Source organism: Lacerta agilis, chromosome 10, assembly GCF_009819535.1.
Source record: "Lacerta agilis isolate rLacAgi1 chromosome 10, rLacAgi1.pri, whole genome shotgun sequence".
Lineage (NCBI taxonomy): Eukaryota > Metazoa > Chordata > Lepidosauria > Squamata > Lacertidae > Lacerta > Lacerta agilis.
In genome coordinates this window covers 38,857,836-39,106,805 of record NC_046321.1, presented here as the reverse complement: position 1 = coordinate 39,106,805, position 248,970 = coordinate 38,857,836, and the positions used below count along the sequence as shown (strand labels likewise).

The 248,970-nt window shown below is 40.7% G+C and overlaps 3 protein-coding genes across 3 annotated transcripts; all 3 read left to right on the top strand.

Annotated features, from left to right (window-relative positions):
* Positions 1-46,820: 46,820 nt before the first annotated feature.
* On the top strand, positions 46,821-50,753 carry RPS16 (ribosomal protein S16). Its single transcript, XM_033162648.1, has 6 exons — positions 46,821-46,895; positions 47,006-47,058; positions 48,190-48,291; positions 49,806-49,902; positions 50,325-50,372; positions 50,556-50,753. Exons 2-6 carry the CDS (start codon positions 47,011-47,013, stop codon positions 50,699-50,701), a joined length of 441 nt encoding a protein of 146 aa, XP_033018539.1. The 5' UTR covers positions 46,821-46,895; positions 47,006-47,010; the 3' UTR covers positions 50,702-50,753.
* Positions 50,754-54,561: 3,808 nt separating this feature from the next.
* OTOGL (otogelin like) lies at positions 54,562-138,268 on the top strand. The gene is given in 63 exon segments (XM_033162657.1): positions 54,562-54,637; positions 56,130-56,169; positions 58,329-58,377; positions 60,759-60,825; positions 62,705-62,803; positions 64,304-64,458; positions 66,240-66,361; positions 67,254-67,459; positions 68,880-69,007; positions 70,019-70,125; positions 71,343-71,449; positions 72,198-72,323; positions 73,397-73,506; positions 73,707-73,752; positions 73,998-74,047; positions 74,049-74,132; positions 74,134-74,145; positions 75,483-75,575; positions 75,577-75,610; positions 76,692-76,760; positions 76,763-76,871; positions 77,585-77,709; positions 78,109-78,267; positions 78,270-78,314; positions 80,010-80,150; positions 80,153-80,174; positions 81,186-81,279; positions 82,539-82,587; positions 83,938-84,100; positions 85,924-86,031; positions 86,672-86,810; positions 99,067-99,201; positions 100,412-100,558; positions 101,602-101,721; positions 103,538-103,654; positions 105,782-105,938; positions 106,812-106,838; positions 107,078-107,245; positions 108,007-108,285; positions 109,628-109,745; positions 110,207-110,286; positions 111,317-113,880; positions 114,140-114,317; positions 114,689-114,831; positions 115,519-115,542; positions 115,643-115,735; positions 116,144-116,333; positions 116,993-117,207; positions 117,771-117,912; positions 118,018-118,203; positions 119,926-120,138; positions 121,982-122,086; positions 122,298-122,405; positions 123,492-123,593; positions 123,768-123,872; positions 123,972-124,012; positions 126,284-126,347; positions 127,093-127,271; positions 128,984-129,088; positions 130,848-130,967; positions 131,810-131,855; positions 135,792-135,871; positions 138,037-138,268. Coding segments are annotated over 63 exon segments (9,486 nt in total). The 3' UTR covers positions 138,238-138,268.
* A 6,160-nt stretch (positions 138,269-144,428) lies between these two features.
* Positions 144,429-247,051, top strand: PTPRQ (protein tyrosine phosphatase receptor type Q). Its single transcript, XM_033161627.1, has 54 exons — positions 144,429-144,572; positions 147,265-147,451; positions 147,580-147,864; positions 150,717-151,001; positions 151,574-151,843; positions 152,915-153,175; positions 155,808-155,938; positions 156,367-156,496; positions 163,542-163,802; positions 164,775-164,935; positions 165,826-165,937; positions 166,523-166,749; positions 171,669-171,738; positions 172,278-172,477; positions 174,065-174,299; positions 176,744-176,872; positions 178,265-178,411; positions 180,219-180,391; positions 182,084-182,294; positions 184,184-184,309; positions 184,404-184,583; positions 185,089-185,196; positions 186,235-186,516; positions 188,652-188,834; positions 189,388-189,489; positions 191,191-191,311; positions 192,698-192,858; positions 193,778-193,923; positions 195,992-196,160; positions 197,862-198,155; positions 198,919-199,194; positions 199,792-199,943; positions 200,778-200,919; positions 201,453-201,725; positions 204,711-205,037; positions 211,126-211,247; positions 214,258-214,444; positions 215,363-215,607; positions 216,118-216,184; positions 218,074-218,229; positions 220,119-220,341; positions 221,247-221,320; positions 222,233-222,332; positions 223,229-223,357; positions 232,336-232,362; positions 233,013-233,094; positions 237,024-237,114; positions 239,746-239,822; positions 242,258-242,392; positions 242,515-242,640; positions 243,625-243,773; positions 244,581-244,716; positions 245,295-245,418; positions 246,800-247,051. Exons 1-54 carry the CDS (start codon positions 144,537-144,539, stop codon positions 246,835-246,837), a joined length of 8,841 nt encoding a protein of 2,946 aa, XP_033017518.1. The 5' UTR covers positions 144,429-144,536; the 3' UTR covers positions 246,838-247,051.
* Positions 247,052-248,970: the final 1,919 nt, after the last annotated feature.

Sequence of the window (248,970 nt, the reverse complement as noted above, 5' to 3'; positions counted from 1 at the left end):
CAAGCCCTGTGTGCAGAAGGTTGGGCTGCAGTCTTCCCTTCAGTTAAACCTGGGCGTGCCCTGCCCTGACCACAACATATTTAGTCATAGCTAAGATTAATGCTCTTGAGGTATGTAGACTGACACTGGATGTCATTTAGAAGTCTCACTGTGTTTAATAAAGCTTATTCCCTTGTAAATGAAGCTTACTCCGGTTAGTATCACTCCAACTTTAAAACCTGAGATTATATATACCTTCTTTCCAAAGTTAAGGTAAAGGTAAAGGGACCCCTGACCATTAGGTCCAGTCGTGTCCGACTCTGGGATTGCGGCATTCATCTCGCATTACTGGCCGAGGGAACTGGTGTCATAGCTGTCAAGTTTCAGATTTGAAAATAAGGGATCACATGGAGTAACACATGACTGGAAAGGTTTGCAGTTCCACAAACATAGGTGTGCACTGCCTCAAAATAAAAAGAAGTGAACAAAAGAAGGCTCACTAGGGGGGCATTGCTAAAAAAAATTCAACTTTGTAACCAGAGGTTCAACTGAATAGAATCTGAATCACATGCACCACAAGGCCTATGCAGCCTCAACTTAAGGTGGCTCCCAGCCTGGCTTTTTACAGGCCCCAGCTGACTGCACAACCTGGCCTTTGGAAAGGCCATATAGACAGATACCTTTAGCTTCTGCACACCTCCTTTGCACACCTGTCAACACAACCACATAGGCATTTTCCACAACAGCTCCGCAGCACAAATCCCTTCTCTGCAGGCAGGCAACCGTGCACAAGAAATGCACTCCGCTCCCCACAGCAGATCCATGCTCCCTCGCCCTCTAAAATTTCCCCTCTGCAAGCTGCACCCATGGATAGAACCTAAATATTTCCATTCTGCACAACGCGGAGCATTTGCACGCCCCCCTCCTGACAACACCACACACAGAGGGATAATTCCCACACACAGCTTGATGGGCACATGTGCAACCCCCCCACCCCCACCCCCTCTATACACACACACACACACATATTGTTGACTATATATATATGATCTGCATCAGAGGGAATGGCACATGCCTCTTTGTCAATTTGAGCATAGTTGTGCTCCGTGGCTGACAACGTACGGGAATAGAAAGAGATGGCCTGGGCAGGCCGGGTCGTCCTCTTATATACCTGCTGGGATTGACAAGTCATCTGACCCTAACCCTCACCTGAATCTCATAGCTCGGCCTGTTATATACCTGTTGGGATTGACAAGTCATCTGACCCTCACCCTCACCTGAATCTCAAAGCTCGTCCTGTTATATACCTGCTGGGATTGACAAGTCATCTGATCCTCACCCTCACCTGAATCTCATAGCTGCCTCTGATCAGTTATCATTTAACTCTTGGGGAAAATAATTAGCATCACACATTGCCAAACCAATTAACCAACCAGAAGGATTACTGTTAATAGCACCAGTTTTCCTATAACTTGATATTGCTGGATAGTTTTGATCAACTGCAAAAGCATTTTTAGTTTGCTTTCTGTTGCCACACTGGAACGTTTCTTTATTAGTGCCACTTTGTTTTGTATGATTCCTTGCAAATGAAGGAAAACAACTTTTCTTCTTGTATACGTTGATAATATAATTTTGGTTACTGAGGACAAACAAGATTGTACAAAAACAACATTGGGTGCAGGCCATGCTGTAGTGTAGTGCTTATGCGACTGTGAATAAAAGGTGGCTGGGCTCATTGTCTCAGGGTTTGGCGGGAAGAGGTGACAAAACTGATTTCCAATAAGTGCCCCCCTTTATTTCCATAACACGTCCTTGAGTCTGTACTCTGAATGGTGACATCAGGGACCTAGAAGGTGCAGGGCTTGTCAGTCGAACCCCTATACAGTCTCATCAAGGCTGACCTTAAGGCAATTGGAGCAATTGAGCCAACTTGGGCCCCGTGGGCCGCTCCTAAGGGGCCCCCTGCACCAAGGCAATCTAGATGGATTTTATTTATATCTATAAGATTTTGCAGACTTTGGGTGTGAACTGAGGCGCTACCAAAAAAAAAAAAAAAAATCAAGTAACGCCCCACTGCTTCAAATTGGGCCCCACTGAGTAGCCCTGAGTCTAATAGTTGCTGGGCCTGAATGTGTGAGATAGGGGCGGAGTGGGGAAGGGCATCATGGGGGCATTGCTAAATAAACAGAGACATAAGCAACCTTAAATTCCCATTAAACTCCAGTGTGGACAACCCCTCAGAGAAGAACACTGAGTTGCAACCACTCTGGGACAACGAAGTCCCTCACCACTCCTTTTAAGGCAGGCCTCTGGTCTTCTGCCTACTACGTAGACCAAACAATATGATGCTTAATGTCCTCCCAGTGCTATTTTTCTAGAGAAAGAGGTGCCAGAACTCACCAGGAACAAATCTAGGGTTGGGGGTGGGGGTTAGAGACCCACCGGAGGAAGGAGAGAAAGCTCTCTACATCACCCCCATCAAAAAAAAAGCCTCCCTTGCCGTCTCCTCCTGTCTCTGCCTGCTTTGCCCCCCCCCCTTCCCCGGACGAGCCACGTGGCTCTTGCTGTTCCTGCGAAGATGATGGGGGCGGTGGAGCGAGAAAGAGGCGCGCTCGGGTGAGTTGGGGTGGGAGTTAAAGGTCCAGGCGGCTTCACGGGCAACCCACGGAGCCCACCTCTCGGTGTTTTTCTCCTGCGCTGCACGATAGCTCGCTTTCAGATCCAGGAGAACTTTTAAGGGTCTCTGACGCGGCTCTCTCCTCGCTCCTCACACTTGGCACGCGCTCGGCAGCCAGATGTTGAGGAACGTGGGGCAGGAAGTTTGGGAAGCGTGGCCTTTTTCCCTAGCATGGTCCTCCAGCTGCGCGGGCGGGGAGGTGGGTGGGTGGTGGACTCTCCTCCTCCTCCGGCTCCTCCTCCTCCCTCAGCGGCGCTCTAGGATTGCAGAGGGGGAGCAGCTCTGCTCTCCCCAGACTCCAACTCTCCTTCCCGGACACTCAGCTTACCGCCCGGTCCTGGTTCCCCGTGTCACTGGCGCCACAGGGTAGAGACGTGCCTGGGGAGAGGAATATTCCCTTTGAATTAGGGAAATTTAAGGGATATAAAAAATCAGGGATAGCAGCGGGAAACTGCTTAGAATAAGGGAGTTTCCCACAAAAAAGGGAGACTTGACAGCTATGGCTGGCGTACAGCTTCTGGGTCATGTGGCCAGCATGACAAAGCTGCTTCTGGCAAACCAGAGCAGTGCACGGAAACGCCATTTACCTCCCCGTTGGAGCGGTAACTATTTATCTACTTGCACTTTGACGTGCTTTCGAACTGCTAGAAAGGGGTAGAAGCTTGTGTGTTTATGCAGGGATCTCATAGTTCTGAATGCGGTTTGACCATAAGACTACTACAGTCCTTTCAGCACTTATGTGAGATTAGGGCTTCAACTATTAACTATTCAATGGGATTAACTGACTACATTAATAACTTTTCGAAAAAGATTCTATTTATTTGTAGTTGTTTTATACCCCAAGCCAAAATATAAATAAATACTACCAGAGCTGCTTACAGAGACTTGGTGAAAAGACAGTCAATTTTGTTCTGCCTTTTGATTACTCTGATTAATCAGACAGATTTCCATTATGTTTAATTGTATGCAAATTTATACTGATTTAATCAATCAACTGAAACTTACATGACTAAGCAACTAAGATATGGTAACTGAGTGACACCTAAAACTCATTTGAATATCAAATTGTTGTTATTTTGTAAGAACAGGGTTGATCTTAGCAGATGCCAGATTGGTGGTTTAGTGGCAGAATGACTGTTTGCTACATCAGGGCCAGATGCAGTGCTTGGCCAACATAGAACATCCTGTTTATGAAAGCAGGTGTGCTGCGGTGGTTAAAGGCTGGGTTGTGGAAACACAGGTTTGAACCCTGTTGGAAGTCTCGGCACTGTAAGCTTATGTACCTGCATGAGAAAGGATAGAGAGGAGCTTCCAAGTATCCTAGACTATACTTGTGCTAACCTATTGATCTTGCTTCAGGTTAGACTGATACTCTTCTGTTGCTGATCTGACCTCATTCCCTCCTCAATGTCGTCCTTATGAAAGCAGGCATACTTGAAACAGTGTTCTGCTGAGATGAAAGAATAAGCATGGCTCTTCCCATCTCCACCTTAGATAGAACTAGGGATCTTACATAGCAAACATGTATTTCTTGTAAGAACTACCACCATAGCTTTCTTATTTTCCAAACCCAGAGTCTCAATGTGATTATGGGTAAGGTGTCCAGCAGAGGTTTTGTATTAAAATTAATTTCTGCTGAATGTTTCAATTCCAAATGCCATCAAGCTCCTGCTCACTAATGAAGTTCAAATTGACCTTAAGCAAGGCATTATCTCTTAATCAAACCTCACAGAGTGGTTCTGCCCTTCTTGGGTGGTCATATCCAGAAAGTGATGCTTAGAGAGTTCTCTTCGGCCCCATGGAGCCTTCAAGGTGGAGTTCCTCAGGGTTCGATTTTATCACCCGTGCTGTTTAACATCTACATGAAAATGCTGAGTGGGGTCATCCAGGGCTTTGGAGTATGTTGTTAGCAATATGCTCATGGCACACACCTCTATTTCTCCTTTTCATCAGCAGTTGTGGCAGTGAATGTGCTGGACTTGCCTCAGCAATGGACCGGATGAGAACCAACAAATTGAAGCTCAGTTCAGATAAGACTGAGGCAATGTTAGTGGGTGGTTCCCTAGACCGGATGGATGGGAGGTTGCCTGCTCTTGATGGAGTTACACTCTATCTGAAGGAGCAGGTAGATAGCTTACGAGTATTCCTGGATCCATTGCTGTTGCTTGAGGCTCAGTTATCCTTGGTGCCACAGAGTGCCTTCCATCACCTTTGGCTGGTGGCAGGGGCGTCGCAGGGGGGGGCGGAGGGGGCGGGGGGCCCCCGGGCAGCGCCCCTGCTGGGGGTGACCCATGGGGGGCTGCCCCGCCCACTGGGCTTTTTTTCTACAATTTTTTTTAAAATTCTTTTTAGGCTATTTTCGGCACTGCCGGGGTGGAGCCGCAGGGGCCGCCAGCGAGTCGGGGTGTCACCCCCCTCGCTGGCCGCTCCTGCGGCTCTGCCCCGGCAGCACCCAAAATAGCCCCCGCCCTCCAGCGGCTTTTCGCGGGCTGCAGAGGCTCCAAAAGCCTGCGCCCGGCACCCCCCGGGGGCGGGGCGTCGCCGTGTGTGCGTGCGTCATGACGCACACGCCGCGATGCCCCGCCCCCGGGGATGCCGGACGGGAGCTTGGGGAGCCTTTTTGGGCTGCAAAGAGTCCTGAAGCCGCTGCTGTAGCACAAAGGGGGTGCTACAGCAGCGGCTTCAGGACTCTTTGCAGCCCAAAAACGCTCCAAAAGCCCCCGCCCGGCGCCCCGTGGGGGTGGGGCGTCGCCGCGCGCGCGCACATCATGACATCATGACGCGCGCGCGCGCGCAGGGCGACGCCCCGCCCCCAGGGGTGCCTCTTGGCTTCCCGCCCCGGGCAGCCAAGGGGCTAGGAACGCCCCTGGCTGGTGGCCCAGCTGTGCCCCTATCTGGACAGGGGTAGCCTAACTTCTATCGTCTATGCTCTGGTAACCTCTATGTTAGATTACTGCAACATGTTATATGTAGGGCTGCCTCTGAAGATGGTTCAGAGACTTCCTCTGCTGCAGAACTTTCTGCATGTTTCTCACTGGGGCAATATGGTTTGAGCATATTACACCAATCCTTGCCTGACTGCACTGGCTGCTAAATAGTTTCTGGGCCCAATTCAAAGTGCTAGTTTTGACCAATAAAGCCTTAAGTGGCTCAGGACCGTAATACCATAAGGAACACCTCCCCCCATATGAACTGAGCCAGGCCCTGCAATCATCATCTGAGGCCCGTTTTTGTGTGCCTCCTCCACAAGAAGTCAGGAAGGTGACAACACAAGACCAAGTGTTTTCTGCAGTGACTCCCTGTTTGTGGAATGCTCTCCCCAGGGAGGCTCACTTGGCACCTTTGTTACAGATCTTTAGGTGCCAGGCAAAGCATTCCTCTTCTCCCAGACCTTTGTCTAATTAAACAATTATTTTTAAACTGGAGGGGTATTACTTTTGTTTGTTACTATGCTGTGCAGTTTTGTGTTTTTATGTTGTAAACCGCTGTGTGATCCTCAAATAAAACATAGTATAGAAATTTAATAAACAAAAATAATAGAATAACATAATATAATATAAGGTAATAATATAATATTATTAATTATAAGGCAATAAAGTTATGTAGCCATTCTGAGCACCTAATAAAAATAGAGATTGTATGATACCAATACAACATAACATAAACATACATTGTGCACCTTGGTTTGGTCTAGCAAAATGCCAGCAACACCCAGCAGCTTTTCTCACTAATTAGGGGATTACATAACATCACTCTGGATGTTCCTCTCATCCTCAGAATAAATTGAATCAGGCAAAAGCCAAGCCTTCACTTAGTCATTCCCTTTCCGCCTTGCCTATATCCAGCAAGCCTGCAGAGGTCAGATCAGTCAGATTGGATAAAATGCTTGTTCAGTGGTCTAATCCCAATTATAAAACTCCCTCCTGAGGCAGCTCTGCCTGCTTTTAATGAATTGATCAATAAGTAAACCAATCATAAAAATTATTCACAGAATGGGGATTTGTGCTGTTTTTTAAATGTGCAGGAACAGGTGTCTGTTTATTTGCAATGACAAATGAAAGCTAGAACTTGGACTCAGTAGATATTTTCTGAATAATGCCTTTGTTGATGGCTAATTAATCCTGGGCTCCTTTACCACAGAAGTGCGCTGGTGAAGCTTGTGCAGTCATCCAAAATCATCGAATCCAAACTCTGTTAGGCTATGGAAACATTAGTTTAAGCTCCTCCTTCATTTGCTTCCTGAGCAGCACTAAGCACGTTACTTTGTTGTTCAGTCGTTCAGTCGTGTCCGACTCTTCGTGATCCCATGGACCAGAGCACACAAGGCACACCTATCTTTCACTGCCTCCCGCAGTTTGGCCAAACTCATGCTAGTCGCTTCGAGAACACTGTCCAACCATCTCATCCTCTGTCGTCCCATTCTCCTTGTGCCCTCCATCTTTCCCAACATCAGGGTCTTTTCTAGGGAGTCTTCTCTTCTCATGAGTGGCCAAAGTACTGGAGCCTCAACTTCAGGATCTGTTCTTCCAGTGAGCACTCAGGGCTGATTTCTTTAAGGATGGATAAGTTTGATCTTTTTGCAGTCCATGGGACTCTCAAGAGTCTCCTCCAGCTTAACAAATAATAGAATCTGCAAACCAGGATATAAATGTTCTTCAAAAATGTTTGCAAAAAAATACAAACACTGAGTGAGAGTATGTAAAGCAACTGCACTACTGCTGTTCAGGAGAGTGGGAACTTTTTTAAAAAGAAGAAGAAATGCAGCTCCTTGCTGTAATAGTGTTCTACATAAAGTGTTATCCTCACATTAATTATGTATTAATTTTCTGTCCCAAGATAAATTGTGCTTTAAAAGAGGATTAGGATTATGCAGTCTTATTCATCAAGGAAAAAGTGGACTAAATGGTTATAATAAATACTAAATGCAGAGAGTTTCTTAAACTTCAGAGTTCTCCAGTAGTTGAATCCTCCCTCCCCACGGCAACATCTCTTACATGCAACATAGATAAAGATTAAAAGGTATGATTCATTTTTCAGTGGGGAAGGTAGGATCTATCAACATTTGCAGACTATTACCAACCAAGAATAAATAACACTCTTAAAAGTATTCATCAGATTTTTACACCTATGCTTTGCAATCCATTGTAACTAACTGAACCAGATATTCGCTGCAAATTTCTATCCTTCCTCTGTTAACGTGAGTCTCAACACCCAAAATCAAATGTATTTGATTGCCCTTCTTTATACCTAGAGCAAAGTATACATCAGGAGGCTTTAGTTTGCTCAGAATTGAGTCTAAACATCCAGAATTAGTGCTAAATACATTACTTCTGGTAAATGAATTACCATAGCCTCTAGAGGGCTGTGAAAATTTGTGTCCCAGGCTTTTTAGACTCATCTACCCATGTACTATCTGAAACCAAAGGGGCGCATTGGTTGCCAGGTGTGATTTTTTTTTCTTCAGCTCTCCTACCCCACTAGTTAATTTAAACAAGAGACAACATGAAAATAATTATGGAGGGATTTTAAACTCAGCAACTCCAAAGTAGAAATAAAACCCATCTATTGAGCAAGGGAAAGTATTTGTCCTTCGCAGCAGAGTAGCAAAGGGTATGGCTGATGCTCTTTCATCAGATTTGTCCCGTTATGAATCCAGAAAACAAGGGAACTCCATTGGGCCACACTAATCAGTGGTCGCCTTGATTTTGATGTTAAAATTATGCAGCTATGTATCTGAGAACGGTACAGTAGACCTATTGATGGTTTTTATTTACTGTAACTTGAGGTGCTTGAGGTGGGAGTCACCTTCTAGATACTGCATAAAAATGAGTCATCAAAACTGTAACTCGTATCATAGCAACCGTTTCATAAATTATCTGGCTTTGAATCAGACTAGCAACAAGCTATAGTCAGATTTGCCAAACTAACTTACTATTGAGTAGTCCTATTGCAGCAAGATCCACTGCTTTAAAGACTGTTACCATGACATTGTCACAAATGTCTTGCAAAACATTTCAATCTAATTATAATTTTGCTGCAAGTCTTACTCAGAAGATGAGGTTTTGTTTTAGATATTACGTAGTAGAAAGAAGATTTGACTGTATATTGACGCCAAATGGTGATGAGCATTGAAGTCAGTGACGACTCTAAAGATTTAATGCATTAATTTGTAATCAGAGCTAAGCTGTTGCAGAGGCAGTCCCACTGCTGTCTTCTCATGAACACAAAGCTTATTCATTTCTCCTGATGACTTCTGGGTCACCACACTTGCCTGACTGCCTGGTCATTTGCAGCCTCATGTCTGTATGTCACTCTTCTGTAAATCTTGTTTTCTCCCATATACAGCGGTACCTCTGGTTACGTACTTAATTCGTTCCGGAGGTCCGTTCTTAACCTGAAACTGTTCTTAACCTGCAGCACCGCTTTAGCTAATGGGACCTCCTGCTGCCGCTGCGCTGCCAGAGCACGATTTCTGTTCTTATCCTGAAACAAAGTTCTTAACCTGAAGTTGTTATTTCTGGGTTAGCAGAGTATGTAACACGAAGTACCACTGTACAGAGTGTCAGTATCAACATACATAATATTTCCAACTCAATTTCAATATATGGGAAGAGGAGGGGGTCTATGTGCTCCCACAGTGTCTTGATCTTCAGTATTGCCCCAATCTGAAGATAAATTGACTTGGGAAAAGCCAGAGGAGAACGTGGGTACCTAGAGGCGAGCAAGCACCATAGGTAAAACCAAATAGCCTTATTGTCTTCTTGGTTGGCACCTCCATTTACAAACTCTACACTTTTGGATGGATAGTTGAATTTAACACTTCTCTTGAATCAGAATATTCATCTATTGCAGACAGGGGTTGAATTCGGATGCACAGAGGTTTCTGCCTGGATCTTCTCCCCATTAATATTTTTTAAATTTAAAAAACCCATTCTTTATTATGTAATAAATGGGGACATGTTAGACTTTGCCAGACATCTCTAAGGAAGGTCAGCTTTGCAGTTATGCATTAGTATGATTTATTTTGAAAAAAATGGCACTTAAATATTTAAGTGTACCAGGTTCTATGTGTTTAATTTCATTGTTTAGCTGTTGCATAGTTTCCCAACTATGTAGCTGCTGGCAAAAAGCAGTGGGCTGCTCTTTATTTATGTGCTGCTGCTTTCGGGAGCTTTCATGACCGGCTGCAGTTATAAGTTGTTGCTTTATGCTTTGGAATATGTGTGTCAAAATGCATAGGATACCAACAAGCCTTCCTTTTATGGTACAGAAGATGAAGAAGAGAAAGAGGAAGAGGAATTTTAGACTGTTTGCCATAACTGGTTTTATAAGAATCCCAGCTCAGGATATTGTTTTTATCATGCTGCACAGAGATTCAGGCTTGTGCCTGTTCTTGCTAACGGCAATAGTTAAATGCAACTACAGTTTTCCAGCACCTTGCTAATAATGTCCTCTGAGAACTTGGGTGTCCTGGCTCTCTGTTAGCAAGCAGAATGGAATTCATAGTGCAACATGGACTATTGTGCCCTGTTGGTGTGCGTGGCACTTTACAGACCACAAAGGAAGAGGTCCCTGCCCCAGGGACCTTACAGTCTAAAGTTGGGCACAAGAAGGGGAGGGGAGGTAAATGGGAAATTGGTGTGTGGTTATTTTATTCACAAATGCTCAGGCTTAGTCACACTAGGACATGAAGAATAAGAGGCCGTTGTGCCAAAGGCTATCGTCCTCCTTGCAGAAGAGCCACGCTTCTTAATATGTACGCACACACACCTCAGTTCTCTGCTGACATGCCTTCTTTTCCCTAGAAAACTCTGGAGAAGAGAAAGCTTGTGAGCACCTGATTCTCACCCACTATTATGTTTCACTTCTATGTTGCATTGGTGAATCAGATATAAACAGACTATGGGAGAGTCCACTATAGCTTGGGCCAGTGGGATAGTGGCTAGAACACTGGGCCAGGTTTCAAATCCCTGTTCAGCCACAAAACTCCCTTTTCCTGTTGTGGCTGCAAAGTACAATGAAAGCGGGATGGCTTGATGTTTCTCCAGAAAGAAGCCGCTCCGCAGGCTTTTAGCTCGCGAGATCCGTAGATGGGATATAGCACAAAAGAGCAAGCTGTGTGACGTGCATATTTATTTATCCTTGCAGCACTGAGGAACAGCCAATAAAAGGGCTGCACTTTGGGTGCCTGCTGGTCAGAAGACAGGTACACATGACTTGGGCAGCCTTCTCTTGTTCATATAGAAAGGAGGAGGCTGCTTGTGCAATTCTGGAACTTGGCTTTAGAAATGAGAGAACGTTTGCAAACTATTCTATTAAAGGGTATGTTCAGAAAAGGGACGTAAATAGAGGCTGGAATGCCATCTCTGAGGTTCTCATGGCTTATGTCAGCAGCAGAGCCCCTACATGGAACTCTTGCCTTCTTATGTACAGTTCACATAAGGACAAACAGCCGTCTCCATTCCCCAGGGAAGCCCTGATTACCAGCCCAGTGCAGAGTTTCTAAAGGGTTCCATGCAAAACAAAAGGCAGAGCCTAGATTTGGGACAGAGCAGAGCCAAGACACAACGGCACATTTAGAAAAGTTACTTGGGTAGACTGCCGTCCTACGGTGGGGATATTTTATAGCTGACTTTTGCCAATGTAGGTGAATGAAATACATCATTTAAGGGCAGATACGTCCACTGATGGGTGTACTAAATTCAATCTGTGCAGCTGCTCTTCCAGATCCTCCAAGTGTCCCTATTATCCAGAGACGTCCCTGATTCAGAGAAGACATCCCGGTTTCTGACTTGATCCTGGAATGTCCCACTTTTCCTTAGGACATCCCTGTTTTCAGTGGAGAAATGATGGAGGGTATGGTAGGATGTCCCTATTTTCACTGGATACATACTGGAGGTATAGAGTTATCTGACCCCCGAGCCATCTGAAGGCAATCCTGTATAGGGAAAGTTTTTTAAAATGTTAAATGTTTATTATGTTTTTATATATGTTGGATGCTGCCCAGAGTGGCTGGGGCAACCCAGTAAGATGTGTGGGGTATAAAGAGTAAAATAATCATTATGGAATGGGACGTCCCTATTTTCATTGGAGAAGTGTTGGAGGGTATGCTCTCTTCCCTAACCCCCACCCCCAGTAGAAAACGGGCATGTAGAAAACTGTCTCTGTGCTTCAGCTTCCAACATGCACAAATCATAGATGGGGGAACGTCACACAGCACGCTGAGGGAAACTTCAGATTGCGTTTGAAGAAAGATGAGCTACACTAACATTTGGTAATGCACACATTTGACTTAAATCGAGAAGTGGAAAATAATCCCCAAAGCTGACTGTATGAACCATAATCAATAATAAAGCTGAACTCCTCATTGTGGTTGGGCTATATAGATTCATCTTAAAAACTTGGCTATATGTAACTACATCTCTATAATTTGTTTTTGTTTTTTATACTAAACATGCTCCTTTTAAGGTTCTGCTAATGTTTGTACAGTTTGTAAATATGTTTATGATAAATCGATAAAAATATTAAAGAACTGAAGCAGAAGAATCAGGAAACTGGTACCGTATGTTTTCATAGCTCTGCTTATGCCCACAAGGAAGGGATGCAGTGGGGCCGTCAGACAGTTGTTGACCCCATTGGGATTTCAGTGCCTATTGATGACATTTTTAGTTCAGATAAGCCTTCCCAGAAGGGCGATCCCGGCCATGCCTAATGTCAGTTTTGCAAAACAGAACATTTTTTTAAAATGTGTTGTTAATGTTGTTGTATATTCTGATTCCATAAAACTTTGTGTTGTGCTCTGCTTTGAAATTCTTCAAAGATGAAGCAATTAATGCATTTTTCAAACAAATAAATAAGAAGGCAAAGTTTCAATAAAGGGAGGAATTATATTGGAGTCATAGCACTCTAAGCACTCTAAGTGTTCAGCACCTAACACCATAGTTAGACATATGTTATGTATGCAAGAGTTTACATCTGGAAATAGATCTGCCTTCTGCTTTTGTGGCATCAGGCTACAAAAAAGTGCTCATTTATATTCTGGTTTCCAGTTATGCCAGAGGATCCAAAGGGAGATAATAAAAATGCATATTGTGGTGTAGAAGGGAATTGGGGAAAGGGGTATAAGGTTATCAAATCCTTTCTTTAACAAGCATGTGGTAAGTTTAAGAACACAGAAAGATCCCTCTTGGTTCAGGCTACAGTTCAGCATTTTGTTCCCAAGGTGGCACAACCAGAAGCCCTCGTGCAGGCCATGCAAGCAGTAGCAAGATACCATCTAGTATAATGGCCAAGTCACTCTTCAGAGACTGCCCTCTTTAAAAGACAAGTTTTCAATAGACACCTAAATACAAAAATAAAAGACACTGGCCAAAGTCCACCCATTTTGGTGGTGGGCTTCACAGAGGAATAGCGTAGGTAGTGGTACATTGCCACTTTCTGAAGGTGTCAGGATAAATGTGGTTGGGACTGCTGCAAAAAAACCAACAACCTAACAATATCCCTTCAGATGTCAAATGGGCAAGGTTGGAAATGCTTTACATACTATGTTGGTGATAATAAAAGCTTTATTAAGTTACGGGGGGTTACAATTATAGCCCCTCACCATTCCATACAGGTTTCTCAGTTTAAGGTCAATGTCTCACTTTTCCAGTTGGCAATAAGCAAAAGAAACATATAAGAAAAACAACAAAAAAGGCAGAGTAAGGGAAGCACTAGGACTCTGGTTTTGAAACGTTTCCCCACCCCTATGTACTGATGTACTAAACATATTTCACACAAAAAATATGTATTTATAAGGAACTACAATCTTCTAGCCAAGTTGCCTTTGGAAGCCTTGTTCTTATATATTAATAATAAAGATACCATATTGTTTTCTTTAATATTGGGTTCTCTGTTAGTGCTTTAAAATGACTGGAAACCAAATTAAAGTTAATACGTTGTCTAGCAACCCAGAGAAACAAACATTTAAATGTTTTCTCATAGTGCATGCCATTTACTTACTCCACGCGAATGAAACAAGCTCACTGCAAGGAGAAAGTTAATTGTCCCTCTTGAGAACGTGCTGGAGGTTTAGACTCTGGATAAGAGATGGGTCACTCCTTGTGAAAGTTATCTGAGCCTCATTAATTCTTTTTAGTGCAGCTGATCAACCCCTTCATTTTTATTCCTCCTTATGGAGTCCAGACCATGCCACAAGGTTGGAAGCATGAAATAAAGTAGTTCAAGAATATGATGGCGGGGAATGGGTAGAGAGAAGGAGGAGGGAACAGGGAAAGGTCACATTTCCTACAAATTTTTTTCCTGAAGTCTTTCCCTGTTGCATGATAGAATGGATTATAATGATTCAATTATTTGACCAATTGCTCCAGAGCTCTAGTTGGGTAGAGGCCCTACTGCTGGCCCAGATTCTTAATTTTTAATGATGTTGGTGGTGGGTGTTAATGATGCTAGCCATCACTTTGTAGTCTCATGCAATGGGGTGATGGGCTGTGGGGAGTGGCAAAAGGAAAAGAAGAGTTGATGGGGGAACGCTCCATGAAACCAGATCTCTTATTTGTATTCCATTTTGAATGATACAAGAAGAGAAGCTACAATCCTGTGGTTCCATTTTCCTGACTATATTTACATGGAAAATAGATGTATGAAAGTCAGAACTGCAGTTAGCAATGCAGTAAATCACATTGCCTCTGACTTAAATGGTTGTTCGCTGTCAGCAAAATGAAATGCTTAAAAAAAGGATCCAAAGAGATTATTTTTTCCTAAACATCATCATCATTAAGGTTTTATATCCAGAGGCTGTTCCCCTTCCCCGGCTCCACCCCCACTTCTGCTCAGTGTTACAGATTTATTTTTAAATATGATAGAGAGCCAATTACACAATGGGCATTTTTTTGTCTTTCTTTTTTCATTACATAATGGTAAATGGAATATGGGAGTTAAACCTGGGAGACCTCAGCCAAGTACACAAACTGGGTGGCCTTGGGCAAATCACTAGTGCTGTCACTCCATGTGTAAAGAATAGGAATCTGCCTGAAGTGCCCTCATAAGGGTGGACATAAAGATGGCAAATCATTTTGCACAATAAACCCTTCTTTGGATAATTTAGATTTTCATCAAAATGTGTCACACGGCGGCTGAAATGAGCTGAATTAACTCTAGTGTACAGACAGACTTTCAGCATGGGACGTATTGCTTTTCAGACATCATCTGCCATTGTTTGGAAAAGATGGATGTTTCTGAAAGTGAAAAAAGACTTCATTCAAAAAACAGACTGGAAAATGAGCCTTAACAATAGATCTTTATTAGAAAGGGCACCGGACTGCTATGCATGTTCCACTTGTTCATGGTATTGTATCGTTCTGAGTCAGCTGGCTCAGGCAGGAATAACAATCAGAGTTCTGTACAGCAATAATTGCTTGCTGAGGCACTAATTGGAACAAATTGCCCCCCAGGGGTAAAACATTGCATGATCTTTGCACCATTGAATCTGTCCATTTCTCAAATACTGCAGTGAGATTTGAATGCAATACAATTGTGATCACGGTATCATGGTACTCAAGCAAAAAAGAGGTAGGCAAGTGAGTAAGACCTGCATCATTTTCAACATTTTCATCTCTGAAGGATTACTTGCTAATTGGTAATCTGATGTATGATGAGATAAAGCAAAGGACTGAGTGTAACAATTTACTTGACAAAAACAAAATGTGGTTTGGTTCCCAAGTATTTCAGGGAGTACTTTCTCCTGTATGAACCTCCTCCACTCCCTCACAAGGCGTTAAGGTTGACTAGTATAGCCTACTCTGCTTTATTTCATTTAATAGTGTATGGTTATTGTCTGCGAGAAGCAGGGACATTTTGTGGTGGCCCCTGAGTTATGGATAACTCTTCCCAAGAAGTGTGTACATCAGGGGTAGCCAATGCAGCCTGACTGTTGGCCATGCTGCCTAGAGCTGACAAAAGTTGCAATCCAACATCTGTAGTACACCACACTGGCTTCTGCTTATGTCTGTTCCCTGGTCTCATTTTACAGACAGGTGAAAACACTTTTAATTCTGCCAGGCTTTTAGGGGTTAGTGGATATTCTGTCTCTATGTAGTTGTAAATTTTGTTTTTTGCTTAGCTGTTTTTCTGTTTTATTAAGATTTTTAATGTGTAGTTTTGAGTGTTATGATTAGCAGTTTTTTTTTATTTTAGATATATATATTCTTGCAAAGGGGCTCTTTTGATACTAAACTGACTATTATTTCAAAGGACATACCCAGATCTTACAAGAACAAAAACCATCTTGCTAGATTTGACCACAGGTTCATCTAATCCAGGATGCTGTCTTCAACATTAGCTGGTTAGATGTTCCTGGGAAGCTTAGATGATGGAGACAACCATTCCAATTTCCCAGAAGTTAGCCCCATTGAACCAACAGGATTTAATGCCAAACACACACACATAGGATTGCATTGTTAGTTTTTACAGAGCATTCCTGATTTCCAATGTTTTTTCAGACTTGTTCCGTGATTATTTTTCTGGGTTGATGGGATATAATAATAATAATAATAATAATAATAATAATAATATACATTTGCAGCACCAGCTTTTCCAGTGTGGTTAGACAAAGTACTATTAAGTCTTATTGGAGCTCCTTTGTGTTTAATAGGACATTTCCTAAGTGCAGCTTCTGCCAGTTTTATGGTTTATTTATGAGTGCCGGGGAGGGAACTAATATTGAATGGCCTATTAATTGCCCTTGAACAACCCTGCTTGATTGCCCAGTGTCAGTTTCTGTTCCTATGACAGAGAGAGGGAGTAGAAGGCTTTGATTCTGTTTGCTTGGTTTTCTTTCTTTCATTCATTCATTTTTTCCTCAATGTTTTATTCTCATTTTTATAATGATATGGTATAGTTGTTCAGTTCCACCTGAGCTTGGAGCTCACAGGGGAAACAGGCAGAGTGACCAGTCTACGCCAAGGTCAAGCTGAGAGCAGACAAGAGCAGGACCTTGGACAGCTCCAGCAGAGCCTTGTTCTCTGAAGCTACAGGTGTTGCCTCTGCAAGGAGCTAGCAAGGTTCGCCACCACTGAGCTGGAGCATGGTTCGGCAAACTAAGGCCTGCAGGCCAGATCAGGCCCAATTGCCTTCTAGATCTGGCCCGAGGACAGTCCAGGAATCGTCGTGTGGATCACTAGCGCGTGGGTCACCAGCGTGCACCTTCCCTCTCCCTCAAACGGCGGTGCATTTCTCCTCAGTGACAGAGCAATCTTGTCCCACGCTGGGCGCCGTCAACAGCAGGAATTGGCTCACCCGCCCGCCTGCCTCAGCAGGGCAGTGCTGTGAAGGGGGCATGTGACGCCGGCTGCCGCTGCATTTTCCTCCTGCTCCTCCTCCCTCTCCCTTCCTTCCTTCCTTCTCCGCGCCCCTTTTCTGCACCGCTTCCTCCTGCGCTTTGTCGCTGCCTGCCTGCCTGCCTGCCTCCTTCATTCCTCCAATGGCGTTTAGGTGGGTTGTTGTGGTGGCCGCGGCTGCTGCTCGCGGGTTGGCAGGCGGCTCTATCTTCCTCTCTGTTGTGCCTCTTGGGAAGCAGCAGCAGCAGCAGGTGGTGGGTAAAAGCTCAGGCGATGCCCCGGTTCCCCTACCTCTGTCCGCGGCTTCTCCTCTGGGGCTGCTGCTTCTGTCTTCACCGGCCAACGCAGCCTCCTACCCTGCCATGGCACTTGGCTGGCTGGAGAAGCCCAACTGCGGCTATTGGTACAACAACTGGGACAGGTAAAGTGAAGCATCTTCAGGCCTCTTTGCAGGCAGGTGAAAATCATTCTCTCCCCCCCCCCAAATATAGTCCGGCCCCCACAAGGTCTGAGGGACAGTGGACTGGCCCCCTGCTGAAAAGGTTTGCTGACCCGTGAGCTAGAGTCAACGGAAGCCTTACAGAGGTTGGTAAGACCTAATATGTGGTAAGCTCTGCCTCCCTGGAGGAATCAGCTGGCTGGTTAAATTTCTCTCACCCTATTTTGCAGGGAGATAGATAGTGGTGGGGCTGTGTTGTTTGGTCAGGAAGGTCCCCAGTAAGGTACAGGAGGTAGCCTATATGTCATTCTCATAAGAGACCTCCACCATCCATTGCAAGATTGTGAGTCATGACAATTATTCCACTATTAAAATTGTAAGAAAAAATTTGATAGAAAATCAGCAACTAAAGCCCTCCTCTCCTCTGGTCAGCAGAAATAGAAACTGACCCTGCAAATTTTCAAGGGGAAATGGAGATACACTAATTTTCCAACAACTCTCATATGAAAACAATGACATGTAGGAAACATTTAGCCAGTGTTTCTGAGACCCTTTGCTAAATAGGCTTATCTGTGAACTAACATTATAGGATGATATTGGCCATAAGGAATGGCAATGCTGGATGATATTAGTAGTACAATAAATGCTTGTGTGGGAACTACATTTCAACTCTGATTCACCTAAATTGTGGGAAAGTAATGCCTCAGCTAGAGAAGAATCCCTGGAAAAGACACTGATGTTGGGAAAGATGGAGGGCACAAGGAGAAGGGGACGACAGAGGATGAGATGGTTAGACAGTGTTCTCGAAGCGACTGGCATGAGTTTGGCCAAACTGCGGGAGGCAGTGGAGGATAGGGGTGCCTGGCGTGCTCTGCTCCATGGGGTCACGAAGAGTCGGAAACGACTGAACAACAGCAACAACAATGCCTCAGCGGCAGACTAAAGGGCTGTAGAGGATTTTTTAAAAAAATCTAGATGGGTTCAAACATATATTTTCGCTAGATCTGGAAAGCTCATTATAGCAAGGGTATCATTATAGCATAAGGAATCCATGTCTGTGTTCAAGAAACCTATGTGGAACCTATGCAACTCTGTTAGTACTAGTAGATCTTGTTGTGTTAGTGGTGAAATGAGTGAAGCCTATTGGAACTTCCCAGGATAGGATTGTTACCCTTAATCCTTCTCCTCCTCCCTTTTTTTAAACATAGGCTTCTTACAACAAGAAGATGAAATATGATTTCCTTAGGATGCAATCCTGACCACGCATACCTGGAAGTAAGCCCCACTGAATTCAAACAGACTATGAGTAGATATGGTTAGGATTGTGCTGCTAAATTTTATTTTATTTTTTCCTTTTAAACAGAAACTCTGCTTTTGACGCTAGTTCTTACCAGTACATTTCAGTGTGGGCTGGAGCTTCTCAGTCATGCAGACCATAATTAATATCTTTTACATTAGAGATGAACCACAAACCACAGCCTTAAAGTATAACTTTTTGAAATCTTGATCTGGCAGTGTTCACCAATGAGTACTTTTGTACCGTGGAACTTGAATGGCACTGCAAATAAGATTAAGCAGAAAACCAAAGCGAATAACTTGCAGTTTGGAAAGCAGAAGCTGGGCCTTGGTTAGAAAAAACTGCTCAGCTTTAAGAAACACTATTTAAAAAGTCAAGACTGTCCAACAAGTGGAAACTCTGTGTAATACTGTTTATTTGAAACCTAAAGTAGTTTAGCTTGTATCAATAAATTAACTCATTTAGATGTCATTTAAGCTGACCTAAATGAGAACTGAAGCAGTAACAACCCTGGTTTAAATACATATTGGATCCTTAAACTCAGTCATAGCAAGCCTCACTCATCCAAGAAAACTAACAAAACCAACTGTTTGCATTCTCCATTTGTAACCAAGGAAAGTAAAGACACATATAATGGCATTGCTTTCACTAATTCTTGCTCCCAAATTGCGGGTTCATTTCACACTTAACATGAAATAAGTTTGGCATCAAACCTAAGTTTGCAGCACAATCCTGCACATGCCTACCTCAACCCATTAAGCCCAAGGTTTCCCAAACTAAGCTTCCTAGAGCAAAATATATGTCTGGAGGCTTAGTTTGGTCGGAATTCAGTACACACTTCCAGAGTTAATGCTAAAGACATTGCTTCTGATAAATGAGCCACCATAGCTGCTAGAGGGTCATGAAAATTTGTGTACCAGGCTTTTAAAACTCATCTACCTATGTACTATCTGAAACCAAAGGGGTCCATTGGTTGCCAGATGTGAAATATATTGGCATTATTTTCAGCTCTCTTACATACTAGAGGTATGTAAGCAGAGACTATATGGCCATCTGTCAAAGATGCTGTTGTTGCTTCCCACATTGCAGATTCTGCATTCAGCAGGAGGTTGGGGTAGACAAGTGCCAAGATCCCTTCAAACTCAGATTCCTCAGATGTAAATCCCTTCCCCAAATTTCAATAGAATTAAAGTTCATATAATTTACTTAAAGTAGGGATTTTAAATGAGTGGCAGTTAGGAAAGAGTTGCATTTGTCTTTTGTTATCTGCGGTTTTCTCTGCCTCTGTTCACATTCCATAGTGCAGTGCGGATTTGAAGCCAAACTTCCAATTGTTTAATCCATGGGTTGGCAAACTAAGGTCCGCGGGCCGGATCAGGCCCAATTGCCCTCTGGATCCGGCCCGCAGACGGTCCTGGAATTGCCGCTTGGATTGGCATGATCATCCGGGCTGTGCCATTATTAATTTTTTGCCATTTTTTTCAGGCACCATTCCCCCCCCACACACACACACCGTGGCAACGCCCCCTCCCTCCTCCTGGCTTCTCCCCGCCCTGCGGAGGAAGGGAGCTGGGCTTTGATTGGTGACAGCCAATCTGAAGCCTCGCCGCCCATGCGCTGAGACGCGGCCCAGATTCGCCACCAGCCCGCCAGCCTCTCCATCCAAGGCTGCGTTTGGGAGTGTCTTGGGGCTTTGGCTGGAGATTGGTGTGCCTGCTGGCCCCGCACCTGGTGCCCAGGAAAGCTGGCCTGGAAAGGAGAGGCGCCGCCACCTCCTAACCACAGGCAGAACAGTGGAGGAGGTAGGAAAGCAGGGGGAAGGGAGGGGCTGGGGGAGAGAGAGAAGCCTCCCCCACACGCCGCATGCGTGTGTGCACGCCACAAGGTCTGAGGGGGCAGTGAACCGGCCCCCTCCTTAAAAAGTTTGCTGACCCCTGGTTTAAACTCAGCACTGTCTCCACAGTACCATATATGTTGGAAGAAGCACAGGCACAAATATATGGAGGGCTATTTTCAAGCCGGACCTTAGTTCTAGCAACTCTCTGGTGGTCACCATTGCCGTTCTAAGAGAATGAGGGATATGTTCATGGTGAATTCCAGCACCTCTTTTTCTGGAAAAATAGCACTACATATATGTGATCCTGATCTGAAATGCACATATTGAAGTGTCTGGTGAAATTTGGACTTTGTACACATACAGGTCTGCTGCAGCATCCAAATCTGAATTAAGGGTAGAAATATCAGAAGAGAATGTGCAGGTTTATAACTGAACTATGGATATCACTGGAACTATGGTCTCTTCTAGGAGAAGGCACCCCCAATATGTTGCAGTGTTGGCATTACCTAAAATAAAGATTGTTCATTTGGAATCAAGGACTTCTGGTAACTCTGGACTCAGCTATACAGCTGCAAATAAAATGTTTTACGTGTGTTTTAAGTGTAGTATACAGTGTGACACTAGATGGTGAGCCTTATGGAAAATTCAATGTATTTTTAAAGACGCCCCCCCCCCCTTTTAGAAGCATTTTCAGAACAGTTTTTATATGTGTGTAGTTTCCATCCCGAGCTAGGGGCCTGGATTTGTAGCTTGCATCTCCTTCTGGCTCTCTTGCAGAGCACAGATAACTATGGCAAAATGCAAGAGTTTCCTAGCTGACAGTTAGGAAGAATACCAGACGCATATTCATTCTGTGGACAAACTCTACTCTCTGGCAAAGGAATAAATGTCAAGGTAGCTTGGCAAACTCCTTCAGTCTCATTCCAAAGATACTATCTCTACCTTCCTTTGTACTTAGTTAAGGGCCTAATGATCTTTATGGGGGACATTGCATTTGATCCAAACTAGAGGTAACCCTGACTTCTACTTACCTGGGAGTAAGCCCCATTGAATTCAACAGAAATTACGGCTAGCCTTGTGTTACTGTAATTAATGAGAATTAAAGTCTTGCTGACCACCTTCAGCCCCTATCACTTTCAATGTGTGTACTCTAAATATGACCTAACCTAATATTTATATGGTACAGGTAAATACGCTGCAGTAGGACTTCTACACAGACTGTGTAGAAAACATCCTGGGGTGCTTCCAAACAGGTGTTTATTTTGGGATTGGTGGTCCTCTTCATGCATGCAAGCTTTTTTGCAGAGTACATATGACATCATTGCTATCAAAATGCCAGTCTGTTATTTTTTCCCCATTTAGATCTTGCACACATTACTCCCTTAAAACACAACTAGGTTGTTCTTTTTCTCAATTCATATTGATGCTGGGTTTTTTGGGACACCCCCCCCCCAAAATGCAGTATTTCATAAGAAACTACAGGGTATATAAGGCATAGATATGAACTGGGTCTAATGTCCTGTTGTTCACCACTTCCCAAACCAGCAGATGCAGAGGAACGAGTGGGGGTGTACACACCCTTAACCTGGACTGACTCTTTCCAGAAGAACTCCCCCCCAAAAAAAATTTAAACTGTTGCCAATGCCATGATTGAGATATTGGTGGGCTTATTTTGGGATATGAATATGAGCATTATTCTCCGCAAGCAGGTTGCCTGGAAAACAAAGTACCGTATATGAGATCATAGGCTGTTCCAGAATCATAGAGTTTCAAGGAATTTGAGGATTATCTAGCCTCTCCCAGCTTCTCCATCAACAAATGAGTAAAAATCACATGCTTGTGAACAGCCACAGTTTCATCTGCTTGTTTTAGATACTACAATTCTTCGCAACATGAAGAATTATAGTGAATACTCCCATCTTAAAACCTCTCAACAACAAATCCTAAATTAGCAGTGGGAGACATTCCAAGGCTTTGCATCAGAAGAGAATCACAGTATTCAGAACTTTATTGTTTTGGACATCTCTCAAGATCAGGCTGTGTGTGTGCGTGCGCGCGTGTGCATGAGAGAGAGGGTGTGTGTGTGTGTGTGTGTGTTTTCTGGTTTGAAAGAGGCCAAAAATAATTTTTAATGGAATATTATTTATTTCACTGCCCTGCAGGCAAAATATATTGCCTGATATATTAGATACCAAAGCAGATATGCACCAGAACTGAAAAGGTAGTATCAAATTCCAACTATTTAGATCAGGAATGTGCTAGCTTTCAAATTTGCATAACCAAAGGAGTGTCTGCCAGATAAATATTATCTACACACATATATTAATAATTGTTTTTTGACATACTACCAAAAGAACATCTGCAATTACATTGTTGTGTTAATAAGGGTACACCATTAATGATTCAGACAGCATGATAAACACTGAATTAATAATTCCTTTGGGACATCCAGACCAGAAATGCTGGTAGCTGTTCAATGCATTCTAGTGAGTAAGTGGTACTTGGCAAACTCCGTGTTGAAGGCTTGATCTGAGTCAAGAAACTGCTTTCTGAAAACAAGCAAGGCCCCAGGATTCAAAGTCTTAACCAGGAGGAAGTAGATGAATATAAAACTCCCAGTGAGTTTGTATGTTTGGTACAGTGACCTGTCATATTAGGAATATTCAGGCATTTCCTGAATGCTAACAGTCAAGGAGATTGGTGGGGTGATCTAGGGAAGGAGTTCCAAAACACAGGTACCACCATTGCCTTTTGTGGAATCAGATACCTAGTGGCCACCAATTCCTAGGGAGTGCAGGCACCTAAAGTTACAGACTCAACTGAGTGTCTGGCGCTGCAATGCCTGCCTAGGGAACAAGGATGACTCTGGAATAAAGGGATACTCATAAGTAAGCTACTCCTCATTCGTAGACCCAAGCAACATGGATGGTCCATAGCTGTGCTATCAGACTGTGATTCTGGCCCTGATCCACTCTTAGCTGCTCTGCCTGTGAGTCACCTGGTTGAAGATGTCAGCAAGGTGTTGGCTCTATGTTGATGTTGAATGTAATGTCCCTATTTTAACCTCAGGAATGTTGGAGCGTATGGGTCATCAGAACTCTGTTCTCATCTTCAGGTGAGTCCTATCCAAGCAGACACAGATGATGGATGGATTAATCATTGAACTCTTCTGGTACGAGGCCTATATTAAGTTCATTGAAGGAACGTTTCCCATCTCCTTCTCCCTGTGCCCCCTGAAAAGCATTGGGAGGGTTGTGGGTTCTGCTGGACCATGTGGGATGGGAAGTGGTGGTCAGCTGGAAGAACTGCTAGATTCCTGGAGAGCAAATGCAGCAGCAACCACATTAACTGCCTAAGCTCAGTTGCTTATTCCAGAGATAAGCCAAGGCTTTGACATGATGGTGTTCTATGATCACCAAAAGCTCATTGAGGGCATTCTAGAAACTAACAGGAATCTAATCACAGCCAAATCAAGAGACAGATATAGGACACCAGTGTCCCCTGGGTATCTCAGCACTTAACTATTCAGCACTGCAGCAACAGTGTTGAATATTGAGCCATCATGGCTGATGTAAAATACTGATGTATTTTATTAAATTAATAAATATTCCCTAGATATCTTACAACAAATCAATATGAAAATAATTAAAATCAACAATGAAAGATAGCCAAAAATATGTCCTTACAGCAGAGATGGCAAAGAACAATTTACATAGTTTCAAAAAACACAGTTGAAAAACCAGGGCGAGTAAAAAATGTCTTGGCCTGGTGGCATACAGGCTGTATAGAATACACACCTCTGGGGCCACTATTCCATAGCCCGGGTGCCACTACTGAAAAGTAGTGAATACCTTGGTAGACACTTGCCTCGCTTCATTTGGCAGGGGCACCCAGAGCAGGGTCTTCAGGAAAAGATCTTAGGGCTTAGGTAGGCATGTGCTGGAAGAGGTGAAATGTCATGCATTTGGCTCTTTTGAAGCCATGTGGAGTTACTTGTCCTTGGTTCTTGCCTTGCCTAAATTGTTTCACACATGCATTGTTGATTGTCAGATAAACAAGGAAGATGCGGCTATTCCCGGGCCATTGACAAGGATGGTGCTATATTTCAAAGTTTTAAAACACTGCAATCCATATAAGCACATATAAATCCAAAGTATATTTGCAAATACAAATATTTGGGTCATCTATGTAATTTTAGTCAATTAGCCAAATTGACTAAATTGAATTGAAATTATCCCATTAGCAGAGGAGTCACCAATGTGGCACCTGTGACTCTCAAAATATTGAAAAAAAGTGTGACTTACAACACAAGAAACAAAAGCTGAAATTGTTAGGAGGAATCACTTTACTTCATATTTTCTTTTTCATTCCTTGTTAGCGTAATGTTCTACAACCCGTGCTATTTTTCTAGAAAAAAAAATAGGTGCTGGAACTCACCATGAACACATCTCTTATTCTCTTATGGCAACCCCTGAGATGTGCTGGAACTGAATTCCAGCAAGTTCCCACTGGGAAAAATGCCCTGCCTAGAACCAAGCGTTCCAGAAAACAAAAAGTCTGCTGTCAGTAGTCAGCCCCACTGATAAAAATACAATAAAACAATAATACAATAAAAAAAATACTCAGCCCCACTGATAATAGCTGTCAACAATAAAAATCTGCTACACACTACACAAATGAATCAATTTGAGCTTTAGATGTTTAGTCAAGTGCAAGGACAAAAGCTTGCAGCCCTAAAAACACATATTCTGCATATCTCCCAGCAATCCACAGGGGAAAAAATGAGGCAACTTCCCAAGATGATTCTTGCTGCCTGCTTTTGACTTCCCCCTGCCCACTTGTGACTAGAAGTTTTCAAGTGTCTTCCTTTGACTTTATAGGCTTCCTGGGGGCTTTTGCTACTGGTGTGTTTAGAGCTCACTCCATCATTTCCTTTCAAGTGCTGCCGAAAATGGCACTTTGGAGGAAACAGATGGCCTGAGTGTGGCAGTTAGAAGGCTTATTATCACCCTGAAATGGTTTCTATAGCAACTAGAGAGATGCTGGATCACTGGTCTACCCTCCTACAGGAGTAGGTGATGGCTCATCAGACTGGCAGGTATGTGGAAAAAGCTCTGGGTACATCCTTCCACTCCTCCCCAACACCTATTTTTAGAGGGCCACGGAAATAAAGTAAATGCACATTCATACATGGCCATGCCCAGGGGTGTTCTTTGAGCAGGAACTCAGGGGAATGGAGTTCCCTTACCTTAAAAAAATTAAACAATTATTATTTTTGTCTGGGGGGACTAGAACAGTTATAAACCCAATAACCGAACCAAAAATTCACCTATAACTGTAATCAATAAAGTTGTGGCTATTTCTGATCCAGATCATTGTCTGCTTGGGTATATTAATCACATCTTACACTTAGCCACTGCCTTTCTCTCTCTCTCTGTCTCTCTCTCTCTCTCTCTCTCTCTCTCTCTCTCTCTCTCTGTTTGTGTGTGTCTCACTGTGACTGGACCTGCAATAAATGACCAACTAACATTCATTTAAGACACATTTAAAGCGCATGCCCCCATCCCAAGAATCTTGTGAACTATAGTTTGTTTAGGGTGCTGGGAATTGTAGCTGTGCGTAAACTTCAGTTCCCAGGATTCTTTGGCAGGGGGAGCCATGTGATTTAAATGCCCTTTACATGTATGGATGTGACTTCAGACATCCTGGCAACCACAACTCGTGCCTCCAAAATGTGGAGGTGCCTCAATTCCAACTCATCCTGCTAAGCCAGTCTCACCAAGCCAGTCTGATGTGGTTGGGGAGGGAAATTTATTAGGAGCTCACTGTTGACTCGAATTGACATGTTTATACCTCTGCCATTTCAGGGAACTCAATGTGGTGTACATGGTTTACCTCTCCTCATTTAATCCCCACAACAACCTTGTGAGGTTAGGCTATGAGGCAGTGACTGGCCCAAGGTCACCCAGCAAGCTTCAAAGCCGAGTGAGGATTCGAACCTTAGCCCAGCACTGTAACACTGGCTCTCAGTGGATCTTTGAGTGCTATTTCTTTCCTGCCATGACACCACCTCCAACCATTTTCCTTCCCATGCAAACACTGTGCTCCTAGCAATACTGGAGAACAGCCTTTACCAAAGGTGTCATGGACTTTGAAGATGCTCAAACTCAGGACGAAAGGGAGAAACATGCTAAGAGGAAGACACGCTTGGCAAACCCTCACCATGATCAACTCCCATCTGGAAACCTATGTCCCCACTGTGGAAGGAAGTGTGGAACCAGAATTGGCCTCCACAGTAACTTACGGACTCACTGTTAAAACCATGTTCATGGAAGACAATCTTACTTGGCTATGAGTGATGGCCAAAGAAGAAGTGGACATAACTTGAAGGTGAGATCTATATGACTTAATGTTTTTGTAAGTAATGCCCTTGCTCATCTTGTAGCAAGTTGTCTTGGTATTCTGTATCTTTCAAGTTTGACTGTGGTTATTTTTTTTTTTACTTTGAGCAACTACGTAGACCTCATCATTCCCAATATATTCCTCTGCTTGCCCCTTGCTCCAACATCACATCCTTTAATTTTGCTTCCTCTTGGGGGAGGGGCAGTTCTGTTACATTTAGTATGAATTTCTTTGCTTGCTCTGTACCCTAAAAAAACAATGTTTGATTTTGTAAAAAGTTCCTGACTCCTTCAGGGTGTAACACAAGCAAAACACATGTGTAAGCAAAGAAACAACAGCAGTGAACAACAGCACTGTGTTGTAATGGACCATTGTTTATTTACTATATCATTTCATTGCTCAAGTTTAATCATAAATGCAACATCATGTTATTCGTCAGAAAGACCTTTTGCCTGCTTAGCTGAGTCATGTAACCAAGCTACATATTTATAGATCTATGAAGAGATGACCATTCAGTTGTCTATGGACAGTAGATTGAGCTCCAGCAACAATAGGGCAAAAACCATAGACTTGCTGCTTGGACTTGTGCCTTACTTTCACGGGTGATGCTTAAACTGATTTTAATCTAATTTTTCCTTCAGTGTGAATTTAAGACGAACCATAATTTACATGTGATTGCTCATCTGTATTGTCTCATAGGCATACGCTGTCACAGTGCTACAAATAACACCAGGGAGACTCCTGTGTGACATTGCATAGTGATAGAGCACTTGCGTTGCATGGAGGTTCCTGGTTCAATCCCTAGCATTTCCTGGAAAGGTGGGGAAAGACCCAGACTGAAACCCTGAAGAACAGCTGCCAGTCACTGTTGACAATATTTGACTCATTCGACCAATGATCTGACTTAGAATTGACAGCAAGATGTCTTATACCATCTTCATAGCTTTTTGCCCTTCCCTAGAGCAGGATGGAGACCACAGCCAATATCCATCTAAATGTTTCCCTCATCCATGGAGAGAATGACAAGAAGGGGAGCTGGGCATACACCCGGGCGAGGGCATTTGCAGTCATTGCATAGCCATTTCCATATGCATTCGTTATATTTCTATGCAGCTTTTCATTCACACAAAGCAGCTCACAAACAATAAGTAACAATAGCATAATAGAACATAGCAATCACAACATAAATCATATAGAACAGCGTTTTCCAACCTTGGCACTCCAGCTGTTTTGGACTACAACTCCCATCATCCCTAAAAACAGCTGGAGACCCATGGTTGGGAAACCCTGATATAGAATATATAACAAATAGCCAGTAGAACAATGAATGGCAAAACTAACTGGCCATGATGATGATGAGAAAGGTATGTTATCTGTTGCTCTCAACACCAGTGTGACAGAAAATACCCTACAATCATTACATAATTATGTATAAAAATGTGAGCAAACTCAGAGTGGATGGATGGATGGACTGAGAGGGAGACAGGTGACCCACATTCGTCCACTACATCTCCCCTTAAAACTAAACCTCATTTTCCCTTTTTCCAAATTCACATCTTAGCGCAGCCACCAGCTGAGCTAACCAAAGCTTTTAGCTCCCTTGTAAATAATAAACAGCTGATGGATGTATCATTTCCTCTTCCACTAAGGTTGCAAATCTTTTTCTGCAGGCTTTTAATGCCTACAAAATCCTCGCTGTTAAGAGGCTGCTCTGCCCACGCAGCTGTCTGTGTCAGAGGAATAACATGTTCCCTGCTGTATCGTGTATAGTTTTTCTTCTCTAGAAAGAGGCAAAATGAAAGCTACTCAAAAGCAACTTCTTGATCAGCTTGAGAAATATACATTATAGACAGCAGGGTGATCAAAGGGGTATGTGCTGTTTCATTGGCTATATTCATCTAGAAAGGTGTGTGTGTCACGTGTACAATTCTGACAGGTTCTAGGGCTGTGAGCAACTATTACAAAGCCTTAAAAGGGTTCTAGAACTGTTACATAGGCAGTGCACTGAAAAAATGAAAGACTTATTAAAGAACAAAACCATTACGAATGAAAAATAAGTAAGGATGATTTTTTTCGACATTCAAGATGCTGGGGAACAGGAAGTGTGGCTGACTTAAACTTCCTGCTCTTTATGATTCTTTATCATATCGGAACTGGAGATTGTACAGCCAGCTTCTCTTGCACTAAGATGCATCAGCTATTCCTACATCAGAAGCATGCACACATATCTCACAGCTGAGGAGATGCATGTGCTTCATTTTGGACATTGTACAGAAGCAGAGAGAAGAGGAATAAGCATTAATCACTTGCACTTTCTGCCCCTTCCCCAGATGTCAAAGGAAGGGTACCCTCAGAGAACGGTGGACAAACTGAGAGCTTAGAAGCCTGCAAGATAATTTACATTTCTTGAAAATGGCCTGTCTGGCTGGTCACCTTCCTTTTCTGCTGCAAAATTTTGAACTACATCCCAGATTATCAGTAGCAGGATCTCTGTCTTTCTTTATGATGATTTCTCCATAGGTCACGTGGATGTAACCAAAACATATTTGGATTGAGAGGGAGTTGGGTGTTCAGATTTTTCAGAGGTTCTCAAACTGTATTCCTAAGAAGTTTATTGGGGTTCTTCAGTGATAACATTTAGGGTAGACAAATGTCCCTGAAAGGCAAGCACTGCTTCATTATGAAACATCTCCAGAGATGCTCAGGTCCAGGGGAATGTTAGGTTATAGGTTGGCACACTCTTATTTTGCACAGAGGAAAGGCAAACCCCAGAGCCTTGAGCGGCATTTGGTGTAAAAGAAGCCCCAAATCTATTGGCACTTGAGGTGGTCTGGCAAACATGCACAAAGTTTGGGAAGAGGTAATGAAGGTAATTTCTTACATAATGGGTGTACTGGTGCCTTTAAACCCCAAACTATAACTTCTATCAATTATTGATGAGTTGAATAGACTTAATATGTAAACCACTTATCATTTTTTATTAGTAGCTGCTTGTTTGACCATATCACAGGGCTGGAAGGAGTCTTGGGTTTTTCTTTAAATAATTGGTTCAATGGTAAATTAATGGTTATTCTCAGTTCTGTGAAACTGATTTATAAATTAAGGGAATCTCGGGGGGGCAGCTACATCTATGGATTTTGCCTCCATTTGGTAGCAATTTATTGCTTATATGATAAGGCCAATCACAGGGATAGCAAGTCCTGATGAAATATGGCTTTATTTGGTATTCATAACATTTGTTTTGTATTCTTCCTATATCAGGTTGGTTTTTGTTGTAACATCTAATTCATTGTGCAGTCCCTTGAGAATGTATTTTATGAGGTAATGGCTGTGAAGCCTGGGGTTTTCTTTTTAACTGTTTCCCTTCCTCTTCTTTTTATTTTTCAAATTTCATATTTCTTATCGGATTGTGGTTTTAACTTCATAATACATTTTAAAAAAGAACTCCCAAACCCACCCTAGAATTATCATCTTTGCAACGCTGAAGTGAGTCAATAGGCAAACAGTGTTTTGTGATGGTTCCCAGAGGGCACGAAGTTTGAGAAGAAAACCACTAGTTACAGGGAAGGAAGCAGTGCTTTTAAGTTAAAAGGCAACAGGACACCCACTTCTCATCCTCTTTGCAAGAGTTTTACAGGATGAGGGAAAGGAGATACCATTGAGGCATGAAAAGCAGAAGGGCTGTTAAAGCTATAGGGATGGTGGGGCTACCAGGTTTCAACGCAAGTTTCTTCCATGACTCCTCCATTGGAGTCCAGTAACACTGTGACTATAAAAGGTAAAGTATGCTGGTAAGCCACTGGAGTCCTGCAGTATTCCTGCGGCCTATCAGATTGTTTGAATAGGGTAGATAACCACTGGACTAAGCTGCTGTGCGTGCACATCCTGCTGTAGTAGTTAATTACCATGCCCTCGCTTTGGCATGCAGATTTGGAACAACCCCCTTCTTAGACAAATAAATATATGTGAGTTGTAAAGATTAATAGGGGGAGAGGAACGGGCGGACAGGGAAAGAGATCTTGGTTATAATCAATACCAAGTAGCAAAGTAATGCCTTTTCCCAAATACCTTATACGGCTATAGCCAGCCTTAGTCACTTCTTGCCAATTTATGTTCCCTTTGTGTTGGTGCCATGGCAACTCCTCTCCGTTTATTGTTGGCATGCCTGACAGAGGAGTTCTTGGAGGATGAATTCCTTGACCTTCCCAGATGCTGCTTATTTGGAGTTCAGAGGATTGTTTCTTTTTATAGGCAGCAAGTTAAATTGGGATTTTCTTACATATGCAAATAAATCAGCTTGCCTCCGATCCACCAACCTGCTCCCCCAGTATCTGCCGCTGCTTTATCTAGGATTTTTGCCGTCGTCTGAAATGAAGATTTTTTTTGAGGGGTATGTCTAAAAGCAGAAGCAATGTTGGATTTATGGTTATGATCTGACTAACAAACATTGTATGTAAACCGCTCAGGTAATTAGGAGTCTGGATAAAGAGGGACAGCTTGGGGGCGGGGGGGGGGGAGTGCTCCATCTGTATATATGATTCTCTCTGTGTCAGCCACTTGATGCCCTGGACTCCTGGTTTAAGTCACATAAGGTTCAAGCAAAGGGTGTGGAATCTTTTTTTCATACAATAGAATTGGAGGGGACCATGACAGTCATCTAGTTCAACTCCCTGCAATGCAGGAATCTTTTGCCCAGCGTAGGGTTTGAACCCACAACCCCAAGATTAAGAGTCTCATGCTCTACGAACTGAGCTATCCCAGTTTTAGATTTTTTAAAAACTTAGGGTATGTATATACCATATGTATATACCACACAGTTAAAAAATATTTAAAGCAGCCCCACAAGGAATCCAGGGAACTTGGCTCCTCACAGAGGTACCCTTAAGAAACCACGATTTCCAGGATTCGGGGTGGGGGGTGGGGTGGAGAGCGTGCTTTACATATATGCTGTGTATGCACCTTGGGGGCCACATTCTCACCTGGGCAGCCTCCTGGGGGCTGCACACCAGAGGTGAAACAGTGAGCAAAATCAATGAACGTAAATTTAAACCTTGTACAGTAGACTAGTTTCTATACCTACTCACACCAGACAACCAAGGGGCCAAGAACAGATTGCAGCCAAGAAAAAACACTGGTGAGAGGTATGAAGTAGGGTCAGTGAGGGGTTAGGCTGAGGAGATGTGGTCTGGGGAAAGAGTCCCAAGGCTCGTACAGAGAGAGCTGGAGAGCTGCATTTGGTCCCCAGGCCTGAAGTTCCCAATCCCTAGTTTACGTGATGTGGGAAAGCTGCCTTACATGAATTACCATATTGCTCCATCTAGCTCAGCACTGGCTACACTGACCGGCAGCAACACTCTCATATTTCAGACGGAGGGGTACATAAACAGCCCTATCTAGATATGCTGGGGACTGAACCTAGGTCTCTCTGCAAGCAAAGATGTTCTACCATTGGGCTACAGCCCTTTGGTTCTCCTACTGAACTACACCTAGAAGGAAAGGCACTTTCTTTTTCCCAGGAACACTCTTTATTGCTACAGTTCTGGGGGAAACCCAGTAGGGTTTAGCAACTAAGCCAGTCATGAAAACCGCGAAAAGCAAGGGAGTAAAAGAGGCAGGAGGGGAGATCTGGACAATTTTGTTTTGACAGCACTAATTCTCTGGACTGGGCATTCTGTATCAAGGGAGTGGGAGTCAGACAATGCTTTGGGTAAACCCTGCAAGGCCTTGAGTCAGGGCAACGTGCTCATCTGGGGAGAAAGATGACCTGTCTGGTGTCTCTGGCAAAGCCTGGAGAACACTGGAGTTGACAAATATCTTCACGGCTTTCTTCAGATACCATCGGCAAAATTCCAAGCGTTGAACTGACCACTGGAAACCAGGAATCCCTGGTGGGAGAGTGTTTACATTGAAGTGAAGTATTCTTCTTTCTATAAAATCGCCCCATTGCTTTTAATTAGCTGTACCCACTTAACTTTATTACAAATATTGTCACTGAACCTTCAAACGTTACTTCAAAGGGCCACAAATAAAGCAGAAGACATTTTCTAGTGGGTTACTGTAGTTTGCTTCTTTACTCAGCATTCAATGGCCCTCTGGTGCCAGCTCTGTGAATCGCAGCTCAAGAGCTGAATCCAGAGCTCAAAGACTGGAAGACTTTTGGATCAAACAGCAGGTATTTGTGAAAACTACTCAAGGCTTGTTACTGTTACCTCACGGTCAAAGCTACAATTTCCTTGCTCAATCCATGACATCAGAATCCAAACCAGTTTTTTACTTTGCTTTCTGGACCTTTTTCATTCATAATTGTCACATAAAGATTTTTCTCCACTCAGTCCTATGCATGAATAGAATGGGGCTTGCTCCCAAGTATGTGTGGTATTGCAGCATTAGTCTTAAATTGTTGTTTAAAGACAAAATACTCCTGTCCTGATTCACCCCCTTCCTCTCTGCCCAGAAGTATTTATTTAAAGTATTTATAGGCCGCTCTTCATTTTATCAATTCGTGTGGTTTGCAAAGAGTTAAAAATACTTCCTTCCCAACTCCTTTCCCACACTCAGTATCCCCCTGCCTTGGATCTTGCACTTATCCTCTTGCTGAATCCTGCGTGATTTGACTCTGTACCACCTTCCTGCTCTCCACACCCTGCTTCTTCTTCATTCCAAATCCTGGAAATATGACATCCTTCAGTGGTTACAACTGCCTTCCTCCACCTCGTGCTCTAATGAATGAGGTAAGGTGGGTCGGTGTAGTCCTTCTCAGCAGTGGGTCATCTGGGATAGTGATTCTCAACTCCCCCAGACCCACTTGAATGTTGCTGTATTGGAATGCTGTACTTCAAAAACACACACCATCAGTATATTTGAAAGTAACCTTAAACCCACTGAGGCTTATTCCTCCTGCGCATTATTGTAAGATTGGGAATTCTAAATGGAGGTATCCATGGTGACAATTGAAGCAGGGCGCTCTTTTATTCTGAATTTCTTATTTCAGAACACTTTGCCTCTGGCAGGATCCAGTGGGGTGGGAGCACAGCAATAGCTTTCCCAGCAAGAGAGTCACTACTGCTTACTAGGATGGGGAGAGGCAAGGTGGTGCTGAGGATGCACCTGTGCTGTCTATAGAGCCCTGACCTCACTGCCACTTCCCTCTCCCAGTAAGTAGCAGTGGCTCCCCTGGACAAGTCACTCCTGGTCTCTGCCTCTGCAGATCCTTGCCTCTGTCGCCACACCCCTCTGGCCTGTACCCTGAGCAGATGAGCCCTGAAAAAAATGCAGCCCTTGACAGACAACGCAGCTGACCACTCCTGTTCTGGAAGATACACATGCTGGAGTTTGGCTAGGGCTCTGGATGCTCTCAGCCTTCCGAACAGCTTCATTGCTGCCATTTAATTTTCTGCTAATGTTTCTGCAAGCATTACTTAACCAAGAGTGTGTACTTCGTTGAGATTCACGAGTAATGTGCATTAGCAAGCTGGAAATGGTTTATAAAGCATTTAATTGCATGTGATGCAGCCAAGTATTTTGTCCTTCTTTCAGGGTCCTTGCTGATGTGTTCCCAAGAGACCACAACTTCCCATCACCACTTTAGGAACAGCTCATCCTTTAATGGTTTCTTTTTCATGCTGACTAAAGATGGTGGCAGGAAGCCACTGTTGCTAAATATGTTTATCTCTCCATCTGACAGCCCTGACAGTGCAATGCTGTTTGCATGGCAAGGAGTTGTGGTAACTGCAAAAAAAAGGAAAAAAGCGCCACTGTATGCTATCCCACCCTTAAATTTGATACAGATTAAGGGGAAATTGTTTGAAAAGCTGTAATAAGCTAAAATGACGAATTAATATTAACCTTTAGAATATGAAAAAGCTTCACTTGACTTTGAATAACAAAGACATGTACATCATATACATCCATAGTTTGTCACAGTTTATTCTAAGTAGGGCTAAATGGAATATTTGAAAGGCAAACAATTTCATGGGGGGAGGGGAATACCCCAAGTTCCCTGAAGCTCCCTCTACCTTTTTGCTTTTGTGTACATATTTACATTTCCTCTTGGTACTTCAGCACCACTTTTCTTCTTTCATATATCATCTTGATGCTAGCAATGCAACCCCAATTGGGGACCAAGTCTGCAAATCCAATGTGTGAACAGGAAAAAAATTCTGATGCAATTTTTTTATTAAATATGCATGAGACTGGGCCTTAAAGTTTTAAAATAAGTTTTGCAAATGATGGATTGTATGATTTTAAAGTTCAGAATATACAAGCACTGACCCTGTATTCAATATTTCCCTAGTGTGCAGAGGAAGAGCAGAAGCATGTGGGTGCATGAGGCTTAACTTGTAAGTGAGCAGAATATGCAAGACTTAAAGTGACTTTACTGCTTGCCTTCACACAGGTAGACAGTTAATACAGAAGCCTTAAGTTAGTGCTTTTTGATGCACAAGTGATTTACAAGACTTAACTATTATCTTAAACTCAATTTTTTTTTATCCTAGAACTCTGATTTATGTCTAGCATTCAGTTAATACAGACATTTTCAAAATAATAATCATAGTATCAACACACACACACACACACACACACACACACACACACAAATTGTTGCTGTTGCTGCCAGTTTCACAAATGGCTTGATTTAAAGGCAAAATAAAACAAAACCACCCAGGTTTCTACAGACATTTATTTCTGCATAATTCAAGTATGCCTCTCGCATGTACTGTTCTTGTAGCACCAAATGTAATGTTTATCTTGGCATTTTAATTGGTTTTTAATTAATGGGATTCATTATTAGACCAGTCTCTAGTACACTCTGGTTCACGTATGATATGGTGGCAATAAATCAGGGTTGCTCAGCCTATTAAGAATTTACAGCTGCTTTCCTTTGCACAATAGGCTTTTTGGTGTGTACCTATCTCCCAATGCAACCAAGTAAGCTGTGCTGTTACAGTACACGCGCAACAAGCAGTTCAATCTGATTAGAAACCAAATCCCTCTTCAATTGGATAGTCAAAAGTAAGTAAATAAAGCAGCCTTAAACTTAAACACTTGCCTGGCAGCTATGGGTGACCAGGACTTCAGTGCAGGTGAGTGTGCCAGCTCTTAGGCTGGTGTGGTGAAGATCCCAGAATGGATCTGCTTGCCTCCAAGTGATGGCAGTACACCTGTCTGTTTGGGCTTCTGCCTGCTGTTTGGGTAGATGAACCAGCAGAGTTTCCTGGATAACAGCAGAGGCTGGCAAGGCAGGGGGACACCTCTGCTCCATCCAAACAAACCCCCTGCAGCATGGTGGACTGGAGGGTTGGATTGCTCTGTAAATAAATCTCCAAGAAAAAAGTGAATTTCTCCTTCACAGATGAAATCTTTGCATAACCAACTTCCTTGCATTAACCCCACTTCATACATTCTCTTAATGGTAAGCTTGTTGCTACTCCCATTTGCCCTCACGCCAGTCAGATAATGCCTTAATGTAGGGTTGCCATATTTCAGAAAGTGAAAGTCTGGACACAAAAGTTGTTGAGCTGCTCTTTGAGCTGATCTCAAAGTAGAAGATTTTTTTAAAGGAAATTCGCCAAAATCTACACTTCCAACATGGATTGCCATACGTCTGGATTTTCCTGGACATTTAAACCGATTTTCCACCCAGACACTGTTTCCGACGGCTGAATCCTGGCAATGTCCAGGAAATTCCAGACATATGGCAACCCTACTTAATGTCTCCTGTACAGATGAGCAGCTTGTTTACTTATCTCCTACATTTCAATAGCATCCTCAAAGGTAGTTGCAGCAGAAAGAACAGGATTCATGAATTTGAAAAATAAATGAATCACATTTCAAATGCTAGATAACAGCTCACAACTGTTGCTCTCTCATCATTAAAACAAACCCATGTCTTTTACATTGTGTGCGCAAAGCCTGTTTAAAGTACCTCATTAGATGTGAATTTGGCCTGCCTAAATAAAACCATCTGGTCTAAACCATATGGTTTGTCTAAAAAAATTTCAGTCTCTGGAGTGTTATTCACACAGGCCTATGTATCACCAATTCTTCTCAGACCTTGTAGTTTTGTAGAAGCTTTCCCACAGCAATTTGGGCTTAATTGTTGGTCTGTTTCTAATCTTGTTTTTCTTTACAAGAGTGACATTTTAATATACTTCCTAATGTTCAGTGTTTCCACAACTGCTTAGGGTGTTACTACTGGCTATATTTTGCTTCCTCTGTGCACTGGGACAGCTGAAGGAAGAACACATATTGATATGTTAAGATTTCTGAGTCATGATAATGATATGGTTCTTTGGGCATAAAGAATAGCCCATAAATGCATTCACCCTATTGCACTTGCATGGCTTGTTTATCAGGTTTTCTGCATTCTCAAAGTGTTCAATGTGCTCAAGTCTGACAAAACTCCCAGAAAGCACCTGCATGTTTTTCTTATTTGTTTGTTTCATAAAAGTTATGCAGCACTTGATGGGTGGGTGGGTGGGACCTCAAAGCAGGTTATAAAGAAAATAAAGCAATGGAATTATTAATAAAACAACTATTTAAAAACATTTTTTAAAATCAATTATCAGTATAAATTGCAGTTGGTAAAAGGCACTTCCAGCCACTGAGGCTAGCTGAGCCTCCAGCGACATAACTGGGTCCAGAAGCACCCTCAGACTGCAAGCCTGTTCCTTCAGCAGTAGCACAACCCCCATCCAGGGAAGGAAGTTGACCAATTTCTCAGATACTACTCAGTCACAGTACCTCCGTCTTGCTAGGATTCAAGCTCAGCTTGTTTTTCCTCATCCATCTCACAACTGCATGAAAGCACTGGCCTATGGACAACATGGCCTCTCCTGATTCAGATGTTATGAAGAAATCGAGCTGTGTCATCAGTGTACCAATAAAGCCTTGCCACCAAACTCCTAATAACCACTCCCAGTGGCTTCATATAGATATTACAGAATTATAGAATCATAGAGTTGGAAGGGACCCTCCAAGAGACATCTAGTCCAACTCCCTGTAATGTAGGAATCTTAACTAAAATATCCATAACAGATGGCCATCCAACCTCTGCTTGAAAACTACCAATGAAGGAGAGTCCACAATCTCCCAAGCAAGTCTGTTTCACTGTTGAACAGCTCTTACTGTGAGAAAGTTGAAACAAAATAGGAAACAAAATAGGAAATTCTTTCCAGTAGCACCTTAGAGACCAACTGAGTTTGTTCTTGGTATGAGCTTTCGTGTGCATGCACACTTCTTCAGATACGAAGAATCTGAAGAAGTGTGCATGCACACGAAAGCTCATACCAAGAACAAACTCAGTTGGTCTCTAAGGTGCTACTGGAAAGAATTTCCTATTTTGTTTCGACTATGGCAGACCAACACGGCTACCCACCTGTGAGAAAGTTCTTCCTTATGTTTAGTCTAGCACTGAAGACAAGAAAGTAACCTGCAGCACCCCATAATGTAGCCACCAAAGGGCTGAGAACACTCTCGTAGTGCTGCTCTCTGGATTTGGTTCCAAAGCTAGGATTGGAACCACTGTTAAACGATTCCAATTCCCAATTCCTATTCCCAGTTCAGGATGATACCATGGTCAAAAGCTGATGAGAGATCAAGAAGCAGGAACAAGTTTGCACTCCCCCATCCCACTCTCTGCAAAAGTAATCCATCAGGGCAACCAAGGCAGGCTCAGCCCCATGGCCAGACCTGAACCTGGACTGGAATGGATCTAAATAACCTGTCATCCAAGAATTTCTGGTTGTTAAAATTGCAGTGCATGTTTTTCTTATACATCTAGTATGCTGAATTATGGTTATGGTCTTCCTTCCTTATAACCTATTTCCTGCCATGCATGCAGTTATACAAACATTTCAAAGTATCTCAAGGTAATTTTTATAAAACGGTTTGCTCACTGTGTTCATGGCACATGATAAAGTTGCTTAACTAGGCACAGAGGCAACTAGCAGCTTTGAGCAACAAAGCTCTGATAAGTATGAGCAATAGGGAGAGAGGTGTGTTGTCAAACACACCCCATATCAAAAGCAGCAACTCATTTAGCCCTTTTCTTGTCATGGGTCATGGCAGCTGGAAATGAGCAGCATGTCAACAAAGAGGCATCTTGGCACTGCCGAACTGGTTTCTGAAAAAGCAGGCAAGAGGATGACACACCCAAAGATGGACTACTGTTGCCATGATCCACGCAAATCTTCTGAAAAACTAATCTGTGCTGGTATAACATCCCCATGTGAAAAAAGGTATAACATCCTCATATAAATTTCTCATGTGATTTTAGGGCGTGGTACCTACAGTATATTTATTTTAACACAAGGGTGGGGAATCATTATCACTCTGAGGGCCGCATTTCCTCATAGGGAAAATTCCAAGCGCCAGCAGCCGGTGATGGGCAGGGCCAGAGGATGGAGGGATGGACTCTTACGTTTGCACAATGGGCTACATTCCAGCCATGCAAAGGGCAGAGGTTTCCACACACACTTTTGCATGTAAGTGTCTCTCCACCCTCCAATAAAGCACTTATAGGAAGAGGCATTATTATAGGCCATTTCAGCCAGGCAAACACAAGGAGGGTGTAGTAGTGGATGGCCTAGGGGAGAGACCTAAAGGCCTTAAAAAGAAGCTGAGGTCATACCTGGTTTTCCTCACCTGTCTTAATCATTAAAAAGCACCACTGAAGCACTACACAAACCTCTGTGATACATTAATAAAGCTCCATTATATTTTGGAACTTAAGAATTCATCAAGTTATTCCAGTAGTCTTCTATTTTTTAAATTGGACATTTAAATATTGTATTGCTACCACAAGGGACGTGGGTGGCGCTGTGGTCTAAACCACTGAGCCTCTTGGGCTTGCCAATCAGAAGGTCGGCGGTTTGAATCCCCATGACGGGGTCAGCTCCCGTTGCTCAGTCCCAGCTCCTGCCAACCTAGCAGTTCGAAAGCACACCAAAAAAGCGCAAGTAGATAAAGAGGTACTGCTCCGGCGGAAAGGTAAACGGTGTTTCCGTGCACTGCTCTGGTTTCTGTGTTCCGTTGCACCATAAGCGACTTAGTCATGCTGGCCACATTGTCTGCTTTCTGCAAACAAACACCAGCTCCCTCGGCCTGTAAAGCGAGATGAGCGCCACAACCCCATTCGTCTGCGACTGGACTTAACTGTCAGGTGTCCTTTACCTTTGCCATTACTGCCTCACCAAAACCTAGCATGATGATAAAAAGGCCAGTTCTGTATGAGCAGGCAAGGCTCTCTAATGCCAGATTTCTTAGCTAGAACATTATAGCTGTTCAGTGACACATATAAAGAAAGTCAAATCACAGACCTTGGTAATTGGTCAATTAAAAAACTGAACAGATAATACAGTTTAGTCTCAAACATTTTACACAAACCCAGTTCACTTCAATGACAGTTTGAACCTGTGCAGTATTTTTGACAATAAGGCTGTGGAATATTTTTGACAATAAGGCTGCTATTAGCTGTTTCACATTCAAGCTCTCCTCCGAGAGCATTTAAATGTGTGAGAAAAGCATTTATCCTTTCCTAGGGTGATCAGATGCTTCCGTTTCTAAGGAAAACAACTGGGCCTCTTGGGCCTCTGCTTGATCTTCCCCTTCTGTCATATGACATGTAATCAAAGGCAGAAAAAGTCAAAATTAAAAGGAGAAAGATTTCAACTAAAGGCTTATAGGTGAGTGCTGCCGGACAGCTGGGTTTTGGACCTACAAGCTCCAATAAGAATTGGGGGCCCTCTAGACAACCTGTTTATGGAGCATTCATCCTGATATGCTTACCTAAAGCTTACATGGATATTAGATTGTATCCAATCTTTATTGAACTTATGTTCTGATTGCTTTTAGAGTGTTTGTACAATGAGCATTTGTTCTGCATTCATCCTGATTGGCTTGTGGGATGTTCATACATCTTTCCCTTAATCGTTCCTTCATTCTGCACCTTTCAATGCATTTCCCTGTCACTTTATAAACTGCAAAAAGTCAGATCCTTTTCTAAAGTGGATTTTTTGTGTGCAGTTTAATCCATTTTAACTGCACAAACCTAAAATTGTGGCATGTGCTTGAATTCCTCCTGCAAAATAGTGAAAGTTTGGAGGTGCCCTCGGGAGGCATGTAACTGTGGTGGTGATTAAGGGAATGCTACATTTTTGGACCTTGCTTGCAGTGCTGGCGTTTCTATTCCCAACAGCAATGCAAAGTCTCCGTGTTAGTTAACAGGCAGGGAATGGCAAGACCTGAGTTGCCTCACTTGTTGTTCTGCCAGATACTTCCTGTGGCATCACTCCCCTTCCTGTATCAGGGGTTGGGGGCGGGGAGGAGGTTTCTGATTGGTCTTTTGTCTCAGTTCTGCAAGAGAGCTGGTAGCTGCCTTGCAGGGAGAAAAGGGGCAAATTGGTCTTTACAGGACTTAGTCTTTGCCTTTCCTGGAGGAACCGTTTTCTTTTTGGCTCTTGAGCCACCATGTAAGCTCAATCCTATGCATTTTCAAACCAATAGTAAAACTGGAGAAGAAAAATATCACACCAGACTTGCTCTACTGTACATGGAAATACTATACTATTAATTCTGGCAACCAACCCATTCCAAAGCTTAAGTTACAGAGTCCAGCCCTATGTGTATCTAAATACAGTGCTGGTTTAGTCCTGCTCAGCAGTGGCAAGTGAGGGTGTGTGTAGAGTGGCAGTGGTGCCTTTATGGTGGTAATAAAGCAGTTGCCAGCATGAGGCAGGTTGGCAGTGAGGCTGGGGGAGGCGCAGGTTGGGTGTAGCAGCCCCTCAAATGAACATGTATCTATGGGGCTGCTGCAGTGCCGGATTTACGTATAAGCTAAACAAGCTATAGCTTAGGGCTCCACTCTCTTGGGGACCCCAAAAAAATTTAAAGAAAAAAAACCAGGATGTACATTTCCAAAATATAAGAGAAAAAAACAATTAAAATAAAGCCTACATACAGCAACAGTGTTTTGTGTTGTTTAGGCTCCTATTTGTTATGTGCAGATACCTATTAGGTCTATAAATTACCATATAGCATATATTCAACACAAAAAACAGCGACAATTTGTTGCTGACAAAGGACAGCTGGACATATAAAGGGCCCCACTACCCTCAGCAGCTTAGGGCCTCATCAAACCTAAATCCGGCCCTGGGATGCTGCCACAAGCCCTAATCTCTCTGAACCGTGCAACCACCTCACCTTGCCCCATCCAGTGAGTGGCAGCAGTACCCCAATCATAAAGTCCCTGCTGCTCCTTCATCCCACCTGTGTCCTGCCGCTGGTCTCGCTGACTTGTGTGTTACCTCATGGAATGCCCAGCTGCCACCAGTCTTGTTCCTCACTACATTCTACATCTATCACCCTTCTTCCTCCTATGCAGTGTAGCACTGCTTACATGTGCCATTCTTTCTATAAAAGCAGATAGGTGAACATTTCTGTGTGGTGTCCCCAACTTTGGTATCAAACCCGAACCTTACAAGAATAGAGGACTGTGGCTGAAAAGCCAAGGCAAAGTGTGTCTAAACAAAGTTTAAATTGTAAGTTAACATGTTGGGAGACTGTAAAATGGGAGATTAATGGCTGGACCAAAAGCTGCGCTTCTGATCATGGGAGGCGCTTTTCTTCAAATGTAAGAGACTTTGATTCAGCAGACCAACAAACAGAGGAGGTGCTTTGTTTTGTTAATTTCTCCTCCCCCTGCAGCCATGAGAGTAGCCAGGATTTATTTTAGAGGGGGGCAGGTTTTATTGGGGGGAGGGGAGAACCAAGTTATCTGTGACGCAATTGGTCAGTTAGTTAAGCATTTTTATTTCTTTACTTGCCTGCAGCCTCCCAATGCCACCTTGCCTACTGTTTTCTGTATTTAAAAGATTTGGAGTACTGCAGTGTGGAGAAGGAATTCGTTAAAATTGTCTCCTACTTATGTTTGTGGGAGTCTCTGCTGGAACAATGGTTTTGGATCCAAGTCATGGTGCATAAGCTGAGGTAACTGCCCAAAAGCAAGGTACGGTAAAATAGTTTTAAAATTAAATAAAAATGTATTTGAAAACAAGAACCAAAGAGAACAGAATAATCAAGTGAGCAGTAACATTTCTGAAAAATCAACAACTAATACACTCTACACAATTCTGTTTTGTTTTTGTTTGAAGGATACAATAAACTTCTTTTCCTCTATGTAACAAGATGACATCAGTTTAGTGTTAAAAATGAGAAAACAGAGCCAATTTTGTCTTAGAAGAGCTCATTAATTTCAAGTCATGACACTGAAGATGCCTATCTCCAAATATGATGTGCCTAATAATGCATTCATTGACTCAACATATACTGAGAAAGCCAAGCACACTCAAGTTATAATGTCCATGTTGGCAAGAAAGAGCAAACTCACACTTTCCATAGCTTACTGAAATACCAAGTAGTTCATGACTGTCATTTATAAAATATGCTAGAAAGAACGAGATGACGCATGTGTGTGTTCACAGCAATGGTTACAGCGTTCATGCTGAACAAATTTAATATGGAAATTACCGGTATGTATGCTGAATGAAGTTGAGAGAGAATGCCATCTGTGAGTTATGGATGTCACGACTAATGCCGTCCATTTGTCCAATGTAAATTTAATTACAAAACAAATGTTTAAGTACTCTACCTTCTAAGGAACATAAACTTTGCTATAGTACGTAGGTCTACTGAAATGTCAGACATTTGTTATTTATCCATCAATAGCAAAGAAAAGAAAAATGCAAAAACAGGAATTATCTTCTATGCACTTTCATTAGCTCCACAACAGAAACTTGAGGGCAAGACAAGGGTTTGAATGTTCAAATCTCCCTCTACTTCAAAGCCCTCTGGCAAATAAGGTACAGTCATAGTGGTATTATTCTTATTCTGTGTTATGCTTATCAATGATAAGAAAATATTTAAAATAACCGCTAGGTGGCATACCAATTCTGGCAATTTGCAAAACCAGGTAGTCAACATGGATCATATGAGAAGGAGGAAAATTATAAAACAGGAGGCTTCCAGTTCTAATAAATAAAATTTCTAGTAACATTTTATAGTTTTATTCTTATTACTAGTGGAGTAACAACAGCAAGAGAGAAGGCAAACCTTGGATGAACTGAAAAATGTTTGTTAATTTGAAGGAAGTCCGACAAAATATGGAGAAATACATGACCTACCTAGAAACCATTACTTTCAACCCAGCATTATTTGTTTAATCTAATAACATTTGCATTTAATGGCTTTATTCCTCAGAGATATTCATTGTGATATATACCACAAAACTTGTTTATTTGAAAGTGAATTCCCCTGCATAAGTTGGACTGGATATGGGAAGTAAGACTGACTACAACTGATCGATTCAGTCTGTGGCAGGGGCTATGCACCAGAAACAAAATACATACAGTGGTACCTCGGGTTACGAACTTAATTCATTACAGAGGTCTGCTCTTAACCTGAAACCATTCTTAACCTGAGGCGCGCTTTCGCTAATGGGGCCTCCCGCCCCCGCTGTGGCGCAATTTCCGTTCTCATCCTGGGGCAAAGTGCTTAACGCGAGGTACTACTTCTGGGTTAGCGGAGTTTGTAACCTGAAGTGTTTGTAACCCGAGGTACCACTGTATTGGATCCACTATTGGCCTGGAACTGCTTCCATTTTCCATAAGTCAATATGATGGCACTGTGGACAAACAGGAAGTTTTTATAGCTTCCAGTTACAGGTAGGTATCTGAAGAAGTGTGCGTGCACACGAAAGCTCATACCAAGAACAAGCTTAGTTGGTCTCTAAGGTGCTACTGGAAATATTTTTTTTTTAATTTTGTTTTGTTTATAGCTTCCAATTATGCCTAACTGCTTACAGTGAATTCAGTGCAATCCCCTCAATTGCATAAATTGCAAAGAAAAAAATGTGTTGCAGGACCATGGAACAAGTAGAAAACAATCTAACAGAAATATTAAATAAAGCATGTATGAATAACCTCTGTGATTGGAGCTGGAAAATATTATCAGTCAACACTAGTGGGCTTGTCCACTTACCTTTTGCCCCCTTTTCCAGGCACATGTCCATGCTTTAAACCTCTGTGTTCCAGCATTCTTTTTGGGGTTTTCCATGGGAAAAGTACAGATAGTGCAATCCTGTATGTATGAACTCAGAAGCAAATCTCATGGGGTTCAATGGTATTTACTCTCAAGCAGATATAGGACTGCAAACTGAATCTGATTCCCCTACATCCATGCAACTGCAAAGCTGCGGCATGACATTATTATGCAAGAACTAAACTGCATAGAACCAGCAGCTGCACTTTGGTCCAGTGGGTGGTTGCCGGGATAGGTGCAACTTGGTTCAGTTTCCTGATACAACTATAGGCTTAGTTCAACCCTTGCACCTTAAAGATATTCAGTGGCCCTTTTAAATTCACAGCATAATTCATTGCATGTCTACTCATAAGTAAATTGAATGGTGTTTGCTCCTAGTGTGTGTAGGATTGTAGCTCGAGTCATAGTTAAAGGGACTTTCCTTCCCTTGTCTAGTCATACCAACTTTGGAGAGGTGTTAGTGGGAAGAGTACAATACTAAAAGGTGACAGAATATCAGTTTATCCAGAGCAAAAGGGCATTATTTTGTGTGTGATCCTAACAATGTTATCCTTTGCTTATTCTATGTGCTTAACATTGCACTTACTTAGGCTTGCTTCCTAACATGTCCCGTTTTTCGGGAGGTGTCAGGGGGAATTTTTTTGCCAAATTGGCAGAATGTCAGGGAAAACCTGGATGTATGGCAACACGATAGAAAAAGCAGGGGAAACAGCTCCCAAAGCTTAAAATCACTATTTTGGGGGTAGGTTTCCCCGAAAAAGCTCAACAACTGGGGTTTGTTCCCAAAAAGAGCTCAACAACTTTGCAGGTGTCAGGAATTTTACTTTTTGAAATATGGCAACCCTGCACTTACTTATATGAGTTTAAGTTCCACCAAAACTGCGGAACCTATTTCTGAGTAAACAGGAATAAGGGTGGCTGTAATCGCTAAGCAGATTTACTTGGAAGTAGATCTCACTGCAATAAAGGGAATTCATTTTGAAATATAAGCAGTGGTTATGGAATGGGTGGCATTATTCTCACACTATCTGGGTTGTGGAGGGTGGATATAGCGTAATCAGGAGATTTAAAAAAATGCTAATTGCTACCCTGCCATAAAACGGCTGGGCAAAGCATATACTGTATTCAAAAGCCTTCTGTCTGAGTATCCATGACGACCGCTTTTCTAATACAGGATGGCAGGGGTGAGTAAGTCTGCACACACACTTATAAAGCATATCTGAAGCCTTCCCTTAAATAATTATGGGAACTGTACTCTTCTTAAGAGTTCCAGGGCCCACCAAACTTCAACCAACTCCATAGCTGTCAACTTTCCCCCCTTTAAAGGGAAATTCCCTTATTCCAAATAGGATTCCTCGCAAGAAAAGGGAAAAGTTGACAGCTATGAAAGTCTTTGGAAGGAGGAGGCTGGGGGGGGGGGGCGGCGGCGGCGGCGGCGGCGAATGCGCTTTAAAGCGTTGGTGAGTTCGCAGCTTCAGCAGCGCGAGCATCAACATCAGGTGGGGGGGGGGAATATGCCTATTAAACGTTATGCAGCATGAATGCGCCTGACTGCCTCCCCCCCACCCTACCATCTCTCTCTCTCTCCACACAGGAGTGACCCTCGCGGAGGAACCCCTGCGAAAAAGAGAGCCGCGAGCGCCGCCATTTCCCTTAGGCGGCGGCGGCAGCAGCAGCAGGAGCGACGGGAGGCCACAGCGGAAGCTTTGCCAGGCAGCGCGTGTCGTCGCCGGAAACGACGTCAAGCCTTGCGCGACCGAGCCTGCCCCTGCGAGATAGGCTTGTGAAACCCCGTGCGCTTCCTTTTCTCTTCCGCTCTCGCTGACGGCAAGGTGGGTGATCCGTGGGGCTCCGGCCTTTTCCTCGTCGCGGCATTCATCGCGGGTCTCGCGAGCTGGTCTCTCACTCGCCCGTTTCTTTGTGCTTTTCTCCCCTCCCATAGGCGCCATGCCGGCTAAGGGACCCCTCCAGAGCGTGCAGGTCTTCGGCAGGAAGGTGAGGCTGGCGGGGCCGAGGGGGGGTGGTGGTGGTGGTTGGGCCTGGCTCCTTCCCATGGCTGTACAGGGGGAGGGAGGGAGGGAGCGGGTACCGGACCTTATCGGTTCATTCTGCCCCGTGAGTCTTGGCTGCTGCGGTGGAGGCGCCGGTTGTCCCCTTTTCCTAGCGCGCCTCGGCTCCCTCGCATAATTCATTGCCCCTTTTTCTCCCGCCGCCCAAAAATAAAGTAACTGCAGCTGCTTGAGTGGAGGGCGAATTGGGTTCAGCGCCCTGCTCCTCCCGACGAGTTGTCTTGTTTTCTCATTCCTTGGCAACTTGGCGGAGTGATGGGAGGTCCTTCTCCACGTGGCTTTTGTAGGCCTCCCCCCCTTTTTTTTTACTTAGGCGCCAGGTAAACACATTTCCCTCCCTTTGCCTTCTGAAAAGCTTACAGTGTAATTTAAAAATAAATAAATCGAGTTTTGTTTTATTGTCTATTCGAATGGGCTGTTTCTGCTTTGGTTTTTTTTTCAGTTTTCCGTATTAGTTTGTGCATTATTCTTAATGTTATGTCATTAAGTATTCGTTTCCCATTTCTATATTGCTAACTGCCCTACCCCAGCCTTGGTATATATTAAGTTCACATGCGACATGGAGTACAGCCTCGTTTTCTTTTAATGGGTCTTTGCCACTCCATTGCTCCATGAATGCTGAAGTCCGGAGTTGTCCGTAAGAACATAAAAAAGAAGAGTATTGAATTGGGATGGGGGGTCTATGTAGTCCCAACGTCCTGTTCCTGCAATAGCTTGTGCAAATGCCTATTGGAAGCAGGGCATGAATGCAACAGTGCTCTCTCACCAGTTGTGCTTCCCAGCATTTTAGTGTTGTTGAGCTCTGCAGCGTTTTTTCTTTAAAAAGGATTTACATTGCATAATGAGAAATGAGGATAGGATTTTATAGATATATGTGAATGGCAGAAGCTACACTGAAGTATGAGCAAGATCTAACAGCTACTGAAAGTGGTTTTAGTAGTAGTGATCTGTATATAGGGGTTGCTTCAGAATTATATTCTAGAATGGGAAAGATACAATTAATGCTGCTCATACTATATGTTAGAATTGTTCTTGTTTTTCCCCTACTTTATTTTAGAAAACTGCTACTGCAGTTGCTCACTGCAAAAGAGGAAATGGCCTCATTAAGGTGAATGGAAGGCCTCTGGAAATGATAGAGCCCAGAACTCTGCAGTACAAAGTAAGTTGCTACTTTCATTTTAGCACCATGAAATTATTGTTGTATCGAGGTACCACCTAGCATACTAGTACTAACTGGAACCCCCCCCCCCCCCCAAGTAAATAAAAGGGTCATGCTATGCAAATACCTTTTGTGAGGGTGGGTGAAGAAGGCACCTATCACTGCTTCCTAACGGTCATTGCAGTGGGACTGCCTCTTAGCATTTGGGGTAGTGTTATACTTCGGAAATCACTATGGTAAGGGGATGTCAAGAATTTGAAAGCAAATAGGGCAGTGTTGCATGTTTCTGTGCCCTTGAATACTATTTAGCTATACCTATTAAAAGATAAGCCTCTTTTTTAAGCTGAGGGGGGGGGAGTATGAGGCTTTTCAGTTATTGTTGGACTCCAACTCACATCTTTCCCAGCCATCATGGCCAGTGGTTGGGGATTATGGGAACAGTAGCCTCACAGCATCTGAATGGCCACATGTTGGCTGCTCTTGTTTAGACCACCAGTACTGTGTTTCTGCAGTGCAGTGGAGAAGTAGGACAGAAGTGGGTATCTGGGTAAATAATCAAATCTGGTCAGAGTGGCTGGGGCAATCCAATCAGATGGACAGGGTACAAGTATTTATACAGTGGCACCTCTAGTTACATACATAATTCATTCCGGAGGTCCGTTCTTAACCTGAAATCATTCTTAACCTGAAGCACCACTTTAGCTAATGGGGCCTGCCGCCGCCCGATTTCTGTTTTCATCCTGAAGCAAAGTTCTTAACCCGAGGTACTATTTCTGGGTTAGTGGAGTCTGTAACCTGAAACGTCTGTAACCCGAGGTACCACTGTACACACATTTTATACCACTAAATCAAGAAGAAAAAATGGTGTCAATGCAGTGCACATAACATCAATGCAGTGCACATAACAGTGAAAACATAAATAGGCAAATATGAAAGCAACATTACTGGGTCACGTGGTAGGGTAAGCTGGTGTCTAAAACTAAACACAGAAAACACTTGTCAGATATAGATACTACAGTATAGGTGCTAAATACCTCATCTCTTGTGGCCTCCAGACATGTCATAAAGGGAAAGTTAGCCATTTTTCTCCAGCAGATTTCACAGAATGACTAGGAATGTATGGAGAGAAGTGGTGCTTCAGGTAGATTGAACAGGAAAAAATAATTTGCATTCTAGGTGGTGATGCAGTCATACACTGAAGTAATTAAAAGCACAATCATTCTTACTATATCCCTGGGATGCAACCCTGTGCATATTTACCTGGAAGTAAGTCACACTAAGCACAGTGGGACTTCTGAGTTGACGTGCATAGGATTGTGCTGTTAGTGATCTATTCTCCTTTCCTGCATACAGTAAGTTCAGCCTGATAAACATGTATTGGACATAGAGCAGGCTTAATAATTATTTTGTAATCGCTACATTACAGAATCAGAACTTGTAGCTGCACTGCCAATTAAAGTGTGCTGAGATCATGAGTGCTTAAGCATTTTATAACTTAAATGTTCTTTCTCCAGCTGCTTGAACCAGTTCTCCTTTTGGGCAAGGAGCGCTTTGCAGGAGTCGACATCAGAGTCCGTGTGAAGGGTGGAGGTCACGTAGCACAAATATACGGTATGACTTATAAGCAATACTTGTTCATTTGGGCTGAAAAAGAACAGACATTTGTTTACATATATTAGCCATTTCCTAAAATGCTCATAAGTATTTCTTAGCCACCTTCGTGCAATTATAGATGTTATAAGAATATTGATAGGTCTAGAGTCCCATCTATTAAATTTGCCAGCTAGTTCTTGTATCAGGTTTTTCCCCCTTTCTCAAATTTATACATGAGATCCCAGATCAAAAGAGAGCAGGAATGTGCAGGATAGTATTGCTGTAGATGAGTACATGTATATGCAATATGTGTGCATAGTCATATTAGCTCAGAGGTACTACCTAAATAACCCCAGTCACGCCATAGTTATGTGCTCTGGTCTGCATTTCACCTTGCTAACCAGCTTGTATCTAGTGCTAATTGTTGCTTTCTTCTACAGCAATTCGGCAGTCTATTTCCAAAGCGCTGGTGGCTTATTACCAGAAATGTAAGTTTCTCCGTGTAACTTTTTTTCTTGTCTCTTACAAATTCATAACTTCAGACCAGTTGTGTAGGGTGACAGTTTGTAGAGTATTATTGGTACTTAATTATACTGTTCTGTGCCAGATCCAGCATTGTACATAAGTGAATATTTTGAGGACTAATGCATGTAATATTTTGTTTTCCCAAGATGTTGATGAAGCTTCCAAGAAGGAGATAAAGGATATCCTTATCCAGTACGATAGGACCCTTTTGGTTGCTGATCCTCGTCGTTGTGAATCCAAGAAGTTTGGTGGACCTGGTGCTCGTGCACGTTACCAGAAGTCTTACCGTTAAAAGAAAACTATGCATTTGTTCAGTCTTTTAAATAAAGATGGAGAAAACTGAATTCTTGTGTTTGTCTGAAAACTTTACACAATTCTCTGCATATTTGGGTGTTCATGAAGAAAATAAATCAGCTGGTTGAAGTTACAGGATATAACTGCAGCGTGTAAAACACATTTTTAAGCTGCATAGTCCTTCCTGTTGTATGATCAGGGAATCTTAACGGGTCAAGGGACTTAAAGGGATCACAAAAGAAGCAGTGGATGTGATTGCTTCTGGCTGTCTCCTGTTTCCTGGCACTTGTCCATTATTTGGTAAGGAGTCTGAGTAGGAAAGAGCTGGATAGAGTATTTTAGAAGCACCAAAAAGGTAAATGCAGAAGTTATATCATCACTGTTGCTGCTACTAGTTGTCTTGAGGTGCAATTGTATGGATGAAAGTCAATAAATCAGATTTCCTCTCAGGAAAGTGCGTATAAGACTGCAGTTTTTGAATTAATTCCACCGTGTGATTATACAGGGTGAGTCCTTTAAAAGAGGTCCCGTGGATACAGAGTACACATGTTCCACGGGGCCTCTTTTAAAAGACTCAACCTGTATATACCGGTAGGTAACTGATGGAGCACAGTTATTGGGAACTAGCCCCTACAAATTGTGTTTGGCTAATAGAAGTCCCAGAGCTCTGATTACAGATGGCTGCTGTTGCTCCACATGATAAGCCTGCACTGCGGGGTGCCCCAGGCAACAGGATCCCGCTAGGGTTCCATCTTGGCACACCACACCCCCAGAACACGCACCAACCCCACCCCCGCCTGCTTCCAGCCCCCCCCCCCCCCGGTGCCGGAGCATGAAGCTCTGCCACTGTAAGCCTGTACATTAGCTTTTCCCCATGCAGTTGTGCATCTATAGTTTTTGTGGGAGCACGAGCGTATATATCACAATGGACATCTCTGAGGAATAAAGCAGTTACTTAAAAAATAGAGTAAACAATGCTGGGTTGTGCTTGGCAATAAAGTAGTGATATTTTTCTAAATATTATCCCAACAGCTCATTACACTGCATCAAATAGGAATGCCTAGTGCAGGTTTTCTAACCACAGGCATTACCATTTTGCCCAATGTCAGATGAACATGCTAGTAAGACACTAGTTTATAGCCTATTATTTTCTTAATGTGCCTACTAAATTTATCCTAGAAATTCATTCGGGTCCTTCCTCTGTGTCTGGCATATGCCTGTGAATTTCATAATTAGGTGCTGGTTCTGATAATGCCAGTGCGGGGGGGGGGGATTCTTAATCCCATGTCCTGAAACTTCCTAGGGTCTTCAAATACTCCCCATTTTGTTAGGAGGGCACCACATTGGATTCCTTTGCTCCAACTTCCTTCCATGCACATTACCATTCTGTTAATAGGTTCTCGCAAGAAGAGCCAGCTGAATCAGGCCAAAGGCACTTTTAGCCCAACACTCAATGGGACGCCTGAAAGCAGGACCTGAGTGCAATGCTACTTTCTGTACTTGTGATTCCCAACAACAGATTTCGAGCATGCTACTCAGACATAAAATGAAATTCAAATCTCTTGTTTCTCTTTTGTAGATGATGTTCTGTTTGCCAATATCTAATAGAGACAGAGTTGTGCTGCTTTCCATTAATGGAATATTTTAGAATGTTACAGAATTTGCAAGTTGCTGGGAGCTGTTCGTTATTGACAACCATTATTGTTCTCTTATAGGTAACCTAATTTTTAAAAATTAAGGTTTGTATTGATCATAATATAAATAAATCGGAGATGGTGCACCCTCCCAATATTGGTGGTGATGGCCGAAACAATAAGGCAGAATGCTACTAGAACAAGCAGTAACAAGTGGGAGATGGAAGGAAAAAATGTTTTCAATTGTTCAAAATGACTAGTAAATCCAGCTTGTATGTTGCAGGCATATATTCATTCCTGTCTGTCACTGATAATCTTGTTTCCTCAGTTCTGAAAAGGAAACCACGCAATCTTGTGCATCTAATTAGAAGCAAATCCTGTTGAGTTAATTGGGCTTTCTCTTGGGTGAATGGACCTAAGACTGCAGCATCCCTTTGGTTCTGTTGCCTTGTTACTAAGCTCATATGGTATCTAGTAGGCACCCCTTCTTTGGTTTGGGACCCATTTCAAGCAGGATTGCTGTGACCCCAGCCTGACTTGGGCTCTGAAGTGCGGGCCTTGCAGGCAGCAAGTGGCGTAGTGGTGGGGAAAGATAATGTGGGTGGAACTTCCTGCATCAGTCTCATTCTTCCTCGTAACCTGATTGCTCCCCTGCTTTTGACAAGTCCAGATCACTCAGAGTGGACTTGCACCAGTCTGGAAGAATCCCAGTTGAATCCAATTCATTTCAGGATTTTTCCAGATGGGTGTCACAGCCCTGGTAACTAGGACTGCGAACACAATTAATGCCTTGTTCTCTGTGATCGTTAATGTCGATGAACACTTAAGGAAGAGGCATGAAGCAGAAGATGTGGTGGTTATACTCTGTATCTTGGTATTTGCACTGGGTTTTCTTGTCTGCAAAGGCGCTACATAGCATTATGCTACCGCAGCATTATCTCAACTGAACACTTGCTACACAAAATGTTTTAAGTAGAGGGCCACAATGGCTTTGTGTGAGTCCACAGCAACAATAAGCACAAGCTTTTAAATAATATTAGTGCCAACAGGTTACATTTAGCTCCCCTCTAATGCCTGAGCATACTTTTTGGCCGTGTGGAAGGATTTGCATGTTGCAACCCAGAAGAGCCGGAGGGGGATTACAGCTGGAAATTCTAAACGTTATTGAAACTGTGATTGCTGTTTTCACATCCCTTCTGGTAAAGAACTTTCCCATGTTCTCTTCTGAAATAGTTGCTAAATACAGGTAGTCTGGTGATATAACCTTGTCCTCGTCAGATAATTTTGCTTGTTTATTTGAACTTGCAAAGCTGGTGTTTTACCAAAATGGCCCCCAGTTGAGTTAAATATCGCAATGAAAAAAAGTACAGTGTGTATTAAAATAAATAAAACCACGACACCAACAATTATTAGAATAAAAGCACAGCAGTGAGGAGGGAAGAGAAAACTCCATCAAAGGCTTGGGCAAAGAAATTTTGTGTCTTGATCAGTTAAAAAGCATACTGTGATGGTGCAAGTTGTACAACCTGGGGTGCGACATTTCAGCTCGGAGGGGCCAATGCACTTTTGGAACTCACAGTGTTTTTTGGAGGGGGCCAGACCCCCTTAATGTTCAGAGGGCATTTGGCTCTGCCCCCTGGCTCCTCGCAACGTCACATGTGTGATGTCAGGACATTATCTCAGGCTCCCTCAATCATCTTGAGAAGATGGCGCCTCTGCCTGGGGTCCACCACAAGCAAGGTCCTTTTAGGTTTTCATTGAACCAGGAAGGGTGGCAGACCTACCAGCAGGGTTTCCCTTATCTTAACATCCAGACATGTTCATGTGGGGGGGGGGGTGCTCCTGTTGCATGACATACTGACCAGATTCCAACACCAGGGACTAGTGTTCCCCTAGCCCCATCACTTGAATGGAACACATTCCTTTGCATCTCTTTTATGAGAGTTGCTGAAGTATTCTGATCAAGAGGCAGTTGTTCTGTCACTTGATACGGTTCCATATATGACGTCTTTGGGAGCCCTACACACATCAGAATGCCATCGCTTATTTGTGTAGACTATGCACAATGTAAGAGAGAGGATTACAGTCACATTTCAGAAATTCAGGTTAAACCCATTACAGATGGATGCTTGCTTGATGTAAATTGACATCATTGCTGATGAAACAAACGAGCTTCAAAGACGAACGTTTCTGAATGTTTGAACTCTTAAGTTGTGGTTGTAAGATGAAGATGGGAGAGGGGGAGGAACTCTTGGTCAGTGCGGGCTTCAAAGCAGACAGGTGCAAAATGATCTCTCAAAGTAATGTGACACAGAAAGATTTCTTTCTGTGTCACTGTCCCCAAGCGTTATAAAGGGTTGATTCAGTCCAAAAGAGGAGTAGGAGCGTCAGGTCTCGTGTAACTAATACTGACTCAGGTAAGGAGCTACCATGCATTACTAATGAGAGAAACCCAGCCAAAGCGCATGCTGCGGTTTCCAAAGCTCTAAAAAAGTGAGTGGCAAGAGAGCTCCGTTTTGCCCCCCCCCCCTCTGCTTTTTATTTCAGTTTACCAAATTTACAAAAAGATCTGCGAAGGACGTTAACTTTTAAGATGCCATCATAGTTAAGGGCACCAGTCTGGACACTTTCCATCTTAAGAAGTTACCTTGAAATGAACATTGTGAGAAAAGTCAATTTCATGATACTGTGGGACATATTTTGGGTTCATTTTCTGCTGTTTTCCTTGGAAGGTAAGTTTTGTTTGTTTGCTTGGTGTTTTTTTTTTTTACTACAAATAATTGATAAAAGCTGTAAGAAATAAAATGCAATTGGTTGCTTTCTCCCCTTTCTTGCAAAAGAATAAAAACCTATTTCTGTTACTGAATAAGGTGTATTATTTATCTCAGGTATATTGAAAACAAAAGCAACTTTGATGCGGTAAAAAAAAGTTGTGGTCTAAATTGAGGAATTTTGGTTTAAAACAGCTAACAATGCAATTCTGTGCGTGGAAGCCAGTCCAACTGTATTCAACGGGATTTGTTTCCAATAAAGTGTGCAAATTTATTTCCCTTCCAAGTAACTTACAGCTTTCTTTTGGAGTTCTGCTTTTCCTTCAGAGCGTTGAAATGTTAGAAAAAAACATTTAACTGATGAAGTATTTCTTAGCTGACTTTTTATCCTGCATGCTAATAACAGAAGTTCTGGAGAGTCTGAGGAATTGTTTGAGACATTATGGCTTTATGGCAAAACTTAAAATGCATAAATAATAGTTTGTCATGCAGTAGATACGGATTGAAACAGATGGCTCTGTGTGTTATCTAAAAAGGGTGCTAAAGAGTCGATTTTTCCAAGTCAGAACTCTCATATTTAATGACAGTGAGCCTGATCTTGGAAGGATTGCATAGGAATCACTGCAGGACTTCCACTTAAGCCTTATATTTCATATGGCTGTCATCCAAAGCATACCTAGATACAGTATATGTAATTCACGCTGTGACTTATCTCTCAGTAAACATAGTTTAGATTGTGCAGTGCATGCAGTTTTCTTCATGTGTTCGAAAGCAGCAAGTTCTGAGTTCCCAAACACTTCAGTATTTTCAAATAACAGGGTTGTGCCACTCATAAAAAGTCTGTATTCTACCTTTGTCTGGTTGCATCTTAACGGAAAATCCTATTAAACATTTCTGTAAGAGTACAACTCATCCTTGTTTTTAAAACTGAACTCAGATTCATCGTAATCTTCTGAGCTCAGTCTAGAGCAGATACAAAGGGGAAGAGTGAGAGTCTTTCTGCCTTTTTTTTATCTAACAGGATCCCTCTGTGAATTGTCTCTTCTGAAAAGAACTCCAAGGTGAGTCTGCATTCATCATTTGCAGGATATAATAGTCCATTCAATAAGAGTGTATAGCATGACTCTGATGCATTGGAAGTACCAGTATATGAAATAAAAAGTAGCCGAATTAAGCAAGTATGTGCTAAACAAAAAAATTTTCGTGGTGATTTTCAGAGCATTAGCAGGCAAAACGTCACCCAAAGGCATTTTGTTGGTAATGAAATATGCCTGTTTTGTAACTGCGGTAATTGAATGTAAGGCAAGCTTGGGAAAAAAGTGCTTTTGATTGTGTTACATGGTGCTTGGAGCTGAAAAGAAATATTTGAAAATGTTTATCTGAACTACCAATTATAATACGCTACTTGCATGGGTGTGGTGGAAGTATAAAGTCAATATACAGGTGAAACTCGAAAAATTAGAATATCGTGGAAAAGTCCATTTATGTAAGCAATTGTTTTCGTTAGCTACTGGAGTTTAATATACGAGATAGACTCATGACATGCAAAGCGAGATATGTCAAGCTTTTGTTTGTTATAATTGTGATGATTATGGCGTGCAGCTGATGAAAACCCCAAAGTTGAAATTGTTAATTTGGGGTTCTCATTAGCTGTATGCCATAATCATCACAATTATAACAAATAAAGACTTGACATATCTTGCTTTGCATGTCATGAGTCTATCTCATATATTAGTTTCACCTTTTAAGTTGAATTACTGAAAGAAATGTTACAGGTAGGTAGCTGTGTTGGTCTGCCATAGTCAAAACAAAATAAAATAAAAAATTACTTCCAGTAGCACCTTAGAGACCAACTAAGTTAGTTCTTGGTATGAGCTTTCGTGTGCATCTGAAGAAGTGTGCATGCACACAAAAGCTCATACCAAGAACTAACTTAGTTGGTCTCTAAGGTGCTACTGGAAGTAATTTTTTATTTTATTTTGTACTGAAAGAAATGAACCTTTCCACAATATTCTAATTTTTTGATTTTCACCAGTATATCAATTATTTCAGTTTAATTAGGATTCTCTTTAAGTAGAAAGATACACTGTTTTGTAGACTTAAACACAATACCCCCCCCAAAAAATGTAGGGCCTAATCTCTTTGTCAAATTATTTGCATGCAGCAATGTAGGACACATTACCCTCAATTAAATGGGATGCTCTTAAATAAGGAAGGCCATCCAGAAGATGAAGGGCCTAGTAAGAATAATTTACCTGATAACTGCTTATGTTATTGAAAGCAGAGGTAGTTATTTTGGATCTTAAAACTATCCTTAGAGTCCATTAATTCTAATTTCTCTGTATTGCTGTTGCCATAGGTGATAGTCCACACAGTAGTAGCTAAATTATATTTAACAATTGAACTGCCACTGCTTTGGTGGCAATTTCAGTTGCAAGTCAGGCAAGATAAACAAGTGAGGTGTAACCTGACCTTGAAAAGCACTTGAGTGTGTCACCATTTGCTCCCCTACAATATTCCGTAAAACAGACTGAGATCTTGGTATCACATCATTTCAATTACCAGTTTCATAAAAAGCAAAATGGGGAGGAAGCTGTTCAAGCTATCTTGTCCACACCTTGCCCAAGGCAGAAAACCCTCAACATATACCTGAATCAATTACCTGGCACACTGGATGGCTGCTCTATCTCACTGCAACCTCAAGCAGAGGCTAGATAACCATTTGAAGATGTGTTAGCTTTGCTGAGGTCTTCCTGCATGAAGCAAGGGTTTCGACTGGAAGGCCTATGGAGCACCCTTCAACGCTCACTGACTATTATTCAATTGACAGCATATTTCTTTGTTAAAAACTGCCCGTAGGACCACTGACCTAAATCTATGCATACTCAGCAGTTTGGATCGGGGAATTTAATTCAGCTCTTGTTTTACATACTAAAGTAGAACCGAGTTATTTCTCTTACTAACTGTTCACTTTGAAAGGCAAATAAAAAAAGGGGGGGGGGGTTCCCTCTTGTATTTTGTCACCCGAGAGAAGAAAAAGAGGGGACAAATGTTGAACATGAACTTTAAAAAGGGGGGAAAGAAAAGAAGAATTAACTCAAGAAAGGTGTCTTTGATAAAGTGAGAGAAATCAAAGAGAAACACCTCTCTCCTGGGAGCCTGCCGATTCAGGTTGCTTCGAGACCTTTGATTATACAAGATTCTTTTTGTTTTCTTCCAGGAATGAATTTAATGCAATTCGTCAGAAAAGAGATCTCTTAGCAGCTGAGGTAGGTTATACCTCAAAGGGAGAAAAGAAAAACCCACACCCTCTCACCCATCAGCCTACAAGGGGAGCTTGCTATCCCTACAATGAAGCCTTTGTGCAACAGAATGGAAATGGTAATAGCAAGGCAGGGATGAGGAGGAGTTGCTTTTCCATACCTGTTTTCCTGCAATTCTCAAAATGCAAACCTACATTCAGCCATTCATTCATTCTTTGCAAATCACTTCTTGAATTAACCACCCCAACAAACCAAGTGACGCACATCAAGCGGGGTAGGGGGGTGTATTTCACTGTTATCTCTTTTGTGAGAGCAAACAAAGAGACTGGGAATTTTGTTAGTGCTTGGCAAAAGGCAAGATCATGAAACAGTAGATGAGCTGTTTTTCAGACGGTGCTGTTATTGTGACAGCTTCTGCTCCGCTCTACAATAGGTTCCCAGGACAGAGTTGCTTACTTGTGAAAAGTGCTCTCCCTGCTTCAGTGCCTCACTACATTGGAGATCTCTGCAGACTAGTTTTCTAATATAACGGTCGGTTTTAATGTACAGCAGGGTTGGGGAGCCTCTGGCCTGGGACCAAATGCAGCCCTCCAGGTTTCAGTACCTAGTCCTTGGAACTCTTCCCAGGCCACACCCCTTGGTGCCCCTGCATTAGTCCCCAAAATGGTTTCACCCAGCTGCTCTGGATGGAGGGTAGAGAGGTGTGTCTGTGTGCGTTGAAACCAGCCTACTACACTAAGGTAAAATTTAAATTCGTTGCTGTACCCACTTTTGCCTCTAATTCTGTTCACCAGTGTCATGTGGCCCTTGGAAGGTTGTCCAGAAGGGAAAATGGTCCCCTGGCAGAAAATATTCCCCATCCCTAATGCACAGTTCTTTTAGATAAGAGTGGAGTAGAGAACCGGGCTTTTGGGTCAGCTCTGAACCAATACCTGTTGAACAAGGAGGGCTTTCAGGTCCCAGCACTGAGAGCCCAGACCCTACACTTGGGAGACATTCATGCAGGTTCTGAGACCTTCAGACTTGCCTTAAGATACTCATTAAGCTGCTTTATTGTCTTAATTTGCTGCTGGGTTTGCTGCTCCATTTTCATTTCAACCAAATGCCTTTGCTGTTCCAAGGCCTCCGTCCTTGCTCCAAGCTGCTATTTTGACTATTGTGATGCCTTCATTTGCTGTTTCGATACATACCACTGAGCCTCTTGGGCTTGCCAATCAGAGGGTCGGTGGTTCGGATCCTCACAGTGGGGTGAGCTCCCATTGCTCTGTCCCAGCTCATGCCGACCGAGCAGTTCGAAAGCACGCCAGTGCAAGTAGATGAATAGGTACTGCTGCGGCGGGAACGTAAACGGCATTTCCATGTGCTCTGGTTTCCATCATGCTGTTCCGTTGCACCAGAAGCGGTTTAGTCATGCTGGCTACATGACTCGGAAAGCTGTCTGTGGACAAACGCCAGCTCCCTCGGCCTGAAAGCGAGATGACCGCCGCAACCCCATAGTCACCTTTGACTAGACTTAACCATCCAGGGGTCATTTACCTTACTATTATTATTATTATTATTATTATTAATTATGAATGTTTCTGAAACTTCCTCTGTTTTAGTTCAGTCACATCAAGTTAGTTTCTCTCAAATAAGAGGTCATCTCACCGCTAATGCCATTGTTATGTGCTTCCATTTTCCTGAGCAGTGGGATGTCCCAGGACCAGTGCTACTAACCTAAATTTGCCGAAAGAGTCTCTCCCATTCAAAAGACCCTAAAGAAACAACTACAGTTTTAACATTAACTCCTAGTGAGGAAACACCTACCACTATTAACAAGCAAATTCTCTAAGAAAGGAAGGTTGTCCCATCATGGTGTAGCAGCTTTATGTGCAAAGGACCAACCCATGTGATCAAAAAAGTAAGGGAAGAATTGCACATTGTCCATACTCTATATGTACATGTCACATGCTTCACAAGTGTAGCCTCAAAGGTATGTGTATTGGTGTACACCTCCTGCTTCATTAGACATACAGCTCTCCCACCTTGGGTGAATGTGTGAACAGCAGTCTGGTGGCTTTTAAGAAACATCAGTGGTGGACACAAATGACACAAAATGGCAGTACATTTAACCTGTACATTTCAGATATGGAATACAGTTTCAATTTTAATGTATCACTTATATAAATTTTAAGTAGTGCCCACGTCTGTTAGCTTGCTGTTTGTGCAACAAATCTAGTGTTGGAGTTATCAAGGGGTATTGGCTCTTGCGTGCCGTCTCTATGTTAATTCAGGATAATTTTGTTTAATTATCTTAATTTTCTTTTGCACCAAACAGTTGTTTTGTACTTCCAAGGGCTTTAATTAAACTTGCACGATTTGCTTTTGTCTTTGTCTTTCTCTCTTAGACTGCTGCAGTTTCTTCTGGGACTCACATACATGAGGCCTTCTCTCAGGCTCAGAACTCATCAGGAGGTCAGTGCCATATCATTACTATGATGCCTCTTTGAAAAGACATTTGTGAAATGTTCCATACAATAATCATTGCCAGTAATTCTATTCACGAATGCTGATAAACAATTTGATTTTCTAGAGTTTATTACATTATTACATAGAGGATTGAAAGTGGTCCTGTGAAACCACAGGCCAAACTCATGGGATCCAGCAAACATAGCAACAATTCTACACATTAGTTGCTGCAACCTCTTTGACCTTACCATGCACTGAAAAAGACTTTTCATTGTTTAAGTATTTACTGTGTTTCTCCTGCTCCCTGACCAAGCCAATAAAATCATAGAATCATAGAGTTGGAAGAGACCACAAGGGCCATCCAGTCCAACCCCCTGCCAAGCAGGAAACGCCATCAAAGCATTCCTGACATATGGCTGTCAAGCCTCTGCTTAAAGACCTCCAAAGAAGGAGACTCCACCACACACCTTGGCAGCAAATTCCACTGTCGAACAGCTCTTACTTATTTCGGGGGTGGAGGGCATCAATAGTTGGTAACCTACTATGCCTCTATATTGAATTTGAAATTGTTTTTACATACGTTTTTTAAAAATAAAAACTGTTGTTCTACATAGAATTCTAAAATTGTTTTTGATTACTGATGTTTTTACTGTATGATTGCGTCAATATATTTTTTATGGGAAGTAGTTCATAAATGGAATCAAATGGCTAAATGCACTCTTAAGTTCCATATTTAATATGTAACAACCTGAGATTTTATAGTGTATTTCAAGTGTCTGGTATCTCAGTATCATCACCAAAAACTTTTATTGCACTAGCCAAAGGCCATGCCACCATCCAAAAACATCAACATTCACTAGCATCCCAGTGATGATTACAACTGCCCTGTAATGTATGCTAGTACTATTCCCACCGTTATGATAGAGATTTTGGAGACTGGCACTGAAGCTGAGAGAAAAGTGGAATGCTTTAGGCCACCATGTGAGTCCCTGCTTGAGAAAGATTTGAACAAAAGTTTTCCCATTTCACACTCATACACTGCAATTCTACATGTGCTTACTCAAAAGTGCATCCTATTGGCTTCAGTGGTGCTTATTCCCAAGTTGTAGTTTAGCAATGTCTGTAGGACATTCTCACACCTGGGCTGCATTGTACCATCCAGGCTTTCCCTGACATTTTGTCAATTCGGCCACATTTCCCCCCAACGCCATTTTTACATCCAAAAATCAGGACATGTCAGGAATTATCCTGATATATGGCAAGCCTATATGGGATGATCCTTTTAACTTATTACAGTGGTACCTTGGGTTAAGAATTTAATTCGTTCTGGAGGTCCGTTCTTAACCTGAAACTGTTCTTAACCTGAAGCACCACTTTAGCTAATGGGACCTCCCGCTGCCACTGCGCCACCAGAGCACAATTTCTGTTCTTATCCTGAAGCAAAGTTCTTAACCTGAAGTGTTATTTCTGTGTTAGCGGAGTTTGTAACCTGAAGCGTATGTAACCTGAGGTACCACTGTATATACTTTTCATAGAGTTCAGTTCTGAGAGAACTCTTTCAGTTTTGAAAAGAAGGAACTGAATATATGCTTGGTGAGGAATGATACATTGTAGCTTTTTGCAGCAATAAAGGTATTGGTGATTTCCGGTCTGCATGTGGCAACACAACCTTTCAATAAGTGGAAGGAAGCACTGTTTTTTGTTGTTGCTGCCATTAGCATAAGAACTGGCAAATAATATACCAAAGAAAAAATAATTTGGTCTTTATGTCTTATAGAAGAAAGCTGGTACAGTTTTCTTTAATATGGGCAAACTTTTATTCAAACTATGCAGAATGTTCATGTAGTTTGTGTGTTGTTGACTTCTGGCTGTTTCTGCTGTGCAGGTTCTTGTCCTCAAGAATGCCTTAATGGAGCAGTTTGCACAGAGGCAGGAATTTGTGACTGTGAGACTTTCCAGGCACAAGGTGAACGGTGCCAAATTGGTAAGTTCCAGGAAGATGTTAAGGAGCTGAATTTCACATTAATGCGAGATGTTACGACCTTGTTTGTTAAAACAGTAATGCATACAATGCTTTTGCATTTTGCTTCCAACAGTTTGTGGAAGTGAATTGTAAAAGTGTTACACATATCACTATTTTAACTCTTTTTTTTTGAATGGAAAATTTTTATTCTTTGTAAACTACTTTGAGACCCAGATGAGGTGAAAAGCAGGGTATATATTTTTCAAACAAACAAACATAATCAAATGCTAGATCCCAGTTTAATTGCATTGAAGTTTCACGAAAAGTCCAGTTTACACTGGGTTATATTCAGCCACCTGCAGTTTCTGTACAGAGTCAGTGATAAATGGATACAGGAACTGATCCTGTGCCATCACAAATAGCCTGTGCTGAAGATGGCTGAATCTGCATGGTGAGCCACTACATTTGAGTAAATTGTTGCATGAGCCAGCCTCCACATGATTGCATGGAAAGTAGCTGTCTACCTGCGTGAGTCTGCCATGAATCTCAATGAAATTAATAGTACTATTTAACTAATTAACAAGAATAATTGGGTTTCAATGCAAGCAATTACAATTTTATCCCCTCTCTTTAAGAGCTCTGAAGTTGAGCAACATTCAGCCTGTGTGCTGTTTTCCTTCTCTTCCACACCGCAAGGAGAGATGTTACATCTGTGAAATTCTTCTCTTTTTTATTTTTTATTTTTTGCTCCATCTTGAGCTCATGTTCTCTGGTTGCAAACCAAATTTGAATGCAAGTGAAGGAACCACACACTTGGCTGATTGGCTGGTGCCATTTGGATTTCGCCTGCCACGTAGCAATTAGTCACAACTTGTAAGTTGCGGATAGGTCTGGTTCAGGTGATAGGCATGGCACGTGAGGTGGCCACGCCTATGTAAATGAAGGATATTCCGGTAGAGGAATCCAGGGACTCATTGGTTTGGCGTTCCCTGAAAGGGGTCTGCCCGCACCCGAGTCCAGGGGACATGAGGGCGGCTGATTGGTGCTCCAACCAGCAGCTGTCCCTGGTGTTCATCCTTGGCTGTCCTACGAACGTGGCTCTGGGACAGCACTGCCTGCAAGGGTGCAGGGAGTTAGTCGAACCAGAACCTATGCAACCACTCACTTGGTTGTAATCAATAAAGTTGTGGCCTAAATTTCTGCCAAAAACCAAACCAAATATCTGACTCTGGTGTGAATTTATTTGGGGAAAGGTAAAAGGTCTAAACACGCAATACTCAAGCTGTTCATGTGGTGCCAACGTGAATGTGAATTGATTTTTTTGATTGTGATCCAAATAATCTGGCCTACATCTGACACGCTTCTCTTAAATCATCCCATTTATAACCTGAATTTTTAATGTGTCATTATATTATATATATATATATCTGATATGATGTATATATTTGAAATGGGCTATGTTATATTTGCCACATGGGCTTCTTTTGCTGCACCTGCGAACCAACACTTTGCTCTTTCTAGTTCCAAATGCTGGCAAAGACAGAGATGGAATTTGCAAATCATGGGGTCAGCATCACTTTGAAACATTTGATGGCATCTATTATTACTTCCCGGGAAATTGTTCATACATTTTTGTGAAAGACTGCAGTGATCCAGAGCCTCAATACACTGTGTGGGTAAGATTGGGAATTTGGCTTGAGAAGGAAGTAAAAACAGAATAAAAAATGTGTACAACATTTCTTTCCACTTTAACTCCTCTGTAGTTGCTCTGCACAGATTGTAATGTTTTTTATTTAAATATATATATATCTGCTTTTCAAGACAATTCATACATGCATAGCTGGTGTTGATGCCCAGGTTTAAGAGAGAAACATGTATGATTCTATGTCTGATCTCCTTTGCATGGGATTTGTGCTTGTGAGTTCTGACTAGGGATGTGGGAAAAATTTGATTTGATTACCAAAGCTATCTAATTTACGCTTTCCAAAGCAACACATGAAGCAAAAACCAACCATCCTTAAAAGTTCGCAGTGCGCTGAATTTTGCAGTGCAGTTCCCCAGCTGAGTCCTGTATATAAAAATGTTTATACAAGAGTAAAGCATGCATTGAAATGAATATATTAGTGAAAACAACATGAAAATGTGTTACATTACAGGAAATAGTTATGCAAACGTGTGTATATTAGGCAAAATTGCATATAGGCATGTGTATATTAGGGGTGGATGCGGATGGCGCTGTGGTCTAAATGACTGAGCCTCTTGGGCTTGCCAATCAGAAGGTCAGCGGTTCGAACCCCTCGACAGGGTAAGCTCCCGTTGCTTTGTCCCTGCTTCTGCCAACCTAGCAGTTCAAAAGCATACCAGTGCAAGTAGATAAATAGGTACCGCTGTGGTGGGAAGGCCGCTCCCTGCAAGGCCCTTTCCACCTGGCCTAGGGGGTGGGGCCCACACCCACAAGCTCCACAAAAGAGGCTCCTCATGTGTCAGAGGAACATCACCTGGCTATTGTTTTATTGTTTTATTGATTTAGTATGCTGTAAACCACTTTGAGATTTTTATTAAAAATATAAAGCGGAAAGAAATTTTAAAAATAAAATAAAATAAGGTAAAGGGCATTTCCACGTGCTCTGGCTTCAGTCAGGTGTTCCCTTGCACCAAAAGCAAATTAGGCATGCTGGCCACATGACCCAGAAAGCTGTCTGTGGACAAACGCCGGCTCCCTCAGCCTGAAGTGAGATGAGTGCTGCACCTCACAGTCGCTTTTTGACGGGACTTAACCATCCCCGGGGTCCTTTACCTTTTTACCTTATATTAGAAGAAATATGCAATAAAATGCTCATGAATTTTCATGAAGACTTGAAAAAAAGGCAAACTGATGTGGAAATAATGGGGAACTGAATTTTAGACTGGAAAATGAGAGAAACCAAAACTGATAGATTCACCCATCCTTAGTTCAGACACATATGTTTATGGTGCCTGTGTTTAGACATGAGACCCAAAAGGATTCCTCACAACTAAGGGAAAGAGGCAGAAGACAGATCACATGCTTGTGACTTGAGTTTAAAGTCCATGGAAGTAGGGGTAAAATTCTTCAGCTGCATTGTGAAGTAGTTGAAATGATGCATATGTATTTTGTACTTGGATATTTGTACAAAAAATATGGGGTAAAAAGCTGTCCAAAGTATTATTTGGGGGTAAAGTTTATTATTCTTATTTCATTTTATAATGTATATAAACAGAGAGAACAATTATAACAACAGACAAATATTAAAAGGTGAAAAACCAAACTATGAAATAGGCACGTAGAATGAGTAGTTAGGTGCACATGAGTTAAAATTGCCCAAAGTATTATTGGTCCCAGTACTTGGTCTCTTTTGGAAAACAAGTTGAGCTGCTTGCAAATACCGGGCAAAATAATGCATTTGTTACTCATGTAAATCTATTTCTCCCCATTAAGATTAACAACAGCCCACGTTGTGTTGGTTCGGTGTATTCTTGTTTGCGGTCAATCAGCTTGTTCTTTGCAAATCAGGAGGAAATAATCATATTGCGGCACGAAGTAAGAAAGGGGAGGATCAGGTAAACAGTCCAGAAGTTTTTATCTAAAGATGTTTTAAAATCAGAGATAAAGTATTGCGACAACGCTTAGGGAAATAATGTACCCTAATACAGCTCTATTACAGGTCCAGTGTGAATAAACTTTGATGTAGGAAATAAATATTGTTTTGGAGTATAAAAGCATTGCCCTCCCCCCACCCCACTGTAATGTCATTAAATCAATATGGGGAATAATATGAGCTCACATTAATTTATCTAAAGTGACAATTTATGTTTGAATGATGGAAAAAGGAAAAAGTATAATTAAAATCAAGAATTTCAACTGTACATTTTGATTGTACAGTGGCCCAGTTTGTGAACTACAGAAAGCTATAGTTAATGGTTTGCTGTGAATGCACCAATCTCATTCCCTTTGCTCCTCTTCAGTCACATGCAGGAGAAAAAAGCCACGATTCCTGCCTTAACATTAGGTCTGAACTGAAAATTGTGCTTTGTTTTACTGAAACTGCAATCAGTAAACCAAGAACAAATCTTGGCTTTAAATCATGGTTTGTTGTGAGTGAAACAAACCACAACCCCTGGTTTGGATGTAACACTAAGCCAAGGACCATAGTTTGTTACTCCTATGTGAGAGTGAGAGTGTGGATGAGTAAAGTGGTTGAGATCAGCACATTCATTGTAAACTATGGTTTACTGTGCTGTGAGCAAGGCCTCATATATATGTCTGTTGAAAACCTTCAGTGCTGCCAGGTGTACGTTGGCAATTAAGGAAATATCCTATAATAGTGGATTTCTGATTTTAATTTTTTATATAGTTTTTATTGTATGGTTTTATGTATCAAATGAGTAAAAAGACAACATGAAATGCACTTGACTTGCACTTTTTGAACTGAAACTTTTTCTGCTTCCCCAGATTGAGATTGCCCCAAACAATTGGAAACATTTTCATTGAAAGATTAGCAGATTATATTCTGGTGAAAACTACTTTTGGCTTTTCCCTAGCTTGGGATGGAAGCTCCGGGATTTACATCAAACTGACTGAAGAACACCAGGGGAAAACATGTGGTTTGTGTGGAAACTATAACAGCAACGCATCGGATGATCTCGTAATACAAAATAGTAAGCAGATAGCCGAGTCAGACAATTTGTGAATGCAACCCTCATGGATCCTAGCCTCTTACAAGTGTAAGGGAACACTGCAAGGATATTGTACAGTGGTACCTCTACCTACGTTCACCTCCAGTTACGTATCCTTTGGGATAGGTGCATGGCAAAACCAGAATTATTTTTCTGAGTTTCGCAGAAGCGCTCTTCACGCTGCACGTCCGGATACGAACACCTCGGGATCCAACCGGAGCTCCGGAATGGAACCCGTGTGCAACCGGAGGTACCACTGTATTGTGAACTGTAGTTATCTTTTTCCCCCCAAGTTTTGTTTGGGGCAAAATGTCAATAGATTTATATAATGCTTATGCATGTTCAAAGTACACAATATCATTTTTTCTTGCTGCAATCCTTACAATAACCTTGTAAGGAAGGTCGGTGGTGTTAGCCTTGTATTACAACATAGGGGTCCGATGTTGAGAGAATGACTTGCATAAGGTCATCTTATTGCAGACATGAGATTCATGCTGGGTGTCTCCCATTTGGGAGCCATTGATGCTTTGCCAAGTGATAGCAAGATGCTTTCATATCAGCTCTATGGTGTACCCATAATTCAGAGCGAAGTAGATATGATGACAGAAGCCAACTGAGTTATACTCAGAGTAGTAGAGGCAGTGATGACTACCAACTTGAATGACTTTTAAAGAGAATTAGACAAATTCCTGGAGGATAAGGCTACCTATGGCTACTGGCCATATTGGCTATGTTCTCCCTCCACAGTTGGGGGCAGTAAATGCTTCTGAATCCCAGTTACTGCCAACCATGGTCTTGTGCCTTGAACTTGCTTGCGGGTTTCCTACATGCACAGCTTGGCCACTATGAGAATAGGATACTAAGCGAGAGGTACCATTTATCAGATCCAGTAGGCTCTTCTTATGTAGACCAAGTGAAAATAATGGACCTAAGTCATCTCCAATCATTTCAATGAGTCTACTCTGGATACAACCCAATGTGGTTAAAATTTTTTTTTATTGTGGCCACTAGTATGCCGTAAATGCCTTGTTGTATGAGATATGTTACAAAGGTTTAAGGTTTAATGAGCTCAGGTCAAGGGTGCTTTCAGACAGGCACATGGTGTCTGGAAATTGCAATCATTTCCATGACTGATAAACATAGGAAATATTTATATGCATAAATGGATGACTATTTTAATAATATCTACAGCAGGCTTCCTCAACCTCGGCCCTCCAGATGTTTTTGGCCTACAACTCCCATGATCCCTAGCAAGCAGGACAAGTGGTCAGGGATGATGGGAATTGTAGTCTCAAAACATCTGGAGAGTCCGAGTTTGAGGAAGCCTGATCTACAGTATATGCATTCACATGATGCTAGCCATATGTCATTTACTCTTGTGGGAAATTGTGTTGTTTAATAGGTGACTATAAGGAGGATATTGCTAAATTTGCTAACAGTTGGTCTGTGCAAACTCCAGATGATGCAGCTTGTGTAGCTATTGCCTCTGATTTTCCTAGTCCATGCTACATTGACACAGAATCTTATGAGGTAAGCTGACTAGATTGCTGTTTTTATAGAGTGGCCTCTAGGATATTTGTTTTTCTGGCCTTTGGTTCTGAGAGCACTGGATAGCAGAAATCTCATAGAAGAGAAATTTGCCGTTCTCTGATGCTCCTGCAGGCTTGCAGCATGTACCTTCATGTATGCTTAGGGGTAGGGAAAACTCCAATACAGTACTGATTTGTGGTGGGGTCACAAGAGAGAAATCCAGTTGTGTAGTGGAAGTCCTTATGCTAGTGGGATGAGATCACTGGATACAGTCCATGGACACTGGTAAATAGGTTGCGTGAAGAAGTTTAATCTGATTATCAGAAGTTCAGTGTGGGAAAATCTTTAATTCTTTTTTTATTTCAAAGAAATGTGAGGAAGTTAGAAGAGCTGTACTTTGGGCATGCTCAACTGCGAGTGCATACACTGCGTAGACTAGAGTTCATTTTATTGCCAAATTAAACTATGATTTAATTTTCATAGTTCCAGTTACAGGTAGGTAGCCGTGTTGGTCTGCCATAGTCAAAACAAAATAAAAAATAAAAAATTCCTTCCAGTAGCACCTGAGAGACTAACTAAGTTTCTTCTTGGTATGAGCTTTCGTGTGCATGCACACTTCTTCAGATACCATATACAGAAGAAGTGTGCATGCACACGAAAGCTCATACCAAGAACAAACTTAGTTGGTCTCTAAGGTGCTACTGGAAGGATTTTTTTTATTTTTTATTTAATTTTCATAGTTACTTAAAGAATGAAGAGTTCCTCAGGGGAATGTTCTCTCTTTCTTTATCACTGAACCTGGGAGATATTTTGCCAATTCAACACTGTTGGGAAGGGGCAAGCATTAGAAACACAATGTAGGACAACAGAGGGGTTATAGCAGAAATTGTACGGATCTCAGGGAGAGTTAAAAAGTGACCTTGGGATGGGGGAGGGAGGGAGAGAGAGAGCTCATTCTTATTTTATGAAATATACATGAATTAATAATCAGCTATATTCTTTTTTGCACAGAACATATACTTCAAGTGCCAAATACTCTTGCAGTTCCCTTTTCTCAGCTGCCACCAAAGCATAGATCCTTACCCCTATATTTCCAGCTGTATGAATGACCTTTGTAGGTAAGCAGAGTAAAAGCTTTCCTTCCTGTTTCTTTTTTGTATTGTCCCCAATTGGGTGGTGTATTGCGTTTTCACCATTATTGTTTCTTTGCCTTGTAAGTGATTTTCTCTATTCTTAAGTACTTGGAACAGTTCAAAATGTCAAAGTCAACTACAGTTAGACTCCCTGCCCCAATCTCCCATTAGTTTAGCTAGGAAATGAGCCGACTTCTTTACCTAGAAACTGTCTGTAGCTCAATCCATTGTCAGCCAAGCCAGATACACTTAATTTTCTCAGGGACAGCTCTTCACAGTAGCCTCCTGCAGAGCTGCAGAGAAACATATCTGCTGATTTGCTGGGGGACTGCAGAAAATGTAAAAAAAAAACAAACAAAAAACAACCTTTCTGTGGGCAGCTCCATAAACACAAAACAATGCAGTGTTTAAGTGGTGCCCCATTTCCCCAGCTTGTCAAAGGACTTTAGCTTGGGCACTTCTGATGCTCAACTCTTGTTTGAGATGAACACTATCAAGCCCATAAAGCTTGTTTCTATGCCCAGGCCCAGCAAACCTTTTTGACATCTCTTAGAAAACTTTCAGATTTTTCTATTTTATTTCTTGCAGGTGGGGGTGGGTTCATTAACTAGGCTTGGGCTATATGTGAAAGTGAATTCTTGCTCTGTGGCAGACTGCAGGAAGCAGCTTGTAGAATGACAGTTTATCTATGCCAAGGCATGTAGTTGGTGAGATTCATTTAATTGGATTATCTGTGGTAAGGTGAGGAGAGTGAGGGTAAGAAAACAGCATAATGGAGTTTGACATGGTGACTTTATAATAAGGGATTTCAAACCACCAGCACGCATACCATGTGATAGATCATTATATTAAACATAAAACTACTAGAAGCTGGAACATCTGCTGAAAGGTAGATTTCATTTTCATTTCAGTGTCTTTGGCACGGTTTCCAACTTCTGTTTTCTGTTTTGTGAACATAATGGACCTGTGTTCACAGAGCAGGGCTTTGCCACCTATGCACCCCCCTAAGAGTCCTGAAAGTGTACTCCTGAGGATTGAGGGGGACCCCCCCTTTGTGGTATAAGGGGGCTGTAGCAGGAAGGGGTTATTGCTGAAAACTGACTCCTAGCTTGTATTATATCAATTTTCTTATGAAGTTACGATAATCCTACAGTTTAAAGATTACAGATTTAATCAGCAAAGGTTCGTTTTTGTCTTTTCAGAGAGGACGATGATGAAACTTACTGCCGAGCAGTGACAGAGTATGCGCGATCATGTTCACATGCAGGCTACCCAGTGCGAGACTGGAGGGATGATTTTCCAGCATGTAGTAAGTTTGGTGAAGATTAGTACTTTAATACTAGGTCAGCCAAACAATAGCTTCAGTGCGTCAATCAGTGCTAAAGGTGTTTGTTGGACCAACCTAATACCACTGAGTCATTTCCACTGCAGCAACCCAGTGGTATAGATGGCTCATTGCAGCCATTCAGAGTGGAAACAAGAAAAATTATAAGTAATTGCTTTCATATTTTTGGATTTTGACTACTTGGCCAGGGTAATAGAGATGTTTCAATATCCTGTCAAAGCAGATGTTTAATCTACGTTACATTCATATAAATATTTATGTAAAATATTTATGTACCACCATTTTTCATACTAGATTTCAGGGTTATTTACATTTATTTACATTCTCTCTCTCTCTCTCTCTCTCTCTCTCTCTCTCTCTCTCTCACACACACACACACACACACACACAATCCTGGTTTCCTATAAATGTACATGTCTACAACTCCAGATTCTTTTTACTATGAATGTGCCTATGAAGGTCCTACTCAAAGATGTTTGGACTTGAAACATATGCTAAATTTAGGATACTAGTAATTAGTTACAGTACTATTAATACACTGTAGTACAATGCTTCGTGGGTGGTATTCAATGCTAGTCTCAAGGTAGACCCATTGAAGTTGATGAACACAACTAACATAGGATCATTAATTTATTGGGTTTGTGCAATATGTCTCCTTATCTAAATGCAATGACCAGGATCATAGCAATGTTTTGAACTTCTTGTATTTTAGCTGATAAGTGTGAAGAGAGTTTTATACATCGGGATTGTATTAGCTGTTGTCCCCCAACCTGCACTTTTGAGAAAGATTGTCTTGGCAGTAATCTTCATTGCTTAGATGGATGCTACTGTCCTGATGGTAAGTAAGCTACATTTTCAATTACTTATTTGAATGTTAAAACCACTCTGCTCACAACAGACATGTGTTTTAATGGGGACACTCCTTTTGACCTGCATCTTCTGAAGTTTCCATTGATTCTAGGTTGTATGTACAATAGAACCTGTAGAGTTCTGTGTAAAGATCATCAGAACATCAGGAAAGTGTATGTGTGTTTCTATTTCATTTCTATATATCTTTTTTTTCCTTCCCAACTCTTGCTATATACCGGTACTGTTTTGTGCATTGTTTTAAAAAGGTACTGAATACATTACAACTCTGGGTCAGTATGAAGGCTCACCAAATGTGTGAATGTCAGATATAGATATACAAGTAAAGAATGCTATTTGAGAGTTGACAGTATTGGTCACAGCAGTATTTGTTGTCTCTTAATAGGATGGTTTTGTTGTCTATACAGAAGTTCTCAATTTTAGGCCATAGTCTAGTCTAGACATGTACATATATGCTGTGAATTGGTGCAGATGTATCATGGCAGTCTCTTAATCCTGGTTAATTGATAGGGAACAAACTGACAGGTTGTGGACTTCTTTCTCTATTTACTACCATTATTACTTATCATCACCACCATCATTTTATTTCCATAGTTACATAATCACAAGCATAACCAAAGTAGTCATAAACAATAAAACCGAAAAGCAACTTGGACAATTTCCACACAAATCATAAAATCTAAAAATAGGGATACAGAAAATTAATATCAACAACAGCAACAAAATCCCCTAAACCATACTCTCATTGTTCATGCTGTCATCAGCCTCAACAGTGGTTAAGGATTAAATGGCAGTGCTGATATATTCCTTAACCACAATTGAGTATTAATGCTCAATTTAGTATCAAACTCTGTTGCATCCTAACCATGGTTGAGAAAACATGGTTTTAAACTGTCAAGTCCAGAGAAGGCCTTATCAACATCCCTCCCTAAACTTCACCTGATGAACATCTTTGCTACATAGTGAATGACAGGAGATACACACACACACACACACAAAATCTGTTTATTGTGATAACATAAATTGTATTTTTTATAACCTTAGGTCTCATAATGGACAATGGATCTTGTATTTCCCTCTCTGATTGTCCATGTGTTTATCACGGGACAGCATTTCCTGTTGGTTCAAAAATTGAGCAAGAATTGTAGTAACTGGTATGTAGACATTATTTCTATTATCTCTGTCTTGTGTCCGAATACCTTTACCGGTAATTACCTTACTTTAAAGCATTTGCCTTGTTGTGCTATTTATTGTGGGAGTTTTTATAGTTGCATTTATATAGTAAATATCAAAAGGTTTACGATGTTTTCTCCCAACATTCTATTTTGTTAACACATTGTCTACTTTGTTTTAGTATTGTATTGGTGGAATTTGGAACTGCACTGAACATGATTGCCCGGGTAATTTATTTTTTCTCCGTTTTTGTAAGATAATTTTCATTTACTTTTTATTAATATATTTAAATGTTGGTATCTTAATAAGTAAAAATACTAAAAGTGACACATCAGTCAAAATCTAACTAGTACAAAATATGTTGTAAACTTCTAACCACTAACAGTGAAATCTTATACATCTACTCAGAACTCAGTTCCATCGAATTCAGTGGGCGATATCCAACTAGATATTTAACTGTTCTTCCCTTAAGCTGAATGTTCAATCGTTGGTGATTCCCATTTCACAACTTTTGATGGTCGCCCATTATACCTTCCTTGGGATTTGTCAGTACATTCTGGTGAAGGGCACTGGGAAAGACAAATTCACAATTACTGTACAGAAAACTTCCATGTGGTCAGGTAAGGTCATGCTTAAAATAAATTTCATGCTGATATATAAATACCTACACCAGGGGCCAGCAAACCTTTTCAGCAGGGGGCCAGTCCACTGGACCCTCAGACCTTGTGGGGGGGGGTGGGACTATATTTTGGGGAAAAATTGAATGAATTCCTATGCCCCACAAAAAACCCAGAGAGTGCATTTTTAAAGAAAAGGACACATTCTTCTCATGTAAAAACATGCTGATTCCCGGGACCGTCCGCAGGCCGGATTTACTGGTAGAAGGCGATTGGGCTAGATCCGGCCCCGGGGCCTTAGTTTGACTACCCATGACCTACACCATTGGAGCCAATTCATTAATTAAGAGATTAGCAATAATAAATCATTCATTTTCTTAATATTGAGTGTCTACCTGATCATAACCTGGATTCCATTTCAGTTGTCAGTATTGCCTTTTTGTAAAACCAAGTGCGCCTTTTACCGAGATTAAGTCTACAGAGTTATTCATTCACGCATGATTACACAAGCATCTACATATTTGGTTACAGTCTGAGCAGGTGTCTTAGGCAGATAAATGCTCTTGGTGACAGGGCTGAACAGGTTTGATATACTGCCAGCCAGAGTAATGAGGCATTTTGAAACTGACTGAGATATTTATTTGATATTTTATAAGCTCTCCTCGTGTTTTTTTTGGGGGGGGGACAATAAATCTGAGAGCTCCACAGAATATTAAAATATTAACGATAGGGCATTTCAGCTGCTGGCTAGTTAAATCCAGAATGCATGCAGCATTAACCTCTTCCTTTTATGTACGAAACCATTCTTTGAGTTTAATATGTGTAGCTCAAGGTTAGCCAACATGACACCCTCCAGATGTTGTGGGCTAATAATTCTCATCAGCCCCAGCCAGTATGGCCAATGGTCAATGATGGGAGTTGTAGTACAACAAAACTCTAGAGGGTGCTGCTGCATTCCATGAGTAAAAGGAAATTTCCTTCATTATATCTCTGACGTTTATTTTTTAATGGTATATTGCAGCTCTTTCCTCTAGGCCTGGTGTAGTGGATAGAATGTTAGATTGGGGAGACCAGGGTTCAAATTCCTGCTCAGCCATGTAGCTCACTGGGTGACCTTGGGTTGGTTACTACCCTCTCAGTTTAAGTTACTTTCAGGGTTGTTGGGAGGATTAAATGGGCAGGGGGAGAAAAGAACATGCCCTCTTCCTTGGAGGAAGGGCTAATAAAAATGGAATGTTGCTCAAAATGGAACGAATAAATGAATGCAGTTTAGGAAATACTTGTCTATATTTTCCTTTCCTGTGTGCTCCCCGTTGCCCTACCTTCCTGGGCCCATTCAGAACCTGGATCATGTCTGCATTCAGTCTATAACGCTAGTTCTTGAAGATGACTTGAACAAGCAAGTGACTCTGAACCGAGGTGGTGAAGTTCACTATAAGCTCTATCAATCCGGGTTGAACCTATAATGGTAAGACATTTATTACAATACCCTTCTATTAAGGTTCTTATTGTTCCTTTTCTAGCCAGTCTATTTCAAGAAAATATACAATTTTTTACATGAATGTCTCTCTCTGTGTGTTTTCTCATGCCTGGCACAGAAGATGAGTTAAATAATGTGTTGTTGTTGTTGTTTTTTAAATGAACTGTTACCAGTTGATATGAATCAGGGTTTCCAGCTCCAGAAAACTCTTTTTCAGTTTGGGAACTGAGGAATCATCACAACTTAAATAACCTGAAGGCATTGATAGATTATTATATAGGACTTCATATCATGTGACTTGAATTAGCTAGTTGGCCCACATCTCTGGAATTCTAGATGTGAAAGCAAAACGCATGAAGCGAAGCAAGTTTTTATGCCCTAAGCCTGATCTGTTACAGTTAATTGATATATTATGCTTTTGGTCTTGAATGATTAGCATACACATTTCACTCATCATGTGCACCGAATTAGGTAGTTGGCCCACATCCCAGGTTCTGTATGTGAAACAGAATTATATACGAAACGAAGCACGTTTATAGGCTTCTCTTGTCACGGTTAATTGATATATCATGCTTTGGGCACCTTGTCAGGATGTTCCTCTCTGGAAGTATTTTAAACCTTCTTTCACTCCTATATATGCTATATACAAAATAGCTGCAAGGACTATTCTATCTAAGTGTCGGTCACTTGAGGCTGAATAAACCACAAAGCCCTTCTGGATAACTTGTTACCCAATCTCTCTCAATTTCCCACCTTGAGAAGGCTCCAAAGGGGTTTGGAGAAGGTCGTCATATTTTGCAGTTCTTTTTGTTTGCTTGTTTGCTTTTAGTTAAATTGGAATAATAGAGGCAGAGTTCTGTATATAAAAAAATGCTGTTTATTTTAAAATTTCATTTTATAAGAGGTTGACATTATGAAGATGGAATTACAGTTTCTTCTGTATAGGTTATAAATAACACCTCTCTGTTTTGATACTATGTTATGTTGTGTTAACAAAAGAATGCAGTCTTTTACCTCTGGGCAATTATTAACGTGTTTCGGGAATTACCCCACCTTCTGTTACATGTAGGGTATGCTGAAGTGCGAATCTGTTCTTCAATGTTTGTGCAGCTGATGAAACCTAAATTTGGTTTAAGAATTCAGTTGCTAAAGATGGCGAGAGAGTATATATTCAACTCAGTGCTGCTTGGAAAAGGAGAACTTTGGGTCTATGTGGAACATATAATGGAAACTTGAGAGATGATTTTCTGTAGTTTGAGTTCGACTGTTACTTCATTATTCATTTAGTTAGCCCATAAGCAAACTCAACCCATATGTAAAACCTGAGTAATGATGTGTATTATATCCAGATATACAAACATAAACCAACATATAGAATATAGAGCACTACACTTTATTAGGTAAAGCTTAGCTACTCAGTCAGCCCCAAATGATCAGTCACTAGAGCTTTTCTGGATATTGTTTATGCTTGGCTAATCTACTGAATTACTGTATACCCTTGTTGTAAGTTCTTGCCACGTGGTGACCAGCAAGCATCAAGGAAATGCTCTCAGGTGATCCTGAAAGTACAGCAGAGCAAAAGGAAAGATGTATAAGCCTATTTAAGTAGCTCTCAAATAGTTTAAAAGGCAAACCTAGCAGCTTGAACTGTTCTCAGAAGACTACAGGTAGCCATGTTCAAATGTTACTTCAGTGAGGAAAAAAAGAGCCCCATATTAAGTTTTCAGACATGTGAGCACCTTCTGTGCTCACACTCTTCTACTTGTGCATGCCTCCCATCATTCCTGCCCTGCAGACATGCTGGCTGGAGCTCATGGGAGTTGGAGTTCCACATCTGGAGGGCGTCCATTTGCCTGCCTCTACCCTAGGCGATGTTGGGGCAAATAGATTATTCCCAGTGACAGGCATTTTCTCTTGGCCTGTCTGGTTCTTCTGCCTAATCACTCTCATTTTCCTCCTCAGATCTCCAGCAGGAATGATCGAAGGGACTCCCCAGCTCCATGCCAATGCATGGAAGGTTTCATCAGCATGCCATGTGCCTGTCAACATCCCCGTGGTTGATCCTTGTAACATTAACCAACAAAATGGTGCACTTTTACTCTGGGGTTTTGATGTAGATTTATCATAATAGTGTTCTGAGATCCCAGTTCTTTTCCTGTGTCTGAACTTTATTGTCTCCTACAGATGATTTTCGGCTGTTTCTTTAATCTGCCATTTAGATTCAGAACAATCTTTCTGGTAAAGGCAAATCTCTCTCCTGTTTGTTTAAACCCCATTGATTTCAGTGACTAGCATATAAACCTAGCTTCCTGGGATGGTGCTCATTAAGGTCAGTAGGATGAGGACTGTGCATGTATATTTGCATGCATTATGTTTTGTCTAGCCCGTAGTTTTGGTGTAGTGTTATCAGTCTTGGCTACTTACTTTTCACTGAGTGCTTTAAATAGTATGAGTACTGCTATAAGCCAAATGTTGCTTTCCCTTAGTTGGGTATGCATCCCAGTGTGATCTCCTCAATCAAGAACTCTTTGCTCCATGTCATGTCTACATCAGCCCAGGATTATACTACCAGCGGTGCCGCTTTGATGCTTGCAAATGTGGGAGCAGCTGTTTGTGCAGTGCTCTTGCACACTATACTTACCTATGCAGCATGGAGTTACTGTTGACTTCAGATCTCATGTCTCATACTGTGGTGAGTCACTGAACTGTGAATTATTATTTTTTTTAAAATCGAAGCGTTACTAGATACATGCATTCTTAAAAGAGAGAGAGAGAGAGAGAGACAAAACAAAACCATCCGACTGTTTGTTTCCAAATCTGCCTGGGTTAGTAACCCCATACTGAACATTAAGCAGATCTGGCCTGTTCTTTAATGTCTGGATTCTTCTGCTCCTTGATTAAGCCGTAAGATGGAACAGGTACTAGCCTGGTCTTGTGGGGTTACTGAGAATTTATCAGCCTTTCTTGGTTTGCTAAGAAGCAAGTGATTTAATGCATCACAAAACCAGCCAGATGCATCTATATGTTTAGAAGGAAGAAACCTACATGCAAGTTTGAAATGCTCTTCTATAATCTTCACCTGAAATTTAGAATCTTACTATCAGCCAATTAACCCTGGCCATAAATATAGTAGGAAATAAATATACAGCATTGGGAACAGATAAAAACTGCAGCGTTTGGGCCAGTTAAGGCAGGGGGAGTCATTGATGTATTAGGGTTCTGAGCCACATAAGGCTTTATAGGTCAAACCCAGCACTTTGAATTGAGCCCAGAAACTAATTGGTAGGCAAGGCTGTCAGGCAAGGATTGGTGTTGTGTGCTCAGACCATCTTGTCCTGGTGAGCAACCTGGTTGCTAAATTCTGCATTAGCTGCAGTTTCCAAACGGTCTTCAAATGCAGGTTACCAGAGCATAGACAATAGACGTAAGGCTACTCCTGTCCAGATAGAGGTGTAGCCACCAGTTGAAGGCAGTCTACACCAGTGAGGCCTCCCGAGGCTCAAATGACAGGGATAGACCCATAAATACTCCAAGCTACGTACCTGCTCCTTCAGAGGGAATGTAACCTCATCCAGAACATGCCACATCCAATCCATCCAGCCTAAAGGACAACCCACCAACAGCACATCTTGTCTGGATTAAGCTTCAGGTTATTGGCTCTCACCCAGTGCAGTACTGAGACAATACATCAATCTAGCACCAGTCCACTGCCACACCTGCAGGTTTAAAGGAGTATTGGAGCAGTATGTCATCAGCACATCGCTGACAAACATACTCCAAATTCTGGATAACCACATTCAATGGTTTCATGTAGATCAGGCATAGTCAAACCTGGTCCTCCAGATGTTTTGGGACTACAACTCCCATCATCCCTAGCTAACAGGACCAGTGGTCGGGGACAATGGGAACTGTAGTCTGAAAACATCTGGAGGAATGAGTTTGCCTATGCCTGTGTAGATGTTAAACAATATGAGGAATAAAATCAAACCTTGCAGAATCCCCAACTGAAGGTTCCACTCGCCAGGCACCACCTTCTGAGTACAAGCATCCAAGTAGGACTGGAACCACCACAGAGCAGTACCAACTGAGACAGCCACTCCATATTAATGTTTAGAGGAATTAAAAAACAATCCTGTGCACCTAGGCATTTGAGAACAGAAAACATTATCAGCAGCTTTGACATTGTTAGTTTTGTGGATATTCATTTGGTGTTTGTGTGTTTAAGGTTTAAATTTTATTGCTTTTATTGTTTTGTTTCTGTCTTTTGGAAGGAAGGGTCAGATAAAATTTAATAAATAATGCTAAAGAGAAAGTGGGTTTTGTTAAAGTGTAGCAGTGCATCTTGATGTCTGGGCCTGACATTCGAACAATACATTGTTATCTGTAGCATTAATGTGCAGAAGTGGTATGCTGTACCACCAGTGCTCCTCTTTCTGTGAGCATTCCTGTTCCTCCCTCTCATTTTTGGATGCCTGCGATCATGATTGTGCTGAAGGATGTAATTGCCCTGATGGAAAATACTTTGAAGATCTATCAACTTTTGTGTGCCAATGTAAGCTGTTTTAAATTTATTTAATTGCATTTTAAAAAGAAGCAAACACACCCTAGTTCTAGCTTTTAGAATATTTTTCCTAATTATTGTGCAAATTGTAGAGTTGAAATGGACGGACCTCCTCATCTTCTTATTATAGATTGACTGATGTAATGTGGATGACAGGCAAATCCCATCTATGCAACTAATAGCAACCATAACCTGGAAGAATATTGCTTCCTCAAATTCCTTGCTCAGCAGCCAGGTTCTGAGCATGAACAAAACTTAATACTTGCTGAGGGTCAAAATCTATGCTATTCTGCATTCTGGCTCTATACATACCATACATTTAAAGCATGTTCTCCACCAGCAAATAACCTTGAGCTTTATCTGAAATTTATCCCCTATAGAGCTACAGTTCCCAGGATTCTTAAGGGGGGGGGGCGGAATGGAATGTGCTTTAATGAATGGTGTGTACACACACAGAAGGTTCAGGTATTTTGGCAGAAAACCAACACACCTTTCTCTGAGCTTGGTAAAAGTATAATCAAATAAGTGACAGGTTGCTACCTTTTCATGGTACACTGAAATCTTTCCCCTGAGATGGGACATTTCATGTTGTCTAATCACAGGGTCTGTTATGTCTGCTCTAAAGACACCTTCCTATAGTTGAACTAGTTCTTGGTTTAACAACATTTCAGTGGCTGTTAGTTTCCCAAGCATGCATGCAAGTAACATTTGACTGAACCACCAATCAGTAGTTGTATTAATGCCAATAATATTCTTGAAAACAGAAAGAAAACCTCCTTTCTCTAGAACTTAAGGATACAAACACAAAAAATCCAAGTATTTATAGTTCTAGTACTGTATAATCTGAAGGAAAATTTGTACTGTTGATATTAATGAGCAAGCCAGTGATGACTTCAAAGGATATGCCTATTGTAACAATTAGGATATGAGGTATGAATTATACATCACCTTCTGTTCTGTAATGCTATATTATAACTGAATTCATAAGCTTTCTTTTATTAGGGTTAGTTGCCGATGCCACTTTAAAGGCAGAAGTTTTCAGCCTGGGGAAATTCTACCCACACCATCAGGCTCTGGTAAGAACCAACTCTAAGAGGTTTGTTTGTTTGTTTTTAAACACATTCAAATTTACAGAGGGGTAGATTTGCAGACTGACACTTGTACATATTGTTTTGGATGTGCAGTTCTCAGTGCATGATCAGTTGTTTCTGGAACTGCTTTACTTATATTTACGGTAAATTTTAATAGCCTTTTCCCAAATTAGTCTTGCATGCTCCTCGCCGAGTTTTCATAACTTTCTGTTTAGTAAACCTGTATGTACCGGTATTTAGTAAATACATACTATTCTATAAACTCTGAACAGCTTTACATGACCTCGTCTATGTATGATGGCTGTCACTATATGGAGGTGATTGTACGAAGTGCAGAAGAAGGAATTTAGCTTATGTTTCTTGTGGAAGTGTAGACTTCATTTCTACCCAGTTTACGTACATGCCAATTTGGCCTTGTGAGACTGCAGTATGAACAAAATTAGCAGTGGAGTTTTGGAGAAATTCTCCCAGATCTTGAAGATCATTGTCTTAAGGGAGAGAATAGGCTGATAGACTTAGGCTGCATTCACATTGAAGTATATTCAATTTTTCAACTATAATGGAATACAATGCTGGTTTAGCGCTCATTTTTTAATACTTTGGAAATGGATTTTTGGTCAAACTCATATTAGTAGCTTCAAGAACACCATCCAACCATCTCGTCCTCTATCATCCCCTTCTCCTTGTGCCCTCAATCTTTCCCAGCATCAGGGTATTTTCCAGGGAGTCTTCTCTTCTCATGAGGTGGCCAAAGTATTGGAGCCTCAGCTTCAGGATCTGTCCTTCCAGTGAGCACTCAGGGCTGATTTCCTTCAGAATGGATATGTTTGACCTTCTTGCAGTCCATGGGACTCTCAAGATTCTCCTCCAGCACCATAATTCCAAAGCATAAATTCTTCAGCGATCAGTCTTCTTTATGGTCCAGCTCTTATTCCACTATAATTCCAGAAGTAGCTTTTATGTGATGTGAAAGCTCAACTATAATGCAGAACTTAGCAGTTAGGGGGGAAAGTCATGAAAATGATATAAACTGATGTGTGAATGCAGCCATGCATGCTTAGTATAAGAAGCAATAAGTACAAGTTGATCGTCCATCTATGTTATCCTCAGCTGTCAGACATTTTTGATGTTTAAAATGTCATGCTTATTGCATCTGTACCACATTTAGTTGCATTATATGACTAACAATGTTATTCTGCTATATAAAATTGTACTTTTATATTAAATTATTATGATGTGTTTTTTATGTGCACTGACCAGCCAGTGTCTAAATGGAACAATGAGATGCACAGAAGCTGCTGAAGTTCCTGCAGGTAACAAAATTCCCTTTGAGCAGAAGAGTTCTCAAATGCTTTTCGGTCACTTGTTCTTCTGTAGATGCATGGACTGCATGTTCTAAGGAAGGGAGTTTAATCTGAGTCTGGTTTGAATTCCTGCTCACTTGAAAGTGTTCTGCATAGCCATTCTTTTTCATCCCCATTTGTCCCAGATCAGGCTTCCCCAACCTCAGCCCTCCAGATGTTTTGAGACTACAATTCCCAGCATCTCTGACCACTGGTTCCTGCTAGCTAGGGATCATGGGAGTTGTAGGCCAAAAACATCTGGAAGGCCGAGGTTGAGGAAGAACATAATAAAATTCAGAGTTTTGGACCAGAAAAAGGGGGCAGGAATCAAGTAACCTGTTATGCTAGAGGAAGCCACACAAAGACTTGCATGCATTCCCTGCAGCTCCCCCAAATCTACTCTGGAGGGTTGGGGGAACTCCCCAGCACAGTGTGTGGAGGAGAAGAGGGAAGATTGTTCCATCTGGCAAGCTGAAATGCTTGCACTGAAAGAACAATAATGTTAACATGTTGTTGAATTCTACCCTGTGTTTTCAAAGGAACAAGTTGGTGGATATTTGAATAGAATCACTTGAAATATTAGCTTTCGACCAGCACTTTTGAAGTTTTGGCCAGTTGGGTTTTGCTGCAATGTTAAACTTAATCCAGTGAGGGTGGATTTGCACAGTTATGTTCAGCGAGAACAAGTATAGCATATGTTAATTACTTTGGTACTCTCTGTATGGATGTAACATTTTTGAAAACTCTTAACACTTGTTAAGAATTAATTGCAACTGGTTGTCAAGAAAATATAAAAAATATTTTATTAACTTCATCAAATAAAAAGCAAAGTATAATTTATATTACTCCAACATTTAAACCTACTGTAACAATAATGTATGGTTTCGCATATCCCAGCTTGGCTGAGAGAGATCCATCAACAATTTAACATGTTTTTAGGAAACTGATACTGCAACATTCACATGAAAAACATAGTTTGACACATAAGAGAGTTTTTGATCAGCACTTGAAATGAGCGCTGCTTTAAAGCTTAAGATATCAAGTGTCTGTATTCATGACTGATTTGCAAAATTCTGGCAATCCCGAATGCTTTCAGATTGTATCCATTCAGAAAATGTACGCCAAAACGACCAAAGAATTTCAACCACTTGAAGGGTAAAGAAAGTGTTATATTTGTAGTTAGCAGAATGTGCTGTTGATGAATTGTGTTGAAAGATTAGGGCATGAACTGGCAAAAATTAAGTACTTTAAAGTGTATTTGATTTCAAGGGAGAGTTAAGCATATGCTGATCTCATGTAGTTTGCATTTTGAATTTGAAGCTCCCATGTGCCCTGAAGAAAAGATCTACTATGACTGCCGGTCTCATGTGCCTGGCTTGCCATCTGCTGGAGTGAACTGTGAGCTTTCCTGTGCAAACCTTGCCATGAACTTCACCTGTGCACCATCTCCACCATGTGTGAGTGGTTGCATTTGTCCTCCTGGGTAAGTGCTTCTGAGATCTAGAATACTGGAGAAGGAAATTGTACCTATGGATTTGATTTTTCTTTCTTTGGCTAATACTGTTGCACGTTTCTCAACTTCTCAAATGGCGAGAAGTTTAGCTTATAGGTTTTTGTTTCCTTTGGATCAGAGAGTACTGGAACTTTTTAAATTACACACTACCCAATTAACAATGTCTTCTGGGTAATTAAAAACCATATAAAAGACAATCAAGGAGAGACAGATCAAAACCAACCATACAGTACAAATCATGGTGCCACTGCCAAAAATACCCTTTCTCTGCTCAGCAGTCTGCATCTGAGGATCTTTGGATCCAAGTAGGTAATTGTTGGAGAAGGTCGTATCCTGGCCTGAAGCCACCCAGTGCATTAATGGTTAAAGCGAACACTTTGTATCAGACCTAGTAAATACTGGTAAAATATTGATCTGATCTGGTCAGAATGAGCAGCCCCATCTAGCTTTAATTTGGAACAGCTGAAGTTTCTAGGCAATTCTCAAAAGCATTCCCACATATAGCACATTACAGTAATCCAAGCAGGTGATAACAAAAGTATGGCTAATGGCAGCAACGCTATCTCTGTCCAGATCAGGGCACAGTTGGTATATCAGCTTGCGCTGATAAAAGGCACTCTGCACCATGGAGGCCACTTGTGCCTCCAGCGACAATGATGAATCTAGGGCATTCCAAACTGAAAGACTGCTCCGTTATGGTGAGTGTAAGTAGAAAACCACTCAACTGGGCAGACGAAGCACCTACTAACAGCTCTTCCATCTATTTGGATTGCATTTCAGTGTATTGGCCCTCATCCAGTTCATTACTGCACTTAGGCACTGATTCAGAACATCTGCTGCCTTCCCGGGAGCAGGTGAAAAGGAGACACACATCTGGGTATTTGCATAATGTTGACACCTCAGGCCCTATTAATTTTCCAGTGCTGTAGTGCTCCTGTTTGAGAGAGAGTGCTACGCCACTGGGAAACATTTCCCCCCCTCTTTAGCTGGAGAAAGAATTCGCTCCCATCAGTATTTTGAAATACAGCTTTCCTTCCAACTTCCAAGCTTTTAGTGATAGAATTAAATGCTGTGTGGTATTGATTGATTGATTAAATTTATATAACACCCTTTACCTTAAGATCACAGGGTGATTTACAGTATAAAGAGGAATTTAAAAAGATGGGAGACCCAGTCACATATTTCTGGTGTCTCATTTAGTTTGACCCTCATCTGTATCTATGGCAATAAGATGGTTGTTGAGCATATATACACTTAGAAGCATCAGAGAATGCCTCTGTCTTTTGTAATAATGCAGTAGACATGAATTAGATTATTTGGGAAATGGGATGACTCCCATTTCTAACAGCAGCACAGCCCTCATACTCCCAGAAAAAGTGGACAGTGAAGAAAACAGCATGCAGGTGCAAACTCTCAGCTGCCAGCAGCAGTACGAATCTGTAGTTATTATAATATGTGTGAAAACTGTGTTGGAAGTGAGATGAAATATATATGGCAGCACAATGCCCTGTGCATGTTTGCTGAGAAGGAAGCCCCATTTACTACTAAGTCCATGAATGTCCATGTAGTCTTGCTTGGTAAATTGTATAGACCATTTATTAAAGATCCCAACTGGTAAATTATAGCAAATGCTGAAATGACTGGCAGACTAAGTTTACCATACTACTGAATGGCATACCATTCAAACAACCACTATCTGGTACAGAACTGACCTCTTCTGACTCATGCAAAGCATCATTGTGACTGCATATAGGTAGATTTTGTTTTGAATTCATGGCTTTGTTTCTTTGAAGGATGGCAGAGCATAAAGGAAAATGCTACGTGCCTGACAGTTGCCCATGTACCTGGAAAGATTGGGAATATTTGTCAGGTGAAGTGATCGCTACCCCTTGTTACACATGGTAATCAGTTTTTATTTCACTGCAGTTTTTAATGTTATAATTATTTTTAGTGTTACAGATAAGATTATATGACCATAGATATGCTCCCTAATTCATTGTATTATGTTTAAAAGAACTTTTAATATTATTATTATTATTTTTAAATAAATGAGGTTGAAAGATCATATAGTATTTTAATAGTTTATTTATTTAATGAAATTTATATACCACCCAAATGTAAGTAAATATAAGATATATTTTAAAATTGTCAAATGGTTCTAAACTTCTCCATGTGATCATGCTAGAGGAAAGGGGAAGGTGGAGTGCTTGATCTCTTCATACTAAGCTATATTTAGCAAACACAGCCAACTGCATATTCTAAAGTGCCATTAAGGGCACACAGACTTGTTACTGAGCTATGAAAATGTGGCCTGTTTTCATGTGCTGATTTGCAGAAGAAGCCTGCGGAACAGATTTCATTTTCTTTGGAGCAGAGACTTGTCCTTTTGTGGCCGTATATAAATGACACAAGAAGCTATACATTCTCTGCTATAAATTCTCTCGCTAATGTTTCTTGTTTCATGACAAGAGTGTCACACTTTCATCTTCCACTCGTTAAAATCTCTCCAATCAGAACGCCTTCATTTTTCCTTCTCCGCAGTATTTGTCGACGTGGGATATTTAATTGCACATATTATCCTTGTCCTGCTGTTTGCACAGTCTATGGGGACCGGCATTATTACACCTTTGATGGACTAGAGTATGATTATGTCAGCGACTGCCAAGCTTATTTGGTAAAGGTAAGGATGCATTTGGTAAATACTGAAGATACACCCCTGTGCCCTGGCTTTTGAAACCTGAGATGTATATTTTGAAGACCCACCTTATTTCTGTGATAGTAAGTTGTTTTTAACATTGTGTTTTAATTGTTGCAACCCACCCTGGGACCATAGGCTTAAGGATAAGCAATTAATAATCATAATAGTAATAACATAATACATGGTCTGTTCAATTACAACAGTTAGAGATATTGTATGTGCAGCAATATATTTATAGCCTAGAAATGTCTTATGCCTTCATTGCCTAAGCCTATACATCAAATATAAACTAGTTTAGAATTGGTTTGCTAGCACTCCTGGGAATTCCAGCTCCAGATTATTACATTAGAATTCTCCAACAGAGATCCTTAACACCCTTGCACTCTCATAATTTCTAAGGATCCTTGGCTAGATGCCCTAGCAATTTAGCAGACACAGATTTGTAGAGACATGACCCTTATGTGTGTCTCTTTTTCTGAGATGTCAACATGAATGCTGAGAAAACATTAAAAAAAAGGTTTTTCCATCTTTTGCTGGATTCACTGCATTTTGGCAATTCCCTTGTCATGTGCCACAAGTGTTTCACATTAAGCCACTTATTCTACCAGGGACATTAGGAGTTCTAAAGTTCAGGAGAGAAGTTGGCATTCACAAAAATAAGATTCGTGGCACATTGCCTGCAGCCTTTTCATCCAACAAGCAAGATGACACGGGTGATGAAAACGCTGCCTGTGTAGATTTGCGATATTAGAAGTAGCCTTGTTATTTTCTAGACAGGTGCAATGCTAGTCCTACCTAGACTCCTTTTCAGACTTCGGCTTTTTTTTTTTTAAACGATCTGCTGTTTCATAATAGCTAATTTGTTCTTAGGATTTGGACTGCACGAGACTGTTGAAGGATTTCTCTGGCCTTAGTGGAAGTTTGCTAACTGTAGTCTAGACTAAGTATTCTCAGACTATGTTGTAAGGGACCTTTCTAGTTGATCTAGGAGTTCATTGATGATATGGGGAGGCAGATTCTCCACACAAATGGAGGTGGCAGGACCATGTATCATACCCATATAAGGCTAGAAATTAAGCAAAACTCCTACATAAACTAGTGATTATTCCATTGGCCTACTACATGTTTAGTCAAGGAGAGCCAGTGTGGAAGACCAGATAGATAGTCAACCTTCAACAAACATGCTCACCACAGTGAGAGTGACACTGATCAACAGCTAGTCTTCCTCCTAACTTTGAATCTGGAAAGTGGGCATAATGGTCCTAGCAGTTGCATGGTGATCTCAAGCACCTCACCAATTCCATATCTGGGTTTGAGGCTTCAGAGTATCTATGTGGCAAGAGCCTCAGCCACACAGGGGCTACCCTACCCACTTGCTGGTCTTCCCTGCTTAGATCAGGAAAGTTAAGTGGAGAAAAGCATTGGATACTGTTACCTGACTGTCCCCCAATAGCACAAACTAAGCAGCGCCCAGTGGACTCTTCCTCTAACATCCAGCTGGGGGTAGGAAAGGAATATTGGATGCTGCTTAATAAAGGCGTGCCTTTCCTCAGGAAAAGCAGCAGGAACTTGACAGTTTTTTGCAATGCCAATGAGACCTGCCAGAGATTGTAGGCTCCAGTGGATGGTGTCTCAGACCAAGAAGACCTGGACTGAAATCTCTATTGAGCCATGAGACCTATTGGGTGAACCTGAGGCACTCAGGTTGTTCTTCTTCTTTGGCGATCACTCGCTGAGTAAGATTGTCTTCCATAAACACAGTTTTAACAGTGGGTCCATAAGTGACTGTGGAGGCCAGTTCTGGATCCACATGTCCTTCCACAGTGGGGGCATAGTTTTCTGCGTGGGAGTTGATCATGGTGAGGGTTTGCCGAGTGTGCCTTCCTCTTAGCACATTACTCCCTTGTGTCCTGAGTTCGAGTGTCTTCAAAGTCCATGACACCTTTGGTAAAGGCTGTTCTCCAATTGGAGCACAGTGTTTCCCAGTTGTCGGTGTTGATGCTACATTTTAAAAGATTTGCTTGGAGAGAGTCTTTAAACCTCGTTTGTTGACCACCAGCATTACGCTTTCCATTTTTTAAGTTTGGAATAGAGTAATTGCTTTGGAAGATGATAATCAGGCATCTGCACCACATGACTCGTCCAACGAAGTTGATGTTGAAGAATCATCGCTTCGACACTGGTGATCTTTGCTTCTTCCAGTACACTGGCATTAGTTCGCCTGTCTTCCCAAGTGATGTGTACAATTTTTCAGAGACAACCTTCTTAAGACTTTCTGTCAACACTGCAAATATGAAGCAGCATGGCTTCCAAGGAATTGCAGCTTCCACATTTCTACTGCTTAGGGAATACTAAAAATTCCCTAATGAAGGTACTTCGCCCGCTGATTCCTAGAGATCCTTGGGTGGATTCCCATCAATTTTATCTAATTATGATTTGTCATGTAGATAAACTTAAGTGAAAGAGTTGCTCTGAGCACAGATAGGGGGTCCTGTATGCAAAACTGGGGGAAAGGGGGAAATAAAAGTGTAATAATTATTCAACAGTAGATGAAGACTATAACTGTACAGCGTTGTGGGGCACTGATTGCAAGAGAATAAAGATTTGCGTTTTGGGTGGAAATAGCAAGGGCCTCCTTGTTCTTGAGAATACAGGCATTGTTTTAGTTGCAGTACTTTCTCCCCTGCCAAACTGTTTCTGCTGTGGGAATAAATAACTTAGGTTTCTGGTATGAACTGGAGAGGGTTTAAGTATCAAAATGCAATATTTGAGACTTTCCACTGAGTATTATTGTTTCACTCACTGCTTAACAGTAGAAGGACGATTTCCTTAATGGCAATTTGGGCCTGTATTTCTGTCTTCATTTCTCCGCTTTGTAGTTGGGGCCAGTCCATTTACCTGGCAGTTGTAGCTTGACTTGGCCACGAGCCTTTTGGTATCTGATGCACTTTGTTTAATCTGCTCCCTTTTTATGGACCAGGACATCCAGCTGTACAAAAGAGGCTTTGCATTTGTATTAAAGTTCAACAAGCCCCACCTGTGTGCATTAAGAATTGGGAGGTTGACAGCAAAGTGAATGTGTGTGTGCGTGTTTGCACATTCTGCAAACTGTGAAAACTGTCATGCCCCCTCCAACATATTCTATCCGTCAGTATTTGGCTCTGCATGAGAGCTGGGCATGGCAGAAGCTAGGTTTGAGATCTGCAACATAAATTAGCATGCAGGGTTAGATGGTGTCTGACAAGCTCTGTATAGTCTCCCGTCGTCAAAGACCTTATGGCTTCAATCATTATTACTTCAGAGTAAAGGTTATTGTGACAAAAGATTCTGAAACACATATTAGTTCCACCTCTATCTCTCTTTATCCAGCTATTTTAAATTTTTGCCGTTATTAAGTAATCTTTTCAGAGAAGAAAGGCTGTTTTCACACGATACTGGCCTTTTCAGTACAATTCTCCCCTTTGGCAGATCTTCAGATTGATGTGCTTTCATGCCAACCAACTTTTGTAGCCAAATAGAGAATTTAAGTTCCTAGCATGCTGTGCATTTCCTTTGCACCAATGCTCTGTAGGCACAGGAAAAAATAGCCCAATAAGTGAACACACACACACCCACACACACGTTTCTTATCACACTGTGATCAGCCTGAGCTGATACTTGGAAGTTGGCCTTTGCAGGTATCTACCTCAGAGCCTGCATGAGCCACCTTGAAAAGGAGGACAACAGGAGTGTGAGGTGCTGCCACGACCTGCCTGATGGTAGAGGACTCTCCTCCCTTCTCCCTTTCTTTCTCCCTGGGTCCAGAAACATATTAGTAGCTGGTGCAGCTCCTTAAAGGCAGGCGGCCACAGTGTCCTGGATTGCTAGCTCTGTTTCAGTGTTAAGGGCTTACCTCTAATTGGGACATAGATCAATTTCTGGCTAGTTTAGTGTGGTATATAGCAGGAGTGAAGAGAACATTGGAAGCTGGTGATAATGGAAGACTTACCAGTTGAAGATAGCAAGCACCTGATGCTGTGTCCATGAAAGCTAAAGTCATAATAAATTCATTGGTCCTTAAAGTAGCAAAGACTTGTTGTTTTTGCTGCAACAGGCTAACGCATCTATCCTCAAGAACTTGTAACAAGTACATAATATATTTTGAGTTCAGTCCTCCTAAAATGGCTGGGTTGACTTGACGGTCCATTCACTTGGTGATTGCATTTATTGTAGGTGTGTTTCTTCTTCCCATTGGTCTGCTCTTTCCAGTTTTTCCACTTCTTCAACCTTTCTTCAGTGGGCAGAAAATCCAATTACAATTGGCACTGAATTTATGTTCTTATGACTGAATCTACTCCAGATAAGCAATTTCAGCTTCATTTACCTTTTATATACCTGGCTCCTTCAGACCAGTAAATGCTCTCAAGTTTTGTTCTTCAGTGCTTCTTTTAAATTGTGCAGATTAGCAGGAAGAGCTGTCCTCAGAAATGGCAGGAGAAGAAGGGGGATCTATGGTGATGCAATACAATCATTGTAGCTTCTTTTGAAAGGGGTCCAGTCATTCAGCAGTGACAACAGGGCCTGGAGAAAGGAGCTTGTTTGTAACAGACTCCTTCACTAAAGAGGAGAGCTGAGTAATGTGACCAATTCTCTGGGTGTTTAAAAGTTTCAACTCTTCCTTTTAACAACACTAGAGAGGTCTGTGTTAACTGTTTGTGGTATAATTTCTTTATTATATTGTAACCAGGTGTTCTATTTGTCTGAAGGATGCCCTATGTCTACTTATTCCCCTACAAAGAGGCACTTCTGGAACAAATCTAGACTTTTTTATTTAATTACACTCCTTGAGGGTTTTAAAGCTTTAGGCAAATACACTTTACAGAGAACCTGAAAACCTTATTCAATACAGTAGTCTTATTTAAACCTAGCCTCAGGATATACTATTTTGCCCTAGAATGTCTTTTAGTATTACTACAACAGCAACAATCTTCCAGTCCCTTCTCGAATTTTCACTTTCACCTCAGGAAATCAAACCAGGTTGCCCTGCCTAACTAACCCATAAACTCTTTCAGAGCAGGTCCCTTTCTCCCAGACCCTGAACTAAGTAAAAGGCAATCCTTCTCCAATGGACCAATTTACCATTTGGATTTTTTGTTGCACCAGTCACTTGTGTCTCAGGATAGACTATTTCTACCCAGGGATGCTTCGTAGGCATATGGAACAGGGCTTGCTTGGTGGCTGCTCCCAGACTCTGGAACTCCCTCCCTAGAGAAGCTGGACTGGCTTCTGCCCAAGCCTTTTGGCACTTTTATTATGAATAGATATTGAAGAATAATTCCTAATCATCTACTAAACTTCACCAGTTGGTTAGCTGGTCGATAGTGCATGTATAGCCAGTGTGGTGTAGTAGTTAAGAGTGGTAAACTCGTAATCTGGGGAACCGAGTTCGTGTCTCCACTCCTCCACATGCAGCTGCTGGGTGACCTTGGGCTAGTCACACTTCTCTGAAGTCTCTCAGCCTCACTCACCTCACAGAGTGTTTGTTGTGGGGGGAAGGGAAAGGAGAATGTTAGCCGCTTTGAGACTCCTTCGGGTAGTGAAAAGCGGGATATCAAATCCAAACTCTCTTCTTCTTCTTCTTCTTCTCTTCTTCTTCTTCTTCTTCTTCTTCTTCTTCTTCTTCTTCTTCTCTGTTCCACCCCTTATCATAATCAGTATCCACTCTTCTGATGCAAAGTTTTGCAGTGGAGCCTATGAAGCATCTTGCATGGGAACCGTGCTACAAGTAACAGTGTTTTGCTGCTGCAACAACCTTAATGTGTGATCATATACAGTCGTACCTTGGAAGCCAAATGCCTTGGCACTCGAACATTTTGGCTCCCGAATGCCGCAAACCCGGAAGTGAGTGTTCCGGTTTGCGAACGTTCTTTTGGATGTTCTTCTGTGGCTTCTGATTGGCTGCAGCAGCTTCCTGCAGCCAATCGGAATCTGCACCTTGGTTTCTGAACGTTTTGGAAGTCGAACGGACTTCCGAAATGGAATCCATTCGGCTTCCAAGGTACATGTTTTGTTTTGTTTTGTTTTGCCTTGCACTGCAGGCCATCCAGTTGGTCAGTAAATTGCTATATTCTTTTATGGAAGGACAATAAACCTCTGTGCTACTTTACTGCTTGGATGTTTAGCTATGGTTACACTCTGTGCAACCTGCACCCAGTGTAGCACTGTGTTAATGTTCAATGAGTTTTTCACTTGGAGCTTCTTGACGTTTTATGCTTTAGCCACATTTATCTTTGGCTTTGGTTTCTCTTCAGCATCAGCTTAAACCCTGTCCAGTTTCTGAAGACTTTAACCTTGCCTTATTCTCAACACACAGCATAGCTTATAATTGTTTTGTTTTGTTTTGTCTTCAGATCAAGAAAAATGTAATACAGGAAAAGCATGTGCTGGTGTTGCCTGTTCTGCTAGTCAGATGCTGAAGAAGAGATATTTTCAGAGCAGTAAAAATGAACACAGAGCATGCAGCCCAAATGGGGATGTATACCTACTGTACATACAGGGCTTTCTTTTGTCATGTTCATTGTGGCTTTTAAATTCCACATCTGAGTTGTGGAAATTCCACATTAATTTCAGTGGAACTTTCCCCCAAGCAAATGCATTTAGATGGATAGGCTCTTGTCCCAGATTATGGGAATGGAACTTGTTTGTACAGAGATAAAAGAAATAGATATGTACCATACTAATTTTAAAAAAGTATATAACAGATTTCAGATCATTTGCAAGCACAGTAATAATTCCTCTTTTCTTCCCCCTGCTCCGTTTCTTTTCCTCATTCCATTCCACATGAGACCAAAAGAAAAAAAAATCATGAAAGCAGAAAAAAGCAACACTTCATGAATGTGTGTATAAACATGAAACAGAAATAGAGCACAGGGTATGCTTCTTAATGTAAGATGATCTCATATAGGTGACTTTGCAAAGGCATGGAAAATGCCAAGATCTTCACCTGTTGTGCTACATGGATACCAACAGTAGGACATTGCTAGGGATTATATCACTTGGTAATGGATACTCAAGCCTTCTCAAACCTTAATCTTGGGACTATCATGTTTTTAATTAGGAAAGGATTGCTGCAATGTAACCCAGTAAAATGCCAAATCTGATACTCAGTGGCGCAAAACCGAATAAATGACACAAAAGAGAACTGTTCATAGCAGTAGTTGTATTCTTTAAAAACTACATTAATTGTCTTTCCACATTACATCATTAGTAAGTATTTTTTAGTGAAATCAAAGAGCAGCTTTGGGTCTTTTATTATTTGTCCCATTCAACACACCCATCCTTTTTTAAAACACTTTTATAAGAGTCATTGAATGTCCATTTTATCCTATTTATTGAACGAGAATGCTGCAGAAATCTTTTGTAGAGAAGAAGAAAGACAAAACAGCATGAATACACTGCTAAGAACTCTGCTCATACCATGGTTGTTTATAGAAAGTCCTCTTTATATACCATAATTATTTTAGGAGCTCCTTGCACAGTTTGTCATCTGCAATGGCAAGGAAAATAACTAAATAATTATGGGTTTTTGTTTTTACTTGCCTTTCTTTCATTTTGAGGAAAGTGGCCAATTAAACAACCACATAGTCAAAATCTTATGCGGATTCATACCCAGCAGGTGACGGAGGAATAAATCGATAAATTGCAGCCATTGCTTTAAAAACTAAGAATTATAATACCAAAGCCATGAGCTGTTTTTTCTGGAACAGACCCGTCTGAGTCATAGAATCATAGAGGTGGAAGAGACCACAAGGGCCATCCAGTCCAACCCCCTCCCAAGCAGGAAACACTTCATCAAGGGAACCAATAAGTTATCTTGATGTAGGTGACAAATATCTGAATTTTATCATAGACCTGAAATGATTTTTAGTGCGTAGCTTGTCTTTTTTATGCATTGCATTTCTCATATTGGTTGGTTAACCTTTGTGGCTGGCAATTGTCCTCCAGTAAATATCTTTCTGTGAACTATATTTCTGTAAGATGCATGTGTAAGCAGATCTGGTAACTTATTTAATATCTCTTTGCCTTATCTGGCACCACAGTATCTTCCGCTGCCCTAAATTGTGGTCAGTAGCGGCACCACAGTACTCTCTTCCCCCAACATCCTTCCAGCTCCCAGGGCACATAATTATTTTATAATGAAGTACAGTAACTACATCCTGTGTAGGGACGCGGGGTGGCACTGTGGGTTAAACCACAGAGCCTAGGGCTTGCCGATCAAAAGTTTGGCGGTTCAAATCCCCATGACGGTGTGAGCTCCTTTGCTCGGTTCCCAGCTCCTGCCCACCTAGCAGTTCGAAAGCACATCAAAATGCAAGTAGATAAATAGTATACCCGGCTCCAGTGGGAAGGTAAACGGCATTTCTGTGCGCTACTCTGGTTCACCAGAAGCGGCTAAGTCATGCTGGCCACATGACCCAGAAGCTGTACAATCGGCTCCCTCGGCCAGTAACGTGAGATGAGCGCAGAGAAACCCAGAGTCGGACACAACTGGACCTAATGGTCAGGGGTCCCTTTACCTTTACTTCATCCTGTCTCCATACCCTCTGCAAGTGTCCCAGAAAAACTGAGACATCTCATTTTTTTCTCGTGAGAGGGCAGCGGCCATTTGGAGAGCCATGAACTTGCATGATTTTGCACACCACAATTTCTGCCCCAAAAGCGTTTTGGAGGGGCACAATCTTGTGTGATGCCCCAAACCACACACTTTGGGGCACTGTGCTCCCCAAAATCACTTTTCAGGGGGGGAATCATGGCATGGGGAACACACAAATCACAGTGCCCAAAATGGCTGTTGGTCCTCTTGTGAGAAAAAAACAGAAAGATAGCATCCTGGTTTTTTGCCTTCGATGTGTTGGAGAGTAGGTGTCTGTTCTAACTCTACTGCCAAAGGGTTCAGGATGATGAAAGAGATGGGGGTGGGTGGAATTTCTTTCTCTCTACACTCTCTTCCATCATTCAAGAGACAAAGGGGGATATAGTGCTTAGTCAGAATTAGTATGCACTAAATGAAAATAATTCATTTTTGGGTTGTAGAAGAAATGAGATATTGGATGGTCCCTTTTGTACTATTGCCAGTTTCTTCCTCAGTTTTTTCAATGGCTGCAATTGCAGGTCCAGCTTACCACTGTTTGTTTCATATCTAATTCTGAATGTTGTAGCCAGCTTGGGGTGTGTGTGATGTGATATATATATATATATATGGGGGGGGAGATTATGATTAAAATATGACTCATTAGATTGTGAAAGCCCTTCGGTGATTTCCAGCGTTAGTCATATTCAAAGTAGCCCCTTTGATTTCAGTTGGTCTACTTGGAGCATGCTTTGGTTGGATATCACTCATTATTAAGCTAAGATTTGGGGCATACTTATAATAGTTTATTGGCTGATGTGACAGAAAACACATTTTAGTTTACCTTCAGATTCAAAATAGTGACACTTAGTTCTTCTGATAGTCTACTTTTTCCATCTGAAGGGTATAAAGTTCATTATTTAGTCAACTTATGATATACTGTTTTCTGCAAATGCAGGCCCTTTGCTGAGTTTTTGGTTGCTTGCCCCAGATTTCTGTCCCTGTTTCTCCATTGCTTAGCAACACCCCACTATCCCAAAGAAGTTGATACCAAGTAAGAACAGGCTTGTTTTGGTAATTTAATGGGAAGACAGAAGCAAGGCTTATGCGGGTGGGGTGGGGGAGCATTTTGTTTTTGTTTTCTGTCAGTGTAAGTTGACTTTACATGGCAGACCATGATACTTCCCGTCTTTGTGTATTACCTTAAAAGGTAAATGTAGCACTGCTCCAGAAAGTGGTTATGCAAAGATGGGTTTTAAAAATTGAATTTCATTTACTTAAAGTGTTTTTACTGTGCTCTTCAGCCAAACACACACACACACACACAGAGAGAGGGGGGGTGGGTGGGGAGGGGGGGAGGCTCTGCCTACTGGCTTTCAGTCTAAAGTATAGGATAAAAGGTAAAAAGGGATGCGGAGGGAGGAGGAACAAAGTAAACTCAGCCACCAGTTCTGAAAATAACACTTCTTATAGTAAATAGCCAGAATGGAAATGGGATGATGGAATAACAAATGCTAGGTGACAGAAGGAAAAGAGATAAAGGCAGTTCTCTCCACAGAGCTGAAGGAATAGCTCTGGTTTCCCTCTTCTGCAGCCTGATGGGAATATGCTTATTCCTCTGTATGTAGCACTGTATGCAGTGAGGCCGGGGCCAGATGTAATAGTAATGTGTTTTTTCACTCTTTGCCATAGCATCATTGAGCCAGCATACAAAAAGGTGGAGAGGCACATACTTTGCACACAGAAAGATCCACCTTCTCTCTCCAACAACTCAAGTATCTCAAGTAGCAGGGCCAGGAAAGGCCACTGCCTGTGAATTTGGAAAGCTGGTGCCAGCTGGGATACTCAGAAATTAAGCTAGATGGAGCAAATGGCAGCATAAGGCAATTTGTCTACTTATATGATTGACAAGAGTTATATTTTGGTTGATCTGTCATCTTGGCAGACATGTTAAAAAGTAAAGGGACTCCTGACGGACGACTCTGGGGTTGCGATGCTCATCTCGCTTTATTGGCCGAGGGAGCCAGCGTACAGCTTCTGGGTGATGTGGCCAGCATGACTAAGCCGCTTCTGGCGAACCAGAGCAGCGCACAGAAACACTGTTTACCTTCCCGCCGGAGCAGTACCTATTTATCTACTTGCACTTTGACGTGCTTTCAAACTGGTAGGTAGGCAGGAGCAGGGACCGAGCAACGGAAGCTCACCCCTTCGTGGGGATTCGAACTGCCGACCTTCTGATTGGCAAGCCCTAGGCTCTGTGGTTTAGACCACAGCGCTACCCGCGTCCCTTGGCAGACATATTGGGATTAAATAAATAATATTGACATTTTAATGTAATTGTATTTCCCATTTTCTATGTTGCAGGTTGCCTAGAGGCTTCAGCATAGGCAACACTCACATTTAATTAATTAGTAATTAAAATTATGTGATCAGTTTCATCACCTGTAGTCATTTAAGTGTGCCACAGGTAAAAAGATGTGTGTGTCACTTCTGACCTGCTGTTTTACAGCTCCCCAACTTTTCTTATTTTTTTACACAACTTAGTTTACAATTGACTTGGTGAAATACTTGACAGTAAGATTCTCTCTCCCCTCTCCCTCCTGCCTACCCCCCGGCCTGTTTCTGGGGTACTGTCATAATGAATGCAGTACAGTGGCACCTTGGTTTAAGAACACCCCTATTTAAGAACTATTCGGTTTACGAACTCCGCAAAACTTGAAGTAGTCGCCCAGTTTGCGAACTTTACTTCGGTCTAAGAATGGAATCCGAACGGTGGAAGGGCACCGGTGGCGGGAGGCCTCATTAGGGAAAGCGTGCCTTGGTTTAAGAATGGTTTTGGTTTAAGAATGGACTTCTGGAATGGATTAAGTTCGTAAACCAAGGTAACACTATTGAAACAAGCTAATTCGAGCTGTTCCTGGGCTATGCTATTTCAGGCTGCAGGCAGGAACGTGTCAAACATTCTGCAACTACAGATTAAGTGATACAATTGCACAAGTGCACTTCTGCTGGTTTTGTACATTCAATATTCCTAAGGTAGTTTTGTTTTGTAGATTGTTTTACATGGGTTTCCCACCTTAGTAAGTGCCTTGGAATGAGTTGGTAACCCTCAGTTTAAATGGGGATGACGGAGGTTGAGAAGAAGCTATTTGGTTATGATCCTAAAATCGATAGGTTATACAAGTAAGCTGAAAGGAGGAACCACATTCCTTTTCAATCTGTGGATGAGTTTGCAAGTCTCCTTCTGGGAAGATTCCATAGATATAGAGTGTTGGCTGACAAATTCAGTCTTCAAGATGGGAATGGTGTTTTCAGTCATCCTAAGTCACTTCATTCCAGCCAACTTGAGTTGTACTGTGACATGGACCACTTATACATTATGCAGCCCAATGGGTAACATCTGTTCCTTGGGCTGCATTCTGGTTTATCTCAGTTTATATCTAGGTCGACCTGACATAACTTGATTTAAAACAGTGTTAACTCAGGCTGAACCAGAAACAGCCCAAGGCAACTGGAGTCCAGTTAAGGGAATTGCATGCAGTATCTGACACATAGCCTGTAGTTTTGTCATGCGCCTGCTGCAGTGATGTATAACTGTGTTTGTTCACAATAATCCTTTCTCCTTTGCAGGGTGTAGACAGTTCAAACTTATCTATAATCATTCAGAACAAGAAGTGCTTTGATAACGACATTGTGTGTTCAAAAAGTGTCTTTATCTCTGTTGGAGACGCTGAGATTTTCTTCAATGACCCCTTAGCCATACAGGTAAGTTCTGTTTTCCTTTTTCTGACACACCCTTTACTCACTGAAGCACAATACAACTTGCTAACTAGAATGAAATTTGTCTAAACAAACATAATTTAAGGAAATCCCAACCCACATAAGAACAACAAAACCCTCGTTTTCCTTGTCCTCACAACCCCACATGGACCTCTGTTCAATTAACATCCTGCTGGACATCACTGAACTTTTTTGAAACCATGTAATGGTTCAGCTTTTTAGTTCCCAGCCCACGTTCCCAGCACACTGGGCATAAGCCTAGGAGAAATGTCAATGTAGTCATGCCCAAAGAGATGTCAACAGATGACCAAATGAATATATCTGTGGTAGAAAAATGTCTAGCAAATGTGGCTTCTCCTTCCCCAGGGATGTGAGAGAGCCAAACCTACAAAAATTATTCTTGAAATGCCTCTGTTTAAAGCAACCTATTTAGGCTAAAAAATTGACAGTCTAATGGTCCGGTTTTCACATCAACTTTTCATATGGCAAAGTAATTTACTCATCACCTCCATGTGCTGAACATTTCACTTGATTGTGCCCCTATGCACTGGAACTTCATTCATTCACCACATCTAGCACAACTTTAGTTTAGAGTGGATCTCCCTTATGTTGGCCACAATCCAGATGGCTGCTTCAGGTAGAGCCAAAGGCTTGTGCACATATCCTGAATTTAAGAGGATACCTGTGTGCGGTATCATAGAAAGCTTTTTAAACTTTTCAGTTCCTTGTTGTGTAGTAGAGAACTGGAATGTGGCAATTGCTTTTAAAGCAACACAGGACCAAAGCCCTCTAGGGAAGTGAAGCTGATCAACTAATTATCTAGATCATGGTTGTGGTTAGTATGAAGTTTTATTATGTTAGGCTGCATTGAAAGTAACCGTGTACCTCATGAAAATTATATGGTAAAGTACCTTTGCAAGGGTTTGGCCTAATGAAGAATAGAAGATATTCCTGGAAATAGTTTTGAGATTTCTAATGAGAAGCTATCTAAACTATTTCCAGGAATTTCCAGAAAATACGCCTCAATTTGGCTTCAAGAAACAATGTCTTCTGGGTTCTGAATAATGATATTCAGACATTTTAATGAATTCATTTTAGTGCTCCGGCTTGGGTATCTGCAGAAAGCATATCTTCATTATACATCACATCTGGCTGATCTTAATTGGCCTTTTTACAAATATAAATTTCTTCACAGAGGATGCGGAGGAGACATGAAGTCACAACCAAGTATCAGCTTTGGAAGGCTGGATATTATACAGCAGTGCACTTTCCAGATCAGGAGATCACAATACTATGGGATAGGAAGACAACAATGCATATCAAAGTGGGAGTTCGATGGAAGGTGAATGGATATGAGATTGGGTGGCTTGTATTTTGCAGCATCAGAGTTTTTATAGGAAACAATCGATTATTGATTGATATAAATTGCACAGTAAGTCAGAGACAGGGCATCCTTTTCAGACCATGGGTGTATTCCCACTGGGGCAACCTTTCAGGTACCATATGCCAGTAGTGAGTGGAGCAACAAATATAACATTTATCTTTGCACAATAGGATAGGAGCACACTTACATACCCCTCTCTATCCCCTCACCAGGCAAGCAAGAGGCACTGTCTTAGTTCAGGGACACATTCCATCCAGACAAAAGTGGGGTAAAGCAGGACTGGTGAGGGGTGTGGTCTGGGGAGAGGGATGTGGCTAATGAGAGGGTGTGGCCTGCGGAGAATATAATGGATCACACAGAGATGCTGAGAAGCACTCGTTTGGCCACAAAGCCTGAGATTCCCTACCCTGTGGTAGGTCTATTTCAAGTTGCAAACTATATTTCCTCACAATATAGTGATTGGTACCAACTTTTGTCAACATTTTCAGAGTATTCTACATTAACAAAGGTTCCATAAGAAGGGGATCTTCTAGGGGTCAAGTGCTCTGATTTCTATAGACTCAAATGTGGTTTCTATTTGTCAGAAAAGGTTGTGGAAGAATATGGGCTATGCTGTCTCATTGCAAATTGGGGGAAAGGACAGCTCCAGGGTTTTTTGGTGTGTGTGTGTGTGTGTGTGTGTGTGTACTAAAGCATCTCCTCCATTCTGACTGGGGCTGCTCCAAATCTCTCCCCATCCACTGCCAAAGATAAGCATACCATCTTGCGTTGAGGTGAAAAGCTGGGTCAGTAACTGGATGGAAGCGTGTCTTATTTACCTCGGCAAAAGCAACTTTTGGTATTTTCTACCAAGCATAGCCTTTTTATTGAAGCAGGGTATAAGCTGTATGGAGAAGCACAAATGTGTGTGTGTGTGTATCCATCTTGATACTGTATTTTGATTGATTTGACTATTTTGATTGAAAATAATCAATAAATATATCATCCTGTTTTAATTCTAGGGTAAACTGGCTGGTTTATGTGGCAATTTTGATAAATTCACTTCAAATGACCTGACTACATCTAACAATATGGAAGTAAGAAATGCTCAAGTCTTTGGAGAGAGCTGGGAAATAGGACAGGTAAGCATGATATATCCATTCATTTTGAAAATAAACAGGCGTGGTGTAAGAAATGTAGCAGCAGTATTACCATTAAACCAGCAACTAGTAGGCCATCAATTTGACAGGTTCTGGGTGTGGTAATTCCCTGTCCTATCACCAACCATTTCTCATGCTTCTACACATTCACCTTATTTCCACTGTGTCACATGGTTGCCAAGTGAGGCAAGCAAATACAAAAGGAGATCCAATACATCTTGGCCCCGATGGAAGCTGATGGGACTGGCAGCTTGCATCGGGGAAGGGATTTGTATATTCCATGCCACATTAGGAGGACCCCTACTCTAGTACCTAGAAAGGGTTTTTGTTTCATTGGCACAAGACAAAGAGGATGACAAGAGCTTCAACAGTGAAACCCGTTACAAGTTTCTGTTATGTATTAGATACAGAAACGTGCTGACATTTTCCATGCTATAGGCCAAAAGCTCGTATGAAAATGTTTAAAATTTATTTCCTGCTTTGTTTCAACCCCTACCAGACTGTAGTCACGTAGCTCAATGTAACATCTCCTATTTTGCAGATGCACAGCTGCTTGAGAGCATGCAGGCATCTCTTCCCCATGACTTCCGCCTTTGCCGTTGCAATTCAAAAACTGCAATGACCTTTCCCCCCCCCCCCCTCCCTGCTCCTGTGCTGCCACATTAGATTACAAATGCTCTGACTAATTTTCCATCCTCTGCTTTCTTCTCTCACCATCTTACGGCTCCCTCTGAGGGCTGCTTCATATAAGATTATTCCCTACATGAATGCCACTAATAGATTTAAAAAACCTGTATATATGCATGTACTTCGGCAACATCTGACAAATATGCACACGTCTGTTTAATACATGACTAGAAGCAGCAATCTCCAGGGAAGGAGTTTCCTTTGTATACCCAGGGAAATAAAACAGACATCTGCAATACATCACGGTGTTTATATGGTATATACTGTACCTACATAATAGGTGGTAGTTTTACTCAGAGTCAACACATTGAAATTGATCAACATGTCTAAGGTAGTTCTGTTAATTTCAGTGGGTCTACTCTGACGGAATGGCACCCAATATTTGTGTACAAAATTGTTTTGTGTGTGGCTCTTGTAGATGGTACAGATAACATCTCTCCCACTGTGGTTCTCACCTTTATTAAAAAGCTTAGGAGAATTGTTGTTTTCCACTAACGTTGATGGTCTTTTGTGTTTTGTGTCCCTCCAATGCCCATGAATTAATTTATTTCTACTGTTGCTTCTTCATTTAAAACTTTTTAAATTAATTGCAATTGTTGTTGTTGTTAAAACCATCCATATTAACCCCCAAAAATCATATTCCATAATGTTAAATTGGCAGTTGCAGTTAAATACTTTTGTCACACGCAGAATTTAAACTTATTCATTTAAAGTTATTGACTCGTTGTCCTTATTGCCAGAGCACTAAAGTTTAAACTAAATGGTACATTGGATAAACAATGCTCTGTTTATGATTTACAGATGGCTGCTGTGGAAACAGTGATGATGTGCGATAAAGAAAACATGTTGTTTGCCAAAAAGGACCGGGGGGGTGGGGTGAACATGAGTTTTTTCAAAAAATAAAACGATAAAGAAGGATCCATTCTAGCTTAATGTTTCAGCTGTAAGGGAAGTGTGAGGTTTAGGAGGAAAGAGAACAAAAACATGGAATGCCAGGGTCTGATTTCAGAGGCTGGGGACGGATTGGGGGGGGGGCATTTCTAAAGGGGTCTGCAGTGCAACAAAATTGTGTAGTGTACCCAAAGTTATGAACAAGTGCTTGTGATTTCAGTGTGCTAGCCCAAATGAGACCATAAAACCATGTGAAGTAACTCAGAGCAAGTTCCCTTATGCCAAAAAGGAATGTTCAGTTTTGTACAGTGATGTTTTTGCCCCCTGTCGCAATGTGGTAAGTATATATTTCCTAAGCTATCTAGAAAGCACATCTTTGGTCTGGATCTCTGCTAGCCAACATAAGAGTTGCTTAGTTAGCCCTGCTATTAGGCACCAGATGGCGAGGTGCGGAGGGTGATGATCAGTGTCAAGCCATTGTGCTACAGAGCTGTGTGTACCATGCATCCTGCAGTTGCTGCCCTCAGGTGAAGTAGAGACCCTGCCAGAGGTTGAAGTAAGATTCTGCTTCCAATCTGATTTGCTTCTGTATGGGGAGACTGCCTCAGGCAGCAAAGTTTATTGGCTCAGTCCTGGCCCACAAGATGAGCAGCTGCCCTCTGAAAGGCAAGGGAGCCACCACACCATATAATATCCCTGGGCTCTATTCTAGGGATCTACTTAGCAGATGCTACAGGCAAACAAGCCATAAGTTCAGGCTTAGTAGCCCCCACCTGAAGACTTTGAAACTTGTGGTCTTCTCCTTTCAAGAGCAGCATATCAAAAGCAGGGTAGCTCCAAAACATTTTATTGAAAAGATGTACCAAGTTATTTGTTGTTTGGGTTTGAAATATTCCTGTCCTTTTCCTTTCTGGCCAGCAAGCTGCCATCTCAAACTCCTTGTCTTAATCACTACTGATTGTACATACAATGTATTATTAGCAGGCTGCTATTGGCACTTGCAATCTGTTGGTAGGTTCTGATTTCTGTGTCTAGGATTGAATGAAGAAACTGACACATGGAGATACCAAACGGCAACCATGGAACATGGAACATGAACAAGGAGGCCTGTATATACAGGAAGCATACCTGGGGAAATTACCAAAAGCCCATCACTACCACCAGTTCCATTCCCCCACTGTTTACTCCCCAAGTTCACATCAGGATGCCATTATTTTCCTGGGGCATTATTGTAGGCTGCCTTTAAAGGGGGGTATATAAATGTACAAATAAACAAATAGTGTTCTGGACTATCTGAAAAGAGGACACAGGAAATTGGGAAAGCACAACTCAAAGGTAGGTGTGATATCATGCTAAGATGACAACGAGCAGATGGGATGAGCTGCGAGCTGAATTTGACAGTTAGTTTCAGCTGCACAGCCATCATTACTGTAGATGGCAGCATTTGCTTTATAACTGAAGAGCATGGCCGTTCTTTGGTTTGGTTATAACATTTCTCTTTACAGACAATCTAGCCCCCAAAAGTTACCTTAATTCAGTATGAGTTTATGCCATCATTATTGCTGTTCTTAAGTGCACTGCTGCTGCTGCTACAACAATGTTTGAACCAGTTTTTGTAGTCAGATTTATTCCATCCACTTCTCGTTTCCATTTAATCTCAAAGCAAATGTCAAACTTCTGCATGCATGCTTTGTTTCTCAAAAGTACACCATCAGCTAAACTAGTTTTCTCATAGTTTTTTGGACTTCTAATTTTCATGTTTTCTACCCATTTTTGAAGACAAATGTTAGGTTGACAGGTCTATCATTTCCCAGGGTCCTTAAAAACAAAAACAAAAATTAGAGTTAGCCTTCCTGACTACCCATCTTCTAGTAAGGAGGCCAGTTTTAATAATAAGGTGCACATTTTCATTAAACAAGCAGGAATTTTGTATTTGAGTTTAAAAAAAAACTCCAGCCTTCCAGCCCTGGATAATTGATTATTCTGAATTTGTCAGTTTATCTCTAAAGCTGCACTCTTTGTCGCTTCTTTGTGAGACAGATCTCCTCCTTGAAAATAATAGTTCACCTGTGGCTATTCGTTTAACATATTGTGCTGTGAAGGCTGGAGCAAAGGGTCAACCCAGCTTTCCTGCAGTTTTCTTGTTCTCATCCAGGACTCCTCTGCATCTTTGTCATCTAACATCTTACTGTCTCTCTGGCTGGTTTCCTGCTTCTGGTGTCCTTAAATCAATGTTTGCTGCTTGATTCTACACTTTCAGCAATATGCCCATCAAATGACTTCTTTACTTGTTTTATCTTTAGGTCTGTGAGAGTTGACTCCTTTTAGAATGGATTTAATTGTTTTCAGTAACCTCTCAAGATACTTGAAGTACTTTGACTTTCCACACAATCTCATTTTAACAGATCCCCTGCTCATTTCCCTGCTCAGCTACTCCGAATCTGACTTTCTCCGGATTTTTCAGATTGATGTGACGTCATTCGTCAAAAACTGCCATACAGACACTTGCAACTGTAATCTTGGCGGAGACTGTGAATGCCTGTGCACAAGTATTGCAGCTTATGCTCACAAATGCTGCCAGCAGGGTGCAGTAATTCACTGGCGATCTCCATCTCTCTGTCGTACGTATGTTTTGCTACTCATTATGCAATCAAGCATGATCTCTGGAAAGCAGATCATTCCATACTTTCTTTAATTGATTTCTAGTACATCAATGTTTATCGTGCAAATGCTGGTAACTAGTGGCTTGATACCAGATATGGTTGCGCAGAAGTAATTCAAGAGTAAACAATAGCTGTGCTCCCCTGTGCTGTTCTCCACCAAACAAGCTTAAGGTCCATTAGTAGGAGAATGTAGAGTAGTTAAGCTTCCAAGACTCCAGACATGTCCAAGTAAGATGCATCATATGGCAGTTTGCCATTCTTAAAAAGAAGTAGTAATTCTGGTCTGTATTTTTACAGGTGGACCTTATGTTAAAGTTGTACCTTTTTACGACTATAAGCAATATTCAGTGTTGGCCATACTTGGAGTAGACCATTGATTTTAATGATAATGTAATCCTACTTGAGTGACTATTTGTATATATAATCTGCCTGTGTATTTATATCATGTTACTTTTGTATTTTACTCTTCTTAAGCTAGCAATTTTTTAGCATTGTTGGCTGCTGCAAAAAGAAAAAAAAGGAATCAGTGAATGATTCATTTTAAGGGGTGTGTGTGTGTTTTTGTTTTGTTCTGCAGTGCAGAAAAAGTGTATCTCAGAAACTGCAGTTAAGGTTAGGTCTTCAAAAGAGTGACACTAATTTCTTTACTATAATAGAATCCAAGGAAAATGCAGGTTATAAGTAAAAGAACAAAAGGGTGGATTTTGTGAATCAGAATTTAGTCCTTGGCTATGTGACCTTGTCTTCCTGTTACTGGACAATCACAAATTCTCTAATTATTCTCTGAGTTGTTATGCATGTCATTAATGGTGTTCCTGTTCCTTCTTTCAGCTTATGACTGTGATTATTACAACCAAGGTACGTAGCATTTCTATGAGCTTTAAAAATAAATAATAGCAATATACTGGATATATAGATTCTCCCAAAACACTGGTGTAGTAGTGATGGTAGTTCCAAATATTTATAGACCAGTTTTCACCATACAAGGTCACAATATGGTTTACACAACCATCAATAAAAAGAAATCCATCAGTCTTTCGAGTTGCTTGTTTCTCCTGCTATCATTTAACATCTGACTGTCATTTTTTCCCCTCCAGGACTTGGAGAAGGACCATATATTTTGGCCAGCTATGGTCAGAATGACACTGTTATAGGGGTCAATGTCACCAGCAAAATTATATTTCCTTTGCCAAGAAGCAGTGTCAGTGGGAATGTGTATTTTAATTTTATGTTAACTCCAGGACTTTTCAAAGATAAAATACAATGTGAGTCCTCTCTTCAGTATTTCATGTACTTAAATCTCAAGTTTTCAGAGTTGAAAAAAATGTTTATGTATCAGATAATACTTGTTCATCACCTTTTCCAAATTCTGAGTATATCTATTTGTGATAGACCTGAAGACAAGAGTTGTAAGAGAAACAAAGGCTTTATTCTTTTTTATCATTAATATTTTGTTTTATTTATTTTTACAAGTCCTTTCTCCCTTGATTTAGGAGAAATGTATCTTAAAGTCAGCTTTTTTCTTTTTCTTTTTTAAGTAGCCCAAAAGAAATGCCTACAATTATCATTTGACTTTAATCCTTGAATTTCTAGACTGAGTGTGCCCTGAAACATTCAGATGCATGCCATACATTTCAGAAACTATTACTTCTTATAGGTTCTTTGCTGTAGGATAACATCCAGGGTGAACAACGGACTCTTATTTATATTAATCAGATTCAAAGTATCAGGCTACAAACCTATGCACACTTTCCTGGGAATAGGCACCAGTAAATACCATTGAGTTCAATGAGCCTATCTTTTAAGATTGCACTTGATGTTCAGGCATAGTTAATGTAGGCCAAGAACAGGAATAATCACTATGAAAAGAAGCCATTTTAAAATACTGTTAGCAGAATTTTAATGTAACCTTGCCAGGACTAGTTTGCCACTGAACAGATTTTTAACAGAAGTATCACCATATGAAGCATTTGATTTTGGTAGTGAAATTTTATTAATATATTGCTGTGAATTTAATTTGTGGCAGCTCCTTCTCTGGTTTCGCTTGAGTCTGCTGAAAGGCCAAACTACTTTCTATATGTCCATGACGATGAAAGCATTTCCTTAGAACAGTGGGTGGCAAGTTCCTTGTTTCGTAGAAGAGCAACTTTTTTCCATCATCAAGGCCTTTGGATCCCAGGCTACAGTGCATTCGAACTACACAGCAAGAAAGGTTTCTTTATCATACTCAGAGCATCTTCTGTGAAAGTATCAAAGTTTGATGATTCTGAAGAATTCAAACGTTCAAGCAGTTTCAATATAGAGGGTGAGTTGTACACGATCCTGGGAGCAATGTGTGTGTAATGCTGCAGATATATCATTTTCAAGATTTATAATAGCAGCAGTTACTTTGTGATTTCAGAATGGACAAATCAATCAGTCTGCGGTCAGCTTCAAGTTTTATGTGTTCATTTGCAAGCCCATTCCATTGTGCTTCCATATCTGTGGTTTTAGTTTTTTTAAGAAAGCACAATAACCACTTTATTTTTAAAACACCTTTTGGTGCATTTTGTTGAGCTGAGAATTGCAATTGTATTACAAAATTCAGATATGCGTGAAAATTGAACTACAACTCTACACAGGAGTCCACAAATCAAGTCACCCTGAAAGAAACCCTAAAGTATCCTTATTTTGCTGTTACCAATTTAAACATTAGGATGAACCTGTTCCATGCTAAGAGATCTCCAGATAACCTTCATTTATACACAACTGGTATCAAGATTTCAGATTTCTCCCCAGGCATGTACTGGACTTTGTGTCTGCATTGATTTTATGCTGCCTCTTTTGTGCTATGACCTCTGCTTTCATGCTGTTGTTTTATGTTGTACTTTTAATTAGTGTTGTCATGATTTTCACATATATTATCTTATGCTGGAAAGACAATTTATAGATTAGATAGATATTCTACTCCATGCATTGTATGGAAATACTCGGCAGTGACCATAATATTTTCTCTTATTTGTATCCCACCTTTCAAGTCACAAATCCTTCCAAGGTGACTTAAAAGTAACAAAAATACATAATTAGCATCACTGTATTAAAAATTTAACAATTCATTGGGATCTGTCTCACAGAGCAATTTGTTGTTGAATGTTCAGCCTTTGCCTTCCTCCCTCTGTCTTACTCCCTTGACCCAACTTTCCTGTGACACATGTTTCTTCAGTGTTCAAATGGTGAAGCAGAAGAAAAGACCACCTCAAATGATACACAATAGAAACAGGTGGATATTAATATTATAACAGTCATCTGTTTCTGTTGTATCACTCAGTGTAGACACAATCTGTCTCCAGAAGAAGAAGAAAACAACATGTACAAGGAGGGTGGTGTCACTGGGAACATGTACTCCCTTGTCCTCTGTAGAGTGGACTCCCCCTTCAGTTTCCTTGTGGGTGTTCAGATATACAGTGGTACCTCGGGCTACAAATGCTTCAGGTTACAGACTCCACTAACCTGGAAGTAGTACCTCGGGTTAAGAACTTTATTTCAGGTTAAGAACAGTTTCAGGTTAAGAACGGACCTCCGGAATGAATTAAGTTCTTAACCAGAGGTACCACTGTAGTTAATGTTTATGCTCATGTGCCCAATCTGATGCTTTTGTTGTTTCTTAGAACTCCATACAGCAGTACCTTATAGGAGGATGTGTGAATGGAGATACGAAGCTTGTACAAGTCCTTGTGTTAAAACATGCAGTGACCCTGAAGGAGTAGCATGTAAATTTCTTCCACCGTGAGTATAATTAATATTTCATGTCACAATTAACATACTAACCTTGGGATATTATTTTCCACCGTGTTGCCACATTTGCATGTTCGACCAATTATGGCTCATTAAGTTTCGTATTTGGGGGGGAAAAAATATCCTTGGGAATGAATCCTTGGGAATGAAGCAACATTTGAAGAGGAGTTCAGTTCTGCTTACATTAGAAACTTGCTTATACTTTCCACCAGCGTGTTTTTTGAAGTTCCTAGCAATTTTCAGACAATATGTTCTGTTGTCAGTAGCAAAGGATGCCTTGCTCAGAGCTGAAGTATAGAATTCAAGTATTGAGACTAGTTTTCAACCATTTCCATTTTGTGTCATGTATTTTGAATTCTGTGGAGCAGCCATGCAAACTTTAAGCTTCTTGCCTTTTTGAAATGACTACAAAAGAATTACTATGTTGTTGTTGTTTTCCTTGAACCTTTTAGGGTTGAAGGATGCTTACCATATTGTCCCAAAGATATGATTCTTGATGAAGTCACACTTAAATGTGTTTATCCAGAAGACTGTAAGTGTCTCCTATATCTTTTGAGTAGATTGTTAAAATACTGTAGTATGTAATGTTTATCACCAATATAATCTAACATACAAGCTATTTTGATATAAAGTTAGTCTTTGCATCAATAACTTTAAAGGTGTGATATTATACTACAGTAAATTTAAAGGTATAAGTCACTTAGTGCAGCCTATGAAAAATACATGTTTCTTCAGTGTTCAAATGGCAAATATATCAATAGCAAACTCAGTTAGATAAGTGTTGCTTCTTATGTAGCCAGAATGGCTTGTACATGAACAGGAGGGAGGGATCAGTCCACTAGGGAAACTAGGGGAAATTTTCATAAGCCCCACAAACATCTTTGTGGTGGTGGCGGAACCCTATGGGGGCAAAAATCCTCAAACAGCTCAATGCAAACTTAGTGCTGAGTAGACATGGACTGCTGACTGTCTTTTGGAAGGTGGGGGATGGAATAGGCATGGATGTTTGGCTGGAATAATGAACAGGAGCACTGCACCATCCTGGCTACATTTTATTGCAGGCCCCACTTGTTTTTTATTAATATATTTCTGGGGAAGCAGTCCTATGCAGCATTGCCTCAGGAGCAGGACCCACTGAACTGACTGGGATTTCTTGGCAAACATATATAAGATTGGACTATTAACTGTAGAAGTGAAAGATCACCTCTTATATGTGAATAAGTAAAATAAAATCTCTCTCTCTCTCTCTCTCTCTCTCTCTCTCTCTGTGTGTGTGTGTGTGTGTGTATTGGCTGCATATTTTAATTTTTTTTATGAAATGCTTTGTTCTTGAGCAAAACTGTGGGGTGCAACTTTTTAAATAGACCTCATTGCTGCTTGTACAATAATTTTATTAAGCAAAGCAGCAAAAGCTACTATTGCTACTCTTTCAGACCTAGGAAGGGCCTGACTTTCTATCTCCCACTGTATTAAGAAGCTGGAGAGCCTGAATCTAGATTGCTTCCTGCTTCCCTTCCCTTTCATTACTATGGAATTATACTGAAGCATGCTCTTTTTTCCAGGCATACCTGTGAAAGCCACAGAAGCTTCAACTACAGCAAAGCCACTGAGAACAAGGCCCACCATATTAAGCCCCCATACAGTGGACACGGCACAAACATTTCCTCATATGCCCCCTGTGCTTGTCACTGAAGCGGTCGAGTCAACATATATTAATCTAAGTACCCAAATGGCAACTGAGAGAGTGGTGACATTTGGAGGACAAACTACAGAGAAAATAGTTACGGATCTTCATTCAGCAACATTGTTACCAGTTCCAGAGCACTCTTCTGAAGGTAGCTACAGCACTACAACACCATCTGTGCTACTTGCACTTATATCCCCAACAACTCTCCCAACCACTAAGGAAGCCACAGCAGCTACAGCAAAGGTGACATCCTACAGCACAAATCCTATCTTTTTTATATCATCGCTCACTGCGACAACAGCTGAACCATCATTGTCTGACTTTCCTCTAATTTCCACTTCACCTATACCACTGAGATCTGCTGGACAAGAATTTGCCTCTGCTAAAACACCTACAAGCATCTTGGTGAGTGGAGGTCTTTCCACAATCAAGTCTCAGGTTTTGGTAGCAGCAACACCACAGCCATCTTTATCAACTGAAAGAACATCTCGTTCAAGTCTTGTGCTGTTTTCAGGTTCACCATTAACAGAAACGCTTACCATGACTTCAAGAACTAGGTCTACTATGACCGAGCCAACTATTCATTTGACTCATTTGCCTGTGCTTACAACAACTCATATTCCCTTATTGGCATCTAGATTTACTGCCTTTTCTTCAAGTCCTCCTTATAGCATATCGGTTTCAGTCTCAATGACAACTCGACCTGACTCAGAAATGCTGCTGCCTACATCTCTATCATCACCAGAAGCACTTATAACACCTTCTGAACACACTGTTCCCTTAACCACAGAGCATTTTTCTACTACAACACCATCCTCAGCTGCTTCACCAAGCCCTACAACGATGCGGTCTTCATTGAGTCCCCATGTGACACTGGCAATGTCTACACTTGTGTCTCCTCCAGTTACGTCTCAAATGTCCAAAGCAACTGGAGAAGTTACAATTATCTCAAAGAGCTTTCATATAGGCCCTTCCACTGCTTCGCTTCCAGATGTTCCTCAAACCTCCCAATCACTTGAAACAAAAACAGTTCCAGCAGAAAGCAAGCATGCATTGCACATTGGTTCATCTCCAGTGCCAACTGTTTCTGTAAGTTCATTAGAGTTTGCTGGTACCAGAGCTTTGCCAAGTAGAACCCCTTTGTTACCTACGAGTATTTTATATGATACAACACAAATGACTCCGAAAACAAGTATGCATTCAGCTGGCCCACACACAGGATTAAAAACTGATTCTACTGTTAAAAGTGTGGGTAGTTTCTCCACTTCTGCAGTGCTTCTAGGACATCTATCTGCTTTCACAGGTTCGTCCACATTACTTACAGTGTTACCAAAAACTTCTTCTGTCTCAGCCTCTTATTCTGAAAGCTCATCGGTGATTCCCACAATTGGCATAACTTCTGCTGTGATGCCAGCTAGCACTCTCATACAAATGCCAGTTGGTGAACATCCTACCTCAACAAGCCCAGGTTCTTATCCTTCAGCAATTCCTTTGTCAACTTTAAGTCCAACTATTTCCACAATAAATGCTTCATCTTTGCCTCCACTGGTGGCCTCTGATATGCCCATGCTATTTTTAGGAACTAGGAGTTCCTCTTCAGTGGATGGCAGAACATTATCTTCATTATCCAGTGCAATCAGTACTCATTCTTCAGAGCCAGCATTTACCGTGGGTGTTCTTTGGAATATGACATCAACAGCAACAAATGTCACTGAAAAGTATACTCTTAGCTCACCAGTAAGTTTACTACCTTCCTCTGCAGGCACGATAGTTCCTAGCAAAACTGCGCTAGTCACTGAACTTTATCCTATCAGTTTTGAGTACCACACTGCTACTACTTCATTCCCAATTCCTACTACCTCCCAAACACTTAAACACACTCCAAACTTTACTTTGTTTACACCCAAACCTTCCACAGAAGCCTTCAGAACTATACCCATTAAAATGGATGAAGTGACTACCTCAGGTTGGATAGAGCCGGGAGCGACACATGCTACAGAACTTCGAAATGTGACCGCATATGCCTCAGAAAGTAACCAGACCTCAGAAATACAAGAAAAAGTCACTAAGTACACAAGCACTGAGGAATCTTTGCTGCTTCCCACTCAGATGACTCTTGCTATCAGTGAAAGCAGAAGCGCTTCGGTGAAACCAGTCTCTCTCTCAGACGATCTGATAGATGTAACATTATCTGATTGGTCTAGAGTTCCTCCACCAAAATCAATTAGGCCTTACTACAGTGTGGCTGAACCTGAGGAAATGAGAACAACCAGCATGCAGAATGTCACAATAGCAGATTCAACTCACTCAACTGCAGAGCAATTGGAGGCCCAAACTTCAAAGGCTGAAATGGAGATGGTGACTACAGATAGTGTAGAATATGCTTCCTTTGGCACAATGATACATACATTAATACCTGCGACATCCCCAGAATGCACGGTGAGGACATTTTCACCTACTTATTTAATTTACTTAACATTCTAAAATTTTATTAGACCATTTATTATTTTGATTTGTACATTATTCCTTTTTGTTCTTCAAAGCTGCTTCAAAGACAATATCTTTATCGTCATAATATGCAGACATACACTCTGGAGTTTATTTTTCCTTTTTTGTATGGTGAAGGGGCATCTTGGTTCATGGAATAAAATCAAGACTGGTGTTAATGTCTCCCAATTCTCCCCCCATTATGAAACAGCCAAGGTATCTTGATCCAGTAGACAGATGTAGCCAGTACGTGTGCATTAATATGGGATGGATGCTGTACAACCTCTCAAAGAACTGCCATAAGACTGTGGAGAAGCCTGACTGTGGTTTTCGTGGGATGCCAGTCCAAGTAAACAGTGACAGCTGCTGTCCAGAATGGGAATGTCCTTGTAAGTTCTAAATCCCTGACATACAGTGAAGAAAAAGTAACATACTTCTTAGGATATACTCTACTGCTGCATAGGAATGTGCCTATTGACTTAATAATATATGAAGCAGTCCTAGGAAATGATACAATGATGTCAGGAAATCCTATTCCTTGAATGTAACCCCCACAGTTTAACTTCAGAGTAAACATGCATAGGATTGTACTGCTGAACAGTTGTCATTTTTTAAAAAAGTATTTTTCTATTCAGTAGACTTTCTGTGCATTTCAATAAGTGAAGCAACCCCCTCTAGCAAAATAAGTCCTTTGTCATTATTATTTTTTAAAAAATAAATCTCTGAATTGCTGGTTACTAGATGTCAAATTTTTTCCTAGGTCAATGTTCTGTCCTGTCTGAACTGAGCATTATTACATTTGATGGAAATAACGTGGCATTGTATAAAGTAGCGTCCTATATTTTAGTCAAGCTCCCCACAGAAATTATTGTTGCTCATATTGAAAGATGCCCTACAAATCAGGTAGGAGTCTTGTGTACTACTATGCAATATTAAAAGGGTTAACTCCCCCCCCCCCAAAAAATTGTTTACACTGTTTTTAAAAGGAAATTTGCAACTCAATATTATCTCTAGTAACAAATAAATGAGATCATTGTTTCTATTATGTATTATAATCTGATAATGTCCAATCCTTGTGTCAGGGATTCTAGACAGATTCTTCATTGACCAATTAGCAGAACTGTAGTATTAGAAATGGGACGCGGGTGGCGCTGTGGTCTAAACCACAGAGCTGTGGGCTTGCCAATAGGAAGGTCAGCGGTTCAAATCACCATGATGGGGTGAGCGCCTGTTGCTCGGTCCCTGCTCCTGCCCACCTAGCAGTTTGAAAGCACGTCAGAGTGCAAGTAGATAAATAGGTACCGCTCTGGCAGGAAGGTAAACGGTGTTTCCGTGCGCTGCTCTGGTTCACCTGAAGTAGCTTGGTCATGCTGGCCACATGACCCGGAAGCTGTCTGTGGACAAATGCTGGCTCCCTCGGCCTATAGAGCAAGATGAGCGCCACAACCCCAGAGTTGTCCGCGACTGGACCTAACGGTCAGGGGTACCTTTACCTTTACCTAGTATTAGAAATATGGATCTTATGTAATGCTGTAATTATACTGCTTTATGTAACTGTGATTATAACCCATGTTTATACCTATTTTTCAGAGTGCCAATTCAATAAGAAGACTAGTGAGTATTATTCTAAATACGATAATAATATATCTGTAAGCGAACACTACAATTCGTGCTGATGGTGCTATATAGTTCTCTGTGTTTGCTTTCTTTCAAGGTTCCACCTGGAAGTGCATCGGGTCTTTGTTTTAAGAAACTTAATGTAACAACACCTTCACATATAGTACTTATCAATCGTTTAGAAAGAAAGGTGAGTTAAGAGGAATATTCAGTGAAGACTAATACTATTAGAAATCTATTGTGGATAAGTAAAAGAAATAGGAAAACCTTTGCCAGAATTGCAAACATGCTTTTAGATATTTGGGATTATGATGAACAAGTCATATCTCCTAAGTACCCCATTGGTTGGCCTTCAGAGGGTCAAATTAGATATCATGTGGGAGATTTAAGACTGGATTGCCTGACCATGACAAATCATTTATTTTCCTAGCCTGGCCTCAAGGGGGCAAACTAAATGGTAGAAAGCAAGTGATTAAAAATGTGCTTTGATTGGCCATGTCTATTTATTTACAAAGAAGCAGCAATGAGGCTGTGGCAGATTGAGGCGTTTCACCTAGATACAGTTATCCTGCATTTTTTTTAATTTCTTTATTTTTAGGTGGTTGTGGATTCTATGGTTCAGCCTTTGCCTTTCTCCAAACATAGTTTATGTATTCAAGATACTGGTGCTATGTATGTAGTCAACACGCCAGCTGGCATCAACATTAAGTGGGCTCATGTCACAGGCATTATAGATATCCAGTATGGCTTTCATTCTAATACATCTACCAAGACTGAAGGACTTTGTGGTGAGAATATGGTTTCTAATCAATATCTTCCTTTTGATCCGCTACTGTTGTATTTCTTAAAAAAAATTAGCAGAGTATGCTTGCTATCCAGTGTCCTGCCAACCAAAACCAAAACTCTTATCCATGATCTGATGTCTGCCTTCCTGTCTCACTCACTCACTCACTCACTCACTCACTCACTCACTCACCCCACCACCCCAGATACTGGTATTGCTGGTAAAGCTTGTGTCTTGTTCAGCAGCAACTTCCAATGACCGTATTAACATAGAAGAAGAGTACAGGTGGCAACCATTTTAGGCGGGTCCACGTGATGCACGATCGCTGACATATGGGTCCTTTTGGACCCAGAAGAGGGAAGAACGGGGGTGGAGCAGGGCCCATTGGGGCTGGGAACAGAACCCCTGCACAACATAGTCGTCGCCTGTAGTTAGTAAAGGACTTACTTGTATCTATCTGCCGGAAGATGACTGGATCATAACAGGACCTTTTTACATTAATGGTGAAAGAAATTTATACTAGATTGTATCAATCCACACATCGAGATTAGCTTTTCTGCCTGCTCTCAGCTCTTTCCCTATTGCTCTTTCCCTGTTGCAGAATAAATCAAACCTTTTGATTTACTGTCTAACATATTAAATGTTCTATACTCATTTGTTAAGGTGTCTGCAATGGCGATCCAGCGGATGACCTGAAAATGCAAAATAGAACCATAATTACAAATGTGGATGAAATTGAGGCTTTTATTAAGAGTTGGGAAATCGAGAAATCTGTTGATCTAACAACAAGGAGACCTGTAAGAAACTGTACAGAAGATAACTGTACATACTGCATGGAACTCTTACATAGATGGGCTTTTGCCCCATGCCACAAAAAAGTAAGTATATACAAAGGAGCAAGCACTGTCTCCAGAAGATCATATCTAGCAATTCAGGGCACGCTAATATCAAGCATATAAATTAAATTTGAATACCTCTGAAATGTTTTTAATGGTTTCATCACCTGAGGGCACTGTTCTAGAAATTGTGAGGGGAGGAAGGGGATTAACTTTCTTTGTAAGATAAGTGCTTACTAGTGCTTACTAAGAGAAGTGCTCATCTAATGTATTGTGAGTGGACTCAGTTCCAAGATGGAGAATAAGTGCCTCACAGTTGCTGCAGGTATCTGAGAACTCAAATATTTGCCACACACCTCTGATATTCTGGTGTGTCTCCATGAAGGTATTGAACAACTGTGAATTTGAGAGGGTTTTTTTTCCTTATGCACCCATGAGGTTGTATTTACTATTTAAAATGACATTATTCTCTCTCTCTCTCTCTCTCTCTCTCTCTCTCTCTCTCTCTCTCTCTCATTTTTTGTTCCTAGTGAAGATAAAAGAAATTTACTCATCAATTAATGAGTGTTAATTGATCAATCACTATATAATGTATTTTAATGTAGGTTTCACCCCAAGACTTTTGTGAAAAAATGTGGATCAACAATACATATTTTTGGAATTATGAATGCGATGCTCTTTCTGCATATGTAGCACTGTGCAACAAACATAACATCTGCATTAAGTGGAGAACACCAGATTACTGTTGTAAGTATACTACTTCTCCTTCTCTCTCCCTGCTACCTCAGCTGCTTGAATTAGCAGAAGAAAATGTCAGCAGTGTTTATTTCCCTCTGTGTGTCTGACATGTAGCTCTCCGTTGTCCTGATGGGAAAGAATACCAGCCTTGTGTGCAACCGTGTGCTGCTAAAACATGCCTAAATAAATGGTTCTATGAAGAATCGCCATGCTCCTACTTAAGAGAAGACTGTGTTTGTAAAAATGGAACCATTCTTCACAGAACAGACTCTGATCTCTGCATTCCAGAAGAAAAATGTGGTGAGTAAACCTATAGCTATCTAAGCACATTTACCCGCACTAGGCCCAAGCGTGCTTGGTTTCTGGTGGGGCAGAGACATGGTTTTTATCTCTGTCATTTATTTATCCAAAGAATTTGAAATTAATAGACAGCCCAGAGTACCTCCAGCTTTTTCTATTCCCAAATGAGTGCAGCTTGAAAAACTGTGCTCCATCTACAGAATGCAAAATCACTGCCACTGTTTATCCTATGCATGTTGATTCAGCAGTGAATTTCTGCGTAACAGTCCATAGGATTGCAGTCTGCGTTTGTTTTAAAATTTGCCATATTACAAATTTCTTGGTAAGAATCCTTCAGTGTCCCTGACCATATCCCTGATAGTGATTCCAAAAAGGTGGATTCATAATTTTTGTGGGCCAAGGTGAAACAATGTTAACATTTTAGTTGAAGACTAATTATAAAGGAGTCAAAAGGCTTTCCAGTGTGATTATTCATACAACCCAGTTGTTGCCATTTCCACAGGGAGCACCTAAATATTTAATGATGTCAATATAGGGTCCACACTGCCTTTCCCCACTACTTGCTGTCTCGAAGCGGGTCAGGTATCTGTTTTTGCATTGCAATAAAAATCAAACTCTATAAAGGAGGCGATTGTAGATGGTAATTCTGGGTTTGTGTTCTAGAATTAGTTATATGAGCATGCAGTCAAGCTGATTAACTGGAGATTAGGAGCCATTAAGCTGTTATTAATTTAACAATCACCTTTTGTATAAGTCTCAAGGCGATTAACAATCATTCAAACAACTGGGTTTTAAAAGAATACAAAATATAGGTTTTAAGGCAATGCAAATTCACACCCAAAGCATAATAAAAATATTATACTAAAAAAAAAAATCACACCCAAAACAGACCTACCGAAAAATCATCTAGAAAACTTTGTCAAAACAAAAATGTCTTTGACTATTTCTGGAAAGTACGTATTGTGGGAACCCACCTTAGCTCAACAGCAATGCTGTTCCACAAAACTGGGGCAACCATACTGAATGCTGTGGAGCAGGCTCCTAATATTTTAGGGACACCCATAAAAGAGACTCTACTGCAGAATGCAGTGGCCTAACAGGCTGGTAGGGTGGTCTCTCAAGCAACCTGCTCCCAAGTTGTGTTGGGTTTTGTATGTTTGTACCAAAACCTTGAAATAGGCCTGGTAGCATGTAGGCAACCTGTTCTTGTAAAGATAGCAAGCTCAAAGGTTGCTAGGTCTTAGAGACAGGATACTTCTGGCGAATGAATATCAAATGCATGGGACATTTTCATGCCCTGTTTTGTAAGCTTCAAGAGTCGTTTAGCTGTCAGCTGCTGGAAATAGGATGGTGGATTAGATGGAACTCAAATTGACCCAGTAAGGCAAGTCTTCATTTTCACAATGGTTCATAAAATCACATCAGCTTCTTTAACTGGACCATGATGAAGTAAATGGGTAATTTGTGCAGAACCATGAACTCTGATGCGCATAAGTTGCTAGTCAGGAAAGCAGATAATTCTATTTTGGTCATAGATCTTGAGTAACTAAAAACTCTTTTAAGTTGCACAGTTTTTCAAATGATAGTCTACAAATATGTTCCGTGAAGACATGTAAGCCCCTTAACTAGAAGTTGTATATGTAGTAATTTCCTGATTTCTAATTGGATATGGCTCATATTTTCTGTCTTTCTGAAGGATGTTATGCTCTCTTTCGTTTATAGCATGTACTGACAATGCAGGGCATCCCCGTTCGGCTGGAGAGGTTTGGAATGGCTCCAAGAAAGGGTGCTGCATGTATATGTGTGTGGAGAATGGGAGCATTATTGCCGTAGAGCCTGAATGCAAGAAAGAGGTGCCTCCGATATGCCAGCGAGAGGGTGAAGTGATTATTAATGTGGTCGAGGAAGGGGCTTGCTGTCCAAAGAAAGTCTGTGGTAGGTAATGTTTATGAGGTGCTATATTATTATGTTGAAAGGAATTGATCTGTGTGCCAATAAAATTTGTCAAATTGCTTATGATTAGAGAGAATTAATAATTCCTCATGGATAAACCCAGTGCTGAAGTCTTGGAGAGAAAAACAAACGAACACACCGGTATATCTATTATGGTTCTGATCTCTGCTATAAGCTATAAAAAGGCTCCCCTCTGAGTTGTGATGGAAATGTCCAATCACCATTCAGCTGAGGAACTGGTGGTGGTGGGTGTCTAGATTCAAAGACCTACCTGGTTACACCCCATCATAGGAATGTGGGAGATGGGACTGTGGTTTACATACTTCTCCACAATTAAGGAGCATAATTAGGCTATCCAAAAGGCTTGCTTGGATGTTTACAGAAGTGCAAAAAAATAAAAATAAAGATGTATAGCACTCTTCTTAGCATCTTTGTGATTCTCCACTTCAAACTCTGACTTCTCTGTTTCCATTTCATTGTTGTTGTTGTTTAGTCATTTAGTCGTGTCTGACTCTTTGTGACCCCATGGACCAGAGCACACCAGGCACTCCTGTCTTCCACTGCCTCCCGCAGTTTGGTCAAAGATGAGCCCCTCCATTTCATTATGAACTATCATATAGCTGCACTATCTTAATGTCATGGACTGGCTGCATGCAGAGGGGTGGTGGGAGGTACCAGCTGAGGAACCCCCCAGGGGAAGAGGGCTCAGAGCCAGAGGATTGGTGATAAGATGATGATGAGCAGTCAGAGGCAACAGGGTTTAGTGAGCAGGGAAAGGCTGTGGCAGAGAGCAATGGAGAATCTGATGCTGAAGTGGAGGCTGGAAAGAATGGTAGGCAAGAGGTAGAGATGAAACAGTCTGCTGAAGAATCCAGGGAGTCTCCTCCTCCTTCTGCTGTGACCAGATCTCCTTCTTCCTGGTCTCCCAGAACACACAGAGAAATGAAAAGAGCAGAACAGAGACTGGTTGTGTGCAGACACAGTCTGAGACAACTTAGGAAACACCCTGAAGAGGAGGAGCCTTAGAAAACAGTGGGACCTTCAGTCCTTGCAACTGCCTCCTTGGGGCAAGACTAACTGGGATCACTAGGCCTTTACTGTTTTAGCTTCTTTGAAGAAAGAGTTAACTTCACTAACACTGTGTTTTTTAATTGCTGACCTACACTTGACTCTGGCTGCTGACACTTAAGTGTGGTGTAGTGGTTAAGACTCGTAATCTGGTGAACCAGGTTCTCATCTCCGCTCCTCCACATGCAGCTGCTGGGTGACCTTGGACTAGTCACACTTCTTTGAAGTCTCTCAGCCCCACTCACCTCACAGAGTGTTTATTGTGGGGGAGGAAGGGAAAAGAGATTGTTAGCCGCTTTGAGACTCCTTCAGGTAGTGATAAAGTGGGATATCAAATCCAAACTCCTCCTCCTCCTCCTCCTCCTCTTCTTCTTCAAATGAAGAAAAACAGATTTTGCAATTGACAGGCTGAAAATGTTGACATACTTTGTGTAAATATTTATTGTTGTTGTTGTTGTTATTTCTATCCTGCCTTTGAGAAAAAACTTATGTGTTTAAAATAATTGACCCATATCCTAATAAATAATAAACCAAGGTATTATAATATTAAGCATGACTAATTGTAGAATAATTTTTTTATTTGGAACATCCATCCTTCCTTGTATGAAGTGAACAGTTGCTTCAGTATTTGCATCTTCTGATAAATAGTAGTTTTCAAAAATAGCCTTGAAGTTATGAATAGGTGTCATCTTCATGAAAACGTTTGATAGCACTATGCTAAATGGGCCAATCTTTTTATTTTTATATTTATATTCAGAATGCAACATGACTCTATGTGATCCTCTTACTCCAGCTTGCAGAAGTGTAGAGAAATTGGTAGTGGTATACGATCCTTTTTCATGCTGTCCTCAGTACCGATGTGGTAAGTGATAATTAATGCTCATTTATTTTTATTTTATTGTACGTATAGCCTGCTTTCTTTTCATCTTGGAACAAAAGTTGGCATACATGTGGTCAGATTGAAAAATTACATCAAGAGATTGGTCATCTATGTATGTGTAGCTCTTCTGAGGATTTAAAAATAACAAGTTTTTACTAGAGAAACTATTTTGTGTTGTTGTTTTTTAATTCAGAATGTGATCCATCAGCATGCCCTAATGCTTCCCGTCCAGAATGCAGAGAAGACCAATTTCTCGTCGAGGCAAAACAGGAGGATCCTTGCTGTTTTTCTTATTTGTGTGGTAAGGAAGCTTTCCCATGCTGGTAAATTCATGAGTAAGCAGGGGATTCCAGATTATCTACAACTGAAAATGTAAGAGCCCTGCTACATCAGGCCAATGGCTTATCTAATCCAGCATTGCCTTCCCACCACTTTGTGTCATCAGAAGATGCAGGATATTATGAGAGAGGGAGGAAGATGTCACCCTATCAACTTCTCCACAGTGTTACAATGCATAATTTGTGCATCTCTATCATGTCCTCCCTAATTCGCCTTTTTCTTAAGCTAAAAAGTCCCAAACACTGTAACTGTTACTCACTAAAATAGTTTTGGCAGCTCCTTTATTATTTTGGGTGTTCTTTCCTGAAAATACCGAGTTTGGTTTTTCAATTTACCGGTAGTTACATAAGTTGCCTGTTTTTAAAAGTAAGATGTAAGTGCAGCCAATTTTAATGGCTGGTTTTCTCCTCAAGGTATACTGGATATATGTATGCTACTGTTCCCAAATTTTAAAAAGCATAGTATGAATTAGCTCTAAAAAGAAGCTAATCTGGAGCAACTTTATACAACTGCATAGAAATAATTTTGACTTGATTCTCAGAGTAATTTTATTTATTTATGAAGTAACTGAATTTGCTGTAATATAGCACTTCAGATAGTGGGAGTCTATGAGAACTTAGCTGAAGACATCTAGGCTTCAGCTGAGACTTTTCAAGGCTATACCATTTTTGAGATTGTTATGTCATTCCAAAATGTTTCACTTCAGGAAAATGAGGAACACAAATCTAAATAAAATAAATTTATAAAAGTTGTTTTATACAATTGTATGTCAGTGTAGATTTGAGGTACCTGCAAAATTCATCTGATTTCTCTCAGCTGTACATTGGCTGCATCTAGGAATTAAGTACTGATTTGGTGAAATCTACCAGAATGAAGAGTGACCCAATGCTAGGGTTCGCCTCAGTATCAAATTAACATTAGATCTCTACAATACTACAGCTGTATAAGTTTTAAACCACTATTAGGTATTCTTCATTGTCTTCCAGCACTTTTTAATGGCAGCTTCATATATATATTAACTGGATGTTTGATTTATTTTCTCCTACAGTTTGTGAATCCTGCATTGAACCTATTCCATTATGCAATGAAGGGGAAATTCTCACTGTGGATCTTAGCTCCACACATTATTGTTGCCCTCGTTACCACTGTGGTAAGGTCTGCTTTGTTAATATATCTTGGGTTAATATGACTGCTTCTATTACCATTCAATTACTGTTGCAGTTACCAGGCAGTGGTATCAGTGTGGGACCTGGCAACTCTTTATTTGTTGATGTTTTACTAATGCTAATCTTTTTTTTCTTTTTAATTACATCACTTCCTGCAGTCTGTGATGAGAATCACTGTAACTTACCTCTTCTGAACTGTTCTGCTGATATGAAGCTGGTGAAGAAGAGAATAGCTGGGCAGTGCTGTCCAGACTGGAATTGTGGTAGCTGCTTTTTATTTTTATCAATAATTGTTTGAATAAGCAATGTATGGCCACTTTCCCCACTGACTGATCCTTCTCTGTCTGTCCATCTCTCCTCAGAATGTGACTGTGAAAGTACTACTATCCCATCCTGTAAAGTGGTAAGACATGTTTGCCTTGGAAGCAGTTTAGTAACATATATAACGATTCATTTTTTAGTGGAGAACAGCAATATCTCAAGGATGATACTGACTCTTTAGCTTCCTCCATGAAGCAAAACACGGTCACGCATATTTCAAGCACTGCTATTTCTCATTAATTTGACTTAAAAAATAATAATAATAATCACTTGAGCCACAAAGTGTTAATTATTTGTTCCGAGTCATTGCCTTTATAAATAAGCAAAGGTCGATGCATATTAACGTATTATTATGAATGCATAGTTGATATTTGGGGGAGGGGTATATTTGTTTTAGTGTTTTTATTTATTTGGAGAAATAGATGGGATGGGAAAAATTAAAATAAATAAATTTAAAAATTTGAAGATTCTTACTTTGAGGCCCTTTTTTTTAGTCTGTTCTACTATCATGTTAGGGATGCGGGTGGCGCTGTGGGTTAAACCACAGAGCCTAGGGCTTGCTGATCAGAAGGTCGGCGGTTCGAATCCCCGCAACGGGGTGAGCTCCCGTTGCTCGGTCCCCGCTCTTGCCCACCTAGCAGTTTGAAAGCACATCAAAGTGCAAGTAGATAAATAGGTACCAACTCCAGTGGGAAGGTAAATGGCGTTTCTGTGCGCTGCTCTGGTTTGCCAGAAGCGGCTTAGTCATGCTGACCACATGACCCAGAAGCTGTACGCCGGCTCCCTCGGCCAGTAACGCGAGATGAGCGCCGCAACCCCAGAGTCGGACACAACTGGAACTAATGGTCAGGGGTCCCTTTACCTTTACTATCATATTGGGATGTGGGTGGCGCTGTGGGTTAAACCACAGAGCCTAGGGCTTGTCAATCAGAATGTCGGTGGTTCGAATCCCCACAACGGTGTGAGCTCCCGTTGCCTGGTCCCTGCTCCTGCCAACCTAGCAGTTCGAAAGCATGTCAAAGTGCAGGTAGATAAATAGGTACCACTCTGGCAGGAAGGTAAACAGTGTTTCCGTGTGCTGCTCTGGTTCACCAGAAGCGGCTTAGTCATGCTGGCCACATGACCCGGAAGCTGTCTGTGGACAAAACGCCGGCTCCCTCGGCCTATAGAGTGAGATGAGCACCACAACTTCAGAGTTGTCCGTGACTGGAACTAATGGTCAGGAGTACCTTTACCTTTACTATCATATTCTGTTCTAACACCTGTTCTACATCTGTTCTGCCACCATCAGTCATAGGTATGCAGAAACTATATAGGATATGTGAAGGATAAGATTGTGCCTAAGTCTGTGTATGACTTAGTTGGATATTGCCCTATGGTTTTAAATATTATCCCAGACATGTTTCAATTTGCCAACACACATAAAAATGCATGGGCCTCTTTATTATCTGTAAGAATGTAGACTTGTTCTGAAATGTATATACACTTTAAATTATGTTGACTTTTGTAATATGTGAGCTTTCAAACAAACCGCTTTCGTTCCATTTTTCTAGCTTTGCTTAAACAAATATTTCCCGTGACCTGGGAAATGTCTGATTGAAAATCCCTATCTATCACAGTGTGATAAAACGTTGATTTGTCTGTTATACCCTTCCTAAATAATATAAAGAGTGCGGTGCATAGTTCAATGTGGTAGATGCTTTATCATGTGCCTAATATTGCCGTTAATTCTAAAATCATGACGGTATGAGGAAAGCAAATAAGTGATCTGATATACAGTGGTACCTCAGGTTACGAACTTAATTCCTTCTGGAAGTCCGTTTTTAACCCGAAGCGTTCTTAACCCAAGGCGCACATTCTCTACATAGGACTTCCACGGCCCTGGAAGCGGATTGTGTTCGTATCCTGGGGCAAAGTTCGCAACCCAGAACACCTACTTCCAGGTTTGTGGGGTTCGTAATCCAAAGCGTTCGTAAGCAGGGCGGTTTGTAACCCGAGGTACCATTGTATATTCTGTAGTGTTTTTTAAAAGGGGTCTATGGGGCTATGATGAGGGAGCAGGGAGGGATTGCTGAGCATTTGCCAAGGCCTGCTCCGTCTCAGTCAGTTTTCACCTGCCTTCTCTGAGTATATAAGCAGTGAGAGGAAAGAGCAGCAGCCTGCAAGTACTTTGCATTCTTCTGCTTGGTTTTTTCCCCTGAGGAATAAAGAAATCCTCTTGCTTTTGTTAACATGCGCATGTAACTGTGCCAGTTTGTTTATCAGAAGTTAGTTTTCTCGGTCTCATAGATGAAAATGCATGTGCATATATTTGGACACGAATGACACTGCAACATCATTTTTAATGTCACAGGGAGAAGTTCAGAGAATAGATGGCAACGTTTCTAGCACGTGTGGCTGCTCGCAGTACACTTGTGGTATGTTGTGTGTGTGTGTGTGTGTGTGTGTGTGTATTCAATATTATTAAGATTCTTATATATATCCAATATTGTCAATATTTGTTTTTAATAGATACATATGTCTGTTTGGCAGCAAACCCCAGAAATCTTCTACTCTTAAAATTCTCACTGAATTCTTGGCATGCAATTAAAGAATTGCATTTAAATGCAATTAAATTGAGAAAGGGGCTACCTGATGGAATAGAAATATTTCATACTCACTAGCTTTATATCAGCCATGTTTCTCAAGGCTACTACTTCACACATTGTTGATATGGCAAGATAAATCATGTTCTTTTCATATCTGACTTTGAGCCAAAGGGAGGGTATACATTAAAAAATAAAATATAAATTTAATTAATTGGTATAAACTTAATTAAAATTAGATACAAAGCTGTATAGTGTGAAAAGCATAACTGGATAAGCATTGAAGGCCTATCTTTTACTGAAAGCAGAGACATTCTGGATTTGTAAGTAAAATCGTGATCTGGATTTATTTCCCTCAGAACTACAAACATTCCAGGGGATTTAGCAATGATAGACTTGATAGAATACCAGGATTATGTGGAGGGTTTTGTTGTTGTGTGTACACATATAGAAATACATAAATTTTCTGTGTCAGATAGAGGCTCCAATGCTTCTTAAAGGTAGAAGATTTCTACAGGTTTATAACTTGTTGTGCGTTCAACCTTTTTAACACAACTATTTCATTTTTTTACGTTAGAAAAGGATAATGTCTGTGTATTCCAAGAGGTCACCATATTGAGCCCTGGTCAGTCCATGATTCAGTATTTGGATGAAGATCATTGTTACATAGCAAGATGTTCACAGGAAAAAGACCCTAGCACAGGATTTCATGCCATGGATCTGATCGTAGTTAACTGTTCCCAAAAATGTGAAGCTGTAAGTATTGCTAAAATGTAAGGGTGAAGTCATTTGTGAATATAATCTATAAGGATGTAGTTGATCTTTAAATTTACTCCAAAAAATTGTAGTCAGTGTCATGTACAGATGTTTTAAGTTTTGCTTCAACAATGTATTCGTTATTGCTTGAAAAACTTTGATCTAATGCAGGCTTTCTCAAACTCGGCCCTCCAGATGTTTTTGGCCTACAACTCCCATGATCCCTAGCTAGCAGGACCAGTGGTCAGGGATGATGGGAATTGTAGTCTCAAAACATCTGGAGGGCTGAGTTTGAGGAAGCCTAAACTAATGAGTTGGATTCAATGCTTCCATTCCTCTGATGGAAGCTCCTCCACTTAGTGAAATGAAATATTTGGGTCCAGTACAGTGACTGGGAAAGACTTATCTGAAGAGAGCCACAGCTAGATGGACCAATGCTCTGACTGCATTCAGCAAAGCTTCCTTTGTTCCTTTGGTGCGATATTGCCAGGGGCGTAGTTAGCTGCTCTGGCACCACAGGGGCGGGACGATCCGCCCACAGGGGTGCTGCGGTGATCTGCACACGGGGGTGCCATGGTGATCCACGCACAGGGGCACTGCGGCAATCCGCGCACAAGTACACTGTGACAATCCGCCCAGGGGGGCGCCGCAGCATGGCGAGCTGCCCACAGAGTCCACCTGGTGGATGCAAGCCCCACACTGCTGTTTTGGGCAGCACGGGGCCCCAAGCCAGCACGTCACTCCCAGGACAGACGTGTGGCTTGGGCGTGCTGCAGGCCAGGCCCCGCGGTAAGTGCTGGCCCCCACAGTGTGCTATTTTGTCAAACCCCCCCCCCAAGGATGACACCCGGGATGACCCGCACCACCTGCACCCCTCTTTCTACGTCCCTGGATATTGCATATCCACAGGTCAGCTTTGCCTTCTTGCCAGGTGCTGTAGTCTAAACCACAGAGTCTCCTGGGCTTGCTGATCAGAAGGTTGGTGGTTCGAATACTCGTGATGGTGTGAGCTCCCGTTGCTCTGTCACAGCTCTTGACAACCTAGCAGTTTGAAAGCACGTCAGTGCAAGTAGATAAATAGGTACTGTTGTGGTGGGAAGGTAAACATCATTTCTGTGTGCTCTGGTTTCCGCCATGATGTTCTGTTGTGCCAGAAGCGGTTTGGTCATGCTGGCCACATGACCCGGAAAGCTGCCTGTGGACAAACGCCTGCTCCCTCAGCCTGAAAGCAAGATGAGTGCCACAACCCCATAGTTGCTCTTGACTGGACTTAACCACCCAGGGGTCCTTTTTAACTTGCCATTGAGCAGGATAGTTTTTGGCCTGCATGATGAGACCACTGGAAGAAATCCTCCCCCCCCCTGTTTTTCTGGAACAGTGGCACCCTTTCTGCACCTCTCTCCTTATTTACTTATATTAGGCAGAGGCCTCCTAGACTGTGGATAGTAAAACAAAATCAGTTTTAGTGTGTAAATTGCATGAGAAAGCTTTCCCTCTCAGTTGGTCTAAGGGCTGGTGGCGGTAGTTACAAGATGGCAACCTGTTTACAGCAATGACATGGGAACAAAGAAATGCACAGAAAACCATAATATCAACATTTTGCTATCACAACACATTAAATCCATGACATGGTTGTAGTTATTAGTATGTATTTGAAAGTAATGCTTTAAATATTATCCCTTTTAAACACAAAATATCTATCTTTTTAACAGCACCAAGTATATGTCCCATCTCCTAGTCAACATGCTTGTTGTGGTTCCTGCATAAATGTGTCCTGTATTTTCTATTCTGGCAACGGAACCTCAGTCATTTATGAAGTAAGTCCTCCTGAAAAGCTGAAAAAAACTGACTACATTATCAGAATTCAGACTATGTTGTCTTTAATTTATAAAAAAAATATTAAATCCTATAGAAGTTGTTCCACATATTCCTACTCTTGAGTCAAACTTTCTTTGATTGGAAGCCACCTTGAATATTTGGTGCTTGTGTCCATATGGGCATCATCACAAGCCAGAAAATAGTTAGGGCTGCCACCTGCACAAACTCTTGAGTAAGTCAGGTGGTGTCCAGGCACATTTGATCCAAAACACTATAAATAATTGAAAATCTAATGTGTAGGACCTGAACACAACAATTCAACAGCAGCAGCTCTTTCAGACCTCTTGGTACCAAATTGTTGTTCTAAAATTATGGTCCAGATCTTCATGGGATTTTTCATTCAACAGCACCGCCTCCCTTCTTACTTCACACGAGGTAAAAAACAGCATAAACCTTGGATGCTTTCAGGCAACCTGTATTTTCAACAAAAAAGGACTTTTAACTTACTCCTGCATTTACCTTGATTGTGTGAGTTACACTGTAATGGCCATAGCTACAAACAATTAAAAAATCTGACCAAAAAACTCAAACAAACCTGTAAGAGGCCAGAAAGAAGCTATATCCTCTCAGTTGCACATCCTGCTTTGTAAGTCAGTTTAAACCCGAGTTTCCCCATTTAGATGTCACAGGAAATTAACATGCCATGTACATAGCTGTCACCCTTCCCTTTTTTGCGGGAAATAGTACTGATAGGGGAATTTCCTGCAAAAATAAGGGGAAGGGTGACAGCTATGGACATGTATACAAACAGAGGTGCAGGGCAAGGAGGAAGTGGACAGGCACACCATTCACAGACCAATCCTGTTACATCTCAACTGACCCAACAATTAAAAATATTGGATGCAAACCACAGCATGATGTCTTAGTTTGAAGTGGATGTGCAAACTATGTTCCATCTTAACTGTGGTTGAGTACAGTCGTACCTTGGATCTCAAACGCCTTGGCTCCTGAACAAATTGGCTCCCGAACGATCGAAACCCAGAAGTGAGTGTTCCAGTTTTCGAACGATTTTTGGAAGCCGAACGTCCGGCGCAGCTTCTGCGGCTTCCAATTGGCTGCAGGACGCTCTTGCAGCCAATCAGAAGCCATGCCTTGCTTTTCAAATGGTTCTGGGAGTCAAATGGACTCCCAGAAGGCATTCTGTTCGAGAACCAAGGTACCACTGTATTGCACTGGAACTGAGCAAATCACGGTTAAAGCTGCCTCTATGCCTGCCTCATAGCAAGGTAAGAAGTAAGACTTCTGGTAAGTTGTTATATATGCACTCTCAAGGCAGGGCTTTATAAGCTCAGTTATGGCTCTACTCCAGGCCCTCCAGATGTCTGGGACTACAATTCCCATCATCCCTAGCTAACAGGACCAGTGGTCAGGGATGATGGGAATTGTAGTCCCAAACATCTGGAGGGCCAGAGTTTGCCTATGCCTGCTCTACTCTGTGCCTGGGAATCCCCAAGTAGTGTGAAGGCAACAAACAATGGTGAGTGCTAACAGGAGCTACCCCTCTTGGAAACTGTGGCCTTTGAGAAACAGGAAAGTGTCATTATTGCAGTGAAGATGGTTAATATGGTATTCTCAGAAAACATTGTTTGTGGTCAGCTCCGTTAGCCATTAAACCTTAATGTCAAGTAAATGTTCCTGTGGTCTTTTAATCAGTTCTTTTCTCTCCAGAAGAATAACCTTTGATCTCTCACTTTATAGGAAGGAAGCACATGGGACTCAAACTGCACTAAATATGAATGCACAAAGACTGCTGGTGGTGCAATAGTGCTTGGCTCCAGTGTGGTTTGCCCACCCTTTAATGAGACTGAGTGCACAAAGGTTTGTAATCCTATGCATACCTGTATTGTATACAAATGAGGAAATATATGAAATAACATTTTTCTTGAGGAGCATGCAATCCGCTTGTAATAGTTTAACATAGAGAAACTGTCTACATTTCAGTGTTTTCATTAATCTTTTTTTCTGAATTACGCCAGACGGCAAATAATATCTTACTTACATAAAGTCTTATTTACATAAATGAAAATGTCTTTAACTGGAGTCCATGAGCTTTCTGGGGCAAATGGGGTACTCTCCTTGCTCACATGGGCAGTTCTGCATGAATGCTTGTGGATCTGCTTCTTTCGTTGAAATGAATACATCAGAACTGATTCTAATCGGTGGATTAGAATAAACGTGGCTGATGCAAAGGCTCATGGTCTCCAGATTTTGTAACTCGCAGTGTGTCTGCTCGGAAGAAAACCCAATTGAGTTAATTGGGACTTACTCCAAGATTAATGTGATAAGGATTGCAGCCCCCATTCTTAACATGAAAGTTATAGTTCATCATCGGCACCTGGAGTGCCAAAGATAGAGCTGCCATATGCCCGGAATTTCCCAGGCATAGCTGTTATTCTCCCGCCGAAAATTGCGTCTGGGCGGAATTTCCAAAACTATGGAAAAAATGTCAGGGAAAACCCAGCTGTATGGCAACCTATGTCGGAAGTGTAGGTTTTGTGGCAAATTTCCTAAAAAATAAATAAAAAGGCTCAGAAACTTTTTGAAATATGACAACCCTACCAAAGGTTAGTCGTTCCTGGTTCACAAGAGTCATTCAGACTTATCAAGATGTTCCTATGGGCACAGTCTGTTTTGAAATATTCTTTTTTTTATTTTCCCAGAATGGAGGCACTATAGAGACATATAATGATGGCTGCTGCAGGACGTGTAAGTGGAACAAAAGCTGCATTCAGTGCTAGTTGTATGCTAGTTTGGCTTCGGTTTTGGATAGCTGTGTGTGTTTTTCACTCCTTTTAAGTGGGACATGTGGAAATAAAAAGCATGCCATCCCAAATCATGTAATGTATGTGTAGTCTTAACAAATGTCATTGACAAGCCTTGCTTGATATGGCTGCTCACAGGGTGATTTTGGTTGTGTTTGTGTGTTTTTTGTTAAACTTTTATCTTCTTCTGGAGTATAACCAAATCTCGCCAAATATAGCAGGGGGTGAAACTAAAAGCTACTTTGTATTTTTAATAAATGAGGTTATATATAGCTATAGATATAGATATTTGCCTAGATTGTTCCAGAACAATTCATACACATGTTTGAAATAAAAGTGGAGAATTGATTTATAACAGTGTGATGGTGGTTCTAGGTTCTCCTGCTATGTGTTCTATAGGAATAAATGTTTTCCATCTTCAGTCCAAGCCCATATATAACAAGATATTTAAGTGAGCAAAATTATGCATAAAGAATTTTTTAAAAGAGACAATTTCCATTGTAAGAAGTTATGTATCAAATTGCAGTGTCCAAATGTGAAGGCATTTGCACAAAATATTGTATGGCATATTCCAGTTTCAGGATCAAAAAGGTCTCTGTGACATGAATTAGCACATCCGGATAGTGAAGGACATTGTACACTTGGATTCTCTTTTGACAGTTCCCCCTAGGCTTATTTTTCAGTGACCTAAACATTTCGAAACTTTGATAGCCAGTGGGAACTTAGCAGTGCAATATGACTTTTCACAGGCCTCATTCACATACCACATTAAACCATAGTTCAAATGCAAACAATGTTTAATGTGAATTTGAAGCATGCTGATGCCCACTGCTCAAAAATTTTGCTCTGGTCCTCCCCCATTCCTATTGCTTCCACATCACCAGGAAACAGCCAGTGTCTGGCATGCTCAGGTGTGCAGAGCCAGGACGGTGGTTTATCTTTATTCAAATAAACCATAGGGCAAGATTTGTTCTGCTCAGTGTTTGGGAGAAACAAATCATAAGGCCAGGTTATCATGACAAACAGTCTTTGGGTTGTTTCTTGGTGGTGTGCTGCAGTAGAAGCTTGGAAAGAGTGGAAAAATAATTACTGAGCAGTGTACATTAGCACAGTGCAAATTCACATCAAATCATAGTTTGCTTTTAATTAAGGTGTAATGGAAAGTACGGACTGTACCAGTGTGAGGAATTGTAGACATTTTAACTGAGAAGGAATAAAAAACTTTCAACACTTGTGTGGGCTCTAGAAAGAACAGAACTGGGGGGATCACATACAACTCGAAGCGAAGCACTAAAGAAATACAAAGCAAGCTACACAGATTGGTGGTTCCTAACATCTTTACAAAGGGAAAGATGTTTGTTCTTTATATTCCTTGGGGAATCTTTCATGGCACAGTTCACTAAAGTCAGCCCAACAGGAGATGCATTTGATTATCTCCTAGGAAACCTGCCTCTAACAATTTGCCAAATGTCTTGGGAACTTCTATTCCATGCAGCTGCATTTATGTTTCTTTAGGATGTGGAAAGCACTTCTTGCTTGTGCCTGGAGGCCCCCCCCCCCGCAATTTTCCTTTGCATATAGGCCACACCCAGACCTCTTTTCATTTGAAAACATAACACTGTCTGAAGCCATGTATCTGTATACATGTGTTCAGGGCATCTGGTATGGGCGTGCATGTATCATGACTAAAGCCTAGATATGGCTTTGGCTAAAGAGATCACTATTTTGAGTGATAGACACGAAGGGCCTGCACCTGGCCACCCCCTGATCGCAGCCCCTCTGATTGGCTAAGTGGGCACTGCCCACCTTTACCTAGGAGCTCGATGTGGTCAGAGGTGGGCAGTGCCAGGTGACCATCGCCTCCCCTAGCCGTGTCGGAAGCTAGCGGCTTTCTCAGTTGCACCATGTGACAACGGCCGCTCACTTGGCACAATGTTATTTTGAGTGATAGACATTAAGAAAAATATTAAGGAGAATTATTCTGCTATGTAGATAACCAAAGCTGAATAAGCTCTCGATGAAGCCACATCTTTCTTCTTCTCCATTCACTATATGAAGCAGACCTACCCTAAGCGTTCAGTGTACATGGCTCAATGTATCTTCAGGGTATTACCAAAACTCCGTAGCTTTTGAAGAATTCCATACTCTAGGAAAGGCATTGTTATACTTCAGAACCATTGGCTGAAATGGCTTCTAAAAACAAAAAATGCAACAAAATGAAATGCTATTTTACATGCTTATAGAGAATGTTTTTATTTTAAAAAAAAACTAAAAGCATGTGCTTTCTTTGGTAAAGCAGTTTAAAAGTCAGCTCCAAGTATAGCTTGCAGATCCTTGGGTTTTAACGGGAACCAATAATCTTCATTTTAACAGGAGAATGATTAAATGCATGCTAAGTGAGTTCATATATTTAATTCTTACCTTGCCAGAGTCATAAGATGCCCCCTAGAATTATTATTTTTTTAATCTCTTGTGTGAACATTGTAGCTTTGTTACCCAGGCAAGTCTTAAAGCACAGGTTGTCAATAATTGAGAAAAATAGGAAGAATTGTTCCTGTTTTTCAAAAAGAAAAAAAGAGAAATTACAGTTGGCAGTGTAAGAATTAATACAATGTTATTCATGTAAAAAAATGTTTTTATATCACAAAAAAACTTATGTTCCCAATAATTCTGCCAGGTTCTGGACGGGGTGTATTACCCTTTGCCATTAGCCCCGTAGTCTCTACTGATAGTATTAATTGTGAACCAGGTATTACTATTTTTAATAATGTATTTTCTTTCCTTTAAAAATTGTTAAAATGTTAATATTCTTTATAGAGATGTTGTCGATATGCTTCTGTGACTCAGTGTTTCACAATATTTATTAGATGACATTACACACCTTACTTAGTTCATTGCTTATCGCTTTGCAGAATCAGAATATTTTGGCCACATATATATATTTTAGAGAAAACTGCTGAGGCTTTTTATTTCCTAATTAAAGAGCCACCTTGCAGTGATGGCTGTCACAGCGCTGTGCTAGGAAGCATTTAAGTGGCGACCGAGGGAAATATGGTGCCCTTATTTGTGTTGTGAGTTTGTGTTGTGAGGTGGTGGGTGCGGGGGCAATTGTGATATAGACACATGCATCTATTGGCCTAGCTGTGTTCACAAAAGGAGGTATATCATAGAACTGTCTTTTAACATTGAAATAATGCTTCAATGCCCATGGCTGGTGGAAGCTCCATGATTGTATTGGCACTCCTGTGTAGATTTAGCTGAGAAGATTTGTGTGAACAAGACCTTCAGTAAGTTAGATTTACTGCATCTGGTGCAGTCTGGCTTTCCTTCTTGATTTTTGTAATGTGCATTCAATTTTCAATTTTCATTAGCTTGAGCATCAAATACTGAATGACAGCCACATTTTTATCCTTGAATCCTCTCAACATATGCAGTGAACATGGGGGTGTTAACAATGGATTCAAAAACTATTTGGAACTATTATGACATATATAACGCTTCAGCTCTTCCACACAAAACAGATTCTATCAGGAATGTTCCTGCATCAGAAACTAATACTGAAGAATTTACTCTTAAGTTAACCCTTAACAAATGCTCATTAAAAGGCCATTGCCCATAGAACCACAAGATAGATTTTAGAAATGCAATATGGCTCCTGAGTTCTCACTTTTGAAACCAGTCCTAGAATCACCTAATGAGAGGCTCCCAGAACTTCTGGACTGATATCTAAGGATGAACTGCTCTGGAGCATGTTCAAAAACACCAACACAAACCTAAAGGGCTCTTTGAATCATGGCCTAATGAATGTTATTTTGAAAATTATATTCCTGGTTTAGCAAGTATATATGAGTAAATGGCAGGTTATTTTATGTTCCATTAGGCAAACGAGATGAAAAGATTTGCCAAAAAGTTACCGTCAGGACAACTATAAGGAAACATGACTGCATAAGCCGGAGCCCTGTAAGTACAAGTGCCTAAAAGGGGGTATTGGGTTGTTGTTTTAATTTTGAATATGTATTTTCTGGTTTTATATTTTGATTTTATTCTGTGAACCGCCCTGAGACCTCCAGGTATAGGGTGGTATATAGATGATGATGATGATAATAATAATAATAAAGGTTACTTCCTTCCAGTCAGTGTGGGTAATAATACAAGCCAACCTTTAAAACACTCATGGGTAGTGTGCAAAATAAAGACACACCCACACCTACAGACCTAAACAGACCCACAACTCCCCTGACCTCTGGGAAATATCTCACCCTGGCAATGTCCTCCTACTCATATATGTATTTACAGTTTAATTGCCTCTTCCCTGAGAGAAATGCTGAGCTCTTCTGTTCTGACTCCAGATAAACTGTACACAACGTAATTGCTGACACCAGGCAAAAGCACAGACATCTATCATTAAATGTCCTCATACTCTAAATGAAGTGTGCCAATATATAACAAATGCCCATAATGTGCTTTAAAAACCAAACAACACCCCTCTTTGTCTTCTCACAATGGGTATGCCTTTGATGTCATACAGAATAAAATCTCTTTAAGAGATCAAGATATAATACCTCTGTTTTGTGAGGTACCAGATATCGGATAATATATTTCCATGTAAGTATACATGATAAATCATTTATTGTCTCACAAAACAGAGGTATTACATCTTAGCACCCTTAAAAGGGGGGATTTCATTTCTATATGTATATATTAATTGCAATGTTTTTGAAGTACAGTTGATATACCGAGGTTATAGAGGTACATATGCAGTTGCAGCTTAACCAATACAAAGGTTAGGATTGGGCTGAATTCATTTTTCAGGTCGCATGAGTTAATTTTTACAGATAAATGAAACTATCAGAGCAGGGTGCATATTTTTATGATGACATAAAAATGCCTGGCAAATTTGGCATGTGAGACGAGTTCTTGTGCTGGGCACAAATCACCTTCTCTTTCTCTCACATTTGTGTTTGCCTTAGATTGGAGGCACAACAGATGTTTGCTTGAGGGCACATGTGTCGGACTCTGAGAATCTTACGCTTTAGTTGTGGGATCTATTCCAACTCTAAAATTCTGCGATTCTATCTTTCTTGAGAAGTGAGAGGTAGAGAGTGTAACTTCCCTATTCAGCTCTGAAAATAGCCTATAGCAACCAGGGCTAACTAGTTGCGTGTTGAGGTCCCCAACCACCCTCCAGTAAATAACTCACACCAGAAACATTAATTTTGGTTTGGGTTTTTGGGATAAATTTTGGCCACAACTTTATTAAAATACAAGATATGTGAGTGGTTGCTTAGGCATTGGTTTAGACTATCTGACCCACTGGGGACAGAACTGACGACCGTCAGTAAGGGAAAGCATTTTGGGGAGAGAATAGGAGCTGGGGGATCAGACACAACGATTCTCCCCAAATGCTCCCAGGGGCTCTTTCGTGGCCCTGGCCCCCGACCGGGGGATACGGACAAAAGCATTGCGAGCCCCTGGATTCCTTTAATGGAATTCCCACGCAGCAGCAGCAGCATTGGAGGGGCAGACACAGCCAATCATAACCCCTCCAGCAACGAACACGAAACCAATGCCTAACCGCCAACCTTACAAGTTGTGACTAGTTGCTACGCAGTAGGCGAAAACCAGAGGGCACCAGCCAATCAGCCAACTGGAAAAATTCCTACCAGGCCCCTGCACCAACGGCAGACGACCCCATGACAGGCATAGCAAGGTCAAAGCAGAGGCCTAAACGAGGGAGGGGAGGGCGGGCGATCCGTTGCAAGCAGCAAAGAGAAATAATACAGGGCGTGCCAAGGATCTTAATCCAGTAACTGTCCATCAACCAAGATTGCAACGTTAATTTCTCCCCAACAACAAGTAATGCCCCAATCAAAACAGCGACTAACTCAGAACCAACCCACACTGGAAGGGTGGATTTTCTGGCCCCCACCGCAACCCGTGCTCTCTAGGATGGAGAACACGCATTACCTACAGATAATGTTATCTTTTTGGGAAGCAGCCCTGTGAAGTCATTAGATGAGGTGTGCACAAAGTGAACATTCACCCAAAAAAATTGCTTGCTTCCTCCTCACCCCAAAGCATCTAGTAATGGATGATTTCTTGCTTCTTTCCGTCTCTCTTAACAGATTAATGTGGCTTCTTGTAATGGAAAATGTCCATCTGCCACAATTTTTAATATCAACATTAATAGCCATTTAAGATTCTGTAAATGCTGTCGTGAAAACGGAGTGCAGAATCTCACCATTCCACTCTACTGCTCAGGAAATGGCACTGAAATATTGTACGTCATTCAGGAGCCCACAGACTGTTCATGCCAGTGGAATTAAGATTGTCTGGAATCTTATGGAAGACCATAATCAAACATGTTTATTATTGTATTCGGATTTAATAAATATCTTATTAATATATACATATTTTTCATGTTTCATAAATATATTAAAATTGATAGTATTCTGTGTTTTAATGCTACAGCAAAATTGTACGTGTTAACATATATGCAAGAATTAGTTCATTTTAGTCACCGACTTAACTTCATTTAGATGTGTGAATTAATCAGTTCACGGTAAACAATGTTAATCACAAACACGTCTCTAATTATAACTGGAGACCTTTTGTAGCTTATTAGCATGTCTGTTGGTATCACTCATTTATACTTACAATTATTGTAAACATTACACTGTGCAGTAAAATGTTTGCAATAAATAACTGGTTACTTTAAAAATCTATAGCAAACTGGTATTCCTTGTTTCAGTTGTGTATTTCTGTTTGTTTTCTATCTTCCAGCACACTTTACATTTTTTGTGTTCCTTTTGAACATCCCCAGAATCTTGTGGCTACTGTTAAAGTGTATCTGAAAACTACTAATTAATCACTGCTGACATGATTTGATATTTACGGGGTTTAAAAAAGAGCTACAGGTGTTTGTGATATGTCCTTTGGATTAAAAGGTGATACAAAATATATGTATACTTCTGTTAAAGAAGAAAATGCACCTTTACTTTGGGAGGACTGCTATTATTATTTAAACAATTTAAATATATTATATTACTATTTTGATGAAAATATTTGATAACTTTTTGTTATAAATATATGTGATTGTTCTGCAATAAATACTACAGCTTTGGAATAACCTGTATATTGCCCGATACTTTGACAGTAGTATCAGGAGAATTGAAAAATGTGCATTATAATGAAAGTCAAAGAGCATAGTTACTTCAGGAGTTAGTGCCTTATGTAGAATCTGAAAGCTCCTCCCTCTGTATTACAGCCAGTCTGAGGATTTCAAACAAGCACCTCATCATATTAAACCTTAGTGTAGTCATGAGAAAGAGGTGTTCCACATCCGATGATGCATATTAGATTTGAGTTAGAGCAAATTGAGATAAGTGCATGTGAAACTCTGGACTGTGCAAAACTATTTACAGATACAAACCTGTTGATCTAAGCACATCTTGGGAATCATGGGACATTACTGAATTGTTAACCTACCTGAAACTTCTGAATACAGTGCTTTTGTTACATATCCTATTAAGTAAATAAATATATTTTAAAAGACACTTCCATTACTATGAATTATTCCACTGTGTTTGTGTGTATGAGAGAGAGAAACTGAGAGACAGAGCTAGAGAGGGAAAGAGGAAGTGCTTTGCAGTCCTGCATTTTGCAAACTCTGACTTTTGGCTCTGGCTCTACTCAAAGCTCCCAACAGAAAAAATGTTCCCCATTCCTGGTGTAACCTGTAGCTTGCCCCCTGGTTTTACTTTGTGAATATTTTTAATTAACTCACAATGTTCACTAGAAGCAGTGGAAAACAAAAATATTTTTATTTAAGGAGTATCTACTTAATTAAGATAAAAAATGCACCACCCAAGCATAAATAAGTTGCTTTGTTTTTTAAGGGGCATTTATGCTGATTACAGTGGTACTCACCGTAATTTGTTCTGGAGGTCCGTTCTTAACTTGAAACTGTTCTTAACCTGAGGTACCACTTTAGCTAATGGGGCCTCCTGCTGCCGCCGCATGATTTTTGTTCTCATTCTGAAGCAAAGTTCTTAACCTGAGGTACTACATCCGGGTTAGCGGAGTTTGTAACCTGAAGCGTCTGTAACCCGAGGTACCACTGTTTTGAACACTGGCCCTCACTTAAAATTGATGCTTGGCAAAAGTTATAATGTATCTGTTTCGAGCTCTAGATGATCAGTGAACGCGACTCCCATTACTGTATATGGAGGAAAAGTACTGTTGCACAAGAAAGCCGTATCTATGCTCATCCTCCTTTAAAAACTTATTTATACGCTGTGTCATCAGTATTACACCAATCATCTAATACAGCCATAGCCCTGATGCAGGAAATCCTACAAATATATGCAGATACAATATTACTTCTTGCAACATAAACACCGTTTTGGATATATCTGAATTGTATGCAACAAATTGAGACCAAATGTTAAATAATTGCACTGAAATGTAATCAAACAGCAACATAGTTTTTTTTTTAATTTCCACAGTAAAGCAGAGTTTGTTTCGGGTGAAGGGAGCTGTTTGGTATTAAGACATTGTATCACATTTACTTTGGCATTGTTCTTAAAACATAAGAAGATGCCAGCCAGATAACACCAGAAGCCCATTTAGTTCAACTCATTCCTATCTGCTTCCTGCTCCTTAACCAGTTACTGACCTGTCCTCTAATGCTAAGCTTTAGGAGTCTTTGCTGAGACTTTATCAGAAGTTTTTTTTTTTTTTTTTAAGTCCAAGAGCACCATGCCAACTAGATAATCTCTTTCTATGCTTCTTGGCACATTCAAAGAAATCTAAAAGGTTAGCTAGAGGACTTAACTGCAGAAATCATGCTAATTCTGCTTCAGCAAGTCTTACATGATTTCCGCCAGTTTTCCAAGGACAAACTGACTTGTTATTTCCTGGATCCCCACTGGCTCTCTTTTTAAAAATTTGTGTTAAATGTGGCAACTGATCTTAAGGCCAAGTTGCATATTTTTGTCATAAGACCGGCAATTTCACATCTGAGTTATTTAATAACTCTCAAGTGGATGCTCTATCCAGACCTGTTGTTAATTTATCAACCGGGTCTAGAATTTCAACTCTCATCATCGTGATTTGCTTTATCTCCATATTTTAAAACAGAAGAGTCATCAGATTTTGGAATGATCTGCACAGGTAATTTCAAAACATTGCAGGAGGCTATAAAGAGGTTTATAAATGTAGTTTTTAATGTGTAAATATCCCCCCTTAAAGTTAGTTTCCCCCTTTCCTTTGGGATGTTCAGTGTTTTGATGAAAGCTTAGACTAGATTTAGAAGCCTAACAAGAGCCCTGCCAGATCAGTTCAAAGGCCTATCTAGCCCAACACTCTATTCTCATAGGGATCAACCAGATCCCTATGGGGAGTCCACAAGCAGCATGAGTAAAACAGCACTGCAACTCCCAGTAACTGCTAGTTCAGAGCACATGGCAGAACACATCCATCCGGGTATGAAGGGCAGAATAGAAATTTAATAAATAATAAAATAGCTCAGTCTGTAGAGCATGAGACCCTTAATCTCAGGGTCATAGGTTTGAGCTCCATTTTGAGCAAAAAAATAAAAAATAAATCCTGCACTGCAGGGAGTTGGACTAGAATGACCCTTGTGGCCCCTCCCAACTCTACAATTCTATTTTTCTAATAGTCCATCTTTCCCCTGAAACGACTTTTGGCTAGTTCAGATACTCTGGGGATGGGCTTTTCGTCGAGATTGGATAAACCTTTGGTCAACTCAGCTTGAATCCTTGCCTGATGATAGCATGCCATTTTCACTGTCCTTTTCAGTGTGAGGCCATAACATCAATGAACACCTGTCCACAAAAATGGAAACAAATTTCTTATGGGGAGATCTGGAGCTTTAGGCATCTGGTGAATAGAATAACTATATAATTGGTCAGTTTGGGGGATTTTTTTTTATTTTTTTACAGAAGTCATGCAAATCCAACCCTCCTCTCCCTGCCCTTCAGGTATTCCTCCTCTGAAGAAAAATGGATTTCAAGCTTCCATTTCGTGACCCTTGAACCATTGTGTGCCTGTGGGTCCTTCAGTTTTAAGGCTTTGCTGGGTCGTCTGCATTGCCATTAATGAAAATCTCCTGAATCTTAAAAAAACAAAAACAAAACCCAATCCTAACCCCCTCCTCCTCCCCCAAACAGAACCCCCCCTTCTTTAAAAATAAGCTGAGCGTTTATAGCTATCCGGATTTGTCTAATTCCAAATGCAGTTTGGAGCTCAGGATTCAAATTGGATTCTTAAGGCAAAGTTTTTAAGGGGGGGGGGAAGCGCTCGTTCCCTACGGACCTCAGATTGAACGAAGGTGTCAAAGCCTCCCGCCTTCCTTTCCTCCCCTCCTCAAGTTTCCATGGAGACCTCCCCTCCCACGCACCCCCCTGCAGCAGCCTAAAGAAGGGGAAAAGGCGAGACTCGCTAGAAGTAGTTGGACACGGGGACCTGAGCGCGCGCGCCAAGGAAGAGCTGGCCACACAGGAGAAGACGGCGGCTGCTCGCCGAAGGCGCGCCTTTCCTTCCTTTTGCCAGCAGGTGGGTTCTGCGCGGCTGGGGAGAGGGAGCGCGAAGATTTGAAAAGGGTGTTGGGGAGAGAAGGGAGGGAGGTTTATTTCGCACGTGCGTTTGGGGGCTTCCTTCCCCACCCCCCCTCTTAGTGCGTAAAAGCGCATGTGAGAACTAAATGGATTGGACAACAAACTATTCTAAAACACACACACACCCCTTCTCGCGGTAAGGCAGAAAGGTTGCTTCTTTTTGCTGGCAAGTGTGTATAACTGATAGCTTAGCAGCATGGGCGTAGTCAAGGGACAGGCGGGGAGGCAGCTTCCCACCCAAATCAATCAAAATCAATACAAATCTGAAGTCTTGCCCCTCCTAACAGAAGCCTGCCCCCCTCCAAATCCTGGCTATGCTTAGGCAGTAGATAAAAAAAATAAAGCAATGCAACAGAAATGAAAGCAAGCGAGTGCTGCTATATTAATTATCTTATTTGTCTACATTTATGCAACCATAATTTAGCTATTGGGATACTGACCCAAACCAAAATCTGAGAGCCAAAGCAATCCTGCTCCATGGACAAAGTAGTTTGGTTACTGATTGTTATGCAGTGTGCATTTCAGGTAAGACATCGTGAGCTCTGTTTTATCTAGCAATATTTGTCATGTTTGCATAAAGTGAACTATTCTTTGATGTTTCAATTACAATAACAAATTGCTTCATGAATTACAACAAACTATGGTTTGATTTATGGGACGTGGGTGGTGCTGTGGGTTAAACCACAGAGCTTAGGGCTTGTTGATCAGAAGGTCGGTGGTTTGAATCCCCACGACGGGGTGAGCTCCCGTTGCTCAGTCCTTGCTCTGGTGGGAAGGTAAACGGCGTTTCTGTGCATTGCTCTGGTTCGCCAGAAGCGGCTTAGTCATGCTGGCCACATGACCTGGAAGCTGTACGCCGGCTCCCTCGGCCAATAAAGCAAGATGAGTGCCGCAATCCCACAGTCGTCCGCGACTGGACCTAATGGTCAGGGGTCCCTTTACCTTTCAATATATATTGTTTTTCCCCAATTACGCAGTTGATTATCATTTGACATATATTGCATCTTTGCATTGCAGATATCTGGTGGCCTGAAGTGTGGTCAAGTAAAGAAGCCAACTAGAGCCGTTTTCTTGGAGTGGTCAGAGTTTCCGAAAGGGAGGAATCCAGATTTTTATGTTGTAACATATCATCTCACTGATGAGTCGGCTGAAAAAGTAGGCTGTATGCTTAGCATCACATGATGTTTTCAGCAGTTACACTAATTTGATTTGATTGCAGGATTTGGTTGAACATGTTTGCTTAAAAAATAATGTTGGCAAGGGTGTTTTGGTTGTCTAAAAAAAGTTTAAGAGAAAATGGTTAACCTTTGAAAATAGAATTTATGTAATCCTATGGGTTGGGAAAAAGGAAGTCTAAAAAGGGAAGATGTTATAAGGACCCTTCCAATCCACATGGTATTAGGCAATCTGGCCTTTATTTCTCCTGAATTTAATAGTAAATGAGTCTGTTGCTGCACTTGCTGGACTCTATAGCCCTTTTAGTTATAGACCATTCCAATAGAAATGCCATTTGAATGATTATAACCTGGGTGCTTGTGATAAACAACAAAACCATAAAAGAAATTGAAACCACAATAAAAACAAAAACCAGTCAGCAAAACAGATAGCCTATAATAATATAGATTAGAGCCATAAGGGAGGAAACATTGTTGCAGAAAGATTACTGTGTGGGAGGCATATAGGCATGGAAAGGCGTGCCAGAATTTGAGAGCTGCAATAGAAAATGACCTTTTTTCTCCTAGAAGATGGAACTTGAGGGAGGGGAGGAGGAGATGCTCTTTAATTAATAGTGTATTTAGAACTGCTGCCTCAGCTACAGTGCAATATTAATTCTTAAAGAAAAATAAAATGAAATAAAATAAAATAGCACTCTTTTAAATTGCAGAATGTGAAAAGTGTTTCCACAACTCAACTAAAAGCACAAAATGTTACAATTCTGCTTGAAGAAGGGAAGAAATATGATGTGATGGTGCAGTCACTGAAGAATGGGAAAATTCTACATGCAAAATCATTCAAGACACGTAAGTACAGGCAGCCCTCCGTTTACGCGGGTGTTACATTCCGAGACACCACGCACTTTGGTGAAATCACATATAATTGAAACCCATTGAAAAAGCCTGCAAACACCCCCCTCCGCCTTTTTAGTGATGTTTTAGTCACATCTCTATGCTGTTTCTGGGTCACTTCCGGGTTTGGTATGATGCTCGTATACAGTCGCACACATATTGGACGTGCCTAACCGGGGACGGACGGACTATACAACAATGTAGGACTTACTTTTAACATAATCATAGACTAAGATGAAAAAGGTATATGATTACATTTAGTATTTTATAATAGCCAACTTGATATTTGAACAGAAATAGTCTCTCTCACACCCCAATCTATTACTTTGGAATTTTATTATTATTATTGTTGTGTTAATATTTATCCCCTATTAATCTGTTGAAATTTTCTAATTTGGTTTGCAGGTGGAATTTCAGACATTGTCAAAACACATGTGACAAGTACTAGTGCATTGTTTAGCTGGAATATTCTAGCTAACGATTTTTCTGTTGAAATTTCATGTAATAACATTTTTCGGATGTTCAAGCATAATGACGTCTTCTATGAATGGACAGATCTGAGACCTGCAACTTTGTACACCTTTAGTTTTAAATTTAAACAGCTTCACTTGGATTTTGTTAATGTGTCTCAGATGCTGGATGTTCACATTGAAACAGGTGTGTACTTAAAATTTTGTATTGTTGCTATTCCTGGTCTAAAAGCATCTAATATACCGAATTTAGAAATGACCAATGCCTGGATGGGAGAGTGTCTGGTAGCTCCATGTGGGCCATTTGTAATTTCTACAAAGGAGCAGAATACAGGTATAACTGGGGCTTTTTCCCAGCTGGAACTCACCAGAACTCAGTTCTGGCACCTTTCAGGTGAGTGCCATTGCCATTCTGAAGGAGGTGTTCATTGTGAGTTCTGGCACCTCTTTTTCTAGAAAAATAGCACTGGATCTAACCAATTAAAATATAAGTCAAGCCAGGCTGATGTCACTGCATGCTTATGAACCTATGAGTCACTGGAGTTAGAAGATGGCAGTGCCCCATAGGTTCATTTAGTGACAATCCACACTTCCATCACCTGGTTCTGGTCCATGACATCTGCCCCACCCTCCCACTGCAGCCTATCCCAGACAGGCCTTAGTTGGCTGAAAGTGGAAGGAAATAATGGGAAACTTTCCCCCCTAAACTACCTTAAGTTAACCTAATGTTTTACTAATACAATACAGTATAAATATTCCCATTAACAGAAATAGTGCTATTCATGGTGTCAATCTACAAACTGTGATGTGAATACAGGCATTGTTATTCCAGTACAACTCAAATAGACTTTTAAGAGCATCCTTTATGAGACTTGTATAAAATTATGATGATTTAATTTGTTTTAGAAAAATTAGTGAATGTGGTAGGCATGCTTAATTTAACCATCATCATATAGGGAAATAGATTTATTTAGTCGTGTGTGTGTGTGTGTGTGTGTGTGTGTTGAAAAATGATTTGGAATACTGGAATTACATGTCCATTTTAGGTTTTTGTTCAGATGGTTGGACAGCTTTCAAGCATGGCTGCTACAAAGTAGGTAAAGAAAGACAGCCTTGGAGTGTGGCACAACAGAGCTGTGAATTATTTTCAAGTGGGGCGCGTCTTGTTGATATAAAGAATAAAGAAGAGCATGCATTTCTTACTTCTTATCTGCAGTCGTTCAGTCACGTAATCATGCTATGGACAGGTCTCAATGACATTAAGGTCAGTATGCTATATCTGAGATTAGTATGTTAGATCTTAGACAGTATAACATGGAAGTTACTGGGGAAGTTCCAACCCACCTGTGTCATGGAGTTTCTGTGTCCATCTGTAAAATGAGATTAATCATGGCCTACTTCACAAGAGATTTTGTATAAAGCATGTGTTTGTATAAAGCAAGTTATATAAAGCAAATTATAAGAAGTGTGTGAATACATAGCATTACCGGGTAATAATGTTCCCTGAAGCTATGCTACAGCCATTATTATGTGGCTCACTCAACTGTAGGAAAAACAACTTTGGTGTTGTGGACAGTGTTCTCGAAGCCACTAACATGAGTTTGGCCAAACTGCGAGAGGGAGTGAAGGGTAGACGTGCCTGGCGTGCTCTGGTCCATGGGGTCACGAAGAGTCGGACATGACTGAACGACTGAACAACAACAACAAATATTTATTAAACAGGCATATTCATATATTTTAAGGTTTTATTTCTTTCAGAAAATTGGCAGCATTTTCCAAAGCTCAATCCAATGTAATAAATAAATAAATAAATAAATAAATAAATAAATAAATAAATAAAAGTTTATTACTTATACCCCGCCCACCTGGCTGGGTTTCCCCTGCCACTCTGGGTGGCTCCCAACAGATTATTAAAAATCTCTCAAGTGGAGGACAAGAATAAAAAATAGCCGAATTCGACAACTGATCTCATATAGTAGGAGGAAAAAACCCAACAACTCTCGGTATACTGGAAGGTCAAATGCCTGCCTGAAAAGAAACATGTTTTGACAGCCTGCCTAACGAACTTGCTCAAAAGGAACAAGGCATGACACTTGTTTGAAGTATATCAGGTGTATTGTGGAATGCAATTAACTAATACAAGAAGGAATTTATTACAGTAATTTTGATTCTTGCAGGAAGAAGGACATCTCTCATGGTCAGATGACTCCCCATATTTTGGACAATCTGAGTTCTCTTCTCTGCCAATGATCCCAGAAAATGAAACTGATTGTTATGCATTCCAGCGAAATTCTAGTGGTCCAAATTACTTTTTCATGCCTTTCTTCTGCTATATCCCATTGCCATATATTTGCAAATATGAATGTAATTATTTTATTACCTGCTTTCATTTTAAAACATTTTATTAAAAGGTACTTTTAATGAAGAATAATTAAAATTTTATGTTCAGAATTGACATTTGGATCTAAAGTTTTAAAAATTGTTCTTTTCAGTGTCCTCTGTTCCTGAAAACTTCACATTTAAGGTGCAGGATGTTGGCACGGATGAAGCAGCACTTTTTTGGAGCAGTTTGATTGGCTGGTTTACTTCAGACTTTCAGCTCACTATTAAATACTACTTTGAACTTTCAGAACAACATTCTGAAACTTTTACTCTAAATTCAACACAAACAAAAATTTTGAAATTGTGCCCTGGTCATTTGTATAATTTTTTATTATCGGCAAGAAGCCCTGAAGGGGCACATATTAGCTTACACCCAGTGAGGATGCTAGAGACAAGTAAGTTACATTACAATAAAATATATTAATGTAACACATTTTTAATATATGTCATCCATGGAAAAAGAATATATTGTGTTTTATCATGATCTTTAAATCTCTGCATTAAAAAAATCAGAATCAAATGTTGGTTGGAACAGACCCACTTAAATCAATGGGACTGAAGAGCAGGGATGGAAAGACCTCCCAGTTTTGGTTCTGTCACTTTCTCATTTTTCAAATATCACAGTTCTCCACATTTCTTCAGCAATTTAATATTTTTTTTAAAAAAATCTTCATAATAATTCTCCAGAATTTTTGTGTGACTTCCCCTCCCAAAACCCCAATTTTTCTATTCAGCTTTAACAAATGTACACATTTTTGCAAGTAATTTCTCCTATCCTGTTTTTTTGTATGTTATTTTCGCTAATATATTAATTTTGATACACACTTTCCTCTAATATATGCATTTTTGTAAACAATGGTTTGTTGGAGAACGGTACTGCAAAATTTGGATAAGCGCAAATTGCAAAGGATGCCTCTGTGTTTTGGTACGTACGTAGAGTCACCTTCAAATGTGAACCTTCAAAAGTAAATTTCATATCCATCCCTACTTAGTAGTAACTTAAACCCCATTGATTTCAATGGATTTCCTTTTAAGTATGATAGGAAATATGGATCCAACCATTATAATTATTCTTTAAAGTTTTGTGGTGTAGTGGTTAAGAGCGGTAGTCTCGTAATCTGGGGAACTGGGTTCACGTCTCCCCTCCTCCACATGCAACTGCTGAGTGGCCTTGGGCTAGTCACACTTCTCTGAAGTCTCTCAGCCCCACTCACCTCACAGAGTGTTTGTTGTGGGGGAGGAAGGGAAAGGAGAATGTTAGCCGCTTTGAGACTCCTTCGGGTAGTGATAAAGCGGGATATCAAATCCAAACTCTTCTTCCTCTTCTTCTTCTTCTTCTTCTTCTTCTTCTTCTTCTTCTTCTTCTTCATACTTTTTTGTCTTTTGTTTGTAATCTGCTTTGGAAAGGCATTTGCCCAGAAGAGCAACCTAACATGTTTAAAATAAAATAATTTGGAGCACATACATTTTAAGCTTTACCCCTTAATGAAATATCACAATGCATAGTGAGAGTTAGATGGGAGAATGACACCGATAGAGTGGGTAGTTTCAACCCCTGTGAAGTGGTATTGAGGTCATAAGATATTGTTTGTGACCTTCTCAGATGGCAAGGCAAAGCTAGACCCCATAGTAATGAATAACATAAATATGGATTTAGTCTTCTTTATCGCCTGCTATATAGGTCTTTGTGCCTCACCCTAGGTTTACCTTTTTAAGTATGTAGTAAATTAGTATCTGCCAACAGTTAATAATGTTAAAGGTGTATTAAAGTGTGAAGTGCAGCAGAAGCTTTAAAAACATATAATCTATAAAATGCCTGTCTGCTGCTTTATGTCTCTTTAGGCAGCAATCGTATACACACCCACATCCTAGATGAACAAGATAGAATTGCTCTGTTAAAGTTTAGCTTAAATATTTATGTATACTGTTGGCAAACTGAAGTGATTAATATATTTGAAACTACATGAAAGACAAAGGAAAATTTAAAAAAATATCCACAAGGTTAAATTCACATCTTCAACAGTAATTTGTAAATTACCCAGTTTGCTGGAGAATTATAATTTTATATGTAGGTAGCAAAACTGCAGCAATTTTATAAACAGAAATCATACACATTTGTGTTCCATCAATATGTAAAAAGTGGTGGCTCATGAAATGAGTGCAGGCATTATAGTAGTGGCAGCACTGTACTCATTGAGATGGGGTGAGGCAGCAGTGGAAGGGAAGCTCTGTATTGGCAGTGGCAGCTACCCAGGTGCAAATGGGAACTGTGGAGCTGCCGCCACCACCCAGAGCTCCCCAGACTTTGCTGCCACCCCACTCTTTCCCCAGCCTGTTGAGTGCAGCACTGCTGACAACACTCAAATCATTCCTGTATGTGAAGTTCTATATGGTTTCTTAGAAACATTTAATGAAGCATAGGAGCTTGTCAATAAATTAAACTGTTCCAATTTTTTTGTTCTCTTTGATGGTTATAAAATGGTTCCACTATTTTGTGTTCTGTCTGGTGGTTGCTTTTGATTAGAGGTACTTCTACACAGGAGGGGGGAAAGTTTGCAGGATGGTTAAATGTACACAGGGTAGTGGTAAGTAGAGTAAGAGCTGCACCTACCTAAATCATTGCTTGTGCAGAATGACTTCCAAGAGCGCAACAGAACTTCTCCTACCTCTCCTGCCCCTGTGTGTTAGTGGACTTTGCAGCTTGGGTGAATCAAATTGGAATAATCACTTACAGTTTCTAGAGTTCAGAGGCTTTGTTCATGCAGGAACTATTTACAGGATGAGTGGAGACGAAAGGAGAGAAATAGTACACATACTATATGGAGAGAAGAGCAATCAAAAATTGTTCAGCGTTTAGGAGAGGAGTTAGCTTAGACAGAGAAGCTTACAGATAAGCAGTGTGGTTTAAAGTAAGACATGCTTTAACTAGAAGTTTAAGAGAAGGAAATGTATGTCCTTTCCTCCAACACTTTGCACCACTAAATTAGTGATAACTGGGCCAAAAGTGTATGTGTGAGAAAATATCATAAGTTAGACAATAATATAGGGAGATAGAGATTTTAATTCTTTAAAACTAATAAATATTTAATAAACAACAACAACAACAACAACAACAACAACGTAGTTGAGTACAGCCCATAGACTGTAAATATTTTATTTATTGCACCTTCTGTTATTTGTCTAAAAGTATTTGTACCAACAACTACTTTTATATCAGAATTCTGTTTTCCCATCTTTTGATCATTAGGGCCATTACATTTACTCAATGTGAAGGCAACACGGGTGACTTCATCAGAAATAGTTTTGCAATGGGATTCTCCAATGAGCCCATGTAATGCATCCTTTCATCACTACCTAATTAGCATCTTAGAGAGTGGAACAACAAAGTGGGAAGCCATTCCATTTGGAAAAAGTAACACTTCTGCTGTAATTGGAAATCTCAAGCCATACCACCAGTATCAGCTACAGATTCAAAGCGTAGCTGAAAGGGGAACTCTAAGCTGCTACGAGGATCCTATGTTAATAGTAACAGGTACATAATTTCTGTTTTATAAACAATGTACATAATTAATTTTAACTGGTAGTAATTTAGGATATATGTCCCAGGACTCCTAAATAAAAGGAAGAAATATGGGAGATGATAGCATCTACAGATAAGTTCAGCATGCAGTTAATTATTTATTTTACAAAATTTATACACCACTTGACTGTAAGAAAAATCAACAACCTCAAACCCTCATTCTTAAGCAATCTTATTTTCATTCACTCCCCCCTCTCCCTGCAGTCCCTTATGGTGCCAGATGTTTGCTCCTGGGTTGTGAAGGAGATGGAACTGTAGGAGAAGGGGAAATTAGTAAGGTCCTATTCTGCTAAAATTTAAAATGTTTATCCAAGTTGTTAGAGAACATGTGTTACAATTTATGCAATTCTCCCGTTTTAGTATCTATGAAGGAATGTCACTATTCTAAAATAATTATGCTTTTTCCATCAGTGACTGCATGCTTCCTTCTCAACTGAGAACCGATTTTTAAAAGCGAGAGCTAATCAACTAGGAATAATTTTGTCTATCTGATATGCACTGTAGATATCATTTTCTCTGTTTAGGTGTCAGCCCACCTACAAATGTATTCATCCATCCAGAAGATATAGGAGAGGACCATGTAATTATCTACTGGAAACTGCCACAAGAGGGCCAGGAATCCTATATCCAAGCAAGACCATCTGCAGTTGAGGATAAAAGCATGGTGTTCTTAGTAAACAATACAGAGAGTTTTAAAATTGAACTCCTAATACCTGGAATGACTTATGAAATAGGAGTGGCTACAGTAACAAATGGAAACAAGAGTGATCTAAATACCATTCAATGCACTCTTAGTAAGATGTTTTAAGACTTTTTGGGGGGTGGGGTGGGGAGAAACATTGTTATTAGGACAATCACACAGACACCCCCACCCCTCTTAAATGGTTCTATATCAGTAGTGCCATTGCAGACACATGTCTACTCAAAAGTAAGTCCTGTTGAGTTAAATGGGGCTCATTCATAGTGGGTATAGGAATGCAGCCTAAAAGAAGTATATTTATTAGTTGTAAATCCAGTATGGAAGTTTATCGGTTGGATCAGGATTAAAGCCTGTGAAGGAAAGTCTTATGGTGAGATCTAACATTACACTAACAGGACTTCTCCTTCCTTTCTTCTCCCTGCAGTCCCAGTACCCCAACCCTCCAAAGCAGATAGATTATGGGAGTGGAAGAGAGGAAGGGAAAGTCTGATTTGTGTGAGTGGAAATCCATTGCACTAGTAGGTTGCCATAATATGAAGTAGATAGTAGAAGCAGAATTTATTTCAAAGCATGCTAACATAATATTTTGGAATTGTTGCCTTGTGGAAATGAGAGATGCTCAGCAATGGAAATTACTTTCATTGCAAACCATCAACAGGCTTGATTGAGAACAATCAAAATACCTATAATTCACTTCAAATATGTGTAAGGTTGTGCAGAAAAGATAGTATTCTAAAACAGTGGGCAGCACATGAAATATGGACACTACATAGTTCATCAAAGTGGCATGACCATTGTTCCATAAATTTTATTTATTTAGTTTAGTAGTTGATACCCACATTTTGATGAGATGGCTTGGATGTGAGAAAGTTCAGCTGGAACATTAAATCAGACCTTAGGCCAGTCAATCAGGGGTTGATTACTCTTCTGAACAGTTTGGATTTTCAAAGCATTAAACCCTCTTGATGCTTCCATTGAAATGAATTGTATTTGTGTTGACCACCTAGCAGACTATAAAATCCATTGTTTGCCAACAATATTGTATCTGACAATCCTTACTTTATATTCCCCTGCTTTAAAAACATGTGGTCTATATTTACTGTTCTAATTTACAGCTGTTTATAAAACATGTTTGATCTGATCCCTCCTTCTGTTGTCTCTCTAGAACCCAAACCAGTACAGATTGTCATTCCCTATGAAGTTCGAAGTAATTCTGTGGTTTTATTTGTTCAAATGCCTGCTGTTGGAGTCATTGATGGCATACATGTCATGAGTCAAAGAGGCCCTAATGCAACTACAACTTTAACAACTGATGGGAAAGTAACTATAGAGAATTTAATCCCGGGCACGGAATATGATTTTTTTGTTTCCACTACAAGTAGATCTATGTTAAGTTCTGTGTACCACCTGCCAGCTATAAGAACATGTAAGTTATTTAAGGCCATGTGATTACATCCCCTTCCTTCAATATGAAATCTTGCTGTAATTTGTCTACTCCATATATTGTTTTCATAACTATATGTGGAAGTATTTGTCAGGGCCGTTTCTGATTAACTTATGTTGATAGTTGTGGACTCACGTTGGCATTGCTGATTTATTAGCATCTTAATATTAGCATCTTAATAGCATCTTTATTGACGACATAATATATTGTCTATAAAATTATAGGTTTTATCCAACACTGCAGTTCCATTCATGCAGCAGACATCATGGTGCACAATGGAATTTGCCTTACTTCTCCGCCCTACAGCCCTGTATCTCAAAAGCATATACAGTATTGGGTTTACACCAGGAGAGAAAAGGCAGGGGGAGTCCCATTGCGTGCCTGGAAATCTACTTGACTTATTATATTATATCATGATTTTTTAACTTCTCTGTAACTTAGTAGTTCAAAATATTCAGCCTAAGGCTGTACATGCTTTGTTGGATGTAAATTGCAGTGGAATTCACTCCTTAACAAGTATGCATAGGATTGCAGTCTTGAGTGATATAAACAGTATCAGCGTTTGTGATGGTGTGCAGCATTTGAGACCACAGATTCTAATGTACATTAGCATTTCTCTGTGTACAGTAATACTGAGGGCTCAGATGGTTCTACCAATAACTGCAACCAATGTTTATAAGGGAATGGTTAGATGCTGAGTCAAAGTATATGAACCTTAATATTTTCTTGTATGTTCATGTAGCCCTGCTACAATACAGAGAATAGGGGGAAAGAGTAACCTGCCGATTTCATGGCTGTTCATCAATCTCCTTTTTAGTTGCATATTTCCCCACCTCCTTGTATGCATATTTTTGGCATTGAAATAAATGGAAGTGGGTTGCACTTTAAGCAAATTGTAAAAGTGTAGCCAGAAACATGACATTTTTAACATAGTATCTTTCTGGTATTTAGATGTGCAATATTATGATCTATTACAGTGGTACCTCAGGTTACAGACACTACAGGTTACAGACGCTTCAGGTTACAGACTCCTCTAACCCAGAAATAGTACCTCGGGTTAAGAACTTTCCTTCAGGATGAGAACAGAAATCGCATGGTGGTGGCGCCGCAACAGCAGGAGGCCCCATTAGCTAAAGTGGTACCTCAGGTTAAGAACAGTTTCAGGTTAAGAACGGACCTCCAGAACGAATTAAGTTCTTAACCTGAGGTACCACTGTACTGCATTTTCCCACAAGAAGGGAAAACCTCTTCGAGGAAATGCAAAACATGGAGAGGTGTATCACCATCTGATTCTATGTTTTGGCATTTGCTATGCCTTCACTGAGACACGGATGGTGCTGTGGTCTAAACCACCGAGCCTAGGGCTTGCCAATCAGAAGGTCGGTGGCTCGAATCTCTGCGCCGGGGCAAACTCTCGTTGCTCGGTCCCAGCTCCAGCTAACCTAGTAGTTTGAAAGCACGTCAAAGTGCAAGTAGATAAATAGGTACCACTCTGGCGGGAAGGCGCTGCTCTGGTTTTGCCAGAAGTGGCTTAGTCATGCTGGCCACATGACCCGGAAGAACTGTCTGCAGACAAATGTCAGCTCCCTCAGACAGTAAAGGGAGATGAGCACTGCAACCCCAGAGTCATTCGTGACTGGACTTAACTGTCAAGGGGTCCTTTACCTTTACCTTTTATGCCTTCACTGCAGCCCATCTTTTTCTAAAATAGTAGGAGTTTGGAGCTGCAGTAGGAATTTGTGTAACAAGAATTAACTTTTCAAAGAGAATGGGAAGAACACAGTTTCAGGAGGAATGGGCTATAGAAGTAGGGAAATGTAGACGAGAGTCTTCGGGATTTGTTATATGGAATTCCACAAATTATGGAGGACTGAATTATTCGGGGGGGGGGGGGAGGCAGACCCCAAGATGAGAATGGATGGAAATACAGTATTTCATCTGAGCAAGTAGGCTAGGGCCTACAGAAAGTAACAGATAGGAAAGCAAATAAGGTTGTATCCAGTGGAGTTATCCTATTAGCGTAAGGACTTCTGTTTGCACAATGTTTCTCCTCCTCTCTCTGTGCTCTCTGTGTGCCCCTTCCAATTCTGCTCCAGAAAAGATGGGGGGGTGCATTGGTGTGCACACGGTGAGAAGTCCCATTGCACAAACTGCTGGCTAATTATTGGATATGATCCATAGTCCCTAAAGCAGGATTGGCTACCTTATAGCTCTAGAAGGACCTTGATGTCTCTACCAAAGTTGAATGACACTGTGGTAAAAATTGAGTTGTTCTTGGCCCTAAACAAATATTTGGGAAAACAGAATTTGGCCATACCTGCTCTAGTGTATAAAGATAAAGTGTGTGTGTGTGTGTGTGTGTGTGTGTGTGTGTGTGTGTGTCTTTCTGACATTCAAAACATTTATAAGCTTCTTTATTGCATAACTACTTTTGAAAATACAAGATAGCTCATAAGTAAATTGAGTGCTGGGGTTGAACATAGTTGATGAAAGGTCTCTGCTGGTACATTTGGATATGGCAGAAATCCAAAGGCTCAGCCATTCATCCACTCTGGCTCTTTATTATGACATGAGAAATGAAATGTATGATATACATGTTTCACATATTTTGCAGGCCTTGCAGTCCCACTAAATGTACGTGAAGGCAGAGTTACAGATATTTCAATACAGATTATTTGGGATAGAGCAGATGGAAACTTTCAGCAGTATGAAGTCACATGCATAAACTATGCAGGTATTTTCATGGTATGTTTTAAAAAACATCTGTTTTATATCACCAATGAAATCACTGCTGTCAAGTGAATTATAGTCATTTTAAAAAGGGATGAACCCACACAGACATTTTACTATTGTATTGCTGTTTTGAATGCATTTTTATTCCAGCTGATATTATGTATGTGCCTAGGTTCTCAAACCCTTGGTACTTGTGTGTCTGCAAAGCCAGAATTCCACAGGGAAAGACGAAAGAAAAAGAACTCCTACTTCGTAGTCCCTGCCATTCAGCTTGCACAGGTCCTGCAGTGTGAATAGGGGCAGTGATTAATATGTGCAGGATGAGGTCACAGCACATGTTGACTTCAAGAATTACATGTGCATCGAATGTGCTCACACACACACACCCCACACACCCCTTCAAAACTGCAAAGAAGACACTAGCTCTGTTTGATTTGTAGGTCCAAAAAGTCACAAAAGAATTGGCAGAATTTTCCAGTCTGATCCCTGGCTCACTATATAACTTCACAGTTAGAACTGAAAAAGAAGGATACAAGGACAGCCTTCCTGCAAGCATACAAATAGAGACAGGTAAGAATGACAAAATTCTGCTTGTAAAACATACCGCTGCTGCAAAAATCACCTTTGTTATCCTGATACACTAAAGGGCTAATCCTTAAAAAAAAGAAGATTTCTGTGCGATGGGTAAATTGAAAATGATAAATGCTTTCTCCTTTATATATTTTTAACAGGGCATACTGGGATGTTTCTCATATTTGCACCTTGTATAAGAGTCTTAAGATGAAGTGAGGGCCAAGACTCCAAACATTCAATTGTGCATAGGCAGTTTCTGGGTAAAATATTATTTCCATGCAATAGCAAAGTAGGAAGTGCATATACAAAATTACAAGAGCATTTATACAGTCATTATTAGAGATGGAAAAAGTTAATTGTTTATTTCTGCCTTTTGTACAACTGTAAAAAAGTGGTAACCTCTTGCAGAAACATCAAGACTGATATTGTTTCCTTCCTGTGCTATACCTTATCTGTTCTCAGAAGCTTGAGAATCAAATCCTATTATTTTATGTAAGGAGTTATTTATGGAAAATTAGACTTGGCCATCTATTCCAACTTCAGGCTTCCAGGCACAAAATCCTATCCATTAAGCATTGTTAATAATTTCGGATTTACTTCCTCTTAAGAACTTCCATGGATAGAGATAATAATTTTTGGCTTACCAATATATGCTTGAATTTCTAATTTTCAACATAATAATTTTTGTTGATAGTGCCAAGCTCAGTTAAGTATATGAATTTCAGTAAAGACTCTGGTTCAATAACTATTACCTGGCCACCAGCACTGGGTATATTTGATGGATACATCATTACATTGGCTTGCAAAAACTACAGCAAAGAAGAAAAGTTTTCTTCAGATATAAGGTATTGTATGAATATAGCACATTACTTTCTATCCACAGTATGATTAAACATTGTTTTTCTTAATTATATTTTTCTTAATTATGCAGGAAGTACAAATTTGATGGCCTTTCCTCAGGCACTGACTACTTTATTAAAATAGTTACTAAGAACAGATTAAAGAGAAGCTTCCCCACCACTTTAAAAATCAGCACTTGTAAGTTTATTTTATGCTTTGTATTCTGGATTTTGAAATTATGTCCGTGCAATCATTTGTAATTTAAGAGCATAAAATTGTGGGCACTTCACTACAGATGCAGTATCTACATGTGAGGGATGTTTCTAATTGTTTGCAGTTTTTGATACATGATGCAAAGCTGTCCCGCAAAATGGTGATTAAATGATTACCGGTAATTGAATGGTGGCATTAAAATCCATTAGTAAATAAATAAAGCACCATGGACTCAAGACAGCCCTGTTTTCTCCCCCTCCTAATCTGCACATATGCAGGCACTACAATATAATAATAATAATAATAATAATAATAATAATAATAATAATAATAATAATAATAATATGCCACCCATCTGTCTGGATTATCCAAGGCACGCTGAGCAGCTTCCAACAAAGTATTGAAAGACAAAAAACCTCAAACATTAAAAACTTCCCTATACAGGGCTGCCCTCAGGTGTCTTATAAAAGTCAGAGAGTTGGGAGGGTGTTCCACAGTCCAAGCACTACTACCGAAAAGGCCCTCTTCTTAGTCCCCTGTAACCTTGTTTCTCGCAATGAGGGAACTGCCCACAGAGCTGGATCTCAATGTCCGTGCTGAATGCTGTGGGTGGAGAATCAATGGGTTGAGTGGGAGGTTCATGCCCGCCTCCCATATCCCCATCCAGTCTCAACCTAAGTTAGCTGTTCTCCAGAGAATGAGCATCAAGTGAAAGGGGAGGCCTAGCTAGAGATCCATGCCGATCTTGTTAGCATTTCACTCCTCCGTTGCTGGATGTGTAATTGTTACATCGCATGTCAGTGTTTACTTTCTAGGCTTGGAAAGTGTGAGAACGGAAGTCAGTCTTATCTCTCTTCCGCTGTACATTACTTTTGTACTTTTCTCCCTCCCTCTCTCTCTTGGAGAAGAAGTGAGAGGACACCATGATTGCTTATATTACTTAATAAATACATAGAATGCACACACTCACACTCCACGATCATTTCTGCTGTACTCAGCTGATAAAGCATGCACATGTCTTTTGATATGTGTCGCTGGTGTGCACTGGGACTGATTTGCAAACGTCCCGGGCTGCGCTTCATCAGGTAGATGCCCAGAGAGGTCTGTCTCATTCAAGGGGCTGCTTGTGCCCCCTAGGCGTGTTCCGACAGATCTCCCATTCACCTTGACAATTATTCGCACTGCCAGTGTGTACAAGTGTGTCACAGAGCTCACTCTTGTGTAGCTGTTTATTTGCTCCTGCCGTGGTCCTAATTAAAACCAGCCCCAACTTTGCGCCTGCTATTTACAGTGGGAGGAAAGAGTAGAATGCACTCAATTAACCTACAGGGGTTCTCCATGTGCAGGTTCTTCACCAGCAGTAAACTGGGATCACGCCTTGAATCCCGAGGATAAGTTAGCTAAAACAGAGGTAAGGATCCTTTGACACTCCCAAGGATTGCTCGTCTCCAGCTCCCATCATCCTTGACCATTGACCGCAGTTGGCAGGGGCTGATGGGATTTGCAGTCCGGCAAAATCTAGAGGGCAACACTCCGCTTGCCTGAGCTACAGAGAGGCATGCACCTCATAATTCTTATCCAAGATCTGAGAACAGTTAATCCGGCTGTACTCTCTAAAGACCGTGAGAGAGGAACCCAGGAAAGTAAAAAAAAATAAAAATAAAAAAACTCCATGAAAGATTGAATTGACCTCTTGGCCCTCAGAACCATAAATCAACACATCTTTATATTCTGGCACAGCCATGATTCATACCAAAACTGAATTGGAGAAGAGGTCACATTCCCTAGCAACTGTCCTTACTTCCTTGCACATTCAGAACTGCAAATTTAAAGGAGACTGTTATAATTTCTTTAATTTTATCTCTTTAATGTTATCTCTTTAACCTAGGTCCCAATCCACCCTTAGATTTACAGGCATTTGGAATAGAGGAGAACACAGTTTATTTGTCGTGGGAATTGCCCAACGGAAGCTTTGATCATTTTGAGGTAAGAAAAATAGTATGTAAATACTTTTTTAATTGACTTACTCCCCTCGCCCCCCATTCACATTGGTTGACAGTCACAGAGGAGGTTCTGCCTGTGTGTGGAAAACAAAGCAAAACACATAGGCAACACACACAAAACAAAATACACGTACTTGCCCTGATCCATGCATTTTCCCCCAGCATGGAAAAAGGCATATTGAGGTTATGTTATATAAAGAAAAAAAATGTCCCAAGAGAAAGAGGTAAGTAGTTTCTTTTCCCCTACTCTCACCATCCACTGTAGCCTCAGTGGCTGTATTGTATAAAACAACCACAAATATCTCCTTATGCCTCCTTTGACATGGCAAAGCAAGAGAAAACATCAACCACAATCTATTTCGTTATTTGTCCTAGAATATTTTATGAATTTTAATGTGTGTGTGTTTTTTTTAATATGTACATGTGTGGAAAATACACACTCCAGATTGTTTGTGCTTTTGTATAGATGTTCTTATGGAAAGAAAATGTCATTTAATATGGATCATAATGACATCACATTATTGTCTGACATACCGCAGAGCAACCAGCCATGTTAGAGCAGTCCTTCTGAATAAATGAGATTAAGTGTGAAATATTAATAAGGGAGGCTTTGGAAGAGCGGTTGCCTAGCAAAGTGCCCAGCACAAATGGGATCATTTTACTAGTCATTTAAAATTAATCAACCAGCTCATCCAATTTTCATTACACGCTTAGGAATTAATGGCATGAAAACAATACAAAAAAAAGCAGCTTTAGTCATTTGTTTCCCTTTATATCCCTATTTTTAGTTCATTACTTTGCATTTAGTATTTTGTATTCAGTTATAATTTGCAAGCATACTTCCCTGAATTTAAGTCTGAACCTTCACTCTGGGTGCACAGGTATCTATTGGGACAGATCCTCCTTCTGCCCAGAAATCCTTTATCTCTATAACTGTGATTTTAGTTTCTTACTCACTTTCTTGAATGAGCTGAAGCAGTCAGCCTGGGCATTTCACAGCCCTGTGACTTATGAGCAGGGCAATCCTGCACACTAGATCCTGGCACAGAGATGCAAATGGGACTGGTATAAAACTATGTCAGGTCCTGAGTCAGTTCAGAAGCCTGAGGGGGGCAGGGGATGCCTACTGTGCTGGCCCAAGACCAGCAGAGCAGGAATTAAGTACACAACAACCCAAAATGCAGAGAGTCAACCCCTAATTGGGTGTATGCGCACTGTAAGGCCTTGGGAAAAACCAGCACAGGAATGGAAACACATGGGGGGGGGGTTGCACCCCAGCTACATCCACCACATGCTGTACTAGACAAACAGCCACATGCAACAACAGTGTGACGCAGGTAAACAAGTGCACACAAAGATAATAAGGATTGCAATCACATATACAGGCTGTTGCAAACCCCCCTACTCCCTAAGAACACACAGCACACCTAGGGAGATGACAGAGGATGACTTATTGAGAGCATATTGCACAAGACCAATGGTGAAAGCCACAGTGCAAAGCATGAATGGCCTGGGCACAGTGGCAGAAGAAGGGGGGTGCGGTAGAGGTGTCGTGCCCTGTGTGTCATCCCTGAGGGGGGTGATATTCGGTACGCTACCCGCCCGCGACTCCCAAGCCTGCTGCCTACCCCGAGCTGTCGGGGGAAGGGGGGAGCTGTGCCAGCGGCCTTCACCTTTTGTTTTGACAGCTCGGGACTACACTGCCTCCCCCCCCCCAGCTGTAGGGTGGCTGAGTGGGAGGAGGCAGACAGATGCCGCGGAGGCCCCGTGGGTGGCTGGCCCTGCCCCCGTGAGCGGTTGGTCCCGCCCCTGGGCGCAGGGCACATGTGCCATCCCAGGCCACTGACTGGGCATACACAAGTGCCCTGATCAGCTCACCTGAGGAAAAAGTCATCAGCGGTAGAAGCAGTCCTAGATACAAGCCACAGGCATTCACTTCCCCTTTTCTCTTAGGCCTGGAGTGTTGTTCAAATATTGCCATAATGGGACTCCATCGCTTCTGTCAACAAGAAAAGTGGAACTGAATCCAAATATATTCTCCTCTCCTTGGCAAGAAAACTGCTATAGGATATAGTTTTTAGAGCATTGCGTGAACTCTTCTGGTTTTCCACATATGCAGACTCAGATAATGCAAGGATTCATTATCACCATTTTTTTTAAAAAAAACACACAAATATGGATAGTTTACTAAATTACCATACTGTTACTAAATTACCATAATGTTACTTAATGACTATAACATGACACTAGCACAATGGCACGAATGTGTACATCTTTCACTGTGTTTTAAATACTATCGGTGGGTGCTGATGCTGCCTTGATGACAGACTCCCTAAATTATATTAAATTACTTGGGATATAATCTCTACATGTGCTTTTCTTCTCTAGCTTTCCCATGGTTTGGCAACAAGCGTTGGTTTTCTTCATACGACTGCAGTTGCTGTTGGCAGGGCTGTAGTGAAAAATCTGATGCCTGGCGTAGAATACGTTTTTCAAGTAAAGACCATTAAAGGAAAAGACTTTAGCATGGCTGTGGAGAGAAAAGTCACTACAAGTAATTTCCTGAGAAATGATTTATATTCTCCCCTCCCAAAATACAGTGTAAATATTTTTGAACAGCAGTACAGAGAATATTGGAATGTGAGACACTGGGCTGGTTCAGCATATCATTCTGGTTCAGGTGCCATGGTTTAGCACTAGGTGCACAAACCTCAGCAAACCCAAACAAAGCATTGGGGTCATGTGATTCCTGCTCCCCACCTCTCCCTGCAAAGCCCAGGAGAGGACTTCTACTGACATTACTTCCGGTTTCAGTTAATTTCAACTTAGCTGTATGTAAGAACCAGGAATCCTGGTTTAAAACAAATAATCATTAAACAAAACAGTGCGACAACCGCTGGTATAATTTCAATATTCTCTACTAACCACCTCTATGGGTACAAATGCCATTTCTTTATAATTTTGCCCTGTGTGAAATGGACAAAAAGCCAATTGTGTGCTTCAGTTTTCATGATGAACTTCCAGTAGTTTAGCCAAATTTTGTATTCAATTCATTTATTGTAGGCCACAACCCTGAAGCAAATTTGTTGCAAATAACCCTACAGCCATTATTGGGCAAGACCTACCACCATATACATGAGCAAAATCTGCTGGTATTATTAGCTTGTGTGTTCACTGTGGTAAATTGAATTATGTCCACCAATGTTTCATTACGTTTCATTGGTTATTGTTATTTCCCCATTATACATTGGAATATTGTGTATGTTTTCCTGATTATAATGCTAGCGCTTCTGTCCCAATTTTCTAATGTTCCTTTCACACTGTGATGCTTGTTGTGTTATGAAACTATGGCTTTTTGACAGGCAGGCTAACCAGATAACCACCAGATGATTGATAAGTACCATTGAAGGATAGTGACGTACCCAAGGTCACACCATGACAATGCTCAGGTGTAATAGCAAACCATGGTTTGGTGCTATGCTTTGAGTTCTGCCTTTACTTACTCCCCTCTGTTGCACGTGGCAGTTCCATGATATGACCCTAGTTTGCTTCAGTAGCTGCCCACACTACAGATTGTGGAATCTTGCAGCTCCAGACCAGGAAACTAATTTGTCTCAAACTAGAAGGGGATGTCTCATGTCAAGGGGGAGGTGGAAGAAGCTGGAGGAGAGGAGAAGCTGGTGCACATTAGGCCTTTGGCATTACAACTGAATGTAGCCAATGTATATCTGATTTAGGAGTTGAACTTAGTTCCATTAGGTACAAGTTTTAAAATGTTGTTTGGTTGACTGATAAACTAAATAGATGTCTATCAAACTTAACTGGTTTCAAACTGGTATCAAACTTAGCTGCTAGCCTGTGTCACTTAAAAGAGACTTCTTAATAGCACCAACTTCAAAGGTGTTGAGTGCTTTTGTCAAGTGAAATATGCTTATTTAATCTTTTTTGCCTTATGCATATAATCTATTTTCTTTCTTTTTAATCAGAACCAATGAAGATATGTGGTCTAACCTTAACACTGGTAAATACTTCATCTGCTACATTAACATGGAATTCCAAGAAGACCAACTTTACCCATTACAAAGCATCTGTATCAAACAGTACATTCACAAAGGAATATACTATTCCAGGAATTCGGACGCATTACACCGTTACAGATCTGACTGCTGGTGGGATTTATAATTTCACACTGCAAAGAGTAAAAGGGAGTGTTGAAAGTACAATTGCCTTTACTGAAATCGCTGCAGGTTTGTAGTTTTCTCTGCTGCTGTATTTATTTATTAAGGGTGCAATAAATATTTATGCACACCGCAGCCCATTTTTAAGGTTTTAACCCTCTATGGCTTTGTGAAAACATGGGCTGCTTCACTTTTTAAAGCTGCAATCACACACTTACCTGGGAATAAGTCCCACACTGAACGGGGTAGACGTGTAAGATTGCTGAATTTGGGCATTTTCTCATATCAGAAAACGTTGCACATGCAGAGTGAAATGGTCCTGCAAAAATATCCCTGATGTAAGATGGGGAAAATATGGGATTTGTTAAAGAGCTTAGGAACTCAGCAGCACCTGTAAAACTGACCTACTCTCAGGACTGACCCATTGATTTCAGTGGCAGAAGAGATCTGTGCTTTTGAGTCTATGTGAACTCAGGGTAGGAATAGATTTCTCAATTTTTACACAGCCTGAAGCTGAATACTTTTTAAGGTTCAGATCATGAGTGCTTTCTTCGTAGCTGTAATCCAGGCAGAGTATTTTAGAAGAGAAACTCCAGTTCAAGCCCATACCTGATTTGTTTTCCACTGGTCAGGTTTCACGCTTGATTTAAGTACGAGTGCTGTAAACGCCTTCTGCAGTACCTGCTGTTTTCATGCTCAAATGAAAAAAATAACAGTAACTTTGTCCTTTGTTTTATTCAGTTTAAGAAACAAAGTAAGGAATCACAGGTATTTGTGTTTAGTAATAATATAGTAATCGTTTGTTTTCTACATATAGTGTATTTGTTCAGTTTGTGAACAGATGATGGGGAATTTTCAGATTTGCAAATTTCCAGATTTGGCTCCTCTGTTCACCACACAAAGACTGGTGACTTGTGAATAACCGGGGCTGTGGTCTACTTAAGGGTTGCTTGTGTGTGTGTGTGTGTGTGTGTGTGTGTACATAATATGTACATTTCAATGGAAAAAACAGTAATAATGAATAAATGAATTTTCTTCAAGAGCCGGAAAAGCCACAGAAACTAACAGTCTTCAACGTGTCGGCACATTCCTTTTCTCTACATTGGAGGCTGCCGCATGGATATGTGGAAAGGTTTCGTGTGGTTCTCACACCTCCTCATGGCTTTGTTTCTATCCGAGATGTGGGAGGTGGGGAGTATCAGGTATGTGAGGGCTTTTGTTTTGTAGTGCTTGGATAGTCAGCAATTGTTCATATGCTCTGCTGATAGGAAAATTGGCCAAGCATGATGTTCTCTCTATTTAAGCTTTTAAACCTTAGATGAGAATTCAAAAGTACACATGCCAAATTTGTGAGAGCAAATTTCAACATCTATGGTTTGTTGCCTTAACAACAGTTATAATACTTTTGCGAAGTCCGCCACAGACATCCAGCCAGTCATTTAAGGGTTCATGAATAGTTTAACAAAGGCAGGGCAGAGCTATTGAGTAATACAGGCTCATTAATTGTGTACTTGCCAGGAAGATCTAGACTTAAATCATTAATGCCAGGCAACATTTCCCTCTTAAGCCATCACAAAGTTATAGGAGCATTGTTTGATTCCTGTATATGAAAAAATATATATAATTACCATGGTTTTTCATGTTGTTTTGCTTATGTTTTTTATTGGAGCTGCAAAGGCACAGGTACTTCAAAAGAATGCTAACTAATGGTTTTGGTGGGTTATGTTTTAAACTGACAGCTCAACAAGTTTTTTTTCCCTAGGATGCCTCAGCAATGATGAACAGAATATTCTAGTGTTTTTAGCTGCAAGATACTAACCTGGGAATTCTGCAGAATCCTAGAATGCAGTAAACAGAGCCTCTGCGATGAGTTGTTCTTTGGCAGAAGAATCTTGTGCTCTTTGAGTGTTACCTTTTCACACCTTTTAATAGGCAACTTTCATATTGCAGTAATGCGAAAAGTATATTTAAAGAAAAGTATTTAAATATGATGTGTGTTGTGAATCTTTGTAATATGAATGCCGCTTATTTAATGTTTGCTTTTGTTTAAATTTTAAGCTGTAGTTCTAACTGGGTTAATTTATTATTTTAGGCTGATATTTCCAGCACTACTCCTGGAACATTGTACAATGTGACTGTTTCTTCAGTTACCTCTTCGGTGTACAGCTCACCTGTCAGCAAAACAGTGACAACTAATGTAACTAGTGAGTTTATTGTCATATATTGTGCGTGACTATTTCCTTTAAAGGTCTCACTTACCCTTTAAAATATATATAACGTGCTATTTTGAAGATTACAGTACATTCTTTCAGTTAGTGTCTGTTCATTTCTGTGTTAAATTGTTTGAGAAAGATACCATTTCTTAAGCAAATGGTTCATGTGTTTGAAGGGGATACGTGTCTGAAAAATCAATAGTAATTTGGCATTATTTATAACAGAGTTGCCAAAATACAAGTACTTCTGGGTCAGATAAGCCGCTTCCTTTTCGTATGATTTCTTGGGGAATTCCACTTCCAAAAAAATCTGTAGTGTTTAAAGTGCAAAAGCCTGGTGCTAAGGAAGCTTTAATAACATGTGCGAAAAACTAAACTGGCATCAAGATCTATTTTGTCTATGATTGTTGTAGCATTCCATTTTTTGAATTCTTACGGGAAGAATGTGCTTGGTGTTCCAAAAGGCATTTTTATCATCTTTCATAATAGTTCTAAAGAAAGCCAACTTCATACTATCTGCACTTTAAGAACTCAAAGACATCGCATAACTTAATTAAAAGCCTGTCCTTCATACAGATCCCGGACCTCCTGTTTTCCTTGCGGGGGAAAGAGTTGGATCTGCAGGAATTCTTCTCTCTTGGAACACACCACCACATCCAAATGGGAGGATTATATCCTACATTGTTAAATATAAAGAAGTATGCCCTTGGATGCAAAATACTTATACTCAGGTTACAACAAAGCCAGACAGTTTGGAAGTTCTTCTCACCAATCTTAACCCTGGAACAACTTATGAGATTCAGGTACGTGTTTGGTTGTTTTCTGCCTGCTTGCTTATTACTTGCAAAGTGTAAATTAAAATATAGTTTTTATTGTGTGTAACAGTAGGATAAAAATATACCATATTAATTCACTGTTTTACCTTCTCATTGCACACCTGATATGCACAAAGGAAAGCATGACTGTTGCATTTTGCCTTCTCGTTGCTTCATTTCTGTTCATTCATTATTCATGGCCAATTAATTGATACATACAAAGTTCTTTACTTCACAATACATAGCCTAGTTCTATTATACACTTAGCACATGATCATTGCAACATTAATGAAAATAAGGTTACAGGTGGTTTAATCTTAAGAAAATGGAAGCAATTTACTATTTGGCAATTCATTTTTAGTTCATGTTATACCATAGTGATGAATTCATTTTGTTCAGAAGATTTTGTTTAAAAAAATATTTTATGACTTAAAAAAACCCCAGATAGCTTATTATTACCATTTTAGGCTTTAAAAAGCCTAGTTAACTTGAACTACTGCAAATCAGAGATTGCTTTAAAACAATCACTTTCAATTTTAAGAGGTTTAGGGGGAAAATAATTATGTCAATTATTGAATGGTAGTTCTTACTTTGAATTGTACATTGATAAAAAAAAATAACATAGCATATGCAGGTTTGAATCCAAAGAAATGCACACATCTTCCTCATTGCCGCCCCTTGCAACCCACCAAAAGCCAAGCAAATAATAATAATAATAATAATAATAATAATAATAATAATAATAATAAATTTATACCCCATCCATCTGGCTGGGTTTCCGCAGCCACTCTGGGCGGCTTCCAGCAAAATATTAAAATATAATAATTCATCAAATATTAAAAGCTTCCCTAAACATTCTGTAGAACCCTTTGGGAGAGAGCACTGGGAGGTGGGAATTGGCAGAAAAAAATGAGCCCCCCCCCCCGCGCGCTTGAGCAGAACTGTCTTCTCTTCTTTCATGAGGTTTGTGTCTAAGCCATAGTGGAGATTAGTGAATACTTTTGCTTTTTAAACAGAATGATATCATTTATGTTTTAATAAACCAAATGCTATATCCTTCCTTCCTTCCTTCCTTCCTTCCTTCCTTCCTTCCTTCCTTCCTTCCTCTCCCTTATCAATTTAATTCCAACTGGATTTTGACAACAGATTTAACTTTTTAGTGTTGTTTAATTTATTTGTTGAAGCCAACAAAATCCTTGCACTGTTTCCATTCATGGACCCCACCCCACGTGATCACATATCCTGTTGTGATCTAACAATCAGCATCCTATAACAATATTTCACACTTTATGAATAGGGCAAATGAAATTTCCTTCCTCTGAAGAGCCTTAAATTGTACCATTAACCATTCTCCTTGCGAAATGCAAATATGGCTATAATATAGGCAAAGTAAAGATCAAAGGTTACACCCATTTCCTTTTATCACTCAGCTGAGAGCATTTGCTGTCTCTCTTCTTTAAAGTAAACCTCTTATTCCATGAAAAATAAGTCTCCTAGTACCCATCATTTCAGCGCACATTGCTGAATTTATTATTTCATTATTTCAGGATGTTGGTGCTATGAAAGCTCGGGTTCATCACAACTGCACTTGGATTTCTCCATTCTGTTCTCATTTATACCCTGGAAGATATTTTTGTGTGTGTGTGTTTAGGTCTAGGAAATTCATGTGTCTATGGAGCTGGAGCTGGCCTGTTGAGCCTGGATAGGCTCAAGGGGTCAGAGACACTTGTACCACTGAAACTGTGTTTGCAGAGGCTGCAATTACTGCTGTGAAGTTTTGGGAAGGCGAAGACTGATGTTTCATCATGCTATGCCAGCGTGGTGTAGTGGTTAAGAGCGGTGGACTCGTAATCTGGTGAACTGGGTTCATGTCTCCGCTGCTCCACTTGCAGCTGCTGGGTGACCTTGGGCTAGTCACACTTCTTTGAAGTCTCTCAGCCCCACTCACCTCACAGAGTGTTTGTTGTGGGGGAGGAAGGGAAAAGAGGGGTTAAGAACTTAATTCGTTCTGGAGGTCCGTTCTTAACCTGAAACTGTTCTTAACCTGAGGTACCACTTTAGCTAATGGGGCCTCCCGCTGCCTTCGCAGTGCAATTTCTGTTCTCATCCTGAAGCAAAGTTCTTAACCTGAGGTACTATTTCTGGGTTGGGGGAGTCTGTGAACTGAAGTGTCTGTAACCCAAGGTATCACTGTATATTGGATTAAAGCATATTTGGTCTCTTTCTGTATACAGTATGCTCTATTTTTATTATGTTGCTTTGAAGATGCAAACAGAAGTTTGCCCTCCCCGCCCCCAAATTTATGTCATTTTGCGTCTTAACCAGTCCCGATTTCTGTTGTCTGTTCATATGGAAGCCTGTTCTGCCTCTGATCTTTGTCTTGTTGCTTTTGGATATTTTCTGTCTCTGCTGTTCACTTTTTGAGATGAGGTGGCCCAAACTGAAAACCAATGCCAGTTCAAGGTTGGTGGATAGCATTGCTTTTTTTTAAAAAAAAAAAAAATTATGGCAGTTTATAAAATTATGCATGGCATGAAGAAATTCCCTAACACTAGAACTCGTGGATATTCAGTGAAGCTGAATGTTGGAAAATTCAGGACAGATTAAAAAGGGCATGTAGTTAAACTATGGAACTCACTCCCACAGGAGGCAGTGATGGCCACCAATTTAGATGGCTTTAAAAGAGGATCAGAGAAATTCATGGAGGAGAGGCAGATAGAGATGCTAGCTATCAACTAGCCATGATAGTTCTGCTCTGCTTCTAGCCTTGGAGGCAGTAATGACTGCTCCCCACATCAAATGGGGCGGGGGCGACGTTTGCGTGGTCGCGCGCAGCCCCCTGAATTCCTGGGCGACACCTGGTAGTTCGGCTGGCTGCGCCCTCCCTCAGAAGGGATACCTGGGGTCTCCGCCTACCCCAGTTAACCGTCCAATCCTGCCTGGGGGAGGCGTTTCTAAGGGATTGGTCAGGTAAGGGGAGGGACTACCCAGCCCACACAATAGAGGGTGTAGCTTACCTGGGAAGCAGCAGTCAGCTCCAGAGCTTCTCCCACCCTCCACTCCCTCAATTAACGCTTACTTTGCAGGTTAACCTCTTTTCCACAGGAACGCTATGCCAAGGCTGCTGTTGAAGGGCCAGAAAGGAATTTCCCTGCATTGGCAGGTTTCGCCTTTCCCATAGCAATTTGTCACAACTTTGGTTGTTTCAGGCCTTGGGTGGAATCCTTTAGTCATCTTCCTAAATGGGGGGGCATGGGGTGGTGACTCCACACCCCCCAATGCGGCAGCGATAACAGGGTTCCCCGTTAAAGGGGTATTGGGGGGAGGCATTGGCCATACGCCGAGAGGTTGTCGTTGTTCTCCCCCACCAGTGGCGGCAAAACGGGGGGCGGGCTCTCTGCTTGAACATACGTTCTCCAGAGCCAGTCCAATCCCTACACATTCTGGATAACCCTGACGTTTCCCAGATTCCTGGCTGGGGGCTGGGAAGGATAAACGCCCAATGCCTGAGCCAAGGTCTCCCTACATCTGAATCTTAATAAAGTTGTGGCCAATTTTAATCCCATAGCACGTTGTCTTGTGTCATTATTCCGCTCAGGGGTCGCCTAGGGTTTGGGGGACTCTGCCTGTCCACGCAGTGCTTCTGAATGCCAGATGCTGCAAACCGCAGGAGATGATAGTGCTCTTGTGCTGCTTGAGGCTTTTGTACAGACATCTGGGTAGCTACTGGGAGGACAGGATGACAGACTAGATGGGCCACTGGCCCAATCCTGCAGACTCTCCTTATGTTCATATGTCTATGTCTCTATGTAATTGACATTGTGAGCGATTGGGGCTTGCATTTGCTCCCACTCTGTGCTAATTTACCAGGCATTACTCTATTCTTCATACAATTTGTTACTGTGAATCGGCAGTAAGTGTTGGAATATTTTGTTTGAACTGGATTTTGATGAGCCTCGTTCCATGCCAATAAGCATGGGACATCTTTGCCCAGTTACACCGGGGCCCATAAAAAGGTAAAAGTAAAGGGATCCCTGACAGTTAGGTCCAGTCGTGGACGACTCTGGCAGCAGAATACTGGGCAAGGTTTTGCCCAGTATCTTGTCTGTATGATGTGCTCATGGGAAAAAGTTGTCCCATGAGCCCTTGCAAGGGGGAAGTGAAGCCTATATAAAGTTGCTTCCTCTGGAGCTCAGAGCCATTTTGCCTTGAGAGCTTCCTGCTCATGCACCCTCATGTTTGAGTTTTTACTGAACATTTCTGGGTCGCTCATTGACAGGGCCAGAAAGATCTTTTCTCTCTCAACCTGATTTGCATCTGGTTGGAGTTTCCTCCGCTTCTCCTTCAGTGAAATTATGGTCTTCCTTTGTTAAGTGGAAGAGTGTTGTTTGAATGACGCTGTAAATAGCATTGTGCAGGATCAACATAGTATAGAAGGCCCCCATAAGGGGCCTAAGGGGAAGATTGACTACGGCACCTCCAAGCTCAGGTTGGGGTATCTGCCTGGTTGGAATCTGTACCCTGGTCACCCAGTGAGACCTTGTTTGCTTTGCAGTCAGGTTATTTGATGCTCTCCTGGGTCACATAATGTGCCTGCCTGGACAATCAGGATTAAGCTGTCGACAGTGAAATTTTAAAACATACAGTCGCCATCCACATCTCTATTCCATTGAAATAAATAGGAGCTGTGTAGCATCCTTCACCTGCTCTTGCACAGCTCTTTCTCATTTCAAAGATGCTTGTGCAGGTGAACTTCCCATTTTTATGATATGTTTTTAGCTTACGGGAATGTATGCTGTCTTGTAGTTTATTATTATAATAAACGTATAATTTATTATTAATATGGTTATTTCTTGCTTTAAAATAATAATTATTATCCTAACGGCACTAATTTGGGTTTATTGCAGGTTGCTGCTGAAAACAGTGCTGGCATTGGAGTATTTAGTGACCCATTTCTCTTTCAAACTGCAGAAAGTGGTAACTTGATTTATGTTATGATTTTTATCTAGCTTATTAGCTTATTATGTCACTGGAGAGCTTCAGGCTCTGTAAGTGCAGGTGTGTAGGTGAACGTTGGGAGAAAATTTGGGATGCTGACAAGTTAGTCCTGCTTCTCCTGTTACTGGTTTTGCAATTTACCTAGAATATTGCCCCTACCCAGCTGAAAATTCTGGTTATTTTTACTAGGCTACTAGCATAATTAAGCAAGAGGATTTTTGGGGGGCATTTTTGTGCATGTGGTTGGGTGGATTGTTCTGTGAGTGAGAAGGTGAGGGCCTGAGAGAGATTGCAGCTGTGCATCACCAAACTGCTTAGAAATACATTGATGAGCCAGTCACTGGGTCAAATTGGAACAGAGAAATTAAGTTTGGGCACTGTAATGAGCTACTTCATCCGCCAAGTAAAGGCTATCTGGCTAGAATGCTCATGTATTAAAATTTGACTCTTGCCAAGATAAAAGTGGTAATTAAATGTTTTAGTTCTGAAGTCTATTTAATGTTACATTGTTTTTAAAGCTCCAGGTAAAGTGGTGAATCTCACAGTTGAAGCCTTCAACTATTCTGCTGTCAATCTGATTTGGTTTCTACCTCGGCAGCCAAATGGAAAAATAACCAGTTTCAAAATTAGTGTAAAGCATGCAAGAAGTGGGATAGTTGTGAAAGATGTTTCTGTTAAAGTGGAGGACCTTTTGTCTGGAAGGCTACCAGAATGCAATGTAAGTAATGCAAAATGTTTTGGTTATGGGTAGACAAGAATTTGATCTATCTGCATTTATATTTAGAAAGATGTATTTCATGTAAAAAAATATATATATCCAAAGGTCTTTACTCATTCAGAAGTTGATACAGTGCTATCGTTTGCAGCTTGATTTGTATTAATCTCTTGGATAACAAGGATGTTTCCCCCCCCTAGGGTGAGTGAATGCTGCAGATTGTGATCGAAAGCATGTGGACCATCTATTCATGTCCCACCTCAAATTTTCAATTTAGCAGCTACCCTCACAGTATCCCAAAGCTGCTGCTTAAACTGTCCCAAGTTTATAACAGAATTTGGTGATTAAAGCTAAATAGGTTTACATAGATATAACCACCATTCCACTTTATGGCAATTACTTCTGAGTAAACATACATGGGATTGTGCTGCAATCATTTATCTACTTACTTGGAAATAAACCCGTTGGGTTCAATGAGGAAACATGTATAGGATTGCACTCCTAGCATGAGAAACATTTAAAATGAAATTGCTACCTGGGGCAATGTATACTTTTCACATTATGTTTCTCTTTATGTCTCACGCAATCCTTGACCTGCTTTTGAATTTTGTATCAATTCAGGTCACATAACCCAACTCATTGCTCAATCATGGTTGGAAGTTAAAGCCTGTAGTAGCAAGAATCAGACATCTATATGCCTGACTTTTCATAACTAGAGCCCCAATTACATTAATCAACATAAGATTACTTCAAACTTATTAAAAGGTAGAATCATAGTCTTATAAAATATATAATGTTAATGGCTCCAGCAGGTTAAGACCTTGGTTTACATTTCATTCAAGCAAATGGATTTGCGGCAACACAGAGTTTCCAAACTTCATGACAAATAGGTTCTACACCGAGTGCTATTTACCCAGTCAGTAACGTTGCACCAATTGTGTTACATATTGTTGTTCAGTTGCAGGCCACATAGATCAACAACATTTATCAGTGTGCAACCTAATTTAATAATTTTTATAACAGAGATGGAGAGAGCTAGAAATATAATTTGGAAATGATTCACTAGAAATTGAAGTTTGGTTCGCTCAGGTGTAAAGGTAAAGGACCCCTGAACGGTTGCGTCCAGTCAAAGGCGAATATGGGATTGTGGTATTCATCTCGCTTTCAGGCCGAGGGAGCAGGCGTTCGTCCACAGCTTTCCGGGTCATGTGCCAGCATGACTAAACCACTTCTGGTGGAACAGAACACCGTGACGGAAACCAGAGGTGTATGCAGGTCCATTAATAGTAAATTGCAAGTGTTAATGCAGAACTCAGTAATTTGAGCTGCATCATTTTGTACCTGCCTAGGAAATAACCTGTATTGGAGTTAGCAAAAGAAGAAATGGAAATTACACCCAAAAATGGCAATATGCAGCTAAGGTTTTTATTCTTTCCCCTTATTTATAGTGCTGCCTAGAGAGTTCTTAAGGAAAGTTTTTGTTATATTCTGCTTTTGGACGCATAATGAACATTCCTATTGACTCTGTATTTATCATGTTGTAGGTAGCATGAAGCTAATTGTTATTCTTAAGTTATTTTGTCTTTACAGGATAACAGTGAATCGTTTTTGTGGAGTACCACGACTCCCTCAACTACTTCTAGTAAAACTACTATATTGACCCCAAGTACATTTGCTCCCAGCAAAATGATCTCTGTTTGGAATGAACCTATCAGTTTTGTTGTGACTAATCTCAGGCCATACACGACTTACCTTTTTGAAGTTTCTGCAGTTACTATCGAAGCAGGTTATATTGACAGTGCAATTGTCAGGACACCAGAATCAGGTAATGTATTTTTTAGGGGGGAGATGTCAGCTATAGTGTAGGCAGTCTTCCTGGCTTCACATGCTTACGCAAAAGCCCAGCTTGAGAGTGTCTTGGGGTTCTCAGGAAGTGTGGGCACCTGGGAAGGCTGCAGAATGCAGACCATGGGAGAGAGAGAGTTTCTAGAACAACAACCAAAAAAAATCAACACTCACAAAACCCCTCTAAAGTTAGGAAGGGACCCAAAAAACAACCCTCTACTCCATCCATAAGAATTCCACAAAAAAGGATTCGTTTCAGAATTCTTAAGAGAACATGTATGAATTAATAACATAAGAGCCTGATGAATCAGAGCAGTGGCCCATCTGCCTGTGGAAAGCCTGCAATTTCCTATAAAGAAATATAAAAGGTTTAATTTCTGCAGGCACAACAAACATGTCAATAAAGAACCCACAATGGGGTCCGTTTAACAGTCAAAGTAGATAAGATGCTGGAGGTCTGTAATTCTTTTAATGCTTCTGAAAAGCAGCCTTTGTACTAGGAGTGGGTTTAATGCTTTCACCCAGTGTTATTTTTTCTGATCTTCCACCCCTCGGCTGCTATTTGCCTTCTTAGGGATAGCATATGGGTACTATTTCTACTTTTCTGCACTATAGATATCTTCATGTTTTGGTGGCACAGCATGTTAACACCTTAGAATGCAGTGAGCTCCTATGCATAAACGAGGACGAGAAATGATTGACCACAATATAAACCCTGAAATGGTTCACTGAGTAAGACGTGTCTCACAACTAGAACTGCAGTCCTGCTTAATCAACTTCAAGATTAACATTTAAGAATAATACATTAATTGTAGGGAAAGCCCTTACAGTTGGCATCAGGATAGCACCGTCTTCAATAAGCACATAAAAATCCTTTGAATTGATGAGAGATTTATTTCCTTTCCTTAGCAGCTGTTCGCATTTTGACAGCGAGCGCAATATAAAATATTTGTCCTTTTTCATGTCCAGCAGTGCCTTTGAATAATGTCGTGTTTGACCTAATCGTTGTCACACTTCAAGCAGCTGAAACATTTTGTCAGCTGTGCAGAAATAGCAATATGTCAGGGATATCACTAACAAAGTGTTCAAGCGAATATTCGAGACAGTTTGAATTCATTCCCAAGATTATTTTTAGCAAATGGTCTGCCACATTTTTTAGCTTTCAACTTTTTTTTAGGCCTCTAACAATATCTCTTAGTATATCTCTCTTGCTTTTATACAAATACATATATATATTAATTAATCTTATGTGCCTGAATGCCTAGATTTTTCGAACCCAAGGGTTACATGCTATGGGCAACCTTCCAGAGGGTGCATAGCAGGGGTGAGAGTCCCAAAGTGGGCAGAGCAACAGGTGTGACTTTTACCTTTGTGCAGGAGGCTGCATTCCAAGGTTGCAGAAGTCAAAGGTTTCTAAATACACACCCACTCCGTTGCCAAATCTCTTCATCCAGGCAAGCAAGAGACATTGTCACGGTTCAAGGACACATTCCAGACAAACAAAAGCACTCAAGGAAGATGCAGAGCAGGACCAGCAAAGTGGGTGACCTGGAAAAATCTTGAGAGCTGGATAGAGAACGCGAGAGGGCTGCATTAAACCTTTGCGCATGAGGTTTCCCCACCCCTAGTCTAAAATATGCCAACTGCCACACTCCAGATATAGTGTATCCTTAGTGATCTACCACCTGAACTGTGCACAAATGGTTCACAAAAATTATTTATTATTATTATTATTATTATTATTATTATTATTCCCACCTTTTCCCCTAGCTGCAGGAGCTGAGATGCCACAACACACTCCAGTATCTTGCCCAAAAATGGGATATCCACTCCCAGTCTCCAGTCTAGCTTGCAGTTTCCAAGTCACCTTCAAAGGTAGCCCCATGTAGAGTGCATTGCAGTAGTCCAAGCAGGAGATAACTAGAGCATGCACCACTATGGCAAGACAGTCCACGGGCAGGTAGGGTCTCAGCCTGTGTACCAGATAGAGCTGGTAGACAGCTGCCCTGGACATAGAATTGACCTGCACCTCCATGGACAGCTGTGAGTCCAAAATGACTCCCAGGCTGCGCACCTGGTCCTTCAGGGCCACAGTTACCCCATTCAGGACCAGGGAGTCCTCCACTCCAGCCCGCCCTCTGTCCCCCAAGACTTCTGTCTTGTCAGGATTCAACCTCAATCTATTAGCCGCCATCCATCCTCCAATCACCTCCAGACACTCACACAGGACCTTCACTGCCCTCACTGGTTCCGATTTAAAAGAAAGATAGAGCTGGCTATCATCCACATATTGATGAACACCCAGCCCAAACCCCCTGATGATCTCTCCCAGCGGCTGCATGTAGGTGTTAAAAAGCACGGGGGAGAGGACGGAACCCGTGTGCCCTTAAAAGCACCTTTTCTTTTCTTTTCTTTTCTTTTCAGTCCCAGAAGATCCACCTCAAAACTTTGTTAAAGTCAACATTACAGGAAAGTCTTTTTCAGTTTCTTGGGAACCACCAACCATTGTTACTGGAAAGTTTAGCTACAGAGTTGAATTATATGGACCACTGGGTAAGTCTGCATGAAATGTAATTTTGTTTGTCTTTCATGCTTTCTTTTGAAAGTTCTGAAAAAACAAACAAACAAAAATTATGGCTACAATAATGCTTAATTAAATTTTTGATTGGAAAGATGACTCTTTTCCATTTCCAAGGTCTGTTGGTGAAAACATTTATTTAATGTCCTCACTTAGGTCCCCTCCCCACTCCCCGGAACAGTGAATTGTGTGATAATATTGAAATAAAAAGCAGTGTGTCCATTGTCTCTGAAGATATGTGTGGACCTGCTTCCCTGAACTTTTTCATAGTGTACCTTTCGTCCTTTCTTCAAATCCCTACCTGACTAATAAAATCAAAGATATGTCTCAATATCTTTTTGATTTTCCATTGTTGTAGGATGTAAGGCTTACTGTTGCATTACTGCAAGCATGGATTAATTGGTCTATCTTTCAAAAAAAGAAATTTGAATTTATGGAAAACTACCTTTTATTTGATTTTGATTTTAAGTTTTTGCTTAGTCTTTTTGAAGGACTAAAATTACTATTTATTTTTTTATAAATTGAACTGCACTGAGTATTGTGCCAATTTAATATCCGTCCACACTGAAGACAGATGCAGGTATGGTTTTGGTATGATAATCTAGTCTGTGTGGTCCAATGATATTTATATTCAGGGTTTCCCCCTTTTCATGAGAAAGCACCTGTGTGTCTAGGATACAAAACAACAACAACAACCAAAAAACCCATGACAATTTCCCCTAATAATGGAGACAGTGATGTGAAAATATTGCTGTTTGATTTCTGCCTGTTGCACTGTAAAAACCCAGATCTTCTGCCCATAAAAGTAACCCTATGCCTGCTTAAAAAGAAATTCCATGCTACCCTATCAGTTAAGTCCTATGAGACAAAAACACAAATGGGTCAGCAGCAGTGCAGACATGCCTTAAGGCAGGGGTAGCCAACATGGCCTTAAGGCAGGGGTAGCCAACATGGCCAGATGTTGGGCTACAGCTCCCATCATCCCTGACCATTGACAACATAGGCACAAGTTGATGGAAGTTGTATTATAACAGCTGGTGGGCACCAAGTTATCTACTCCAATCCCAACAAGTCAATGAAAAATAGTGACTGGAAAATTTGCTGCAGGAAATAGTGAGCAGAAAGCAGCTTTTCTATTTTGGCGTAATGAACAGGGTTTATTTGCACTGCAGTTAGCTTCCAACCCAATTCCACCAGAGCTTGTTAAAACAGTGCTCATTAAAACTCAGCACATATTTGACAGAAACTAGCTACTAAACATTAATTGCCTGTTGCAGTTGTTATTCAATGTAACCACAGTGACCAGGTCAGTTGAAAAGGTCAGTTCTTTTTCCTTTATTTATTTTAAACTTACTTCTTCATTTCAGGCCATATTTTGGATAATAGTACAAAAGACCTCAAGTTTACTTTTACTAATCTAATACCATTCACAACCTATGATGCTTTTGTTGCTGCTGAGACAAGTGCCGGGGTGGGGCCAAAGTCAAACCTAACTGTTTTCACTCCCGCAGGAGGTAAGTTGTATGCTTGATAACAAACTACGTCATATTATCAATGTATTCTATTTTGTCTCGTTCTTTGGAAAGCCAGTGTCTTTAAATGTGGTCTGTCAAAAACATGTATGAAATGTTTAGGAGTGCCCCAGTAACTGTTACATACTTTCTACAATAGTGTAGTATAAATAAGTATGGCTACCACAATATTTTTTGACAGGGTTCGAGTCTCTTTAGCAGCTGCATGACTGGCAGAAACTCTGCCTTTCCCTCTATGGGGAGAGAAGGAGGAAATGTACCGGCTGCATTTCTGCCTCTCATGCAGCTGTTAAAGGAACAAACACCCATCTCTCCAACACTCCAAGAAGAAGAAGAAGAAGAGGAGGAGGAGGAGGAGTTTGGATTTGATATCCTGCTTTATCACTACCCAAAGGAGTCTCAAAGCGGCTAACATTCTCCTTTCCCTTCCTCCCCCACAACAAACAGACTGTGAGGTGAGTGGGGCCGAGAGACTTCAAAGAAGTGTGACTAGCCCAAGGTCACCCAGCAGCTGCATGTAGAGGAGAGGAGACGCAAACACGGTTCACCAGATTACGAGTCTACTGCTCTTAACCACTACACCACACTGGCCCATCACACATATGCCCAGAGTAATTCTGCTGAAGTACAAGAATGGTTTGCCGATGTGTACTGACTCTTTGGTACACACTGTTATATTTGAAGCAGCTACATGTGTTAGTTCTACTAGGAATCTTGAAAAATACAAAATAGAAAGTGGTTTGAGGATTATGTACAGGAGTAAATTAAATGGAAACTGTCACCAGTACATAAATGGTATATTCTCTGCCTCCCCACCAATCCCTCAACAGCAACAGCCCTGCTCTTTCACTTAATTTGCTTGCTGCTTTTGAAGTCAGGCTGGACTTTTAAAAGTGCTGCCCGAAACTCCCCCACCTGTATTATCCCTTGTAGGCACCCATGTTTACATCTTACGAATGAAAATCGTCTTTCATTCACAGCAGCTATTTGACCATTAGATGGCAGTAAGTGGTTACAGTAAATAGTAAACTGGAATTTAATAGTTCCTTTACTTCTACATACAGCTTATTTAAGGTAGCATCGTTTTATATAACATTTACAATCAAGCTCTACTTTCATATGGAACTGATAATATGATATATCAATATGCATAATTTTCATTAGCTCTGTTAGAGGTCCCTGAAGCTCCTTGTGGGATCAGTTTGAATTGTTGCAGCTGAGGATGTGCACAGAACACTTTTGGCAGTGGCAATGAAGCTAACAAGGTGCTCTGTTGATCTCTGTTGACTGGAGGGTCCAAACCAAATATTTGGTAGCCAGTTCTTAGACCGTGGTGCACTTATCTCAATTCAGCAGGGTGTTATGCCCATTGCCTTGAAAGTAGCAGTGATGTTTCCCCTCTTGAAGAGGTCCTCCTTCGTGGATCCAGAAGTTTTAGGAAATTACTGGCCAGACTCTAATATAACTAATAGGCACCATATCTCAGTGCACTCTAGGCAAGTTGGAGGGTACTTGTGTAATTGCAGCTTTTGTCTACACAACTCTGTGCACAACTGCAGGCACACACAGTCAGGGTGCCATGGTCCAGATTTAAACTCTGACAATATTATTAGGCAGAGTTCATATTTTAATAGTCATACAATACATTACATTTTAATATTAGACCCCAAATCCTTGCACAAATGATATTTTATGATACTTAAAAGTTTATCTGACGTAACCAATTAATGATTTGATACAAACAGAATAATTAAAGTGTTTCATTTTAATTATATCCTTTATTTTCCAGTTCCAGGACCTGTATTTGATTTGCATATGGCAGAGGTATCTGCAACCTTTGTTCGAATTGGTTGGAGGAAACCACAGCAACCAAATGGAATCATCACTCAGTACAGAGTAAAAGTTTCACTTGAGGACACAGGGGAAACCCTTGAAGATACAATTCTAACAGAAAAAATCAAGGTGCTTTAACTTACTGATTTGCTACTTGTTGATTTTCTGTGCATTCCCTTTATTGTGTATAATTATTCCTAATTCTTATGTAAGACTTGAAAATTAGAGTTTTAGCCAGAAACAATCACTTGTCCCGGATGCATAAGGCACGCTGCATAGCGGTGGGGATTGCCAGTGATAAATAAGACACAGGATGGGATAAATCAGGCCACAACTTTATTGATTAAACAGATGTAAAATGGTTTGGCAAAAGCACTGGGTAAGTATTTATCCTCAGCCAGCTTGCCTTGGGTTAGCCCCTTGACATGGTTCAAGAGTGACATTCATGCCAGTGCCGTTTTTCAAAAGGGGTGCTATGGTCCATCGGCTTCTGTGTGAGATGCCATTCAGCAATATCCCTTCCAGGACCCTTTTAACAGGGTACCTTGATGTTAAAAGATACCACCCAATGCCTTGTCTGCCAAAGTTGTGACGCTTGCTATGAGGCAGGCGAAAACCTGCAGACAAGCCAATTAGTCTGCAGGAAAAAATTCCTCACATGGGCCTCAAATACAGCTACTGAGTATTCCATAGCAATGTCTTAATCTGTCCAGTCCTCTCACCTTTGGTTTGAACCACACACATGCAAAATGAACAAGGCGCAACGGTGGGTGATTCAGTGGTGATCGGCTCCACATGGGCAAGAGTCTGGGCACCAGCCACTGCTCCCTTTCAAAGGGGGAAGGTGATCCCAGCTGCCACCAAGCTTCCACCTCCACCTGCCCCCCTGGCGTTCACCCGATTGGCTGGAAGAGGAGGTCTCATGCCCCTCTCCAGCTGTGCGGGATGCCTCTCTCTGTCTCCATATTTCTAGCTCACCTGGGCAGCAAGTCTGCTCACCTCTCTTGGTGTGGTGCCGTTGCAGGATGGCAGAGGCTTCACTGGGGCCCCGACGTGGGAACTGGAACTGTTGTGCCCTTCCTGGCCCCCGCCGCCTATCAGGAACCAGATTCTAGGCTGCATCCTGCTTTGGCAAATGGGGATGTGGGCTGGGACTTGGGCTGTGCCAGGGGGCAGAGCCAGCGGAGTGGGTAGGCTTCCCTCAGATCCGCCCCTTGTCCATTTAAGCAGCCCACACCTGGGGCACTATCTGTTTGTTCCCTCACTGGTTGTATTCTCTGCTTGCCCCTCCAAACGCTGGGGTATCCTATTAAATGGATCCGGGGGAAGTGGCCATTTCAGGTGGGACCAGGGCCGTAGGTACTTCCCCAGATGGCGATCTCTGTGGGGGTCACCTTATTTGAGAACCCCCACCTGGATTGACCACACATCACTTCCAGCCGGTGGGCCAGAAGTATTTAGAATCATAGAGTTGGAAGAGACCACAAGGGCCATCCAGTCCAACCCCCTGCCAAGCAGGAAACACCATCAAAGCATTCCTGACAGATGGCTGTCAAGCCTCTGCTTAAAGACCTCCAAAGAAGGAGACTCCACCACACTCCTTGGTAGCAAATTCCACTGCTGAACAGCTTAGATTGTCCCATGCCCAAGCCAGACCTCTTTCATCTGTATTCAATAAAGTTGTGGCCTGTTTTGACCCCAAACCAGTCTTGTTGGTCTCTTATTTATATGGGTTGGGGTATCAGGTGCCCAACACCTGGTCCTGCAAATGGTGGCACAGTGAGCCGCTATTTTTCTAACTTCCTTGTTTTTCATTTTTAGGATTTTATTGAAGCTTTGGATCCAGACATTTTAAATGAGAACACAGCACCATCTTTCACGTGGAGTGAAGTGGAAACAGTAACTGGTTCATATGAAGGATCAGCTGAGATGTTTCCAACAGTGCACAACTTTTCTCCAGTAATATTTACAAGCATGTCTGAGGATAATTTGCCTATTTTGAATAGAGCTGCAGAACTACATCCAGATTCTGGTAAGTTTCTAAGTCCCTCTCCCCCCATATACCTCCCTCATTGTTCAAAAGGCTGCTGTCACATATATGATCCTTAGCACAGAGACCAACCAGATTATTAATGGGCCATTTACTGAAGTCAAATTCCAGCCCCCTCCTGGAGCAAATGCAGAAAGCCACACAAGCAGAGAGTACTAGCTTCTTGTCACCCAGTTGACCTTCCACCGAGAGAAAGAAGATGCCAGAGCTGTTGAACAAGCTGCATAGACAATCAGTTATTACAGTTGCCAAGGCAGGTGTGATTGGAGGAGATTAACATATCTCCATGTCCCATGTGGACGTTAATTTTTCCAGGAGCTTTTGACTGATAGGTTTTCAAATGCCACTGAGGGTAAATAGGTCAAAAAGTTACAACTCTGCTACACGGGAGCAACAAACAGGTGGAGATGACCCTGTGACACAATGATGTCATTAGCATACTCTCTTGCACAGCATTGTCAATGGGGTATTTTTCTTGACTAAGTATGGATATTTATGACCCATTAAATAAGGGTTGGCTGGCAGATACAGGCTTAAAATACCTCTCTGAATTTTTCAAGTGAAGGCATTCAACAAGACAGAAGGCCAAGTTCTGATTTTCTTCACATCCCTTTGAAAGTAAAGTGTAAATGAAGCTGGAACTGAAAAGTTCGTTTTTAGAAATGGTCATCCAGTCTTTATATTATCATTACTGATTCGCACTGTTCAAAAATACACTTTCCATTTTCATTATAATAGGAATAACTAACTCTCTCCTTTTTTAACCAATGTGTACACTGCAAGAATGGAGACATTCCAAGGCCACAATCCTATACATATTTACCTGGGAGTAAATCTCATCGACTTCAGTAAGACTTACTCCAGAGTAAAAATATATACGTGGGTGGCGCTGTGGTCTAAACCACAGAGCCTAGGGATTGCCGATCAGAAGGTCTGCGGTTGAAATCCCCGCAATGGGGTGAGCTCCCGTTGCTCGGTCCCTGCTCCTGCCCACCTAGCAGTTTGAAAGCATGGCAAAGTGAAAGTAGATAAATAGGTACCGCTCCGGTGGGAAGGTAAACGGCGTTTACGTGCACTGCTCTGGTTCTCCAGAAGCGACTTAGTCATGCTGGCCACATCACCCAGAAGCTGTCTGTGGACAAACACTGGATCCCTTGGCTAGTAAAGTGAGATGAGCGCTGCAACCCCAGAGTCATCCGCAACTGGACTTAATGGTCAGGGGCCCCTTTACCTTTACCTTTTAAATATATATAGCATTGTGCTATGTGACTCCCATTTTTCAGTCTAGTTCAATTCAGGATTAATTTCTAACTTCTGTCTATGACTGGCCTCTATTCCATCTCTATTCCATCACTGGTATTTGCTTAATGGGGATAATTTACTTACCATATTTTTCTGTGTACAGTGGTGCCCCGCTAGACGAATGCCTCGCTAGACAAAAAACTCGCTAGACGAAAGGCATTCGCTAGCGGAAGGCTGTCTCGCAAGACGGGAAAAAAAATTCCCCCCGCCAAACCGCTATTCTCCCGTTGGTGCTTCGCAAGACAAAAAATTTGCTATACGACAACACTCGCAGAACAAATTATTTTTGTCTTACGAGGCACCACTGTATAAAACTAGGTTTTTTCCCTTAAAAATAATGTCAAAAATTAGGCAGTGTCTTATACATGGATACATCTCTCCCCATATTCTTAAATCTGAGTCCCCCAAAATAGGGGGCATCTTATACATGGGGGTGTCTGATAGACGGAAAAATATGGCAATTTGTGTTGGTGTTTAAGATTTAATATAATGGTAACAATAGTTTTCTTTTCCTTTATATATATATATAAATGCATTGAAAACATTTTCTGATACCATCAACCGTTCAGCTGAGCAGATGTCCTATCTTGTAAATGGACTCCAGCCTTTCACTCAATATGCGATTGAGGTCTCTGCTTTTACCGTTATTGGAGAAGGACCACCAGCTATTCTCATTGCTAGGACAAGTGAACAAGGTAAAATTTTATTGCTGACATAATTTCATGCTGGCAGTACTTAATTTCCCCCACACTTCTAACTCATACTAAATGGATTGTTTTTGTTCTGCAGTTCCAAGCTCAGTCAAAAATATCAGTTATAAAAACATTAGTTCGTCCTCAGTTTTGCTTTATTGGGATATACCTATAAACCCCAATGGAAAGATCACACATTACACAGTTTATGCAATGGAGCTGGATACACATAGAGCTTTTCACCTGACTACGTCAAATAACAGCATCTTGATTACAGGTAAGAGCAGCTTTTAAATAATTGCTGTAGTAGCTATCAAAGCTATATTAGAATAGAATATAGATTTAACTTTTCTATATTTCTGCATCTCTACGTATATTCAACAGGCTTTAATGAACCAAAATGCTTTTAAAGAACTGACAATATTTGCAGGTACTACTTTGCACATTTCACCTTGGAGGAATGCTGAATAAAGGATACGTTAATCTAGCTTTAGATTCTTCTACTTTTGTGGTATTTAGAAATACAAATGGTCTTAGATTGTATTTTCATTCTACTGCGCGCGCTCTCGCTCTCTCTCACACACACAATATCATCAACAACTATCAGAAAACAGAATTTAGAAAAAAAATCGTAAAGATAATGTGGCAGAATCCAAAGCCAGGAGTCACCACCCCTGTTCTATAGTGAATCAGAACTGTATGGGTTGGTTAATTTCAATAGGGCACACCCAATATACCAGTGTCTTTGTGCTTGCAGTGTTTTTTCTTCTTATTCCTTCTAGGTTTGAGAAAGTATACAAATTATAAAATGAGAGTAGCGGCTTCCACAACTATAGGGGAAAGTGCTCTGTCTGAAGACAATGATATTTTTGTGAGAACACCTGAGGATGGTAAGCATATTGGTCATGCTGATTTTATAATTTTTTTATGTCATTGCTGATCAATCCATCTTGTGCAGTCTACCTAGTGGAAGTTAATAAATCTGTGGTTCTGAGGATCCCCCTGGACTTCCTTGTGTCCTTCGCTAAATTCTGTTTTTCCCCTAACTAAAACAGGACAGCAGCATTTCCTGCTTTGATTTTACATGATAGAAATATGTTATGTATTGAAGTTCTCGCCCTAGGCCACTAGGGGTGTGTGTATAAAGTTCATTCTGCTGCAGTTCTCACTCAGGTCCGCACATGCAAATGAGGGATTGAAAGTGACATTCAAGGATTGGGTAACTACAGAAAGTTGTTACTGTTGCTTGTAGCTGAGTTCTATATAAGCAGGCTGCTGAGCTCTTCAGTTCAGTTCTGTTCCAGCCTGAGAATAAACAGAGCTGCTTGGGGAGTCACTGTGTCGTCTGCTATGTCCACCCACTATTTAATAAAATCTACTTCTAAATTAGAGAAGCACCAGCTGACTAGGTTTTGTATAGAGATTTGAAGGCTCCCCCCCCAAAAAAAACCTAGGAAAATTGAGGAGAGGGAAACCACCACTTCATTTTTCTGTCCCGTCCCCCACTCAGGCCTTCACATATCTAGTTCTATATTTCAGTGCCAATATGCCCAAGCAGTTACATATTAAAAACATATATAGTGTTTTTATTTTGCATTAAAATTAACTGGTAATGTTGGCAGAAATTGAATAGTTCTTTGGTTATTCAAAAGCTGGGAATGGGTCATTCTTTGAAAAGATTATCCTTCACTATACCTTGACTCATAATTCCATGATTGATGAGAAGGTGCCTAGCTCTCTTACCTATAATTGGTGTTACAGTGACAGCATAACCATGGGGAGAAGAAAAATGTTGCTTCAATCAGTTCCTGGTCTTACTGTAACTTCTAGTTGTTCTTAAAGAAACTGAATTGATGTAGACAGATGTTTAATATGTTTTGGTGGGACGGGACTCCAAGTGACTTTCTTTTATGTTTTCTAAACTAAAGAACCAGGTTCACCACCCCAACATGTCGAGATATTAGAAGTGACTGCCACAGAAATAAGTTTAAGATGGTCACCTCCTGAGAAGCCTAATGGGATTATAACTCATTATGAAGTCGTGTATGATGATGCTAGTGCTTTAATTCTGAGAAACACAACAGCAACAAATCTTCTTTTAAATGGCTTGAAACCATATACTCTGTACAATATTTCTATAAGAGCATTCACTCGCCTTGGGCATGGGAACCAGTCATCTCCCCTGTTATCTGTAAGAACGACTGATAGTGGTGAGTGCAGCATTTTGGAATACCGTTTTATCTCTGTGGCTTCCATTTTAAGCATCATTAAACTCCAGTGGATTTTCTTGCAGATAAGCATCTTAGGGATTTGGGCATGAACCTGATATATCATGGTAGCACATGTATTTGGTTTTGCATCTGGTATATTCTAATGTAGGGGATCACGCTGCTACTCATGTCCTAAGTACAGTGGTGCCCCGCTAGACGAATGCCTCGCTAGACGAAAAACTCGCTAGACGAAGGCATTCGTCTAGCGGAAGGCTGCCCCGCTAGACGAAAAAGTCTATGGGGCTGCCTCGCAAGACTAAAAATTTTCGTCTTTTTTTTTTCTTTTTCGTTTTGCGGAGCGCGGCTGCCATTGCCGCTCCGCAAGACGAAAAACCCGCTAGACGAAAATTTTCGCAGAACGAATTATTTTCGTCTAGCGGGGCACCACTGTATCAGATGGGACAGGGGACAGGAAGAAAATATGCTTTTCTCCATCTCACCAGCCCAGAGTAACAAGCCAGATAGGTGGGCAGGAGGGAGTCATAGGAAATGACAATTCCTTGAATCTTGACAGGAATTATGCTGCTAAGCATGTTAAAGAGTATTGAGGACAGTTAAGGTAAGGTTACCAGATTTTTTTCCAAAGAATCTGGGGACACTTTTTTTTTTGAAAAGAGAAAAAAAGTTATTTTTTAAAAGTTATTTTTTAAAAAAATATTAAGTAATATCTTCTCTTCTGTGGTCTCCTCTGTCACGCAGCCTTCCTCTGCTCTCTTGGAGTGCTAGCTACCGTGGAGTAGGCTTGGGTTGGGCCTGGGCTCGGCCACGTGTCCTTGCCCTCCCGGTGCTCTCCTACCTCTCCTCCTCAGCGGTGGCAGTGGCAGCGGCACGGCAAGGTCGGGGCTCCCCTCTTTTTTCTCCTTCCTTTTTCTCTCTCCTCCTTCTCCTCTCCTCCTTCTCCCTGCATCGGTTCTAGGGTTTTCCTGGCCCCAGAGCACCACTGGGCAGTCGGCTGGGTGGCCAGGTGCTCTCACTCCTGGCTCGATTTGGGTCATGGGGGGTGTCAGTGGTTCCCCCAGTTGACACGCCAGGCGTCCCCAGTTCCCCCTTGGCAGTGGCAGTGGCAGTCTCAGCAGCCTGGCCAGCCTGGTAGCGCAGTTGGCTCTGGCTGGCTTCAGGAGCTGGTCGCTGCCGTGGTCATTTTGCCTTGCCAGAAGTCCCCATATGATGTGTCTTGTGCCGTTGAACCAATCACACAAAATTCATTCCCTACTAATAAATCTACAACACTTAAAATATAAATCCGAGGACATTAAATGAAATCCAGGGACATTCCGGGGATGGATTTTATCCAGGGAGAGATTTGTAAATCTGGGGACTGTCCCCGGGAAACGGGGATGTCTGGTAACCATAAGTTAAGGAGATACCAACAATTCATCTCCTGCCTGCAGCCAGCAAGTCTTCCCTGAAAGTTAGCCCAGGAAGAGAGGAGTGTCAGTCAAACTGGGGGCAAACTCCTTTGCTTTTATGCAGTGGGGTTTTCTAGCATCCTGCCCTCACTACATACCTTAGTTGTCTCCCAATAGCCTTTCTTGAGAGTCGGGGATACTCAGGAAAAGCTTGGAATATGCCAAGCTGGACTGCCATAGTACAAGGGAACTGGAGAAAATCGGCTGGAGAAAATCAGCTTCTGCCCAGTTGAAAAGAACTAAGCAAATACATTAATTACAAGGCAAATTAGACTAGCAAGTGCTGATTATCAATAAAGAACCTTCACATTCCTATCTGATATAATTTGGTTTGAAATAATATACTCTGTCTGAAAAAAATAATAATTTCCCTACTAGTGAACCAGGAATCTAACTAGATGATAAGAGACTCCATTGCGATGTTTTTATACTAGATTTGAAGTTGCTAAGTCCCCTTGTAAAATTCGCCTTGGTTTGGTTTGGTTTAAAAACTAAACTAAACTGAATCTGTACTGATAGGTCTGCAAGGATTACAATTTGGTTGGATAAATGAGTGATTGTGGTACCTGATGACTGCGGTGGTTCATGCTTGAGTTCTCAGTCATTATACACTCTTAATGATTATCTGAAATTTTAATAACTTTTCTCTGAATTCTTCCTTTTCAGTTCCTGAATTCCCACCACAAAACGTAACTTACAAGAATATCTCTTCTTCAGAGATAGAGCTATCATTTCTTCCACCATCTGTCCCGAATGGGATTATAGAGAAATATACTGTATATCTCAGAGAGACTGATGGAACTGATGAAAGAACCATCAACACCACACATCTATCACTAACTATTACAGGTGACTGTAATACAGCAGTTTGTGACTTTAAAATGATAGTGTCTTTGCTGGTTTATTTTGCTCAGTTCATACTGTATAGTATATATTTCATAATACTGCTTTAGAATTAGGTTAGCAATCAAAATGATAAATTTCCGGGGTTTGTGTGAAATATTGTATTGGGAATAAATTTATCTGTGTTTACTATTTATTTTGTTTTGCCCTGCATCTGAACATGATATTAGGGGGGGATAGAATCACATAAATTAATTTTGAACAAGCACCGGGAAGTTAATTAGTAGCCTGTAAAAGGCTTGTCAAAAAAAACAATTCGATACTCTTGATGTGCCACTGCAAAACGTTCTTTGGATTTTGTGACTTTTATTTGTTGTATAATAATAAAATAGAAATGGTTAAACCTTTATTTTTTTCTGATTGCAATATTGAACTTTGAGGGACTTCTCTAAAATATGTGAAAGTAACCGAAAAAGCTACATAGACAAATATAAATATATAAATGTGTATCTAAAATTTCAAGCTTATAAATATTAATAACAATTTATTATTTATTTAGGCTTAAAAATATATACAAGATATATTGTTGAAGTATCTTCAAGCACTATAAAGGGTGAAGGTCCTCGCAGTGCTCCATTGCACATATTGACTGATGAAGATGGTAAGCTTTCTATCATTGTCTAATTACAGTGTTTTATGCAGCTGACATCTTTAACATCAATTGGCTAAGCAGGACTGAAGGCACGGAATGTTGTACCTAAAAAAAAAATCCAATTGCTGGGGGCGGGGGGACTGTAGTCAAACTTCTGTGCGGGATGGAAAAAGAGGCAGTTATGTTGGCATTTGCTAATTTCAAAAAATTATCATCTAGCCATAATTCAGTTACATAGTAAAGAAAGCAGTACTGTGACAAACAAACAAAAATGTTGAGGGTGTTCTTTCTTGCAAGACTGTTCTGAACATCAGACCAAATGCACCACATATTTCTCATAGTTGTGATCATGTTTCCAATTTGCATGCATGATTACACTATGACCTGAAATTTTGGAACACGATGCTGTTTTGTGTGAGTTAAAATAAACACAATTAAATGTTAATATTTCTGTTTCTGACGAAGTTTTCATCACCTATTGCTGTTGCTGTTGTTGTTTCTCAACACATACTAAAACTTAAGATAAAATTGTTAAAGACCACTGGATGAGTTGAAAGGATCAACCTTTGTTGTTGTTACTTTATACTGAATCAGACAAATGGGTCCAGAACTGGCTAGGCGTTGGTCTTCTGAATCTTAGATAGAGATCTTTTCCAGTTCTACAAAACTCCTCTTTTTACAAAAAAAAGTTTTGTTTGTAAGTTAAACACAAATAGGGCACTCATTTGTTGGAGTAGGAACAGGATCACCCTTGTGTGATCTGGGCTAACCCTGCCTGTCCTCTCAACATCTACATGTTGAACTTGGCTATCTCTAAAGCAGGCATGGCCAAACTTGGCCCTCCAACTGTTTTGGGACTACAATTCCCATCATCCCTGACCACTGGTCCTGTTAGCTAGGGATGATGGGAGTTGTAGTCCCAAAACAGCTGGAGGGGCAAGTTTGGCCATGCCTGCTCTAAAGGAACTCCTAGGCAGATGTTGGAGCGATGCTAATGTGATGTTGAGACTGGAACCAGCAACATGGCGCAATCCATGCATAACACATGAATAGGGCTTACAAGACCAGGAATAAGTGTGTGTGTGTGTGTATCTCACATGCACTGCCAATGAGCTACACCTAATTTTTTTCATTGTTATATCGTCTTACTGTATAGTTTTACCACTGTCTTGATCAGGTTGAGTTTTAATTCTCTTGAGTCTACATAACGTTTAACCTTTGACTCTTTTGAAATTTAATGGGGTTTATAAATAAACATGCTTCATGCTGTTCCAAATTTTAACCTTCCACCAATAAGATGCTCAGCAATTTCCCCATCCTTTGGAGCTAATATAATTATTTCTAGTTCCTTTGTTTCTCAAAGGAACTATTTTACTCTAGTTTACATGCGTTCACAGCTATAAAGTTAATATTTCTATTCCAAGGAAATAATTGCAACAATGCACTTGGAAAATAGGTGAATCACAGTGACACACCCATTGCTCTGTTTTCTTAGGAAATGCTGTTTTCTATTGAATTACGGAAACAGATGTCTTAACAGCAGCAGGCAAAATTGTCCCTTATTATCTCACTGCAAAACAAAGACAAAACACCTCGAACCAAATACCCTCCTTTAAACGCTAATTTATATGGATAAAATGCCATTTTAAGATTTTTTATTTATTTATCGCTGAAATTGTATTTAACATGATATTGTGTCCTCTCTTTAAGCTCCTAGCTCTCCTCCACGATTGCTCACAGTAAAACAGTTGTCTGGTGTCATTGTGAAGTTGTCATGGCAACCACCACTGGAGCCAAATGGAATTATCCTCTATTACACAGTTTATGTCTGGTAAGATTTTTCTAGAGATAAATAAGAATCTGTCACCTACCAGAAATTTTAAGGTGGTTTTTTTTTTAACTCTTTGCACTTGTTGATGCATTTGTTATGCATGAATTTGTTGATGCATTTGTTATGCATGAATTCTAGCTCATCACTTTAAACAACTAGACCTTTATGAATTAAAGCTGAGGTTTCTGCAGCTTTTACACATTTTGCAGGCCAGTGCTTGCTAGATTCTTGAAGTAATTTTGGATGACAGTTTTCAAAAACAAGACGTTTTTGCCATCCAAGCTGCTACACTCTGTGCAACAATAGTGCAAGTGATGGTCATACGTTGACATCAAAAGCTGCCTTACACTGAGTCAGACCAATAGTCCACATAGCCTAATAACATCTGCGTTGATTGGCAATGATGGACAAAAAGGGTATGCATTGCCATATAATCTCATAAATAGATGGCCCTTGTTTATTTGAATGTATTCCAGATTGGAACCATGGCATAGGGAGATTAAACCCTTTCCCCTCACTGTAGTCACAATTCAGACCCTTCTCTGCCCCCATACTACACACATATGCCAGCTGCCCCAAAAGGAGAATTGCCAGTGTCAAATAGCAGCCACAAAAGATGGATGATTCACACCATATGTGTGATCAGCAGTGGCCAGAGGGATGAGGCAGAGTCACCCTTCTGACCCTGCTGCTTCTGTAGTTTATCTGGATAATGAAAATAATTATTTTATTATTTATACCCTGCCCATCTGGCTGGGTTGCCCCAGCCACTTTGTGTGGCTTCTAACACATATTGAAACTTAATAAAACATCAAACATTAAAAACCTCCCGATGCAGGGCTGCCTTCAGATGTATAGTTATTTATCTCCTTGACATCTTATGGGAGGGCATTCCACAAGGAGCGCATGACTGCCGAGAAGGCCCTTTGCCTGGTTCCCTGTAACTTCTCTTCTTTCACCAAGGGAACCGCCAGAAGGCCCTTGGAGCTGGATCTCAGTGTCCAGGCTGAACGATGGGGTTGGAGATGCTCCTTCAGGTGTTTGGGGTGACTGCAAGGTTGGGGCTCCATGGATATTGTTGCAGGAGTTCTGGATTGGCTCCACTGCAGAGCATTCCACACAACCTTGACCTTCCTCAGCCTTGTCCAGTAAAGCTTCGGCGCTGGCGCTTTTAGGATGGTGGCTCAGCCCTGCAACAGCTATTGACTGGTTGGGGCAAAAGGTTAAATTCCCTCTCCCTTCATGACAACGGTTCCAGTCTGGATCATCACCCACCCTCTATCTACCAGACAGAAAAATCAAATGGTTAACATCACTTCCTGTTTAAACTTCAGATGTGTTTATGGACAACATCAGTGATCTAGACATTTCATTTAATGCATTTAGGAATATAATTTCAAGAAGAAGCATTAATGTCACAGAAACCTCATTAGACATCACAGATCTTGAAAATAAGATGGAATATAGTGTTTATGTAACAGCAAGTACCAGATTTGGAGATGGAAATATAAAGAGTGACATGATCAGCTTCACTACGTCTGAAGGAGGTAAGAGTACGTTGTTGCCATAATTTAATTTTGTAATCTGGTTGTTGCTGCTTTTCCTTTGACTTTTCTTGTTGGTTGTTCTTATTGACTTTTTAGCTTTTATTATCGATCACCTGGAAGACATCATTCATTGTTCAGTATACAGACAATAATGTTAAAAAGTAAACCTTATTGCAAGTAAACAATGAAATGAAGTATTTGATTTACTATTGAGAATGATCCCATCAGTATGCAGTAAATAAATCTTATGTGTCCAAATCACCTAAGACAAGTGAAATAATTTGGTAATAGATGCTATGTGTAAATAAGTACCTCCTAAAAAGAACATGATTCTTTCCACTCATTCACAGCATTTCAGTTCTGTTCAAGTCATGTGCATTCAGAAACTGAAATCTTATTCCAATCAAATAAAGGAACAGTTTCATCATATTGTTTCTCTTCACGCGCGGGGGGGGGGGGTGATCAGTCTTGCCTCCTCTGAGTTTGCTTTCCCTTCATAGACTAAAATGGGGTTGGGAGTGGGAAATACATGTTGACTAAAATGATGTGGCTAGGAAACTACAATTCATAATTTTTCAAACAATGATTAAAAATACTTTTTCGGATGTGTTCTCTTAGAACCTAAACCTTTAATATGAACCGAATTTTTACCAAATATCTGTCAGTCTTTCAAATGTGTTTCCAGATAGCATTTGTACTGTTGGTTCTTGTCTACCACCATTTGCCCACATTATATGTCTTACCTAGAGGATGAGTCTGAATTCAAAAATTATGAATAAATTTTGCACAGTGTGAAATCTCCCCCTCCCCCAATTTTGCAGGCCAGGAAAATCAACTGTGTTGTATTATTGATTCATTTGTGCAGCAATTACATGCCAAAATGGCTCGTACAAAAGGTAAACGTAAACATGTTTTTCAGCTCCAAGTGACCCACCTAAAAATGTGTGGTATAAAAACCTTACTTCTTCATCAGTACGAATCTTCTGGAATCCTCCTCAAAAGCCCAATGGAGATATACAGTTTTATTCGATTTACTACAAAAATGATTCAGACACTTTCATGCAGGTAAATTTCAGTTGTTTTTCTTTTCCCTGAATTTCCATGGCAAAGATTGAATTAATTGTTTTGTAAATTTGTTCATAACCACCAAGTAGATAAATAGGTACCACTCCGGCGGGAAGGTAAATGGCGTTTCCATGTGCTACTCTGGTTTTGCCAGAAGTAGCTTAGACATGCTGGCCACATGATCCGGAAGCTGTACACTGGCTCCCTCGGCCAATAAAGCGAGATGAGCGCTGCAACCCCAGACTCATCCTCGACTGGACCTAATGGTCCCTTTAAGATAAGATAAGATAAGATTTCTTTATTGTCATTGTACAAGTACAACGTTGTACAAGTGCAATGAAATTGAATGCCCTCCCATAAAAACAAGACCAAAAAAAAACATTTTCAGCCACACATGCACATACATACACACCCATCACAACTCTCCAAGGTCATATTATCTGGTTACAGCATTTAAGATGGTTATAGCTCTGGGGTAGAAACTATTTTTTAATCTATTTGTTCTTGCTTTAATTGTTCTACATCTCTTGCCCGAAGGCAGTGGTGCAAAAAGACTGTATCCCAGATGAGATGGATCCTGTAAAATATTGTTTACTTTTTTAAGGCAGCGGGAACTGTATAGTTCTTCCAAAGATGGGAGAGGATGACCAATAATCTTTTGGGCTGTGGTTATGACCTTCTGGAGTACCTTCCTCTCCATGGCTGTGCAACTGGAAAACCAAGCACAAATACAATATGCAGCCTCGTTACCTTTACCTTTACCTTTTTACCATATGTATGAGGAGTAGTTTCATATTAATTTTAAACAGCCCTCAGAATGAGCCCATATCACAGTATGAAACAGAAACAGGCTTATGAGTGCACACATCCTTACACATCTACCTACCCAAAGTTTCACTGAAAACTGCTGAAGTTTGACTCTTTGTTTCCATGCCATTACAATACCTCTGAACTTAATACAGTACACTCGTTAAACTATGGAATTTAAGGTTCACTTTCATTACCGTTTTAGTATAAGCAAAGCCCCCTCTAGTGGCTGTATGAAGAACATAGCTAAAACCTAACCTTTTGTATGCTTAGAAATAGAAATTATATTTATTATTAAAAGCTTTAGTGTCATTACTGCTGTAGTGCTTGATATAATTTCATTTGCTCAATAAAGATAGCCACTGGATGTAGTTTGTTATCTAAAGGTTTACAAATATAGGTAATTTTACATAGTTTTAAATATCTTAGTTTCTTGCTTAGCTAAGGCTCTAGTTCCTTGTTTAATATCAAATAAATAAATATTTTTTTTTAAAAAAATCCTTATCTTGGCCCAGTTTGCAACTAAAACAAAACCAATACACACTAAAACTAAACCAATACACACAATACACCAATACACACAAGTGTGTATGTGTACTCTCAATAAAAAATCATGGCTGCTATGCTGCTCATCACATCATCCTGCTATTGTGGTAAAGGTAAAGGTAAAGGGACCCTTGACTGTTAGTTCCAGTCGTGGATGACTCTGGGGTTGCAGCGCTCATCCGGGTCATGTGGCCAGCATGACTAAGCCGCTTCTGGCAAACCAGAGCAGCACACGGAAACTCTGTTTACCTTCCCCCACTGGAGTGGTACCTATTTATCTATTTGCACTTGACATGCTTTCAAACTGCAAGGTTGGCAGGAATAGGGACCAAGCAACGGGAGCTCACCCCATCACAGGGATTCAAACCGCCGACCTTCTGATCGGCAAGCCCTAGGCTCTGTGGTTTAACCCACAGTGCCACCCACATCCCTATTGTGGTACCTGAAGCTAAATTGTGGTTTTGCTTAGCATTATATCAGAACTGAGGCTTGTAGTTTGTCTTATTCCAGGCATACCAGGCAGTAATTTGCTCCAAGTAGTATTGCAGCAGGAGAACCAGGGAAAACAGAACTGTTGTGATTTTTATAATGAGTTTGCACATTTAAACTTAACCATGGTTTCACTTAGTGTTACATGGCAACTGGGTTGGTTTTTTACTAGTTTGGTTTTAATTGTGCTTTTTTGTGTAAATATTTTCCCCCTACCTCTGCCCAGAATTTTACCAGTTATGCTCTTGACAGTGGTGTTGACAATGCAACTTTGTCTGCGGTATTAAGCAACTTGGCAAAATGGAGCCACTACACACTTTGGTTAACTGCAAGCACAGCCTTTGGAAATGGAAACCAAACCAGTGAAATCATACATGTGTACACAGATCAAGATGGTATGCATTTAAAAAAAAATCAAAATATATTTTGTAAAACTTGTAGAAATTATTCTGCTTGGGAAGGAGTTAGCAGGATTGCAATATGGTAGTGATGCTACCACATTTTGTGTCCTTTTAAAAGGCATCTATTCATATGGCTATTTCTCTGTCCCAGGATTTATGACATTCCTCCCACCAGAGATCCAGCTAGATGTACAATCATCAGTTTTAAGTTGTATCTGAATTCACTATTTTTAACAGACCACCTTGTTATCAATGGACCAGTCTCCTGTATTCTACAGTGCACCTTTTTATAGCTAATACTAGTCTCCACCCATTTCACAATTATATTTGTTTCTTCCTTGTCCTCCTCAGACATAACAGTCTCTATGCCCCTGTTTAGACTTAAGGAGGTGCAAAGTTTTCTCATTATTATTGCTCCTGGGAGTGTAGCTTCTTTCCGTTTTCAGTTTTTAATAAAACAGGTGTAGGCAGATTGTTTTTATTTATTCATAGTCCCATAAAGGTAAAGGTCCAGTCACGGATGACTCTGGGGTTGCGGCACTCATCTCGCTTTATAGGCCAAGGGAGCTGGCATTTGTCCGCAGATAGCTTCCGGGTCATGTGGCCAGGCCAGCATGACTAAGCCGCTTCTGGTGAACCAGAGCAGCGCACGGAAACGCTGTTTACCTTCCCTCCTGAGCGGTACCTATTTATCTACTTGCACTTTGATGTGCTTTCAAACTGCTAGGTGGGCAGGAGCTGGGACAGAGCAACGGGAGCTCACCCTGTCGCGGGGATTCGAACCGCCGACCTTCTGATCGGCAAGCTCTAGGCTCTGTGGTTTAGACCACAGCGCCACCCATGTCTCTTATAGTCACATATCTGGGTTTTTAACCTTTGGGATTTATCTCTGAAATTCTATTTGACATTCTAATAATTATAATTATTAGTGGAATGCTAAAACTCAGTTTTCAGTATAAGGTGTGATCTCTATCCTGGGAGCAAGTCTTAGTGAAATCAGTGGACTTACTTCCATCTAAAGACGCATAAGAATCAGAGGATATAAAGGCACTTGCCTCACCAACCATCGTTTTGCATTTTAATGAGATTGTTTAATAAGCCTTCATTACCAAATTGATCCCCCAAGAAATCTATATTTAATCCTTGTTAGATGAGGGAATATAAAGCAAAAATAAAACCATCTGCTTAAACTCAATAAAAGCTCTGTAACATCCGGACTATATGAGTTACATGGTGTACATTTTCCAATTTCTAGCATTTGCAATTGTGTGTGAAGGATGATATGGTCTCTGATATACAAAGCTTCCTGGCTGCTGGAAAGAGAGAAGACTAAACAAGAAACTTACTCCCAAGCATGCTGGTTTCTATACATGGGGACATGTTTTGTTTTGAACACGAGGGAGCTTTGAACAATGTTATACTCTACCTTTAGCATGCTTTGGCTAAGGAACATATCCACATACACTGAATATATAGCATGTGCTTACTTTTAACACAGAAGACTAGAGGTGTTTTTTATGTTTAAAGAAGCAATTTTCTTTTCAAAAAATGAGTTAAGTATCAGTAATCCGGAACATTTCAGGTTGAAACCAATGTGAATTACTTCCATCCTTAGTGCTTATGTATAGCCACATGTAAGTATAAGAGAACAGAGTGCATACAGACCCTTTAACTTTTGTTTAATTTGTGCTCTAGTGCCAGATGGACCTGTGGAACAGCTGGCCTATCAAAACATTTCTTCCACTGCTGTAAATATAAGCTGGATGCCCCCAGCCCAACCTAATGGAATGGTCTTCTACAAGGTTTCACTGACAATGCAGGATGCGCAAACGGACCATGAGATTCTGTTACTGACTTTGAATGATACAAATGTGGTTCTTCGTAAACTGGAAAAATATACCAGTTATCTTCTAAAAATCACTCCAGCAACAGAAAACGGAGTGTCTGAAATGCACACTGCTAGTCTGCACATCAGAACTGAAGAAGATGGTATGTTCCATACTTTGTTTTGTTGTTGTTCCTTAAATATTGGGTTTGTCCAGGCATGGGCAATGTGTGACTTGGAGTACTTCTGTGAGGACTATGGCCTTTCTGTACAACACAATATAAAGAAGGTTAAAAAGTGATGGAAAACAATTTCTGCAGAATCAAAACCTAGGAATGAGGTAAAAAGATAAGCCAAGTTCAAAGCTGTTGTGATGTTGAAGTCTCATAACTGGGATTTTTCAAGGCCTGGGTACAATTTTGCATGTCTAACATATCCATTCAGTGTAAGGTTATAGGAAAAGCACAGCACTGTACACCTAATTTTTGGTGAAAGTGTGTAAATTAAGCTTGGATTTCTGTGTGGAAGTAAGTGACATGGGCTTACTTCAGAACAGATTGGTCTGCATGCTAATTTGCAAGTTAGCTTATGTATGGTGCTGTATCCTATGGTGTTGTCCTGTGGTGTTTGCCAAGATGTCCAGCCTCTGTTTAGCAAAATGTTAATTTAAAAAAATCACTGTAATATTGTCTCATGAAATTATATTAATCACTTTAAACTGAATTAATTGTAGGTGGTTAAGAAAAGAATGGGCATGCCATTACTGTTATCTAATGTGTGCTGCAATTCTGCATTTAGATAATGAAAGAAAAAAAGTGTGTGTGTGTGTGTGTGTGTGTGTGTGTGTGTGTGGAGATGCTTATTAGAGACTTCACCATAAAGTTTTTTCAGCAGTTTAATATTTCCCCCCTTTATCTATTGATGCAGTTCCAGAATCTGCACCAATTATGACTTCGTATAAAAACCTTTCGTCTACCTCAGTCATGTTATCCTGGGATCCTCCAGCCCAGGCAAATGGCATCATAATAAGCTATGTGTTAAAGCTGCACGGACTAGAACGAAATGATTCTTTCACAACTATCAATAACTCAGTTGTTTTAGAAGATCTTTCACCATTTGTACTCTATAGTTTTTATGTATCTGCAAGAACTGGAAAAGGGCTCGGCCCATCCACTGTTTTGATGTTCTTCACAGATGAGTCTGGTGAGTAATTAGTTTAGGAGTCAGCATGATCATTAGACACAAACTGAGTTGAATGTTAATATCTTTTTTACTTTAGACAAGGTTTTGTTATCTTAATTATTGAAGTAGGATCTTCTTCTAAACATAGACAAGTTGAAAGAACAGTTCAGTCTGTTTAGGGCGGTGGGAGGGGGGATGGTCACCATAGCTCAGTGGTATAGCATCAACTTTGCATGCAGGAGGTCCCAATTTCATTCCTTGGAATCTCCAAGTATGGATGAGGGAGACACCGGTCTGAAACCCCAGAGACCTGATGCCAACCTGTGTAAACAATATTGAGCTAATACTTGTGCTTATACTTTGTATGAGGGGCAGCATCCTGTGTTCTTACTTTTATGTGATGGGACATTTACTCTTTACAGAAACGTACATCTCTGAAAAACATATAAAACAGGTTGAAAGAACAATTATCCTAATAGAACTAATAGCATTGCCATATTGGTCTGAAAGATGTTAAATGAATGCATGAGAAATCTCTAAGTGAATTGCTTTTACAAAATATCCGTATGTACAGGTAGGACATGCAGTGTTACAGTTAAATGATGTTTTTTTTCATAGTTCCACTGGCTCCTCCTGAGAACCTGACAATTGCCAATTACACGTCTAACTCTGTATGGCTGAAATGGAATCCAAGCCCTCAACCAAATGGTGTTATTCAAAGATATGTTTTTAACATTTTGGATAACCGCAGTCAAACTACATTTTATCAGGTTTGTAACCCTAATGTTATATTCATATGTATAATTAATATTATTAATTAAGATGTATATTGCGGTTCAGGACTGAACTGTTACTAGGAAATAAGACCTCAAAACTACTCTGAATTATGCCCACTATAAAAAGGAGTTTATAGATTTCATACAAGAAATTTTTGAAAGGAAAGTGCTCCCAATTTCTTGGATTCGCTTTAAATTGTTCATATGCCCTTTGTGAATTTAAGGAAGTTGTACAAAGAAAATCAAGGAAGGCTAGTTTTTAACCTGGACACTTCTCGTTTCCATAATTTGTGCCTTTACAGACTTGCCTATATCTGTATGACCAGTGGTGAATTGGGTTAGTTTATACTTTACAATAACATTTCATCCAGCTTGTATGTCACGCCTTAAGAATTTAGAGGGAGGGATAGACTAGATAAACAAGCAGTGGGGAAGCTTTGGCCCATGGGACTGATTGCACCCACCCGGCCTGTGAATATAGTCCACAAGGCCCTGCCCATCCCCTTGATGTGAATGAACTTAGCAGTACTAGGATGATGCCAGTTATTGCTGTTGTGAATGGTCCTTAAATTGAATTGTCACTGGCTGTACTTATGGCATTTAATTGTGATTTGACCCCGCTGTTTCCATTTCCCCCTCTACAATTCCATATATACCCAGCCAACTGAGCCTAACATGTCAGTCATCTAACAAAATGGACTCTAGTTCATGAAAGCTAATGCCATGTTTAATTTGTTAGTCTTTAAGGTGCAACATGTCTCTGTTTTCATATCTGTGGAAAATCTTGCAAAAATAGCAATTTTATAGTAATTGCTTTCTTCATCTAAGAACATTTCAGGTTCACACAATGAAGCTAATATTCTTGGACTAGAACCGTTCAGCACTTACTTCATCAGAGTTTCGGCATTCACAAAAGTTGGAAATGGCAATCAATTCAGTAATCTTGTTCAGCTGACCACAATGGAATCAGGTAGCTATACTATTTGGGTTTTTTTCCCCTGCCCACTTAAGAAACCTTAAATTATGGGGGAATCCAGGGCAAGTTCACTTTCAGAAGTTGGTTTAGGACTTTTACCTCTCCTACCAGGTAGTAGTCTGTCATAGGAGCAATACTGTCTCTGAACTTGTCAACTTTGGCTTCCTTCAGTTTCCTACATCAGATGGACTGGGAGAACTCTCTGTAAGCAGGCATCTTAGTTGAGGTCCTTGTCCCTTGTGCAACAAAATTCATGAAAGCTGTCATTAACCCAGCTGTTGCTTACTGAAACCCATTTGTGGAAATCTATTGTCCCTCTTTCTCTTTGCATTGCAGCACAGTGCTAAACCAAGGCCTTCCCTTGACAGCTCTCTCATCAAGTGCCCTTGTTATGCTGTCATCTCAAATGGCTGGAATGCTTGCCCTTGCTTGTAACATTACCATGCTCGTACTGAAGTATACTCTCATGCAACTGCCCTTTCAGTTTTGTAGGAATGTTAACCTATGGTGCATGTTTCTCTTTGAAGCTCCAGATATTGTCCAGAATATCCAATGTACTGCAACCAGTTGGCAGTCAGTCCTAGTGCAGTGGGACCCTCCTTTGAAGACAAATGGGATTATTACCCATTACATCATAACATTTGGAAAGAATTCAACAATCTTGTCTTCTGATAATGAAACAGTGCATACTTTCAGAGACTTGTTATCAAATACCTCTTACCAGTTTAAAATACAGGCTGTGACAGCTGCCGGGGATGGAAAAGAGCAGCTATGCAATGCCAGCACATTTCCAGAAACAGGTAACGATTCTTGTGGTTAAAATTGCACTTGATGTAAATAATATTTCCCTACTCACATTTACTAGGCTATCCCAATCCATGAATTTGTTTCTCATATCTCAAGAGGATATTCTTGCGAATTCACGGACTGAGAACTAGGATATTGTTAGAAGTGTGGTAAAAGGAGCAAAGCCACATTATGAAAATAATTTAGATTTCTGCTGTGTTAATTATGATTTTCTGTTTTAATGAATTTACTGGAAAGTCAGTATTTTATTGAAAGCAGTGACACTTATTTTCAAATAAGCGTATTCTGGCCTGAATGCCAGGAGTAACAACAAGAAGAAAATGGTCATTATTAGGTCAACATATTCTTAAATATATGTTCACATGAATTGTTTTCTGTTGAGTTGCTGCCACTTGAAACTGGAGACTTGTGATTAGGAATGGAAACAGTTTTATAGTTGTTCTCAGCTTCTTATTTATGGTGGTCTATGTTAGTCACAGACACACGGCCAACACTGAGTCACTGCCAAAGCATTTATTTTTGACACCAAGTGAAATCAAATTAGGTTCACTGCCTCATTGGAAAATCTCTGAACAGCTCTGGAAGTACTGTTTGATTGTTTTAAGCAATGGGCAGAGCCCAAATGATCTCTGTACTGGCCCCTGGGTGTTGCAGAGCATGAACATTTCTCACGAAAGGTGGAGAGTTCAACTCTTACTGGAGTGAAGTGCTTATGAAGTCAGGTGCTGAAGCCCTGGTCACAGGGGTTCAGGTGGAGTTCACAGTTTGAGGCCCTATATAACCCTTACGTATGTTGATCACATGTCAGTAATGACATGTAATGAGATTTAGGTGCTAGGTAAATCTCTTTTGTATTGGTCCATGCCTTTAATGATTTCGGTACTCGCATACACACACACTCCAAAGTTTGTGTGGGAGGCTCTCTGGAAAAGTGTGGGAACTGGTGCAAGGGACTGCAGAGCAGTTGGGAAAGTTGTGGAAATTGCTTCACCTCTTCCATGAACAGAAAGGCACCATTGGATCCAGTGCCTTACTGCTTTAATGGCAGCCTTAACCTGCTGGGTATGTTGGTTGCATTTGCAACATTGCTGCTGTTTTCTTGTTGCATCCACTGAATTTTATTTTTTTATAACAATTTGAAAATGTTATATTTAAAAACATGGTCTGAATGCAGCCAACATACTCGTGCCCTTTCCATTCCTTCCAGATTCCCAAGTCATGGCCTGATAAACTGTGTACTTCCATTGAAGGTTGCAGCTCTATTCAGTTCTAAATAATAAAAACATTTTTGCATATAGTCTTTGTATACTCCCTTTCTATAAAAGGAAGCAAACGGCCCTCAAATTCATGCTTTGGTAAAGTACATATTGCAGTTAATCTAGATACCGCACCCTAATATCCTAATCATTTTCTCCACAATCCATGTTAAACTGAATAAGTTGTGATAAACCTAACATTCGTGATATGTATAAAAACAGCAAATAGGCAATCACATTAAGGCAATTGAGCAAAGAAGGATTTAAGACAAATATTCCAATTATACAAAGTTTTTTCTGCTTTGAGGAGAGGCATTTTATGAATATTATATTCAAGGAAAGCTTTGGTAGGAAAAAGGAGTATTTAGCAAACTTATTTTTGTCCTGGCTATCTTTTAACTGGGGTTCTTTTGTGACTCCTTTAAACTACCATATTGATAATGCAGTCTTTAAAAATGTATCTAGCCCTCCTGAGGTCTGGTTCACAATGTAAGAAATACATACAACCCAGTCTATTCCAGGGAAGGAAGTACATTTGTTCACATATTCCTCTGTGAATGTTGATCTGCCCTCATGTGCTCAAAGTCTTCATGTACATCTGTACTTCCATACTGTTTTATGAATTCCCTAGATGTGTACTTAATAAGGCTTTTACAGAAATAAGTACCATTGTATTCAGTGGGTCTTATTTCCTAGTAACAGTTCAGTCCTGAACCGCAATATATGTTGCTGCTGTGGGGTTCAATTTGATGCTTCAGGGGGACACGTGACTTTGTGGTCATGGAGGCTCTTGTTGTAGATGCCCAAAGTGTGGCAAAGTTCCTGCTATGGCTGGCTGTTTGTGTTCTTTGACATACACAGAGGTTCTTGGACTTAAATTAACTTGCATGTGAATTGTATTCCAAATTTAGCTTTTCTCTATATAAATATCACATACAGTTTATACAAAACTAACTACTTGAGATAGATACACCAGGCAACTGAAATGGCCTAATACTGACCTTTAGTGATGTAACATCTTTGATAAAGTGTTATATGCAACATATTAGACAATTTCAAAACAATTATGCTCTAAGGTTACAGATATGAACAGTTTTGAAATTTCTTTTGTTCAAGGAAGCAGATAATTGTTCTTCCACACTTATCAACCCCAACCCAAAGAAGAAATGTTTTTTTTAATCTACAGATGTTCCTAGTTTGAATGCTTGCTAGTGTAATCCTGCAGCTTACTCAAAATTTATAAACATGACCCAGCCATCGTGATTCGGTAATGATCACTTTATTAATATTCTTATGCCAACGAAGTTCACATTCATGAATCATCTGGTATGGACAAACATTTTTCATCAGTCCACCTAAAGGTCCCAGCATCTATTCATCAAGTATTCTTTTGTAACACAAATGTAACTAAGACCATAAATCTCCAATGACCTCTAGAAATGTCAAGGACCCTTTAAAGGATGAAAAAACCCACAACTTAGCTCTAGTTTGTCTTAATGATATTGAATGTTTTCAGAAAGATTTTAAGGGGAAATATCCCTTATGTGTGCCAATGTATATCATTCTGAAAACACACAAATCATTACCAGTTTATAGAGAGAAACAATTAAACCATCTTTAACTGCAGTTGTGTTTAGCATAACCCTGTTTTCAACAATAAGCACAAGCTATTGATTGCTTACTGCAACGTGTGGTACATAACATTTCAAAAATTATTTTTAGCGCCCAGCGCTCCCAGAGATATTTCGTTTTCAAGCATACAATCAACAAGTGTGACCTTGAGATGGAGAATGCCAGTTACTATCTTGGGCTACTTTCAAAACTACAAGATTACTGCGCAGTTACGATCTATCCATTGCAACAACTGGGAAGCTGCTGAATGTACTGAATATGAGCAGGAGCAATATTCATATACTGTTGGCACTTTGTCAGAGGAAACAGTCTATGACCTGAAAAAATTCAGATGGTATAGATTTAGAGTTTCTGCTAGTACGAATGCTGGTTTTGGCACCTCTTCACCATGGATTTCTACACAAACTCTTCCTGGCTGTAAGTAAGAATGACTATCATACCTCTTAGTTTTACATGGACATCAAATCTATAAAGGTCTGGAATAATTCAAACCATGCACGGTTGATGATACAGCTACCTTGAATTTATCAATGGTACCCCGATGTGTCTCTCTGGATATTCAAATATAAAATGCAATCAAGTATATAGGCATTGTTAAACATCCATTGCCTGTAAGAATTTGTATTATTCAATTATATCCACTTACATCCTCAGGAATGCCTAAGTGCTGCATATGTCAGGAATTAAGCATACAGTATACTGTATACAATAGTCATGAAAAAGGAAGAGGGTCTGACAGCAATTATATTGCATTGAAGTTAGCAGTTTTTTCCACCTAAAAACATTAGCAAAATAATGGAAGTCCATATTCAAAGTATAAACATAATGTACAGTTGATATTAGTGAACATTTATTACATACAAGCTTGGTGTAATTGGAAGATTTAATTTTTTTAACTAACTTAACCATTCCCAATTCTCTGAAGAAATATGCAGGAGAATGTACTGGTAGTCAGCAATTCTGAGAAAAAAGTCTCACTTGTAGATCTTAACAGCTGCTTGTTGTGGTCATTATCCAAAGCAGCTGCTGAATCTAGATATTTTCAGACTGTATAAATTGTTTAAAATAAGAGGGGAAACATATTTCACATTCCCCCCTATAGAAAATGGCAAGGTGTTTTGTCTGTGTGTGTGCTCAGCAATCCTCTCTTAGGAGTTTTTCAAGGAAACATTAGCTAGAAAAATCCAAAACAATCAAGTCACTGTTTGGCCCAATAATCTACTATTTTAGCAGTTGTTTAATTTGGGGATTTTGTACACTAAGCTTTAAAATTTCACAAGCACTAACAGTAACTTCCCTTTTAAAAGCTCATACCAAACGGTGAAATTGCTTTTTGGATAGAGTGAATTTTAAAAGGCATTTGGGGGGTTCTATCATTCAATATCAGTTGGATATTCAAGACTGTGGCCATGGTACGATTACAAAGTAGAAAGTGCAGGGTTCAGCTCATGCATGCTATGTCTGCGACAATTGCATAGTAAAGTTAAAATTGATTTTCTTACGTTTTAAAAACATTAGTAATTTTGGAAAGATTCAATACATGTTTACACAGAGGTAACTATTTAAGGATAATGATACTTACTGTTAAATAGTCACCAATGCTAGTTTTGCTCCCATAGTTAGATAGAGTACTCAGCCTTCTGTTTTATAGATTGTCCTCTTAGGAACTGTCTTTCTGTCTCATAAAATAGTTTGATGGCAGTGTTATTGCATTGCTGATAAATTATACAAGTCCACTTTGCAATGGGATCTGTTTTCTAAAGAATCAAACTTTGCCGTTACCATGATATTAAACCATAACTTTGGTTCAGAAAAGGAGAATTTTTGACAGCTGCAGCTTGTCATAGAATTGTGAGAAAACCTGACCGTACTGAAATTCCCTCTTTGTAATAGCTATTAAAGATTGGGGCTCTGTCCCCTTTAGGCACTGGTTACTTTGAAGTCGGTTTATGTGCAGCAAAGCTTTCTCTGTTATGTAGTCAGTGAGCTTTGCGTGCTTTTCTGCTTTTCACAAAATGCTAAGGGCACATGAACTCTACCTCCATTCCAAGTTAGTAACCCTAGGAACAATGGCTGTGTCTTGCTTTGCATTCTTAAGATAACATTCAACCCGGCTTGAACCTAAATCTGTTTATATAGTTTCTTCCAGTGCATTGTGAGAACCATTGGTCCAATGCAGATGACAATGTAAACAGAATGAACATACAATGAGAGTCTTAGGATTGCTCCAGCTGGTTTTGCCCATGATCTGCATATGTCCAGCTAGCAGTGCACAGTGCTTGAGCTATACATAAATTCATAGCTTTAAACTCTTGAGGCTTTCTGCATGGTACAGACTATAGGCTGTTGCTACAGCTTATACATATGTGGGTGTTGCTGTTCATACAGCTTAGGATGTAGGATGTAGAGGTTCGGGTAGGGTGCAATCACTACTCCCTTCCATACACTCATTCTGCCGTCATCATCCCTGTACAAGGGTTATTGTTTCTCCATCATTAAATGTTTCATTTGAGCAATTCAGGATTACCTTTGCACTGTTTCTAGATGTGCATTGTTGAGCTTACTGATAAGCAAGATTGAAGTCAATTGAGTCTGTTCATCATTCTTTCCTTACTTTTCCTGAGGATGCAAAGGCTGACAAGTGGGATCATCTTAATAGATGGTCCTAGTTGTGGGCAGGCCCTCAACCTGGTCCCCCCACCCTGGCATGGGAGGAGTCAATAACTTCATGTCAGGGTGGTACCACGATCACCCAGGGCTATTGCCCAATCATTTTGAATGGGGTGATCGTGGGGGGTAGTATATAAACACCAGTGGGAAGCGTGCCAAGCACTTGCTTTGTGCTGCCGAACACCCACCCACCCTTCCCTTTTTATTTAGATGTCTTTTCTGGTCTTGCTTTTTTATTTAGGGGTTGTTGGTTTTTTTAGCCTTGCTTTGAACTTTGCTTGGTCGCCTGTCTTGGGTCAGGAGCCGGGTAGGAATTTTTCCATTTGGCAAAATTGGCACTGGCCACTTGGTTTTTGCCTACCTCTTAGCAATCGGCACAACTTTGTAAGGTTTGGCGGTTAGGCATTGGCTTTATTTTGAATGGGGGAGGGGAGGTCAGCCATTGCTTGCCCCTTCCATTGACCAAGGGTATTCCGTTAAAGGAATCCGGGGCCTGGATCCTGTCCGAAGTCCGCTTGAGGGGCTAGGGCCATGCCAGGCCTTTGGGAATACCAGGGAGTTGCAGGCGGGGACACCCGAAGCAGCTACCCTTTGGGTGGTTTACCCTTACAAACTTCCTGCAAAGGGGGCAGGAGTCAGATATAGTTTTGCCAGTGCCTAAGCCAATACCACTCACATTTGTAATCAATAAAGTTGTGGCCAAAAAAAATTGCCCAATAACCTTAAATTTAAATTCTGTGTACGTGTGATGTTCTTTATTCAATGGGGGTTGGTTTGGGGTTCTTGACACGCAAGAGCAGTACATGAGCAATTGTAGATGGGATGCAAAAATAAAACAAGCCAGGGCTACAGTAGAGGTGCATAAGCCAGACCTCCTCAGCTGCAGTCATAGGTTTGGTCACTTTCTTCTACCTATATTGCCCCCAGGATGCTTTGCAAGGTCTAGGAGTTCGTATAACAACTTTGCTCATCAAAATTGCCCAGAACAAGGACATTGGTGTGACCAATAAATTTCCACTGGAGTTATATTATGAGAAATTACTTCCCCACCTCCTTTCACTGCCTGTACGTGCCTTATTAAAATCACCAGATAAATGCTGGATTGAAGGGCATAGGGAATAATCCTGAATTGCCTCTAATTCATCACAGATCTTGCAATAATAGAATAGAAGATACCTTTCCATTTCAGAATTTTGCCTTTGAATCCAATCCAATCTAATATTTATTTTAAAATATTTGTTCAAATAATTTTATTTTATGTAAAATGTCAGTGTTGTAAAAATGGAGGCATGTATTTACGTTTAAAGGCACATGATAACTCATAGCCTTGGTTTCTTTTTTTAAAAAAAGATCCTTTGTCAATATAAGCCCTCCTAAAGTGCTAGAGTCAGAGGATGCATTTGAGCATCAGAGGATCAGTTTTGCTTTTTGATGAGTGGCTCTGTAAAATGATAAGCTACCCAGACGTACCTTCCAGCTAACAAACTTAACTTCTGCCTCACCATCAGGACACAGATGGATGGGAAAAAATGACCCTGACCTCCATAAGACCCACATTCCTGTGCAAGCATAGAAGCATGATAATCAGGAAATGATGGTTATTAGTTACAGAAAATGCATTATTGTGAAAACCAGGAGAAAAGTGCTCATGAGAGGAAGTGATTGGATTATAGGGGAACGAGTGAATAAGACTAGGTCATTCCTACTGAGTAAATTGCTGTGATTTATAAGAGAAAGGGTATGGTGATATCTTGCCCCATTACCGACTAGACTCATTTCACAAACAATCTTAAATCAGTATGTGACAGCTACCCATTGGCACAAAATTTGTTTGTGTAAGATGTTTGTTGTAAGGCTGCTAGACTGAAGCTAATGGATTTCCAATTTCTAGTCATGTTTTAGTTATATATATATTTATTTATATATATCTATATATATCTACATATCAGAAATTTAGTATATTTGATGAACATTCTTCAGCTATGATGAAAGTCAGTGAAGGGATTTCTTGGCACTTTAGATGAAGAGTTTTAAATGCGTTAACATGATCCAAAATGCATTTATATGGAAGTGTCTAGATGTGCATCCTTTTGAGTCTGTGGCAGCTGTGGTTTTCACTCAGCCTGTGTTGATTTCCAGATATGCTTCCACAGTCTGAGCTGGCCATATACACACTGACTGCCACAAACTTACTGCCACTTGACAAACTCCACCCAAATCAGCTTTGATTCTTAATTGCGACTTACCAAAAGTTACAGTTGCAATCAAGTTCCCCAAAACTGGTTCAGGCTGAATTTAGAGAATGGCCAGGCCAGTCTGCTTACACAAAGCCAGCTCGGCCAGTAAGATTGCATGGGCTGGCCCAAAAGGTCCCATGAACAACCCCTAATCTCATTAATATCAATGGAACTTCAAAGGCATGGACAGTATTGAGACTATCCTAACAGACATTGGCAGAGGCCATTAGGAGAGGCTATGGACCTGCAATATTGTATTTCAGATTTCAGTTTGGAAAGAATTCATTCTAGGTGTTCTGTGTAAAGAAATAAGATGAGGAAAGAAATATCAACAGAGCTTGCTTCTAACAAAGCTGATGCTGCTTGCAGAAAGGAGTTAATTTTTAAAAGTCTAAAATATAGCATTTTCCCGCCATGATAACATAGGAATAAGTATCTTTAAATGGACAATTTTACACATTACACTACTCTATAAAGTGATCAAGTCATTTGTTCCCATCATTCTACCTTAAAGAATTGATTTTTAGTAGCTAACTCTTAAAGAAACAAACTTTTTCTACATTATTCTTCACCTTCCCCATTAATGTTGTAAATAGGCTAACTGATCATTGTGCTTCTCTCAATAATATGAAGCACTGATCACTAGGAGGGAAATAATGGAACTTCCGCTATCTGTGGAGAATGATGTGAATTTGGTTGACCTACCAAGGACAACAGTGTACTTTTGCCCCACAAATTACCTACCAGATGCTGTCACACCACTTGTTTGCCATCCTTATCGCCATTTATGTTAAACTTGCCTCATGGTGTAGATTTTTTTTACAGAGAGGCAGTCAATACTACTATGCAAATATCCCTGCATTTTCAGTAAAGGAATAACTATTGAAGGAAGCATTACTGTATTGGCAGGAAATTCATTTATTCATCAGAGGAAATTCATCAGAGGTGGCCAACATGGCGCCCTTTAGATGTTGTAGACTACAACTCCCACCATCCTTGACGATTAGCCAGTCTGGCTGGGGTTGAGGAGGGTTGTTGTTCACAACATCTGGAGGGTACTAAGTTGGCTACCCCGAAATTAAACCAGTTTATTATTTTAAATATGAATGTCCATATTTATGTACGGCATGTGTTTCCTTTACACGTGATGGCGAATGTTAATTACACTCAGAGTAGACTCATTGAAATCAACAGCCATGCCCATTGTTTTCAGTGGGACTACTGTGAGTATGACTTAGTTGGATACCACACAAGTAATGTGACTACCATAAAACACAATGCATTTTCTAATATTCTGTTAAAATGTTGCTAAGAGCCCAATTTTACTGGGCCTTTGTTGACTGCCGCAAAACTATATTGCTAGATTTTGGGTGATACAGTTATCACACATACAGTTCCTAGATTTCTAATTTGGCTGCAATTAAAATCAATATATGCAACACTGTAGACTTTTTCTATGACAGGCGCATAATGCTGTGACAGGGCAAAAGAAAAAAAAAGGTGTGAATGCCATTTATTGTTCTTACTAAAATTGTACCGAATGAAATATTTTTGAGAGCTAACTGTATTTCCTGATATGTTTTCTACTTTTTCTCCAGTTCCAGATGCTCCTCCAGAAAATGTAACTGTGGTAGTTACATCTCCTTACAGTATTAATATTAGCTGGAGTGAGCCTGTCATCATTACTGGACCAACGTTCTACCTCATTGACATTACCTCAGTAAGCCACTGCTTTTTCTCTCTATGACTATTAGTGGTACAACCTGATACCTTACATAAATTTAATGCTTATTTTCTAAAAAAAAGATCCCGAAGCAGAGGGCTTATCTAGAAATAACAATTCTTGTCTTGAAAGCTCTTTCTCCTGAATGGTGGGGAAAACATTACAAGGGAAACTTGTGGTGAGGGAAACATTACAAGGTGGTAGAGTTAGACAGAAGTACCAGCAATCTAAGCTAGTGATCATCTATGGCAGGAGAAGATGTGTAGTCACAGATAGGACAATGCAGAAAAAACAAGTCATATATGCCAGTAAAGTTGTACCTTGGTACTCAAACAGCTCGGCTCCCAAACAAATTGGTTCCTGAACGCCACAAACCCGGAAGTGAGTGTTCCGGTTTGTGAACATTTTTCGGAAGCCGAACATCCGACACAGCTTCCGCAGCTTCCGTTTGAGTGCAGGAAGCTCCTGCAGCCAATCGGAAGCCGTGCCTTGGTTTTCCAATGGTTTCAGGAGTCGAACAGACTCCCAGAATGGATTACGTTCGAGAACCAAGGTACCACCGTGGAGGGATATATGCGGTGCTGGGGGGAGGGAGTGCCGGTACTCACCATGAAGTTGTTAACGGTAAGTGCCACACTTTTAACCAGTGCTTTTCTTCTAGCAAAAAAAGGTGCTGGTACTGCATACCCTTGAGAACCCCCAGGAAAAAAGCACTGAGTATATAGCTTTATTTTAAAAGAATGGTTTCTTGTTAAGCACTGTCTTCTGTGTGATCAGTAGCTACAGGTGTGAAGTGTATATAGACAGGTCCACCACTGCTTCAATAAAACTATCCATCTGTCTGTAGTGAAAATCTTGGAATAAAATTTTGTGACTCTCTAGGGAAACAGAGTTACTGCTTCAGGGTCCCAAAACAAGCTGTATTTAGCAAAATTCATATGTTAACATTTTAGTTAGTTAGTGAGAGTTTCATTGTAGATGTAAAAACTTTAAGACTGTTTTTAAAACCGAAAGCCAAATCTTCCCTATTCTGTATATTTTGAAATAATTTTTACTATGCTGATATATGGAAGTCTCAGTTGTTTTAGCCTTCTTTTGAGCTTGCAGTTTCATCTGCATTGTGCATAACCTTATTTAGTTCTGGTGAACAGAAAGCAATGCCTTATTATTATTATTTATCATTCTTTTGGAATTTATCTGCTTTTTTCAGCCACTTCTCCCTCTCTTTGCTTTTTTCTTTTTTCTTTTCTGCAAGACTGAGGCCACCCGCTATGTTTCCTTACTGAGCAGGAATTTATAACTTGTTCATCTGGACTCAACTCTCTATTCCCTACACTGCCCCTCCTCCCCCAGCAATATCTTCTTAACCTGAATATACTTGTTCAAATCGGTGTTTATTTATTTTTCTCCAGTGGAAGGGATGGATGAAAATGCAACAGCCTTAATCTGCTCCGTGGGAAATGAGCTACCAGTTTACAGCCGTTGCCTGTGTGTACACTCACTTCAAAATGTGAATGAGCGGCAGCAATTCTTTTTTACCACTCCTGCTGCCAATGCAACACTGTGAACGAAACAGGAATCAGCATTTTGTTGTGTGTTGTGAAAACTCGGGCTCCTTGTTTTTTCTTTTGGAAAACAAACAAACCACAAGTCTGGGTTTGGATGATCCAAGCTAGACTTTGGCTTGTTTCATTCACATTGCAGGAAGGAAGGAATGGCACTGGAATGCTTGAGCCAGCAGTGAAATGTTTCCTGCTAGCTGCCAGGGTGGGAGCACTGTCAGAACGACCCCCATCCACTTGAGCAAGGAGGGGCTGCCCTGTGCTGCCTGCCCAGCCATGCAGTGGTGAGCCCAGCCATTTGAAGGGCGCACTCACGGTGTCCTGTGGGCCCAGAACCACTTTGTGAGACTCATAAAAATGGTGCAGGACTGGCAGGGTGCATGCCTGTTGCGCCCTTCTCTTGCACACTGCAGTTGGAGGGTGGCGTGAGAAGTACACAACAGCTCATGACGTCCTGACAGGGTGCGTCTCCAAAAAAACTGCACCCAGGGTGATGCCTCCCCCCCCCAGTCCTGCCCATGCTACGCCTCTGAGTTGAGCAGACCGCACCATGAACATACTGCTCATTCTCATTGAGCCAATCTTTGCATTAAACTATGGTTTTGAACCAGGCCATTGCGAATAAAAGCGCCACTTGGGAGGGGTCAAAAGAGTTCAATACTGTTTCCTGATGGTCAGCCCAGGAAATGAGTGTCTGTTTAGTAGATCAGAATCTTTAGTTAAGGTTAACTCTCAGTGGGGATACTAAGGCACATCTGTCAAAGAAAATATATGTTTGACCTACCTTAATGTGTTAGCAGCTGCGTCTACTGCACACTTGACCCACTGGGGACTGCTAGTGTAGAGATTCATACTTTTTATTTTCTGTTGCATAACAGATAAACAAAATTGGTGCATGACGAAGGATAGTCACAAAGAAAGGATTTTATGTCAGATTATATTTACTCATTTGTTGGATGAGCTATTTTCTACTGTTGCTTAGTTCTTGGGACTTGCTTGTGTCTTCTGGTGCTGTTGTTTTGACACCAGAAGCATGAGGTAGGGTCACATGGTGGTTTATCCTATGCCATTCAGCAACACTCAGTGACAACAGCACCTTTCTGAGTTTTCCGCATACAACCTACCGGTAGTTTTCCTGTTGCAACAACACCTGCAGTTACTGGTGGCACTCTATGAATCTTGGTAGGACAGAGTTCCTTTTCATACACACCCCACGTCAGAGTGCAGCATGAGGGTGTTCTTACAGATTCCCGAGTAAGGAAAAGCAAGACTCTCCAGTTCAGTACACCACAAATGCAGGCTAGCTCATTGCAGTTTTAAATGAGAAACAGCAGGTAGATGGTAACCCAGCTTTCCATTTCATAACATATTGCCTATGCCATAATGCTATACCGTTCTGTTAAATATTGCCCCAATTTTGGTTTGTTTGTTTTTGCTTCGCATAGGTAGATACTGATGACTATAAAGCTTCATTCGTCAAAACAAATGATGAGGACAAAAACCTTGATGTTTCAGGTTTAAGGGCCTTTACAAGGTATTCTGTAGTGGTCACTGCTTTTACTGGAGATATCCATGCTGCACATATTGAAGGCAAATCTAGCCCTGCAGTCATTGTTTCCACTTTTGAAGCAGGTGAGCTGTTGCCGCTTTGTTGTTGTTCTTAGTATCTCTTCGGAAAAAGAAAATGTGAAGCAATTACTGTATTTCTCCGTGTATAAGACTAGGTTTCCTTTCTAAAAAATAATTTCAAAAATTAGGAGGTGTCTTATACTCTGGGCCATCTCTCCCCATTTTCTAAAATCTGAGTCCTCCAAAATAGGGCGCGTCTTATACATGGGGGGAGGGGAATACGGTAATTTATCTGTGTTGTAAATGAAGTTTATGATATCAGGAAATACCACCATTCCTTTCAGCCATAGCAACTCTAGAACAGCAATCACTATTATGAAACAGCTTCACCTTTTAACTTCTGCCTGTTGTGCCCTTGCTAAAGGCATATAAGCCACTGCTCATAAAAGTGACAGCCCTAAGCAGTGGTAAGCTAGGCAGTTGGGATGCAATTTCGGGGGAAAGGAATGATGACTTGGGTTTCTGCACATAGTTTTCAATGGGCACTGAAGTTGAAAAGGACGCTTGAAGTTCTTTACTGGTCTCAGATCTGTGAATGCCACCTTGCCATAACAAACAAACAAAGGTTCAGCAGTATAAAAGGGAACATTTGAAATCAGGCCAGAAGCTGCCATTATAATCAGTAAAACTAATGCAATAATCCCCACATCTGAATGCAGCTTACAGTAAATCTTTTCCTCTGCAGTGTTTTAGAAGCTGGATGTATACTAGTATTTGCATTTTTTGCAAAGACTCCTGAGGCTTGTGGTTTGTTTTTAACTGAAACTTAAAGAGAGCAATTGCAAAACCAAAGTGTCCAAAATCACATGTGAGTTTAGATGTACATGTAAACTGAGATCCAAACATGGCTGAAATATAAATATAGCAAATAAATAAATACAATTGTAATTTTAAAAAATATATCGTTGAACATTCTTTCAGTGCCCAGAGACCCACTTAACAACATAACATTTCAGAAGATACCCGATGAAGTAACAAAATTTCAAGTGACGTTTATATCACCATCTGAACACAGTGGAAATATTCAAGTATATCAGGCAATGGTATTCAAAGAAGATGACCCAACTGTCTTCCAGATCTATAATTTAAGTGTTATTGACAGGACAAACAAGTCAGTCACTGCTATGATAGAGGGACTAAAAGGGGGACATACATATAATATCAGTGTAAGTTGAACTTTGTGTCTCTTTCTTTAACACAATCAGTAGTAAAGCTAAGCCAGAGCACTTTACTGTGGAGTGGTTTAAAATATTAATGTATGCCTGGCGTGCTCTGGTCCATGGGGTCACGAAGAGTCGGACACGACTAAACGACTAAACAACAACAACAATTAATGTATGACTTGATTTCCAATTATTATGTTTATTATGTTTGTGTGTGTGTGTGTGTGTGTGTATCACACTATATGCAATTAATCCATAGTAGTCAGCAAAATAATATAGGGCCAGTCTTGACTTGTACCCATAGAAGTAAGCCCCACTGATTTCAGTGAAGTATCAAAGTCTCACTTTACTCAAGTAGAATTTAAATACTATGCTATTTCCTCCTCCTCCACCACCACCACCCCTGTGTGTGTACATGCATGAAATAAGTCCAAGTTAATGTAGGTCTATCATGATTAAGGTAAACAGACTGAGATATAGGAAAATATATATAATTTAAACATTTATCCTTAGGTTTATGCAATCAATGGTGCTGGTGCAGGGCCAAAGATCCAACTTAAAATCACAACAGACATTAAAGGTAGGTTCATGTAATGATTTCATAGTTTTAAAATAAAGATAATGCAAAAGAAATGTGAAGTCAGCTTGTTTTTTAAAAAAAATAAAATAAATACAAAACCATTCTCTCATGCACATCCTAGGTCAGTGGTTTCCAACCTTTTTGTTTTTTGCCACGCCCCACCTAAGCATCTCTAAAATCCTGATACCCACCCCATGTGACATGTAATTCTTATTATTCAAAAAGTGAGCTCCTATTCACAGGGATGAGGCCTAAAAGGCCATTAACCGTTAATAACTCATTCTAGAATTGCCCCCCTTAAAAATCAAATTGCCCCCTTGTGGGGCTTGTTGGGAACCACAGTCCTAGGTGGTGTTATCAACTGTTTCCCATTCCCATCCTCATGCTAACTTGAGTTATATTAATTATTTGCACTAATTTTGAGCAGTACTTGTGATGTAGCTAAGGTAAATTAATATTAGGTTCGGGAAAAGAAGCAATGATACTAAATCAACATTTTTTATCATTTACATTAAGGGTGCAATCATAAGCAGCTTTACTAAGAATTATGTCCCATTGAAACCAGTGAGATGCATGTCCAAGTAATTATGATGGTATAGGAATGTACATTATTTTAATATTTTCTAGCTATAACACTGTGCTATGAGTTTTCTGGGAAATTTTGATTTTGAATGGGGCAATTTGCATTAGAGGTTTTTTCAGTTTGTTCTAGAGGGATTTAATATTTTTTTGTATTTAAGTAACAAAGCTTTAAAAAAAAGTATCACATTTTTTGTCCAAATACACCATACGTTTTTGACCTGAAATATTTGACCTAAGCAGCAGTGCTGCTTTCAGAAGACAAGAGAGCCCCACATGTTAAGCCCCTCTGGTCACTGCAGCCCCATATGCACACTCCACACTCTTTCTCCTTCCCTCCCCCCCTCTCATATCAGTACTCCACACTATTATGTATTCAGTGGTCTGTGTTTGCCTGAGCTTGAGTCTGGACTAAGGATTCTGAGCCCCTGTGTTCTGATTCAATACATGATATCCAATCACAGAACATTTCAGGATTTGGGCCCCTGCCATTGGCCCTTAAACTCAGAGTCATGATTCGCAGCTTGGAAGTTTAGACAGCCAATCACGTTGGGAGTGGGAGTAGCCCAGGCCTTCAGAAATGTATATAAGACACACCATATTTTTTTAATCTCTTGAGATTCTATAGAGTGTGGGATATCTCTGGCCATGCTGAATACCACCTCTCCAGCCTACACCAAGCTGCCATGTGGCCCCAAGAGGTTGCCTTCAACTGATGTGGCCATTAATGGGGGGGAGGAATTGTCCACCTGTGATTTTATAGTTTAATCATCCTATAGCTCCAACCACTTTTTGAATCCTGCAAGGGGCAATTGCCCTTAACTTGCCATCCTAAAAAAAGGGATGAAAGGAGGAACCATTTGAATAGCAATTCTGGTGGCTGCTGTGGTGAAGTGCTGAATGGTTTGCTGCCTTGGTTCATGGGTTTATATAACTGCACTATTCGAACAATATTGGGTGTTTGTAATGGGATCAGTGCTCCTCATGCATGTGAGTTTTTTGCATGGTTCACACAATATTATTTGTATTATTTGTATTATTTGTGTGTCGTCGTCGTCTCTCTCTCTCTCTCTCCCCCCCCCCCCATTTAATCCAGATTTACCCTTTCTGGAGGAAACCCAGTAAATTAAAAATAAATGTTGCTAACAACCTGTTCACAATATCTTAATGACTTCTTTGCAATATTCAGCTCCCATCTGGAAGCCCTCATCAAGGGGATTTAATTAAGTAGAAAACTACTTGACTCAGTAGTAGATTTAAAGAGACTGTTGAATAGAATAGCATCACAACATATATTTGTCTCAAAACAGAACCACCAAGGCCTAGTAAGAAGCCAGTGCCCGTTTATGATACCAGTGGAATGCTCGTCACTGCTACAACAATTAGTATTCGTATGCCGGTTTGCTATTATAATGATGACCATGGGCCCATCAGGAAAATACAAATTCTTGTTGCAGAAGCCGGAGGTATAGAAATATTTTCCCCTTAAATGTAAAGATAGGGATGTTCATTTCTTTCTACTTTTGTTCTGTCCTTTTGCTTTATTTGAATGTGCAGGCTTAGGGCTCACCCAGATTTGCATTTACCCCACCACTTTCTCCCAGTGAAACCTGATCTTTACTGCTTAATCAGAGCAATCATCAATTGGTTTTTCTCCAAATTAACATTTGCTCCGATTTAGTGCTAAAGAGTGGGTTTTCTGGGGGAAAGCAGTGGGGCAAGGAAAGAAGAACCACTCTGACCTGTGCTTTCTAGGCACAGGACAAACATACAAACAGGGTTAATCTATGTTTTATGGACTTTTCATGTGCCAAAATCTGGACTTTTACACACACACACACTTACAAGATTTCTAGCCCACCCTATAGAACTGAGGGCCACATTTGCCCTCTGGGCAGTCACCCAGAAGCTACATGCCTGAGAGCAGTATAGAAGTCAGTAAATCAGTGAATGTTAACTTTGTCTTTGTGCAGGCGATTAGCTTCTACCTACACACACCTCTCTCTATCCTCCATCCAGACAAGCAAGAGGCCATATCACCGTTCAAGGACACATTCCAGCCAGGCAAAAGCACTCAAGCTGTCAATGATGCACAGCAAGTGAAGGGTGCAGCTGGGTCTGGGGAGATGCGTTTGGCCCCTAGGGCTGAGCTTGCCCATCCCTGCTATTGGACAAGGTCCTTTCTAGGCAGCTTGCAAAATAAAACAAAACAGAAACACAGGTTTCACAAACAAGGAGCAATAACAACAAATTGAAACAGTTTACAGCCCAGCGTAAAACAGTCAAACAATTTTAAACCAACAGACTGAAACCACTATTCTAAAACAGCAGGCACCTTAAAATCATCCTAACTATAAGCCAACTGGGGAAAATGGGCCTTCTGGTTTTGTTTTTGTTTTTTTTGTTTTTTAAGGCTGGTACTGATGAGACCAATTATGCATCTCTAAAGAGGGAGTTTCGTAGGCTGGAGGGCACAGCTGAGGAGGCCCTTTCAATGTAAAGGAAAGAAAGATGCCTCAGGTCAGCAGAACATGGTGCCATCTGCTTTCCTGTGTGATTACTTGCTCCTTATATCTCCCCCTACTATTCTTGAAGGGGACGCAGGTGGCGCTGTGGGTTAAACCACAGAGCCTAGGGCTTGCTGATCAGAAGGTCGGCGGTTCGAATCCCCACAACAGGGTGAGCTCCCGTTGCTCGGTCCCAGCCCCTGCCCACCTAGCAGTTTGAAAGCACATCAAAGTGCAAGTAGATAAATAGGTACCGCTCTGGCGGGAAGGTAAACTCATTTCCATGCACTGCTCTGGTTTGCCAGAAGCAGCTTAGTCATGCTGGCCACATGACCCGGAAGCTGTACACCAGCTCCCTCGGCCAGTAAAGCGAGATGAGCACCGCAACCCCAGAGTCAGACATGACTGGACCTAATAGTCAGGGATCCTTTTACTATTTACTATTCTTGAAGCAGGAGCTCTGAATACAGGAATGAGAGGGGGGAGCCAGGGCCCAGGGACAGGGGGTGCCAGGGGAAAGAGCAATCTTTCTAGTCTTCATGGGTTCTGGGCCTCTCCATTGCTGCCCAGGAGAACTTGATAGCAGAATTCTGTCAGTTTCTTTACATTGTTGAAGCCATGTTTCAACATTACTTTGTACTTTACATTTTAAAATGAATTGTATTCGTTCACCCTATCTTGCAGATTTCATAGACAGAAGTTGTACTTTCTACCATAGGAAGATAAATGAAGTTACACAGTTCTGTATCTTTTTCTATTCCATAGAATATGTTCACATAATTATTTGACTTATTTTATTTTGAGATGTATTCAGAATATAAAATATCACTATTTTTTTCTGACTTTAGCTCAGCATGATGGCAATGTAACCAAGTGGTATGATGCCTACTTCAGAAAACCAAGACCGTATTTTGTAAATGAGGGCTTTCCAAACCCACCATGTCCAGAAGGAAATGAAGGGCTGAGCAGCAAAGATGATGTATATGTAATCGGGGCTGATAGTACATGTATGATACCAGGCAGTGAAGAAAAAATCTGCAATGGCCCACTGAAGCCCAGGAGACAGTACTTGTAAGTATATTACTCAATTTTTTCTATCTGCGTAATGGATAATAAGCAAATAGCAGAATATTAGGACAAAAACATGGGCAACTCTTTTAAGGCCAATTTAAAAAGTGGCAACCAAATATTAGCTGCAACAATTAGAAAGTTATCTGTTTTTGAAACCTGCCATCCCTTTTCTGTGAATTATGAAAATATCTAGAGCATGGGGGCCTTGCAGTGCTTTTTGTTTGTTTACCAGTACATGGGATGAGCAGGTAGCAAGCTAGTAGGTTTGCCTAGGTTCGGATGAAACTCTAAGCAAACCAAACCATTGGTTAGCTATCATTTGACTTAGCGTTATCTGTAAACTGTACCTCAAGCATCCAGACATGGGTCACTTTCTGTAAGCTATTGGAGACATTTTTGTGCTGAAACAGAGACTGGCAGACAACAGAGATCTTATCTCAGAGCAAAATTTCTCCTAATCCAAGTATTACGGTAACTGACCTTCTCCTTTAAGAAGATAACACAAATGGATCTTAGACCCCACTCTTGCAAGTAATGTGTGACCGGCATTCCATATCTTTTTAGAAGGGTATGATTGAGACCTACATACCAAATCAGCTATTAAGGGGAATGGGAGTCCTATGTATGCCCCTCTGCTGGCCTCCTCCATTCAGTCAAAGAACACATAATATTAAGGATATTAATTGCAGACCAGTTTGGGAAAAGCAGCATACACATATAAATAAATATTCCCAAACCTTAATTTGAAGAAACCTGTAATTTGTAAGTCGTAAATGACTTTGTTTCATTTTCCCTTGGCATTTGTTCTGAATGCTTCTAGATACAGTATAAATTCTATGTGAGATGAATCACTGGTCTGGCCATGGTAGTTCCTGTTCTCTAACTTATTCATATTTCTCTTACAGATTTAAGTTCAGAGCTACAAATATAAAAGGACAATTTACAGATTCAGACTACTCTGATCCCATCAAAACTTTAGGTAATGGGAAGTCACTATGCTTTCTTACTGTAGCATCACCAAGTTGTCTGTACAACTTGTGCAAAAACAACAGCCATGCTAAACCTGTGGCTATGTCCCAGTTGCTATGGGAATGTCATTTGCATGCACACCACAGAAAAATCAAGGTGCAGGATTGTATTGGTTTTCACAGCTTCAATTCCCCTGCGCAGTCTGCACATGTATCTCACACAAGTTCTTCTTCAGATGTTGCAAGGGGTGCTTGACAGCTGAACATGCAAGGTCCCACCCAGGGTCACTTGCAGGTAATGTCACCATTCTGTTATGTTCAGAACTGCTCAAACAGCCCCTAGGGTGTCTCAGAATGGTCTTTCTCCAGTTTTGACATTCATCCTGCCCATCTGTCTGCCACCAGAGCTGTAGAAACCTTTTGTAGGATGAAACTGTGGCTCATAACAGCAAAGGCAAAAAGTCCTTCTCCATCTGTAGCAGCACCTCTAACTGCTATCTTGCTTAGACTGGGACTATGCAGCCTCCCCAGTTATATGCTCATACTTGTGCCCTGTCTCAGCTTCCTATAAGGAGCTACAAGCATGCAGTAACTCATGATATTAATTTGAAAGGTATGAATATTTGGGCACTGGTGCGTTTCCATTTTTTTGTTTGTCCATAAGCTACCCTGAGACTTCCGCACAGCACAACCCTACTGATATCATTATAATTGCATTAGGAAAACTGTGGTGATCACATTGACAGGAGACGATCCTTAAAATAAAAACATTTTGGACTCTGCTAAAATCTGTGACGGTGTGTGCTTAGGCAAATTTAGCAGAAGCACTTTGCATAAAACATGTTTACAAAACTAAACCATGTATTGCCATCATAGTCTGTCTTTAATGTTTCAATTCCCATTGGGCTTCCTTTATATTGCAGGTGATGGGCTTTCCGAAAGAGCTGTAGAAATAATACTTGCAGTTACATTGTGCATACTATCTGTAATTCTCCTTGTGGCTGCAATTTATGCTTTTGCAAGGTATGTGCATCTTCACTTGTTTCTACTGAATTATCCTTGAATTTAAATTATTCATTCATTGAAATTAATTACCCCCCCCCCCCGGGTCCCATGTTGGAAAGCAGAAGTAAGACACATCAGAGAAGTATAGCAATGTATTGCTGTGTTTTTGGAGATGGATTTACTCAAGTCTTGTTTGTTTGTTTAAAAACAAACAGGTTTGATCCCCATATGGGACAGCTGCATATTCCTGCATTGCAGGGAATTGAACCAGATGATCCTCAGGGTCTCTTCTAGCACTACAGTTCTTTGATTCTATGAAGTGTAGAAATTGTGTTAGGAACTGGAAAAATTAAGGGTCCTTTCTCATTATTTACAGAATTCAATCTGTACAAATCAGCTTGAACAGAATTGTGGTCACTGCTGTTGACCTCTACTCAATTCTGGTCTAAGACACAGGAGAGTCAATGTTAGAAGAAATCAATAGAACTGTTACAAGCAAGGAAGCTGATTGTGTAGCAGCAGCAACCAAGAATTATAAGATGGGGGTGTTTTTAATTTTTGTAAAGTAATGTTTTGGGGTGTGTGGGTAATATGTTTAATTTGTCATCATGCTGCTAAATTTGATTAAAAGTCCAGTTTCCTGTGTTACACAGAAAAATGGAAATCACCATTTTTTCTATCTTAATTTGATATGCAAAAATGCTAGGAAATATGCTATAACAAATCACAACAGCAATGCCAAGAAATAGATAACAATTGCCGGCATTTGCAGATTGTGACTTTTTAACTTTCTTCTCCTTTTCGTACTACTAGCACTTTGAAAGCACTGAATGCATATTTTATTAAAGGTCCAGTGAATTGGGAATAATACTGAATGTTCTTTCTCATTCATTTTCCTATGGTTTTTGTCTTAGAATTCGACAAAAGCAAAAAGAAGGAGGCACATACTCTCCACGGGATGCAGAAATTATTGACACCAAATTCAAACTAGATCAGTTTATCACAGTGGCAGACCTGGAAATGAAGGATGAGAGATTTACACGGTAGGCGTACTCCGTAGGCAAAACAGTAGTTCTGGGGGTCTGCAGTCATGACCCCATTGTGACCTTTTACTTGTTTGGAAGTGTTTTGTGGTGTTCTTATTTACACAGGTCACAAAGATCCTTTTTCAAAGGGTGACCTCCAGACACTTCTCTCAGGAATTCAGAAAATCACTTTTTCTTCCCCACTTTGGAACAAGACCAAAATGCAAACCGTTATATAATTCTGCCAAGAACATTTGCTCCTTGTTTGTTTATTTTTATCATTACAAATGTAATCTCTCTGAGTGTTTTATTGAAGACTTACTATGCAGTCACTCTTAATACGATGGGAGCATATTGCTGATTGTTCACTTTGACTCAGAGTCATTTAATAACATGTCACCCTACACTACATGACTAGCTTTCAAAAATCTGTCAGCACTAAAGCCAGTTCGTTGTACTGGATTGATCATTCAATCTGCACCAGGAAAACCTGGGTTAAAATCCCTGCTCAGCCATAAAGTTCACTGAATGACTTTGTGCCAGTCTAATATACCTCACAAGATTGTTTTAGAATAAAATAAGGAAGGTGAAAATGCATAGCTCTCTGAGCTCCCTGGAAGAAGAGCAGGCCGCAGTTCAAAGATAATCATTTTCCTCAACAGAACACACAACATAAACATTGTTCATATTAAGTTATTACGTCCCAATCTACAACTCAGGGCCATTTTAGATGCCATATCCAAAAGGCTTCTTTTTTCTTTTTACATTTGCTTGTGCATGGTCCTTGATACAGTGCAAGGAAATGTCTATTGGAAAACATGAGTGTGGATTCTTAAGGTAACAAATCAAAATGTGCCACCTAAAGAGGAATCTTTGCCTGAGAATCTGAATGTATGCTGAATTAGTTCCACTGGGTTTAATGACACTAAACAAGTTAAACAGAAATACTTCACCATGAATTGGTTTTGGATCAAATTGCAAAATAATTTAGGGCCAAATTACACGTGATCGTATGTGGGTACTTTTGCAGGGATTTCGCCCAACAAATTGCCAGAGTTGGATTTCTAATCTGCATTGGAACCGTAGCATGATTTGCCCTCTATTGATTTGGATCTGAGGGCTCATGCCCACAATTTGCATTGCAAAAAAAAAAGCCCCACTGATTTCAACCAGACGTTTTTGCAATGCGAATTGCAGGAGAGAAGGGGGACTTTCCAGATTGGACCTCAACCAGGATGGCAGGTAAAGCTACTCTACCTCCATTCTAAGGTCCCAGTTCAGGTCTCTCACACACTGGCAAGTTTTGAGTGTGGAGGTGGAGGATGACCTACACAGTTAAAGTCCCATATAGTTCAGCCCTTATTGTCATGTCTTCAGGAGTGACTAGCCCAGAGCCTTTGTGAGCCAAACTTGCATGAAAGGTAGCACAGTGTGCTGGACTGGCCACCAACCTGTATTTTGACTTGTGCAAGGTTACGGATAGAACAGTGAATGAAATGTACTTCAACTCATGCTTGTAAAAGTCCCTAGTGTCCCGAGTTCTGGAGCTTGCCTAACTTGGCAAAGTATTTGCTCACCTTGGTAGCAGCAATCATGTCTACAGGATACAAGGAATTCTACCCTGTCCTCAACTCCTGTGCATTCACAGTTCACCTGAACACCCTATGATGTGAACTAGACTTCTGTGTGATCATTGCACATAAACTGGCTGATTTTTACAGCTGCTACTAGTGTTGTGCAGTACTTCCTCCTTGTAGCCTCAAACCCCATTTGTGCTTTCTGAGTATCCCCTTTCAATGCCCCACTTCCAAACCTGAAGTGGTTTTCCAAGTTGTTGTTGTTGTTGTTGTTTAAAAAAAGACTCAAAAACCACAAACATTGTTTGTGTGGTCAAGCTGCCATCAAAAACCCTGTATTTTAATTTGTGTACAGAGCCTAGTTATTTTAGGTTTTGAAAAAAACATAAATATTATATTATTGGAAATGAGTTCTAATGTAATGACTGGTGAATTCTGTCAAGAATTAAAGTCACAGAAAACTAAATGAAAGATGTCAACTTGAAAACCTGTAGCCTCCCAAATGATGGTCCATAGAAAGGCTGGAAATACATATTATGAAGCCAAGTTGTACTTTCATCTGTGTTTCTGATGCAAATTCAACTGCCTGGGTTAGCAGACACCTAATGTAACATATGATGCAGCTTGAAGATGGCTGGCTTATATTACTTTGCTCAAGAATTTCACTGCCGCAAACTGAAGGTGGCTGGCAGTGTTACAGCTGTTGACTTATGCTGTCTGCTTCTGGGCGTTTATTTTTTCCTGTGTTTAGTAGTTTACCTCAGGAGAAAAGCATGAAAGTTCTATAGGTTTTGTATTTAAAGCTCTGCACTTATCTCAAAGCCTGCACATTAATTAATATATGCAACCTTTTACCTGAATAAGAACTCTTGTCCCTGTTTGAAAACTTAATTCTGAATGGGTTTTGCTTCCAGATATTCCTCCTTTTTCTTTAGACGCAAGGAGATATTTGTCATCCAGTAAGTTACTGCATGGTTGAAGAGCCCCTGTGTGGTTTCTAGTGTGCTGTGCTCACTTGTGTGTTACTATGCTTTATTGGCTTTCATCTGATAAAGCAGCTCACTCTCTCAGTGCCTTAGGCACATTTTGAAACTTCTAGTACTGTAAAATGATTCTCAATAGGCAATGCAGGGTCTTCCCAGGTGGCAGAAAAATTGAGATGTTCTCAGTAGTGCTATATACTAGCACTGCTCCATATCAATGTAATATTCTATTCCCTTACAGGGATGAGCAAGAGATAGCCCTGCTGTGGTTAGAAACCTATTTGCTGCTTTAAAACACAAATCAGAGAAGTAAAGTGGTGTACACAGGACTCAAAAAGATAATTTTTGAGACATGGATGGGAGAAAAGGAAGTATTGCTGGCATTGCAACTTCTCTACTTTAAATGGCTGCAATAAAAATCATTCCTTGTATAGACATGTAGATCCCAAGTAAAAATAATACATGTTTACAGTGTGAAAAGGTCATTTGCATAACCCCTCAGAGCGCATTCAAACTGAAATTACCGAAGTTCATTTCGGAAACATCCTGTTAAAGCTGGGCATACTTTATTTTTGAAGTTTGCCAAACCTGTGCTGATCTGCATTCTGAAACAATTTGTAATCTTCCAATAACTCATTTCATGTGAGGCAGCTGTAGAAAGCCACCTTCAGGTAGATAAAATGAGAATGATTATTGCTGGTACTAATGAAAACAAAAGTACCCCCCCCCCAGGATGAAATTAGACATTCTGCCTTTTGTGTATCACGAATAGTATTTGTTTGGATAGTCAGAACGTCAAATTGAAGTTTTCTTGGACAACAATTGGTGATTGACTATCCCCAGTTTCCAGGTGCTAGTCCAACATGCTAAGCACTACAACGCAACTGACTTTCCTATAAAGCATTCAGTTAATTTAGGAAAAGTTCATAAAAAATTATAAATATAACAACATGTCCTGTTAGAGGAGAACTACGTGATATGATAAAACATGGCCGCCGCTCACAATGACAGCTCTATTCCTAGTTTTCATCTTCCATAATATGTGGCAAAACTTACTCATGTCATGACAGCATCATGCTGCTTCCCTATCTGGTCCACATCATTGTCTGCTGGTGATGCGAGGTGTTGTTTTTTGACCAGAGCTGTCTAGACTGGATCAGTAACAGTAGCCAAGGTAGCAACTGCGTATTTAATGCATGAAAAACATTTCCTACAAATTCCCGATAACAGTGCCTTCTCTCATCAGCACTGAAGACTAAAAGTCATATGCACTGGATCACGTCAAAATCTCAGCGCTGTCTTAATAACAGCATTTGACATTATTGACAGTTGCTGCTGTGTCCCCCCCTTTTTTTTAAATCACTCCTCTGAATGTGGGAAAGATGAAGCTCAGAAAGTGCCAAGAGGGCTGCCAGCTCAAAATGTGCTGTTTTTGTGTATGAATGTCTTAGACTGTTATGAAGTAGTCTTAAGTCCTAGATATTGAGCTCCAGTACATTGGGGGGGGGACTATTTTAAGGGCCTCTCATAAGGAATTATTGATCTCTACTGTCCCTGAAGGGTTAGATCTATGAAAATCTCATTTAACTCATTGAAAATTACTTCCTTGGTTATTCCTAGCAAGTGCTTGTAGTGCTTATGAGTTAAGCCTTTAGTCTGCTTATTCATTTCTGTGGTTTTCTATCGAACAAGCTGTAATTCCCCATAGATTTTCAACAGATTGACCCAGACAGTAAGCTGATGCTGTATGACAACATGAACTCCAGTCACCATTGCCAACATAAATAAATGGACTCTTATAAAAATTTAGACAAAAAAAAACCAAAACAAAAACTTGAGTGAGGGGGAAGGGGGAGAATGTCATGCTGGAATGGAACTTCAGCTAGGTTCAAAGGCTGCACCTATCACTCAAATACGTATCACAAAGCAGTAGCCAATTAGCTATGTTATTCTGTTGCACCAAATACAACAGATTCTTGTGGCACCTTAAAGACCAACGCATTTATTTTGCCATTCATCTATTTTGAATCGCTGCATAATAAAGTACTGAGGCATGGGTCTCTTGCATAGGTTTCTTATACACAGGTATATTGCGTTATTAGTGGTCTGGAACTTGAAGAAAACTTATGCAATGGTGTAATAACCTTCCTGTCTCTTGAAAGGCCCCTATTCCTGTGTCCTTGACAAGTTTACATTCCTTGCACAGAGTATGCTTGGATTTTTCTTCTGTATTAGGAATTATATAATGCACTTAACTCTTGGCCCTAATTCACCTGCATATATATCCTATGGTGCTATGTACAGTAAGCTTCCCATTCCAGAAGAGGCCAGTGCTGAGGGCAGAAGGAGGAGCCTAGGATAAATCCCCTTACCTACAAACAGTTCATTAGATCTGAACTTCTGTTTGCATGTGCAAATCAGAGGCATACCTAAGCTGCCTTGTGCCATTGGCAAAGAGCTGTATTGGTGCCCCCGCCCCCTATCCCATGCAAAAGAGCGTAGGAGTGGCCTGGGGAATGCACAGAAGGGCAGACAGGCTCCTAGCCACTCCTAGTCAGAGTGGAGAGGTTAGATTTCTCTACAATCAAACTGGGCCTGAGCCCAGGGGCAGAGGAAGGGAGGTGCGGTGGGTGTGATCCACCCCGGGTGTCACCACTGGTGGGGGTGACAAAATGCCGGTTGTCACTCACCGCAAGGCCTGTAGTTTGCCCGAGCCATGCATCTCTTCTAGGAGTGACGCAGTGGCTTGGGCGCGCGCAGGCTCAGCGCTACCCAAACAATCCGTCCGCTGCCTCCCCCCAGCTGTAGGGTGACTGAGTGGGATGAGGCAGGCAGACTCCAGAGGCCCCATGGTGTGCCCTATGGGTGGCTCGCCCTGCCCTGACCCCTCCCCTGTGCATGCCACCCCAGGTGCCCGAGCTGCTTCCTATGCCGCTGCCTGGGCCCTTGGCAGGGACCAACCTAGCCAATCACTAGGTATACCCCTGCTACCGATTCAGCAAAGAGTTCTCCACAGTTAGCCTCTCGAACTATAGTGCATTGATATTACCCACATGCGATCTGATCCAGATGTATGAACAATGCCATTCCCACATGCACTGTCAATGGCAGACATATAACGTGGTCTTCTGATGGGCATATGGTCAGCCACTGTGAGAACAGGATGCTGGACTGGATGCAACAATGGCCTGATCCAGCAAGCTCATATTATGTTCTTATGCATATTATGCAGGGTATGTAGAGCACAAAAGCCCACAGCTTCCAGGGGCCCACTAAATGCATTTGTTGTTGTTGTTCAGTCGTTCAGTCGTGTCCGACTCTTCATGACCCCATGGACCAGAGCACGCCAGGCACGCCTATCCTTCACTGCCTCTCGCAGTTTGGCCAGACTCATGCTAGTAGCTTCGAGAACACTGTCCAACCATCTCATCTTCTGTCGTCCCCTTCTCCTCTTGCCCTCCATTTAGTCATATGCTGTGTTTATACAATAATTTGGGTTTGTTTTCATTTTTCTCTCTAATAATAACTTTGTCATGTCAATTACTATTAGGCATAAAATGAATCTATTCTTCCTATAGATTCTGAAGTTGTGTTCTTCATATTTAATTAAATTTCTTCTTCTCATAATAATGTTTTATCTCCAACCAGAAGGTATGTGATTAGATACTGGTGTATAGGCCCCCCCCCAAAAAAAAAAATTGAGAGGGGGCTCCAAAATATATTTCACACAAGGTCCAACAGCAAGTATGGCGACCCCCGCAAGCTGTCCTTGGCAGAACAGGCTGTCTTAACGCAGATTTCATTATTTGATATTTAATTATGGCATTGTAGGCAGCAATCCTACACTACCTTTCATGGGATTAAACCCTACTTAACCCAGCGGCATGTATTTCCAAACATCCACAGGATCAGACTGTCAAGTAAAGCTGGGTGTTATATGAATAAAGCCAAACTGCTAACAGAGCAATGTCTGATTTATTTCAAAAAGCTTATTCTAAGAACCTTAAAGCAATTCAGACTGAAATCCTGTGCACACCTATCTGGGAATATGCCTATGCAGTGGAACTTACTCCCAAGTAAACATTCATAGGCAAGCCTCATTGCAATATTGAATTTCCCAGTCTGAAATAAAATGGTGTCCTTGAATTACTACAAAATTGCAAAGATAGTTGCCTGAATAGAGAACTATCAGTGCAAGTCTGTACATGTCAACTGAGAAGGAAGCCCCATTGAGTTCAAAGTGACTTACTCTCTGGATTGCAGCCTAAATTAGCAGAAAGGGCATTTTGGTGTCCACTCTTTCTGAAACACTAAACTCCTCAAAACCAAGTTTTGTACAGTAGACATCTAAACATAGCATAGATCAAACATGATCCCTAATTCAATTAAGCTGCAGTTGTGTCTACCGGTAGTTCTATTGACTACACATGGTTTGCCCTTTTAACTGAAAGTTTAAAAATAAATCACCAAGAAAGCACAAATTCTCCATTGAGAAATGCTTTATTTTAAAAAAAATCAGCTTTTTCAGTGGGAACCTTATGTTTTTTAGCATCCTGGTTTTGGTTTACCAACTTACCGATTTAGATAAGTTTATGAATACCTGTTGTCTAACACGATTTCATTTTTTTGGTCCATGTAAAACATATTTTTAAAAATAGGATCTATCTATATAGTTCGGTGAGTTTATTACAGCAAGTTGCCCCTGAGCTAGTGAATTTCTACATTGGCATTGTAATAATTTGTCCTCCATTCCTCGCCTTTATAGAAGCACCTCAGGACTTTTATTCAGCAATGGCTTCCCTGAGAGTATCCTTTCCTTTCCCATGCAATGTTCTCCTTTTACATGTTAGGTTAATTTTAATGTGACTTTCTTGTATTATTTCTTTGTGAAGTATCCTATGCACAAGCCAAATCCATCATCAATCTGTTCTGCAGAACCAGAACTTCAGCAATAGAATTCCAAAATTGATTTTAATAAATGAAATTCCTATAAACTTCCATTGAAAGCAATAGATGGAAGCTGGGAAATTCTCCAGCCATTTTTATACTGAACCCTACTACACACAGTTTTTTTTAACAAAATTCTAAAAAGCAGATAGAAAAAAGTTGGTCATTGGAGTTCAGGTTCTTCATTGATATGCCAGGGTAAAACAATTTGAGAAGTATGCTGCTATTTAGAAATGTTTATAGGAACAAGGTCATTATATAGAATGGTTCTCTGTTCCTCACATCCTTCTCTAAATTTCATAGCTTAGGAAGCCAGTTTCTGAATCTGCCCCCCACCCCATAAATGAATGTAATTTATATTACATTCTCATTTTACAGTATAGATTTTATTACTCAGACTTTACGCTGCTTCTTACCTTGCATTTGCCAATCCCATTTGGAGGGCCTGGGTACCATCAACAGACACTGGGTGGTCATCTGTCAGGGACACTTTAGTTGTGATTTAGTTGTGATTCCTGCATTGCAAGGGGTTGGACTAGATGACCCTTGGCCTTCTTTCCAACTCTACAATTCTGTGATTCTATGAAACGATATCCAGTTAGTCATACTCAGAGCAGACCCACTGAAATCAATGGACTTAAATCCATGAGTACGACTTGTTTTGATATCACCCTGTGCCAAATGCAGTACAAGAGAATATTATGTGCCACTTTCAACACAGCACCCTCCCTTCAGTAAATGAGAGGTCATCCTGGAGGCATCCCCGAATTTAGCAGCACCTGTCAACTCCTTGATCCTTCTTGAAACCATGCGTCCTTTGCCAAACATCTACGACTAGGAGGAGTCAGGCTGCAGCCCACTGACCAATCCTCTGCCAAGCTCAAGATATTAACCACTGCTGACTATAGGTGTTGAGCGATTTAGAAAAGTTTACAGTTGCACGCATACATGAAGCAGATTGCTATTAAATGTGCGGCTAGTTCATCTGAGCTCAGTGTGTGCTTCAAAAAGCTTTCTATGGGAGGCAGACAGCAACACTAAGGTGTATAATGACATAACAAGATGCTATTTGATACATTGGATTTTTCTACTGCTTTGGGGAATACAGGAGTTTGAAGAAAGATTTGAAGAGAGAAGCTGTGTGAACTTTTCTCTAAACAGAAATATTTTCTAAATAAGACTTTTAATCCACCAAACCCTTGTGCTTTAATTATCTCTGCACTATACAAATCAAGTTAGATATTCCATAGCACCAAGATCTCATTTCCATGCTAGTAAAAAAAAATTACGAGTGTTTTAGAATTGGCGCAACTGCTTTGGTATCCCATAACAAGGAGCACAAATAAGTTTTAAAATTGATTCATTTGGAATATTGAATGATTTTTTTTCCTTCTTAGTTTGGACCTCTCTGTTGTGTCTACAACCTAACCAGAATGCAAAGTGTTCTTTGACTCGCAACTTACATCATTTAACATAATCTCTATTACAGGTTACTTAGTTATAGAAAATCCATCAAGTAAGTTGACTGCTAATTTTTACATTGTGGCTATAGATTTGCTAGCTTGGTGAATCGCAATGTGTGGTTTCTTTTTGTATATTTATTAGGAAAAGCTCCAAACTGTGTATAAATCATAAAAGCATGACTAATTGCATGGTAACTGGAGAAATGCTTTCTCTCTCTCTGGGGTGAAGCCTGCATGTCTGTGTTTTAGCTTGGCAAGTAATATAGGGATATTTAACTCCTTGGGGTTTAAAAACCATGTAATTATGGGAATGAAGTCACTGCTATATTTTATATATCTAAAGCCCTGCATTGTATAGAATGGTTTCTGTGTGACAAAAGAAGCATTATGTGCTTGAATAGAACTGAGAGGTGACTTTGCAGACACACATAAATATCAAACAACTGAACTTTGGAGCAATCATATTTGTAACACACAGTTTGTAGATAACAGTTGTGTTATATCAACTAAATCAGGGGAGGTTTGAAGTGGCAAGAGGTTATTTCAAAACAATTCCTAACATAAAGCCAATTATTCCCTTTTGTAAACTATTCATATTGTTATGTTTTTCTTAATCTTTGTTATACATCTGGATAACAATATATTTCTATTCTGATTATTAAATCCTAGGCAACCACTAACTCTCTGTAAAAATGTTTTCTAGGCCCATAGGCAAGAAATGTTTTCTACAACACGTTGAAGAGCTTTGTACAAACAACAACCTAAAGTTTCAGGAAGAATTTTTGGTATGTTACCAACAGTTGTCACAACATTGCAAGACCTACACTCGTTTCATGTGTCACATTTCATGTCCATTTTAAGCAAACAAGGCCATGAAGGACTCTTGCCTTGATCATCAATACCCAACTACCAGTTTATCCATTTAGGTACTACAGTCTCCTTGTTGCAGTGCGATCAGAATTATCCATACCATGATCTTCCTTTTGCCTCCTGTGCAATGACACTAAGTATTCATTATCCCTTTGACTCTAATCTTAGAGAAATCCATATATTTTTAAAATGGCAATTTCAGCAATATAACTGTACAGTGGTACCTCAGTTTAAGAACAGTCCTGTTTACAAACAATTCGGTTTACAAACTCTGCAAAACCGGAAGTAGTGTCCCGGTTTGAGAACTTTACCGCGGTCTACGAATGGAAGCCGAACGGTAGAAGGACACAGGCGGCTGGAGGCCTCATTAGGGAAAGCGTGCCTTGGTTTAAGAACGGTTTCAGTTTAAGAATGGACTTTCAGAACGGATTAGGTTCGTAAACCAAGGTACCACTGTAATTTAAAAGAATTTTTAAACAAGTCATTCTCAGACTGGGAAGGGGTCCCCAGCAGAGACATGGAGTATCTGTAAAATGGGCACAAAGTTTCAGGATGGGATAGAATCTTGAAGCAGGTGAAATTTCCTCCTCTCAGCAGCCCAAACATGGATGGGTTGAAGGCCCTCTAGGGAGTCCTGTCTCAGGCCTGGGAACACAGAGATCAATGGGAGCTGCTTTATACCATCAGAACACTGTTCCATCAAGCTCAGTATTGTCCACACTGGCTGGCAGCAGCTCTGTAGGGTTTTAGGCAGCAGTCTCTCTCAAAGAGAGAGGTCAGGAATTGAACCTGGATGCAAAGTAGGTGCTCCACCACTGACCTATAGCCTTTCACCAACCTTCCAGACACTTTTCTTTTATAAATCCCTCCGAGATAAATGAGAGTTACTCTTGTTTAGCAGCCGCTCATCTCTGTAAGGTGTCATAGGAGCAGTCTGCAATGGATTACGCTATGTATGATCACAACCAGCAATGTCTCATCTCGTAGCATCGAAAGCCTTTGTTCCTGTTGAAAACAGATAGGTCTTCCAAAGAGTGTGTGAAATTTATATAATAGCTATGTCATGCCAAAACTATGCTTAAGTCTTGGACTTTTTATTGTTTTTGTAAGTAACTTATTTTCTATGGCTATCATTTTTTTAAAAAATTCAAAAATAGATCATTTTTGTTATCTCAGTAGCATTGTGTTCATCATTACCAGCACATGGAATCATTTACTATCCTAAAAATCATTTGTCATTCTCCAGTGACTCTATTATTTTGGATTTATAGATTTGCCATGAAGTGTTCATTGTCTAGATCTGTGAATAATGAAGAAGAAAAAACCAATTGACAGTTATACTATTGGATTATAATATTTCACTTACTTAGGAAATAATAACAAAAGAGTGATAAGATGAATAGTGTTTCCTACAGATTCATGGTAATGGTTCTTAAGCAGTCTTGGTCTGCATGTAATAACGAACTCACCATAAGACACTTCTGAACAGTGCACGGAGAGCTCTTTTTTTCCAACAAGAGCAGAAATTCCATCTTACTAGGACAGGGAAACTGAGAGTTGCATTTGTAGCACACTACTCTGTTAAAATAGCAGTAAACTAGCACTAATAATAAAACAAATGGTAAGGCAGGGAAGGGAAACCTGCGGCCCACCAGATGTTGTTGGACTTGAACTCCCATTGGTTAGTATGGCCAATGATAAGGGGTGATATGAGTTGTAGTCCAACAGCTTCTAGAAGGCCACAGTTTAGCCATCCCTGAAAGTACTGTAAGGTCATTCAAACATAGCCTACTCCCATGTGAATCTATATGTGTATGGAGCTTTTTCATAAACGAAGCCTTTTTGTAATGCCCAGCACCTATTAACATCTGCTCTAGTGAATGGAGTTTTATGCCCTTTGGAAGCCCAAGGCACTTTGAGGGCAAAGTCACTTGCCTTTGTAGCAATCTTGATGCCACATCCACACCCGTTGCAATCTGCAGTGAAGTGTCCAGTGCAGATGAAACATTCTCTCAACCCATTTCAATTTGGGTTCAGGCCTGGCTATGGGAACTGAATCAGCTTTGGTCACCCTGTTGGATGACCTATACTGGGAGTGTGACCTTGTTATTCTTCCTTGGTCTCTCCATAGCTTTTGATATTATTGACCTTAGTATCCATTTGAGCCATCTTAGTGAGATGGGTATCGGAAGCACTGTTTTATAGTGGTTCCGATCCTGTCTCCAGGGTCCGTTTCAGAGAATAGCATTGAATGATTGTTTTTCATTCATTCATCTTATTTGTAGTGCTTTTTAATATCTATACGAAGCATTTCACCATGCTACCTTCCACGTGCATGGGCATTTAAAATGGTAAAATCAAAAAGGGCATCTCCGTATCATAGACTTTACATTAGCTGGTAGGAGGAAATAATTATCCATGGTATCGTTTTGCTTTACAAAGTTTTGAACTTCCCCCATTACTTCAGTCGGTGTTCAATTAGTGCTAGATGAGCATTGACTTGTTTATGGAAATATGTTTGGATGTGAGTATTTTACCTCAAGAAAACAAATGGCAGTATTGGCAGGAAGTCGAAATGAAAATTGCTGAGGATAGGTAGGTGGTGAAAGCAACAAACCTTCATAACAATTTGCTTTTATTTGCTTTTTAAATAAGTTTTTAAAAGTTGTCATTGATGTACTCTACGTTTTATGTGACCTGGGCCATGTCACTTCTATTCCCTTGCAATGTAGATTGCATTTAATACTTTGAACTGGGCTGTGATTCATTCATGTATTTCCGCATCCCTATTCGTTATGCCCAATATACATCTTCCTGTCCTTCCTGAACTGAGGCAGAGGTCAGTGAGGAATCACAAACTGCCCATGCTTGATTAAATACTTTCCTGTTCTCATAATGTAGCAAAGCACTGGGCCATCATAGCTACAAGGGAAGCAACTCAGGAAAAGGCTTTCTCCTTATTTAGTTCCTTCCATTAAAAGCCACACAAAAAACATAGAAAGTGGTACTCCGACTTCATCTTGACTTCCAAGGTGAAAGTTCACAGATTGTTCAGCCTGACAGTCTATTCTGTAGCTTAGCCTCTGAAACTGCTGTTGTAACAAGGGTTGACAGTGAAGTGAAAGGTTTCTGTAATGTTACCAGCTGTCCTTAGAAATTCAATATACCTCAACCCCCCCCCCCCAAAAAAAAACTTTCCTCATACTGGAATGGTTCACCTAAATTCTATTTTGGTATCATTTCCACATTTTATTTTATACAGTGGTGCCCCGCTAGACGAAAATAATTCGTTCTACGAGTGTCTTCGTAGAGCGAATTTTTCGTCTAGCAAAGCGGCAATGCAGCGCGGAGGTTTTCGCGCCGAAAAAAAACATTTTTTTTCGTCTTGCGAGGCAGCCCCATTGACTTTTTCGTCTTGCGGGGCAGCCTTCCGCTAGCGAATGCCGTTCGTCTAGCGAGTTTTTCGTCTAGCGGGGCACCACTGTACATACAAATGCTAAAATGCCTCAAAATATTTTAATAACTTTTTTAAAGTTAATTTTCACTTTGGATGACATGTAATTTTAATAAGTTCAATTTTTCTATCTGAGACTGTAAAAAAATAGTGGGTCTATTTTGTCCCTTTTGTCCATTGCAAAAACACAAACATTTCTTCATTAACTTATTCTGGAGGGCAAAGACAAATAGACTTGTTAGTGTTTAGGAACTTCATTTTAAGATTGTATTATGCATCTATAAACGTAATCTTGTATATGCCACTCAGTGAACAAATTTCATATTATATTTACATTGCTGATCTGTAAAACGACCCAAAAGACATTCTAACATATATGTTGTTTTATAGGAACTCCCCAAGTTTCTTCCAGATCTTGCCTCAGCTGATGCTGATCTTCCTTGGAACAGGTCTAAAAACCGTTTCCCCAACATCAAGCCATGTATGTTGTGTTTTATTCATTCATCAAGCCATGTATGTTGTGTTTTAATCATTCTTTCTTTCCACTAGCTAAAAAGTGTCTTAAACTTATTATTTATTATTATTATTATTATTATTATTATTATTCACTGTGATGTTTGGGAAGAAGTGTGTTTACCACATGATAATTTCTTATTACAGACTTGAGAGTTTTGTGGGCTTTTTTTTCTAAAGTAAAGATTATTTATAGTTAAGTTTTTGCTTTCACTCACAGCCATTTAAACTGGAGGTGCTGGTATTTATATAGTCTCAAATAGTTTCTTAGCTTTGTAACATAATCAAAGTGGTATCGACATCTTTATTTTACGCTTAGTGAAAAATATTTTTTTAATATAAATAAAAAGGTAAAATCCACCTGTTGGCAGTTTCCCTTTAAATATGGTGATGCTTTCTTAAGATACTTGTAAATGTGTTGTGTGAGAGTTTTCCGAAAGATCAGAGTGGATATATGGTAACTTATAAGTTGAGGATAGATTTTATCATAGGAGACAGGGGTCTGTCTCTCTATAGTCAACACTGCTTCATTTTTCAGTTAATAAGACAGAAATGCCACTATTATTTTAAGCATTAGCTGTGATGTGAGACGAGGGCAAGGCATTCCTCTGTTAATGTAACCACATTCTGTGCTATTAACTTTTTAGAACAGCTGTTCCTGTTATCTGTTGCAGAGGTGGTTTTTTTACCTTATTTTAATTATTTTATTAAAATCATTTTAAATCCACTTTTCATTTTGAGAATTCCAAAGTGGTTCATAGAAATCAAAACTGCAGTCAAAATGGTTTAGGGCTGGGCATGTACAAACATGCCTCAGTCTATTCCAATGTTCATTTTCACATGTGTGTATTTATATCATTGTCCAACAAGGCAGATATGTGCATATTTTTAACATACATCTCAGCCATCAACAGATATTTACAAGTTATCTACATCCCCTGCATGTTTCCTTTCAAAGTTTATGAATTTCCAGAAGGGTAGCAGTATTAGTCTTTTATGCAGCAAAAACAACAAAGAGCATTTTGACGCCTTAAATAATGCATTTTGACGACAAAAAATAATGAACTGATTAATTACCCATCACAAAGGCATCCATTGCTGCAAACCTAACCATGTCTACTCCAAAGTAAATCCCATTGAATTTAGTGGGGCTTACTCTCAAGTAAATGGGGTTAGGATTGCAGCCACTTTCACCATCTTGATTTCACAGTTCAGTATAAACTAGTCATCCTATCTTGTTTCAGGCATCAGGGAGGGACAGTTTTGCTATAAATCAAGGAAACCTCCAGGGGGTAGGCAGTAGGAAAGGAGTTTTAAATCTACTTTTACTTTTGAAATAAATATTTTGAGTGGTAAGAAATGGGCAGTCAACTCCAGATGGTTTCCCCCCCATTTTGACAAAGAGGCTAGCCAAAGAAGCACAGATAAAATTCACAGGTAACAAAGGAGTTCACCTCTTTCTGTGTAAGATGAACAATAATGAAGAATGTGTCCTATTGCTTTTAAAATTCAGATTAGGAAACAGTTTAAGGCTGAAATGCTAACCCGGTGCCGGATATAGTGTAAGTATAAGCTAAACAAGCTATAGCTTAGGGCCCCACTCTTTCGGGGGCCCCCAAAAAAATTAAAGGGAAAGAAACTGGATGTACATTTCCAAAATATAAGATAAAAAACGTACATACAGCAATAGTGTTTGTGTTGTGTAGGCGCCTATGATGTACGTATTTTGTTATGTGCAAAAGGCTTTAGATACCTATTAGGTCCATAAATTACCATATAGCATATATTCAACACAAAAAACAGCGACAATTTGTTGTTGACAAAGGACAGCTGGACATATAATGGCCCCCATTACCTTCAGTAGCTTAGGGCCTCATCAAACCTAAACCCGGCTCTGTGCTAACCACACTTACCTTAGAGCAAGCACCATTGAATTCAGTTGGATTTACTTCTGTTTTCCCCACCGCTTTCCCTGGGAAAACCTGCGCTTTATCGCTGAATCAGATGCCAGTCCACAGAATGTCAGTCCACAGAAAACCCGGTAGACATTTGCTACGATTCAGTGGTAAAGATTGGGTAAAGCGACCGGACAAGCAGAAGTCTGGATGAGCCCTAAGTTTTGAAATATATTCTAGCATACTTTTATTTGTACTACATAATACTAGAATTGGGCGTTATGTTTACACGTTCAGGAGTGAGGAAGAACCATATTTGGAGTTCTTATTACATCATGGCTACACAGAAATGACAAATAAAGAACTGCTCAGACTATTAATTGCCCCCTCCCAGTTACCTTATTTTAACAGAGGCAGAAGATAAGTGAATATAGACATATCAGTATTTTCTGTCAATAGGTACGTAAACTCCAAGAACTTGCTGGACACAAAGACGGCAGTTATAACAAAGAAGTGTAGAGTTTTTTTTACTCCAGGTTTATACTCTTTTTAGTGGCACATTAGGACCCTTGTGGTATTTCTGCACCCCATTAAAAATCAACGCTATAACATATGTAAATACGAGTATATATAGGTCAAGTGGTTTGAAACAAATAGAAGAAACAAGCATATTTAGTTTCATTGACTTTATTTTCGTTGCACAGATAACAACAACAGGGTGAAGCTGATGCCTGATGCTAGCATACCTGGATCAGATTACATCAATGCCAGTTATGTGTCTGTAAGTTTGGGATCATTTGTAATTGTTCTCACATTCTTCCTATTTTTAGTGTGCGTGTGGTTTGAAACAAATATATTTTATGCAGAAAATGATTAGTTCTTTATGGAATTAATGCTCAGAAGTCAAATGAAAATCTAAACACTTACAGGTCAAATAATTCACAGCTGTTTATTAGTCACCTGATACATTATATACAGAACAGGTGCAAGGAAAAGCTTTGTTAATCCTCTCTCCTGCAAGAATGAGGTGAGAGTCTGTAACTTAGGGGTGCAAAATGTTACGTTTGTTATGTGCGCTCTCATCTGGTAAAGCTGCTGTTGGAAGCAGGCTCTGGACTAAATGAACCCTCAGCCAGATCCAAGAGGGCTGGTTTCTTACAGTTTTACAGAAAAGCAGCAAAACTAAGGCATAGCAAAACAGTACCATAGCTGTCAACTTTTCCCTTTTCTTGCGAGGAATCCTATTCGGAATAAGGGAATTTCCCTTAAAAAAAGGAAAACGTTGACAGCTATGCAGTACCAGCCTCCATTTGTAATGCAGTATATGCCAAACGTATCTCTGATTATATATCAAACCCATGAGGAAGATTGATATAAAGATTTCTGCATTGAGGGCTTTCTCCACCACTCTGTCATCTCTCTGTCTGTGTTTGTGTGTGTGTGTTGATGCTATCCAGTGCTATTGCTCCATATGAATCAGGAGGGGCTGCGCATGTACTGTGACCAGTGTCTGAAAGCAGTGATGGGATGCAGGAGAGCTAATAAACTGATACTGAATAATAATAATAATAATCATAATTTATTATTTATACCCCACCCATCTGGCTGTGTTTCCCCAGCCACTCTGGGCGGCTCCCAACCAAATGTTAAAAACACAATACAGCATTAAACATTAAAAACTTCCCTAAACAGGGCTGCCTTCAGGTGTCTTTTAAAAGTAAGATAGTTGCTTATTTCCTTGACATCTGCTGGGAGGGCATTCCACCAGGTGGGCGCCACTACCAAGAGGACCATCTGCCTGGTTCCCTGCAACCTCACTTCTTGCAGTGAGGGAACTGCCAGAAGGCCCTCGGCGCTGGACCTCAGTGTCCGGGCAGAACGCTGGGTTTGGAGACACTCCTTCACGTGTACAGGACCAAGACCATTTAGGACCTTAAAGGTCAGCACAAACACTTTGAATTAAATGGGAATTGTATCCCATTAGTGTTGAGGTGCTATCCGTAGGTGGTTCCCATGTCCTGGAATTAGGGAGACAGCCTGTGGACTCCCTCTACAGCAAAAGGTCTCTAGCTTGGGTATACTCGTCAATCTCATGCTGTCACAGGAGGCCTAGATTTCCTCAGTAGTAAGGAAAGCCTGTACCCAGTGCTGAGTGATTGGCCAGCTGTGACTGTTGCTGGACTGGAATAGATTGGCTTCTGGAAACCATGCCCTAGTAACCTAACAATTGGACTATTACAATTCGTTCTATGTTGGGCAACACCTGAAGATGGCTTGGGAGCTGCAGCTAGTGCAGAATGCAGCTTGCTTGCCTGTTAAGCTGGGTAGCAAAGTGGAATAATATATCACCAATTCTTACAGCTTTGTACTGGCTGCCAGTGCCATCAAGCCCTAAAGACCTTGGGGCCCGTGTACTTAAAGGAGGATCTCTGCAGTGATAAAGATGCAAAATTCCTAAGTCCCTGGCATCTCTAGGTAGAGCTGGGCAAGAACCCTGACTGAAAGACTGGTGAGCTGCAGCCAGTCAGTGAAGACAATAACTGAGCTAGATGGACCAATCATCTGACTCGATATAAGGCAGCATCCTATGTTCCAATACCTGCCAGCTTGATGTGACAGGGAGGCTTTGCCTGTGGCCTCAAAGGTGTGTGTTGTCTAGCTCCCCAGTTGTGGAATTCCCTCTCACGGAACTATGTGTTTCTTTGCTGCTAACATTTTGGTGTCAACGAAAGACAATTTGTTCATTCAGGCCTTTGGAGGATGGTGCCCCAGTGTCCATCTGTTTTGTGATGTGAATTTTGTTTGTTTGTTTGTCCACTGCGTAATTTATTCTGACCATTGTGGGATTTTATTTTATTTTATTGATACTCTGCTTTAAATATTTTAATTACTGTAGTTCATGTAGTTGACCATGCTGTAAACTGTGCTGGGCTCTTTTGAGAGGAAGAGCTGTTTAGAATTGTAATAAACAAATACCCCCACATACAATGTTTTTGAGAGTAAAAGATTCCTACAACTTTCTCTCTAGTTCCAAAATGTAGAGGCTAGTTCCTTCTGGACACACATAGGAATGCACTGAGTTGCTGAAGTACCACCTGCAATAATAGGTGCATTTATCTTAATATAGTCATAGGCTGCAAATGAGATTGCTTGCTGAATGCATCTTTTTCGCTCTTTTTCTTTATAAGCTTTTGCTATGGTTCATCTTTTCTTTAGGGCTATTTGTGTCCAAATGAATTCATTGCTACTCAAGGACCATTACCAGGCACAGTGGGGGATTTCTGGAGAATGGTATGGGAAACAAGAGCAAAAACTCTTGTTATGCTTACTCAGTGTTTTGAAAAAGGACGGGTAAGTTACCAATATATGAATTTAAGAAATACATTTGATAACTGCCAATTGCCCTTTCAAAAAGCCTTCATGTTCTTATCCCCTCCCCACAAATAAGCCACTTTATTCCATACTGATTGCAGATAAGATGTCATCAATACTGGCCTGAAGACAACATACCAGTGACTGTGTTTGGAGATATAGTGATTACTAAATTAGTAGAAGACGTTCAAATAGACTGGACCATCAGGGATTTAAAGATTGAAAGGGTAAGGTCTGGTGGTTTTTTAAAAAGTTGTTACCATTCCTGTGAAAACCATGCTGCTTACACTTCTGATTTTAATTCAAAACATATCAAGCTATCCATGATATTTATTATTCTATTATGAATACACTATATTGAATGTTATGCTTCCAAATACTGTACAGTGTACCTTGGTACTCGAACGGCTTGGCTCCCAAACAAATCAGCTCCCGAATGCCGCAAACCTGAAAGTGAGTGTTCCAGTTTGTGAATGTTTTTCGGAAGCTGGATGTCTGACGTGGCTTCCACAGCTTCTGATTGAGTGCAGGAAGCTCCTGCAGCCAAACGGAAGCAGTGCCTTGGTTTTCCAATGGTTTCAGGAGTCAAACAGACTCCCGGAAATGATTAAGTTTGAGAACCAAGGTACCACTGTACTACCGTTCCAGATTTGTCCTCAGATGATGTTCTTCAGATGGCTATTTTGCCCAACTCCTGCTAAGGCCCTGTAAGCACATAAACAGAAATGTAGAAAATATCTGGGCCTAAGGGAAACACAGTGATTCTGAGGATGAGTTTTGAGAGATGACTTGCTTGTGTGAAACAGTCATCTTAGTTTTGTTATTTTTAAAGAGCTTTTCATTATCACCACTCAGATGCAACACTTTTCAACCAAGGCAGCAATTCACACATTCATTGTATATTCATAATACCAGTTTCTCCTACGGTCAGAGGCAGCACAATGACCTACAATGTTGGTCTTCCAACCGAGTCTATTACTTCTTAGGTTGGTTGGTTTTTGCACTTTGCATTATCGATCATTAATTGTATTTTTCAAATAAGATAATCCAGTCAAGATCAAGGTTATTAGGTGGGAGGGCTCAGTTAGTAGGGTCTCATCAACAAAATCTGACTTGAATTTAGCCCAGTTATGTGTGGCCTCTCAAGCTGCAGCTGAAAGTATTTGCCGTTCTGAAATAAAACCTTGCTTCTTTCTGTTTGTATTTGGAAGCATGGGGATTGTATGATGGTACGTCAGTGTAACTTCACAGCCTGGCCTGAACATGGAGTACCTGAAACATCTGCATCATTAGTCCATTTTGTAAAGCTGATCCGTGCTAGCCGAGCACATGATAGCACACCCATAGTTGTTCACTGCAGGTAATAAATTATTTTCCTTTGTAAAAAAAATTAAGGGATTTTATATATTTTTCATCTAATTCCTCTTAACCCCAACCCCCATATAATATAGTGTAAATGTGTACAGTAACAAATAGTGTTATTAAGGGCATATACATAAAAATAAGCAGGAAACAAAATATTCAGTACATAAAATAAAAACCTGTGTCATGCCTGCAAACAAAGCAAGTGATAAGCCAATAATAAAAAAGGCCAATAGTTAGATTATGAGGCTAAGTTAGGGGCATTGCCTGTTCTTTCTAGGTATGGCAGTCACTAGGCATGTTGCTCTTAGGGCTAGAACAGGAGGGTGGGGGAGAGAAAAGGAAAACACGCAACATGCAATCTGTAGCTCAGCACCAGTGAAGTGTCTGGAGGAACCTACTTCATGTAGCACAGCAGATATCTATGAATGAGGGCCATCAGTTGGAGAACAACATGGAGCTAGGAATGATAGTGAGACCAGTGACAATTGCAGTGAAAAGCCTTCATTAATGTAAGCTAGGGCACTTACCCTCTTACCCCTATTAGGAGTGAATCCAGGCCAGCAACTTCCTTCTGTTTTGATTGGGTACCATAGTATCAATCTGGGAATGCTATAATGCTTAGTCAATAAAAGATTCCGGGGTACCTTGTTCGGTTTCACCGACATAAGTACACCTAAAAATAAATAATCATTGTCTATATTTAGTCAAAACTGTAATCTACTTTTTGTTGCAACTGTGATTTTCCATTAGAGATTTTAGACATTCATGTGAAAATACTTCAGTCTTGACTTGTTCCTTATAGCGCTGGAGTCGGAAGAACAGGAGTTTATATCGCCCTGGATCATTTAACACAGCATATAAATGACCACGATTTTGTGGATATCTATGGTCTTGTAGCTGAGCTGAGAAGTGAAAGGATGTGCATGGTACAAAATCTGGTAAGATGCTCAGAATCTATGCTATGGCGTACTTGTCACAAATAGCAGCTGAGATTGCAAGCTTGCCTCTTTGGACTGTATCTCTTCAGACTGCAGATGGTGGCTTGAATGATAAATTGCTGCTGCGTGAAAAAATAAAAACTCCAACACATAGAAAGCAGCATGTTGGGGAGAAGGCTTTATTGGGGTGGTTGGGTTTAGAGTCTGTAGTATCATGTGCAGTCCTGTTGGTGCACATAGCAAGAAACAGATGCAATCCTCATTTGTGCTTCTTCTTGTATCTGTTCCTAAAAGTCTGATACAGTACAGAAAAGGGTGAGTGTGCAGTTTCCAACATATTAATGATAATAACCAGTGCTTTTGTTCTAAAAAAATGTTAAGGGGTACTCTCATTTTCCTACTCATATTGAAATACTGCCCCTCAATGAGGCCAAACTTAGATTCACAAAATGTTTAGGGGTATGTGTACCCCTGCGTACCCCCAGAAAAAAGCACCAATAAACATTTTCCTGTTAGAAGCAAGTTCTTCATGCATAAATAAGCTAAACTGAGAAACCTTTAATTTTCAAACTTTGCAGGCACAGTATATATTTTTGCACCAGTGCGTTTTGGACTTATTGACAATCAAGAGGAGCAGTCAGCCTGTGTGTTTTGTTAATTATTCAGTACTGCAAAAGATGGACTCTTTTGATGCCATGGAAGGTAAAGAAATATACACTGTACCAAAACGGGGTTATTTTAGGTTGTCATGTGCAAGTGTTTGGCCATATTGAAGTGGCATGCACAGAGAAACATTATTTGATTTCAGGGGTTTATTTGTTTTTATGGTTTTCTGCCCCTTGGGGGGGGGAACCCAATTAGTTTTCTCTGTCTACAAGCTGTCACTGGATGAACTCATTTAATCCCATGGATTTCATTATGCCAGCGACATCCAGCTCTTTCTCTTTACTACACAACGTCTGCCCTCCACACAATCCTGCATCTCCATTTGTCTGTCTGGTGTTTCCACTTGGATGTTTGTCATCTCAAAAAAATGAAAACAAAAGACTGCATTTCTCATCTTTCCTACCAAGCCCTCCTCTTCTCACATACCTTCCACATCCATCAACAATGTCACTGTCTACCTTATTGAATATGCATGAAATCTTTGCCTTACCTTTGACTTCTCTTTGCTCCCCATATTCAATACCTTGCCAAGTATTGACCTGCGTCCCCATGGACAGCTGTGAGTCCAAAATCACTCCCAGGCTGCACATCTGGTCCTGGTTACCCCATTCAGGACCAGAGATCCCCCACACCAGCCTACCCCCTCTCCCCCTAAAGCAGTAATTCTGTCTTGTCAGGATTCAACCTCAATCCATTAGCCACCATCCATCCTCCAACTGCCTCCAGACACTCACACAGGACATTCACAGCCTTCACTGGTTCTGATTTTAAACAGAGGTAGAGCCAGGTATCATCTGCATACTGATGAACACCCAGCCCTCTTTTTTTTTTCCCATACTGGCTTCAGCAGAATCTCCTCATCTATGCCTTCAAAGCACTCCATGGCTTTACCCCTCTTGATCTTTCTGCTCTTGTTTTCTGATACATTCCTGCCTTCACTTCCAGCTCTAGCATCCTCAGCTTTCCAGTGGTTGAGGGATGCAGAGACACTGCCTCTTAAGCCCCTTCATTTCCCTAACATGGGGCACACCCCAGGAACGGGCTACATCTGCCCTAGGCCTGCAGTCAGTGAGAGGGTAAAAGAAAAAGCTCACACCACTTACACCATCTTGCCTACATAGGATTTGATGTTTGGTGCACCAGTGGATCTTCCCCAGCCCCCATCACTGTAAAGTAGGATAGCTCTGTGACACAAACAGGAAGTAGCACTAAGAAAGTTATGCTTCACTATGGTGATTGCAGAACAGAAAATTCCAGAACAGAAAATTTCCATTACCTTCCCTTTGCTTGTGGCACCGGGAACAGTCGAAGCTACATGTTTTTATAATTTAATTCTTAATTTGTTCTAAACCATTTTGTGTGACCGGTTGAGATTAATTTTAAAAACTTTCAACTATTGTGTCTGTTTCTTTTCTAGGTGATGTGGAACTAGAGTGGGAAGAAACCACCATGTAAAAAAAACAACCAGATAAAAACCTTACGTTTTGAGAAACAACTGTGTTGGGTTTTAAAAAAAATAAAAAAATCAATAAATCAGGGGCCAAAACAAACCCCCCTCATGCAATGAACTAACAGCAAATATTAATTTTTGTAATAATAATGTTATAGTTTATACTCTATTTATGTGCCTTCATAAATACTATAAATTATTAAATGATACTTTTGTACAGAGTTTAGTCCTGTTGTTATAACAAAATGGTTATATGTATTGGGTGCAGTCCAGCAATGGCTAATCACAAATAAGTCCCATTGATAGCAATACAATATAAGCATTTAACTGTATGCTGTGATCCGTATCCAGCTAAATCATTATGCTTGCAGAAGCCAGCACATAGCTTTCTATCAACACAATGGAAACCCCGGTTCCCATGTGTGCCCAATGGCATCCCCAAATCTGTTCTGGAGGGTTGAGGGAAGTCCCAGAACAGATTTAGGGGGCACGCAGCGGGAGAAGAAAGGGGGAGAAGAAGGTTATGTTGCACAAGAAAAATCATTCTACTTACAGAACCCTAGCCTTAGTGTTACATTGAATTACCTTTGTCTCACTAATTTCCTTGGGATTTAGGGACTAACTAGGCATTACAAGACACACTTGAGTGGCTGCTGCTTCATGTCCCTTTCTCTCCTCTTCTCAGTAACATCTAGAACAGGCATCCCCAACCTTCAGCCCTCCAGGTGTTTTGGACTACAATTCCCACCATCCCTGACCACTGGTTCTGTTAGGGGTCATGGGAGTTGTAGGCCAAAACATCTGGAGGGCCGCAGGTTGGGGATGCCTGATCTAGAAAAATATAACTCATAATATACCATCACCACTGCCATACATTTCCATGCTTCCAACACTCAGTTATGTGGGTGAAGGGATACACAGTGCAGGGGGTCATTTGGTGAATCTGACTGGCAGAAGGTGCAGAATAGATTAAAACAAGCACTTCTTCACACAGATCATAGTTCAACGGATTTTTGCTGCCACAAAATGTGGTGGCAGCTACTCACTCAGATGGCTTTAAAAGGTGGTACAGTGGTACACCGCAAGACGAATGCCTCATGCAACGAAAAACTTGCCAGACGAAAGGGTTTTGCGATTTTTTAGGTGACTCACAAAACGAAATTTTCTATGGCCATGACTCGCAAAACGAGGCATTCGCCTTGCGTGGTACCACTGTAAGCCGAAGCGGGAACTTGTCAGGCCTTAGCAAATGCAGGGAGAAAGAAGCCAACGAAGTTTCCCTGGCGCCCCCCAAGCCAAGCCCGCCTCAGCCAGCCTTCCCCTCGCGGGGCTGTCGCGGGCACAGCGGCCCCTCCGCCCAGTTCTTCCACAGAGTCGTCGGGCCCGCCTACCTTGGCACAGGCCGGGGTCCGGCAGGACATTGTAGGCGCGGTAGTCGCTGACGCCACCGGGTGAGCGCGCACCAGGCGCCCCACCGTCTCCTTCGACCCGGCGACCGAAGCGACGCTCTCACCGCCCTCCGCTCCGCCGCCGGCCTGGCTCAGCAGCCGCGCCAAGAGTATCGTGGGCTGCGCGCCACGCCACTGCCACAGGGCAGCCGGCAGAAGGACCCGCTCATGGCTGCGGGCTCGCCGGAGGCTCCCTGCCCCGCCACGAGGCTGGAGGAGGTGAGGAGAGCGGCGGCGGGAACCTGAAGCGGAGCGGCTCCTCCTCGTCTTCGCTGGCTCTCGGAGGGAGTCTGCTTCCCCCTCAGGCACAGCTCAGCCGCCCTTCCCTCCCTCCGGCGGCTGCTGCTGCTGCTGCCGGCCACAAGCCCCGACTTTTTCCCCATCGGAACGCATTAATTAAATTCCAATGCATTCCTATGGGAAACCGTGCTTCGCAAGACGAAATTTCCGCAAGACGAAATGACTGGCGGAACGAATTAATTTCGTCTTGTGAGGCACCACTCTATAGGTGGTAACTCTACCAATGGCTAGAAATTAGGGCGGGTATATGCCATCTGTACTTGCTGGTGAGCAACGGCAGGCAAAGGCCTTGTGCCCTTCTTGTGGGCTTCTCAGAGGCATCTGATTGAAACAATATGGCATCACTGATCTACACCATGTACCTACATACAGTCCCATGAGTGTACACAT

What these genes read in the sequence shown, in the direction of transcription:
- PTPRQ (XM_033161627.1), top strand. Translation starts at nt 144,537, where the DNA reads ATGGGAAAATTCTACATGCAAAATCATTCAAGACAC. An exon ending in TGCAAAATCATTCAAGACAC is followed by an intron (nt 144,573 to 147,264) that starts GTAAGTACAGGC and finishes TGATTCTTGCAG; the next exon opens with GAAGAAGGACATCTCTCATG. An exon ending in CATATTGACTGATGAAGATG is followed by an intron (nt 189,490 to 191,190) that starts GTAAGCTTTCTA and finishes CCTCTCTTTAAG; the next exon opens with CTCCTAGCTCTCCTCCACGA.
- RPS16 (XM_033162648.1), top strand. Translation starts at nt 47,011, where the DNA reads ATGCCGGCTAAGGGACCCCTCCAGAGCGTGCAGGTCTTCGGCAGGAAG. An exon ending in CCAGAACTCTGCAGTACAAA is followed by an intron (nt 48,292 to 49,805) that starts GTAAGTTGCTAC and finishes TTCTTTCTCCAG; the next exon opens with CTGCTTGAACCAGTTCTCCT. An exon ending in TCACGTAGCACAAATATACG is followed by an intron (nt 49,903 to 50,324) that starts GTATGACTTATA and finishes TTTCTTCTACAG; the next exon opens with CAATTCGGCAGTCTATTTCC.